Here is a 288,358-nt window from a genome sequence, read left to right on the forward strand (position 1 = left end):
TACTTAGTGCGATGAGCCGGCTGGGATCACGTGAGCACTGGGCAACCAATGGGAGGTTGCAAAAGTTCATTCATGAGTTTGATAGTACGAACTGTCAAACTCATGAAAACTCCTGGCCCCAAAACACTACTTAAACTTGAAAGAAAATTAAAAGAAACATCGCACTACTTAAATGAACTATAAATAATTGTAAAAAAACTATTTTAAACAATAATTTTAAATTTTGAAAAAAATTATATAAAAAATCGGGCTAAAAATACTTACCTTACTGTAAAGTCTTCAAAAATAATGAACCTGTGGAAACATTTTCTAATTTTACTTAATAGACCACTTACCTGTTAAAAGTAAGTACTTACGGCTGCTTTTTTCACGCGTAAAAACCGGAGTCTTTTCCCCACGGGCAACTCTTCAAAAAAAAAGGAAGTTCAGCGCGCACGCGCTACCTGAAACCTCGCACGCGTTCCACCTCTTAACCCCTTGGGTCAGAGGGGAGGAAATGCCGGTTTTCCCCGCATGCGCTGTGCATGCTGAAAACCGGCAATTCCTCCGGGCCCACGCGTGAGTCCCCCGTCCGTACTCACGCGTTGGGACAGGAATTACTGGCCTATTGTTCTTTCTTACTTTAGATGTACTTTTGATCATGTGGTGGAACCAGATTATCAGATATGTTATTTAAAACACATGTCTGGAACATAGCAATCAGAAATCTGATAACAAACCACTTAAAGGCAGCTCAGACCAATATGTTTTGCAGGTAGAAAGAGCCCACTGACTGAGCTACAAACAGTAACTCCTAGACGAATTTCACAAACACCTGGGGTAGCACATGACACAACACACTGTGGCTCTAACTCACTGCTCCATGGAGTAGTAGGCTGGTGTGTTGTGTCCAATTCTGGGAACCACACTATAGGAAGGAGGTGAAGGCCTTTGTGAGGGTGCAGAGGAGATTTACTAGAATGATACTGGGGATGAGGGACTTCAGTTATGTGGAGAGACCAGAGAAGCTGGGATTGTTCTCCTTAGAGCAGAGAAGGTTAAGGGGAGATTTATTAGATGTGTTCAAAATTATCAGGGGTTTTGATAGAGTAGATAGGAAGAAACTGTTTCCACTGGCAGGGGGGTCAGTAACCAGAGGAGACAGATTTAAGATAATTGGCAAAAGAACCTTTGGGGAGATGATGATAATTTTTATTTATACAGCGAGTTATTATGACCTGGAATGCACTGCCTAAGAGGGTGGTAGAAGCTGACTCAATAGTAACTTTCAAAAGGGAAGCTTGAAAAGGAAAAAAAATTGCAAGGCTATGGGGAAAGAGCCAGGGAGTGGGAGTAATTGGATAGCTCTTTCAAAGAGCCGGCACAGACACGATGGGCTCAATGGCCTCCTTCTGTGCTGTAAGTTTTTATAGCTTTTGCCAGCAATTCACTAAATGAGGAATATCTGATCTGGACCTTGCCTGCACAGCATTCCCATTCGCAGCCTGGGAGGATTTCCCCTCTAGTGCTTTTATAACTAGAAGATCGTATTCACTGCAGAGCATAATGATGAGCAATACAACCTTTGCAGTGTTTCCACTAACCTTTGCTCTGATCAATTTTCTAGGCCAGCCCCTATTAATATACCAGACTGATTTATATTGCTCTGAATGTCCTTGAGGCAGAATGTCAGTGGCGATGTGCACTAGGAATTTATATCGACTTGTGCAGCTGGCTTAAATTTTTTTATTACGACGCTGAGCTAAAGTAGCGCCATCAGTGTTGATCAAGTAGCGAGGCAAGTGAAAGAAGCAATTAAAAAAAAAGTTCTTAGCAGAAGCCACGCCTCCCTCCCCCCGGTGGCATTGCTCATGGTGAGCCAGAGATTATGTTGGTGTAGGGAGTCTGGTGGCTACTGGGATATAGAAGTAGGGGAGGGTGAACATCTCCGCTGTAAGAATTTGGAAAGAAGTTTGGAAAAGATCTGGAAAAGAGGCTGTAAGTGTTTGTGACTGGGTTCCGGAAAGTAAATAAATAGCAGTTTACTACTCATTGGAGCTGAACGAATAAATGTGTTCCCTCACCTATTCTACTATATGAACAATAGTATTATTAAAGTATAAACATAAACAAAGAAATACAGCTGCTCCAACCATTTAAAATACATTACAAATCATGAAGAGCCATTCCAAGTCATTCCTACCAGAGGCTTTCCCCACTCGCTAGGTTTTCTCCATTGTCAACTGTTTTTGCAGGATATTGTGAGCCCAGCTCAAGCATATAACTTAATAAGCTTCCTGCACCACCTTATGCAGATAGCATGACTACATGGCCATGGGAGAAAATATCAAAGCAACTTGCAGGCTTTAGAGCTACAAGTCAAATTGAAAAGGGAATGGAGCCACTTAAAAGAAAGTGGCGACACCTGAGGACAAAACAAAATTGTGAGGCTTTTTATAGGCTCAGAAATGATTGCAAGAAGTTACCAGCCTTTTATAATGTTACGATGAAGAGGTGGCAAGCAAAGCCTAAGGAAAGAAAAAGGCAGTGTGGAGGCACATTGCTTCATCAGTTTGATGAAGCGGATATGCTGCTGTATGTGATAGGTGCAAGAATGGTTGCTGTGTTTGGCATGAATGGGGTCCAATGCTATTTACAGTGCCTGCAGGACATGGGGACAGATACAGGAGATGAATGTGCACTTTAAGGAATCTGACAAGTTTCTCTAACAGTACCATGTACCAGATAGATGGCCCAAGACTGCATGCCACAAAGTGGTGCCGGTCCCACATTTACTGCTCACTAATGCCAATTTCTCACAGTATCTTACAGCTCTGCCATTGCACCTCATAGATAGCCATACCTTAGCAGGACATGCATTCAATACAATTGAAATCCTTGCCAACCTAGCATCTTCCATGAGCTTCAGTCCTCAAAACATTGAAACACAATCTAACTGTGTGAAGCATAGATATTAATAAGTGGACTAATGAAAAAAGAAACATGAGTTCAAATCCCACCACGGCAACTGGGGAATTTAAATTCAGTTAATTAAATAAATCTGGAATAAAAAGCTAGTATCAGTAATAGTAACCATGAAACTATCGGATTGTCGTAAAAACCCATCTGGTTCACTAATGTCCTTTAGGGAAGGAAATCTGCCGTCCTTACCTGGTCTGGCCTGTATGTGACTCCAGACCCACAGCAATATGGTTGACTCTTAACTACCCCCTGAAATGGCCTAACAAGCCACTAAGTTGTAACAAACCGCTATGAAACACAATAATAAGAATGAAACCGGATCGACCACCCAGCACCGATCTCGGCACCGGCTACGGACACGGCAACGGCACACCCAGCCCAGTCGACCCTGCAAAGTCCTCCTCACCAACATCTGGGGATTGGTGCCAAAATTGGGAGAGCTGTCCCACAGACTAGTCAAGCAACAGCCTGACATAGTCATACTCGCAGAATCATACCTTTCAGCCAATGTCCCAAACTCCTCCATCACCATCCCTGGGTATGTCCTGTCCCACCGGTAGGACAGACCCACCAGGGGTGGTGGAACAGTGGTATACAGTCAGGAAGGAGTGGCCCTGGGAGTCCTCAACATTGACTCCGGACCCCATGAAGTCTCATGGATTCAGGTCAAGCATGGGCAAGGAAACCTCCTGCTGATTACCACCTACTGCCCTCCCTCAGCTGATGAATCAGTAACTCCTCCATGTTGAACACCACTTGGAAGAAGCACTGAGAGTAGCAAGGGCACAAAATGCACTCTGGGTGGGGAGCTTCAATATCCATCACCAAGAGTGGCTCGGTAGCAGCACTACTGACCGGGCTGGCCGAGTCCTGAAGGACATAACTGCCAGTCTGGGTCTGCAACAGGTGGTGAGAGAACCAACACGAGCAAAAAACCTACTTGACCTCGTCCTCACCAATCTACCTGTCGCAAATGCATCTGTCCATGACCGCATTGGTAGCAGTGACCACCGCACAGTCATTGTAGAGACGAAGTGCCGTCGTCACACTAAGGACACCCTCCATCGTGTTGTGTGGTACTACCACCGTGCTAAATGGGATAGATTCAGAACAGATCTAGCAGCTCAAAACTGGGCATCCATGAGGCGCTGTGGGCCATGAGCAGCAGCAGAATTGTATTCCACCACAATCTGTAACCTCATGGCCCGGCATATATCCCTCACTGTACCATTACCATCAAGCCAGGGGACCAACCCTGGTTCAATAAGAAGTGTAGAAGTGCATGCCAGGAGCAGCACCAGGCATACCTAAAAATGAGGTGCCAGCATGGGGAAGCTGCAACACAGGACTACATGCATGCTAAAAAGTGGAAGCAGCATGCTATAGACAGGGCTAGGCAATCCCACAATCAACGGATCAGATCAAAGCCCTGCAGTCCTGCCACATCCAGTCGTGAATGGTGGCGGACAATTAAACAACTAATGGGAGGAGGAGGCTCCATGAATATCCCCATTCTCAATGATGGTGGAGCCCAGCACACGAGTGCAAAAGACAAGGCTGAAGTGTTTGCAACTATCTTCAGCCAGAAGTGCCGAGTGGATGATCCATATCGGCCTACTCCCGAGGTCCCCACCATCACAGAAGCCAGTCTTCAGCCAATTTGATTCACTTCACGTGATATCAAGAAACAGCTGAGCGCACTGGATACAGCAAAGGCTATGGGCGTCGACAATATCCCGGCTATCATGCTGAAGACTTGTGCTCCAGAACTAGCCGCGCCTCTAGCCAAGCAGTTCCAGTACAGCTACAACACTGGCATCTATTCGACAATGTGGAAAACTACCCAGGTATGTCCTGTCCACAAAAAGCAGGACAAATCCAACCCGGCCAATTACCGCCCCATCAGTCTACTCTCAATCATCAGCAAAGTGATGGAAGGTGTCATCGACAGTGCTATCAAGCGACACTTACTCGCCAAGACCACTCGACTCCCGACCTCAATACAGCCTTGGTTCAAACATGGACAAAGGAGCCGAATTCCAGAGGTGAGGTGAGAGTGACTGCCCTTGACATCAAGGCAGTATTTGACTGAGTGTGGCATCAAGGAGCCCTCGTAAAACTGATGTCAATGGGAATCGGGGGGAAAAGGCTCCAGTGGCTGGCGCCATACCTAGCACAAAGGAAGATGGTTGAAGGTCAATCATCACAGCCCCAGGACATCACTGCAGGTGTTCCTCAGGGTAGTGTCCTAGGCCCAACCATCTTCAGCTGCTTCATCAATGACCTTCCCTCCAACATAAGGTCAGAAATGGGGATGTTCGCTGATGACTGCACAGTGTTCAGCGCCATTCACAATTCCTCAGATAATGAAGCAGTCCATGCCCACATGCAACAAGACCTGGACGATGATCAGGTTTGGGCTGATAAGTGGCAGGTAACATTCGCGCCACAGAAGTGCCAGGCAATGACTATCTCCAACAAGCGAGTCTAACCACCTCCCCTTGACCTTCAACGGCATTACCATTGCCAAATCCCCCATCAACAACATCCTGGGGGTCACCATTAACCAGAAACTTAACTGGGCCAGCCACATAAATACTGTGGCAACAAGAGCAGGTCAGAGGCTAGGTATTCTGCGGTGAGTGTCTCACCTCCTGACTTCCCAAAGCCTTTCCACCATCTACAAGGCACAAGTAAGGAGTATGATGGAATACTCTCCACTTGCCTGGATGAGTGCAGCTCCAACAACACTCAAGAAACTTGAAACCATCCAGGACAAAGCAGCCCGCTTGACTGGCACCCCATCCACCACCTTAAGTATTCACTCCCTCCACCACCATTGGCGTACTATGGCTGAAGTGTGTACCATCTACAAGATGCACTGCAGCAACTCACCAAGGCTTCTTCGGCAGCACCTCCCAAACTCGCGACCTCTTCCCCCTAGAAGGACAAGGGCAGCAGGCGCATGAGAACACCACCACCTCCAAGTTCCCCTCCAAGTCACACACCATTCTGACTTAGAAGTATATAGCCGATCCTTCATCATCGCTGGGTCAAAATCCTAGAACTCCCTCTCTAACAGCACTGTGGGAGCACCTTCACCACACAGACTGCAGTGGTTCAAGTGGCTCACCACCACCTCCTCAAGGGCGATTAGGGATGGGCAATAAATGCTGGCCTCGGCAGCGACGCCCACATCGCATAAAACAAATTTTTTTAAAAAGTGATATTCAGGTTGACCAGCAGATTAGGCACATCTGTATCACTAAAAATGTGCTCCTTCAACTCGCAACATCGCAAGGCCAGTTTTTGCTTCCATGACAAGATAGCGCAAAATTCAAGGGGACAAACATCAACTGGCAAAGCATTCATAAATCACAAGCCCTTGATGCCCTTGCAGGAGGTCACCCTGGACATCCTGGTATATCGGACCATGGAGGGAGTGTGGAAAAGTGAAGCAGCAGGTCACCCCAAATTCAGGCCTTGTACCATTTTGCCCTTATGTCTTATCATCTTTCTTATTCACTCCTACACCAGCGTACACATCACACAAGCATTACATACATTAACTTGCCATGAAAGCTCTCTTTATTGGTTCGGCAAGCCAGCACTCTTAACATTTGACTCTTTTCTGTCATTGTAGGCCTAGAAGAGCATCCTGTCTGCACTAACAGTGGCTGAGGACAAACTGCATCAACGTTTGTAACCACCAATGTTGTTACATCCGTGATTCTGAGGGTATGCTGTTATTGAATAACCACACGGATGCTGTAACTTAACAACAAACAGGTATTTACTGGAGGAGGGTAGTCTCAAGACTGGGGGTACAGAGGCATGCGCAAAGCTTATATACAGGTGTGGTCACTGCCGGTACTACAGTATACAGGAGCTGTAAAAGTAGTTCTGTCTTAAAGGCACATACACTACAATTCCTCCCCTTTTAGATTAGTAGTACCCCTAATATTCAAATAACAATTAACACTTTAACATGTACATTAAACAACAATAGTCCATTTATAGATTCAGTCTTTGGGGTGGTTCCTGACCCTTTCGGGATAGCGCCTTTCTGGAGGTTCTTGTTCTTGGTGCAGAGGCGATTCTGACCCCTTTTCATCGGGTAGCTCATCGGGTTCCACTGCTACTGGTTCTGAGGTAGATGCTACCGGTATGTCGGGTTCACCCCCAGGTACTCGAGACATGGGGTTGACGCGTTCCTGTGATGCTAAGACCTGATCGACGTGGCATCTCACAATGTTCTCCCCGACATCCACTGTATACATTAATGGCCCCTGCCTTGTGCATATCGTTCCGGGTTGCCATTTCTCTGTTCGATAGTCACGGGCCAAGACTGGTTGCCCTACATTGAAGCTCCTTGTCGGCTTCTCATTGATGTGCTGGAATTGTTTGTCCTCAACATTTCTTCGCACATTTGGTCTGAGCAAGTCCAGACGAGATCTCAACCTTCGGTTAAAGAACATCATGGCCGGGGTCTGGTTGGTAACTGCATGTGTTGCGTTTCGGTAGGCTAATAAGAAATTGTCCATCTTATGCTGTAGTGGAATTTCATCATCGCACATGGCCTTTATCGCCTTCTTAAAGGTTTGTACGAACCTCTCAGCCAATCCATTTGTGGCTGGATGATACGGGGCGGATGTGTAATGCCTTACCCATTCCTTCTCATAAATTTTTGAAACTCGGCGGACACAAACTGTGGTCCATTATCAGAGCAAATCTGCTCTGGCAAACCGTTTCTGGCAAATATGGTCCGTAGGACTGCAATCGTTTTCGCCGTAGTGGTTGAAGACATTTTTATCACCTCAGGCCACTTTGAATGAGCATCCACTGCTATTAAGAACAGTGAGTCCATGAATGGACCAGCGAAATCAATATGCACCCGTTGCCACGGAGAGGAGGGCCACTCCCATGGGTGTAGAGGGGCATGTGGTGGTGCATTTTGGAGCTTCTGGCATCCTAAGCAGTTCTTAGTTAGGTCTTCGATTTGTTGATCGATTCCCGGCCACCACACATAAGCCCTAGCAAGGCTTTTCATTTTCACTCCCCCCAGATGACCTTCATGTAGCTCATTTAGCACTCTCTCCCTTAACTTGGGTGGAATCACCACTCTGGATCCACACATCACTGTCCCCTGGCATACTGACAGCTGTTCTCTTCTGGATGAGAATGCTGGCAACAGTGAGTCGCCATGTGTTGGCCATCCCCTCACCGTCAAATCATATACCCGAGATAGCGTCGGATCATTGCGGGTCTCCTTCTCTATATCCGCGTTCGTTACTGGCAATCGTTCACTTATTGATGAATAAAATATCTCGATAGGGTCCACTGCTGGTGCTTCCTCCACAGTAGGCAGTGGCAGGCGCGATAGCCCATCAGCGTTCCCATGCTGTTTCGTGCCTTTATATTCTATTTCATATTGATTCGCCCCTAGAAACAGGGACCATCTTTGTAACCGTTGTGCAGTCATCACTGGAATGCCCTTCTTAGGATTAAAGATGGAGACAAGTGGTTGGTGGTCAGTCAGCAAGGTGAACTTCTGCCCATGCAGATAGTGGTTGAATTTTTTTACTCCCCATACTAGGCTGAGGGCCTCCCTGTCAATCTGGGCATAGTTGCGCTCAGCTGAGGTTAGTGACCGAGACGCAAAGGCTACTGGCCTCTCCAACCCGTCTGGGAATTTGTGCGACAGCACCGCTCCAATACCATAGGGTGATGCATCACATGCCAAACGAATTGGTAGTGCTGGGTTGAAATGGGCCAACACCTCTTTTGACGTGATCAATTCTTTACACTTCTGGAAAGCTCATCTACGTTCGTCATCCCACTTCCATGGTACCCCTGTTTGCAGTAGGGTGTTCAGTGGGTGTAATACCGTGGACAAATTTGGTAAGAACTTGTGGTAGTAGTTTACCAGCCCGAGGAACGACCTCAGTTGTGACACATTTTCCGGTGCTGGAGCCTTAACTACTGCCTCAATCTTGTCAGGGGACTTATGTAACCCCTCTTCATCAACGACGTGGCCACAATACGAGATCTGTTTCTGGAAAAACTCGCACTTGTGGCGATTAGATCGTAGCCCATACTCCTTTAATCTGGTGAGCACCTTCTCCAAGTTGGCGAGGTGATCACTGTCATTTTTGCCCGTGACCAAGATGTCGTCCAAATAACACTGGGTCCCTGGAATCCCTTGCAGGACCTGATCCATCGCCCTTTGCCAGATAGCCGGAGCCGAGGCTACTCCGAACACCAGCCGGTTGTATTGATAGAGACCTTTATGAGTGTTAATCGTAAGGTATTGTTTCGAAGCTTCTTCTACCTCCATTTGCAAGTACGCCTGGGCTAGATCAATTTTGGTGAAGCGTTTACCTCCAGATAGCGAAGCGAAAATATCCTCAATTCGTGGAAGCGGATATTGTACCGTGTGAAGGACTGGGTTCACTGTCACCTTAAAATCCCCACAGATGCGGACCTTCTTTGGTTCCCCAGGCGTATTACTCAATGACCTCTTCATTACAGGAACGATGGGTGTAGCCCACCCGCTCCAGTCCACTTTGGACAGTACTCCTGAACGTTCCAACCCTTCCAGCTCTGCTTCAACAGCTGGTCTGATCGCATAAGGCACTGGTCTGGCCTTAAGAAACTTTGGACTTGCATTTTCCTCTATTTTAATCGTTGCTGTTATGCCTTTCAGTGTTCCTAGTCCCTCCTGGAACACTTCTTTTGCGTCAGTTAGCATTTTTGACAGTCGTCCAGGTGTGATGTCGTCATCCTTTTTGGCCTCAACCTTCAGTGCCTGTATGGAATGCCAATCTAATTGTATCTTCCGGATCCATTCACGTCCTAGCAGTGGTGGTCCTCCATCTGGCAATACATATATATCCATTTTAGGTATTTACTGGCCTTTATATATCACTTTCACCCTTATTTTTCCTTTGGGGTAGACTTTTTGCCCCGTATACATCTTCAAGACAATCTCTGTAGCTTTCAAGGGTATGTGTGAAAATAGCCACTTGTAGTCCCTTTGATTTATGACTGTTAGGGCTGATCCTGTGTCCAATTCCATTTTCACTTGGACTCCGTCTATCTTGAGTGTAACCCAGATAGTCTGGTGATCCTCCATTTCGGTTACCTTATGTAGTTTCAGACAACCCAGCTCCTTGCTTCCGGAGTCTGTGTCACTTTTCTGTTCGTCTGAACCACTGTCCATCACCTGGTGTGCCTTTTTGTACTCTCCTGTGGAGATTTCTTACTGTTGGTTTTCTTCCCAGACCTGCAGACTCTTGCAATGTGTCCTGTTTTCCCACACTGTCTGCACACTTGGTCCTTGAACCAACAATCCTTCTGGTCATGTGTTATTCTGCCGCAGCGATAGCACTTCCCTGTTCCATAGGACATTTCATTGGTGCTATATTCTTGCGGTCTCCGTTGTATCTCTGCAGCACCCCTTGTGGCTGCTTCGTGTGATACTGCCATACTGAAAGCTTTGTCCAGCGTAAGATCCTTTTCTGATAGAAGCCGTTTCTGGGTTCCTTCACTTTGTAGCCCACACACAAACTTGTCCCTTAACGTATCTGCTAGTCCCGCTCCAAACTGGCAGTGTTTCGATAGCTTGCGCAGTTCCGTTAGGTACTCAGCATTGCTTTCGTCTTTGTGTTGGTTCCTTTTATGGCACAAAATGGCGTCTCCCGCACTTTCCTTCCTTCCCGCGCTCGCCCTTCTTCTCTGCTGTGGCTTAATGGCGTCTCCCGCGCTATCCCTTTTCAGCCCGTAAGCCCTGGCTGTGCTCTGCGCGTTCTTCTTTTTATTATTATTTTTTTTTTTTTTATTCGACGCCGCTCGGTCTTGGACCCGGCTGTTTCTTTACCCTCTCTCTCTCCAGTTTGTTTTCTTTTTCTCGACACCGCTCGGTGTTCAATCCCCGGCTGCGCCCTGCGCGCTTCACCCTCTGTCTTACCCTGTCGACGCTGCTCGGCTTTCTCTCCGCCGTCGGTCGGCTCCAGCCGCCGCTGCCCGGGAAGGGTCTGCGCTGGACCTGTCGTCAGTCTCTTGCTGATCGTCGTGGCTGGGGAACCAAGCCCGGCTCTCCACAGCCTCCCCTGTGATGTTCACTCTCTGCCTGACGACTGGGCGGTTGCTCGTGGTCGACGCCCGTGTTCCTGGCTCGACTTTTTTTTTAGTTGCAGGTAGATTCGAATCGACACTCGTCGCCACTGTTAGATCCGTGATTCTGAGGGTATGCTGTTATTGAATAACCACACGGATGCTGTAACTTAACAACAAACAGGTATTTACTGGAGGAGGGTAGTCTCAAGACTGGGGGTACAGAGGCATGCGCAAAGCTTATATACAGGTGTGGTCACTGCCGGTACTACAGTATACAGTGTTAAGTCTGTGAATTATTTAGTTAATTAAGACACAGACTAATGAGTAACAATAAAAACAGGTCTTTACTGGTTGGAGGTAGGGACTATACTGAATACAAGATTACTGCACAGTGCTTATATACCGGTGTGTTCACCCCCAGTATTACGTCTACAGCAGCCTGAGAAAGTAGTACATCTCTTAAGGTGGAACAGGCTTAAGCTCTCTTAAGGTGGAACAGGTTACATACACAACACTCCTCCCTTCTTAGCTTTATAGTCATCCCCCCATTTAACCTAACGTAATAACAGATATACATATATAACTTCATGTTTAACGTAACATAATAACATATATACATATATAACTTCTTGTCAAAACAGATCACAGATTCAGTCTCTGCGGAAAACAGTTCACAGATTCAATCTCTGTGGTGTAGTCGGTTCACGTTACTCATTCAATAGTCCTTTCATGGATTTAACAGCTTGAACTTCCGAACTGATTTGGCTCCGTTCGGAGGGACCACGTTTGTGATCTGGTAGAGGTGATAATGGTTCAGATGGGTCATCTTCTGTTTCGACTTTTCCTTTTCTGCTTCTTGGATCCTCTCTGGGCTCCACTGTCAGCTGCCAGCTGCATGCAAAGTTTCTCCTTCTCTTCCTCCTTTTTCAGTAGTAGCGCCACCATCTCCCGGTGTTTCTTAGACTTTTTGTGATTCATCATGGTTTCTGCACTTTGGGAGTTTTAACACAAGCTGGGCAGACCAGGTCACTATAATATTCAGTGTCACTCAATAGGTCATGGTAATATTCGGTGTCGTCCTGATCTAGGCCAGCGAGAGGGTCTTCTATTTCCTCCATACCCAGCTGGGCGTTAGCCAGCTTTTGTTCCAAGTCCAGACATCTTTCCTGAAGAGACTTCTTCATGCGTACCTCTTCATCCAGCTTTTTCTGGGCTTTCAGCAAGTCGTTTACTAATGACCTCATTTGAGATTTTACTACTTCAACTTCTTTTGGAGATTGATTGATCGGACTATTCAATCCCTCTACCGGAGCAGCTGTTTCAGCGGTCTGTTGTTCTACGTTGACGTGAGTCAGCGTACTTTTGGCATCCAAGGGCTGCTCTGTTGCAGTCATCTCAGTCTGTGTTGCCACCTCAGCTCTTCCAATAACCTTTGAGAGCTCCGAACCCCTTTCGTTTGAATATTGAAGTTCGTGTTCAAGTTTTTCCCATTTCAGAGTCCTGTCCTTCAGCATATGCAGGAGTTGGCTGACCGTTAACTCCTCTGACATCAGACGTTTTGTGTGCTCCTGCTCCATTTTCTCCATCAGCTGCTTCTGTTGTCTTTCCAGATTCTCCAACTCTATATCAAAGAACTCTTTCGTTGCATTCAACTCTTGCTCAAAACGGCGAAGCATTTGTTCTAATTGCTGTTGTAGTTTGAAATGGAGTTGAGTTCGAGCCCGGTGTCCCTCAGAAATGGGCACATCAGTAGACTTGCCAGACTCAGAATCCACAGTTAAACTATGTTGTTGTTGCTCAGTGGAATTCTGTGCTGAAACTTTGTCTTTTGCACCTGAGTTGGGCTTACCATCATCCGTTCCAGAGTCTGGGCCGACTATCTTCACCGAGTTCTCACTCGTTATTGTTTGTAGGAAATGCCAGTCCATATTCATTTTCCTAATCCACTCCCGTCCTAGTAGTGGAGGACCTCCTTCAGATATCACATATAAGTCCATTATTTGACTGTCTTCGCCCTTGTGGACCACTGCAACCTCTATTTTCCCGATGGGGTACACTCTTTGCCCCGTGTATGTTTTCAATATAATCCCCGTATCCTGTAGGGGAATATGTTGGAATAACTTTCCGTAATCTTTCTTATTTATGACCGTCAATGCCGATCCAGTGTCCAATTCCAGTTTTACTTGGACTCCTTCTATCTGAAGAGTGACCCAAATTGTCTGGAGGTCTGCACCCTTACCAGCGTTGAGTACTCTTAAGCTAGCCAGTTCATTACAGCTTGCGTCTGAATCGGACTCCTGTTCGGTCACCTTGTGTACCTTTGCGTATTTTCCTTGCGGTGACTTCTTGTTGCTGGTCTTCTTCCCTGACCTGCATACTCTAGCTATATGTCTAAGCCTACCACAAGTTCTACATTCTTGGTTTTTAAACCAACACTGGTTCTGATCATGCGTTTTCTTTCCACAACGATAACATTTGCCAGAACTCACACCCAATTTGTGCACTGAGCTCCGGTGACCGTAGCTGCATTACTGCCGTGCCTCTCGCTGCGGCTTCGTGTGCTGCTGCCATAGTGACCGCCTTCTCAAGCGTCAGCTCATTCTCCTCGAGCAGTCGCTTTTGTGTATCCTGTTTAAATAAACCACACACAAATTTGTCTCGTAGTGCATCAGTCAGTCCCGTTCCAAACTGGCAATATTTCGCTAATTTACGCAATTCCAGCAAATATTCAGCATTGCTTTCATGCTGTAGCTGCCTTCTGTCGTAAAATTTAAATCGTTCCGCTAGCATCAGCGGCGTGGGGTTTAGATGATCTTTCAGGACAGTAACAATCTCATCGAACGTCTTATCCGCCGGTTCATCTGGTGATAACAGGTGTTTCAATTGCCCGTATGTCTTCGCACCCATTAAATTTAATAATGTTAGAGCTTTATCTTGGTCACGAATTTTATTGGCCTTACAATAATTTTTTACTCCTTCAACATATATGGCCCAATCTTCGAGGTCACTATCAAAGGTGCTAATATTCCCGTGTTTAGGCATTGTAGATTTGCAATTTCTCAGATTTTATTTTCTTTACTTGTTATCAAAGATGGCGGCTTCCCGCTCTTGCCGTCGTCCTCCGCCCACAAAATGGCGGTTTTCCCACGCTTGGCGGTCTTCACCCGTCCCCCGACGCCGTCTCCCTTCAGCCCCCGAGTGTGGCCCTTATCTTCGCCGCGATCGCCCGAGTGCGGCCCTTATCAGCGGATGCGATCGATGGCCCGGCTGCACCTCGCACTTGAAAGCGGCCCGGCCCTTATCAGTGCTTGCGATCGATGGCCCGGCTGCGCCTCGCACTCCAAAGCCCTTATCTCCCGATCGCGATCGATGGCCCGCGCTGTGCACCGCGGCTCTCGCGCCTTCATTTTCTGCAGCCGCTGCCCTTTCAGCCCGAGTGCGGCCCTTATCGGTGGTTGCGATCGATGGCCCGGCTGCGCCCCTCACTTCAAAGCGGCCCGGCCCTTATCTGCCGATCGCTATTGCCCTGTACCTCTCTTCCCCAGCCCTGTCTTCTGCTCCGGTTCACAAGCTGATGGAGGCTTCAGGGTCCTAATGCCTGTCGCTTCCAGTGGGGTGGTGTGGTTTGAAACCTCTCTTCAACCGCCGTGGAATAACTGCCGCAGGGTAAGAACCTGACTCGTCGCCAGTGTTAAGTCTGTGAATTATTTAGTTAATTAAGACACAGACTAATGAGTAACAATAAAAACAGGTCTTTACTGGTTGGAGGTAGGGACTATACTGAATACAAGATTACTGCACAGTGCTTATATACCGGTGTGTTCACCCCCGGTATTACGTCTACAGCAGCCTGAGAAAGTAGTACATCTCTTAAGGTGGAACAGGCTTAAGCTCTCTTAAGGTGGAACAGGTTACATGCACAACATACAGGAGTTGTAAAAGTAGTTCTGTCTTAAAGGCACATACACTACAAATGTAACTACTGATATCCCAGAAAAAAGCAATTAGCGAGCTTGAGGACACAGCACCTATTGAGTCAAAATGCCAAGGGTAGGAGGAGCAAGTGATGGTGACAGGAGGAGGAGCAGGTATCTGCTGGCCAGATGGTCACATGAGTGACATCTGTGTTGCCTTGCACTCTTGGGAACCTTGGCACCCAGACATTTGACACATATTTAAGATATCGTGTGTGGTGCCTAAGGTATGATGCTTGAAGTGTGAAGGACAAAACAAGCACAAGGCACAACGGCTCCAAAATTCCAGGCGTTCTGCTCCAGCCGTGGAAGTGTCCATACACCAAGATGCTGCCTGGAGGAGTCCGTGTTCCATATTTACAGTGAATGGTTGCAGCCCCTCTTTCATAAGAACATAAGAAATAGGAGCAGGAGTAGGCCAATCGGCCCCTCGAGCCTGCTCCGCCATTCAATAAGATCATGGCTGATCTGATCCTAACCGCCAATCTACTATCACAGAACCATCTCCTGAATCTAACAGAATTAGACACACGAAATAGGAGCAGGATCAGGCTACACGGCCCCTGGGCCCGCTCCGCTACCCACAGGGCCATGTCCGATCCGAACCTAGACTCATGTCCAAATTCCTGCCCGCTCCCCGTAACCCTTAATTCCCTTTACTTCTAGGAAACTGTCTATTTCTGTTTTAAATTTATGTAATGATGTAACTTCTACAGCTTTTTGGGGCAGCATATTCCATGGACCTACCACCCTCTGAGTGAAGTAGTTCCTCCTCATCTCAGTTTTGAAAGAGCAGCCCCTTATTCTAAGACTATGCCCCCTAGTTCTAGTTTCACCCATCATCGGGAACATCCTCCCCGCATCCACCCGATCCAACCCCTTCACAATCTTATATGTTTCAATAAGATCGCCTCTCATTCTTCTGAACTGCAATGAGTAGAGTCCCAATCTACTCAACCTCTCCTCATATGTCCATCCCCTCATCCCCACTATTTGAAGGGGCTGCTCCTCAATTTTTGACTGCACTTCAGTCCCACACTCCTGATCTTCGGTCACCTGGTGCGGAGGGGAGCGGGCAGGTTGGGGGACCTCCTCGTGGGACTGCTCCTGGGCCTGGCCAAAGTGGCCATCAATAGGTCCAGGCAGCAGGCGGTCGAGGGGGTCATTCAGCCCGACTGCCTGCCTCTCTTACACGGCCACATTTGCACCCGGGTGGCCCTGGAGATGGAGAACGCGGTGTCCGCCGGCACGCTCGAGGCCTTCTGCGGCCGGTGGGCACCGCAGGGCCTGGACTGCACCATCACCCCCAGCCAACCAAATTGCAATTGAATTTGTTAAGTTTCATTTAAGGTATTTTCGTTAAGTTACAGTTTATTTGTTTATGGGTTGCTCAAAAGAGTACACCAAGATGCTGACTCCATCCCAAATTCTGGGGATTGGGTCACATGCATATGTGGGATGGGTAGCCCGTGCCTGTAAGGGCGCATTGGTGGCACCCACCCATATTTCCTCGCAGTAATTTTGGATTTGGGGTCTCCTGCTCTGACAGAGGGAAGAATGCCCAGGAAAGGCCAAACCCCATCTGGGCACTGCACCTCAGAAAGGATAAAGTCTTGGAGGGGGTGCAGCGCAGAGTCACCAGAATGATACCGGGGCTAAAAGGGTTAATTTATGAGGACAGGTTGCATGGTTTGTATTCCCTTGAGTACAGATCTAATTGAGGTGTTTAAGATGATTAAATGATTTGATAGGTTAGATCGAGAAAAACAATCTGGGAGGGTCCAGGGTAAGGGGATAATTAAAATTAGAGTCAGGCAGCACTTCTTCACACAAAGGGTAGTGGAAATTTGGAACTCTCTACAGCAGAAAGCTGTTGAGGCTGAGGCTGGGGTCAATTGAAAATTTCAAAACTGAGATTGATAGATTTTTGTTAGGTAAGGATATTAAGGGTTATGGCACTAAGGCAGATAGATGGAGTTAAGCCATGATCTACTTCAATGGTGGAACAGGCTCGTGGGGCTGAATGGCTTACACCGGTTCCTATGTCCCTAATATTTGGGCAATTGGATTCTGCAGTTCTGTCCTTTCTATAATTGGGCTCACTGGTGAAGGTCATTGATTCTCTCTGGGATCAATTATCTTTGGCTGTTGAAGGTTTGGGGCCTTTCCTGGGGCCCCCCTTCCTAGAATCCCATGCAATAAGTCCCCCTCCCTCTCCAAAACTAACACACCACTTCAGAGAATCAGGTTGATGCCAATGAGGGCACACAACCTCAGCTCCAGCTGTGCAGGAAAAGGTAGGCGAGTTCTTGTTCACCAATTCCACCCCATGCCAACCATTCTCAGCTGGGAGACTCACCAGGTTGCAAGCTATCACTCCCCACATCTATTTGTGCTAAGAGCAGATTTTTTTTTAAATGAATGATAGCTAAATTTGAAAGACTTGCTTTAATTCACGCTTTTCACGACCTCAGGATGTCCCAAAAGCACTTTACAGTCCATGAAGTGCTTTTCAAATGTAGTCACTGCTGTAATGTAGGAAACACGGCAGCCAATTTGTGCACGGCATGGTCCTAGAAACAGCAATGTGTTAATGACCACAGTTTTAGTGATGGTGGTTGAGGGATAAACATTGGTTAGCACACGAGAGAACCACCCTACTCTTTGAAATAGTACTAAGGGAACTTTTACATCCACCCACTGAGAGGGCCGTGGTTTAATGTCTCATACAAAAGCCAGCACCTCTGACAGTGCAGCACTCCTGCAGTACTGCACTGTGAGTGACAACTTAGTCGATGGTGGTTGAGTTTCTGGAGTATGACTTGAACCCACAATCGCCTGACTCGGAGGCGAGAGTGCTACCCACTGAGCCACAACTGACACCCTCCTGCATTCCCAATCCTGAAACATGTTAAACTACTGTACAGACATGCAAAACTGTGCCATAAATGTGCCCCCCAGTAAATATTGTGTTGAGAACATGTACCATGACTAGATCAATATAAAAAGCAATGTATGATTTTACACTTTTGCAAAAAAAATTTAAGTTGTTTATTGATCAATAGTTAACTGTCAAATATTTGCCTGTTTTCCTGTTTCAATCTGTTTATTTGTAATGATTGGCTTTATGAAATAAAACTTTTATTATAGATGAGAATTTTCTTTAGACAGCGAGTTGTTCTGATCTGGAATGCACTGCCTGAAAGAGCGGTGGAAGCAGATTCAGTAGTACTTTCAAAAGGGAATTGGATGTCTACATAAAAAGGAAAACTTTGCAGGGCTCTGGGGAAAGAGCGGGGGAGTAGGACAAGCACGATGGGCTGAATGGCCTACTTCTGTGCTCGATGATTCTATGACTATATAAAAAAGCTTCCGATTACCTCAACTGTTTTGAATAACGACTTCCTGGTTGAATTTTGTCCATAATAATTCAGTATTAAATACAGAGGAGTGCAAGAGGATCCAAGGCTTATAAACAGCAAGTCCTGGCTTGATTTGGTGTCCGCCATGGCACACTCTCATCTGAGTCAAAAGGTTGTGGCTTCAAGTCCCACTCTAGATACTTGAGCACATAACCCAGGCTGACACGTCAGTGCAGTACTGAGGGAGTGCTGCACTGTTGGAGGTGCCTTCTTTTGGATGAGACATTAAACCAAGGCTCCGTCTGTTCTCTCAGATGGACGTAAAAGATCCTATGACACTATTAGAAGAAAAGCTGGGGAATTCTCCCCAGTGTCCTGCAAACATTAATCCCTCATCAAACATCACTAAAACAGATTATCTGGTCATTGTCTCATTGCTGATTGTGGGAGCTTGCTGTGTGCAAATTGGCTACTGCATTTCCTACATTACAACAGCGAGTACACTTCAAAAGTACTTCATTGGCTGTGAAGCGCTTTGGAACGTCCTGAGGTCATGATAAGCATGATATAATGGCAAATTATAGGACACAAATAACCTCCCAGAAATACCGCAGAACATAGGGTCTGATGAAAGGGTGGAACTGAAAGAAATCAGTATTTGTAGGGAAATGGTGTTAGGAAAATTGATGGGACTGAAGGCCGATAAATCCCCAGGGCCTGATAATCTACATCCCAGGGTACTTAAGGAAGTGGCCCTAGAAATAGTAGATGCATTGCTGGTCATCTTCCAGAACTCGATAGACTCTGGAACAGTACCCATGGATTGGAGGGTAGCTAATGTTATCCCACTATTCAAAAAAAGGTGGCAGAGAAAAAGCGGGGAATTATAGACCGGTAAGCCTGACATCGGTAGTGGGGAAAATGCTAGAGTCCATTATTTCATATATATAAAAGGATACTTCTGTCTGTCATTCTGTCTGTCTGTCTGTCTTGAATAAACTCGAAAGATATAGAGCGTACCTACACGTGCATTACGTCGAAAGAAAGCTGACGATTCCAGAACCGTCATAAACATATTTACTTTTCGGTCGGACTAAAATTGTTCGCGCGTTATGCAAAAAACCTTCAAAATTAAACTCATTATCTGCTAATAGCATTGATTGACTGACGTCAAGGTCGACCAATCCTGTGCCGTCACGATTGACCAATCCTACAGTTCAGTCGCCTGATGGTTGGCCAATCACTGCGTCTGTGGGTGGGACTAATGCTTTTCAACTCAAGCATTGGGCAGCCATTGCTTCACTACTTCCAGCTCAAAATCTGCTAATCCAGCTTCTAAAAAATTAGTATCTCTTTTAAAAATAACATCACATTTACCAAAAACGTTTTATAAGTACTTTCACTTTCATCTTTGAAGCTATTAAAAGGTAGAAATGTTGCCCGGCAGCAGATTCACACAGGGATAGACAGACAGGCCCCAAAGCCTGGGACTCGATTTAAACCGCCCGGCCCAAAACAGCCCTGGCAAAGCCGGGCTCCCCCAGCTAGTAAAAGATGTAATAGCAGAGCACTTGGAAAGCAGTGACAGGATCGGACAAAGTCAACATGGATTTACAAAAGGTAAATCATGCTTGACTAATCTACTGGAATTTTTTGAGGATGTAACTGGTAAAATGGATAAGGGAGAACCAGTGGATGTGGTGTATTTGGACTTTCAGAAGGCTTTCGATAAGGTCCCGCATAAGAGGTTAGCGTGCAAAATTAAGGCACATGGGATTGGGGGCAAGGTATTGACTTGGATAGAGAACTGGTTGGCGGACAGAAAGCAAAGAGCTGGAATAAACGGGTTGTTTTCCGAGTGGCAGGCAGTGACTAGTGGGGTACCGCAAGGATCGGTCCTTGGACCCCAGCTGTTCACAATATATATTAATGATCTGGATGAGGGAATTGGATGTAATATCTCCAAATTTGCAGACGACACAAAGCTGGGTGGGAGGGTATGCTGTGAGGAGGATGTCGTGAAACTCCAGTATGATTTGGACAGGTTGGGTGATTGGGCAGATACATGGCAAATGCACTATAATGTGGATAAATGTGAGGTTATCCACTTTGGTGGCAAAAACAGGAAGGCAGATTATTATTTGAATGGCAATAGATTGGGAGAAGGGGAAGTGCAAAGAGACCTGGCTGTTCTTGTGCACCAGTCGCTGAAGGTAAGCATGCAGATGCAGCAGGCGGTTAAGAAGGCAAATGTATGTTGGCCTTCGTAGCAAGAGGGTTTGAGTACAAGAACAAGGATGTCTTGCTGCAGTTGTACAGGGCCTTGGTGAGACCACACCTTGAGTATTGTGTGCAGTTTTGGTCACCTTACCTGAGGAAGGATGTTCTTGCCATGGAGGGAGTGCAGCGAAGATTCACCAGGCTGATACCTGGGATGGCAGGAATGACGTACGAGGAGAGATTGTGTCAATTGGGCTTATACTCACTGGAGTTTAGAAGATTGATAAAATTCTGTCGGGTCTGGACAGACTAGATGCAGAAAGGATGTTTCTGATGGCCGGGGAGTCCAGAACCAGGGGTCATAGTCCAAGGATAAGGGGTAAGCCATTTAGGACTGAAATTAGGAGGAATTTCTTCACCCAGAGAGTGGTGAACCTGTGGAATTCTCTGCCACAGAGGGCGGTGGAGGCCAGTTCATTAAATATATTCAAGAAAGATTTGGATATATTTCTTGAGGATCAAGGGATATGGGGAGAAGGCAGGGACAGGGTACTGAATTTGGATGATCAGCCATGATCTCATTGAATGGCGGAGTAGGCTCGAAGGGCCGAATGGCCTACTCCTGCTCCTATCTTCTATGTTTCTATGTTTAAGTTGTTTCTTTCTTTCTATTTGTGAATTAATAACGTAGTTGTTAATTATAACATTTTATGTGCAAGCTCTCGGCACTAATGCATGCTGCGAGTTGTAACCAGTAACCTGGTGAGTCTCCCGGAAGAGAGTAATTGTTCTGGAAACTCCCCTGAGTTCAGGTTGAGGCTTCTCGCATAGGCACAGGCCTTAGAAAGAAAACATTACTGCAGGCATTTCAAATGTAGAAAATGTTATTATATTCAAAATGGAAAGAAAGCACTTGCATTTAAATAGCACCATTCGCAACCTCAGGACACCCCAAATCGCTTTACAACCAATTTGCGCACAGCAAGCTCCCACAAACAGAAATGAAATAAATGACGCGATCATCTGTCTTAGTGATGTTGTTTGAGGGATAAATTTTGGCCAGCACTCCCTCAGTACTGCACCACATGTGCCAGCCTAGATTAAACGTGCTCAAGTCTCTGGAGTGAGACTTGAATCCACGACCTTTGTAAATTTAATAACTGTTTTGTAAATGCTCAGATTTTTATTGATAATCTCTTAACTTTATTTCTAGTAGTACGTCAACAGCTCAGTAGAGAATCCAAGGTAGCAGCTGAAAGAGTGTTCAAATATGATTTGGAGTGACTTGATTGGTTTGTTTTGGCAGCTTTTGCTGAGTGGCTTATTTTTGATTTTCTGCATGATTAATATATTTAATTCCTGCTTACTACTCGCTAATGGGTACATTTCCTACCTCTTCACTTGTGATTCATTGCTGTTTTATGACTATGCAATGTGAGGCAATTGGGTACAAGTGTGATGCATATTTTGCGTATTAGGTGTGATGTCTGAGGTGTGGTGACTTGGGAAGTTTCCTAGCTTTAATGACCCTATGCGAGGATTCTCATTCCAATATATTATAGTAACATAGAATGATACAACACAGAAGGAGGCTGTTTGGCCAATCATGCCTGTGCCGGCTGTTTGCAGGAGCCATCCAATTAGTTCCACTCCCCTGCTCTTTCCCCATAGCCCTGCAAACTCATCCCCTTAAAGTATCTATCCAGCCACCTTTTTAAAAGTTATTATTGAATCTGCTTCCACCATTTCAGGTAGTGCATTCCAAATCATAACTTGCTGTGTTTAAAAAAAAAAAAAAAAAAATTCTCCTCATCTTGTCTCTGATTCTTTTGCCTGCATCCTCTGGTTACCGACCCTCCTGTAATTTTACAAATAGGAAGTTAACAAAAATTGCAAATGCTGGAAATTTCGAACCAAAACAACTGGAAGCACACAGCATCTGTGGAGGGAACAGATAGACAACATTTTGGACTGGGGCCCTTCTTCAGAACTGGTAAATGAAAGATGAACGAGCATTTTAATAGAATCTGAAAAAAGGGGGAGTGAATGGAAAAAGTAAACACAGAAAGGAAGCATCAGTAGAATGATTTTTAGATGATGTAACTGTCCATCTTAGTCAGGCAATGGGAAGAACATTAAAGAAATTGAAGACATTAAAGAAACAAAGAATTATGCGTTGCTGAGGCAGAGAAGCCCATCCAGGGAAAAGGGGAGAAATTGGGGAAAAAAGGAAAACATATAAAGCCAGCATATATTCTATAAGTTTCCGTGATTACCTTTGGGATAAGGGAGTATATATTGGAAAATTCTTCTTCAGAAGACAAAATGGTGGTGGTCAGGTCATACATAGCTTGTGGACAACATTTAAGGAGTTATTTTACAACTTCCAAAAAAAAAATATTCCACTGAGAAGAAAAGGGTGTAAAAGAAAAGACAGCCATCCGTGGCTAAGTAAAGAAATTAAGGATAGTATTCGACTAAAAACAAGGGCATATAAGGTAGCCAAATCTAGTGGGAGGATAGAGGATTGGGAAAACTTTAAAAGACAGCAAAAAATAACAAAAAGATTGATTAAGAAAGGGGAGATAGATTATGAAAGTAAATTAGCAAAAAATATAAAAGCAGATAGTAAGAGTTTTTATTAGTTATATAAAAAGAAAAAGGGTGGCTAAAGTAAATGTTGGTCCCTTAGAGGATGAGACCGGGAAATTAATGGTGGGAAATATGGAGATGGCAAAAACACTGAATGAATATTTTGTATCAGTCTTTACAGTAGAAGACACTAAGAATATCCCAACACTGGACAAACAGGGGGCTATGGGGGGGGCGAGGAGCTAAACACGATCAAAATCACTAAGGAAGTGGTACTCGGTAAAATAATGGGACTCAAGGCGGATAAATCACCTGGACCTGATGGCTTACATCCTAGGGTCTTGAGGGAAGTGGCGGTAGGGATTGTGGATGCATTAGTAATAATTTTCCAAAACTCCCTGGACTCAGCAAAGGTCCCGGCAGACTGGAAAACTGCTAATGTAACGCCCTTATTTAAAAAGGGCAGTAGACAGAAGGCTGGAAACTATAGACTGGTTAGCCTAACATCTGTGGTAGGTAAAATATTGGAGTCCATTATTACGGAGACAGTAACAGGACATTTGGATAATCATAATTTAATAGGACAAAGTCAGCATGGTTTTATGAAGGGGAAGTCATGTTTGACAAATTTGCTGGAGTTCTTTGAGGAAGTAACATATAGGGTAGATAAAGGGGAACCAGTGGACGTAGTGTATTTAGACTTCCAAAAGGCATTTGACAATGTGCCACACAAAAGATTATTGCTTAAGATAAAAAAATCACAGGATTGGGGGTAATATTCTGGCATGGATAGAGGATTGGCTATCTAACAGAAGGCAGAGAGTTGGGATAAATGGTTCATTCTCGGACTGGCAATCAGTAACTAGTGGTGTTCCACAGGGGTCAGTGCTGGGTCCCCAACTCTTTACAATCTATATTAACGATTTGGAGGAGGGGACCGAGTGTAACATATCAAAGTTTGCAGATGATACTAAGATGGGAGGGAAAGTAGTGAGTGAGGAGGACATAAAAAACCTGCAAGGAGACATAGACAGGCTAAGTAAGTGGGCAGAGATTTGGCAGATGGAGTACAATAGTGGAAAGTGTGAGGTTATGCACTTTGGCAGGAAAAATCGTAGAGCAAGTTATTATCTTAATGGCAAGAAACTGGAAAGTACTGAAGTACAAAGGGATCTGGGGGTCCTGGTGCACGAAACTCAAAAGGTTAGTATGCAGGTGCAGCAAGTGATTAAGAAGGCCAATGGAATGTTGGCTTTCATTGCTAGGGGGATAGAATATAAAATAGGGAGGTATTGCTTCAGTTGTACAAGATATTGGTGAGACCGCACCTGGAATACTGCATACAGTTTTGGTGTCCATACTTAAGAAAAGACATACTTGCTCTCGAGTCAGTACAAAGAAGGTTTACTCGGTTAATCCCGGGGATGGACATATGAGGAGAGGTTGAGTAGATTGGGACTCTACTCATTGGAGTTCAGAAGAATGAGAGGTGATCTTATTGAAACATATAAGATTGTGAAGGGGTTGGATCGGGTGGATGCGGGGAGGATGTTTCCGATGATGGGTGAAACTAGAACTAGGGGGCATAGTCTTAGAATAAGGGGCTGCTCTTTCAAAACTGAGATGAGGAGGAACTACTTCACTCAGAGGGTGGTAGGTCCATGGAATATGCTGCCCCAAAAAGCTGTAGAAGCTACATCATTACATAAATTTAAAACAGCATTAAACAGTTTCCTAGAAGTAAAGGGTTATGGGGAGCGGGCAGGAATTTGGACATGAGTCTAGGTTCGGATCGGTCATGGCCCTGTGGGTAGCGGGAGGGGCTCAGGGGCCGTGTAGCCTGATCCTGCTCCTATTTCGTGTGTCTAATTCTGTTAGATTCAGGAGATGGTTCTGTGATAGTAGATTGGCGGTTAGGATCAGATCAGCCATGATCTTATTGAATGGCAGAGCAGGCTCGAGGGGCCGATTGGCCTACTCCTGCTCCTATTTCTTATGTTCTTATGTTCTTATGGACTTGATGGGCCAATTGACCTTTTCTGGTTACATGCTAGATGTCCTTTTATTCTTATGAGGACCTTGGTCATTTTCGCCTTCACCGCTTGGGCTCCCAGTGGAGAGCCCCCATCCCCCTCCCCCCGGGAGCCTGCAGTTCGCCGGTGATATGCAAGTAACCCCCGAGCCTCAAGGTGCCTCAGGCCTCCTGCTGGCGCGAACAGGCGGGTGCAGTGGATACTGTGCCAACTTCAAGCCTGAAGGCAAGCCTTTCTTTCTTTTACATATTTGCCAGTCATCCAATTTGTTTTACTTTCTGCAGCCCACCTTGGCATAATACACAGTTTGGCTGACCTCAAACTTGGCTTTTTGATCCCATAGTCTAGTTGAAGTCCAATGTCCGATCCATGAGAAACACTACAGGGGGGGCAATTTTCAATGGCCACCCCATTACCACCCAAGACCTGACTGATGCAATTTTCAAGCGGGCCTGTAAACGGGCGAGCAGCACGCCCACCTGAAACGGGCATAAGTAGGGTTGCCAACTCTGGGTGGAGATATTTCTGGAGATGTCATCACATGACCTCCTGCCTCCAACCGCCCTGCTCCCACACTCCCACCATTGGTCGTCTGACATGTCCATCTTCATGGTGCACCATCGTCCCACACCAATTGGAAAGTAGTCTCTTCATTACCGGCATGGATGATTCTCGACTGTCAGTCAAAAAGCCTTTTTTCCCCCATGTCCAATATTTTTGTAACTAGTAAATAAAAATGTTCAAAAGAAATGTTTTTAAAAAAACAAATTTTTTAATGTCCCTATGATTTTTCTCCTGGGTTGCTCACAACAGTGTCCTGGAGATTAATCCACTTCCTGGAGACTCCAGGGCAACCCTGGGGGGCTGGTGTAAGATTGATTTACTATGCAAAATGGGGATCTGCTGGTTGTATGACCCCATTGCAATTTTCAGGTGCAAGTGGGTGAAGCCTATTTGTACCTGACGTGAATGGCCTACCCAGTTGTCCTTAAAGGGACCGCTGGAGGCCGCTCAACAAAGGGCCCAGGGAATATGTATTTTTGTAGCTATGTGAACTTGTCACACTGTAGTCAGACCCTTTCCCCGCAGTGAATGCCCTGCAATGCCACCACTAGTGGAAGGGTTTAATTAGCATGACAACTTTACTTAGGCAGTTCCCATTATAGATGTGGACATAAGAATTTATGATATAAATATAAAAATAAGAAACAATAATCAGGACTTTAAAAAGGGGACTGAATTACATCGGAGTCCAATTTCCCCCATCCTTTAACCTTTACCTGAAGACTACACGTCCCATATGCAAAGCCACAGGAGACTGACCAGCACTATATCAAAATTCTTACATCTGTGTGCACTTCCAATCAGCTTCTCCATTATAAATTCCTATGTCCATATAATGGAAACTGCCTATGTTACCTGTCATGGTATAATTATACCCTCCCACCAGTGGTGGTACTGCAGCTTCTCAACTGTCCGTCTCCCAACTCCTCAGCCTGTACTGCAGAGAAACTTGTATGCAGATTTCAACCTTTCCAACACACCAACTACAACTTACTTTTATAGATTAACTCTTATCCCACACTTTCTGCTCACCCATCACTCCCAGCTTTGCTGATCTCCATTGGCTTCTTGCACCCCAATGCATCAAATTCAAAATCCTCATTTGCAAATCCTTTCATAGCCTTGAAGGACATGAAACAGTTAACCTCAATGTACAGAGGGAGTTTTTTTTTTAAATTCGTTTTTATGGGATGTGGACATCGCTGGCAAGGCCAGCATTTAGTGCCCATTCCTAATTGCCCTTGAGAAGGTGAGCTGCCGCCTTGAACCACTGCAGTCCGTGTGGTGAAGGTACTTCCACAGTGCTGTTAGGTAGGGAGTTCCAGGATTTTGACTCAGTGACAATGAAGGATCAGCAATATACTTCTAAGTTAGGATGATGTGTGACTTGGAGGGGAACTTGGAGGTGGTGGTGTTCCCATGTGCCTGCTGCCCTTGTCCTTCTACTTGGAAGAGGTCGCGGGTTTGGGAGGTGCTGCCGAAGAAGCCTTGGCGAGTTGCTGCAGTGCATCTTGTAGGTGGTACACACTGCAGCCATGGTACGCCAGTGGTGGGGGGAGTGAATGTTTAAGGTGGTAGATGGGGTGTCAATCAAGCGGGCTGCTTTGTCCTGGATGGTGTTGAGCTTCTTGAGTGTTGTTGGAGCTGCACTCATCCAGGCAAGTGGAGAGTATTCCATCACACTCTTTACTTGTGCCTTGTAGATGGTAGAAAGGCTTTGGGGAGTCAGGAGGTGAGACACTCGCTGCAGAATACCTAGCCTCAGAATACCTAGCCTCCAACCTGCTCTTGTTGCCACAGTATTTATGTGGCTGGTCCAGTTAAGTTTCTGGTCAATGGTGACCCCCAGGATGTTGATGGTGGGGGATTCGGCGATGGTAATGCCATTGAATGTCAAGGGGCAGTTGGAGATAGTCATTGCCTGACACTTCTGTGGTGTGAATGTTACCTGCCTAATGAGTTACCTGAAACCTGTAGTGTATGTACCTTTAAGAGGAACTATGTTTTTGAAGCCCCTGTATACTGTAGTACCAGTAGTGACCACTCGGGTATATAAGCCTGTGTAGCGTCTTGTGTTGTTAGTTCACCTCCAGACCTTGTTCAGTAAACACTTGTTAAATCAACTCCTGCATTCCGTGTCTCCATTAACACACGGATCTAAACAGTGGCGACGAGTTAGAAACGAACTTGCCTGCAATTCGGCAGCACCTCAAGGGGATCGATTCCTCAGACGAAGGTCAAGGCCAGGAAAAAAAAATAATAACTCGAAAACGAGGGCCAGGCTTGGTCTCCAGTCTGTGGTTTCCCCAGCTAAACGGGCTGGTGGCAGGTAGTGCACTGATCCTTCCTGGGCTGCGGCGGGCTAGAGCTCGATCGGGTGGCTCTGCAACGGGGCCGGGCAGCGAGTCGGGAAGCAGAAGCAAAGAGAGAGGGTGGAGCACTCAGGGCGCGGTCGGTGCTGCAAAGCAGGTCGGTGTTCGGACCGAGCAGAGGGAGGGGAAAGTCCCAGAGGGTCCGCTCCACGACGGGAACGGTTCTCCAAGTAACGGAGAAACTATTGAAGCGATATATAAAAAAAAATAGAAATACCGCGAAAAGCTGCAGGTCGCAACGGGAACCGTGGAGAACAGCGTTGGCAGCAGCGGCGGGAAAGCGCGGGAGGCGCCATCTTAACTCGGCGAGGAAGAAAGAAAAGTGCGGGAAGCGCCATTTTAGATTTTCAAGATGCCGAAGACTGGCAATATTACTGCTTTCGATAGTGATATAGAAGATTGGACCACATATGTGGAAAGAGTGGAGGTATATTGCAAGGTGAATGAAGTAGCGGATGATAAAAAGGCATCGGTACTTCTAAATCTGATGGGCGCAAGGACATACGAGCTGTTACGAAACTTGATCACTCCAGCCAAACCGATGGACAAGAATTTTAAGGAGATTGTTGATACCTTACAGGAGCACTTAAACCCAACACCGCTGCTGATAGCGGAACGATTCAAATTCTTCAGGAGGAATCAGCACAAGAATGAAAGTAACGCTGATTACCTCACCGAATTACGAAAGCTGTCAAAGCACTGCCAATTCAGGGCAGGACTGGCAGATTCTCTACAAGACAAATTCGTCTGCGGTCTCCTAAGCGAAGGAACACAGAAAAGATTACTTTCTGAGAAAGATTTGACACTGGACAAGGCTTTCAGTGTGGCTGTATCATACGAAGCAGCAGCAAGAGGAGCTGCAGAGATACAGCAAAAGCCACAGGACTTCGGCACCCATGACATGACACGGGGTTTCGAGAGATGTTATTGCTGCGGCAGATCCACCCATGACCAGAGGGACTGCTGGTTCAAGGACAAAGCATGCAGGCAATGCGGAAAGATGGGACACATTGCACATGTATGCAGATCTGGAAAGAAATCCACTGACAGTAAAAAGGTCAATAAGGAAAAGTACAGAAAGGTACAAATGATGACGGACAGTAGCTCCGAAGACCAGAAGAGCGATAGCGACTCCGGAAACAAGAGACTAAGCTGTCTCAAATTACATAATGCAATTGCCAAAGAGGATTAACAGACCATTTGGGTTACCCTCACAATAGCGGGGTCCCCAGTCGAAATGGAGCTAGATACAGGATCAGCTCTGACCGTCATGAGTCGACGGGATTATGAGCGGCTATTTCCGCATATACCTTTGAAAGACACATCCATTATCTTGAAGACATATACAGGGCAGAAAGTATACCCCAGAGGGAAAATAAGGGTGCCTGTTGTATACAACGGCAAGGAAATACAGAAGTTGTATTTATACGTTCTGCAAGATGGTGGTCCGCCGTTGTTGGGATGTGAATGGATCAGAAAGATAAGTTTAGACTGGCACTCCATTCAGGCACTGACGGTGACCAGTAAGAAAAAAAACGATGATGACGTCATACCTGGACGATTAAAAGAAATTTTGGCTAACGCCAAAAGTGCTTCAACAGGAACTAGGAACTCTGAAAGGCGCCACCGCCTCAATAAAAGTGGAAGATGCGGCAATTCCCAAGTTTTTTAAGGCAAGGCCAGTGCCATACGCAATTCGTCCAGCCGTCGAGGCAGAGCTGGAGAATTTGGAAAAAGCAGGCGTGTTATCCAAGGTAGATTGGAGCGAGTGGGCAACACCCATCGTCCCGGTCATGAAGAAAACGTTGAATAATGATAAATCTGAAGAACAGAGAAAAGTTCGCATCTGTGGGGACTTCAAGGTGACTGTAAACCCGGTTCTTCACACGGTACAGTATCCTCTTCCGAGGATAGAAGATATTTTTGCCTCACTATCCGGAGGGAAACGTTTCACAAAAATTGACTTAGCACAGGCATATCTACAGATGGAGGTTGAGGAGGCCTCTTAAAAAGTATCTCACGATAAACACACACAAAGGCCTGTACCAGTACAATCGACTGGTTTTCGGAGTGGCATCAGCTCCGGCTATCTGGCAAAGAGCTATGGAGCAAGTCCTGCAAGGGATTCCGGGGACTCAATGCTACCTAGACGACATCCTTGTAACAGGAGAAAACGACAACGAGCAACTTGGAGCAGGTGCTCACGAGGCTGAGAGAACGGGGCCTATGAGCAAATCGCCCCAAATGCAAATTTTTCCAGAAACAAATATCATATTGTGGCCATGTCATTAACGAAGAAGGGTTGCATAAGTCACCTGAAAAAATTGAAGCGGTCGTAAAGGCCCCAGCGCCTGAAAATGTCTCACAATTAAGGTCGTTCCTGGGATTAGTAAATTACTATCATAAATTTTTACCAAACTTGTCGACGGTTCTGCACCCGCTTAACGCACTGCTACAAACGGGAGTAGTTTGGAAATGGAGCGAAGACTGTAAACGTGCCTTCCATAAATGCAAAGGCTTGATCACGTCCAGGGAAGTGTTGGCTCATTACAACCCATCACTGCCAATCAGACTGGCGTGGGAGCGGTATTATCGCATAGATTCCCTGATGGCTCGGAGCGGCCGATAGCTTTTGTGTCACGCTCATTGAACTCAGCTGAGCGTAACTATGCCCAGATCGACAGGGAGGCACTCAGCTTGGTGTGGGGGGTGAAGAAATTCAACCATTACCTACACGGACAAAAGTTTACCCTGTTGACTGACCAACCCCTCGTCTCCATATTCGACCCTAAAAAGGGCGTTCCCATTATGATAGCGCAAAGGCTACAGAGGTGGTCCCTTTTCCTAGGGGCACACCAATATGACATAGAGTACAAAGGAACAAAACAGCATGGGAATGCTGACGGTTTATCGCGCCTACCGTTGCCAACGGTGGAAGAGGCGTCTACAGTGGACCCAGTGGAGATATTCCACTCGACCATAGTGGAATGTCTACCGGTGACAAATTCTACCATTGAAAAGGAAACGCGAAATGACCCGACTCTCTCACGAGTCTACGATTTAACGGTGAAGGGATGGCCAGCACATGGCGAACCACTGTTGCCAGCATTCTCGCAAAGAAGAGAGCAGCTGTCAGTGTGCCGAGGAACCTTGATGTGTGGATCCAGAGTGGTGATTCCACCCAAACTCCAGGATAAAGTTCTAAAGGAGCTTCACAAGGGGCATCTGGGTGGAGTGAAAATGAAGAACCTAGCCAGGGCGTTTGTGTGGTGGCCAGGTATCGATGGAGACATCGAAGAAATGACCAAGAGCTGTCTAGGATGCCAGAAGGTCCAAAACGCCCCACCACAAGCCCCTCTACACCCATGGGAGTGGCCCTCCTCTCCATGGCAAAGGGTACATATCGACTTTGCTGGTCTATTTATGGACTCAATGTTCTTAATCGCGGTGGATGCACACTCCAAGTGGCCGGAGGTAATAAAGATGTCCTCCACCACCATGGAAAAAACCATCACAGTATTAAGGACCATATTCACCGGGAATGGGCTGCCTGAACAGATCTGTTCTGATAATGGACCGCAATTTGTATCCGAAGAATTCAGGAAGTTCTCAAAAAAACAATGGGGTTAAGCACTACACGTCCGCCCCATACCATCCCGCCACCAATGGATTGGCTGAAAGGTTTGTCCAGACCTTCAAGAAGGCCATAAAGGCCATGGGTAATGAAGACATAAATCTACAACATAAGGTAGATAACTTTTTGTTTGCGTACAGGAATGCAACACGTGGTTACAAACCAAACCCCCGCCATGATGTTTTCAATAGAAGACTAAGATGCCGGCTGGATTTGGTCAAGCCAAACGTCAGAAGGGATGTAGAGAACCGGCAATTTCAAAGCATGAATGAAAGGCCAACTAGAACCTTCCAGATAGGTCAACCAGTACCGAGAAATGGCAGCCTGGAACTATTTGCACACGACTAGGACCGCTGATGTATACCGTGGACATTGGAGAAAGCATAATAAGGCGCCATGCTGACCAGATCATAGTCATCCGAAAAAGGACAACCTACACCACAACTCTATATGCCTAGTGATGAAGCAGAGATACCCATAGTATCTACCTCCGATCCGGTGATACTGGAACCAGATGAACCCGACACTGGCATTGAAGCTGAATCGACCTTGCCAAAAGAACCTACTACACCACCGAGGCGTTATCCAGACCGAGTCAGGAAGCCTCCAGAGAGACTGAATTTGTAATTGATTAACTTCAGCAAATGTGTATATTATTGTTCTTGTAAAAATGTTATTTAATGATTACTTAAAATGTTATGTACTATTTATCTAAAAGGGGAGGAATTGTAGTGTATGTACCTTTAAGAGGAACTATGTTTTTGAAGCCCCTGTATACTGTAGTACCAGTAGTGACCACTCGGGTATATAAGCCTGTGTAGCGTCTTGTGTTGTTAGTTCACCTCCAGACCTTGTTCAGTAAACACTTGTTAAATCAACTCCTGCATTCCGTGTCTCCATTAACACACGGATCTAACAAAACCCTGATAATATGTTAGGAGAACTGAGTGCAATTATGAACAACAATGGAAGGGCGTTAACACCTAAACAATGCCATGAGCTAAGGCCCATCACCATAAGGGGAATCACATTACCTTTGTGCTGTGTAAACAGCAGGGGAGGAGATATGGAGTTGTCTCTGACTTTGCAGTTCTGCATAGCTCAGGAGATTGGAAGAACAAGATCATCATCTTCTTGTAAGAAATCACACAACACCAGGTTATAGTCCAACAGCTTTATTTGAAATCACAAGCTTTCGGAGCACTGCTCCTTCGTCAGGTGAAGTGGAGAGATGCATAAAAACACAGCTTATGTAGTCAGACTAACCTGTTTGGACACCATTCGCACCTTTGATTGCTGTGATTATCTCTCTGCCGAGGTGTGATGAATGGCAGTTGGAAAGATTACCTGTAAACATCTGACATTATTCTCTGACTATATAAGCTGTGTTTTTATGCATCTCTCCACTTCACCTGACGAAGGAGCAGCACTCCGAAAGCTTGTGATTTCAAATAAAGCTGTTGGACTATAACCTGGTGTTGTGTGATTTCTTACATTTGTCCACCCCAGTCCAACACCGGCATCTCCACACCATCATCTTCTTAGGCAGTCCCTCGGAACCAAGGATGAATTGCTTCCACACTAAAAATGAGTTCTCAAGTGATTGATGAGTCCAATGCAGGACCTACAGTCTCTGTCACAGGTGGGGCAGACGGTGGTTGAAGGGGCGGGTGGGTGGGGTGCTTGCGTTGACATGCACTCCTTCCGCTGTTTGCGCTTGGCTTTCACTTGCTCCCGGCGAAGAGACTCGAGGTGTTCGGCACCTTCCCGGATGCTTCTCCTCCACTTTGAGCGGTCTTGGACCAGGGATTCCCAGGTATCGGTGGGGATGTTGCACTTTTTCAAAGAGGCTTTGAGGGTGTCCTTGAAGCATTTCCTCTGCCCACCTGGGGCTCTCTTGCCATGTCAGAGCTCCGAGTAGAGCGCTTGTTTTGGGAGTCTCATATCGGGCATATGGACGATGTGGCCCGTCCATCGGAGCTGATCGAGTGTGGTCAAAGCTTCGATGCTGGGGATGTTGGCCTGAACGAGAACACTGACATTGGTGCGCCTATCCTGCCAATGGATTTGCAGGATCTTGCAGAGGCAGCATTGGTGGTACCTCTCCAGTGCTTTGAGGTGCCTGCTGTACATGGTCCATGTCTCTGAAGCATACAGGAGGGCGGGAATCACTACTGCTCTGTAGACCATGAGCTTAGTGCCGGGTTTGAGGTCCTGGTCTTTAAACACTCTCTTTCTCAGGTGACCGAAGGCTGCACTGGCACACTGAAGGCAATGTTGGACTTCGTCCTCGACGTCTGCCCTTGTTGACAGTAGGCTCCCGAGGTATGGAAAGTGGTCCACGTTGTCCAAGGCCTTGTCGTGGATTTTGATAATCGGGGGGCAGAACTGTGTGGCGGGGGCAGGTTGGTAGAGGACCTTTGTCTTACGGGTGTTTAGTGTAAGGCCTATGCTCTCGTACGCTTCGGTGAAGGTGTTGACGATGGTTTGGAGTTCGACCTCCGAGTGTGCGCATACGCAAGCATCATCTGCATACTGTAATTCAATGACAGAGGATGGGATGACCTTGGATCTGGACTGGAGGCGACGGAGGTTGAACAGTTTCCCGTTTGTTCTGTAGATTAGCTCCACTCCAGCGGGGAGCTTACTGAGGGAGAAATGGAGCATTGCCGAAAGGAAAATCGAGAAGAGCGTTGGTGCGATAACACAGCCTTGCTTGACCCTGGTCCGTATGTGAATTGGGTCTGTGGTGGATCCGTTGATCAGGATCACTGCTTGCATGTCATCGTGAAGCAGGAAGAGGATGGTGACAAACTTTTGAGGGCAGCCGAATTTGAGGAGAACACTCCATAATCCCTCACGGTTGACAGTGTCGAAGGCCTTTGTGAGGTCAAAGAAGGCCATGTACAGCGGTTGGCACTGTTCCCTGCATTTCTCTTGTATTTGACGCGTGGTGAAGATCATGTCCATTGTGCCCCTTAGTGGACGGAATCTGCGTTGCGACTCTGGGAGGAGCTCTTCAGCCACTGGGCGAGGTGATTGAGGAGGATTCTTGCAATGACTTTCCCTGTGGCAGACAGCAGGGAATCTCCTCTGTAATTACCGCAATCGGACTTGTCACCTTTCTTGATGATGGTCACGATTATGGCGTCTCTGAGATCCCCTGGCATGCTCTCCTTCTAAATAAGAGAAATGAGTTCCTGTATTCGCGCCAATAGTGCTTCACCGCCATGCTTTAGCGCCTCGGCGGTGATTCCATCTGCTCCTGAGGCCTTGTTGTTCTTCAGTTGTCGGATGACCTTTTCAACCTCATGCCGAGCTGGGGTTGTGCTGAGGTGGTGGTGGGTAGCGTGTTGCGGGATGGAGTCGAGGACGCTCGCGCCGAAGACAGAGTCTCGGTTAAGGAGATCTTCGAAGTGCTCCTTCCAGAGGGCACCGACTGCCTCTCTGTCCTTGATGAGTACCTCTCGTTCTTGGCCCGCAGTGAGGTAGGACCTTGGGTGCTTGGGCTGTAGGTGGTCTTGACTGCGCTAAAGAATCCACGCATGTCGTGGTTGTCGGCTAGCTGCTGAATCTCCTGCGCTTTCTCCACCCACCATCTGTTCTTTAGGTCACGAGTTTTTTGTTGGAACTCGGCCTTCAGGCGTCTGTAGAGCTGCTTTCTTGCTCTCGAGTTGTGTTGCTGTTTCCAGATCAGGAATGCCTTGCGCTTGCGGCTTATTAGCTCCTAGATCTCCTGGTCGCTCTCGTCGAACCAGTCTTGGTGTTTCCTGGTCGAGTGACCGAGCGTATCTTCACAGGTGCTGATTATGGAGGCATTGAGTGCAGGCCAGGTGCTGTGGACACGCTGTGTCTCTGCATCACTGGGAGTCGTCAGGCTGGTTGTGAGGCACAGGCTGAATAGGTCTTTCTTAGCAAGGTCTTTGAGTGCTCCAGCGTTGATTTTCCCGTGGCATTGCTTCTGTTGCCGCCGCTGTTTTGGGGCTATGTTGATGGAGATGACAGAGCGGATTAGGCAGTGGTCTGTCCAGCAGTCGTCAGCTCCTGTCATGGCGCGGGTGATGCTTGTGTCCTTGCGGTCTCTTGCTTGGACAATGACGTAGTCCAGCAGATGCCAGTGCTTGGAGCGAGGGTGCTGCCATGAAGCCTTGTACTTGTCTCTCTGACGGAACAAGGTGTTGGTTATGACAAGGCCATGTTCTAAGCATTTCGTCAGGAGGAGGGTACCATTGGAGTTGGCTTTCCCTACCCCCTCTCTGCTGATTACACCTCCCCAGAGTTCTATGTCCTTTCCAACTCTGGCGTTAAAGTCGCCAAGGAGGGATCAGCTTGTTGCCCATTGGGACTCGGGACAGGGATTGTTCGAGGCTGGAGTAGTATTCCTCTTTGGTCTCGTCTGTGGCTTCTAGTGTTGGGGCGTACGCATTGATGACCGTAGCGCATTAGTTCTGGGCTAGGGTGAGCCGAAGTGTCGTGAGGCGTTCGTTTATTCTGCAAGGGCAGGAGATAAGGCGTTGTCTCTGACCTTGCAATTGTGCATAGTTCAGGAGATTGGAAGAACAAGGTAACAAGATAAGAACATAAGAAATAGGAGCAGGAGTAGGCCATTCGGCCCTTCGAGCCTGCTCTGCCATTCAATGAGATCACGGCTGATCTGCCTCAATTCCATTCACCAGCCCTATTGCCATATCCCTTGATGCCCTTATTAGTCAGAAATCTATCAACTTCTGTTTTGAATATACCCAATGACTGAGCCTCCACAGCCCTCCGGGGTAGAGAATTCCAAAGATTCACCACCCTTTGTGTGAAGAAATTTCTTCTCATCTCAGTCCTGAATGACCTACCCTTTATCCTGAGGCTGTGGCCCCTGGTTCTAGACTCCCCAGCCAAGGGAAACATTCTCCCAGCATCCACCCTATCAAGCCCTGTAATAATTTTGTATGCTTCAATGAGATCCCCTCTCATTCTTCTGAATTCAAGAGAATACAGGCCTACATTACTCAATCTCTTCTCATACGACAGTCCCGCCATCCCAGGAATCAATCTCGTGAACCTTCATTGCACTCCCTCTATGGCAAGTATGTCCTTCCTTAGGTAAGGAGACCAAAATTGTACACAGTACTCCGGGTGTGGTCTCACCAAGGCCCTGTATAATTGAAGTAAGACTTCTTTACTCCTGTACTCAAATCCTCTTATAATGAAGGCCAGCATACCATTTGCCTTCCTAATGGCTTGCTGCACCTGCACATTCACTTTCAGTGACTCATGTACAAGGACACCCAGGTCCATTTGAGCATCTGCATTCCCCAATCTTTCACCATTTAGGAAATACTCTGCCTTTCTGTTTTTTCTACCAAAGTGGATAACTTCACATTTATCCACATTATAATCCATCTGCCATGTTCTCGTCCACTCACTGAGACTGTCGAGATCCCCTTGAAGCCTCTTCACATCCTCTTCACAAGTGACACTGCCACTTAGCTTTGTGTCATCAGCAAATTTGGAAATGTTACATTTAGCCCCCTCATCCAAACCATTGATATAGATTGTGAATAGCTGGGGCCCAAGCACCGATCCTTGCGGTACCCCACTAGTCACAGCCTGCCAATCGTTTATCCCTACTCTTTGTTTTCTGTCTGTTAACCAATTCTCAATCCATTACCCCCAATTCCATGTGCCCTAATTTTGTTCACCAACCTCTTGTGTGGGACCTTATCATAGGCCTTCTGAAAATCCAGATACACCACATCTGCCGGTTCCCCTTTGTCTACTCCACTAGTTACATCCTCAAAGAACTCCAATAGGTTTGTCAAACAGGACTTCCCTTTCATAAATCCATGTTGACTCTGCCCACTCTTACTATTAGTTTCTAAGTGCCCAGTTATTGCATCCTTTATAAATTCCAGAATTTTCCCAACTACTGATGTGAGGTTAACAGGTCTGTAGTTCCCCGTTTTCTCCCTCCCTCCTTTCTTAAATAGCGGGGTTACATTTGCTATCCTCCAATCTGCAGGAATCGGTCCAGAATCTATAGAATTTTGGAAGATGACAACCAATGCGTCCACTATCCCAATGGCTACCTTTTTCAAAACCCTAGAATGTAGGTCATCCGGTCCTTGAGATTTATTGACTTTTAATCCCATTAATTTTGCTAGTACTGTTTTTTTACTTATTATAATTTCTTTAAGTTCCTCATTCTCGCCACACCCTTGGTTTTCTCGTATTTCTGGGAGGTTTTTTGTATCTTCCTCCATGAAGACAGAAACAAAGTATTTATTTAATTTCTCTGCCATTTCCTCATTCCCCATTATAAATTCTCCCATCTCTGACTGTAAAGGACCTACATTTACCTTCGCCAGTCTTTTCCTTTTCACATACATATAGAAGCTTTTACAATCCATTTTTATATTTTTCGCTAGTTTGTGCTCATATTCCATTTTCCCTTTCTTTATCAATTTCTTGGTCCCCCTTTGCTGATTTCTAAAAAGATCCCAATCCTCAGGCTGACCGCTTTTTCTGGCAACTTTATAAGCTTCCTCCTTTGACTTAATACTAGCTTTAATTTCTTTTGTTAGCCATGGTTGGATCACTTTTCCTTTTGGGTTTTTATGCCCTCGAGGAATATATGTTTGTTGCAAATTATGCATTATTTCCTTGAATGTTAGCCATTGTATGTCCACCTTTATACCTTTTTAGTGTAGTCTCCCAATCTACCATGGCCAACTTGTCCCTCATACCCTTGTAGTTTCCTCTGTTTAGATTGAAGACCTTAGTTTCAGATTGGACTACATCACTCTCAACTTAATATAAAATTCAATCATATTATGGTCACTTGTCCCTAAAGGCCCCTTTACCACAAGATTATTGATTAGCCCTTTCTCATTACACAGTACCAGATCCAGAACAGCCTGTTCCCTGATTGGTTCCTCCACATACTGATCCAGGAAACCATCTTGCATGCATTCCAAGAATTCGTCCTCCACACCATTTCTGACACACCAAGATGTTCTGACGAAGGGTCATCGACCTGAAACGTTAACTCGGTTTCTCTCTCCACAAATGCTGCCTGACCTGCTGAGTATTTCCAGCATTTTCTGTTATTATCAGATTTCCAGCATCCGCAGTATTTTGCTTTTGAACAAGATGTGAAGACCCAGCATTGCAGCCGGCTGTTAACTGAACCAACACCTGAGGCCCAGGTGTGTGTGATAGCAGGACTGGGACACTGTAAGAAAGGAAAACATCGAAGCGTGGGCACTGCAGTCAGGTGAAGAAGGACAGAGATCGGTCATCTCTGGATCTAGGCCTACAATCAACATCGGTAACAACCAGCAAGTACAAACCCCTTTATGATTTGACTGAAACTTAATTATTACAATCATAAAAGGGGTTTGTACTGTGGTTTTGTTTGTTTAATAAACTAACAAATTTAAGGTTGAGCCAAAACCTGTTTGTCACGTGTATTCTGTTCTTGTAATTCCGGGGTCCAAGAACATTGTCAGTGTAATGTATGTACCTTTATAAGGGGAGAACTACTTTTTACAGCTCCTGTATACTGTAGTACCGGCAGTGACCACACCTGTATATAAACCCTGAGTAGTGATCTGTACAATTAGTTCTAGAGTAACCCTCATTCAGTAAACACCTGTTGAATCGTTCCCTGCAGTCTTGTCTAATTATTGAAGGACACAACATCAAGATACACGGATCTAACATTGGCGACGAGCAGATTCGAACCTACCTGCAACTCTGCATCACCTCCCAGGGATTCGGTCCTGGAGAACAGTGGAAGAAGGCCGAGTCCAGAAGCACGGGCGTCGACCACGGGCAACCCCCCAGTCATCAAGCAGAGATTTGAGCATCGCAGGGGAGGCTGTCGAGAGCCAGGCTTGGCTTTCCAGTCATGGTGGTCCAGCGAAACGGGCTGGCAACAGGTACTGCGCAGACCCTTCCCGGACAGCGGCGGCTACAGCCGACCGAGCGGCACAGAAAAAGGCCGAGCAGCGTCGACGGGGGAGAGAGGGTAGAGCGCACAGGGCACAGCCGGTGTTCAGGACCGAACGGCGTCAACGGGGGAGAGAGGCGAGAGAGAGCAGAGCGCAGCCAGTGTTCAAGGGCCAAGCAGCGTCAACGGGGGAGAGAGGCGCGCAGGAAAACGCGAGGCACTGCCATTGCCACGAGGATCGCAGAGAGCGGCATTGGCAGGAGCAGCGCACGAAACCCACAGGGCATCGCCATTTGCCACGAGGACCGCCAAGAGCGGCGTTGGCAGCAGTGCAGGAGACGCCATTTTAAGCCGCAGCGGGGAAGAAAGGAAAGTGCGGGAGACGCCATTTTAAGCCACAGCGGGGAAGAAAGGAAAGCGCGGGAGACGCCATTTTAAGCCAGTCTAACCGCACCCAAAAATGCCGAAGAGTGGCAGTATCACAGTGTCCGACAATGAAGTCGAAGATTGGACGACATATGTCGAATGCATAGAAGTATACTGCAAGGCGAATGAAGTGCCAGATGACAAGAAAGCGCTGGTATTGTTGAATTCAATGGGTGCAAAAACGTATGGCTCACTACGAAACCTAGTAACCCCAGAGAAGCCAGTCGAAAAGGATTTGGAAAACATAGTGTCAATCCTACAGGACCACTTAAACCCCACACCACTGCTGATAGCAGAAAGATTTAAGTTTCACAAAAGGAACCAGCATAAAGATGAAAGTAATGCTGAGTTTTTAACGGAACTGCGCAAGCTATCGAAACACTGCCAGTTTGGAACGGGACTTGCAGATACTTTAAGGGACAAGTTTGTGTGTGGGCTTCAAAGTGAAGGAACCCAGAAACGGCTTCTATCAGAAAAGGATCTTACGCTGGACAAGGCTTTCAGCATTGCAGTATCACACGAAGCAGCAGCACGGGGCGCGGCAGAGATACAACACAGACCGCAAGAATATGGCACAAATGAAATGTCATATGGAACAGTGAAGTGCTATCGCTGCGGCAGAACAACACGACCATAATGATTGCTGGTTCAAGGACAAAGTGTGCAGACAGTGTGGAAAAGTAGGACACAGAGCAAGAGTCTGCAGGTCGGGAAAGAAAACCAGCAGCAAGAAATCTCCATAGGAGAAGTACAAGAAGGTACATAAGGTGACGGAGAGTAGTTCAGACTAACAGAAAAGTGATACAGACTCCGGAAGCAAGGAGCTGGGTTGTCTGAAACTACATAATGTGATCAAAACGGAGGATCACCAAACTATCTGGGTCACGCTCAAGATAGCAGGAGTCCAAGTGAAAATAGAATTGGACACAGGATCAGCCCTAACAGTCATAAACCGAAGGGACCACAAGCGGCTATTCTCACATATACCCTTGAGAGAAAAAAAGATTGTCTTGAAGACGTACACAGGGCAAAAAGTCTACCCCAAAGGAAAAATAAGGGTGAACGTTATATATAACGGCAAGGAAACACCAAAAATGGACCTATATGTATTGCCAGATGGAGGACCACCACTACTAGGACGTGAATGGATCCGGAAGATACAGCTAGATTGGCATTCCATACAAGCACTGACTGTAGAGGCCAAAGAGGATGACGACGTCACACCTGGACGACTGTCAAAAATGCTAACTGACGCACAAGAAGTGTTCCAGCAGGGATTCGGAACACTAAAAGGCATAACAGCGATGATCAAAATAGAGGAAAATGCAAGCCCAAAGTTTTTTTTAAGGCCAGACCGGTACCTTATGCGATCCGCCCAGCCGTCGAAGCAGAGCTGGAAGGTTTGGAACGTTCAGGAGTACTGTCCAAAGTGGACTGGAGCGAGTGGGCTACACCCATCGTTCCTGTAATGAAGAGGTCATTGAGTAATACACCTGGAGAACCAAAGAAGGTTCGCATCTGTGGGGACTTTAAGGTGACAGTGAACCCAGTCCTTCACACTGTACAATATCCGCTTCCGCAGATTGAAGATATTTTCGCCTCGCTATCTGGAGGGAAACGCTTCACTAAGATTGATCTGGCCCAGGCGTACCTGCAAATGGAGGTAGAAGAAGCCTCGAAACAGTACCTCACGATCAACACTCATAAAGGTCTCTACCAATACAACCGGCTGGTGTTTGGGGTAGCATCAGCTCTGGCTATTTGGCAAAGGGCAATGGAACAAGTCCTGCCAGGGATTCCAGGGACCCAGTGTTATTTGGACGACATCCTGGTCACGGGCGAAAATGACAGTGATCACCTCGCCAACCTGGAGCAGGTGCTCACTAAATTGAAGGAATATGGGCTTCGAGCTAATCGCCACAAATGCGAGTTTTTCCAGAAGCAGATCTCGTATTGTGGCCACGTTATTGATAAAGAGGGATTACATAAGTCCCCTGAAAAGATTGAGGCAGTAGTCAAGGCTCCGGCACCGGAAAATGTGTCACAACTGAGGTTGTTCCTCGGACTGGTGAACTACTAACATATGTTCTTGCCGAATTTGTCTACAGTACTACACCCACTGAACACCCTACTGCAAACGGGGGTACCATGGAAGTGGAATGACGAATGTAAACTAGCTTTCCAGAAGAGCAAAGAATTGATCACATCAAAAGAGGTGTTGGCTCATTTCAACCCAGCACTACCAATTCGGTTGGCGTGTGATGCATCACCCTATGGCATTGGAGCGGTGCTATCGCACAAATTCCCGGACGGCTCGGAGAGGCCAGTAGCCTTTGCGTCTCGGTCACTAACCTCAGCCGAGCGTAACTACACCCAGATTGACAGGGAGGCCCTCAGCCTAGTGTGGGGAGTGAAAAAGTTCAACCACTATCTGCACGGGCAGAAGTTCACCTTGCTGACTGACCACCAACCACTTGTCTCCATCTTTAATCCAAAGAAGGGCGTTCCGGTGATGACTGCGCAACGGCTACAAAGATGGTCCCTTTTTCTAGGGGCGCACCAATATGAAATTGAGTATAAGGGCACGAAACAGCATGGAAACGCTGATGGGCTATCACACCTGCCACTGCCTACTGCGGAGGAAGCACCAGCAGTGGATCCTGTCGAAATATTTCATTCGACTATAATTGAATGCTTGCCAGTAACTAACGCTGGTATAGAGAAGGAGACCCAAAATGACCCGACACTGTCTCGGGTATATGATTTGACGGTGAAGGGATGGCGAGCACATGGCGACTCACTGTTGCCAGCATTCTCATCCAGAAGAGAACAGCTGTCAGTATGCCAGGGGACCTTGGGTGGAAGTACCACTCGGGATCCACACATCAAGTTAAGGGAGAGAGTGCTCAATGAGCTTCACGAAGGTCATCTGGGAGGGGTGAAAATGAAAAGCCTTGCTTGGGCTTAAGTGTGGTGGCTGGGGATCGATCAGCAAATTGAGGACCTGACAAAGAGCTGCTCAGGATGCCAGAAGGTCCAAAATACACCACCACATGCCCCTCTACACCCATGGGAGTGGCCCTCATCTCCATGGCAACGGGTGCATATTGATTTTGCTGGTCCATTCATGGACTCAATGTTTTTAATAGCCGTGGATGCGCACTCGAAATGGCCTGAGGTGATCAAAATGTCCTCCACCACCACGGAGAAAACTATTGCAGTCCTACGGACCATTTTTGCCAGGAACGGCTTGCCAGAGCAGATTTGCTCTGATAACGGACCACAGTTTGTGTCCGAAGAGTTTCGAAGATTTATGAAAAGGAATGAGGTAAGGCATTACACATCCGCCCCGTATCATCCAGCCACAAATGGATTGGCTGAGAGGTTCGTACAAACATTTAAGAAGGCAATAAAGGCTATGTACAATGATAACATTCCACTGCAGCACAAGGTGGACAATTTCCTGTTCGCCTACCAGAATGCGACACATGCAGTCACCAACCAGGCCCCGGCCATGATGTTCTTTAACCGAAGGTTGAGATCTCGTCTGGATTTGCTCAGACCAAATATACGAAGAGATGTTGAGAGTAAGCAATTCCAGCACATCAATGAGAAGCCGACAAGAAGCTTCAATGTAGGGCAACCAGTCTTGGCCCGCGACTACTGAACAGAGAAATGGCAACCAGGAATGATATGCACATGGCAGGGGCCATTAATGTACACAGTGGATGTTGGGGAGAACATTGTGAGACGCCATGCTGACCAGATCCTAGAGTCACAGGAACGAGTCACCCCCATGTCTCGGCCATACGTACCTGGTGAGGAACCCGACGTACAGGTTGCATCTACCTCAGAAACAATAGCATTGGAAGCTGATGAATCAACTGACGACAGGGTGTTCGAATCGCCTCCGCACCAAGAGCAAGACACTCGGGAAAGGCGTTATCCAGAAAGAATCAGGAAGCCTCCCCAAAGACTGAATTTATAAATAGACTATTTTCAGTTAATGTTGCATGTTAAAAGTGTTAATTGTAATTAGTTTGATATTTAATTGTTAAATGAGTGTTATGGTACTGTTAATCTAAAAGGGGAGGAATTGTAATGTATGTACCTTTATAAGGGGAGAACTACTTTTTACAGCTCCTGTATACTGTAGTACCGGCAGTGACCACACCTGTATATAAACCCTGAGTAGTGATCTGTACTACTATTAGTTCTAGAGTAACCCTCATTCAGTAAACACCTGTTGAATCGTTCCCTGCAGTCTTGTTGTCTAATTATTGAAGGACACAACATCAAGATACACGGATCTAACAGTAAGGAGGAAGGAAATGGAACCCCTTACACCTCACCCAAGCCACCTCTGCAGTGACCTCTATTCCAGTCGGTGTTTCTGTACCTACCCTCCACTCTTCCTCTCCTCTCTCCCTCCATCCCCTCCCCTCTCCTCCCATGCCCCCTTCCTTCCATCTCCAATGTTCCCATTGCTCCATCTAATGAAAACCTTATCTGTGAAGAAGCAGTGGAGTGGGACTAATTGGATAGCTCTTTCAAAGAGCCGGCACAGGCACGATGAGCTGAATAGCCACCTTCAGTGCTGTATCAATCTATGAATTCTGGTTAAACTATACCCGGCCCAATGTATAATCAGTGACAGCAACGTATGAAGCCACCTTCACTGTTTTTAAAAGTTACACAGATATCAAAGTAAATGGATTTTTGAATTTAAAATTTACAAGATAACAAGTGGCCATGATCGGAATATATATTTGTATTTTAATATAGATTTAAAATATCAATATAAACAGATAAGTGGGGTAATTGTAGTTTGTGCTAGATGCACACATTCCGTTGTACCTCACTCCCCTCCCCTCCCGCTGGATGCACACACTCAGTTGCATCACTCCCCTTCCATTTTACAGGATGCACACACTCAGTTGCATCACTCCCCTTCCATTTTACAGGATGCACACACTCAGTTGCATCACTCCTCCTCCCATTTTGCTGGATGCATACACTCAGTTGCATTACTTCCCTCCCATTTTGCTGGATGCACACACTCAGTTGCATCACTCCCCCTCGCCTCCTCCCATTTCGCTGGATGCACACACTCCGTTGCACCTCCCTTCACTCGCTGCACAGACTGAATTGAAGCCCGCCTCTCCTCTCCCCTGAGCTGAGCTGGCCGGGCCGCGAGGTCACGTGCCGCGGGCCGGGGACGGTTTCTCCCCCTCCCCCTCCTGTCTCCAATGGCGGCGGCTTCGGGCGAACGAGGGCAGAAAAGAGACCGGGAAAGCGGCCGGTTGCTCGTCCCTGCACCGCCACAGGCTGCCCGGGGAGCTTAGCACAGCGACACGGCAGCGAAATCTGACCGACCGAGAGAGAGATAGATAGCAGGAAAAACTATCAGGTGAGGAACGCCCATTAAATATAAACATCAATATCAATAAAGCGAGCGGGCCTCCCTCCCTCCTCACCCGGGGGTTAGAGTGAGCCCGAGCCTGGCCTCCCAACTGTCGACCGAGCTCCGTGGTAGCCCGCTGGGCCTGCTGCCTCCCGCTCGCTGCAGCCGCCGCCATGTCGGTGCGGGACTCGCGGGCCTTGGGCCCAGCGCAGCGTGAGGGGGAAGGCACACGCCCGGCTCCTGCCTCAGGCAGGGAGCGAGGGCCAGGCTTCATTCCACACTTTGTGGGGAGAGGGGGGGAGGAGAGGAGGAGGGGGGGAGGAGAGGAGGAGGGGGGGGAGAGGCGGAGGGGAGGGGAGGGAGAGGGGGGGGAGGAGAGGGGGGGAGGAGAGAGAGGAGGGAGAGGAGGGAGAGGGGGGAGGGGGAGGAGGAGGAGAGGAGGGAGAGGGGGTGGGAGAGGGAGGTGGGGGGTGGGAGAGGGGGGGGGGGGAGGAGAGAGGGAGGGGGGAGAGGGAGGGTGGGGGGGGAGGGAGGAGAGAGGGGTGGGGGGAGAGAGGGGTGGGGGGAGGGAGGAGAGGGGGGGGGAGGAGAGGGAGGGGGGGGAGGGAGGGAGGGGAGGGGAGGGAGAGGGGAGGAGGAGTGGAGAGGGAGGAGGAGGAGGGGGGGAAGTGGAGAGGGGGGGAAGTGGAGGAGGGAGGAGGGGGGGAAGTGGAGGAGGGAGGAGGGGGGGGAAGTGGAGGAGGGAGGAGGGGGGGAAGTGGAAGGAGGGGGGGGAAGTGGAGGGAGGGGGGGAAGTGGAGGGAGGGGGGAAGTGGAGGGAGGAGGAGGGGGGGGAAGTGGAGGGAGAGGAGGGAAGTGGAGGGAGAGGAGGGAGGGGAGAGGAGGGAGGGGAAAGTGGAGGGAGAGGAGGGGAGGGAAAGTGGAGGGAGGAGGGGAGGGAAAGTGGAGGGAGAGGAGGGGAGGGAAAGTGGAGGGAGAGGAGGGGGGGAAGTGGAGGGGGGGAAGTGGAGGGGGGGAAGTGGAGGGAGGGGGGGAAAGTGGAGGGAGGGGAAAGTGGAGGGAGGGGAAAGTGGAGGGAGGGGAAAGTGGAGGGAGGGGAAAGTGGAGGGAGAGGAGGGGGGAAGTGGAGGGAGAGGAAGGGGGGGAAGTGGAGGGGGGAAGTGGAGGGAGAGGAAATTGAAGGGAGAGGAGGGGGGGGAAATTGGAGGGAGAGGAGGGGGGGAAATTGGAGGGAGAGGAGGGGGGGAAATTGGAGGGAGAGGAGGGGAGGGAAATTGGAGGGAGAGGAGGGGAGGGAAAGTGGAGGGAGGAGGAGGGGGGAAAGTGGAGGGAGAGGAAGGGGGGGAAGTGGAGGGAGAGGAAGGGGGGGAAGTGGAGGGAGAAGAAGGGGGGAAGTGGAGGGAGAAGAAGGGGGGAAGTGGAGGGAGGGGGGGGAAGTGGAGGGAGAAGGAGGGGAAAGTGGAGGGAGAGGAGGGAGGGGAAAGTGGAGGGAGGGGAAAGTGGAGGGAGAGGAGGGAGGGGAAAGTGGAGGGAGAGGAGGGGAGGGAAAGTGGAGGGAGAGGAGGGGAGGGAAAGTGGAGGGACAGGAGGGGGGGAAGTGGAGGGAGAGAGGGGGGGAAGTGGAGGGAGAGGAGGGGGGGAAATTGGAGGGAGAGGAGGGGAGGGAAAGTGGAGGGAGGAGGAGGGGGGAAAGTGGAGGGAGAGGAAGGGGGGGAAGTGGAGGGAGAGGAAGGGGGGGGAAGTGGAGGGAGAAGAAGGGGGGAAGTGGAGGGAGGGGGGGAAGTGGAGGGAGAAGGAGGGGAAAGTGGAGGGAGAGGAGGGAGGGGAAAGTGGAGGGAGAGGAGGGAGGGGAAAGTGGAGGGAGAGGAGGGAGGGGAAAGTGGAGGGAGAGGAGGGAGGGGAAAGTGGAGGGAGAGGAGGGGAGGGAAAGTGGAGGGAGAGGAGGGGAGGGAAAGTGGAGGGAGAGGAGGGGGGGAAGTGGAAGGAGGGGGGGGAAGTGGAGGGAGGGGGGGAAGTGGAGGGAGGGGGGAAGTGGAGGGAGGAGGAGGGGGGGGAAGTGGAGGGAGGAGGGGGGGGAAGTGGAGGGAGAGGAGGGAAGTGGAGGGAGAGGAGGGAGGGGAGAGGAGGGAGGGGAAAGTGGAGGGAGAGGAGGGGAGGGAAAGTGGAGGGAGGAGGGGAGGGAAAGTGGAGGGAGAGGAGGGGAGGGAAAGTGGAGGGAGAGGAGGGGGGGAAGTGGAGGGGGGGAAGTGGAGGGAGGGGAAAGTGGAGGGAGGGGAAAGTGGAGGGAGGGGAAAGTGGAGGGAGAGGAGGGGGGAAGTGGAGGGAGAGGAAGGGGGGGAAGTGGAGGGGGGGAAGTGGAGGGAGAGGAAGGGGGGAAGTGGAGGGAGAGGAAATTGAAGGGAGAGGAGGGGGGGGAAATTGGAGGGAGAGGAGGGGGGGAAATTGGAGGGAGAGGAGGGGGGGAAATTGGAGGGAGAGGAGGGGAGGGAAATTGGAGGGAGAGGAGGGGAGGGAAAGTGGAGGGAGGAGGGGGGGAGAAAGTGGAGGGAGAGGAAGGGGGGGAAGTGGAGGGAGAGGAAGGGGGGGGAAGTGGAGGGAGAAGAAGGGGGGAAGTGGAGGGGAGGGGGGGAAGTGGAGGGAGAAGGAGGGGAAAGTGGAGGGAGAGGAGGGAGGGGAAAGTGGAGGGAGGGGAAAGTGGAGGGAGAGGAGGGAGGGGAAAGTGGAGGGAGAGGAGGGGAGGGAAAGTGGAGGGAGAGGAGGGGAGGGAAAGTGGAGGGACAGGAGGGGGGGAAGTGGAGGGAGAGAGGGGGGGAAGTGGAGGGAGAGGAGGGGGGGAATTGGAGGGAGAGGAGGGGAGGGAAAGTGGAGGGAGGAGGAGGGGGGAAAGTGGAGGGAGAGGAAGGGGGGGAAGTGGAGGGAGAGGAAGGGGGGGGAAGTGGAGGGAGAAGAAGGGGGGAAGTGGAGGGAGGGGGGGAAGTGGAGGGAGAAGGAGGGGAAAGTGGAGGGAGAGGAGGGAGGGGAAAGTGGAGGGAGAGGAGGGAGGGGAAAGTGGAGGGAGAGGAGGGAGGGGAAAGTGGAGGGAGAGGAGGGAGGGGAAAGTGGAGGGAGAGGAGGGGAGGGAAAGTGGAGGGAGAGGAGGGGAGGGAAAGTGGAGGGAGAGGAGGGGAGGGAAAGTGGAGGGAGAGGAGGGGAGGGAAAGTGGAGGGACAGGAGGGGGTAAGTGGAGGGAGAGAGGGGGGCAAGTGGAGGGAGGGGGAAGTGGAGGGAGGGGAAAGTGGAGGGAGAGGAGGGGGGAAGTGGAGGGAGAGGAAGGGGGAAGTGGAGGGGGGGAAGTGGAGGGAGAGGAGGGGGGGAAGTGAAGGGAGAGGAGGGGGGGGAAGTGAAGGGAGAGGAGGGGGGGGAAGTGAAGGGAGAGGAGGGGGGGGAAATTGGAGGGAGAGGAGGGGGGGGAAATTGGAGGGAGAGGAGGGGGGGAGGAAGTGGAGTGAGAGGAGGGGGGGAAGTGGAGTGAGAGGAGGGGGGGAAGTGGAGGGAGAGGAGTGGGGGGAAGTGGAGGGAGGAGGGGGGGAAGTGGAGGGAGAGGAGTGGGGGGAAGTGGAGGGAGAGGAGGGGGGGAAGTGGAGGGAGAGGAGGGGGGGAAGTGGAGGGAGAGGAGGGGGGGAAATTGGAGGGGGGGTAAAGTAGGGGGAAGTGATGGTAGAGGGGGAGGGACGCAGGAGGGGGAAGGGAGAGAGCGGAGATGTGGAGAGGAGGGACTCGGGAGGGGGAAGGGAGAGAGCGGAGATGTGGAGAGGAGGGACTCGGGAGGGGGAAGGGAGAGAGCGGAGATGTGGAGAGGAGGGACTCGGGAGAGGGCGGAGATGTGGAGGAGGGGGGACTCGGGAGGTGGAAGGGAGAGGGCGGAGATGTGTGGAGAGGAGGGACTCGGGAGGGGGAAGGGAGATGTGTGGAGAGGAGGGACGCAGGAGGGGGAAGGGAGAGCGGAGATGTGTGGAGAGGAGGGACTCGGGAGGGGGAAGGGAGAGAGCGGAGATGTGTGGAGAGGAGGGACTCGGGAGGGGGAAGGGAGAGGGCGGAGATGTGTGGAGAGGAGGGACTCGGGAGGGGGAAGGGAGAGCGGAGATGTGTGGAGGGGAGGGGGAAGGGAGAGAGCGGAGATGTGGAGAGGAGGGACTCGGGAGGGGGAAGGGAGAGAGCGGAGATGTGGAGAGGAGGGACTCGGGAGAGGGCGGAGATGTGGAGGAGGGGGGACTCGGGAGGTGGAAGGGAGAGGGCGGAGATGTGTGGAGAGGAGGGACTCGGGAGGGGGAAGGGAGATGTGTGGAGAGGAGGGACGCAGGAGGGGGAAGGGAGATGTGTGGAGAGGAGGGACGCAGGAGGGGGAAGGGAGAGCGGAGATGTGTGGAGAGGAGGGACTCGGGAGGGGGAAGGGAGAGAGCGGAGATGTGTGGAGAGGAGGGACTCGGGAGGGGGAAGGGAGAGGGCGGAGATGTGTGGAGAGGAGGGACTCGGGAGGGGGAAGGGAGAGCGGAGATGTGTGGAGAGGAGGGACGCAGGAGTGGGAAGGGAGAGAGCGGAGATAGGAGAGGAGGGACTCGGGAGAGGGCGGAGATGTGGAGGAGGGGGGACTCGGGAGGTGGAAGGGAGAGGGCGGAGATGTGTGGAGAGGAGGGACTCGGGAGGGGGAAGGGAGATGTGTGGAGAGGAGGGACGCAGGAGGGGGAAGGGAGAGAGCGGAGATGTGGAGAGGAGGGACTCGGGAGGGGGAAGGGAGAGAGCGGAGATGTGTGGAGAGGAGGGACTCGGGAGGGGGAAGGGAGAGGGCGGAGATGTGTGGAGAGGAGGGACTCGGGAGGGGGAAGGGAGAGCGGAGATGTGTGGAGAGGAGGGACGCAGGAGTGGGAAGGGAGAGAGCGGAGATAGGAGAGGAGGGACTCGGGAGGGGGAAGGGAGAGGGCGGAGATGTATGGAGAGGAGGGACTCGGGAGGTGGAAGGGAGAGGGCGGAGATGTATGGAGAGGAGGGACTCGGGAGGTGGAAGGGAGAGGGCGGAGATGAGGGACTCGCGAGGGGGAAGGGAGAGGGCGGAGATGTGTGGAGAGGAGGGACGCAGGAGGGGGAAGGGAGAGGGCGGAGATGTGTGGAGAGGAGGGACGCAGGAGGGGGAAGGGAGAGGGCGGAGATGTGTGGAGAGGAGGGACTCGCGAGGGGGAGGGGAGAGGGCGGAGATGTGTGGAGAGGAGGGACGCAGGAGGGAGGAGGGACGCAGGAGGGGGAAGGGAGAGGGCGGAGATGTGTGGAGAGGAGGGACTCGCGAGGGGGAAGGGAGAGGGCGGAGATGTGTGGAGAGGAGGGACTCGGGAGGGGGAAGGGAGAGAGCGGAGATGTGTGGAGAGGAGGGACGCAGGAGGGGGAAGGGAGAGAGCGGAGATAGGAGAGGAGGGACTCGGGAAGGGAGAGGGCGGAGATGTGTGGAGAGGAGGGACGCAGGAGGGGGAAGGGAGAGGGCGGAGATGTGTGGAGAGGAGGGACTCGCGAGGGGGAAGGGAGAGGGCGGAGATGTGTGGAGAGGAGGGACGCAGGAGGGGGAAGGGAGAGGGCGGAGATGTGTGGAGAGGAGGGACGCAGGAGGGGGAAGGGAGAGGGCGGAGATGTGTGGAGAGGAGGGACTCGCGAGGGGGAGGGGAGAGGGCGGAGATGTGTGGAGAGGAGGGACGCAGGAGGGGGAAGGGAGAGGGCAGAGATGTATGGAGAGGAGGGACTCGGGAGGTGGAAGGGAGAGGGCGGAGATGAGGGACTCGCGAGGGGGAAGGGAGAGGGCGGAGATGTGTGGAGAGGAGGGACGCAGGAGGGGGAAGGGAGAGGGCGGAGATGTGTGGAGAGGAGGGACGCAGGAGGGGGAAGGGAGAGGGCGGAGATGTGTGGAGAGGAGGGACTCGCGAGGGGGAGGGGAGAGGGCGGAGATGTGTGGAGAGGAGGGACGCAGGAGGGGGAAGGGAGAGGGCGGAGATGTGTGGAGAGGAGGGACTCGCGAGGGGGAAGGGAGAGGGCGGAGATGTGTGGAGAGGAGGGACTCGCGAGGGGGAAGGGAGAGGGCGGAGATGTGTGGAGAGGAGGGACTCGGGAGGGGGAAGGGAGAGAGCGGAGATGTGTGGAGAGGAGGGACGCAGGAGGGGGAAGGGAGAGAGCGGAGATAGGAGAGGAGGGACTCGGGAGGGGGAAGGGAGAGGGCGGAGATGTGTGGAGAGGAGGGACTAGGGAGGTGGAAGGGAGAGGGCGGAGATGTATGGAGAGGAGGGACTCGGGAGGTGGAAGGGAGAGGGCGGAGATGTGTGGAGAGGAGGGACTCGGGAGGTGGAAGGGAGAGGGCGGAGATGTGTGGAGAGGAGGGAGAAGGGGAGAGATCATCGGGGTGGGGGGAGAGAACCCGGGGAAGGGTTTGTTGCACCTAATGTTTGCCATGACTGGGACATTCGTGTCATTCCAGCAGCCCCTCACTTACTGCTCAGCTAGCAGTTTTCATAATTTCCATTGATCCACGAATTTCATCCCTTAAAAGGATCGAGTTGATGATTTTTTTTAGGGAGAGAATAGAATTTTATTTTTGGGGGGTTGGGTGGTCAGTTGATGTACAGTTCCATAAATCTGTACACTTTTTGTTAATGCATGAATGTATTTTGTTATTGTCCAGTGGATGTTTTTGCTTTGCCTGTATGGTTGGGAAGTTATTTATCAAATTGGAAGCCTTTTCACTGATTGAAATGATTATTAAATGTGTTTATTCCTGCAAGGGTCCTGCAGTCATAAAACTCTTGCATATATAAGTAGATGCCACTTTAAAGAACACATATCTGGAACCATTTATATGCAAATATTCAGCTTTTTCCATTAGATGTTGGTTCCTTTAGTAATAGTTATGTTGCTGACCACGTTCCACCTTTTTTTACCTTTTGGTTCTGTTTACAGGGCTGCCAAGTGTCTCACTTCTTGTGGCCTTGTGACACGTGGATTCCAGGCATCATATATTGGTTGCTTTTTCATGAGTTTCAGAAGATTGTAAAAGCAGAGCTGTAGTGAAAATAACCATGCTCTCTCTATGTCTTGTTCCAATCCAGGCCCACTGGGTTGCTGCTGCGATTTCAATTTTACTGTGGAAACGTGTGGAGAAACAGAGCGACTTTGGGGTGCATACATAATTCCTTGCAAGTGCAGGTAGATAGTCGTAAATGGGCATGAAGTACAGGGGAAGAGTAGTTAAATTTATTCAAGGTTAGGCACAGAGTACTTTGTCAGTAGAGAGCATCTAATTATAGCAAGTACATCGTGTCAGCCGTGGCTCAGTAGCACTCTCGCCTTTGAGTCAGGAGGCTGTGGGTTCAAGTCCCACTCCAGAGACTTGAACACAAAAATCTAGGCTGACACGCCAGAGCAGTACTGAGGGCATGCTGCACTGTTGGAGGTGTAGTCTTTCGGATGAGACGTTAAACCAAGGCCCCTCTCAGGTGGATCCTATGACACTATTTTGAAGAAGAGCAGGGAGTTATCCCCAATGTCTTTTTATTAATTCATGGGATTAATTCAGGTGCTACTGGCAAAGCCAGCATTTTTTGCCCATCCCTAATTGCCCTCAAAGGTGGAAGTGGTGAGCTGCCTTTTTGAACTGCTGCAGTCCGTGTGGTGAAGGTACTCCCATAGTGCTGTTTGGGAGGGAGTTTCAGGATTCTGACCCAGCGACGATGAAGGAATGGCGATATATTTCTAAGTCAGGATGGTGTGTGACTTGGAGGTGGTGGTGTTCCCATGCGCCTGCTGCCCTTGTCCTTCTAGGTGGTAGAGGTCGCGGATTTGGGAGGTGCTTCCAAAGGAACCTTGGCGAGATGCTGCAGTGCATCTTGTAGATGGTACACACTGTAGCCACGGTATGCCGGTGGTGGAGGGAGTGAATGTTTAAGGTGGTGGATGGGGTGCCAATGAGCCTGCTGCCCATGTCCTTCTAGGTGCTAGAGTTAGAAGAAACCTTGGCAAGTTGCTGTAGTGCATCTTGTAGATGGTACACACTGCAGCCACGGTGTACCTCAGTCAACATGTAAAACAGATTATCTGGTCATTATCCCATTGCTGTTTGTGGGAGTTTGCTGTGAGCAAATTGGCTTCCGTGTTTCCTACATTACAACAGTGACTACACTTCAAAAAGTACTTCATTGACTGTAAAGCACTTTGGGATGTCTGGTAGTTGTGAAAGGTGCGATATAAATGCAAGCCTTTCTTATTAACACCTTATAGCGCATGTAGTGTAGATTCACAAGGATTGAGAGAGACTTGAGATCTGGGACGATTCCTATTGGAACAGAGAAGACTAAAGAGATTTAAGAGGTTTTTAAAAGTATGAAGGGATTTGATGGGGTGAATAGGGAAAGACTACTTTGAGAGTGATGAGTGAATTATCAATTTAAGAGTTTTTACTTAGTGAGGAGAGAAAGGTCAGAGAATTTTTAGAGCTGTTGGAGCATGGCATGCTTTACCAGTAGGAGTGGCTGAGGCAGAGACCATTGCATCGTTTTAAGGGCAGAGTCAATAAACGTTTGAAGCAGAGGACGGTACAGGGCTAGAGAGAGAGAGCAGGGCATTAGATTTAAGTTGCTCTAGTAAAGAGCGAGCACAAATGTGATGGGCTGAATGGCCTTGTATGCTGTAAACCCATATGATAAACCTTTATACTTGTTCATATGCAGAAAACAACTTTTTTTACTTTTTAGTTTCTGCTTGCTGGGGTGCCCAGTCTCAGTTCCTGTGGCTTTGTGACACGTGGATTTCAGGCACATCGTATCATATCGTGGTTGCCTTTCATGTATAACAATTTTTAAGATTGCAAATGTAACCAAAGTTTAAAAAAAATCACAACAGATGGGGATTTAAACCTATTGAACCAGAGGTGCATCAGAGGGAATCCCCAGTTGTGCTGATGAATGTGATGAGGAAATACTTGACACCCTACTCCTGGGGTACTTAGAATTATAGAATGGTTACAGCACGGAAGAAGGCCATTCGGTCTGTCAAACCCATGCCGGCTCCTTGCAAGAGCACCTCAACAAGTTCCACTCCCCCGCCCTTTCCCCGTAGCCCTGCAAAAAATTCTCTTTCGGGTACTTATCCAACTCCCTTTTGAAAGCCGCGATTGAGTCTGCCTCCACCACCCTTTCTGGCACTGCATTCCAGATCCTAACCATTTGCTGTGTAAAAATGTTTTTTCTTAAGTCGCCTTTGGTTCTTTTGTCAATCACCTTAAATCTGTGTCCTCTGGTTCTCGACCCTTCTGCCAATGGGAACAGTTTCTTTATCTCCTCTGTCCAGACTCCATGGTTTTGAACACCTCTATCAAATCTCCTCTCAATCTTCTCTGCTCTAAGGAGAACAGCCCCATCTTCTCCAGTCTATCCACATAACTGAAGTCCCTCATCCCTGGAATCATTCTCGTAAATCTTTTCTGCACCCTCTCGAAGATCCACATCCTTCCTGAAGTGTGGTGCCCAGAATTGGGCACAATACTCCAGTTGAGGCTGAACCAGTGTTTTATACAGGTTCATCATCATTTCCATGCTTTTGTACTCCGTATATCTCTTATTAATTAATGAAGCCCAGGATCCCAGAAACTTTTTTAACTGCTTTCTCAACCTGCCCTGCCACCTTCAACGATCTGTGCACATATACCCCCAGGTCTCTCTGTTCATGCACCCCCTTTAGGATTATACCCATTAGTTTATATTTCTTCTCTATTCTTTCTACCAAAATGTATCGCTTCGCAATTTTCTGCATTAAATTTCATCTGCCACGTGTCCGCCCATTCCAACAGCCTGACTATGTCCTCTTGAAATCTATCACTATCCTCCTCACTGTTCACTATACTTCCAAATTTTGTGTCACCTGCAAATTTTGAAATTGTGCCCTTATCCACCTTCCCTACAAAATCCAGCCCCCTGCTTTGATACAAGAAATGCTGGGGGTGGAAAGGCACAGCTACTAATGCAGATAGAGTAAAGCTGTATGTTGGAAACAAACAGGCTTGTTTTGGGAAGTCTGAGTGAAGCACACTTTAAAAGGAAATTGGGCAAAGGAAGTAACATAAATTCATAGTTATTCTGCTTTTTGGTTGTCATGGAGGGTAAATTTGGGATATTTGCACAAAATTTATTTACAATGAAAAAAGTTTAGCTTGGTAGGTTATTTGCGTTTGTTATTTTAAGAATCTGATTCAGATTTTAAGGCTCTTGTGTCTCATAGCTTTTAATGTATTTCAGTTCTTATCTCCTCTTTGGCAACCCTTGATATGAGCAGCAAGGCACAGAGGTCAGTGAGTGTACAAACTACATGTCCCTGAAATTGACCTCTGCATATAAACATAGTCAGAAGAAAATTGACAACTGTGGAGCACTACAGCTTTGAATTACTCTGTCGCTTTTAACATTCAGTACCTAGTTGTTGGCCCTTTTAGGAAAAAAAAGTTTTTTTTGGTGCAGTACTTCCTGTCATGGATTCCAGATATAATTTACCTTTTAGAATGTTACTGTCATGGTTTAAATCTCCATTTGGCAATATTTGTAGTAATACATTGGTGGATGCTGAATTAAGTCTTTTTAATGGTGAAAGAAACAATTCATGAAAATGCATCCTGTTTTCTTTTATCCCAGTGTCAAAAGATCAGCTGTACTCGATCAAATATTTCTACCTTGTCATGACTATTAAGAGTCTGGTTTGATGGATTTCACTTTCTTATCATTAACTACATCATGACCAGGACCACTGATCTATAGTAACTGAATAAATAAAAATCCATCTTTATTCCTTGGAATTCTGGGATTTTTACTAATAGGAACAGGTACAAAAAATAAATTTCAAGGCTAATGGAATGTTGGCCTTTCTCTCAAGGTGGCTGGAATACAAAGAAGTTGTATTTAGTTATATAAAGCTCTACTTAGACCACATTTAGAGAACTGCGCTCAGTCTGAGCACCGCACCTCAGGAAGGATTATTTTAAATATTCGTTCCTGGGATGTGGGCACCGCTGGCAGGGCCAGCATTTATTGCCCATCCCTAATTGCCCTCGAGAAGATGGTGGTGAGCTGCCTTCTGAACCGCTGCAGTCCGTGTGGTAAAAGTACTCCTACTCCTGTTAGGGACCCAGCGGTGATGAAGGATCGGCGATATACTTCTAAATCAGGATGGTGTGTGACTTGGAGGGGAACCTGGAGTAGTTGTTGGTCCCATGCGCCTGCTGCCCTTCTAGGTGGTAGAGGTCGCGGGTTTGGGAGGTGCTGCCGAAGAAGCCTTGGTGAGTTGCTGCAGTGCATCTTGTAGATGGTACACACTGCAGCCACGGTACGCCGGTGGTGGAAGGAGTGAATGTTTAAGGTGGTGGATGGGGTGCCAATCAAGTGGGCTGCTTTGTCCTGGATAGTGTCAAGCTTCCTGAGTGTTGTTGGAGCTGCACTCACCCAGGCAAGTGGAGAGTATTCCATCACACTCCTTCCTTGTGCCTTGTAGATGTTGAAAAGGCTTTAGGGAGTTAGGAGGTGAGACACTCGCTGCAGAATGACCAGCCTCTGACCTGCTCTTGTAGCCACAGTATTTATGTGGCTGGTCCAGTTAAGTTTCTGGTTAATGATGACCCCTAGGATGTGGATGTTGTTGGATTCGGCGATGCTAATGCTGTTAACTGTCAAGAGGAGGTGGTTAGACTCTCCCTTGTTGGAGATGGTCATTACCTGGCACTTGTGTGGCACGAATGTTACTTACCACTTGTCAGTCCAAGCCTGAATGTTGTCCAGGTCTTGCTGCATGCGGGCATGGACTGCTTCATTATCTGAGGAGTTGTGAATGGAACTAAACTGCAGTCATCAGCAAACATCCCCATTTCTGACCTTATGATGGAGGGAAGGTCATTGATGAGCAGCTGAAGATGGTTGGGCCTAGGACACTACCCGAGTAACCCCTGCAGCGATGTCCTGGGCTGAGATGATTGGCCTCCAACAATCACAATCATCTTCCTTAGTGCTAGGTATGACTCCAGCCAGTGCAGAGTTTGTTCCCTGATTCAGTACATTACCATAATTGTTATGTTACTGGACTAGTAATCCAGAAGCCTGGACTAATGATCCAGATACATATTTTCACATCCCACCCCGGCAGCTGTGGAATTTAAACTCAGTTAATTCTGCAATAAGAAGCTAGTATCCGTAATGGTGACCATGAAACTAGTGGCTTGTCGTAAAAAAAACATCTGGTTCACTTCGGGAAGGAAATCTGCCGTCCTTACCCGGTCTGGCCCACTTCTGACATTACCTTTTTGGATGTTGGCTATGTGGATTTTCGGAAGGCGTTTGACAAAGTACCACATACAGGAAACTTTCTTTTATCCGGCCCCTAAATAACCGGAAATCTCGGTTAACCGGCAAAATTCAGGAGTAGGTTCAGGTAACTTTTATTACTTGCCTTCCTCCATTTGTTGCTGTGCAAGGGTGTAGCTGCAGCTGTTGCTAAGCTACAGAGACGCTTGCAACTTGTGCCGATTGTTCTGAAGCTGCAACAGGGTTTGTTGCTTTATACGGAGCTCTGAGCTCCGTATCTTTTACTATAGCGTTCAGTTATCCGGAATTGTTGATGAACCGGCACCACGCCAGTCCCGTCTGTGCCGGATAACAAAGTTTCCTGTAGAAGGTGCTAAACAAAATTGAGGCTCATGGAATAGGTGGGTCAGTGGCAGCTTGGATAAGGAATTGGCTTAAGGACAGAAAGCAGCGAGTTGTGGTAAATGGCTGTTTTTCAGACTGGAGGATGGTAGACAGTGGTGTTCCCCAGGGGTCAGTGCTGGGGCCACTGCTTTTTTTTGATATATATAAATGACCTGGATATTGAAATAGAGAGTAGAATTTTCTAAATTAGCCGATGACACCAAACTTGGGGGTGTGGCAAACAGTGAGGATGATACCAATCGACTGCAATAGGACATAGAAAGGCTAGCAGAATGGGCAGACAAGTGGCAGATGGAATTTAATAGAGAAGTGTGAGGTGATGCATTTTGGCAGAAGGAACAGGGAGAGGCAATATACACTTAATGGCACAGTTTTAAAGAGTGTGTAGGAACAGGGGGACCTGGGAGTTCATGTGCATAGGTCCGTGAAGGTGGCAGGACATATTGAGAGAGTGGTTAGCAAAGCATATGGGGCTTCATAAATAGAGGTATCGAGTACAAAAGTAGAGATGTTATGCTGAACCTTTATAAAGCGGTTAGGTCACAACTGGAGTATTACGTCCAGTTCTGGTCACCACACTTTAGGAAGGATGTGAAGGTATACTTGAGAGGGTGCAGAGGAGATTTACCAGAATGGTTCCAGGGATGGGGGATCTTCGCTACAAGGACAGGTTGGAGAAGCTGGATTTGTTTTCATTAGAGCAAAGGAGGTTGAGGGGTGATTTGATCGAAATGTACAAGATTATGACGGGTTTGGATAGGCTAGATGGGGAAAGGCTGTTCCCACTAAATCAAATCAACTTTTATTGTCATTGTTAGTGCACAAGTGCAGTACAACGAAATGTAGGCTTGCGGCTCCCGAGAGTGTACATTTAGATTAAGACATTTAAACATTCAACATACATTTGGCTTGTAATACATTAACATAACCATAATAAAGTGCATTGGCAGATGTGCAGGCTTTAGAGTTTATTTGTGGAGTTCAGTAGGATGACAGCCCTGGGAAAGAAGCTGTTCCTAAATCTGGTCGTACAGGTGCGAATGCATCTGTAGCGTCTCCCAGATGGCAGGAGGGCGAACAGACTGTGGCTGGGGTGGGTAGGGTCTTTGATGATGGACCGTGACCTCTGTAAACAGTGTTTCTGGTATATGTGCTCTATGGTCGGTAGCCGGTAATGCGTTGGGCAGTTTTGACTACCCGCTGCAGGACAAGGGGACACAAATTTAAGGTTTTGGGCAAGAGATACAGGGTGGACGTGAGAAACTTTTTTATGCAGCGAGTGGTGAGGACCTGGAACTCGCTGCCGACAGAAGTGGTGGAAGCAGAGACACTCAATGTTTTCAAGGGGAGACTGGATAGGCACTTGAGGGAAATAAACTTGCAGGGCTACGAGGCTAGAGCGCGGGATTGGGAATGACAGGATTTCTCTACAGAGAACCGGCACGGACTCAATGGGCCAAATGGCCGCCTTCTGTGCCTCTATGACTCTGGTTTATATGTGACTCCAGACCCACAGCAGTGTGGTTGACTCTTAACTGCCCTCTGAAATGGTCTAGCAAGCCACTCGGTTGTACCAAGCCGCTACGATATATTGGCCATGGAGCGGGTGTAGGGCAGATTCACAATGTTACCTGGGCTAAAATGGTTCAATTATGAGGACAGTGTGTATAGACTGAGCTTGTATTCCCTTGAGTATAGAAGATTATGGGTGTGATCTAATTGAGGTGATTAAGAAGATTGAAGTATAGGATAGAGAGAAACGATTTCCTCTGGTGGGAGTGTCCAGAACAAGGCGGCTTAACCTTAAAGTTTGAGCTAGGCCATTGAGGGGTGATGTCAGGGAGCATGCCTTCACGCAAAGGGTAGTGGAAATCTGGAACTTTTTTTTGTGCTGTAACTTGCTGGAAGTGTGAGCTGGTAAAGGCGTGATGAGGGCAACGGCATCTGTGACCTTGGTGAATGACAGGACCAACAGTCTATCTCCTCAACCAATCAGATTTAACGATTCAGAAGGAAACAGATGAACGACAGAGAAGGAAATAGTGAATTAAAGTCAAATCGGGGCTGGAGAGTTTGAGTTGCATTGCAGGAACATAAATCGAGTCATTAAAAAGGTACTTGCATTGTTAAGTACCAGCCCTAACTTTCTGCGGTGATTTTATTGCCAATTTGTGCAAATGTACCAAATTTCTTGATACCCACGAGCTGCTGTTTTCGCAATGCTAATAGTGGCGAGGCGCAAATGGTCCAGCAGCTTGAGATGATTTGTAATTCATGGTATATCTTGCTCGCCACAAGTTGCTGGACAATTGGCACAATAATGGCATGTTTTTGGCAGCAAATTCTGGCCCATAATAATTCTAATTGAAGATGTGAATTTGCTATTTGCTGGTGCTCTGCAATGCTCAGTAAGAAAGTAAAACCAGTCTGGTACAATTTTGTAATGAATTTTTACTGCTCAGTACAGTATAAAACATTTTAAATACTACATTGTACCTTGTGTTCCCTTTTTTTGAAAAGAAATCTTGACCTTTGAAAGAAACCAGCTTTATACCTGACCAGTAACACATTGCTCCATTGTTGCTGCTGATAACTTCAAGTGGCTGGTTGGTTATAACATTGTTGTGTGATGGAGTATCGCAATATGTTTGAAAATGTGAATTTGGTTAATGTGAACACTAGAAGTTTTCCCTGTTTGTTGAACATATGTTTCAGGAGATGTTAAGCTTCTTTCATGGTTTATAATTTTACTTGAACCCCTGCACTATAGTACCTTGTAAGATACTCTAGCTTATATATTATCCTCTTTAGTGGAATCTCTATTGTTATACACGAGTTTTTTTTTAAAGGTACAAATGCTTGCAGTTATACCATGTTTGGACTCCTGTATCTGAAAAAACTGGCATGTTATCTTAGTAATTTATAACTTTTTGGGATGTTCACATTTTGATCATTTCACATCAGCCTCTGTTCCTTACTACACACTATAGAACATTGGTGAGTTGGAACATAGATCTATAAACCAAATGTGAATAAGCTACTAATTAAACTTAATAAAATGCCTTTTAAAAACTTTTGTTAACTTCTGTTTGTTGTAGCCAAGGCTAAAAATGTGGAATTGGCCTAGCTGCTTAGAAACATAGGAGTAGGCTATTCGGCCCCTTGAGCCCGCTCTGCCATTTAATGAGATCATGGCTGATCATCCAAATTCAGTACCCTGTCCCTGCTTTCTCCCCATATCCCTTTAGCCTCAAGAAATATATCCAATTCCTTCTTGAATATATTTAATAAGTTGGCCTCCACTGCCTTCTGTGGTAGAGAATACCACAGGTTCACCACTCTCTTGGTGAAGAAATTCCTCCTCATCAGTCCTAAATGGCTTACCCCTTATCATTAGACTGTGACCCCTGGTTCTGGACTCCCTCACCATCAGGAACATCCTTCCTGCATCTAGTCTGTCTAGTCCTGTTAGAATTTTATACGTTTCAATGAGATCCCCTCTCATTCTTCTAAACTTTAGCAAATATAAGCATAATCGTCCCAATCATAGATACATAGAAGATAGGAGCAGGAGTAGGCCATTCGAGCCTGCTCCGCCATTCAATGAGATCATGGCTGATCATCTAAATTCAGTACCTGGTCCCTGCCTTCTCCCCATATCCCTTGATCCCTTTAGCCGTAAGAAATATATCCAACTCTTTCTGGAATATACTTAATGAACTGGCCTCCACCGCCCTCTGTGGCAGAGAATTCCACAGGTTCACCACTCTCTGGATGAAGAAATTCCTCCTCATTTCAGTCCTAAATGGCTTACCCCTTATCCTTAGACTATGACCCCTGGTTCTGGACTCCCCGGCCATCAGAAACATCCTTCCTGCATCTAGTCTGTCCAGGCCTGACAATTTTATAGGTTTCGATGAGATCCCCTCTCAATCTTCTAAACTCCAGTGAGTATAAGCCCAATCGACACAATCTCTCCTCATAAGTCATTCCTGCCATCCCAGGTATCAGCCTGGTGAATCTTCACTGCACTCCTTCCATGGCAAGAACGTCCTTCCTCAGGTAAGGCGACCAAAACTGCACACAATACTCAAGGTGTGGTCTCACCAAGGCCCTGTACAACTGCAGCAAGACATCCTTGTTCTTGTACTCGAACCCTCTTGCTACGAAGGCCAACATACCATTTGCCGCCTTAACCGCCTGCTGCACCTGCATGCTTACCTTCAGCGACTGGTGTACAAGAACACCCAGGTCTCTCTGCACTTCCCCTTCTCCCAATCTATTACCATTCAAATAATAATCTGCCTTCCTGTGGGATAACCTCACATTTATCCACATTATAGTGCATTTGCCATGTTTCTGCCCAATCACCCAACTTGTCCAAATCGTGCTGGAGTTTCACAACATCCTCCTCACAGCACATCCTCCCCCCCAGCTTTGTCTCGTCTGCAAATTTGGAGATATTACATCCAATTCCCTCGTCCAGATCATTAATATATATTGTGAACAGCTGGGGTCCTAGGACCGATCATTGCAGTACCCCACTAGTCACTGCCTGCCACTCAGAAAGTGACCCGTTTATTCCAACTCTTCGCTTTCTGTCCGCCAACCAGTTCTCTATCCAAGTCAATACCTTGCCCCCAATCCCATGTGCCTTAATTTTGCACGCTAATCTCTTATGCGGGAACTTATCGAAAGCCTTCTGAAAGTCCAAATACACCACATCCACTGGTTCTCCCTTATCCATTTTACCAGTTACATCCTCAAAAAATTCCAGTAGATTAGTCAAGCATGATTTACCTTTTGTAAATCCATGTTGACTTTGTCCGATCCAGTCACTGCTTTCCAAGTGCTCTGCTATTACATCTTTTATCATGAACTCTAGCATTTTCCCCACTACCGATGTCAGGCTTACCGGTCTATAATTCCCCGCCTTTTCTCTACCACCTTTTTTGAATAGTGGGGTAACATTAGCTACCCGCCAATCCATGGGTACCGTTCCAGAGTCTATCGAGTTCTGGAAGATGACCAGCAATGCATCTACTATTTCTAGGGCCACTTCCTTAAGTACCCTGGGATGTAGATTATCAGGCCCTGGGGATTTATCGGCCTTCAGTCCCATCAATTTTCCTAACACCATTTCCCTACAAATACTGATTTCTTTCAGTTCCACCCTTTCATCAGACCCTATGTTCCCTGGCATCTCTGGGAGGTTATTTGTGTCCTCCTTTGTGAAGACAGAACCAAAATATGTATTTAGTTGGTCTGCCATTTCTTTGTTCCCCATTATAAATTCCCCCGATTCTGACTGCAAGTGACCTACGCTTGACTTCACCAATCTTTTTCTCTTCACATATCTATAAAAGCTTTTACAGTCAGTTTTTATGTTCTCTGCAAGCTTACTCTCATTCTATTTTCCCTTTCTTAATTAATCCCTTTGTCCTCCTTTGTTGAATCCTAAACTGCTCCCAATCCTCAGGATTATTGCTTTTTCTGGAAAATTTATATGTCCTCTCCTTGGACCTTATGCTATCCCTAATTTCCCTTGTTAGCCACGGTTGGGTCACCTTTTTTGTTTTATTTTTATGCCAAACTGGGATGAACAAATTCTGTAGTTCATCCATTCGGTCTTTGAATGTTTGCCATTGCCTATCCACCGTCAACCCTTTGAGTGCCATTCCCCAATCAATCCTACCCAACTCGCTCCTCAGACCATCATAGTTTCCTTTATTTAAATTGAGGACCCTAGTCTCCGAGTCAACTACTTCATTCTCCATCTTAATGAAGGAATCTCTCCTCATACGACAGTCCTACCATCCCAGGTATCAGTCTGGTGAATCTTCGCTGCACTCCCTCCATGGCAAGAACACCCTTCTTCCGATAAGGTGACCAAAACTGCACACAATACTCAAGGTGTGGTCTCACCAAGGCCCTGTAGAACTGCAGCAAGACATCCTTGCTCCTGTACTCGAATCCTCTCGCTATGAAGGCCAAATAACCATTTGCCTTCTGAAATAAAGAATAGATTTGCCTTTCTAATCTAGGCTTTATTAACTTAAAAATCCAGTAGCACATCTTCAACACCCAGTCCCAACTGAAGGCTGGAAAGAACTGAATTTAAGATGGCCACCACAAATCACATGACATCAACTACCAATGAGATTTCAGCATATAGCCCAAGGCAGGAAACAAACAACCAATCACAATACTTCTTACTAAACAAAGAATCAGCACCACATTCACCCCTCCTTTTAAAATATAGTCCAACCTAAATAACCTTTTACAATTTATAATTAATTTACAACTAAAACTATGCACAGACAAAATAAAACTTCAACATGACACAATACTAAGTGAGCAACAACAAATAGTAACATTGCACATAAGTATTAAGTATCTCACTAAAACAATATAATATTTCAACAATTTTAAAACATTACTATCAATTTAAAAGTCCATTTTCAATCGGTCGACCGGATATCTTGTTCGTGTCAACCTTCTTAACCTTGGTGAAATTCCTTGCCCTCCCACACCAGGAGACACAGAAGTATCTTCTGCCGGAAGGCTATCCATATCCCGATTTTCAACGGTTTCCGGATTAGAAATCCCATCAGGAGGTAAACTGGGACGGTCATGAACATCCATCGAGGGTTGACTAATAGAAGTATAATTATCTGCAGTCGGATTGGAAATATTCGTCGTATCTGTAACAGCATCCACATTATCTGAATCATGACTATTGTTAATATCCTCAGAAGAGGGCTGGCCACCACAAGGAGCCAAGTCTTTAATTGAAACGGTACTTTCTTTCCCATCTTGGAATCGAATATGAGCATATTGGGAATTTGCCTCCAACAGCTCCACCTCCTCCACTAAAGGATCATATTTTGACAATCTAACATGGCGTCGAAGCAGCACAGGTCCCTGCATAGTAAGCCATGAAGGTACCGAATATCCCATAGTAGATCTCTGCGGATAGTTAAAGAGCCTTTCATGGGGGGTCACATTAGTAGCCGTTGAAAGCAATGATCTAATGGAATGCAGGGCATCAGGCAGTACCATTTCCCACTGTGTATTCTTAAGGTTCCGGGATGTCAAAGCCAACATAACTGCCTTCCAGATCACCCCATTGTATCGTTCGCACTGTCCATTACCCTGGGGATTATACGGGGTAGTTCTGCTAGTAGAAATTCCCCGACTCTGAAGGTATTCCTTCAACTGGGAAGACATAAAAGAACTTCCCTGATCCGAATGGATATACGCAGGCATCCCAATGATGACAAAAAGTTGAGTCAGACATTTGATAACTGTAGCAGCTGATACATCTGCGCAAGGAAAAGCAAAAGGGAACCTTGAAAACTCATCCACAACAGTAAATATATATCGGCTTTGATTAGTTGAAGGAAGAGGCCCCTTGAAATCGACGTTCAAAAGGAGAAGTAGCCTTTATAAGATGAGCTCGTTGAGGCTTAAAGAAATTCGGTTTACACCGAGCACAGATAGAACATGATGAAGTCATCCGCTTGACGTTTTCAACTGAATAGGGCAAATTCTTACTGCGTACGAAGTGTATCATCCTCGTAACCCCAGGATGGCATAAGGCATTGTGAAGATTAATAAGCGTATCTCCGTGAATCACAGAACAATAAGCCCTCGACAGCGCATCAGCAGCAACATTATCCTTCCCCGGACGATAAACTATATCAAAATGGTAACATGCCAACTCAATCCTCCACCTCATTATTTTATCATTCTTAATCTTTCCAAAATGTTTGACATCAAACATAAAGGACACAGACTTCTGATCAGTTACCAACGTAAAATGTCGCCCCGATAAATAACGTCTCCATTTACGCAGTGCTTCTACTATTGCATACGCTTCTTTCTCTATTGAAGAATGCCTTTTTTCACTATTGTTCAAGGTACGTGAGAAAAAGGCCACAGGTCTTCCATTTTGGTTCAGAGTAGCCCCAATTGCAAAATCAGAAGCGTCCGTCTCGATCACAAAAGGAACCTGCTCATCAATAGAATGCACAACTGCTCCAAGGATATCCTTTTTAAAATTATCAAAACACATCCTGGCCTCCCATGATAGAGGATATGTCGTAACCCGAATAAGAGGCCGGATCTTCTGTGAAAAATTTGCAATCCAATTAGAATAGTAAGAAAACAGTCCAACAACTCGTTGCAAAGCCTTAGAATTAGTAGGACAAGGTAAATCAATCAATGGTCGCAGACGTTCTGGGTCTGGTTTAATCTTGTTTCCCGAGATAACGTACCCCAGTAGATTTACCTCAGTGGTCGAAAAGGTACACTTCTCTTTATTGAAAGTTAAACCAACTTTTTCCGCAGCTTGAAGGAATCTTTCTAAATTAGAATCATGCTCCACCCTTGATTTGCCACACACTGTGATGTCATCTAAATATGAAAAGGTGTCAGAGAGAGTTATCACTGATAAAAGCATCCATTGCCCGTTGAAAACAAGCAACACCATTAGTAACACCAAATGGTATTCGGCAAAACTGATACAGCTTTCCACCAGCCTCAAAGGCCGTATATGGTTGATCCTTCTTAACAATAGGAATCTGATAAGCACTCTTTTGGTCAATAGTGCTAAAAACCTTATACTGAGATACTTTATTGATAAGCTCATCAATCTTAGGCAAAGGGTACGCACCTAATTGATTATACCTATTAATAGTTTGGGAATAGTCTATCACCATTCGTTTCTTATGTCTCTCGTTAGTCGTGACAACTACCTGTGCCCGCCAAGACAAACAACTAGGTTCAATGATTCCTTCCAATAAGAGACGTTGAACTTCAGAATTAATAAATTCTCTATCCTGACTGCTATACCACCTTGACTTGGTAGCAATTGGCTTACAATCCAGCATCAAATTGGAAAAAAAAGTGATAATGGAGAAATGGATAAAGAGGTTAATCCACAAATAGATAAAAGGTGGCTTAGTCCCTCCAAATGAAAGACTGAGACTCTCCTGTAACTGAAGCACATGACCAATCAGAATATCCGCACAGAGATTAGGCAAAACAGATAGGCGTATATCAGTATACGTATTACCTAGAAGAATCAATTTCACAAGGCAACAACCAGCTACTTGTGAAGTGAGAGTCGTCTGAGCCATACACACCTGATAGGAAACAGGCGAAATTTTCAAATGCTTCTCCTTTGCAAACTGAAGACTTATAAAACTCTCGGTACTGCCCATATCTATAAGGGCCTTCACTTCCAACCCATTAACTTGGGCCGTAACTATAGCTTTGTTTAGGCCATGAGCAAATGCAGCAGAAATTGATGCAATAAACGCCCTATCTAAAGGCTGAATAGTCACAGAGGAGGTAATTGAACCTGATGATTTACACACACGTGCGTAATGACCTCTTGCCGCATTTACTACACACAGCCTCCCGAGCAGGACACTTCAGACGAGGGTGCCGGACGTTCCCACAAAAATAGCACTTCTGAATCCTAGAGGCAACAGCCGCTGAAGTAGAAACTGTTTCAGAATCTAGTAAACCACTCCTATTAAGTCCACATAATTCCTTTTCATCCAGAACTGCCAAAACCACAGTCACAGGCCGATTAAAAAGAGCAGAAGAATCCGAACTTCTCTGAGCCACATCCAATGTAGAAGCTTGCTCAAAAGCACTCTTAAGATCCAAAGTCTTATTTTCTAACAACTGCTGACGAATTGATCTAGACAGTAATCCATTAATAAAAGCATCCCGTACCGATTCTTCCTTATATTCTTCAGCCATCACAGCCTTATAATTACAGTTAACACTAAGGCACCAAAGTGCTTGTAAATAAGTATCCAAAGATTCTCCCACCTGCTGCCTACGGGCAGATAGAAGGTGACGTGCAAATACCTCATTCTTTGGTTTAACAAAAATCTTTTCCAATGTAGAAATAGCCACTTTGTAAGTTTTACAGTCCAAAATATACTTATACACATCCGGAGCAATGTAGTTGATCAGCATATTCAGCTTATTTAGAGACTCTTGATCCAACACGCCCAAAAAGTTTTAAAATGTACAATACCAATGTTTCCATTTATCATCCACTCCTGCAGAATTAGGGTCAGCATTGAATCGTTCTGGTTGAAGATATCGCTCCATTCTGACAAAGTTAATAAATTGAAATAAAGAATAGATTTGCCTTTCTAATCTAGGCTTTATTAACTTAAAAATCCAGTAGCACATCTTCAACACCCAGTCCCAACTGAAGGCTGGAAAGAACTGAATTTAAGATGGCCACCACAAATCACATGACATCAACTACCAATGAGATTACAGCATATAGCCCAAGGCAGGAAACAAACAACCAATCACAATACTTCTTACTAAACATAAAGAATAATCACCACACCTTCTTAACCGCCTGCTTAGAGTTCTGTTGCTTCATGTATTTGCGTAGCACTGTAGTTACGCACATTTTCAATAAGTTTTATTGTAGTTAGCAAGATGGGGGGACTAAATGTTAGTGCTGCAGAATGAATTAAATGAACTATTTTTGACACTCTGCAAGTATCATTCTTGGGTGAGAATTAGAATGTCCAGCTGTGGAGTAAAACTTCTCACCTTTGCCCTTCTTCTGGCCTGTTTGAGTCAGGCCTCCGAATTGTTGATTGGATTGTACTGAATTGTGGGCTTATGTTCAGTAGAAATCACATTTGGGATCCTTGAGAACTGAAATGAGAGATGCATCCATTTTGTTAATCTGGGCTAGGAGCAGGTTAATCAATTACATTGCTCAATTCCATAAAACTTCTGATTTCTAAAATTGTTGGAAAATGCTGCAGGTAATTATGCTAGAGAAATTGTTTTACGTGCCAAATGTCATCCCTAAAAGCTCCTTAGTTGAGATCAGCTGACTCAGTGTCAGCGCAGATATGGATTGAATGATAGACCTCTGGATAGCTCATCTCACTGGATAAACTTGCTCAATTTTGGGGGAGCCAATCCCTTCAATTTAAAATGCCGCGGGGAACATTAATTAATAGCATATGGTTAAGTAAAGCTTCAAGCCCATTTAATTTAGTTTGCTATGATGTTTTATTTTCTGTTCTCACATTTCCAATTCCTTTTTCTGATTTTTCTGAAACCTCTCCACAGTACTGCTGCTCTCTTGGGTGCATGTAAGGGGAGGGGTTTGATTTATTCTTTCTAGAGATCAAAGTGGGATTAAAAACAGTGTCTGTGTCTGAGTTATAAGAGGTCTACATTAAACCTTTTGAGTAATGTGGAACAAATGCTTGGCTAAAGGCTCACATGAGGATAGCTAGAGTGGGAAATCAAAAAACCATACTGGAGCAGTAAGAGCACGTTTCAGAGATTAAAGTTAAGGCTTGTTTCAGGGTAAAATAAAAGCAAGTTTATTTTGTGAGTGATTATTTATATTTTTGGTAATTTATGTATATTATTGATAAACTAAAATATGCCCCTCCATTACAGAACAAGATACTTACCTGAACTTTTTTAAAATTTCAATTTTGTGCCACCATTTGGACAGACTCTAGTACATCCTTCCTGCTAGGCCACTCCAGTGACCTCAATTATAGTGAGTGTCTGGAGCTGTCGGAGAAACAGCAAGGAGGCATGACTTCAAACCTGCCTGCCAGCTGTTCTGGAGTGAGTTGACCTCTGAAAGTGCACTAAAGCTTGTTTTGCCAGATACATAGGGTAGAATTTACAGAAAGTAATTCAAGTAGGGTTGAGATTTGTGGCATTTTTGTTTGATTTGTGATGGGAGAAATTCTCTCACTGACTCAACTAGGAATTCGAATGAGAGCTCACTGGTTGGTGGCTTGCGAGAAGGAACCTTCGAAAGTAGTGCTGATTCAGAAATAATCCTCTGCAAATGAACCGGTATTGCATGCACGTACGTGGTACTAGGTTGGCACCACATTGTATAAATATTAAGCGTCTACTGTTAAGCTTGGTTGATAATTCTCCATTTCCATTGAGAATTGTGCTCTATCTGTCTATACTGAAAAACTTTTTTGATACCTGCCGTGTAACCTTTTTTCAGTTTTTCTTAAAAATATAAAATAACATGCTATTTTGTTAGCTTATTTTGGAATTTTCCCTAACCCCCCCCCTTGAAGATTCACTATCCTTCTGAAAAAAATTGTAGTTATGTTTGTTCTGTTCCTCTTGTTTCAGAAAAATAACTGAATTCAACCAGTGTTGAACCTACAAGGCAAAGCTGAATTCAACCAATGTTGAACCTACAAGAGAAAGCAGTTGAGGTCAGATAACTCAATTCAACCAGTGTTGAACCTACAAGGCAAAGCTGTTGAGGTCAGGACAACCGAGATCAATCGGTGTTAATCCTACATGCAAAACTGTTGCGGTCAAATGGTCAAGATGCCTACATTTATGTCTGTTCCTGGGGGTAGCATTCCTCTACAGTGCTCTTTGATTTAGGCATCCAGGCAGTGTGGACAGCATTGTATAGAAGCGTCTCCTGTGATGTTGGGTACTGCAGCCTCATCTTCCATTTTATTGCCATCTTGAAAAATTCCATTACTGTTATTGGCTTCTTGCACCAGGGTTTCTCCCTTGGCTCTTAAGAATAGGTCTTTACATTTGGAGGTGCCAAGGATTTTTGGTAGAACAGAAAGCATTTGTCATTGAGGTTGAACATGCCCGTCCCCGTCTGGTACCGATGAGCATTGTCTGTTCTATAGACAAATCATCGGACATATTCCAGAGTATTGGCTGTGGCAAGCAGACTTTCTTATTCTTTGATCTTTCTGGAACAGTTTGGAGTCATTACCTCCGAAGTTACCTACATTCCTTCCCTACTGTGGAACTAAACCTCCTATGGATCTATATCTAATGGGTGGAGATGATCAACAGTCTATCTCTTTCCCATAGAGGAAACATTGCTTACAACTTGTCATTGATCTAACTTTGTGTTCTTGACTTCTTCCACCAAATACAGCAGTTAATGCAAATCAAAGCATTCACTAGTTTTGGCCATCTGACGTATCCTGGTGGTGATGATGCTGCTGGCACTGGGGCATACAGTGATAGAGCTTGGATATCTAGCCTCAGGATCAGAGTCTCCATTGTTGGATTTGCTGTATTGCCACCACCACTATTGGCTTGAACAAGCTTCATTTTCAGTGTCCATAGGTATGGGTACATTTTGTTGAACAGAATGCCTCTGGCAGTGTTTCTTGTTATTGCTACTTTGACCTGGACTTTAATAGTTACTGGTTCTGCCAATATTGGAGGCTCTTGCATTCCATGAGCCTTAGTGCATCACCAGTGCCTCCTCGCAAAAAAGCATCCTGAGCTGATTTAGACTTCGATGCAGTCGACCGTACTTAGTCCTTTTTCTTTTACCTTTCAGCTGGTGAGCAGCAATAGCAACCAAAGGGAATATTTGGTTAACGTTCTACTGCCTGTTTTAACTGGCAAGGGTCTCTTCAATAAGTGTTAATGGTCCATAAAGATAGAAAATATAGCATTCAATAATTTTTTTTCTCTTTATTTGGCAAGCTATTTTTATTTTTCTGCCTGTCGATGGTGCTGGATGACTTTTGCCATTCTTCAGTGTAGTTTTGCTTTCTGAGTGAACACAAATTAAGAGGAACAGTGAATCTTTGGGGAGGTATATCTGTTTCGATTTCAGAACGATGCATACAAGTTGGTGTAGTTTTGTTCAAGCATCCTTCAGTCTCATTCTGCACTCTTGCTCAGCCTCTGCTGCCCTGTAAAGCATTGTAGGATACTTCAAATTGCTTTCAGCTGTGGACAAGTCAGCAAACCTTCATGGGAGAAATCACTTCAAGGTTCTTGATGCTTGGTTTTGGAGGGGACATATGACCGCATTGGTACTGCCTTGGTTAAGCTTGTGTCTGAAGGCCAAATGTAGCTGGATAGTTAATGAATGAATGAAATTGGTATTTATAGTATAGATCTTTTTGTTCAGTAAATGTGATGAAGGTGATTTGGTATCAAAACCTAATATGGAAAGATCATTGACGCTTCGAGATTACAACATGGAAATAAGCCATTTGACTCAACCTGTCAGTGTTGGCGTTTACCCTTCGTGTGAACAAACAGTCCTAATCACATTTACCCACCTTGTTTCCATATTTCTTCAATCCCTTTTCCTTCGTCCACCTATTCAATCTAATCTTGAATGTTGACATAGTTTTCGCCTCAATACTAACCCTGGAAATGAATGAGTGTCTCAACTCTGAAGAACTTTCTCCTGCCCTCTGTTCTAAATCTCTTGCATTTAATTGTGTATTGAAGAATGGCCCCTTATTCTTGACTCCTCAACTACTAGATCAGAGCCACAGTTCAAAACAAATCCTGTTTTTATCCTTGGGTGTGATGAGCTACAGTACAACTGATTCTGACCTACTTGTGTGAACACTCGCACTCACAATTTCTGCTCATTTCTCGAAGGCAGTGACTCATATGGTTATTCTCCAGGCACTGAGTCTTCTAGTACTGCATCCAGCAGTTAATTTTAATGCATGAATCTAGATGGTGTGCATTGGTGGCCATTCACTTGTAGGAACACTGCATCTATCCAATTGTGGGAACACTACAGCTAGGCTGATTCTGTTCTTCAGCACAAACCCCCTCCCTTTCCAGTGTACACATATGTACAAGGGTCGCTGGGTAATGATGAGTAGGAACCGTGGCTGCCAATGTGTTTTTCTCCCCCTCGTCCAAGCACACAGAAGATAATTGTAGGGTTGCTGAGATTTAACAGTGCAGAATGGGCATCAGATGTGGTACTTTGTTTCTATAGCTCTTGCTACACCATATGGTTTATTGACCTACTGAGCTATTTGGAGTGCTTATGATAACTGATTTTTTAAAACTTGGTATAAAGCGACCTAGGTTCAAAATTAGAGATTGCGGTTCTAACTGTAATAGAAAACTGAACATTTTGGCATGTAACCAAAATTAAAACATTGAATTGTAATTGTTCCTGTTGTATAAATAAGATTTGGTGATGGTATTGGTGATTATCCAAATGACAGGTGATTAAACTAGGAAACTTTGCTACCTGGAAATCAGGTCTTCTACTGTGGAGTGGAAAAACTGATTGCCTGGCTCCCCTAGTGTGACTTTCGCATTTTGTTTGTCAAAAACCAGAAATATTCATGGGCCTAATGGAGACATTTATCATCAGCTCTGGAGCAAAGTGCTTGATGGGAATTGTCGTGGGACATCTGGGGGCGAAGAGAGGCTGGAATCGCATTTGTTATCTCAAAAGTATTTCAGTATGATTGCTTGGAATCGGTAAAAATTATGTCTGGCTTGGCTGAGCCTAGGTGATTTGGTGTGTGCCAGGGGCTAAATGTTGGCAATTGTACCAGGGGTAGATTGGGTTTAATTTGAAGCATATTTTTCTTTGAGGAATTGTTGCTTATGTGTGGGGACAAAGTTTTTGACTAAATTGCTATACATTTAAGGCTTAAAGTGAATGCACATTTTTCTTGGCCTGTAAATGGCTCTAAACTTTAGAAGACCTAATGAAACACACACATTTCATTTGAACTTTTGTGACAACCCGTGATGTTATTTTACCTTAAGGTGTAATGATTTGCAGGAAACTCTTTATTATCCAGCACCAACGGGACTGCCGTGGTGCCGGTTTATCAAAAAGTCCGGATTACAGAGAGGTATAGTTTAAAAGGTACGAGAGCTCCGTACACAGCAACAAATCCAGGCTTCCCTATGTGCAGGAACTCCAGCCACAGACCAAGCGTCCCTGTTACTTAGCAACAAGTGCACGAACCCCAGTTACACAGCCACAGATCCAGGAACTGCCACTAATATGAAGTAAAACTTACCTGAACCTACTCCTGAATTTTGCCGGTTAACAGAGATTTTCGGTTATTTAGGTGCCGGTTTAAAGAGAGTTTCCTGTAATTGATTCAAATGTTTCTTTTGTGTCATATTAAATTCTTGCATGGTGCTATCAGACTAGTTTCCCATCTGTCTATGAACTACTAATTTAACATTTCAGTAACTTTCATACACACTTTCATGAAACATTGAGTTCCATTTGATGATGCGCATGCTCTGAGCTATTTGTCCTGCCTTCAGGTCTGTAAAAAGTGATGAGCCATCTCTACAACTTTAAATATAGTGAAGCTAGTGTTTCTGGCAGTAATACTAGCTTCTATTTCAATAATTCAAAATTGGACTTCAATTTTCATACATATTTGCCATATCACATTATCTGTGGAGCAAAAGGGGATGGGATGGGGGTTATGTTAACTTTGTAACACAAAATCACATTTTCAGTGTACATGCCTAAAACGTAACCAGTCTTGTGTATCACAAATAAGAAATAAAAACAAAATCTATATCTGTATTTTCCGTCCATTCTGTTCATTTTTGAGTTACTGCTTTTTTTTTTCCCGTTTTATTTCCTATGTACTTTTATTTTTTCATCAGTTTTCTTCCATGAATGCGTTGCTGGGGTACAGTTCCAAGTGTGACAATTCCCCTAATGTATATAACCTAATAATTTGCCATTATTTACACGGTAGGTTTGATGGTGAGTGAAGGCAAGTGTGTTGCTGGGTCATTCCCGTTTGAAATCCTTGCGCACACACCAGTAGCAGGGGTCACTAGATAGTGATGAGTGGGAACCATTTCCTCCTTTGACCTCGCTAACCCAGGGGTGCCAAAGTAAATTGTAGCAATACTCTTCCTGCCAATATTACTTGATGGTACCTGGCATCTTCCTGTCTGTGTGGATCAGCTACTTGTTATGTTAATATATTAAGCCAGTAGGGATCTCTCGTGATGCTTGAACTGTTTTTAAATGATATACAGAAGCTTCTTGATCACCATGGAATTTTCTGCCTTGGAGCAGAAGGCGAGGTCTTTTTCCGCCCCGCCACAGGAAGTTGGTGTATTTTTGGTAAATCACTCTAGTGTGCCACCTAGGACCAGCTCAAGAGTTCATAGGTTTGGGAGTATGTTGCATTGTTGCCATCTCAGGTGGGAAGGATGTGTAGATTGGTTGAACCAAGGGTGGGAAATGACAAATGAAGAATCTCCCCGGAGCAACTGCTTCTGGGAAAGCTTGAATTTAATCCAGTGGCTGCTGACTGCCAAACATTGGATTATTTACTTCCGCTAGTCCTTCAATCCCAAGTAAAGTGGTTAATAAGATTGTTAAATCGGTAATAGGCTTTCATTATTCAATTTTTCACATTCTCCTGGTTTTTAGTCATTGTTTTGCCATATTCTAGTAAAGAAAATTTAGCATTGAGTATAAATCTAGTGAAAATGTTGAACCCTGTTGGAGGATCTAGGAATGCACTGCAATTAATATCTGAAATATGTCATGCTTTTTATCTGTGCAGGAGTCCGAGTGGATGTCTTCATGGATATTGTTGATATATTTAACCCCTTGATATCCACCGACCACTTGGATGACACTCTGATTTTAGAGGCAAACTTAGAAAGTGAAGTTTGTGATGATTGTGGCACAGAACCAGACATCCTGGGAGATTCTTTAAGAAACATGCTGAGTGACAAAGATCCTATGCTAGGATCTGCTAGTGCACAGTTCAGCCTGCCCTTTTCAGATAATGAAGATGGCAACTTTCAGCTAACTTGCTCAACAGGTAGGTCTGACTTACTTTTTGGCTCCTGTGCCTGCGAAAGCAATGTGGGCTAATGTAGCCATTTAGTACTTGTATGAGTGGGTGGGCAGGGTTCTCCCTTGGCAGATCTCCCCACCAAGCTTTCCTTTACAAAATGCCACTTGCACAGTGCCAAAGAGTCTCTAAAATTACCTCTGGGTCTTCACCGGATTGTTGACTCTTGTACATTGGGGGAAAAATCTGCCTTTACTCTGGTGAGTTTTTAAACAACAAATAGATGGATGCAAGAGTAGAGAACTGCTATTGCAACCAACAGACATACTGGGAGAACTTGGTAAATTATCGTTGTATTGGCATATTGGAGGTTTATTCACAATGTTGTGTTGTACATCCCTTGAAGCATGTTGGATTTAGTACTATATGTCTAAGATAACTTGGAATTTGATAAGTTTTGTAAGGGTATTCTCTTATTGCAGTGGAGCCATGTAACACATTTTCTGGCAATGACAGTCATGCCATAGTCTTCTAGTTGACTTCATAATTGCAGTGCAAGGGTAGCTTGTATAATTTAACCTTTCTTCAGAGTATATGTTTCTGTAATTTAGATTAAAATAGTTTCTTAATGCAACTCATTAGTCAGGCCAGCAATCGTTTAATCCATTCAGAATTCATTTGCAGTTTTTCCAAGTGCTAGAAACTTATAATTTAGCAGTTTTAAAGGGAATTATTTTGTTTGAAGAATACTTGGAATAAAATATGCCATTGTGCTTGTAATAGAGCTAATACTCATTATAATTTTTGTGCACAGTATAACCAATATTAAGTTGCATAGTTAATACAGAAAATTATCATTTTATAAACAATTTTATACTGGCCAGTGCTTTATTGTTTTTGTTCGCTTTTCTAGACATATTTCTGAAGTCCAGTGTACTGGGTGGAAATTATTTTTATCACAGGTGTATTTATAGATAAGGGAAGAATTCAAAGAAAAAAGGCAACTGGCTGTATTTTTATGTTGGAATGTGTTTAGAAAATAAAAGAGTTGCAAATAGTCATATTTTAAAATTGTAGAATAATCTACTGAAGTTGACAAATATGTTAAAGATGTTTTCTTTCCTAACCTAATTTTTTTATTCTTTGCTCATAACAAAATAGAGAGTTTAATCACATTTTGTGTTCCTTTTGAAAATGGTCTTGTTGTCTGTTTTTAGATGTGGAAATTTAAGGATTTTGTGCATTACTGCAACTTTTTTTGGAGACTCCCCCACCTGCACTTTTCCCAGTTGTCACATCTGGAGCAACAGTTTAACTTCATTGTAACTACTGTAAAAATGTAATCTTGCAATAATGCATAAACACTGTAGTGAGGAATTACTGGTTATGAATCAGATTGTTACAAAACAAACTTTGGAGGTATTCCGTTTCTTAAACAATGGAGCTTGGGGGGACTTATCCCAATGGCTCAGTAAGTAACTGAGTCTGTCAAACCAGGAAGGGGCTGAGTTAGCTGATTTCAACTCGGGTGATGGTAGTGTGGCACTGCATTTGGCTTGGCACCCATCTGTTAGGGAGAGGAAGAGAAATCAGCCATGGTTCCCATGCTTGATCCCTATTAGAGACTACTGGAAAGTGTGCAAGCTTGAACTCTGGGGGGAAGGGAAGAGTTGGGCTTTAGCTGTGACTTCCCCACTTAATTGAATACATTGTGAAGACTGGCCTCTTAAGTATCTAAGGGTTACTGACAGCTGAGGAACTGTACCACAGCCCATATTGGCGGGTTAGTGGGGAGGGGGGGAAGTAAAACGGCAGTATAGAGTGGCTACAGCAACAGCAGTAAATGAAAGAGTGGACACCTGTTGGAAGGGATATTGGGTGCCCTGTCTTTGTATTGTTCGGAGATGAGTCCTTGACCATGACATTTGCAGTTTGGATGGGGCAAACTGGCAATGTGTGTTAACTTTCATGAGAACACGGTCAGCCTGTGAATGATAGGAGGAAGAAATAATTGATGTTTTCTTTGGGTGGGCAAAGGTCTTGTCTTGTAAATGTGCATTTTGGCTGCCACTCCGGACCCGAGACGTTCACTTCTATTCCCACTTTTTTCTCCCCCTTTTTCTTTTCTCTCTCTATCCCTTCCTGACTGATCTCTCCTGTCATCATGCCGCCTTTCATCTCTTCTTTCCTGGCTACTCTGCCCTCCCAAATCCCTACCCCAACCCTTCATTACTCTTTGACCTTCCTACTCTTCTGCTGCTGTCCCAGGCTTAACTTCCTCTTAGACAAGCCTACAGCTTCCCTCTGTGCCTCTGTTGGCATCCTCCGAAAGGCTCACCGTGGCACTTGTCGCTGCCTCCTCGCGAGTAGCAACCCCAACTGTCCCATTCTACTCTCTCACCCACCTTCCTGCCCAGCGTGCCCGTGTGGGGCTAATCTTGCCAATCTCCTCCTGTCCAACTCGCCCCTCGAAATGCTGACCCTGTGGAGGCTGGCAGTGGATCAGCCATCACCGACCCTCTCCGCATCTCCGTGCAGAATGTCCGTTCACTTGCGAAGAAGGCCCTTGCCATCCATGAGCTTATTGTGGATGATTGCATCGACGTGGCCCTGACGGAAACTTGGCTGAGGGGTAATGACACCTTACCCTTAAATGAAACCTCCCCGCCTGGCTATACCTTCCACCACTTGCCCCGCCCAGACCGCTGTGGTGGCAGTGTGGCTCTCATCACCAAATCACACCTGTCCCCCTACTCCTCTGGCACTTTCACCTTGTTTGAGCATCTCACCCTGTTCCACACCTCTCATTTAAAATTCTTGTTCTCTACCGCCCACCCAAGTATGATAAAAATTTTATCACCAAGATATCTTCACTGCTTTCCTCCCTCAGCCTCTGCACCCAGCGACTTCTCATCCTCGGTGATTTCAACCTCGTATCAATTCATCATGCTCTCTCTCTGAGTTCACTACCCTCCTATCCTCCCTTAATCTCTCCCTCCATGTGAACTTCCCAACCCATATTCATGGCCACCTCCTTGACTTTGCCACCTCTCATGGCCTCGCTACTACCACCGTGTCAATCGCAGATAAGGCCATCTCTGACCACTTCCTTGTATCGCTCTCCACCCACATCCCCCTTCCCCCACCCAACCCTACTTCCTTCTGTGTCTGCCCCTGGAAAAAATTCTCTCCCAACTCTCTTACAACTGCACTTACGAAATTCCAACTGTCCAACCTTTGGCCCTCCATTCACCATGACATTTCTGCAGCTACCGATCTGCTCAACCACAGCCTCACCACCACTTTTGATGCCCTAGTCCCTATTAAAACCATTACTCTCGCTCATCCTGGTCATTCCCCCTGGTACGGCCCTCATCTTCGCTCCCTCAAGTCCAAGGGACGCAGACTTGAATGGATATGGCAGACAACTGGTTTAGCCATTCACTGCCAGATCTGGCTGGACCACATAAAGCATTATTGGGTCCTACTCTTTTCTGCCAAAACTGCTCGCTATTCCAGCATCATTCTGGAATGCGAAGATAACCCCTGGCTTCTATTCTCTACTGGTAACAGTCTTAAACCCCTCTCCCCAGGCTCCTCCACCCTCACCTACAACAACGTGTGAGGAGCTCATGGACTTCTTTGTCTCCAAGATTGAGACCATCCAATCAGTGCCTCTGCCATATCCCTTCCTTCCCCTAGCCCCACCGGGCGAAACCTCTGAGGTTACCCCCTGCCTTAGCCCTGAACTCGCATTGTTTCTCTCTCATCTCCCTCTTGACCTCTTCACGCTCATCTTGTCCATGGGACCCACTTCCTGCTCCCGCGACCCTATTCCCACTAAACTGCTAACCACCCAACTTCCTTTTCTGGCTCCCATGTTAGCTGACATTGTTAACGGTTCGCTCTCCTCAGGTACTGTCCTCCCTCTCCTTCAAATCTGTTGTTATCACCCCCTCTTCAAAAAAAAAACCCTTGACTCCTCCGCCCTTGCAGATTACCACCCCATCTCCAACCTCCCTTTCCTCTCAAGTCCTTGAACGTGTTGTCGCCTCCCAAATCTGTTCCCATCTTTCCTGGAACTCCATGGTTGAATTCCTCCAATCTGGTTTCCGCTCCTGCCACAGGACTGAAATAGCTCAAAGTCACAAATTACATCCTTTGTGACTGCCAAAGGTAAACTATCCCTCCTCATCCTTCTTGACCTGTCTGCAGCCTTTGACACAGTTGACCACTCCATCCTCCTCCAACACCTCTCCACCGTTGTCCAGCTGGGTGGGACTGCACTCGCCTGGTTCCATTCTTATCTATCTAACCGTAGCCAGAAAATCACCTGCAATGGCTTCTCTTCCTGCATCGTTACCTCTGGTGTCCCCCAAGGATCTATCCTTGGCCTCCTCCTATTTCTCATCTACATGCTGCTCCATGGCGACATTATCCAAAAACATGGCGTCAGTTTCCACATGCATGCTGACGACACCCAGCTCTACCTCACCACCACCTCTCTCAACCCCTCCATGGTCTCTAAATTGACACACTGCTTGTCCGACATCCAGTACTGGATGAGCAGAAATTTTCTCCAATTAAGTATTGGGAAGACCGAAGCCATTGCCTTCGGTCCCCGCTACGAACTCCATCCCCCTCCCTAGCATCTGTCTAAGGCTGAACCAGACTGTTCGCTACCTTGATGTCATATTTGACCCTGAAATGAGCTTCTGGTCACACATCCGCGGCATAACTAAGACCGCCTATTTCCACCTCTGTAACATTGCCCGTCTCCGTCCTTGCCTCAACTCATCTGCTGCTGAAACCCTCATCCATGCCTTTGCTACCTCTAGACTTGACTATTCCAACGCACTCCCGGCTGGCTCTAGCCTACATAAACTTGAGGTCATCCAAAACTTGGCTGCCCGTGTCCTAACTCGCGCCAAGTCCCGTTCACTTACCACCCTGTGCTCGCTGACTTCCATTGGCTCCCGGTTAAGCAACGCCTCGATTTCAAAATTCACATCCTTGTTTTCAAATCCCTCCATGGCCTTGCCCCTCTCTATCTTTGTAATCTCCAGCCCCACAACCCCCCGACATATCTGCGCTTCTCTTATTCAGCCCTCTTGAGCATCCCTGATTATAATCATTCAGCCATTGGTGGCCTTCTGTTGCCTCGGCCCTAAGCTCTGAAATTCCCTGCCTAAACCTCTCTGCCTTTCTTTCCTCCTTTATGACGCTCCTTAAAACCTACCTCTGACCAAGCTTCTGGTCATCTGCCCTAGTTTCTTCTTATGTGGCTCGGTGTCAAATTTTTGTCTCCATAATACACCTGTGAAGCGCCTTGGGCTGTTTTACTGAGTTAAAGGCGCTATATAAATAGAAGTTGTTGTATGTGGTTGGGCCAGGTAGTATCGAAATATTCAATGTGCCAAACCATCTAGGAATGGGATTGTTACCATACTTGAGCTTTGTGGTAAAATTCTGGCTAAAAACATACTCTTGTCCAAGATAAAATCTCTCTTGGTATCTTGCCGAGTAATGACAAGTGCATTCCTTATGTTCTGTGGAGTGCAATCTGTTTATTACCTGGATGGTTCATTCATCATTACATTAACCGTTACCATAGACATTTGCAGCTGTGAAGTTGTTAAGTACTAAAGGAGATGTGCTGCACCATAAGTCCTGAATGTTACAATTGGAAATGTGTGTGCATTTTCTGGTATGTCTTTCTGTGTGCTACTGTTTTATGACTTATGGGTAGACAGTCTGGAAGCAGACTTCTTGTACATATCATATTGCAAGAAATTCTGTAATGAATCAGAACATGGTACTATGGGCAGCAACTCGTGTTGGAGTTCTGCAGTCACATCAGGGGAGTTTACATTCTTGCTAGCTATGATCAGCTATTCTTAAACTATAAAGCACAGTAACAGAAATGGCACTAAGACATTAGTAATTACTAGATCTCCTGTGACGTTGCACACGGAATCGGGACCAAATACAGTCTTCAGGTGTAGTGGTGTTAGAGGGCGGGGGAATAATTGAACCAGAGCGCACAGATCTAATTCAGTCCCCATTTTAAAGTCATACATTGTCATTTTTTTTTAATATAATACTTTGATTTTTTAAAAAGTTAAATGATAAAACTTGCAAATTTAGGAAGCAGTGGAGTTGGTTGGAGCACAAGAGTTCCTCTGCAGTACAGGCTGAGGAGCTAGGAGATGTAAAACTGAGGCACTAGCACTACCATCAGCAGGAGGCTGTAATTAGCGTAAAAACTTTACAGAGGCAGCTTCTGTTACCAATGTGGACACAGGAATTGATAATGGTCAAGTTGACAAGAGTGACAACATAAATTACTTCCTGTAATATTTTGTAGACAGGCAATGCATACAGATGTTTTTAATGCAGACGTAAGTAACTGCCTCCCTTTTAAGAACGGTTAGGCGTTTTGCAGCAATTCAGTAGACTGGTTTTTAATGGCACTAAATTGTGGAGTTTAAAGCAGATTCAGGATTTCTGGCTGGCACCCATCTCTTTGGATGAGGTGATGTCACCTTTTTGTAGTCTATAAAATTGTCTTCTATGTTTTAGTTTGTGCAAGAATTTAGGAAAAAATATGCAGTAAGGTGCTGTATAAATGCAAGTTTTGTTAATGTGCATGCTCCTATTTTATTGCCAATTATACTTTGCTATCTTTAATTGTAAAATTAGTATACAAAGAGCATAACTTCAAAAAGTCTCGCTGGATTTGCAGTAGCAAATACAAGATTTTCTTTATTTTTCCAGTTGCTGAACTTGAGCTCACTGATGAGAGTGACATAAAAGAAAGTGGCCTTGATACCATGGAGGAAGAGGATTTGTCAGAATTATCCAGCAAAAAAACAAAGGCTAAATCTCAAAAATCTGCTGTGCAGTCACCTCGAAAGTCCCCACGCTTGTTGGCCCAGGGTAAGATGTCCTAAAATATTTTTCTAGATTTTCATAGTGGTGACTAAACTTTTATTTAAATCCTTTTATCAGGTTTACTTCTATATGTTAAATGCAGCATTTGTAAGACTTCAGATAATATTCAAATTTGCATGTTGAAATGTACTTTAGTGAGTGTAACTACTATATTAACATTTAAAACTTCTATTATAGTTAGGTTTTAAATACTAGCAATCTTGCATGTGTATAATTCTATGTATTTTCTATTTTATACTAGCTATATTGGTTAAAGTCCTACTTGTTTAGGTTGCTCTTTTATGTTTAATGCGTGAAGATGGACTTGTGCACTAGATTTTACAGTAATAATTGGAGTTTTGCTTTTCCTTGCCTATTTTACAGGTATGTTCATATCTTTATCTGTAACCTCAAGTCAGCCCTGTAACCCCCCTCATTCCCATCACTCCTCTAACATTAGCCTGCTCCTTGTTTCCATCCTCTATGCATCTTATCGCCACATTTTGTCATAGAGGATGCACTCATGTGCTGTTCAGCAATGTTCCATTTTGGCCACTGTTTATTCACTATGCCCGTCTTCTGGAGCTTAATCACTAAATCTTTGTGCCCCACCTCTTCTCTTTCTGCTTTCAAAAGTCTTCTTGAAACCTTCCTTTTACTATTTGGCTTCCATCCCCTAATACCACATCTACCATTTCTTTACTTCTCTGCACTATTGAGTGTTCTGAGTTGTCTTTCTATGTGAGGAATGCTCTATAAATACATGTTCTGACTTACTTGAGCTTCAGCAAAAATCCAAGGCAGTGTAATACGCCTAAAGGTACAGTTTTGCGAGGGTTCAGATTACAAGATTGCCTACCTCAAAAATTGAAAAGTATTCCCTTAAATTAATGTGTACGGTGAATTCTCAAACTGTTGGTTGTGTATTTTCTCCAAAACTGCCATTTATTTTTCTTGCCAACTTTCTCCCCTCCCCTCCTCCCCTGAAGTCACTGACTTCTTGCTGGGATATAGGACCCATTGCCTTCTGCTACCTTGCCCAAGTGGCCACCATTAATAGATGGGGTGAGCATTGATCCTGACTGTCATCAGGATATTTGACTACTAGGTGGTTCATAGCGGAGCCTGGACCTGTTCTCGTCTAGCATCCACACGTGAACTTTCAACTGTTTAGTGATTTGGAATGGGAACCCCGGCCAATTCCACCTCCCCATCCCTAACATAAGGGCACCGAGGCCATTGCAACATTTCTACCACTGCTCGAGCTGAGATCAGCTAACTCAGCACGGGATGAGTATCAAAATTAAGTCCCTTCTGGTCTATATGGCTCAGCTGCTCACAGGGTGTACGTGCTGACTTACTAGGAGAACCCTCAAAAATGCAACTTGTATGTTTAGGGAAAAAAAAAATGCCATGTTCATTTTTATAGTACTGTTTTATTTAATTAATTAATATGACTGATATTAAGCCCTTCGGTGTGTGCTTCTACTTTTAAGTGGTTTAAAATAAAACCCTGCTGAAAGTTATTTTGAAGTTGTAGAATTTTCAGCGAGCAAGATTGGTTTTTGTGTATGCTTGTGTGTATAAGTACCAAACTTTTTATTCGGTGTGGAGATCAGTTGATTTGAAAAGAGAGTAAAAGGGTTTGTGCTGAATGCCTGAATTATAAGCTGCAGCTTTGCCAATGTAAAGTTGGTGCTTCTTTCTTTTGGACAGGATATATCTAATTTAGTAACTGATAATTTAATGGAAAATTTATAATTAAGTTTTATTGAGCAAATTCATAAATTCTGATGTAAAATATGGTATCATCTCTTCAAAATACCTTGCTGTGACGGTACAACAGTGACTACACTTCAAAATATACTTCGTTACTGTTGAACACTTTGGGACATCTGGTGGTCATGAAAGGCGCTATATAAATGCAAGTCTTTTTACTTAAATAGCCAAACGCAATTTGCTTATAACATGCCCATTTATCCAGTATAGGCCGAAAGGCCTCCTGTGCTGTAAGATTCTATGACTTTTGATTTGTTTGTGAGCACCATGTTTGTAACATTTTGGAACACTACTACTAGGTTTTTAAAGCAAAAATGTAGAGTTTTAAATGTTCAGAAATATGACTAATGCTTCTTCCTTTCTTTAAAGAACCAATTCGAAGTCTGCGCAACAGTACCTTAGCCAAACGACCCAGTCCATCAAATTTATCCCATACAAAAAGGAAGGAACAGGTAAAATACATCTCCATTGGAGCGGGGTCACCAAAACTGCCTGATCGGCATGAGAAACAAAGCCCAGAAAAAACTGGAGGAAAGGGTACACCACCGCAGCAGAATGTATCAGAAAATGTACAAAGCAGTGCAGAAACTGCTTGTGAGACTGCACAGTCTGAACCTGTAGACTCAAAGAGCCCTGAACTGAGATCAATGGGAAAGTGCATCATACCCGAAAGTACACTTGAAACAACTTGTGGAGATCATAAACTTACAGTGGTAGAATCGGTGGAGCAGAAAGTAATTGAGTCTGTGTCAGAATCGCAATGTTCTAGAGAACCGTTAATTGCTTTAGAGGCAGAAAAAGCCTCTCCAGATACAATAGTGGAGGATGCAAATGATCTCCATTGTGTAGAGGTGCAAGTTGCATCAGTCAGCCAAAGTCCAATTGAGTCTGCTTTGGAATCGCAGTGTTCGGCAGAATTGTTAACTGAAACTGCTCAGAAGTCTGTGGTAGAGAATGTTGATGCACAAAAAATTGTGGATTGTGCCACTCATGGAGATGTACAAGCTGCAGCCACAGACCACAGTCCAGTTAAGTCTGCGCTGGAATCACAGTGCTCTACAGAATCATTAATTGATGCAGATACAGATGGAACGCCTGAAGATGCTGTAACAGTAGATGTTGATCTTCACAAAAATGTAGGTGACGTACAGGCAGCTCTAGAGGAGTTAAAGGAGATTGTAGCAGAAGAACTGAATGAAAGGATGGAAATTGTGGATAGCAACATTATTAATGAACAGAAAGAGGAACCAATTGAGTTGGAACCTGTTGTAACAAGCACTGAAACGCAACCTATAAACAAGGTGGAAGAAAATCTACAAAACCAAGTGGGTGAAGAATTACAGATATCTTCAGAATTAAATGCTTCTATAAATTATGTAGATGCAAAAGAAGATCTTGACACGCAGTCAAATAAAGGAACTATACATAACAGTCCTAGCAATCTTGTAAAAGAGAACATTTCGGATGCTTTGGAACTGGTTGCAGTCTCTGGGAATATTAAGGCAACTCAACTTGAGGCTGGAGTCAGTGTTTCAGAAAAGCCTGAAAGTGTGACACTTGAGGGCAAACCTGAACTAGAAGTAAATAAACCTGTTTCTCCAAAAATAGTTGCCAAAGATGTCACTGAATCCGAAAGAGATGATGGTTCTGGTGATCACGTGGCATGTAAGAATCAGGCTAATATAAATGAGCAGGATAATTCAGCAAAGCAACAGATGGGTCCCGGTAATGAAGAAATGCAGGACCTTTCTGAACATAAAGACTGTGAGGAAATTGTTCCTGAAAAGCAGGTTGATGCTACAGAGTCCAAGAGCCAGGCTTCAAAACACGAGAATTCAGCATTGAAGCCTCAGCATAATCTTGCAGAAGAGGATCCAAAACCAGAGCAGGCTGAACCCTTTCTTCACTCAAATAGAAAAAAAGCTAAGTTGGATATTCAGTCCACTGAAGCACTTAAACAATCTAAGTCACATACTTCACCAATAACCAGTAAACGGAAGGCAGTGGACCAAGATGATCCTCACAAGACTGTGAAGTGTTTGAAAACACAGGTTGCACAGGATGCTAAAGTCAAAATTGACCAACCACAAAAGAGAACCTTTCGCAAGCTGTCTCCTGTTTCCCAGGTAGCAAAAATGCAAACAACGGCGACATCACAGATGTACAAGGTGGTAACGATGACTCCGGGGCATGATAAGTCGAGGAAAACAGTCCAGGCATCTAAGCATAGTTCTAATTCTATTCCGAAACTGAGTGAGTTACCAGCAAAACCGGTGACTCACTGCGGCCACAAACCTGTCCCTTCGACAGGCAAAATAGTTTCCCAGCAGGCAGATAATATAAAGGAAAAAGACAAAGGAAGGATTGTGGAACATTCTAATGAAGATGATAAAGATAAAATGAAAGTCAGAAAAAATGAGAAGGGTATTCTGCTAAGGCAGAGGAAGAGCAGCAAAAGCCTCTCATTGGATGAACCACCTTTATTTATCCCAGATAATTTACCTATGGTAAAAAAGGAGGAAACTGACATGGACCATTCTGTCCCTGTTGCTACTTCAGATTTATGGGACCCCAAAAAACTCTGTGGTTTTTGTAGGAAACCACACAACAGCAGGTGAGCTCTTGTGGAACCAAAACCCTGTTTTCTGTGAGTTGATCATTTTCTAGGTTGTTAGTAAAAATTGAAAAGAGAAAGGAATTGTATTGATGCCTAAAATATTTCCTCAGTTTGCTGACAATTCGCATGTTGACTTTTCTTTTAAACCATCTCTCTCTTGGGAATTTTAAACATGATTTGGTAGAATGTAGTGACAATCTTGCATCACTGGTAACGAGAGCATTTAATGTCTAAAGCTACATTTATATAACAGGTGTATTTAGAGGGATATTGGGCAGTGCTATGCGGCATTGTTCTCGCTGTGCACACACCAAAATGGTCACTGCCCTGACCACTGGTGAAATTTGTAATGTCAGAAAACAGCTGAATGTATATCGTGCCGCCCCCCCCCCCCCCCTCCAACGCCACGGTATAAATTTTAAGGTATTTCCATAGGCATCTAATTCTGTTAATTTTGCTATTTATTTTTTAAAACTTGGCTTTGCAATTGTATCTTCATTCGATATAAAATACTTAACTGATGCCAGTTTGGTTGCAGTTATGCTGCTAATGTTGCATCTGTGTAAAGCAAAACCCAGCTTTGTAGTTGTAGATGTACAGTATAAACACACTGATTCTTAGACCTATTGAAATCTTGCAATGCCATAATTTATTCCTCCCTACGTCACTGATTTTTAAAAAATGTGTAGTTCGAGCTACCTCCTGCCACCCTTTCTTTCAGATCTGGAGTGATTAACTAGAAAATGAGTTTAGGTTTGACTGCAAGTGGGAAAGAAATGGGCAGTTAGTCTGTTATACTTGCTCCATTTGCAATGGCAGCTCTAACAGTATTTTGTAGTCCTTTCCACCGCCCCCCCCCCCCCCCCCCCGCACAAATTAATATTGAAGCTATTGCCAGGGATATTAAGTATAGGCATGGGCAGCATGGGTTATTTCCATTGGTAAGTAAATTGAAGACAAGCTGTAATCTCCAGATAAGTACTAGATACCTAAAGGAGGAGATGAGAAAAAAACCTATTCATGCAAAGAATTATCAGAATGTGGAATGCTTTGCTGCAAATAGTAATTGATACTAAATAAAAATGCTAGAAACACACCACAGGTAAGTTAATGTTTCAGCCCTTCAACAGAACTGGAAAAATGGACGGTGAACAAACATTTTAATAGAACTAGCTGCTGCTATTGTGGTTAGCTGATGCATGTCATGTGCTAGAACCTCATGTTCTCAAAATGTGAACATACAAAGCTCAGCAAATCCCAAATACTGTATTTTCAAATAATGAATTACAAATTCCGGTCTTTTATTCCCCAGTAAAACAAGTAAATTATTGGGCAATTTAATAGAAATGTTTTAAGATTATGAAAGGATGGGACAGGGTTGATAGATGCAGCCTATTTCCAGTAGTTATGGGGGGCCTAGATTGAGGTGCTTTAGCTACAAGATTAAATGTAAAAGATTTAGAACAGAGACCAAACAAATATCTTTACATAGAGCTGAGGCTGTAGGATTCACATTTGGGGCTAGTGGTTGAGGCAGAAGCTATGTCAATATTCAGATTAGGTAGGATAGGTGGAGGAAGATAAAGAATCAGCCAGATTAATGTGGTTGGGACTACAGGTTGGGACTCTGCTTGTATGACACTCCAGTGCAATACTGAGGGAGTGCTGTACTGTTGGAGATGCCGTCTTTTGAATGAGATGTTAAACAGAGGGAACTGCTCTCGGGAACGTATAAGATCCCTTGGCATTTTTGAAGAAGAGCCGGGGAATTCTCCCTGGTGTCCTGGCCAATATTTATCCCTCAACCAACCTCACTAAAATAGATTATCTGTTCATTTACAGGAAACTTTGTGCTATCCGGCACCGACGGGACTGAGCTGTTGCCGTCCCATCAAAACTGCCGGACAAACCAGCGCTAATGTTGAAACATACGGAGCTTTTGAGTTCCGTATCTAGCCTTCTAACCAGTCGGCCGTAGCTTGCAAGCATCTCTGTAGCTTAGCAACAGCTTTAGCTAGACCTTGCAGAGCCTGACTGGTGAAAAAAAAACTTACTGAACCGACTCCTGAATTTTGTCGGTGGATCGAGCATTCCGGACAGTTAACCTCTGGATAAACCAAAGTTTCCTGTATATAATTGCTGTTGGCGGGACCTTGCTGTGTGCAAATTGGCTGCCGCGTTTCCTATATTACAACAGTGACTACACTTCAAAAGTGCTTCATTGGCTGTAAAATGTTTGGGATGTCCTGAGATCATGAAAGGTAGAAATGCAAGTCTTTTTACTTCAAAGTGCAGTAAGCAAGTATGACCAGAGGACATGAGGTTACTGAAAAGTAAATTTAGAGCACACATCAGAAGAAAACTCTAATTGAGATTCCAAGCAGTGAAATTTACTAATACTTTTGGGAAACATTTCTAACCATCTTTCATCCTTAATCCAGTTGACCTAGATTTTATTTGTATTCAGGTTTATGGTAGGGTGTGGAAGATGTGATGATTGGTTTCACGGAGAGTGTGTTGGACTGACACTTGGCCAAGCCCAGCAACTGGAGAAAGAGGACAAAGAATATATTTGTTTGAAATGTTGTGCTGTGGAAGACAAAAAGGGTCCAAAAGTCAATCACAGTCTCACAATAAAACATCAGTGTGTGCAAAATGACATGGAAAAAGCGAAGCCTGAATTATTCCAGGAACAGACAATCCATTTACAAAGTGAAAAGATGAGCTATTCAGAAGAACTAAATGCTACAACTAATGCTGCTGGCGTAACATCAAAAACTGAAATCATAATCGAGCAGTTGCCAAATGAGAAGAAACACAAGGTCAAAATATTAAGAAAGGTAAGATATGTGTTTTCTATTTGTACATCATGTGTCCAAATTCATTTAGAATCAGTGCAGCTGTTAGTTTTTTATCATTGTTTATTAAACCAATATCTAGGGCTCCAACTTCAAAATGTATTATTCAGTATTCTCCAGTAACGTGAGTTTATAAAATCCCTATAACCCTAATAAAAATTACGCTTCTAAGCACACTGTTAAAGGCCTGCATTTTCTTGGTTTCGCAAGCTGACATTGGGGGCTCGATTTTCATTGGGCCATTGAGGCGGGATTGGAGGCGCGTGGGGGGTTAAAATCGCAAAATCGGGGGCACGAACCCAACCCGCCTCCATGCCAGTTTCAAACGAGGCGGATACCCGACCTGTGCTGGGAGCTGCCTCCCTGAGGCGGGAAGGGGATTAGTGCCAATTAACTGCCTGTTAACAGGTAGTTAACAGGCAGTTTTTAGCCTAATCCCTATTTTTATCCCTGAAGTGTGGGATTCCCGGCGGCTCCAAACCACGCCAAGTTAGTGAGGCGGACCGTCGGGCTGAAGGGCTTGGAGGGTTCGAGATGTCCGGTGTTGAGGTGAGTGAGTGTGTGCATGAGTGCAGAGGTAAGTGTGTTTGGTGTGTGTAAAGTGTTTAAATAAGTTTTACTTACCTTGACTTACCTTTACAGCCTTCCTTCCTTCAGGTCTCGGGAGTCCCTCATCTCACCGGCACAGAAAGCAGAATGGCCGCGAGCTGTCAAAAGTTGCAGCATTCAGCTTTCTGTTCTGGAGAGGTCTCTAAATCAGCCTGAGAGGAAGGAATTAACTTAGTGTACAGATTGTCAGTGTTTGACAGCTTCAAAAGCTCTTGACAGATGAAATGTCAATCTGTGACATCACCTGTTGCCGGGTGGCCCTTAATTGGCCTGCTGAGCCCGCTGGGTGGGCTCAACAAGGTCAATCAAGTGAAAATCGCGTGGGTTGGCCACAAAATGGAGGCGGGACTACAACCCCAAAAGTTGTAGTCCTGCCTCCTACATGCCTCCAGTATCAAAATCCAGCCCTGGGTCTCCAATTCAAGCTAAAAGTACAGAACAAAATTCCTTTCCTTTTATAACGAGTTGAAATTAGAGGTTTGTGGGTATATGTTGTGATTCGATTATAGTTGGTGTTTCCTACAGTCTAACTTCGTACAAAGTTATTTTGAATTCATTTAAGTTTATGAAGTCTTTTGCGTTGAGTGTTGAAAGTATCTTAAATATTAACTTACCACATTTTGCTATTTTGACTCTAACTTGGAGTGCAGGGTTGAAGTCGGCATTGCACGTTGCAATGATTTTTCCCAGGGATAGTTCACACAAAAGCTGTTTATGTTGTGACGAGTTTCTTTGCTTCACCAGACAACTAACAGCCATTTAATTGGTGGGCTCAGGGATATAGACATAGTATTGCCTGTGTATCACATACGTGATGGCAATCATTTTCATCCTGCTATTATCCAAAACTGTTTGAGGGTCTTACAAATTAGACTTGCACAATATCCACTGTTGCAAAAAATTGCCATTGATCAAGAGCCTTCGATATTCTACATCAAGTGGTCACAACGCACCAGCTGGGATATGATCAGAGCCCCCAGGAGAACAACACCTAATGCATAAAACTAAGCTTTGATCATTATGGCTGGCTTTGGACTCGTATGAGGGGTTGAAATGACTATATGACCGTGGCCTGTTACAATAACAACCGTAGTGGATTTGATCTGTGTCCCTTTGCCTTGATACCAAATGCATTTCCCATTGGTATCAGATAAGAACATAAGAAATAGGAGCAGGAGTAGGCCATATGGCCCCTCGAGTCTGTCCTGCCATTCAACAAGACCATGGCTGATCTTCGACATCAACTCCACTTTCCCGCTCAATCCCCATATTCCTTGATTCCCCTAGAGTCCAAAAATCTGTCTAGCTCAGCCTTGAATATACTCAACGATTCAGCATCCACAGTCTTCTGAGGTAGAGAATTCCAAAGATTCACAACCCTCTGAGATGAACTATACAGATCTGTTGGGCTTAGTACCTTGGGCTACAGAATCAAATGGCAATGCCTTTAGTAGAGTCTCGGCACATGAATCACCACTCCATTTGGAGGTGATTAACCTTATCTTCAAAATGTAGCCAATCCAGAAATGGTTCTTGTGACTAACCTGCAGAACAAGAGGCTATGGGAATTCTGGTGTAGACTCTGATAAACTGCCTTCCTACTGTTCTATGATGCAACGGAGCTCTGATGCATTATGCTGCTTATTTTGTAATTGAGATTGAGTGGGCACAGAATATGGGAATGAACAGAATGGTATTTGAAGCTGAAGTGCAGGTTTAAGTTCTATTGGAATAAATTAAGCCCTAAGCAATTGTGATTCCATTGCAGTTTTCTACATTTTTTTATTTGGGTTTTTTTAAGGTAGTAAAATTTCAATTCAGTTTACAGAGCAGGAAGCTCTAATTTTATTTTGTCTATTGTAAACCAACCAAGAGTTCCTACATAAGTGTGAGTGTGTGGTTTTTCTTTAGAAGTGCAAGTTGCCCAACAGTCAAGCTATGGTACTGTTTTTTGCTTTAATTATAAATTGTATGTTCAGAATGGTTAGAGTGCTCACTTTGGAAACATAGAAACATAGAAGATAGGAGCAGGAGTAGGCCATTCGGCCCCTTGAGCCTGCTCCGCCATTCAATGAGGTCATGGCTGATCATCCAAATTCAGTACCCTGTCCCTGCCTTCTCTCCATATCCCTTGATCCCTTTAGCCTTAAGAAATATATCCAACTCCTTCTTGAATATATTCAATGAATTGGCCTCCACTGCCCTCTTTGGCAGAGAATTCCACGGGTTCACCACTCTCTGGGTGAAGAAATTCCTCCTCATCTCTGTCCTAAATGGCTTACCCCTTATCTTTAGACTGTGACCCCTGGTTCTGGACTCCCCGACCATCGGGAACATCCTTCCAGCATCTAGTCTGTCTAGTCCTGTTAGAATTTTATAAGTTTCGATGAGATCCCCTCTCATTCTTCTAAACTCCAGCGAGTACAAGCCCAATCGACCCAATCTCTCCTCATACGTCATTCTTGCCATCCCAGGTATCAGCCTGGTGAATTTTCGGTGCACTCCTTCCATGGCAAGAACATCCTTCCACAGATAAGGCGATCAAAACTGCACACAATACTCAAGATGTGGCCTCACCAAGGCCCTGTACAACTGCAGCAAGACACCCTTGTTCCTGTACTAAACCCTCTTGCTACAAAGGCCAACATACCATTTGCCTTCTTAACCGTCTGCTGCACCTGCATGCTTATTTTCAGCGACTGATGCACAAGGGCGCCCAGGTCTCGTTGCACTTCCCCTTCTCCCAATCTATTGCCATTCAGATAATCTGCCTTCCTGTTTTTGACACCAAAGTGGATAACCTCGCATTTATCCACGTTATATTGCATCTGCCATGCTTCTGCCCAATCACCCAACCTGTCCCAATCATACTGGAGTTTCTCGGCATCCTCCTCACAGCACACACGCCCACCCAGCTTTGTGTCGTCTGCAAACTTGGAGCTATTACATCTAGTTCCCTCGTCCAGATCATTAATATATATTGTGAATAGCTGGGGTCCAAGGACCGATCCCTGCGGTACCCCACTAGTCATTGCCTGCCACTCGGAAAAAGAGCCGTTTATTCCAACTCTTTGCTTTCTGTCTGCCAACCAGTTCTCTATCCAAGTCAATACCTTGCCCCCAATCCTATGTGCCTTAATTTTACATGCTAATCTCTTACGCGGGACCTTATCGAAAGCCTTTTGAAAATCCAAATACACCACATCCACTGGTTCTCCCTTATCTATTTTACCAGTTACATCCTCAAAAAATTCCAGTAGATTAGTCAAGCGCGATTTACCTTTTGTAAAGCCATGTTGACTTTGTCCGATCCGGTCACTCTTTTCCAAGTGCTCTGCTATTACATCCTTTATAATGGACTCTAGCATTTTCCCCACTACCGATGTCAGGCATACCGGTCTGTAATTCCCTGTTTTCTCTCTACCACCCTTTTTGAACAGTGGGGTAACATTAGCTACCCGCCAATCCATGGGTACTGTTCCAGAGTCTATCGAATTTTGGAAGATGACCAGCAATGCATCTACTATTTCTAGGGCCACTTCCTTAAGTACCCTAGGATGTAGATTATCAGGCCCTGGGGATTTATCGGCCCTCAATCCCATCAATTTCCCTAACACCATTTCCTTACAAATACTGATTTCTATCAGTTCCTCCCTTTCATTAGACCCTATGTTCCCCGACATCTTTGGGAGGTTATTTGTGTCCTCCTTTGTGAAGACAGAACCAAAGTATGTATTTAATTGGTAAGCCATTTCTTTGTTCCCCATTATAAATTTCCCATATTCTGACTTCACCAATCTTTTTCTCTTCACATATCAGTAAAAGCTTTTACAGTCAGTTTTTATGCTCTCTGCAAGCTTACTCTCATACTCTATTTTCCCCCTCTTATTTAATCCCTTTGTCCTCCTTTGTTGGATCCTAAACTGCTCCCAATCCTCAGGTTTACTGGTTTTTCTGGCCAATTTATATGTCCTCTCCTTGGATCTTATGCTATCCCTAATTTCCCTTGTTAGCCACGGTTGAGTCACCTTTTTTGTTTTATTTTTATGCCAAACTGGGATGAACAAATTCTGTAGTTCATCCATGCGATCTTTGAATGTTTGCCATTGCCCATCCACCAGCAACCCTTTGAGTGACATTCCCCAATCAATCCTACCCAACACGCACCTCATACCATCGTAGTCTCCTTTATTTAAATTGAAGACCCTTGTCTCTGAGTCAACTATTTCACACTCCATCTTAATGAAGAATTCTATCATATTATGATCGCTCCGACCCAAGAGGCCTCGCACAACAAGATTGCTAATTAATCCTTTCTCATTACATAATACCCAGTCTAAGATGGCCTGATCTCTAGTTGGTTCCTCGACATATTAGTCCAGGAAACCATCCCGTATACACTCCAGGAATTCCTCCTCCACAGTATTGTTACTAATTTGGTTAGCCCAATCTATGTGTAGATTAAAGTCACCCATGATAACTGCTGTGCCCTTATTGCACGCTTCTCTAACATCCCGTTTAATGCCATCCCCGACCTCCGCATTACTGTTTGGAGGTCTATATACCACTCCCACTAACGTTTTCTGCCCCATGGTATTTCTCAGTTCTACCCATACAGACTCCACATCATCAGAGCTAATATCCTTCCTTTCAATTGTGTTAATCCCCTCTTTAACCAGCAATGCTACCCCACCTCCTTTTCCTTTCTGCCTATCGTTCCTGAATATTGAATACCCCTGGATGTTGAGTTCCCAGCCTTGGCCACCCTGGAGCCATGTTTCCGTAATCCCAATAATATCATGTTCGTTTACCTCTATTTGTGCAGCTAATTCATCCACTTTATTATGAATGCTCCTCGCATTAAGACACAAAGCCTTCAGGCTTGTTTTTTTAACGCTCTTAGATCTTTTAGAATTATTATTTACTGTGGCCATGTTTGATTTAAACCCTTGATTTCTCTGCCTGTCACTTTTGTTTTTCTCCTTCCTGTTTTTTGCTTTTATCCTTGTTTCCCTTTCCTCTGTTTCCCCGCTCAGGTTCCCAACCTCCTGCCATTTTAGTTTAAACCCTCCCCCAGTGCACTAGCAAACACTCCCCCTGGGACATCGGTCCCGGCCCTGCCCAGGTGCAAACCGTCCGGTTTGAACTGGTCCCACCTCCCCCGAACCGGTTCCAATGTCCCAGGAATTTGAATCCCTCCCCCTTGCACCATTCCTCTAGCCACGTATTCATCTGAAATATCCTTCTATTTCTACTCTGACTAGCACGTGGCACTGGTAGCAATCCTGAGATTACTACCTTTGAGGTCCTGTTTTTTAATTTACCTCCTAACTCCCTATATTCAGCTTTTAGGACCTCATCCCGTTTTTTACCTATATCGTTGGTACCTATATGCACCACGACAACTGGCTGTTCCCCCTCTGCCCTGCAGCCACTCTGAGACATCCTTGACCCTTGCACCAGGGAGGCAACACACCATCCTGGAGTCTCGTTTGCGGCCGCAGAAACGCCTATCTATTCCCCTTACAATAGAATCCCCTATTACTATAGCTCTCCCCCTCTTTTTCCTCCCGTCCTGTGCAGCAGAGCCACCCCTGGTGCCAGGAAGTTGGCTGCTGCTGCCTTCCCCTGGTAGGCCATCCCCCCATCAGTATCCAAAGCGGTATGTCTGTTTGAGAGGGGGATGGTCACAGGGGACCCCTGCACTACCTGCCTGTGCCTAGTACTCTGCCTGTTGGTCACCCGTTCCCTTTCTGCCTGTGCCACCTTTATCTGCGGTGTGACCAACTGATTAAACGTTCTATTCACGACGTCCTCAGCAACGCGAATGGTCCAGTATGTATCCAATCGCTGCTCCAGCACCACAATGCGGTCTGCCAGTAGCTGCAGCTGGACACACTTCCTGCACACACAGTTGTCAGGGACACGGGAAGTGTCCGAGTTCCCATGCGCAGGAGGAGCATACCACCCACCGGGCTGTCCTGCCATGAATTACCCTTTAATTAATTGAAATTAAATCAAATCAATCCCACCAATGACACTACAGATAAATGATATATTTTAGGGCCCTGGTTTACCAACAGTCCCCGCTACACTACCGAGACCCTAGAAACTATAAACCACAGAGTTAGAGTTTAATAAAGAAAGAAATACTCACCAACCAATCACTTACCTGCTTTCTGGTGACGTCACACTTCGATGACTTTTTACTTCTCTCCCTCTCTGAGATTGGAGATTAGTAAACCTATCTGGTCTCTGGGGCCTTTTAGAGCCTCGCCGCTCGCGTTTCCCGCCGCTGCCGCTGTGAGGCCTACCTGGTCTCTGGGGCCTTTTATAGCCTCGCCACTCGCGTATCCCGCTGCTGCCGCTGTGAGGCCTACCTGGTCTCGGGGGGCCTTTTAGAGCCTCGCCGCTCGCGTTTCCCGCCGATGGAGAAGGATCCTGGAGGCAAGGGGGTGGGAGGAAAAGAGAGAAACCTTAGTTAACTTGTGTAAGTGCTGAGTGATATACCTATCAATTCGTCCAATAAAAAGCGACGAGTTAGGAACGTAACTAAAGGTTTTTATTGACTAAATAACAGAGCCCACCCTCGTGGGTGATCGGGTCCAACAAGGAGGAATACCAGCCAGTCGACTACCTTTATACCTGGGCAGGTAGGTGGAGCCATGGGCGGAGTCGGAGGTGGTCAGCCCAGGTATAACAGCGCGACAAGAGGCGACCTCGTATCGTGATACAACAGTGATAACGGTGATAACAATACAACAGTGATAACTATAGTGTAACGATAAAAGTGGTTTACCACATTCACCCCTTGTTTAGATTTGAGTCCGGCGGGGTGAAGTGTACTACCAGTTCTGGTATGTCAGTCTGTCCGGAGGCCTCGTAAGCCTCTCCGATCGTCGCAGCGGCGGTGCTGCATTATCCGGTGTTAGTGCTGGTGTCTGCGTGGTCGGCGAAGGCTCGTGGGGTTCCGGCATGCCGTCTACCTGGGCTGGAATTGGGGGGGTGGTGGGGGGGGGTAAAGGTGGTGTCTCCGGAGTGCCCGAGGGTGCGAGGTCTCGTAAGGAGACAGTGTCCTCCCGCCCGTCTGGGTAAGCCACGTAGGCGTACTGGGGGTTGGCGTGCAGGAGGTTCACCCTTTCGACCAGGGGGTCTGTTTTATGGGCCCTCACGTGCTTTCGCAGCAAGACGGGCCCCGGAGAGGTCAGCCAGGTTGGTAGAGTGGTTCCCGTAGTCGACTTCCTGGGGAAAACAAACATTCGTTCATGGGGGGTGGCGTTAACGGCAGTGCAAAGTAGTGACCGGATGGAGTGCAGCACTGTCGGGAGGACTTCCTGCCAGCGGGAGGTTGGGAGGCCCTTAGACTTTAAGGCTAAGAGGACGGCCTTCCATACCGTCGCGTTCTCTCTTTCCACCTGGCCGTTCCCTTGGGGGTTGTAGCTGGTGGTCCTACTTGCTGCAATACCTCTCGCTAGTAGGAACTGACGGAGTTCCTCGCTCATGAAAGAGGAGCCCCGGTCACTATGTATATAGTTTGGGAACCCGAACAAGGCGAAGAGGTCGTTCAGGCATTTAATGACCGTGGTACTGGTCATGTCTGGGCAGGGGAAGGCAAAGGGGAAACGGGAGTACTCATCAACAATGTTGAGGAAGTACACATTACGGTCAGAGGACGGGAGGGGCCCCTTAAAGTCGATGCTCAGGCGCTCGAAGGGGCGGGTGGCCTTGATCAGGCTTGCTCTGTCCGGCCTAAAGAAGTGCGGTTTGCACTCGGCGCAGGTCTGGCAGTTCCTGGTTATGGTCCTGACCTCCTCGATGGAGTAGGGCAGGTTGCGGGCCTTAATGAAGTGGTAAAGTCTGGTGACCCCGGGGTGGCAGAGGTCGTTGTGGAGGGTCTGAAGTCTATCACTTTGCGCGCTGGCGCATGTAATTCGTGACAGAGCATCGGGGGGTTCGTTCAGCTTACCTGGCCGGTACAAGATATCATAATCGTAGGTGGAGAGCTCGATTCTCCACCTCAAGATCTTGTCATTCTTGATTTTGCCCCTCAGCTTGTTATTAAACATAAAAGCGACCGAACGTTGGTCGGTAAGGAGGGTAAATCGTTTGCCTGCCAGGTAGTGCCTCCAGCGTCGTACCGCCTCCACAATCGCCTGGGCCTCCTTCTCGACCGACGAGTGTCGGATCTCAGGGCCCTGTAGGGTCCTTGAGAAGAAGGCCACCGGTCTCCCCTCCTGGTTAAGGGTGGCGGCTAGGGCGAAGTCGGATGCATCGCTCTCGACTTGGAAGGGGATGGACTCATCCACTGCGTGCATAGTGGCCTTGGCAATGTCTCCCTTAATGAGGGAGAAGGCTGCGCACGCTTCCTCCGTAAGGGGGAAGGATGTGGACTTCATGAGGGGTCTGGCTTTGTCCGCATAATTGGGCACCCATTGGGCATAGTAGGCGAAGAGCCCCAGGGTTCTCTTAAGTGCCTTAGGGCAGTGGGGGAGGGGTAGCTCCATGAGGGGGCGCATTCTTTCGGGGTCGGGGCCGATGAGTCCGTTCTCTACTACACAGCCAAGGATGGCAAGGCGCGAGGTGTTAAACACACATTTCTCCTTATTGTAGGTGAGGTTCAGCCGTTGGGCTGTACGGAGGAATTTCTCCAGATTCACGTCGTGGTCCTGCCGGTCGCGGCCGCAGATGGTGACGTTATCTAGGTAGGGGAATGTGGCCTGCAGTCCGTTCTGGTCAACCATCCGGTCCATCTCCCTTTGGAAGACCGAGACCCCGTTGGTGACACCGAAGGGGACCCTAAGGAAGTGGTATAGGCGCCCATTCGCCTCGAAGGCGGTGTACTGGCGGTCCTCGGGGTGGATAGGGAGTTGGTGGTAGGCCGACTTAAGGTCGATGGTCGAGAATACGCGGTATTGTGCAATCTGATTGACCATGTCAGATATGCGGGGAAGGGGGTATGCGTCCAGCTGGGTGTATCTGTTTATGGTCTGGCTGTAGTCGATGACCAGGCGATTTTTATCGCCGGTCTTAACGACCACGACCTGGGCACGCCAGGGGCTGTTGCTCCCCTCGATGATGCCCTCCTTCAGGAGACGCTGCACCTCAGAGCTAATGAAAGCTCTGTCCCCAGCGCTGTACCGCCTGCTCTTGGTAGCGACGGGTTTGCAGTCGGGGGTGAGGTTAGCGAACAGGGAAGGTGGCGGCACCTTGAGGGTGGATAGGCTGCAGGTGTTACGCGGTGGGCGGTTTAACCTTCGCTGGTTGTCGACTGTGAGTGGGGGGAGGGGTCCACCGTATGCTAGGGTTACACTTTGGAGGTGGGATTGGAAGTCCAGCCCTAGTAGGACGGCAGCGCAGAGCTGGGGGAGGACGAGGAGTTTAAAGTTTTTATACTCTGTGCCCTTAACCGACAAGGTCACAGCACAGTAGCCGCTAATGTCCGTGGCGTGGGACCTCGATGCCATCGAGATTCGGTTGCGCGTTGGCAGGACAGGGAGGGAGTAGTGGCTCACCGTGTCTGGGTGGATGAAGCTCTCCGTGCTTCCGCTGTCGAACAGGCAGGTCGTGGCGTGGCCGTTTACTTTGATGTCCATCATCGACTTGGACAGGTGGTGTGGGCGGGCTTGATCCAGAGTGACGGAGGCTAGCGTGTAGGTAAGCGAGTCGTTGTCGTCTGCGGGCGAGGCGGTCGTCGGGTCCGGGGGCCCGGTGGCAGTCGGGCGTGGTGGGTAAAATGGCGTCTCCCACGAGGTAGGACAAAATGGCGGAGAAGATGGCTGCCCCCATAACTCACATGAGGCACTATTGGGGTCGGTTGCCTTGATCAAAGATGGCCGCCCCCATGACTCACGTGTGGGGATACTGGCCTCAGTTGCCGTGAAAGAAGATGGCCGCCCCCATAGTTCGCATGAGGCACTGCTGGCCTCTGAAGATCCGCTCCTGCAGGCCTTAGAGAAATGGCCTTTCTTCCTGCAGGTTGTGCAGGTAGAGTTCCTGGCTGGGCAGCGCGACCTCGGGTGCTTCTCCTGGCCGCAAAAGAAGCAGCCGGCGGCCCGATCGCGGGTGCCCGATGTCGGAGCCGGTGGCGGGCCCGGTCGGGTCCGGGACGCCGACGCTGAGGTAGGTCCCGGGGGCGGCGCTGCGAAGGGTATTGCGGTAGGGGTCGGGCCCGAGTCCCAGGGTCGCGAGCAGTACCTGGAAAACGCCTCCTGGTCCTGATGGGCCACCTCCAGGGAGAGAGCGAGGGCTTCAGCTTTGTCCAGGTCGAGGTCTTTAGCTTCAAGCAGTCTTTGCCGTGAGTAGTCGGACCGTAGGCCTTTCACAAAGGCATCGCGGATATTATCCTCCGTATTTTCAACAGCCGTCACCGCTTTAAAGTCACAGTTCCTGCCGAGTGCTCTTAGCGCCCGTAAAAATTCAGCTACAGACTCTCCTGGCTGTTGCGGGCGGGATCTTAGGAGGTGCCTGGTGTACATGTAATTTACCGGGCTGCGGTACTGCTGTTTCAGTAGGTTGATAGCGGCCTCGTACGTAGTCGTGTCCTGTATGAGTGCGTATACTCTCGGGCTCGCTTGGGCGTTCAGAAGTCTTAGTTTGGATCTCTGCGGGGCGCCGGATTCTTCCAGGTAGGATTCGAAGCAGTCCAGCCAGTGTTTGAAGTTGAGGGCTGCGTTTGCTGCCTGTGGGTTTAGATCCAGGTACGGTGGTTTGAGGGCTTGCAGCCAAGCCGGCTGGTGTGGCTGTGCTTCTGGGAGGGCTTCTGGCTGGCCAGTAGTAGACATCTTTAAAATTTAGTCAATAAAATTGATATACCTATCAATTCGTCCAATAAAAAGCGACGAGTTAGGAACGTAACTAAAGGTTTTTATTGACTAAATAACAGAGCCCACCCTCGTGGGTGATCGGGTCCAACAAGGAGGAATACCAGCCAGTCGACTACCTTTATACCTGGGCAGGTAGGTGGAGCCATGGGCGGAGTCGGAGGTGGTCAGCCCAGGTATAACAGCGCGACAAGAGGCGACCTCGTATCGTGATACAACAGTGATAACGGTGATAACAATACAACAGTGATAACTATAGTGTAACGATAAAAGTGGTTTACCACACTGAGTAAATGCATGTCAACTTTATTATTGTCTGGTAGCCATTTATTGATTATTCCAAGCACATGGTGATTATATTAAACCTTTCAACGTGAACATCACACATCAACCACTCAGTTCACTAGCTGTCTGTGGAGCCACACTGCTTGCAGCCAACAAAAACTTTGTTGGGAGAGGAAGACTGGGGACAAATACCTCCAGGAGCCCCAGTTATGTGTTCGATACGCTGAAGTGGTTACAGAAATCTCATGTCAGCATTCAGACAATGGCCATAGCCTGCTCAAACTTTACTCTTTGTTTTTTAAACACACTGAACTTGATAAGAGATACACTTTTATATTTACTGTAAAACCCAGTTGTATAATTCTAGAGGTAATTTTAAACTGATTCAAATTTTAATTTGATCCTATTCTGTTGGACTTCTGACTAGTCAGGTTTGTATTTAAGTTTTGTGAATAGCAGTTTTAACGCCTAAAACACAGCAGCAATGGTAAATGAGACATCAATAATTGTGCAAAGATTACTTTAGTACATGCATGCAGCATTATTTGACCTTTAAGTAGAATTCATCTCGCCTTAACTACTTTTAAAAGTCCCTTGACAATATTAGAATTGGATGTTTGCACAATAAAGGTTAAATGCCAATCATAGAACTAGAATATGTATACTGTTGCACGGTGAGAATAAGCCAACTGTGCCATATGCATTTGTTTTATTCAGGAATAGGTATATTCCTGTTAATTTTGAGATTGTAATATATACCACTAAAGCAATAAATATTAGTAAGAAAATGGGGAAGTCCTCATTTAAAAAAAAAAAAAAAAAAAATTGGCTAGTAACTGACTGGGGAGTTTATTGAAAGGGTTCAAAATTAACAAGTTCCAAACAGCTATTAAAAATCTCAGGCTGGTAAAAGCTTGCATGTGTTTGAAAAAATTGCAGAAAGCAAAACTCTCAGGATCAGACAAAGTCAACATGGATTTACAAAAGGCAAATCATGCTTGACTAATCTACTGGAATTTTTTGAGGATGTAACTGGTAGAATAGATAAGGGAGAACCAGTGGATGTGGTGTATTTGGACTTTCAGAAGACTTTCGATAAGGTCCCGCATAAGAGATTAGCGTGTAAAGTTAAAGCACATGTGATTGGGGGTAAGGTACTGACTTGGATAGAGAACTGGTTGGCAGACAGGAAGCAAAGAGTTGGAATAAACGGGTCTTTTTCCGAGTGGCAGTCAGTGACTAGCGGGGTACCACAGAGATTGGTCCTAGGACCCCAGCTATTCACAATATATATTAATGATCTAGACGAGGGAACTAGATGTATTATCTCCAAAATAACAACAGAAAACGCTGGAAAAACTCAGCAGAACTGAGAAAAAAAGGCAGGAAATGAAAGAGTAAAAGTCAGTTTGGGGGCTGGGAAATGGGGGAGGGGATGAAAGAAGAGACATTAAGAGATATTCAAGGTGAGACGAGATAGTAATAGGACAGGTAAAGAAACAAACTGGCTCTAGATGAAGTGTGAAATGCGCTGGCAAAGTGAAAGACAGCTGCCATGTAATATCTCCAAGTTTGCAGATGACACAAAGCTGGGTGGGCGTGTGCTGTGAGGAGGATGCAGAGAAACTCCAGTATGATTTGGACAGGTTGGGTGATTGGGCAGATGCAGTATAATGTGGATAAATGTGAGGTTATCCACATTGGTGGCAAAAACAGGAAGACAGATTATTATCTGAACGGCAATATTGGGTGTCCTTGTGCACCGGTCGCTGAAGGTAAGCATGCATGTGCAGCAGGCAGTTAAGAAAGCAATTGGTATGTTGGCCTTCATAGCGAGAGGATTCGGGTACAGGAGCAAGGATGCCTTGCTGCAGTTGTACAGGGTTGGTGAGACCACACCTTGAGTAGTTTGTGCAGTTTTGGTCACCTTATCTGAGGAAGGATGTTCTTGCCATGGAGGGAGTGCAGCGAAGATTCACCAGACTGATACCTGGGATGGCAGGAATGATGTATGAAGAGAGATTGGGTCGATTAGGCTTATATTCGCTAGAATTTAGAAGAAAGAGGGGATCTCATTGAAACTTATAAAAATTCTAACAGGACTAGATGCAGGAAAGATGTTACTGATGGCAGGGGTGTCCAGAACCAGGGGCCACAGTCTAAAGATAAGGGGTAAGCCATTTAGGACAAGAGATGAGGAGGAATTTCTTCACCCAGAGAGTGGTGAACCTGTGGAATTCTCTACCACAGAAGACAGTTGAGGCCAATTCATTAAATATATTCAAGAAGGAGTTAGATATATTTCTTAAGGCTAAAGGGACCAAGGGATATGGGGAGAAAGAAGGGACAGGGTACTGAATTTGGATGATCAGCCATGATCGCATTGAATGGCGGCACAGGCTCGAGGGGCCAAATGGCCTACTCCTCCTATCTTCTATGTCTATGTTTCTAAAACAGCAAATTAAAAAGTCATGGGGCAGAACAAAAATTTCTGGGTAACAGGAAAAAATGCAACATCTTATTCACGGCTTGCACCATCCTATAAGCCATTTTAATTGACATTTTTAAAGGAAATCACCAGGTAAGGGCTCCACAGCAACCTTCCCTCTAAGCTGCACGGCCACGAGGCTGTTTGCTGGGCTGGCTTTTTCAATGTTAAGTTTCACGTATGCACGAAACTGAAGGGGCCGCTCACCCAGAAATAATTAGGGGAACCATTGCTCCACAGCGCTGCATTTTCAAGAATCTGGATGGTAATTGCCTAGGAAACTAAACCTCATATCCTTTCCATCACAAAGACCATCTACCGTTGCAACATTGTCTACCTCGGCCCCTATATTAACCCCTTTGCTGCTGAATTTCTTATGCCTTTCACTTCCAAACTTGACTGCTCCCATACTGACCTCCCTCCTTCCACCCTCTAAACTTCAATTTGTCCAAAACTCTGCTACACACATCCTGCCCTGCTTACTCACCACCTATGCCCTCACTGACCTATATTGCCTCGCTGTGCCCCAATGCATTAAATTTAAAATTTTCATCTTTAAATAGCTCCACAGCCTTGCCCTACTCCATCTTATCGCCACAATCTCCTCCACCCCATCAACCCTCTCATACAGTCCATTCCGCTTGTCTATCGCCTTTCCACCCTGCCACCTTGTCAAGCGTTTTCAGCTGCCTGGGTCCTACTCACTGCTATTCCCCCCTAAACCCCTCCAAAAAAAAAAAGACCGCCTCAAAATCCATCTCTTTGACCAAGTCTGTCTTTGCTCATTTCTACGTAAGCCACAGTTGCATTTTCGGCAGATGCTATTTTTGCTTTCACCACCTCTCATTTGCGAAACCAGCTTTATAAAATGCAGAGACGTACCGAGATGTACATTTGTTCTGGCAACTTAAATTTCACTTTGAATTAACAGCTATCGAATGCAGACCTCGCAGGTTGTTTTTGAACATTACATGTTGCTGGCTTCTGGAAGGCCGCAATCTTTTAAGAACAGAATATCGGGAGATAATTGAGGGTACAGTTTGGGGCTGTCACCTAATGCTAGGTGCTGTACCATTGCTCTGAATTAGTCACGTAATGATACAGTCGTAGCGTTCCCTACAACCACAGTACCGTTGGTATCCTGAGACCGCTCGCCATGTTAATATATACAAAATGTATAAAATGCTGCAACTTCCTGTTTGTCATGCCTATTTCCTTGTGACATTTAATAATGCCTGCTTCTATTATGTTTAATGAGGAACACTGTAGCAGCTGTTAGTTACCATTTTACATACTTGGCTTTCATTACCATTCAGTCATCCTAAAACTAGCTGGCGCTGTAGTGAGTCAACTCGCCATTATGTTTATACCCCTTTCGTGCACCCTTCCCCTTCTGTACACATTAAGCTCATTTTAAATTTACTTCTGAGCCTCGCCTCGCCTTCCCTCTTTTTCCCCCCCCCCCCCCCCCCCCCCCCCCAATCTCCCAATAATTGGTCTTCAATTGATAGCCCACTGCTCTGCTATTATCACCATCTGTGGCTCTGCTTCTGCACTGTGCTGAGCTCCTGTTTGTTTAATTCTGGTTTGTTCAGCTCTGATCTTGTGTATTTAATTGAGGCCTGCTTAATGCTAATTTTTTTCCTTTTGCTCAGTTCTAAAACGGTATGTCCTCTGGCTCAACGTCCGGAATGTTATGGGAGATCTGCTATATATTCTGTATAGCACACATTTCCCTGCAAGTGTCTTGATTACTTTTTGTACCTTCGCATAACCTCTAACTCGAGTAGGAGATTTCTAGTTTTTACAAAATTTGATTGCGAGAGTGACAATACTAGTTGTATACACCTTGCAGTGATTGAAAATAATTCCAGCTGGAAACTGAAATCATTGTTTAGGTATGATTTAAGAATGATTGATTGAATGGCAGATTGACAGTGGTTCAGTACTGGCAAGGATGACCAATCAGCAAAACAAATAATACATTTAAAAAAAATTATGATTCATTAACCATTATTACAAGTTAACAGTCATCTTTTTGTCTTTTTTGCCAGTGATGGGACTTTTCTAAACTGAGGGCAAGTTCACTGTCCATACATCCCAACCTACAAAACTAGCAAAAGCTGACCCAATGGCTTCAAAAAAGCTGAGGCAGCTCCCAAGACTTGACCATTCAAAAACAGCTCGACTATAAGCTTATGATACGCTAAGACAAGGAGTTAAGACTGAAATTATAGGTGGTACATGGGGCTTATTATAACTTAAGCTGTAGGTAGACCAACACCGTAGATTTTTGTCATGCAGGTCGACGTGAATGTGAAGAAAAGTTTTATTTTCTAGGGCAGTCTTATCAACATGAGCTGAGATTTTTGCTGCTTTAGTTGGTGCATTTTTGGGGGTATTTTGAAGCCGACTGTAACTGCATCTTTCAAGCCAAGAATAATGTATACTGGAAAGCTTATAGACATTTTAAATAAGAACAGTAGTTGTCAGAGATTCCAGTTCCTTTCATGGGCAATCTTCACTTCAGACGCACATTATTGATTTGAGAACTGAAACTTTTGAGGGCACCCATCAGAAATAGTCCCAACTGGCAATGCAGTCCACACTCATTAGATAAAACAGCCTCACTAACACATCTGTCCCTCGCCCAGATGCCACAGTAGCTCAAAGGCAGATAAGAAATTATCTGGCTTGAGGGCATTCCAGTTTAATTTAAAATTATTTTAAAGTAACTGAAGGAGAGATATGGCTGAGTCCATATCATCAAAACCATCTTGGAGCCAAGCTCTGATATTTTTTCTCCTTTTTAGATGCTTACTCTGTGTATTTAAAAGGTTTAAAAAAAAAAAAAAAACGTTTGAAGTATGGGATAGAAATGACTTGGAAATGATGGCGGGTGAAGATTTCTGGTGATGTTCCTTGATTTGCTATTTTTAACAGCAGCATTAACCTATTTTATAATAAACTGGTTGATTCCCCAGTTAATAGACAGAAATTACTTGTAAAAATGTGAAGTTTGCCTATAACCATTGGCAGAAATAATAATTACTGCAACAATAATTTATATTTGTTTAGTGCCTTTAATATAGAAAACATCCTCAGGCGCTTCAGAATTACTGCACAGTAAGTATATGAAAATGTAATTTGCAGGAAAAGTCTTGGAGAGCTGATTTTTGCACTCTCCAGTGAACACGACTGACTGCCTCCAGTCTGGACTTTGCAATCTATTATATTAATGATTTAGTGTCACTTCTCACATTTCTTGTGGATGTTGACAGCTGTAATACGGTGTGCAGTTTCTGTTTCGATTATACCACAAACATGCAAGTAAACTTAACAGTTTTCAAAGTTACAGAATGTAAGGCGGGTTCTGCAGCTCACCCACACACAGTTGTGCCCTGTAGTAAAGTCCTAACTATTGGACCATCTGTGCAATTACCTTAAGTAAACTGATCATTTACTGCATCCCCAACAAGCCCTGATAGTCTGCGAGTGAAGTGACAGGAATGTTCAAAGTTTCTTCTTGCATTCACAGCAAGGGACCACCTCCTTAATTTTTTTTAAAAAATGGCTGCACTCCTCTTGAAGAAAATAAATCTTCATGAACATCAGCCAGGATGCCCCAGAATATTTCTGAGAAAAATGTAACTTTTTTTTTTAGAGCTGCATTTTAGCACCTCTATGACTGATTTGGGGATAAGCACTAAATAAACACACCTGTGATTGGCTGGAACTATCAGATCATCTGCCGTAATTTTTTGCGCAACCTATCATGGGAGAAAGTAACGTCTGCATCGAACAGCCTTCGGTTTGACTCTCCAGTGCACCTGTTTCTGACAGTTTGCCTAATCCACCTTCCAACTCATCTGGTTGATACTAACTACCTTGAATTCTTACCAAAATGGAACAACTTCTTGTAACGTTTGAACAAGCTGATTTTTAAAAAGCTGGTGGTTGCATACATGCCACATCCTCGTTTGCATTTCTGTGAAGTTGCAACAAAGACAGATCTGAGCATGTATCCTTCAATGCCTATGTGAAGCTTTGGTCTCCAACTAATTAAATTGCTATGATCGGAGAAGAGCTGAAGAGTAATTTACTTCCGATCATTAAAATTTAAATGGCAACTAGTGGGTACCCAGGATTTTGTTAACATTTAAAAGTTAACAGCTGCATTTATATTGCAGGAAATGCCCATAGTTGCCTGTGTCCGGCTGTCTCTTCCAGGTGGTTTTGCTTCTGATGCTAGCTAAATGGTTGCTGACTGCAACTGTGCTTGTGCAGTATAGTATTTTGAAAGTGAAACTGGCTGGTGTAGAAACTATACATAAATAGGGCATTTTCTACAACACTGTCAGTTTGGCTCAATAGTAGCACTCATTTCTGCATGGGGAGTTTGTGGACTCAAGTCCCACTCCAGGACTGAGCACTGAAGGACTGCCGCATTGTCGGAAGTACCATCTTTTGGATAAGATGTTATACCAGCGTGTAAGGGTTGGGGGCTTCTTTAAACTGGTTTAAAGTAATTTTCCTGGTCTTGCAGCCTTTGCCTGCACTCAGACCAATTCCAATAAAACCAATTTTAAAACCGCGGTGTTGAATCGCTATCCCACCTTCCAGTTCTGACTGCAGGGCTTATAATTATTGATATTAAAACAGACATGTGGTTTGGATGAGAGAGAAAAATCAAGTTTTATTAACTAAAAGAAACTAAATCAAAATATCAAACTATCCCACACGAACACAGTAATTACAGTAAAATTGCTTAAAATGGGGTAAGGCAGACGGCAAAAACGAGGGGTAAGTGACTACAATGTTGGTTAAACAATCTTAGCATTATCCCCTTAAATTACCATCCCCCAAACTCCTGCTAGGTTGCTTTGCTGAGGAGTCAGAAACTCTGCTCACATGTGGTCCAGCAAAGTGAGAGAGAGAGGCTCACCTTTGGTCCCAGGAAGTAAAGAGAGAGATAGCTTCTGAGCAGCTATCTTTATACCTGGTGAGGCCCCTGCCGTTCTGCTTTGCAAAGGCTGTGTGCAGAATTCCCCGCCCAAACGGTCCAATACACAAGAGAAAGCTGTGATTGGCTAACAGAGTGGTTGGACTGGATTAATGTGTCTTCCGGAGCTCCCTGGGCTGAAACAAAAGGGAAATACAACTGCTCTATTGTCCAGCATGCTAGGTGATTTAGACCCGTTCAATTCTTAAACGGATCCCATTCAAGATACAAAAGTCTCTTCTGCAGTTTAGATGTATCCACTCGATATACAAACAAATGCTAATAGCATTCAATTGCTTTGTAAACAAAGCATTGTCCTTTGTCTTCGGCCATGTGGTGACAGCCATTTTTTATCCCTGGAAATTTAAAAGCACAACGCCCAGGGATTCTTTAATCAAAAAAATTGATCTTCAGAACTGTAAATTATTGCGAATTCTTACAAGCGTCTCGTGCGCCTGTTCAGCTGGACATAAAAGATTCCATGGCACTATTCAAAGAAGAACAAGGGGGTCTTTGTATCTTGGCCATGGATTCATCTCTCAACATGCCCATCATTTGCTGTTTGGGACCTTGGCGTGTGCAAATTAATTGTCTCATTTGCCTACAAAACACCGTTTGGATTTTAGAATTTATTGTCCCACTTTGGGACATCCTGAAAACATGAAAGCCCTACAAGTTTTTAACAGCATCAGGAATGGAAATAGATATTACATTATATATTTTTGGAAGCAGTTTTGGCAAGTAAATGTACTACAAAATTGCAGTTTTAGTACTGAGGCAATGCAAGAAACATTGCAAACACCTTGAGAGTTAAAGGCAGAAAGTGCCCTCTTTATATGATTATCACTCCTTTTAACTCCTTTCATTATATTAAAGATGGTGAGTGATAGCGGAACTGTGCCTGCAGATGTACTGTGAGCATAATATTGTGAAAGCTGCTGTACCATCCCCAGCCTTCCAGACATCAGAAACTGCCAGTTACCCTGTTAATTCGCAAGAATGCCTCCTTACTGGGCTCTCAGACTTTGCCATAAGCTTAAAAGTCATTCATCTAGCAAAAAAATGAAAGCCCTCTATCTTCAAAAACAACTTTACCTCTGAAGAGGCCCCAACTGTGGACCCACTTTAAAGTAATCCCGACGTGACCTGCACTGAACTGTAATTGTTCATCTCTCCATTATCTAAATCAGTACCCCCCGCCCCCCTCCCCCCGACATCACCTTTCCTCCGCCCATTTAAAAAATACTCTGCCAACCAATGCCTTCCCACCCGTAATTTTATCTTTGAAGGAGCAAGTAGAAAAGCGAAGAGCTTATAACAGCAAGTGGATCTTTGTGTACCTCAAGCGTTAGTTTAAAAATGCCTTTCTGCCTCTCATTTCACTTACCTGTTTAAAAAAAAATCCATCCCTTTTGAACTGACACCAAATTTGTGACATATGTCACAAAAAACTGTAGAACTGTGACCATCATAAATTTAAGGAGAAGCTTTCCGACCTCGACACCCTGCCCCCCCAACTGAGTAGCAATTCCCCTATGTTTCCCCTCAGTGCCCTAAAAGTAATACTACCAATAAGCTTTACCATTCCTTCTGACCTACAGAATGGTTTATTAGAGTTAAGAACCTAAAATATTTGTTTTGCTAAACAAGAGTTTTAATTTGACTCTTAATTTGTGGCATAAATTGCCATCAATTTCAGCCGATGACTCTTTTATATAAAAAAAAAACCATTACAAAAAACTTTTTGCAATTTTGTTCAAACAATTGTTTACTCGGACGGCTGTGTTGTACTTTTAGCACTTGGAAAACATTTCTTGCCATAGTGCAGCAGCCTTCAGCCCCAGCACACACTTCCACTGGATAAAAGTTGACTTAACATGCATTACCTTCCATCACCCCAGGGAAAAGTGAATTCTTCAACTTTGTTTCTTAGCTTTATATATTTTTTTAAATTGTGAGAATATTTGAACGTAAGAGCTGCTAGCATCTCTCAAAAATTGCAGTATTCTCATGCATTTATTGGTCGAATTGGATTGACGATGCATAATTCTTTTCAAAGTTATTTTTGCTTAGCCGCACCAGCACTGTCCCTACTGTTTCTATTTTCATTTCAGTGGTTTGGCACACTCCTTCAGAGACCCCGTGCCATATAAAGGAAAGGCAGCTGCACTTTTAGTTGAGGCAAGCATCAAGGGCTTCCAGTCATTTGGGGGAATACACCATCTGTTTCTCCTCTAGGATTTAGTTGAGAAAGAAGCTGCTTCTACTAAAGGGCAACTTTCTCTGTGTCCATCATGTTCCTACAAACAAATTTGAATGTCTTGTGCCTGCAGCTCAGGGTTATTTTGCATTTGTCTGGTTGTGGAATGTCAATTTTGCTGTTGGAACTGCATTTGAAGTTAACTGTAGTCCATTATTTGTGTGTGCTTGCACTGTCAAAACCTGAACTGTTTCTAGTCTCAAGAAGCCTGCTATTTTTTCACAGAAGATGTTTATGGGGGGGAGGGTGTGGAGGGAGGACGAGAAATAGTAGTAGCGAGTGAGGAACAGAAAATAAAACATGTTTATGCGAGAAGCTTAATGTTCTAATAGCTGCATATCTTGAACAATGGAAATGATATAATAATGTTGCCAAATTAAGTACAGAAAATGATTAGCTTCCTGAAGGTAGGCCACCTTTTACTGAAAGTGACGACATTTGAGGGCAGCTCAGTGGAGTCTCAGTATGTTGGGGGAAGGTGGGGGTGGTGAGAGCGACTTTGACAGGTGGAGACATGAATGCTGTCAACTTACTGGCAGACACGCTCGTGGAGCCTACAAATGAATGCCGAGAAATCCATGTGCAAGATGTTGTGAACCACGCATCTATTTTTAATTAAGAAGTACAAGGAGCCAGACTTATTTCATGCCTTTTAAATCCCTCCATGGTCTGTTAATATATTCAAACAGCTATTGTTTTTACATTTTAAATTTATTGCTCAGTCTCAATTTCAAAACGTAAACGTAAGCTTGCCGGGTAGGTTTAATTTTGTGCTCTCATTTTAAAGCAAGCCCATGGCACTGGCCTGTATACTGCTGTTAGCTGCACAGGAACAGTACCCATCCTTTCAAATCAGCTAATTTTGTCAAGTGAGATTTATCTGAACCCCAGCCTCCCATGGTTCCTTGAAGGTGAGATGTAAATATCAAGTTGCTGACACTCTGAAATGTATCCAAACTGACTAACCTATTAATGCTGTGATTGCAGAAATGAACTGCATTCTGTTACGAGTGTATTTGCTCATGGTACAAGAATGTATTTTATGGTTATAGTTTTTCTTCAATCATTTTACTTTGTATGTTCTGTGCATTATACTTTTTCTTTGTATAATACCGTGAATTTTTAAAAATACTTTTAAAGTAGTATGTTGTAACCTGGTATTCAACATGTGTTGCCTGTGTTCATATATAAAGTATCTGGATGTGTTTTGAAACTGCTGCTGGACTAGGAAGCAAAGATAATTAATGTTCAGGGGGGGAAAGTAAAATTTGACTGGTTTCAAACTTGTATAAATACATTGAGCAGAAAACAGCCTCTGCCTCCCTCTTGAGGTTTAGAAGTGTGCTATATACAGTGTGTCTGGTCCTGAGGCATGTGCAGGAGTCAAAAGAATGCAGACCTTAGCTTCCCTTGTACTGAACATTAGTATTCCCGATATTCACCAGTGAAGGCAACCACTCTATCTTGATTGGACCCTAAAAGCAGCTTTACTTATATACACACACGCACACGTTCCTATGTAAAAGTCTTCACCTGTGTCAGTGCTCTTGGCATGTAATGTTATTAATTTGTTTCATTTGTGGGTTTTTTAAAACTAAAATGCCCTCTAGTGCATGTTCTGCATGTGTCTCAGTTGCATCAGATTGGTTCAAATGTTATATTCCTAAAATGAACAACTAACCTTGGGGGACCTACCCATGAATAAGTAGCAAGTTAAACTGGCAATCAAAAGTAGCGAGGAGCGATGAATGTTACCAATCCAGCATCAGTTGTTTTATGAATTAAACTAAAAGGAACTAGTTAACACAAAATATTTTTTGAAAATCCACTTAATTGTCACCTTGTTTTGTCACTAACCCTGAGGGACATGGTACTCTAAATATTTATAACTTAAATTTAAAACAATGACACCAACTTGCAAGCATAAAGCTTACCTACACAATTGTCTTTGCTGTGTTTGAAATCTCTAACCAGATTTCTCACTGAAGGCTTGTCCTTTTCTCGGGGGCCTGGGATTTGAGTTACTTGGCCTTCCTACACCTATAACTCATCACCAAGCTGAAGGAAGAGACTGATCCATGTAGAAAACTACCAAGTGCCAGTGTCGCTCTGCAGAATGTACAAATGTTGCTCTGCACACAGAATGTGAACTACACCTTCCAAACTATCTTTGTGCTGAACTCAATGAGTGGCACCACATTTTAAAGTGGGGAGCTGCCTAACGTTTTTTAAAAATATGACTAACTGCAATATTAGCCATTCAGAGTGTGCTAAAATGTACTGTTGGTAAACCTGCCCCCAAACTTCTTACTCCGGCGATGGAAAAGGACCGATGGCACCAAAGCCCATGGAAGCAATTTTTACGAGTGGTGCATACTTGAAAGTGGCTGTGAATTTTCTGTGTATGAATACAACAAAAAAGAGTAAAGTATAAACTTTTGAACTATAGCTGAGGTAACCGTGACAAGAAAAACAATAGGCTTATAATCTATAAACAATAATAGTGCATACATGCTATGGCATATCCAGTTAATCCTGCTGCGCATCAGCTTTTAGTTGCCACATAACAGGAAACTGGCCCTGCTCAATCCATGCTTTAGTTTGTGCCTTATGTTTCACTTTTCTTGTGCTTCATTCCCCATTTAACTGCACCACTCCCTGGCCTGTGCTTGGGTCTCTGCTTGAGTAATGCCAAGGGAGATTTATTAGGCTGTCAAATGCTTGCGTGCCCAATCTCTGCATGATAGGACCAGAGAAAGCAAATACTTTCACTGCAGAGGTGTGGATAAATGCAGCTTGTTTTGGCATGATGACTTGGAAACAGAAACTCAATGCAGACTGGTCAAGTTTGAGGGTGACGCTGGACTGACGCGGCTGTCTAGATAAAACAGTCAAAGACCTGTAGAAGGTATTGGATTAAAATCTACAATTAGATAAATTAGTGAGAAGTGGAATTCAATACAGATAAGTACAAGGCATTAAACCCAATACCATACACGTACAGAATACAGACAAGCATGCTAATGAGTCATCTGCACAGGATCAAGGTCTTGACACAATGCACATTAGAAATTTGACTGATTCAACCATTAGAAATAATGGGCTTTGTCATCACAACCAGTCTTTAAACTTCCACACATTACCCTCGAAAACATGAGGTAATTTTATAATCTCACCGTTGGGAAGTGGCTACATCTAAAGGTTTCCCCTTGGAAATATGGATAGCTCTAGACAGTTGTATATTTTTCCTCTCAGAACAAGATTTAAAAAATCTTTTTGGGGTCAATTTTCCTTTACTCCCTCCTCTCCTCTTCCCTATTGCCCAGGCGCTGGACAGTCTCAAAGTGCCTGAAGCACTGATGTGAAAGTGCTAATGGCTTGCAGCAATAGTGATTGCCAGAAAGAACAGCCAAAAGGCCTCCAGCCTATTCCTGGTCCAAAGTTGCTGAAATGAAGAAAAGGGACTTGTCTTCAGAGCTGCTGCCTATCCCTCTGTCTGGTTAGGGTGAGGCTGTCGCAAGTTCTTAAGAACTACTACTTCTGAGTGCCCCAGAGTGGTGAAGAAACAGGAAAGTGGCAGAAGGGCCGGGAATGACCTTTTCTAACTCATTTGTCTGTTCTGGACCAGCACCTATTGCAGGTACAGGCAGTTCCTCCTTTGCCTCATTCCACCCGCCCCCCCCCCCACCCCTCACTCCCACCCTTTTCCTGGGACAACCTTGAAAATCCTAGGGGAGCATAAAGGGAATGGAGACCCGGTGTCATGGGTCTCCACCACAATTCCTGTCCCAAGTGCCCAGATATTAGGTGTTCCTTGGGCACTGACCATGGGATAATTGGCTCCTTTGTTTCAGTCATCTAGCTGACGTCAATTTTAAATTCACTTTACTCCATCTAAAGCCCTATCAAAAATTATATGCGATAGAAATTTTATTATTTGAATTGGACATTTCTCCTTCCATCATAAGCATCAATCTTCTTTGTTTCCTTCTAATAAAAAGTTCATAGAACTTGGAACAGCTGCATTATGCAACCCTGTGTACAAACTACTAAGTTATCTTGAATCTTAGTACTTTGCAAAACGGCTGTATTTTTATGAATTTTGATTGCGACAACACAGTTTGATTTGTGTATAGTCCCTTAAAGACCACGTGAAATATAACCTACAGCACTGGTTTTCATTTGCATTCTTTTAGTTTGGCATTGACAATGAGAGGTGACTACAGCAGCCAATTTAAAGACAGCAAGGTCTCTCAACCAGAAAATGAATGGCCCGATGACCTTTTTTGGGTTGAGGGAGGAATGTCAGCCAGAACAGCGGGGAAAGTTCCTGCACTCTTTAAATAGTGTAATGTAATTGTTTGCATTTACCTGAACAGACAGTATGTGCTTTGGTTTGACTTCTCACCCGAAGGACATCCCCTCAGACAATGTAGCATTCCCTTTGCAGTAGTACTGCACTGGAGCGTCAGCCTAGATTACGTGCTCAAGTTCGTAGTGGGCTTGAACCACACAATTTTGATTTGGAGGAGAACGTGTCAAACTTTTATTTATATTCACACTACTTGCTTATATATCAAGTCACAACATACAAATCTTTTATCTTACTAAAAGTGAGCCTTATTTATTCCATTTAAAATGATCTTGTCTCATCATTGAAATAAAGAAGATGTGAACATCGGCAGAGAGATTTTATCTCAAATTTATTCATGTGGCTTAAGAGGTTTGGTGTCTACTTGCATTAATCAAAGTTCCTTTAGGTTAGAACCATTCATTTATGTGACACGAGCGGTCAAACCACAGCCCTACTGTTAGGAAGGCATCCTCAAAATAACATTGCTTGCTTTCATTTGGAAATTGTGAGCTGCTTCACTGTTCTTTTAAGCCAAATACCTATTCCTTGAGAGCTCTAAAGAACAACCAGACCTGCATCAATTGCTGCAGAACCCATGATTGATGAACTGCAAAATAAAACATGAAACAAAGTGCTGTAGTTTGGTGCACAATTTAGCATGTTGAGAGCGAGCCAGCATAGCTAGCTTGTCACACTGGAGCCGGTAATATTGGGCAGTTTAGTGTAAACCATATTTCTAAAGTTACCCATTCAGATATTTAGCCGGAGTTACAGTAAGCTGTTGTGATGATGCCTGGAGGATCATGGGTACCGTGGTCTCATGCTTAGGGATACCCAGAAAGCCCAATTCTTCAATGGGTGTCTTTGGCTAAAGGTATGATAGTAATGCTCACGGATTAGAGCCGCCTTTCCGCTTCTAAACTTAATCTTTTTACCATTTCAAATAATAACTTGTATAGGATAGGCAATTTTTAATGGATTTTTTTTTTTAAAAAAAGCTTTTCCATTTATAAAATAATCTATTATTAAACACAATTATCAGAGAAGGGGTAGTGTTGCTAGTGGTTAATATAACTAGATTAGTAGAAAGTTAACCAATTTATAAGTTCTTTGCTGATCTTCCTGTGCTATTGCAAACCATATTTTTAGTTTTGAAATAATGCAATGTCCCTCTATTTGATTAATTTACTTGAATATGCCAATATGAAGGATAGTTCACTGAATTTGAACTCTCCCTGTGATGAGCAAAATACTGAAGTATAGATGTATAGGAAATGTTAATTTTTAATGAAATGTTCTTATTCTGGAGCATTTACCAACCCAACAGTTTCTAATCACTACTTAATTGGGAGATTAATTCTCATGAAAATGTTAATGAAGTTCAGTTATACTGTGTACTTCTTGTGCCTTTATGAATGGGATAACGTGTACTGTGTTTAACTGAAAAGATAAACCATGGGTGAACTTTGGACAGAGGTCATACTATCCAAGGGCTAAATTAGCATTTTTTGCATTAACTTCCACTCCTACAGCCAACGTTTACTGTGTCTCATTTATAATGTATAGTTTTACAAAATGTCGTGCCTATTTCAAATGAAGTCTGGTAAAGTAAATTAAAGTGATGAAAATATTGGCAATTAAGTCGCTTGGATGTGTTACTGGATCTAATGGTAAAATGTCTTCTGCATGAAGCATGATTTTGACCCATGACCTACTGCTTGGCAGGAAGAGAAGTAAAGCTGGCAGATTGTGTAGATTATGGTATATAACAATAATTTCAAACATAGTGCTTTTTTTTAAGTGGAGATGTGAAATATTTAATGCAAGTGTTGTATGTTGGATTTATTCTGAGATCATCTTTCTAGGTCTCTGGTATGAGAACTGGTTCTACTGACTCTAAGGATTTGGAGACCAAGGATGCAAAAAAAACACATTTAGTAAATGAACGCCTTGCAGGACAAATAACAGGAGCATCACAAGCACCTGAACACAAGAAAGACAAACTGCTCAAAGACCTTGCAGCCACCCGGCTTGGTCAAGGAGAAAAGCTTCCAAAACTAGGTGCGTGAAAATGATTTAGAGCAGATCAGTGCACATACTAAGTGGGAAAGAGAATGTAAATACTGTAACTTAAATGGGAAGAAAGTATTTCGCCATGTCTATTGAAAAATTATACAAATAGAAAAATATATTTTTTTTAATAAAAATGCCAAATTCAACCTATGCACTCTTCCTACCCTCAATACCTTCATTGTGTTGAAATTGTGTCCTATTCTAACTCATTCTTTTCCAGCCCTCAAAAAATGTTTTTCCCTTCCACAATCTTCAGACTTTTAAAATCTAAAGTTGGTGTTGCCTTTATTACTTCTTCTTCAACTTCTCTCTTTTGTTTCAAATTTGGTGCTGTCCTTTACTCTATTAGCCTTGGCTCTTTACCTTGGTTTCACAAATTAAAAAGAGATCATAACACTTACTGTAACTCACCACGTCAGGCCTCCCTGAAAGAGGTTAGGAGACATTTCTTTAGGTTATTACCAGAGCGAGTGGTTGAGGCAGCAACCGTGCATCTTTTAAGGGAAAATTGGCAAAATATTTGAAGCAAATGATCTTCGACCGTGGGGAGAGAGCAAGACCATGGGATTAATTTTGGATTGCTCTACTAAAGAGTTGACATGGACAGGGTGGACTGAATGGCTTCCTTGTATGCTGTAAACTTCTCTGGTTCTATGCATCTAGGCCACTCTGGAAAAGCCACTGCTGGGGAGGAGCCTGTGTGTCAAAGTTAACCCATGTCTATTGAAAATATATGTAGCAAAGCACTGACTTTTTTAGCACATCATATCTATCCATGCTCTAATTTACTGCTTTGGACTGCCCTGGGAGCTGATCTTGAAAATGATGTTTTTTACAGTGTAGTACTCTCCCTTCCTCCCACCCACCGGCTGGCTTGGTGCAGCGTGTCAGTCCTCCACCAACAGGAACAGACTTAATTCTGTTCAGCACAAACCTCCACTGAACCCAACCCAGGATGTGGTGAGTGGGGCAGTAAGTTAGAGGCCTTTGATGTTGAGCCTCACTCATTGGCCCAGCATTGCTAGCACTTAAGTCCTACAACTTACAAATGTATTTTTAAAGCTTGCAATTCACGCAGGATATTTCCTAAATAAACTGCACATTATAAATAACTTCTGAAAATGGTTGGACTCAAGTATTGGCATTGCTGCCAGTCTCTGTTGTCACTCAAATCTCCTGGTCCTCCACTTTTGCTTTCTGGTCATCCAGCTTGTAGGATGATCTCACTTCCATCTTCTGATGCGCTCGGTCGGGGCCAGAGGCAGAGGGGAGGTGCAGGCTTTTCCTCTTGTTCCTTGCATACTGACTCTTTACCCATTTGTAGGCACTGTTTACTCAGACTTCTTGTTGCTGCCCAGCTCCTCAATGGGTCCCTGGACTGCTGGAAATGGATGGAGGCCAAAGCTGAGCAAGTCCAGATACAGCAAAGGCTATGGGTCCCGATAACATCCTGGCTGCCGGGCTGAAGACTTGTGCTCCAGAACTAGCCGTGCCACTAGTAAAGCTGTTCCATTACAGCTACAACACCAGACAATGTGGAAAGTTGCCCAGTTATGCCCTGTCCACAAAAAGCAGGACATATCCAATCCGGCCAATTACCGCCCCACCAGTCTACTCTGAATCATTTGCAAAGTGATGGAAGGTGTCGTCGACAGTGCTATCAAGCGTTCCAGAACAGGCACTTACTTACCAATAACCTGCTCACCGACGCTCAGTTTGGGTTCCGCCAGGACCACTCTGTTCCAGACCTTGTTACAGCCTTGACCCAAATGTGGACAAAAGAGCTGAATTCCAGAGGTGAGGTGAGAGTGACTGCCCTTGACATCAAGCAGCATTTGACCGAGTGTGGCATTGAGCCCTAATAAAATTGATGTCAATGGGAATCGGGGAAAACTCTCCACTGGCTGGAGTCATACCGAGCACAAAGGAAGGTGGTTGTTGGAGGCCAATCATCTCAGCCCCAGGACATTGCTGCAGGAGTTCCTCAGAGCAGTGTCCTAGACCCAACCATCTTCAACTGCTTCATCAATGACCCCCACCCCCCATCATAAGATCAGAAGTGGGGATGTTCGCTGGTGATTGCACAGTGTTCAATTCCATTTGCAACTCCTCAGATAATGAAGTAGCCCATGCCCGTATACAGCAAGACCTGGACAAGATTCAGGCTTAGGCTGATTAGTGGCAAGTAACATTCACCTGGAAGTGTCAGGCAATGACCATCTCCAACAAGAGAAAGTCTGACCACTGCCCCTTGACATTCAACGGCATTACCATCGCCGAATCCACCACCATCAACATCCTGCGGGTCACCATTAACCAGAAACTTAACTGGACCAGCCACGTAAATACTGTGGCTACAAGAGCAGGTCAGAGGCTGGTTATTCTGCGGCGAGTGTTTCACCTCTTGACTCCCCAAAGCCTTTCCACCATCAACAAGGCAGAAGTCAGGAGTGTGATGGAATACTTTCCACTAGCCTGGATGAGTGCAGCTCCAACAACACTCAAGAAGCTCATCATCATCCAGGACAAAGCAGCCCACTTGATTGGCACCCCACCCACCACTTTAAACATTCACTCCATCCACCACTGGCACACCGTGGCTGCAGTGCAGATGCACTGCAGCAACTTGCCAAGGTTTCTTCGACAGCACCTCCTCTACCACTTGGAAGGGCAAGGGCAACAGGCGCATGGGAACACCTGCAAGTTCCCCATAAAGTCGCACACCATCCAGAGTTGGAAATATCTCGCCGTACCTTCATCGTTGCTGGGTCAAAATACTGGAACTCCCTCCCTAACAGCACTGTGGGAGTACCTTCACCACAGGGACTGCAGCGGTTCAAGGAGGCGGCTCACCACCACCGTCTCAAGGGCAACTCGGGATGGGCATTAAATTCTGACCTTGCCAGCGACGCCCACACCCCATGAACAAAAAAAAAAAAGTACAAACCTACTCATCAATTTGGTAAACTCTTGAATCTCCCAAGAAACATTTTGACAATCGGAGTATCGCACCATGAGGTACACGATGTGCTTTATAGAATAAATAATAGATCTCTACATTTTTTGGCTCAGCGTTCATTTTTCTTTATGCGTCTGTGAAATGCTTTGGGACATTTTGTTAAAGGCCCTATATAAATGTAGATTATCTCTTGTAGCATTGCTCACAAGAAAACAATTATGGAAAAGCTGGCTTTTTTCCAAAACTTTCTTTGTTTCCCAGTCTTTTTGTCTCCCACTCTATCTCTTGCTATTTCTCTCTCCTGTTTGTCTCCCATCCTCTTTCTCCTTTTTATATAAATTTGTGTTTCTGTTTCCTCTTTGTATTGCTATTGCACAGCTTTTGTCTTACTCTCTTGCATATTATTTTTCTTTTTATGTTTATCTGGTATTCTGTGTTTTCACACACTTTCTGTCTTATTCTGTGGATGCCTCCCACACACTTCCTCCTCCTCCTCGCCTTGTACATGTCTCTAGCTTTTTTTTAAACTGTGTTTTGCACTCCTTTTACTGCCATAGTGATCTGGAGATAGGTACTTGGCATCAAACCTCCAAGAGCTGCAGAAATTGTATAATCTCATTCTGTATTGCTGCATTTGTATGAAGAAGCTGTGTTATGTTTGATTTACTTATGTTTACAGCTGTGGACCACTAGGAAGCCAGGAGGCAAGAGGCCAGCAATCAAATCAGTGCTAAAATAATAGTCGGGAGTTTGTGCATGCTAAATCTGATCAAACTTTATAAGTTACCAGAGCATTAAAAAAATTGAACCAAAAGCAAAATACTGCAAATCTGAAATAAAACAGAAAATGCTTTCCCCTTGTGGAGTATATTTTTCTTTATTATCTATATACCTATTTTTTTATATTGAAAATGGTAGGTGGGTCACATTTGAAAATCGATTGAAAACTCATGTCAATCTTATTCTATGGACAATCCCATTATATAAGTGCCCACATTCACCTGCAGTACCGCTTATACCTGTGGGTGGTGCTGTGAAATGGCTATTCAGTGTTGAGCTGTAATAACGTTTGTAATTGCCAGAACAAACCTGGAGAAATTGGTGCCTCTTCATAAATAAGGATATCTTGATAATAGTTTCTGTAAAAACTTGAGATGTCAGAATCCTCTCCCTCCAGTGCCTTTTGCTGAAGTACATTTGCCCAGCTTCCTACCCCAAATGTATTTTTTGGAAAACCCCAGCTGAGGTACTTTTCCTCTGCCCCTCCTCTACACCCACCCCCAAGCCAAATAGATATTCATAATGGAAATACAAAAATAAGGAAATGCACAACTTTAAAATGGGGATTGATTTATGTCTTGTGTGACCTGGTCGTTATCCTTCAACTTCTAATCCGCTTCACCTGAACACTACACTTGATCTTAACTCCTTCTGTGCAACACCAATGGAACTCAGCTAGTACAGTGGGGTTATCCACATATATATACACACACAAAATTTATGCAGGTTTGTGGGGTTGGTTTTATTTTTCGTTTGCAACTAGTTTGGTGGCCATCAACTGGTAGAATAATATTTGGAGTTGCTGTGGGATAAATATTCCAATTTTCACAGTGATAATCCACAATTAATTATGGGAAATAACACTATTAGGTTGTGTTACAACTGGAGGTGAATAGAGGCATACTTGAAGTACTTTGGTTGAAATTATCCTATTGGATTAAATATCCTTTATTGAAGTATTTTTTAATATCGGCACTTAAATACTAAAATACAAGTATTTGAAATATTCAAATGATCAAAAGGTTACAACTCTGCCCACATCAGAAATTTGTAGTTCAGAATTTTTTTTTTTAGCAACTGTCAACCTTGACTCTTAAAGGTCATTAGCTAAAACTTAGAAGTTGGGTACCATATAAAAATAATTTCAAGCAGCGAATATGGATCACGTATTGAATAATAAATGCCTGGGAATGGTTATACGGTAGTAATCTAATTGAGATGATTCAAGTGATATACACCATGAAACTGAAACTTGATGGTTGTAATCATCAGAACTACAAGATTGCGCATCACAGTCTTAAATCAACTCCTGATGCTTTGTGCCTATTTATAGTGTGCACTCTTTCAATTTTAAGTGGAGCTTGATCCTCCTGTGTTTTTATGCGTACAAGAGGAAAAGCAATTGTGATGCTCACTGATTCGCACTTTATTACTCAATGCAAGATTTCTAGCCATATAATTAGTATTTTTGTGGTTATGATTTGAAGAGGAATATTTCTGAAAATTTAATGCAATAACTATTCTTTTGAGTGTTGCGTGTTTAGTTTTCAGATATTCCTCAGTTTCAAACCCAGATTAAACAAACAAGATATATTCTACTTCAAAGGGAGTTTATGAATTCTCTTGGATATATTGTTGCTGTATATATATAATGGTATTGATTCATAGCCATTTTTTCAAAACCTAGGTTAGAAATGAGAACTTCAGGTTTCACTAAAATTCACTAATTGGCTTTAAAATGAATTTCAAACTTTTAAAGTATAGTTGTTGTAAAGCATACCTATTAGTGTTCAGAAATGAGGCATAGGGTTCTAATACATAGGCTACAGCAAGAGTATTTATATGCTTGTGAAATGCTGATTGGAAAGGACACGATGTATTTGCTAATTATATATAGGGAACTTTGGTATTTCATCAGGGAAAGCTTTGCTGCATATTCCAAGTTTAAATTTGCTGGCCCCCCTACCTGTTCAGTTAAGTTGAAGTCCAATGTCCAGCTTTGGCGGCAGGTCATACTGAATATTTGGAGGACGGAAGGAAACCTTAGCTTAGTGTAGCCCCAGAGAGCTCATTTTGAACCTGGGCTATTTGATCTACCACATCAAACCTGTACTTTTCAATTCCAGACTCCGAGAGTTTGAAGTGTAGAAATCCGAGAAATGTGTGCATAACAAGGTGATGAGTGACGAGAAAGTCTACTCTACAGTCCAGTCATTCCTGTTTTTAATGACATTTTATGTACTCAAACAAAAAAATTATATTTTATTAGGAGCAGGTTCAATCTAAACAGGATGATCACCATTTATATATAAAGTATATATATATTTAAAACTTTGTCTTTGCACACTTCTTTGCAATTTTTCCCTTATAAATACCTATGTCCACATTTATAATAAAAACTGCTTATGTAAACTTGCCACCTGTAATTTTACCCTCCCACCAGTGGAGGACAGAACGTACAATCTTAAAATGGGGACTCATTTTGTATGCCTTCATGGTCTTCCGCCCTTGTAATCCTGCTTCACCTGAAGGCTGCTTTTTGTCTTGACTCCTGTAAAATGCAATGGGAGGTTGATTGGTTCTTCTCATATATTTCTACAGGACTAGTATACTATTCCTGATTTGAACCGTTGCCTGATGTCTGGGGCTATTTAAAGTTTTCTTTTCATTTAAAAGACTAGTTTCAAACAAACAAGTTCTAAATTAGAATTACAAAAGCAAAATACTGCGGATGCTGGAAATCTGAAATAAAAAAAGAAAATGCTGGAAATACTCAGCAGGTCAGGCAGCATCTGTGGAGAGAGAAACAAAGTTAACGTTTTAGGTCGATGACCTGCCAGCTCTGATGAAGGGTCATCGACCTGAAACGTTAACTCTGTTTCTCTAAATTAGAATTTAGTGGTTTGCTTGGTATAGTACGACCATTTATGGATTGTCACAATCTCTTGTAGGTATTGCTAAATCCAGAACAGATATTCAGACTTTTTATTGTCTCTTTACTTTCTCACAAACTATACTTTTTTTTTTACTTTCTTAGAATCATTCTTTTGAACTTTACTTTTGCCTTTTCTCCTCTCTTTTTATAACCTTCCTCTAAACAATCAGGCTTTTAAAAGCCAAACTTGTCATCACCTAACCAGTACTTGTTGATTTACACTTCAATTCTTTTCAACTTTGGTGTCTTCCACATATACATACATATTGCTCTTTCAGTTGTTGATTTTAGGCATGCTAATGGAAATTAAACTGAGGGAGAATAGTAACTAACCATTTCCTTTTGAAGTATTCACCAGAGAAGATTATTACAGTTGGGTTCCCATAAATATTATCCCTCTGGACTTAAGATCTTCGACAACAAAGAGATGGAGGTTCTAAACTGACATAAAGGCCTCAAAAGAAACGCACCCTTGAGGGCAGATGGTATCTATCTCAGTGTATTGAGAGATATTAGGGGTGAAGCGTTGATAACTATCATGAGTGTCAATTAATTTTGAGGAGAGATCGCTAGATTATGTTTCCTACATTACAACAGTAACTACACTTCAAAAGTACTTCAGTGGTTGTAAAGTGCCTTAGAACTGGTCATGGTAGATGCTGCCACCTTCTCCACCATAGATGGAAGATTAAAGCATCCTCATCATGTGACTGGAACTCCTAATCAGACCCTGGAGCACATCATTGAGCACTGCCCTCAGGAAATTTGCAGGCAGCCTACACGATATCCACGCTGTTACACCGGAAGCTTTGGCCTGGATATCCAACTTAGATATTGACATTTGATTTGATTTGCTTTGCCACTACCACACGAAAAAAGAAACAGCAGTGCTTTGGGATGTCCTGAGGTTGTGAAAGGTGCTATATAAATGCAAGTCTTTTTAGATTTGAAACCATTTATAACAGTATCCATTTACAAGAAAGGGGACAAATCTAATTCAGCAATCAGTCTAACATCAATACCTGTTAAAATAATAGAATGCTTCATCAGGAACAGGCTTGAGTATATTTCTTGGAATAATCTAACAAACTTCTGTCCGCTGTGGCTCAGTGCATAGCACTCTCGCCTCTGAATCAGAAGGTTGTGGGTTCAAGTTCCACTCCAGAGACTTGAGCACAAAAATCTAGGCTAATACTCCAGTGCAGTGCTGAGGGAGTGCTGCACTGTCAGAGGTGCCGTCTGTCAGATGAGATGTTCAACGAGTCCCGTCTGCTCTCGGGAGGACATAATACATCCCATGGCACTGTTTTGAAGAGCAGGGGAGTTATTTCCGGTGTCCTGGCCAATATTTATCCCTCAATCAACATCACTAAAACAAAAACATTATCTGGTCATCATCATATTGCTGTTTGTGGGCGCTTGCTGTGTGCAAATTGGCTGCCGTATTTGCTATATTACAACAGTGACTACACTTCAGAATAGTACTTAATTGGCTGTAAAGTGCTTTGGGACGTCCGGTGCTCGTGAAAGGCGCTATATAAATGCAAGGCTTTTTTTCTTTCATTTGCAAGCAAGCATTAGGAGTATAGGAACAGGAGTAGGCCATTCAGCCTCTCGAACCTGTTCTTCCATTCAATGGATCAAGGCTAATCAGTACCTCAACTTCATTTACTCACCATTGATTCATATCCCTTGATACCCTTACCTAATAAAAATTTGTCAATCCAGTCTTAAATTTCAATTGAATCAGCATCCAAAGTGTTTTGGGGGAGAGAGTTCCAGATTTTGATTACCCTTTGTGTGGAAAAAGTGCTTCCTGGTTCACTCCTGAACAGCCTAGCTCTAATTTTAAGATTGTGCTCCCTTTTTCTGACTCCCCCCACTAGAGGAAATAGGTTCTCTATATCTACCTTATCGCATCCTTTCACCATTTTAAACCCCTCAATTAGATCACCCCTTAACTTTCTAAACTCATACTTTATCCCATTAAGAGCTGGTATCATTCAGGTCAATCTGTGCTGTACCCTTTCGAAGACCAATATATCTTTCCTGAGATGTGGTGCCCAAAACTGAATGCAGTACACCAGATGAGGTCTGCTCAAGTCTTTGTACAACTAGATTAATTAGATATGACCTACCCTTTACAAATCCATGCTGACTCTCTGATCAGCTCTTACTTGCTCAGTCGCTCTGGCCCTGATGATAAATTCCAGTAACTTCTCCACGACAACAAACTGACAAGTCTGCAATTTCCTGGTTTCTGCCTCCCTTCTGTCTTAAATGATGGAGTGACATTTGCAATTTTCCAATCCAAAGGCACAATTTGTGAATCTAGAGAGCTTTGGAAAAGCTAATGCTTCTGCAATTTCCCCACCTGTTTGGTTTAATACCCTAGGGTGGAAACCCTCAGGCCCTGGAAGATTTGTCTCTTGGTCCCATAGTGGATTTAATACAAGTTAAAAAAACACAAAGTTCTTCCCATCGGCTTACTTTTAGGTTCCCTTGTACTGCTGGCATTTTGTCCTTTTCTCTATTGTGAAAAAGGATTGTGGTAAACCACTGTTTGTATTCCTGTTTGTCCTGTTTGTATTCCACTGTGTACATGCCTGGACATGCCTCGGCTGACTCCTCCCACAGGTCCTAGTATAAAGGTGACTGCTCCCCAGCCCTTGGTATCCTGGACCGGTCGACCACTCGAGGCAGACCTCCATTCTGTTGTTAATAAAAGCCTTTAGTTACTCTTCTAACTCTGTCTTTTATGAGTAATTGATAGCGCATCAAGGATACAAAATCTTAATTTAGCATTGCTTTAGAAGGGGAAGATCCTCCCCGTTCAGACTCATTCCAAGTGGACATTAAAAAACCACATGATGTGGTGTACTTAAATTACCAAAAAGCTTTCTGATAAAGTTCATGTTATGGAAGCTGAAGCAGTGGGAATTCAAGTTAAAACTTGGCCATGGATAATAAAATTGGCTCAAGGAAGGAAAACCGTTATGGCTGGAGTTTCCTCCGCATTTGCGCCCGTGAGAGACGTGCAATCTGGGCGCAAACGAATTGTGACTTAAAAGATTGTGGAATTTTAAGTGAGTTATGCGCAAAAATACAATACACCCAAAGTATCCTTGATCTTTTACATCCGTCCATCAAACCCTTCATCTAAATGAATCTCCACCCACGTCCCCAGCTCTCAAATATGAGTATCCTCCAATTGCGCTCGTTCTGGGATGGTGGGGGCGGTCTCTTAACATTGCATCCAGATTTTCAGGCGCCCAGGCACCCATGGTCACGTGACATAAGTGCAGATCAGCTGACCATGAGAGAATTAAAGCTGCCATCATCTTTTGCTGCTGCAGGAAGCCATTATACAGGATATTGTTGAGAAAATTAAGATGCCTCATTTTATGGCTATACTCCTGCTTTTTGGTGTATTGGAGGGAGAGAACCAGAGCCGGGAGGCCCAACGACTTGAGCACCACTGGAGGAGGCTGCACCACATTCGCAGGTATCCTGCCCAGTGAGGCCTTGACTGATATTCCAGGAGATGTCTGAGGAGTTGACTCTGCGCCGTCTACCCTTCACAAAAGGTCATACCTGAAGCTTTGGTCCACATACTGCAATGTCCTAATAGTGGAAATAAAGGTAACCAGGGCTCTGGTTCCTTCCAGGCATCCACGGGGGATCTGTGCCGGATCAATAAAGGGGCAATGAGGGACAGCATTTGACAGGTGACTGGTGGCCTATTCCGTAGGGCTGGAGCATTCATCGGTGAAATGTTTGTGATGGAGCGAAGGCAGGGAACACTGAGCTATAGATTTGCTGGCTACCCCCAGACTGTTCTGAGCGATTGACAACGCACGTGGCATTGGAGCCTCCCCTTGTAGTCATGTGCTGCACCCTGCACAACCTAGCCATGATTGACGGTTTGGATCTCGAGCCAGTACAACCGGAGGATGCTGCGCTGCGGGAGCCAGAGCAGGAGGGACGTGCCACATCCACAGGAGGGACGTGTTCGAGACAGCAGGAGCTGTGGAAGCACGCATTGTGGCACAGGCTTTCCCCCAATCAGCCCCCCACCACCCTCGGAGGTGGCAGCCGGAAGACCACCACTGGATGGACACTGATCTCTTCAAATTCAAATAGTTTTATTACAAAAATGTTAGTGAAAATTGTTAATGACAATAGAACTTTCCTGTATTAAAAAAAAGTTAAACCTCTGTTGCAACTTTCAAAAAAATCTTCCCTTTTTATACCATAAGAAACTTATTTAAATAACAATAGTGTTTGATTTTAATTTAAAACCCTTGTTTAGAAATTTGTAAAAACATTTGCAAAATAAACAACAAGATCAAACGATGGAACGGCTGTAAACATGAGTTCAAACAATGTAAGCATTTTGATTGTTTTGTGCAAAATTTTCATAACTTTCAAAAACTTAAAATGTAGCATTTTCAAACATGCATTTAAAAAAAAATATCAGAAACAACAGTAGGCGGTAGATACCTTCCAGCATGGCAGCTTTCCCCCTTCGTGACAAAGGAGGAGAAAGAAGAGGTAGTAGAGATGGGCTTAAAATTTCCCCAGCTCCTCAAGGCACCTCGTTTGGCCTCTAACCTGCGCTGTCTACCAGTTACTGTGGATGGGCTGGAAAGTTGGGACGTGGTGGTGGGATGGCGGTCTAATGAGCCATGGGCCTGTGGTTCATCGATCCTTATGGTCATCTGCTTCTGGAGCAGGGATACTGCTGCCTGAATCCCAGGATTGAGATATCCTGAGCTGGCTCTTGCGCCTGGCAACATGCCTGCTGCTGTAAGGGTGGAGCCCAGGGTGGTGCTGCCGCTCATCAAAATGGAAGAATTGGTTTAATTTCTCCAAGGAGAGCTGGTTGACTTTCTGCTTGGGGGTGGCTTGAATGTGGGCTGGAATCTGCATTCCCAAGAAGAAGCGGAGGTGTGGTGCTCTGGCATTCCATGGGCGTGAGGTGCATAACCAAGCCGGAGTCCCCTCCGTCCATCTCCGGAAGCCTCCCTTTCCCAGACCATCACCCCCTCCTCCACCTTCCCAGAGTCTACCCCCTCCTTCTCCACAGCAGCTGCCTTCCTACGTCTGGACCTGCAGGAAGAAAATCAGACGGTTAAAATGGTTGCCCTTGCCAGTGCCGAGTTGCCCCATGGTGGGGGAGATGGAGTGCGAACCTGTGCCACTGTCCTTTACTGGAGCATTGAGAAATAGCAAGCGGTCAGTCACTGACCTGGTTGTGGACTTTTTGTCTCCCACCCCTCACCTTGGCCTTGAGTGCTGCGAATAGCCCAGGAGCTTCACTACATTCTGCTCGTGTGGGGTCAGAGAGTGGAGGTTTGGGGTTCTTCCTCCTCTTCCCCCTCCCCCCCCCCCTCACCCTTTTTCAGGCATTGTGCGCATTATTGCTCCACAAAGACAAAATTACAAGAGATTAGGCTTGTGGTGCTTTAAGTTTGTGGAACAATTGAAGGAGCTACTGGTCTGCATTTTTCGGGAGGTCTCGTCGACAGATCACTAATCTGCTTGTTCTGCCTGAGTGTGGGGGACCACATTGTGCGTGGGCGAAAGTTATGGCATCGTGAACTTCTTGCTTTCCTTGCTCTAGTCACATCATTAAACTTCTTTCGGCACTGCTCCGCCACCCTAGGAATGATCGACGTGGCGCCCTGTGCCTCTTCAACCTTGGTCCGCGCCTGCCTCCTAACTGCACACGAGGGCTGGGATGTTGAGGAGCTCATCAGCTGCTCCCGCCTCCCAGCTACCTCATTCAAGAGCTCTTGAAGGTCTTCGCCAACGAAGTTGAAAACCTTTTCCTGTGATTGCGTATTAGTCATCTGTGAGAAGGGAAACGTTTGAGACAATTCAGTCTCTCTATAGAGCAATCTAAATAAATTAATTGAAAAAATCCGCAGCACAGAGAGTTGTCTGCTGCTTACTATGCACTCGCCAGCCTCACTATGAAGGATTTTTTTTCCCCCTTTGACTTTTATAGTCCATCCTTGCAGCTTGAGGCCCCATTGGCTCTGGTCCAATTACATTTCATTATTTTTATGTCTGGGCCTATTCTAATGAAATTACGAGGATACTTGGGTGCAATTTTGAGTTGCACCCACGGAGCAAACTCCAGGCCGTGCTGGTTAGGGGAAGTGACATCAGAGTGAGGTGTTAAACGAAGTCCAGTGCCCCAGGATTTTGTGCTGGGTCACTTCCTGTTCCTAATCTACATTAATTTAAAAGCAGAAGAAACCAAATGTAAATTGGCCAGGTTTACAGACGATACTAAAGGGGCAGGGCAGTCAAGAAGAGCAAAGCCGGAAAAAATGAATTTTTAATTGTGCACAACAGTGATAGATGAAATTCAGAGCGGTGGAAAGGTATACATACTGGCAGGAAAAATAGCTAGCATAAATATACTATAAGAGGGTGTAGAAATACGGTGAAGAAGCAGAAAGGGATCTGGGAGTTCTGGTAGATCTGGCACCTATTATCACTAAAATAATTGAAATTAATTTTTCAAGAAAGTTATATACAGATAAAAGGATATATTAAATGTTTAAAATGTCTGTGTGGCGACTAGTTTCTGAATACTATACAAATAACACTTGGATTTCTAAGATCTGAATTTCAGTCTCCTACAAAATATTCATTATTTAACCAGGAATAACAAAGTAATTGGATTAAATAAGATATTTGTCATTAAATTTTGATGAAAGTTGAAGTAGTACGGAGTTAGTAAAACTAGCAGCATAATTGAGTACAGTCAGGTTTTTGAAGAGTAAAGTGCCGGTGCTATTTGTGTGCTGTACATCTATGTCATGAGAGCTCCGCTGGCTTAACTGTCTTCTCGTTTTACTCGACCTCACGTGGAAAGTGCCTGACCTTTCCTCAAAAATACTGGTCACGATTGGGAAAGTCACAGCATGGGAAAACACAAGTGTGAACTCATCCACCTTTTCTGTGGTGTAAAAAATATAGTTCTGTGTTTAGGAAAAGTCTGCAGAATTCAGACAATTGCAGATTATATATTTTTAAATATTTATTTCAGACTTAAAGGACAAACAAGCTGTGAAGAAGAAAGCAGAGAAAGGAGGATCAAATAGTGCACCACCTCCAACCAACCCTTCTGCACCTCAACCAAGCGTTGAACAAATTAGACAGAATGTCCGCCATTCTCTGAAGGACATTTTAGCAAAAAGGTAAAATACTGAGTTATATTCTGGCCGACATTTTTAAAAGCCATTGACTAGGTTCAGATTGTCTATTATTTTTCTCCGTATAATCAACAAAGAATCCGAAGGAAAACAAAGTGAGAAAGCAGTCTTGGTGCAGGACTATTTCTTGTTAAAACAGGACTTTCTTGTTCTTTAAAATTTGTAAATGGTATTCCCAAGCTAAATTGTCTGTCAAAAATGCACCACTGTTGTCAAGAAGTTCAGTAATTACATTTTGTTCTTTTTTACTGTCCACCATAAGTTACAGGAAACTTTGGTTTATCCGGAGGTTAACTGTCCGGAATGCTCGAGCCACTGGCAAAAATCAGGAGCCGTTTCGTTAGTTTTTTTTTCTTTTGGTTGCTTTTTTTTCACCAGTCAGGCTCTGCAAGGTCTCGCTGAAGCTGTTGCTAAGCTACAGAGATGCTTGTAAGGTACGGCCGACTGTTTAGAAGCTGGCAACAGGGTTTGTTGCCAGATATGGAGCTCAAAATCTCCGTATGTTTCAACATTAGCGCTGGTTTGTCTGGCAGTTTTGATGGGACGGCAACAGCTCGGTCCCGTCGGTGCCGGATAGCACAAAGTTTCCTGTATGTAGTTCTTTAAAGTTTAAATGTTAGCCATATAAAGTGTTATATTTTGCTCGTCGCCATAAATTGTGAGGATCCCTGGCCTAACTTTTGAAGGACAATGCCAGCTACCAAAGGAAAGCAGCACTATCACTGCAGAAAGTATTTTTAATCAATGCATATACAGCAGCAGAAATAACAGCTGGTGTGTTCTGCTTTTGTGCTCGTCTGGGAAGAAAACTGTGATCTAGCGAGCACAGAAGTAGAAAATTCCGTGCAGTAAATCAACCATTACAGAAAAATAAAGCAATTATAGAATACTGAATTCACAAAACACTACTCATCACAGCTTGAGATATATCTGGCTACAGATGGCTAGTAATCTGATCTTCACACTGATCCCTTGGGATATCTTGTGTACCCCCTAATGTCTGCTGGTCCCAGTTTGAATATCGAGTAATCAGTAATGGAGAGGGTTGATGAGGGTAATGTAGTTGATGTGTATATGGACTTTCAAAAGACATTTGATTAAGTACCGCACAATAGACCTGTTAGCACATTTGAAGCTCATGGGATTAAAGAGACAGTAGATGCGAAATTGGCTAAGGGTGAACGGTTGTTTTTCAGACTGGAGGGAATGGTGTTCCCCAGAGGTTGGTATTAGGACCACTGCTCTTTGATATATATTAATGACCTGGACTTGGGCATCATTTCAAAGTTTGAGGTGACACAAAACTTGGAAATGTAGTAAACAGTGAGGGGGATATAGACAGACTAGTGAAATGGGGAGACACATGGCAGATGAAATTTAACACAGAGAAGTGTGAAATGATTCATTTTGGTAGGAAGAATGGGGAGAGGCAATATAATCTAAATAGTACAATTTTAAATTGGGTGCAGGAACAGAGAGACCTGGGGGTGTATGTACACAAATCTTTGAAGGTGGCAGGACAAGTTGAGAACGCTGTTAAAAGGGTATGCAGGATCCTTGGCTTTATAAATAGAGGCATAGAGTAAAAAAGGAAGGAAGTTATCCGAAACCTTTATAAAACACTAGTTATGCCCCAGCTGGAATATTGTGTCCATTTCTGGGCATCACATTTTAGGAAGGATGTCAAGGTCTGAGAGAGGGTGCACAGGATGTTTACTCGAATGGTATCAGGGATGAAAGTCTTCAGTTACGTGGTGAGACTCGAGAAACTGGGGTTGTTCTCCCTAGAGCAGAGAAGGTTAAGGGGAGATTTGATAGAGGTGTTCAAAATCATGATGGGTTTTGATGGAGTAAATGAGAAACTGTTTCTAGTGACAGAAGGGTCAGTAACAAGAGGACACACATTTAAGGTAATTGCCAAAAGAACCAAAGGCGACATAAGGAAAAAAATACTCTGAGTTGTTATGATCTGGAATGCACTGCCTGAAAGGATGGTGGAAGCAGATTCAATAATAACTTTGAAAAGGAAATTGGATAAATTCTTGAAGGGGAAAAATTGAAGGATTATGGGGAAAGAGTAGGGGAGTGGGACTAATTGGATAGCTCTTTCAAAGAGCCGGCACAGGCACAATCACAATGGGTCGAATGGCCATCTTCTGTGCTGTTTCATTCTATGATTCTATGTATTGGCCTCATGAGGAATACGGTGCAGCTGATTGATAAATTTAACTATTACTGCACTAACAATGGAACAAATTTCACTTTGTTTAAGGCTCTCAGAATCAGATTTGGAAGTTCCAAAGGAACGAGCAACAAAGGTCGCAGCCAGGATTGAGAGAAAGCTGTTTTCTTTTTACGGGGACACAGATACTAAATACAAAAGCAAATACAGGAGCTTGATGTTTAACCTCAAAGATCCCAAAAATCAAGTATGTAAATAACAATTGTTGAAAAAAGATTCAAATAAAAATTTGAAGTATGCTGATTTTTGAACACTTTTGTTTTGTAAGATTAATATAATAGAATCTAGTTTGTCAAAATTGACTGGAAGTTTGTGGATTGATCGCAATTATTTTTCTATTTACTATATTATAAATGTCTTGTATATATTATATATATATATTATAAATCCCCGGTGCAAGGGTCAAGGATGTCACGGGGCGGCTGCAGGGCATTCTGGAGGGGGAGGGTGAACAACCAGTTGTCGTGGTGCATATAGGTACCAACGATATAGGTAAAAAACGGGATGAGGTCCTAAAAGCTGAATATAGGGAGTTAGGAGGTAAATTAAAAAATAGGACGTCAAAGGTAGTAATTTCAGGATTGCTACCAGTGCCACGTGCTAGTCAGAGTAGAAATGGAAGGATATTTCAGATGAATACGTGGCTAGAGGAGTGGTGCAAGGGGGAGGGATTCAAATTCCTGGGACATTGGAACCGATTCTGGGGGAGGCGGGACCAGTACAAGCTGGATGGTTTGCACCTGGGTTGGACCAGGACCGATGTCCATGGGGGAGTGTTTGCTAGTGCTGTTGGGGAGGGTTTAAACTAAAATGGCAGGGGGTTGGGAACCTGTGCAGGGAGACAGAGGAAAGGGAAGCAAGGATAGAAACAAAAGAAGGAGAAAAGCAAAAGTGGAAGGCAGAGAAATCAAGGGTGTAAATCAAACAGGGCTACAGTAAATAATAATTCTAAAAGGTCTAAGAGTGTTAAAAAAACAAGCCTGAAGGCTTTGTGTCTTAATGCGAGGAGCATACGTAATAAGGTGTTTGAATTAGCTGCGCAAATAGATGTAAACGGATATGATGTAATTGGAATTACAGAGACATGGCTCCAGGGTGACCAAGGCTGGGAATTCAACATCCAGGGGTATTCAATATTCAAGAAGGACAGGCAAAAAGGAAAAGGAGTTGGGGTAGCATTTCTGGTTAAAGAGGAAATTAACACAATAGTAAGAAAGGATATTAGCTCTGATGATGTGGAATCTGTATGGGTAGAGCTGAGAAATAGCAAGGGGCAGAAAACGTTAGTGGGAGTTGTATACAGACACCCAAACAGTAATGCTGAGGTTGGGGATGGCATTAAACGGGAAATTAGAGACGCGTGCAATAAGGGCACAGCAGTTATCATGGGTGACTTTATTAATCTACATATAGATTGGGCTAACCAAATTAGTAACAGTACTGTGGAGGAGGAATTCATAGAGTGTAAATGGGATGGTTTCCTGGACCAATATGTCGCGGAACCAACTAGAGATCAGGCCATCTTAGACTGGGTATTATGTAATGAGAAAGGATTAATTAGCAATGTTGTTGTGCGAGGTGCCTTGGGGAGGAGCGATCATAATATGATAGAATTCTTAATTAAGATGGAGAGTGGAGTAGTTGACTCAGAGACTAGGGTCCTGAATTTAAATAAAGGAAACTATGCTGGTATGAGGCGCAAGTTGGCTAGGATGGATTGGGGAACGTTACTTAAAGGGTTGACGGTGGATAGACAATGGCAAACATTTAAAGATCGCATGGATGAACTACAGAATTTGTTCATCCCAGTTTGGCATAAAAATAAAACAAAAAAGGTGACTCAACCGTGGCTAACCAGGGAAATTAGGGATAGCATAAGATCCAAGGAGAGGACATATAAATTGGCCAGAAAAAGCAGCAAAACTGAGGATTGGGAGCAGTTTAGGATTCAGCAAAGGAGGACAAAGGGATTAATTAAGAGGGGGAAAATATAATATGGGTGTAACATATCAAAGTTTGCAGATGATACTAAGATGGGAGGGAAAGTAGTGAGTGAGGAGGACATAAAAAACCTGCAAGGGGACATAGACAGGCTAAGTAAGTGGGCAGAGATTTGGCAGATGGAATACAATACTGGAAAGTGTGAGGTTATGCACTTTGGCAGGAAAAATCGTAGAGCAAGTTATTATCTTAATGGCAAGAAACTGGAAAGTACTGAAGTACAAAGGGATCTGGGGGTCCTGGTGCACAAAACTCAAAAGGTTAGTATGCAGGTGCAGCAAGTGATTAAGAAGGCCAATGGAATGTTGGCTTTCATTGCTAGGGGCTAGAGTATAAAAATAGGGAGGTATTGCTTCAGTTGTACAAGGTATTGGTGAGACCGCACCTGGAATACTGCATACAGTTTTGGTGTCCATACTTAAGAAAAGACATACTTGCTCTCGAGTCAGTACAAAGAAGGTTCACTCAGTTAATCCCGGGGATGAGGGGATGGACATATGAGGAGAGGTTGAGTAGATTGGGACTCTACTCATTGGAGTTCAGAAGAATGAGAGGCGATCTTATTGAAACATATAAGATTGTGAAGGGGTTGGATCGGGTGGATGCGGGGAGGATGTTCCCGATGATGGGTGAAACTAGAACTAGGGGGCATAGTCTTAGAATAAGGGGCTGCTCTTTCAAAACTGAGATGAGGAGGAACTACTTCACTCAGAGGGTGGTAGGTCCATGGAATATGCTGCCCCAAAAAGCTGTAGAAGCTACATCATTACATAAATTTAAAACAGAAATAGACAGTTTCCTAGAAGTAAAGGGAATAAAGGGTTATGGGGAACGGGCAGGAATTTGGACATGAGTCTAGGTTCGGATCGGTCATGGCCCTGTGGGTAGCGGAGCGGGCCCAGGGGCCATGTAGCCTGATCCTGCTCCTATTTCGTGTGTCTAATTCTGTTAGAGTCAGGAGATGGTTCAGTGATAGTAGATTGGCGGTTAGGATCAGATCAGCCATGATCTTATTGAATGGCGGAGCAGGCTCGAGGGGCCGATTGGCCTACTCCTGCTCCTATTTTTATGTTCTTATGTAAGCTTGCAGGAAACATAAAAACTGACTGTAAAAGCTTCTATAGATATGTGAAGAGAAAAAGATTGGTGAAGTCAAGTGTAGGGCCCTTGCAGTCAGAATCAGGGGAATTTATAATGGGGAACAAAGAAATGGCAGACCAATTAAATACATACTTTGGTTCTGTCTTCACAAAGGAGGACACAAATAACCTTCCAGAGATTTCGGGAAGATAGGGAGGAATTGAATGAAATCAATATTTGTAGGGAAATGGTGTTAGGGAAATTGACGGGATTGAAGGCCGATTAATCCCCAAGGCCTGAAATTCTAGATCCTAGGGTACTTAAGGAAGTGGCCCTAGAAATAGTAGATGCATTGCTGGTCATCTTCCAAAATTCTATAGACTCTGGAATAGTTCCCATGGATTGGAGGGTAGCTAATGTAACCCCACTATTTAAAAAAGGTGGTAGAGAGAAAATGGGGAATTATAGTAGTGGGGAAAATGCTAAATCCATGATAAAAGATGTAATAGCAGAGCACTTGACAGGATCGGACAAAGTCAACATGGATTTACAAAAGGTAAATCATGCTTGACTAATCTACTGGAATTTTTTGAGGATGTAACTGGGAGAATAGATAAGGGAGAACCAGTGGATGTGGTGTATTTGGACTTTCAGAAGGCTATCGATAAGGTCCCGCATAAGAGATTGGCATGCAAAGTTAAAGCACATGGGATTGGGGTTAAGGTACTGACTTGGATAGAGAACTGGTTGGCAGACAGGAAGCAAAGAGTTGGAATAAATGGGTCTTTTTCCGAGTGGCAGGCAGTGACGATTGGGATATCGCAGTGATCGGTGCTAGGACCCCAGCTATTCACAATATATATTAATGATCTAGATGAGGGAACTAGATGTAATATCTCCAAGTTTGCAGATGACACAAAGCTGGGTGGGCGTGTGTGCTGTGAGGATGTTGCCGAGAAACTCCAGTATGATTTGGACAGGTTGGGTGATTGGGCAGATGCATGGCAGATGCAGTATAATGTGGATAAATGCGAGGTTATCCACTTTGGTGGCAAAAACAGGAAGACAGATTATTATCTGAACGGCAATAGATTGGGAAAAGGGGAAGTGCAATGAGACCTGGGTGTCCTTGTGCACCAGTCGCTGAAGGTAAGCATGCAGGTGCAGCAGGCGGTTAAGAACGCAAATGGTATGTTGGCCTTCATAGCGAGAGGATTTGAGTACAGGAGAAAGGATGTCTTGCTGCAGTTGTACAGGTCCTTGGTGAGACCACACCTTGAGTATTGTGTGCAGTTTTGGTCGCCTTATCTGAGGAAGGATGTTCTTGCCATGGAGGGAGTGCAGCGAAGATTCACCAGACTGATACCTGGGATGGTAGGAATGACGTATAAAGAGAGATTGAGTCGATTAGGCTTATATTCGCTAGAGTTTAGAAGAATGAGAGGGGATCTCATTGAAACTTATAAAATTCTAACAGGACTTGCAGGAAGGATGTTCCCGATGGCGGGGGAGTCCAGAACCTGGGCTCACTGTCTAAGGATAAGGGGTAAGACATTTAGGACTGAGATGAGGAGGAATTTCTTCACCCAGAGAGTGGTGAACCTGTGGAATTCTCTACCACAGAAGGCAGTTGAGGCCAACTTATTAAATATATTCAAGAAGGAGTTAGATATATTTCTTAAGGCCAAAGGGATCAAGGGATCTGGGGAGAAAGCAGGGACAGTGTACTGAATTTGGATGATCAGCCATGATCTCATTAAATGGCGGAGCAGGCTCGAGGGGCCGCATGGCCTACTCCTGCTCCTATCTTCTATGTTTCTATCTTCGATGTCTTGAAGAGAGGGAATATGCTTTGTGTTCTGTTTGTGCTGCCAGATCTCACTTGCTAAATTGTCATGGGTAAGTTACTTTTCAAATCTGACATGCTTATCATCTAAAACTAGTATTAATCTCATCATTTTCACAAGATAATTATGGATGACAGAGGCCAATCTGTCCTCCTTGGGTCATCCAACCAGAAATACCCTAAATGTTCCCCATTGCAGCATCTGTTCGATTCTTAAATGATTACCTAACTACTGTATCTGAAAATCCATTGCCTTTGTCAATCACTCTGTTGAAGAATAACTTTCTGATATTCCTAAATATCCCTTTTACTAGTTTGAACCCCTCTCCCATTGACCTGCTAATGCAATTTATTTTTTTATTTTTCCAGATTTTCCTTTTCCATACTGTTAACTATCTTGTACTTAGACCATCTCTTGCATTTCTTCTTTCGAGGCTGAATCTGTCCTCCTAACACCTGATAACAGGGATCAGCCTTGTGGCTCTTGTCTCCCTTGTGTCTTGATGACCAGACTCTATTTCTATTGCTTCTTACAGTGTCAGCTGTGGCTCAGCTGGTAGCCCTCTTGCCTCGAGTCAGAAGGTTATGTGTTCAAGTCCCACTCTAGAGACTTGAGCACAAAAATCTAGGCTGACGGTCCAGTGCAGTACTGAGGGAGCGGTGCACTTTCGGAGGTGCCGTTTTTTTGGATGAGACGTTAAACCGAGGCACCGTCTGCCCTTTTGGGTAGATGTAAAAGATCCCATGGCACTATTTTGAAGAAGAACAGGGGAATTATTCCCGTGTCCTGGCCAATACTTATCCCTCAATCAACATGACTAAAACTGATTATCTGGTCATTATCACATTGGCTGCTGCATTTCCTACATTACAGTGGCTACACTTCAAAAGTACTTCATTGGCTGTAAAGTGCTTTAGGATGTCCAGAGGTTGTGAAAGACGCTATATAAATGCAAGTCTTTTTTCTTTCTCTGCTTCCCTACCCCCTATCCTTTTTAAAATCCCTTCAGTAGTAAAAGTATAGTTTATACCTTTTGAAGATTTCTTTGATTAAAATTCAGTTGGCAAGTGTCAAGTAAAAAGATAACTTTTTTCCCTAAAGCGTGCAATTCAGTTTTCAGTCACTGAGTTTAATGTACATGGAATGGCTCAGGTACAGGAGTATAGTTGTAGGTGGTATGAACTTCCTTATTGATTTAATTGTTTGTCAGAATTTTTTGTTTAATTGTGTCCAGGCTAGAGATTTTCCTCATTGTAAGGCTCTTTTCTTTGCTAAAGATTTTGGAAAGTTATACCAAAGCCTCTGGTCTCATACTGGTATCTGTGGGGTGCATTGTGCAGTCAGCAGACCAGAATTACTTGGCTGACTGCGCTTTGCTTCAGGCCACAGAACTTACCTATGCCCAACCTCTGAGAATGCATGTTTGGGCGTATGCAAAAGGCTGTGTTCTCTGGGTGGTTGATTTTTAATGTTAGGAGAGAGTGGCACCTAGGCACTTTCAAAATGTGGCTTTGCGCTAGATAAAAGTACAGCTGGTATAAACTCACTAATGTGAGATAGCTATCTTGGGGAGGGAGAGTGTCACACTTCTTGAGTTTAATGCATTTGGAATTTAGATAGCGACCTGATTTCTGAGTTATACTGCCATTCCATTTTTGCATGAATGTTTACTTGATGCTGGTTTTCAGTGAGCTGGAAGTGCTAGTTTAACTGCATACTAAGGAATGTTCTGCCTACCACTTCCAGAGGAATTCAAAAGAAGACAGTTGTAGTTTTTTTTCCAATGATGATATAAATGCATTCCAGTTTTCAGGTTCTTGCCCATTGACCTTCATAAACCTTTAATGCATTCCTAGATTATGGAATTTAATTTTGCTAGTGAATACTGAAGAATATTTAAATTGTACAGATATTGTAGTGATGCCCACATGATTGATTTTGCTCTTAATTCTATTTTTTTCTTCCCTGCTATTTAACTAATACTTTAAGACAGATTTCAGTATTGTTGATATCCTCTGTGGTTCTAAATAGTAGAAGTACTTTAGAAGTATTTTAATGGAATCATCCTGATGATTAAAATATTTCCATTATTTAATGGTTATTAATCAAATTATTAAAAGCGCATGTCCTAATCCTGATTGGCAGTAAGTAAAAGGCATGTAAGCACCCAGAAGTAAAGTCATTAGTCTGCTTCAAGCTGTGTTTGATTATGGGGCTGTCATAATATGTCACTAAATTATCAGAGTGCCTTTCAAATTAAGCTCTTGTATGCAGTAGGAAGAGGTGATGTAAAGTCCGTTTGATTATGCAATCTGTTGTGTTTATAAAACTATAATTAACACATATTAGCGAGGGACAAGGTGCTCGGTTAAGTGCAAATAATCTGATTATGTAATGCTTATATTTAAAGTACATCAGGAACTCAATATTAGAACTTTCCTGGATGCAGATTCCCCATACCTATGAAAATCTTAAAGCCCTTGAGGGAAAAATTGGGTTGTTTTGCGCCTCCCATTAGCACCAAGCCCCTAGCGCCTGGGCGTGGCGCTGCTAACGCCTCTCATGAAATTCAGCGGGAGGTTAGCGGCGGCAGTAGCCAGTAGCGCACTGCGCCTCCGGCAATGACGTCATCACCATGCGCAGCGCCCCAGCCACAGACTTCGGTCGCCCCCCCATACCTACCGCCGGACGATATGTCCAACAGGGTCAGGGTGGTGTTTTTGTGGCCGTGGCGGCACAAATTAAAGGGCAAGTGCTGGTCGGACATTTTTTTTGGGCTGCCTGCCAGCACCTGCCCCCCTTCCGCTTCTTCATGCATGCCGGCCGCGATCGGTCAGCCCGGCACTCCTCTTGACGCGTGTGGCGCTGTGATATTGAATGGTAGCACCCCAGGAAGGAGGGGGAGCGCTTCCAGTAGCGCCTCGCCTCCTGCTTGCGGCGCTACCACTCAAATTACGGTGCAGGGGCGCTAACTTTTTCGGGATGCTAAAAGTAGAGACCTGGCGAAGTTAGCGCCCCAAAGGGGGCGCGACCGATTTTTTTTCCCCCTTAACCGAGTTTCCCCCACCCATTCTCCTCCAGAGAGTAAGGGGACGATCTTTCCTCATAAACAAGCCCTGAAAATTCAGGAATCAGTCTCGTAGCCTTCCTCTGGACTCCCTCCAATAATTCGACATCTTTCCTGTAATACCGGCTCTGAATTTCTTGGATCACATAAACGCTGAAATGACACTGAAATTTACGTCGGTTTCTGCGCTGATCTTGCTGATGGGAACTTGCGCTGAAATTTCCTGCTGAGCTCATTTGCCTCCACTGTAACATAAAAGCCAGTGTAAAACAAGTGTAAATGCAGCGCCACCAGTAGGGTAATAGCTACTGTCGTCTTTCAGGGCACCTCACTCTCAGAGCCTCTTGCCTCTGCAACCCCTCATCCTCTGTTGTTATTATGCAGAATGACGGTATGCCCAGTGGGAAAGCCATTCCGGCTGCTTAGTGCTTCTGAATGCGTGGTGGGGGGTGTGGTAGTTTGCAGTCCAAAAAAATTCAGGTGCATTGAGACTGAAAGCACTTTGGTTACATAGAATGCAGGTCTCAGTAAGAAAAATGAAGAAAAGGAAATCGCTATCAAACTCCAGAAATCTCAGTTACACCGAATATAGTTGACTTTGAGCCAAGCTGCGGCTTGATATTTGGGCATAAATGTACATCAGCGCATTATTTGTGTAGATCCAGGAAACTTGTGTGAGCTGGTCTTTTGCATTGAGCTATGTAAATAAGCGGCAAAGGGTTTTGGTGGGCGTTAAACGATTGAGGAAATTTGTGTGTAGTGATGTTTCTGCGTAAAACAATTATGCGCAAATTTCCTCGGGCAACGCCACCCTTTTATGATATAGTTATGCCAAAACATTCCAGGAAATTCTGGGCCACAGAGAACAAAACTGAACATAGCCCTCCAGATGTGGCATCATCGGGGCCAGATACGACTTCAACATCACTTCCTTAGAATTAGAACCGTTGGCTATACATCCGAATAACTCATTTGCTTTTTTCAGTTCAGCGTTCTCAGGCAGTGAGCAACCCCTCCACCAAAAGCCCAGATCTCTTGCTGTGTTACCTCAAGCATGTTGTAGCTTAATATGTAATGCACTTTCACGCTTCCTCTGCCTAACCTCACAAATTTCTACTTAGCTGTGTGGAACTCCCTGTGCCTTTTCTATGCCTATCAACCAAGCCTATCCATTGCCCTTTCGGTTATCGCACATTACATCTTTGCTGGAGCCATACTTGCCTTCATCTTGCTAAACCTTTCTACTTTTCTTTCTCACTCTCAATTCGGACATCCAGCCTCCCCTTTCAGTGGTCAAAACAATTACAAAATAATGATTTATTTATTCCATCTCTTTCCAGTCCTCAGATACCACTTCCCTATTGCCATCAGTAAGCACTCGAGTGTCAGTGAATTCTTTTCTTGGTCCTGCTGCATTTAAAGAATACGTTGTTATTGTCCTTTATATTTTCTGCTATATTTCTCTCCTGTTTCCTCTTTGCATTGCTCATCAATTTCTTGGTCTTCCTCTGCTTGGTTTTTATAGTTCTTTCAATTCTGTTTTGCCACACTGTACTTCAGAATGTTATATACTTTGTTCTCCCTAATGCCTTTTTTAAAATCCTCTCTCTGGTCTTTCAGCCTCCCCAGTTGCTTCCAACCCCCAGACTGCTAGTGAAATCTATATACTTAAAATGACATTGTTTTGTTCTGGAATGCCCCAGGTATTAAAATTGATGTCAGGAAATTGTGCTTGCCATATTGGATGGCCTTCTGGGTAGAATAATGGTAGCAAAACCTCCAAAATTATTTAGCAGTATTGCCACAATGGAGGGATTGTAGGATCTTTCTGAATAGATGAACTACAGTGCGCCAAACAACATTACTCATCCATGTTTATCTTGTGACGAGTAGTCCCTGCACTCCAAAGGTAATTCATAATGAGAGACATTTTGATAAGATGCTGCATCAGTGCTAGTTTTTAAATATTTTTTCTCTTCATCCTTATTTTTGTAAATGACACCAGCCAATCTATGACAGATTACAGTAATGTAATTCACATCAACAGATATAAAATTATATAGTGTAAACATATATGCAGTAATGTTGGAAACTCGCGGTCTCCAGTGACAGTTTTACTCCTTCGAGTGAGTTGGCAGTCTCTGGTGGGACATTTGAGGGGAGAGTTAAAAATGGCCATGAGGAAGCTCTGCTTGCACCATTCAAGTGTGTCTTCTGGCATGGTTAAACCTTTGTTTGTTCATAAACAAAGTGGATAGATTTGTGGATAACTTTTCAAGGAGATAAATAAGAACATATTAAAATAATTAATAAATTAATAAAATATAATTTGGATTTCTAAAAACAATTTGCTATAGCTCTCCAAATGACTAATGTATCCAGTTGGTAACTGGGCTGTGCAGAACAAGAGGTTGATGTTTGGTCCCACTCGGGCTGCAATAATTGATCTCAGGTGTTTGAGTCACTTACATTTGGTCTCGGCAGCTCTGGATTAGGGAAGGGAAAATCAGCCAGTCTTCCTGCTCCTACCCATTGACTGTTGCCAGGAGTGTAACCTTATGGCAGGTTTGAGCTTGGGTGTGATGTTCCCTGTGGTTGAGTCACCTGTCAGCACTCACTGTGAAGGATGGGTTGCCCATCTAAAACTAGCATTTGTTTATGAATTTCATTTCGCTTTGTAGCGTGTGCGACAGTTGTGACTTACAAAGCATTCTGATGTCAACATTTATTTTCAAACCCTGCTGAGAATATTACTGAAATTCACTGCACCAGTTTAAAATTGCAGAGGGCATTTGAATATTCTTGCGTAACTGATACAGTTTTGAGTTTGCACACCATAAAATATTAAATTAAAATTAGGAAAAAGATAGGAACATAAGAACAGGTGTAGGCCATTTAGCCCCTCGAGCCTGTTCCGCCATTCAATTAGATCATGGCTGATTTGTATCTTAACTCCTATCTGCCCGCCTTGGTAAATTAAAATATTACTAAGAACAATCAATAATAGTTTCATCACTTCATTATTTATATGGTTTAGTACACTTTTGTTTACTGTACAGAAATGAAAACTAAGTTTTAGTAAATATAAATTAGAATTTTCATTTGAAAAACTTTTGAATCATTTCAGGTGTTGTTTAAACGAGTGTTAAAAGGTGACATCATACCTGATCATTTGATTCGTATGAGTCCAGAGGAGTTGGCATCCAAGGAATTAGCTGCATGGAGACAAAGAGAAAATAGACATGTAAGATCCGTTTTGGTTATTATTTATTTTTATTCAGCACTACAATTAATCACCCTCTTGGCACACTATCATAGAATGGTTACAGCACGGAAGGCGGCCATTCGGCCCGTTGAGCCTGTGCCGGCTCTCTGCAAGAGCACTTCAGCTAGTCCCACTCCCCCGCCCTTTCCCTGTAGCCCTGCAAATTTCTTTCCTTCACGTACTTATCCAATTCCCTTTTGAAAGCCGTGATTGAGTCTGCCTCCACCACCCTTTCAGGCAGTACATTCCAGATCTTAACTGCTCGCTGCGTAAAAAAGTTTTTTCTTAAATCGCCTTTGGTTCTTTTGCCAACCACCTTAAATCTGTGTCCTCTGGTTCTCGACCCATCCGCCAATGGGAACAGTTTCCCTCTATCTACTCTGTCCAGACCCCTCATGATTTTGAACACCTCTATCAAATCTCCTCTCAATCTTCTCTGCTCGAAGGAGAGCAACCCCAGCTTCTCCAGTCTATCCACGTAACTGAAGTCCCTCATCCCTGGAATCATTCTTGTAAATCTTTTCTGCACCCTCTCTAAGGCCTTCACATCCTTCCTAAAGTGTGGTGCCCAAAATTGGACACAATACTCCAGTTGAGGCTGAACCAGTGATACAGGTTCATCATAATTTCCATGCTTTTGTACTCTATACCTCTATTCATGAAGCCCAGGACCCCGTAAGCTGTAGAATTGGAATTTTCATAAAATGCACATTTATTGCAATGAAAATCATTTTGACAGAGTACAGATTGGAAAATTATGTATTCATAAGCTTTCCTGTGCATTTTCACAACAGTGTAGCTGAATTATGCTTATTTTATCCACAGACGATTGAAATGATTGAAAAGGAACAAAGGGAGGTTGAAAGGCGACCGATTACAAAAATAACCCACAAAGGAGAAATAGAAATCGAGAGTGAGACACCAATGGAAGAGCCTGAGGAGGTAGATACAGAGGTAAATGATAAACCCAAATAAAATCTTGAATAGAATATTTTGAGAAATTTCTCAATATTTTCTCTGAAATCAGATTTAGTAAATGCCTTTCTGTGTTAATGGATTATGTTCTAACTCATTTACATGTAGCCATTGTGTTACCGACTAGTTTTGTGTTGTTAAAAGGCCTTCTGATGTAGACTAATTGCAGAGTTTATAGCGGTAATACATGAAGCTAAAGAAACATGCCAGCCAGAAACCGATAAACAAATGTTATGAATTGGCACTCCCAACCTAGAGCTTTGCACAGAGAGCACTTGCTGGTAATTTAGGTGTGGAGATCACCATGTCCTGTTGTCTATCTATTAAAATGAATGGACAGAAAACTGTGTGAGGTACGTTGACCTCTGCGTCTGAGTTACCAGTGTGTGCTCCCATCACAGGAAGCTTACACCGTGGGCACCATTTCATAAAATCTCTTGGTTCATTTAACAAGTCTTCATAGTTTTTCAATTACTTGTAAGCAGATTTTTTCTTTGTGCTCAATTTTTAACAGGAATTTTATGAACTATTTACCAGCTGACTCTAATGAGTTACCTGTTAGCTGAATTAGTCAAACAGCTAATTTGTTACTACACAGTTCTTCATATAGTAAATTGTTGAGCAGAAAAGAATATACACCTGTTCTGTAATAATACTAGTGAAATTTAAAAAGATGTAAAACAAAGGTGGTTTTTACCTCGGCTTTTATTCCATAATTTGCTTGATGGTGATGCATCAAACCAATCCAATTAACAAGTTTGAAGAAACAGGATTAATTTGCAAAACAAATAAGCAGAGCAGAATTGGTTTTACGCATTCAATTACATGGTAGCAGTAGTCTCTTCCGAATGTAGCTTGTTTTAAATGAGGGGGAAATGTTTTTTATACCAATTTCTAGCTCCTAAGTTACATGGAAGCTTTAACATTCATCTCAGCCATTGAAACGGGCAGAAGGAGCATTGGTTTAAAATTTCACCGAAGGAGAACATCATTGACAATGTAACACTCCCTCAGTGGTGCATTGGTGAGTCAGCCTAGATTAAAAGACGCTATAATTATAGGATGATCAGTTGTATTACCGTCCAATATTAAAAGGGGAAACTCCAATTTTGGTAGAAAAATGAAACGAATTCGAAGCTGACTAGTAACTCGTTGTATGTGATTTCTTAAAATTGCATCACTATCGTTCACGATCAACATTCACTGTTGAAAGCATGAAGCAAGTGGTTTGATTTTTGTGTATTACAAAATGGTGGGAAATTTTATCAGGGGTTTTGTGAGGATAAAATGTGACGTTAATTTCATAACTAGATTCTGTTACATTGGTAAAGGCAAAATTATTTAAGGAGGGATATACTTGCATTGGAGGCAGTTCAGAGAAGGTTCACTAGGTTGATTCCTGGGATGAAGAGGTTGTCTTCTGAGGAAAGGTTGAGCAGGTTGGGCCTATACTCATTGGAGTTTAGAAGAATGAGAGGTGATCGTATTGAAACATACAAGATTCTGAGGGGGCTTGACAGGGTGGATGCTGAGAGGATGTTTCCCCTAGTGGGGGAATCTAGAACTAGGGGTCATAGTTTCAGAATAAGGGGTCGCCCATTTAAAATGGAGATGAAGAATTTCTTCTCTGAAGGTTGTGAATCTTTGGAATTCTCTACCCCAGAGAGCTGTGGAGGCGGAGTCATTGAATATGTTCAAGGCTGAGATAGACAGATTTTTGAACTACAGGGGTGTCAAAGGTTATGGGGAACAGGCAGAAAAGTGGAGTTGAGGCCAAGATCAGATCAGCCATGATCTTACTGAATGGCGGAGCAGGTTCGAGGGGCCGAATGGCCTACTTCTGCTCCTATTTCTTATGTTCTTAAAAAAAATCTTTTCCTTTTGACTGCTGTTTTGTTCACTGGAATCGGTCTTGTACCTATTAGACAATAAGGAGCACTTGCACATCATACCACTTAGCCCTTTGAATGTGTTTGAAAGGCATTTAGCTATCAAAACACATGCCTCTTTTGCATTTATCAAGCCATTTAAAGAAAAGTGTGTATTTTCATTCTGAATTTAACCAAAGTACAGTATATTAATTCACAGCATTTTCAAATAAACTAGACATTGTGTTGTTGAAGCTCTACTGTAGTGCTCAAAGAACTAAAATAAGAACCATCTTCTCAGCTAAAGTGAAATCTCTGCCTTGTGAACTATATTAGGAGGCTGAACCAAAAGCTGTGGAGCCAAAGTCTATTGCAGAGAAATTGGAAGAGATTGATGAAGAGACCCCAACAGATGCTACAGACGATACTACGTGTCAGCACAAAAACCACCTCTTTGATTTGAATTGCAAAATTTGCACAGGTAATAGAGATGCTAACTGTTTTAGGGGTATGTCTGGAAAAGACATTAAAGTATTGTATCAAATTTATTTTCAAATGGATTTGTGATTTTGTAAAACTGGCATATATTCCTGAATAGGCTAGATCAACGAGTCTAATACCCAGCATTAAATTCTAATTTAGTGAAGCTCACTGTGAACTGGAATATAGGATGTTTTAGGAACCAGCAAAGGCCATTAGGCCCAATAAACCCATCCTTTTTTTCATAGATGAACCCTATGTATCCATAGAAACATAGAAGATAGGAGCAGGAGTAGGCCATTCGGCCCCTCGAGCCTGCTCCGCCATTCAATGAGATCATGGCTGATCATCCAAATTCAGTACCCTGTCCCTGCTTTCTCCCCATATCCCTTGATCCCATTAACCTTAAGAAATATATCCAACTCCTTCTTGAATATATTTAATGAATTGGCCTCGACTGCCTTCTGTGGTAGAGAATTCCACAGGTTCACCACTCTCTGGGTGAAGAAATTCCTCCTCATTTCTGTCCTAAATGGCTTACCCCTTATCCTTAGATTGTGACCCCTGGTTCTGGACTCTCTGACCATCAGGAACATCCTTTCTGCATCTAGTCTGTCCAGTCCTGTCAAAATTTTATAAGTTTCAATGAGATCCCCTCTCATTCTTCTAAACTCCAGCGAGTATAAGCCCAGTCGACCCAATCTCTCCTCATACGTCATTCCTGCCATCCCAGGTATCAGCCTGGTGAATCTTCGCTGCACTCCCTCCATGGCAAGAACATCCTTCCTCAGATAAGGTGACCAAAACTGCACACAATACTCAAGATGTGGTCTCAACAAGGCCCTGTACAACTGCAGCAAGACATCCTTGTTCCTGTACTCAAACCCTCTCGCTACGAAGGCCAACATACCATTTTCCTTCTTAACCGACTGCTGCACCTGCATGCTTACCTTCAGCGACTGGTGCACAAGGACACCCAGGTCTCGTTGCACTTCCCCTTCTCCCAATCTATTGCCATTCAGATAATAATCTGCCTTCCTGTTTTTGACACCAAAGTGGATAACCTATCATTTATCCACGTTATATTGCATCTGCCATGTTTCTGCCCAATATCCCCACCTGTCCAAATCATACTGGAGTTTCTCAGCATCCTCCTCACAGCACACACGCCCACCCAGCTATGTGTCGTCTGCAAACTTGGAGATATTGCATCTAGTTCCCTCGTCTAGATCATTAATATATATTGTGAATAGCTGGGGTCCAAGGACTGATCCCTGCGGTACCCCACTAGTCACTGCCTGCCACTCGGAAAAAGACCCGTTTATTCCAACTCTTTGCTTTCTGTCTGCCAACCAGTTCTCTATCCAAGTCAATACCTTGCCCCCAATCCCATGTGCCTTAACTTTACACGCTAATCTCTTATGCGGGACCTTATCGAAAGCCTTTTGAAAGTCCAAATACAGGAAACTTTGTGCTATCCGGAGGCGAACCATCTGGCAAGCTGGAGCCACCAGCAAAAATCAGGAGCCGTTTTTTATTCTTTTCGTTTGTTTTCTTCGCTTTTTTTTCCCAGTAAAGCACTGCAAGGTCTGTAGCTATAGCAACAGCTTCAGCTACAGACGCTTGCAGCCACACCCGAGTGTTTAGAAGCTGTTGCTAAGCAACAGTGTTTGTTGTCAGATACGGAGATAAGAATCTCCGTATCTTTCAACATTAACTCTGGAGTGTCCGGCAGTTTTGAGGCAGCGGCAGCAGCTCGGTCCCGTCGGTGCCGGATAGCACAAAGTTTCCTGTACACCACATCCACTGGTTCTCCCTTATCTGTTTTACCAGTTACATCCTCAAAAAATTCCAGTAGATTTGTCAAGCATGATTTACCTTTTGTAAATCCATGTTGACTTTGTCCGATCCTGTCACAGTTTTCCAAGTGCTCTGCTATTACATCTTTTATAATGGACTCCAGCATTTTCCCCACTACCAATGTCAGGCTTACTGGTCTGTAATTCCCGGTTTTCTCTCTACCACCTTTTTGGAATAGTGGGGTAACATTAGCTACCCTCCAATCCATGGGTACTGTTCCAGATTCCATCGAATGTTGGAAGATGATCAGCAATGCATCTACTATTTCTAGGGCCACTTCCTTAAGTACCCTAGGATGTAGATTATCAGGTCCTGGGGATTTATCGGCCTTCAATCCTGTCAATTTCCCTAACACCATTTCCCTACAAATACTGATTTCTTTCAGTTCCTCCCTTTCATCAGACTCTATGTTCCCCGACATCTCTGGGAGGTTATTTGTGTCCTCCTTTGTGAAGACAGAACCAAAATATGTATTTAATTGGCCAGCCATTTCTTTGTTCCCCATTATAAATTCCCCTGATTCTGACTGCAAGGGACCTACGCTTGACTTCACCAATCTTTTTCTCTTCAGATATCTATAGAAGCTTTTACAGTCAGTTTTTATGTTCCCTGCAAGCTTACTCTCATACTCTGTTTTCCCCTTCTTGATTAATCCCTTTGTCCTCCTTTGTTGAATCCTAAACTGCTCCCAATCCTCAGGTTTACTGCTTTTTCTGGCCAATTTATATGTCCTCTCCTTTGGATCTTATGCTATCCCTAATTTCCCTTGTTAGCCACGGTTGAGTCACCTTTTTTGTTTTATTGTTATGCCGAACTGGGATGAACAAATTCTGTAGTTCATCCATGCAGTCTTTGAATGTTTGCCATTGTCTATCCACCGTCAACCCTTTAAGTAACATTCCCCAATCAATCCTACCCAACTTGCGCCCCATACCATCGTAGTTTCCTTTATTTAAATTCAGGACCCTAGTCTCTGAGTCAACTACTTCACTCTCCATCTTAATGAAGAATTCTATCATATTATGATCGCTCCAACCCAAGGGGCCTCGTACAACAAGATTGCTAATTAATCCTTTCTCATTACATAATACCCAGTCTAAGATGGCCTGATCTCTAGTTGGTTCCTCGACATATTGGTCCAGGAAACCATCCCGTAAACACGCCAGGAATTCCTCCTCCACAGTATTGTTACTAATTTGGTTAGCCCAATCTATATGTAGATTAAATTCATCCATGATAACTGCTGTGCCCTTATTGCACGCTTCTCTAATTTCCCTTTTAATGCCATCCCCAACCTCCGCATTACTGTGTGGAGGTCAATATACCACTCCCACTAACGTTTTCTGCCCCTTGGTATTTCTCAGTTCTACCCATACAGATTCCACATCATCAGAGCTAATATCCTTCCTTACAATTGTGTTAATCCCCTCTTTAACCAGCAATGCTACCCCACCTCCCTTTCCTTTTTGCCTATCTTTCCTGAATATTGAATACCCCTTGATGTTGAGTTCCCAGCCTTGGCCACCCTGGAGCCATGTTTCCGTAATCCTAATCAAATCATATTCGTTTACCTCTATTTGCGCAGCTAATTCATCCACCTTATTACGAATGCTCCTCGCATTAAGACACAAAGCCTTCAGGCTTGTTTTTTTAACGCTCTTAGACCTTTTAGAATTATTATTTACTGTGGCCATGTTTGATTTAAACCGTTGATTTCTCTGACTGCAACTTTTGTTTTTCTCCTTCCTATCTTTTGATTTTATCCTTGTTTCCCTTTCCTCTGTCTCCCTGCTCAGGTTCCCAACCCCCTGCCATTTTAATTTAAACCCTCCCCCAGAGCACCAGCAAACACTCCCCCTAGGACATTGGTCCCGGCCCTGCCCAGGTACTGGTCCCACCTCCCCCAGAACCGGTTCCACTGTCCCAGGAATTTGAATCCCTCCCCCTTGCACCATTCCTCTAGCCATGTATTCATCTGAAATATCCTTCTATTTCTACTCTGACTAGTACGTGGCACTGGTAGCAATCCTGAGATTACTACCTTTGAGGTCCTATTTTAGTTTACCTCCTAACTCCCTATATTCGGGTTTTAGGGCCTCATCCCGTTTTTTACCTATATCGTTGGTACCTATATGCACCACGACAACTGGCTGTTCACCCACCCCTTCCAAAATGTTCTGCAGCCGCTCAGACATCCTTGACCCTTGCACCAGGGAGGCAACACACCATCCTGGAGTCTCGTTTGCGGCCGCAGAAACGCCTATCTATTCCCCTTACAATAGAATCCCCAATTACTATAGCTCTACCCTTTTTCCTCCCGTCCTGTGCAGCAGAGCCACCCCTGGTGCCAGGAGGTTGGCTGCTGCTGCTTTCCCCTGATAAGCCATCCCCCCTCAACAGTATTCAGCGTGGTACATCTGTTTGAGAGGGGGATGTCCACATGGAACTCCTGCACTACCTGCCTGCAGCTACTACTCTGCCTGTTGGTCACCCATTCCCTTTCCGCCAGTGCAACCTTTACCTTCGGTGTGACCAACTGCTTAAATGTGATATCCACGACATCCTCAGCATCGCAAATGGTCCAGTGTGTATCCAATCACAGCTCCAGCACTGCAATGCGGTCTGCCAGTAGCTGCAGCTGGATACACTTCCTGCACACATGGTCGTCAGGGACACAAGAAGTGTCCCTGAGTTCCCACATAGCGCAGGAGAAGCATACCACGGGGCCGAGCACTCCTGCCATGACTTAACCATTTAATTAATTCAAATTAAATTGAATCAAATCAATCCCACCAATTACACTACAGTTAAATGATATAGTTAAGGGCCCTGGTTTACCAACAGTCCCTGCTACACCACAGAGAGCTTAGAAACTATAAACCACAGAGTTTAAGTTTAAAAAAGAGAGAAATATTCACCAACCAATCACTTACCTGCTTTCTGGTGACGTCACACTTCGATTACTTTTTACTTCTCTCCCTCCCTCTGAGCTCGGAGCTCTGAGATTGGTAAACCTACCTGAGCCTCGCCGCTGCTTTTAACACTGCCGCCGCCGCCTCGCTCCTCACTGGTCCGCCGCCGCTCTGAGGCCTACCTGAGCCTCGCCGCTGCTTTTATCACCGCCACCGGCGCCTCGCTCCTCACGGGTCCGCCGTTGCCGCTCTGAGGCCTACCTGAGCCTTGCCGCTGCTTTTATCACTGCCGCCACCGCCTCACCCCTCTCAGGTCCGCTGCCGCTCTTGAGGCCTACCTGAGCCTCGCCGCTGCTTTTATCGCTGCTGCCTCGCTCCTCACTGGTCCGCCGCCGCTCCGAGGCCTACCTGAGCCTCGCCGCTGCTTTTAACACTGCTGCCGCCGCCTCGCTCCTCACTGGTCCGCCGCCGCTCTGAGGCCTACCTGAGCCTCGCCGCTGCTTTTAACTGCCGCCGCCGCCTCGCTCCTCACAGGGCCGCCGCCGCTGCCACTCTCACATAGAAATATAATAAAGATGTTACAGCACGGAAACAAATCATTTGGCCAACCAGTCCATGTCAGCATTTACCCGCCAAGCGAGCACTGTAATTTGAATTACATATCCCTTAATCCATCTCTCTTTAGATGAAATGATGGATATGAATTGAGATATCATAAGCGAACATTCCAAGTTTGCAAATTATACTAATCTGGCAGAGCGCATCACCCACCCCTAGTAAAATCTGCCCAGTTGTCACCCACTAACCTTTCTCTTCCCAACCCCCCCCAGTCCAATGTTATTTGAACCCTTTGCCATAGTGAATAATTTGCCTGGATCATTTTTATAAATTCTCTTCATAATTTTGAAATTTTTAATTCCAAACTCTCAACAAACTCAACTTCCATAAGCTTTCCTCATGACTTAAGTTCCTTATACCCAAAATTATCATTGCAGCAATAATGTCCTCCTTATGCTTTAGGTGATCAGAATGGCATACCTTATTCTAGACAGATTCTGACTAATTCCATCTGCAGCAACAGTCTAAACTCTCCTATTTTGTGCTCTGTTATTCTGCCGATGCAAGCTAGTACCATATTTCCTTTTTTTAAAACTGCAGCCAAGATTGGTGTTGACAGAATCATGGATTCATCCATTATAATATTTCTTTCCTTGTCAGCATATGGCGCCACTATTCCATATAACATCTTTTGGTTACTTGCTCCAGTACTAATTATTTTACACTGATCTGCATTGAACTCCATTTGCCATCTACTTAATCAGTTACCTAAAAAGTTACAAACCTTTTGAATCTGGTTGCATTTTTTGGTCATGTTTCCTTATGACATCTCAATTCATGTCCTTCATTATAACATTAAAAGTAATAAAGATCCCAAGTCCAATTTCTGGGGCAGTTGACTTGTAACTTAATTCCACTCTGAGAAATTTCAGTTGATGGCTATTGTCTGTTTTCTATCCTTAAACCAATTTTATATTCATAGAAAACAGGGAATATGTGATGTTTTCGGTGAGACAGATTAGAAGGATAGGGAAATTTTCCATCTGAACCTTTATTGTTTTCAAGAAAGCAACTCAACTCGACATAATCATGAACAGTTATCTGAAACCATTTAATTTAATTAATTATACTTCAACAACTGTATGTGTCTATATACCAAAGATATAATCATTTTTACATAACCTTCTGTATCAACTTTTTTGTGAGGTTCAAATTTCAGGCTTAAATAGTCCAAGTTCCCTATAACCCAAGCCAGAAACCAGTTGGCCTAATTCAACATAGTTGTGACGATCCCAGCCTTAGATGATGACACTCAACACGTGTACCTGCCAACAATAACATTGAGGTCCTGCTGGTTCCACAGAGGAACAAGACCTTGGGTGACTGCTAGAGCCAATATTGATACACGCTATCAATCAAGCTAGCTTTGTGCTGATTGGTCTTGGTTACTGGGAGTGTTCAAATAAGTTAAGTTCATAGAACAACCAGAAATATGTTCTGAAACCTGCTGTTATTTTGGCTGCTTTGAGCAATTCATGCTGTAGTATGCACTGTTTGCCACAGGAGAGGTGAGAAAATGGAGGGACGGGGTGGGGTGGGGAAAGGTTCAGAATCATAGCATTTACAGCACATAAGGAAGCCGTTGGTCCCATTGTGCAAATGTGGCGATGTGTTTAGTGACAGAAGGGACTTAATTGTTGGGGCATTACACAAGTCTCTGTTTACAGTCTGGTATTGCATCCTATACCAGGCAATAGCACTCGTTAAAATAAACAATCACTGACTGAGCCACTTGGTTCCTGTTGAGGGTGCTTCAGAATGATTGGAAACTATTATTGTACGCAGCATCAGTGCAGAAGTATAATTCCAGTACAGTTTAAGCTGCTTATAGTGGACTTATCAAACAAATCAGGTCTGCCCAGGTATGTCAGATGGTTGTTGTAACTGGACAAATCGGGTCTGACAGATTGTAGATGTGATCCAAGGTATGCTGTTGACTGCATTAGTTATAACGCAGGAGGCTTTAAGAGTTGAACTGGTTCGGGGGGGTGAGGGGGGATAGAGGGAGGGCGGGGATGCTCAGTTCATGGAGGCCTAGAGAAACTTAGTTGCATATGAGCTAGCAAATTTATTAACATGTGGAACATTTGAATATCCATGAATATCCCCATCCTCAATGATGGTAAGGCCCAGCACATGAGTGCAAAAGACAAAGCTGAAGCGTTTGCAATAATTTTCAGCCAGAAGTGCTGAGTGGATGATCTATATCGGCCTCCTGAAGTCCCCACCACCACAGAAGCCAGTCTTCTGCCAATTTGATTCACTCCACGTGATATCAAGCAACGGCTGAGCGCACTGGATACAGCAAAGGCTGTGGGCCCCGGCAACAATCCCGGCTGTCGTGCTGAAGACTTGTGCTCCAGAACAAGCCGCGCCTCTAGCCAAGCTGTTCCAGTACCGGCATCTATCCGACAATGTGGAAAACGGCTCAGGTATGTCCTGTCCACAAAAAGCAGGACAAATCCAATCCGGCCAATTACTGCCCCATCAGTCTACTCTCAGTCATCAGCAAAGTGATGGAAGGTGTCATCGACAGTGCTATCAAGCAGCACTTACTCACCAATAACCTGCTCACTGATGCCCAGTTTGGGTTCCGCCAGGAGCACTCGGTTCCAGACCTCATTACAGCCTTGGTCCAAACATGGACAACAGAGGTGAGATGAAAGTGACTGCCCTTGACATCAAGGCAGCTTTTGGCCGAGTGTGGCATCAAGGAGTCCTAGTAAAACTGAAGTCAGTGGGAATTGGGGGTGAGGGGAGGGGGGAACTCACCCCCGCTGGAGTCATACCTAGCATAAAGGAAGACGGTTGTGGTGGATGGAGATCAATCATCACAGCCCCAGGACATCGCTGCAGGAGTTCCTCAGGGCAGTGTCCTAGGCCCAACCATCTTCAGCTGCTTCATCAATGACCGTCCCTCTATCATAAAGTCAGAAGTGGGGATGTTCGCTGATGATTGCACAATGCTCAGTGCCATTCACAACTCCTCAGATAATGAAGCAGTCCATGCCCGCATGCAGCAAGACCTGGACGACATTCAGGCTTGGGCTGATAAGTGGCAGGTAACATTCGCGCCACAGAAGTGCCAGGCAATAACTATCTCCAACAAGCGAGCGTCTAACCACCACCCCTTGACATTCAATGGCATTAACATTGTCGAATCCCCCACCAGCAATATCCTGCGGGGGGCGGGGGGGTCACCATTGACCAGAAACTTAACTGGACCAGCCACATAAATACTGTGGCAACAAGAGCAGGTCAGAGACTGGGTATTTTGTGGTGAGTGTCTCACCTCCTGACTCCCCAAAGCCTTTCCACCATCTAAAAGGCACAAGTCAGGAGTGTGATGGAATACTCACTACTTGCCTGGATGAGTGCAGCTCCAACAACACTCAAGAAACTCGACACCATCCAAGACAAAGCAACTGGCTTGATTGGCACCCCCATCCACCACCTTAAACATTCACTCCCTCCACCACTGGTGTACCGTGGCTGCACTGTGTACCATCTACAAGATACACTGCAGCAATTCGCCAAGGCTTCTTCGGCAGTACCTCCCAAACCTGCAACCTCTACCACCTAGAAGGACAAGGGCAGCAGGTGCATGGGAACACCACCACCTCCACGTTCCCCTTCAAGTCACAGTATATCACTGTTCCTTCATTGTCGCTGGGTCAAAATCCTGGAACTCGCTCCCTAACAGCACTGTGGGAGTACCTTCACCACACGGACTGCAGTGGTTCAAGAAGGCGGCTCACCACCACTACCTCGAGGGCAACTAGGGATGGGCAATAAATGCTGGCCTTGCCAGCGATGCCTACATCCCATCAATGAATTAAAAAAAATTGTTGGTCTGTACAGATGAACCTTGCTAATGTATTTTGGTTTGGGTAGATGCAGTTTGTGTGGTTTATCTGATTTGGATGAACCAAGTCCAATGTAAGTGCATGACACTGTTACACATTGTACAATATTTCATTCTGTTTTTTCCCTACTTGTCATTCTTAGATTTAACTGCCAAGAAGGTTATATGAAAAATTTATAGGGACAAGGATTTTTTGAATAGATGAATTATTTTACATTGGAAAGTCTGTCAAGTAATAATGTTTTTCTTTTAAGAAGCCTAAAATTTGTATATTTTGTCAGGAGTTTAAGCTTGGTTGTCAGGTGAGAAGAGGTGTGCAGCATTATAAACCCTTCCTAGAAATAAGTCTGCCATGCAATATTAACAGTTAATTTGAGCTGAAGCTATATTTAGCTCACCACTGAAGAACATAAGTAGTAGGAGCAGGAGTAGGCCATACGGCCCCTCGAGCCTGCTCCGCCATTCAATAAGATCATGGCTGATCATCGACCTCAACTCTGCTTTCCCGCCCGATCTCCATATCCCTCGATGCACCGAGAGTCCAAAAATCTTATCTATATCAGCCTTGGATATACTCAAAGACTCAGCATCCACAGCCCTCTGGGGCACAGAATTTCAAAGATTCACAACCCTCTGAGTGAAGAAATTCCTCCTCATCTCAGTCTTAAATGGCCTACCCATTATCCTGAGACTATGCCCCCTAGTTCTAGATACTCCAGCCAGGGGAAACAACCTCTCAGCATCTACCCTATCAATCCCCTTCAGAATCTTGTATGTTTCAATGAGATCACCTCTCATTCTTCTAAATTCCAGAGAGTATAGGCCCATTCTACACAATCTCTCAGCATAGGACAGCCCTCTCATCCCAGGAGTCAATCTAGTGAACCTTCGTTGCACCGCCTCCAAGGCAAGTATATCCTTCCTTAAATAAGGAGATCAGAACTGTGCACAGTACTCCAGGCGTGGTCTCACCAAGGCCATGTACAATTGTAGCAAGACTTCCTTGCAATAAAGGCCAACATGCCATTTGCCTTCCTTATTGCTTGCTGTACCTGCATGCTAGCTTTCTGTGTTTCATGCACGAGGACACCCAAATCTCTCTGAACACCAACATTTGAAAGTTTCTCACCATTTAAAAAATATTTTGTTTTTCTATTCTTCCTACCAAAGTGAATAACCTCACATTTCCCTACATTATACTCCATCTGCCACCTTACTGCCCAATCACTTAGTCTATCTATATCCCTTTGCAGACTCTTTGGGCGGAATCTTACCCGGAATGCCGAGCTCAAGGCGGGACTGCTGGTTTTCGGGTTCCAGTCCCGTCCCCAGCGACGTCTGACGAGCTGACGCTATTTTCCCCTCGTTGGCCTTGTTAACCCCGCCCTGCAGGCTTGCCGGCCAATTAAGGGAAAGCCGATGTCAGATGACGTCAGTTGATGACGCTTCATCTGCCGGTTTTCTTAAAGGCATATGCACACCACACTTGTTTGACAGCATTAAGGTGCTGTCAAACACTGACAATCACTGTCCAAAGGTGAGCCCTTGCACCCAGACTCTCCAATTACTCTCTCCTTAGCCATCTGTCACTTCTCCCGATGAGATGAGCCTACACAGCCACTTCACAGCTTGTTACCTGTAGAAACATCTAAAAACATTAAACATTACTTTCATAACTTTTCCTTACCTCTGTTACTCACCAGTGTCCCATTGAACCCTTTAAACCACTTCTGCAGCTGTTATATATACACAAAAATTACAGTAGACCCACATCACGCCTCACCCTGGCGGGGTTCCCCGACATCGGGAAGCCCGCAGCAGCAGTGAAAAAATGGGAAAAAGCCTCTTGACTACCTGTAATCCTCTTCCCGCCTCTATGAGTTGGGACCCTGTGCAAATCGGGGACCCGACTCCCGGGAAGATTGGTTGGAGGCAGGTTGGGAACCGGTTTGGGACCTGCTTCCATTTTTGGGGATTTTCCCAGCAGTCCCGCCTCCAGATCCACCTCCTCAGCCCTTTGTGTTCTCCTCACAGCTTACTGTCCCACCTAACTTTGTATCATCAGCAAACTTGGTCCCTTCATCTAGGACATTAATATATAGATTGTAAATAGCTGAGGCCCCAACACTGATCCTTGCGGCACCCTACTAGTTACAGCTGGCCAACCTGAATAAGATCCGTTTATCTCTACTCTCTGTTTTCTGTCCGTTAACCAATCCTCTATCCATGCTACTATATTACCCCCAACCCCATGAACCCAAATCTTGTGTAATAATCTTTTATGTGGCACCTTATCGAATGCCTTTTGGAAATCCAAATATACTACATCCACTGGTTCCCCTTTATCTACCCTGCTAGTTACATCCTCAAAAAACTAATAAATTTGTCAAACACGATTTCCCTTTCATAAAACCATGTTGACTCTGCCTAATGATGTGATGATTTTCTAAGTGACTTGATACCACTTCCTTAACAATGGATTCCAGCATTTTCCCGACGACTGATGTCAGGCTAAATGGCCTGTAGTTCCCTGTTTTTTCTCTCTCTCCTTTCTTGAATAGTGGTGTTACATTTGCAACCTTCCAATCCGCTGGGACCATTCCAGAATCTAGGGAATTTTGGAAGATCAAAACCAATGCATCCACTATCTCTTCAGCCACCCCTTTTAGAACCCTAGGATGTAGGCCATCAGGTTCAGGGGATTTGTCGGCTTTTAGTCCCATTCGTTTCTCTAGTACTTCTTCTCTACTTATATTAATTACGTTAAGTTCCTCACCCTCATTAGAAGAAGCCAATGAAAGTTGCTTCTGAGTTGAAAGTTTTTGGTTTTCTGACTTCCAACTAATTTCAGCCCTGTCGAATAACAGGACAAGATTTTCAGAAACTACAAAACTTATCAATAGTTTTGTGAGGTGCTGAAATATTTGTAAACGACTTGGTGCTTTTATATGTATGTGACCAAGCATATTCCTTGATTTAGTGATTAGTTTAAAAAAATATGAATTGCGATGGGATTCCTTGTAATACATTTTCAGGTAGAATGGCTCCACCCGTTGAGGAACTTCCTCTGCCAAAAGTGAAAGTGGCTACAAGTGTGATGAGACGCCAATCAGATGTTGATGCTGAATCGGCCTTTTTGGCAGATGCTCTTTCCTCTGCTTCCAGCATTTTGTCTTTTGATGCAACAGTGGAAGAGAGAGCAGAATCACCACAGTTATCAACCTCCCCTGTGACAAGGTAGGGATAATTTATTTGAGATTTTGCTAGTATTCTTAATTTGTGCATAGCCATGAATATTTCTGTAACTCAGTACTCATTAATATTTTCATGCACACGTTGCTATTAAAACTCAATTGCTAACTCAAAGGTGAAATAAAAAAAATAATGAAACTTGTTTTTTATTCAGTTCTTCAGCACTATGAGAAATTAGTCTTAATGTTGCTACATTGTCCACCATTTAAGTAATTGAAATAGTCATGAAGTATTCTGTCAAATGCTGGAATTTTAATCAAGAGGTCGTTTGTGAGCAGGGGGTGCTAGGAAGTGGTCGGGAAACCCGGGAGAACAAGTATCCTGCAGGCCCTGCCAAATTTAACGGCAGGGCCTGATTTGCATTTCCAGCTGGAGAGGTGGGTAGGCCCGCGGCACTAGGCCACAGAGAGGAGGGGGGTAGGGATCGGGTGGGGACCTGGGGGTAGTTGGGGGCCGGAGGAGGATCGTTGGGCTGCGGGGAGCGGTGGAAGCATCGATTGGGGCTGGTGGAGAATCGGGGTGGGGGAGTGAAGCAACAATCGGGACCGGGGGAACAAGTGAGAGAGAAGCAACGATCGGGGCCGGAGCATGGTGGGACGGGCGGAGAGAGAGGAGCGGAAGCATCAGGACCAGCCTAAGGATCATCGGTCGGGGGAAGGAAGAGAAGAACGGGGCCGGCCTGAGGATCATCGTGGGGAGGGGGGGCGGGCGGGTAGTCAGGGAAGGAGATCGGAGGCTTCGTGACGGGCGGGGGATGGGTTTGGCAGGGACGCTGGATCGAGGAGGTAAGTGTAAAGGCACTTGCATCCTGGATCCAGCAGTCCTCGCCTTATTTCAGCTGGTGGATTCCCCTAGGCCTGCGAAACCCAGCCAGCCACAGTTACAGAAAGGCTGGTTAAATCTGAGGCACGCCAGCCTCATTATTATAATATTTAAATGGACAACCCACCTCCCTGATACCCTTAACTAACAAAAATGTATCCATCTTGGTCTTGAAAATTTCAATTGACCCAGCATCCACAGCCTTTTGGGTATATATTTCCAGATTCCCACTACCCTTTGTGTGGGCAAGCATTTTCATTCTATAATAGCAAAAATTAGAGCCATGTGGAAAAGTGCTTCCCAATTTCACTCCTAAATGGCTTAACTCTAAATTATTCCCCCACCAAAGGAAATAGTTTATCTGTATTTACCTTATTGGATACCTGAATCATTTTAAACACCTCGATTTGATCACCTCTCAACCTTCTAAACTTAAGGGAATACAAAGTTTATGCAACTTCATAATTTAACACTTGAACGTAAAAAAAAGTACAGGGCTATTGGGAGAGAGCAGGGGAGTGGGATTAATTGGATAGTTCCATCAAAGAGCCGGCACAGGCACGATGGACTGAATGGCCTCCTTCTGTGCTGTATCATTCTATGATTCTACTTTAAGCCCTGTTATCATTCTGAGCTGTTCCCCTCCAAGACCAATATATCTTTCATGAGGTTCGGTGTCTAAAACTGTGGATGCTAGGAGTCAGTTGAGATTGTCAAGACCGGTTTCATCCATCCCTCCACCCTCACCTCCAGCATCTAGTGTGAAGATGGATTTCTTTGTCTCTAAGATTTTAAAAATGGGCCAGATTTTGCTGTCAAAATAATGGTGAGGCTAATGGCGCTCGCTGTTATTTATGCGTAAATGATAAAGCAACTTCAGGTGAGGAGTAAATGTGTGGTTAAATGCAAATATCCAAAAGTTGCTGTCCGAGTTGCATGACTCGCCATCAGCTTTGCGAAAATGACACCTTGCTGCCTGCCTCACCATTGAAATGCATTGAATGTCGTGAAGTTGCTGTATTTGTGCTGTAGATACGAACTGAATATTTAGAGCTGGTAATTACAAGCGTAAGTACCCTTTTAGTTACACGATAAGTTTTAATAACAACCTCTCTGGCACTGAAAATTATGTATTACAAGTCTCATTCCTTCAAGTTGTGAATTGTTTTAAGAGATTTTTAAAATGTCACATTAATTTTTTTTCTTACTTTTCCTTTCTGTCTCTTTCTCTCTCAATCCAATCTTTCTTTCCCTCTCTTTATTTTTCTTTCTGTACCTGATTTGACATTGAATTCACCCCTTCAATGTCGCTCCACTGTTTATTTCCCAATCCTTAAATCTCATTGGTTAACGATATTGGCTGCCCTGTTCACTCGGGTCCCAGATGCTCTGTTTCTCTCACTGCGCCGTTATCGGTTCACACTTTCAGCAACTTAGTGGGCAAAAATGTTTTGAGCTGAAGGGTGCAGGGGCAAGCCTAACAGCAGACACTGTTAGATGCCCTATTACAATAAAATCTGGCCCATTGTCACTAAGATTGAGTCATACAGCTGCCTCTGCTGTCATTTCTGTTCCACTTTCCACCCCGTTCCTGACCACTCCCCAACCCCTGACTTGCCCTTCCCCTGATTCCATGATAGCCTGTAGTTTCCCTTTCAACTCATCTCCACCCTTTCTAAACTAATTATTCCGTCAGACTCACCTCCTGCTCAACTCCTGACCACCCAAAACTTTCCTGTGGCTGGGGAGTCAGCGACACATTTGCCATTATCACTTTGAGTGCGGAGAGATGTTAGGAGAAATTGCCCTGTTGGAGTATGGAATGCCTTGCCACAGGGAGCAGTTGAGGCAGACACCATTTCATCTTTAAAGAGATAAGTAGATAAACATTTGAAGCAGAGGAAAATGCAGGCCAACAGGTCAGCACAATTAGCTATGGATTGCTCTAAGAAAGAGCTGGCACAGATGCGATGGGCTGAATGACCTGTGCTGTAAATTTTTGGTTCTAAACCTCAAAATCCATCTTCTGACCAAGTTCTCGTCTCTCTTCTATCATGGCTCGGTGTCTTTTCATGTTTATTTTTACTCTTTAAAGTGCCTTGGTATGTTTTTCCACATTCAAGGTGGTATATAAATGCAAGTTGTTCCCAAAAGCATATCATGACACACAAAAGATTATTGTTCAAGATAAAAAATCACGGGATTGGGGGTAATATTCTGGCGTGGGTGGAGGATTGGCTATCTAACAGAAAGCAGAGAGTTGGGATAAATGGTTCATTCTCAGACTGGCAATCAGTAACTAGTGGTGTTCCGCAGGGGTCAGTGCTGGGTCCCCAACTCTTTACAATCAATATTAACGATTTGGAGGAGGGGACCGAGTGTAACATATCGAAGTTTGCAGATGATACAAAGATGAGAGGGAAAGTAGTGAGTGAGGAGGACATAAAAAACCTGCAAAGGGACATAGACAGGCTAAGTAAGTGGGCAGAGATTTGGCAGATGGAATACAATACTGGAAAGTGTGAGGTTATGCACTTTGGCAGGAAAAATCATAGAGCATGTTGTTACCTTAATGGCAAGAAACTGGAAAGTACTGAAGTACAAAGGGATCTGGGGGTCCTGGTGCACGAAACTCAAAAAGTTAGTATGCAGGTGCAGCAAGTGATCAAGAAGGCCAATGGAATGTTGGCTTTTATTGCTAGGGGGATAGAATATAAAAACAGGGAGGTATTGCTGCAGTTGTACAAGGTATTGGTGAGACCGCACCTGGAATACTGCATACAGTTTTGGTGTCCATACTTAAGAAAAGACATACTTGCTCTCGAGTCAGTACAAAGAAGGTTCACTCGGTTAATCCCGGGGATGAGGGGGTGGACATATGAGGAGAGGTTGAGTAGATTGGGACTCTACTCATTGGAGTTCAGAAGAATGAGAGGCGATCTTATTGAAACATATAAGATTGTGAAGGGGCTTGATCGGGTGGATGCGGTGAGGGTGTTCCCAATGATGGGTGAAACTAGAACTAGGGGGCATAATCTTAGAATAAGGGGCTGCTCTTTCAAAACTGAGATGAGGAGAAACTTCTTCACTCAGAGGGTAGTAGGTTTGTGGAATTTGCTGCCCCAGAAAGCTGTGGAAGCTACATCATTAAATAAATTTAAAACAGAAATAGATAGTTTCCTAGAAGTAAAAGGAATTAAGGGTTATGGGGAGCGGGCAGGAAATTGGACATGAGTCTAGGTTCAGAATGGTCATGGCCCTGTGGGTAGCTGAGCGGGCCCAGGGACTGTGTAGCCTGGTTCTGCTCCTACTTCTGGTGTTCTAATTCTGTGTAAGATTTCAGGAGATGGTTCTATTCCTGTTCCTGGCTGGGGTGGAGATCGCCTTTTACAGAAGGTAAGTACTGTAGAAAATATAGGGACAGAGTGATCTCCTGGACGAGTTTCGATCGCCTAGATGGGTCGGAGAGGAATTTCCCAGATTTTTTCTCCCAAATTGGCCATTGTTTTTTTTAATCTGGTTTTTCGCCTCTCCCGGGAGATCACATGGGTTCGGGTGGGATGGAGAGTGATAGTAGATTTGAGGTTAGGATCAGATCAGCCATGATCTTATTGAATGGTGGAGCAGGCTCGAGGGGCCGATTGGCCTACTCCTGCTCCTATTTCTTATGTTCTTATGACAGTGTGAGAAACTGTAACATGACCTTTGTTTTAACAGGTAGGAGTAGTCCTGATTTAAGTGAATTAAATTTGAGTTTCATTCATTATTATTTAAATTCAGGTCAGATGCACATGCTATTGCAGAAGATGAATCAAGGTTTCTAGCTCGACTGGATTCTCTCTGGAAGGGATTTATCAATATGCCTAGCGTGGCAAAGTTTGTTACCAAAGCCTATCCAGTCTCTGGCTCAGCAGATCACCTAACAGAGGTGCTGTTCTCATTTTGTGTCCATTTTAACTTTACAAATACAGTTAAGCTTTTTTTGCAGTATTTCAAAGTATGTACATTTTCATTATTCTATCTGTGTATCTTTATTGGAACAAAATACAGCTCAGAAACCAGTACGTTGTTTTGCTCAGCTTGATCATCTTGTATAATAATCAAGCTGGCTCTAATTTTTGCTATCATAAAATTAAAACAGTTGCTAAATTACTCTTTTCATTGATATGATGAATGGTAGAAGCAAATTGTATTTATATTGTCACTACAGAGTTATAGTCAATGTTTTTTTCATCAATTGTCTCTCTTCAGAAGGTGTTGACTTCTTGCTGGAATGCAGTTCAGGGAGGTGCCAATTGCTTTAAAGTACCTCACCCAGATGACCATTATTCATATGTGAGCTCAGCAGTGAGGCAATTCGACTGTAGCATGGGGTAGGGGACATCACAGCTGAGCCTGATCCTCTTGGTCTGTATCTTGTGGAGCTGGATCCCAGTAAGGAGTCAACATCATTGGGGGCGGGCAGGGGTGAAAATTATTGAGGGAGAAAAGTATTGCATTGTGATAAGCACAGAAATCAGAGGTCAGGCACTTATTTTCTTCTAGCTGATTGTAGAACAGCATTAGTAAAGGCCTGGGAAAAAGCCGCTGTATTTCTCAGCCTTGTGAAATGCATGGTGTTGGAAAGTCCAGTGGGAGAAAGAAAAATTGAGAAATACAGTAAACCAGTGAAATTTTCTGCCCATGTTTTCCCCATTGTTAGTTCAAAATCTAGTCCACTTTGTCAGTGGTAGATGCTGGTGAGAGGCTTTCCCAATGGGAGGAGGAAATCATAACCAGGTTACGATCGCAACCCTCTTGGCAAGGATTGCTATTATCAGTAACCTGAGAGCTCATCATCTGCTGTCCTAAGGACTGATTAACATTGTGACCTATGGAAGAGGGGACTACTGTAGGAGAGGAAAATAATTGCAGAGGCAAGGAGAATTAATACACTTGAAAATTGCTGTATGTTTTATACATGGTTTAATTAATGCACTATATTGTTTTTCCCCCAAAAGGATTTGCCAGATACTATACAAGTAGGAGGTAGGATTCCTCCTCAAATGGTTTGGGACTATGTGGACAAGATAAAAGCTTCAGGAACTAAGGTATGCTCTGAAAATAGTCTTGAATGCAATGTTCCAGAACATGATTGTCTAAAAATGTTAAAGTTGTGGAATAAAATGTACGGGATCATGGAATTCTTGTATTAATGTCTCCTATTACAGATTTCTAGCAATATCGGGAATTAGAAGGGTAGATTTATGAATTAGTGTGCCTGGCACAGTACTTAGTGTGATAGGAGCTCATGTCTGGAACTTGGGCGAGGAGGTCAGCATGCCCTGCACGATTTTCCGTCCATTAATTTTAATAGATGACAAATTGCATTTTTCAGACTGGCTTCCACCCCTGAACTTTCTAATATTTGCTTTCATCACACAAAGATGTATGTCATGAGCACTAATTCGTAAAAATCTACTCATTTTATTGCAGTGGAACTCACCTGTTCATTTTCAATTTGCAAGCCAAATGTCTATAGGATAATATGGAGGTGACATTAAATTACAAGACAGCAATTAGGCAACTGTCATTAATCATGGGAGTGAAGCAAGAGCTGTTTAAGATTACTACAGAACTCAGCGATTGAATTGCAGTTTTAAAATGAGTGCTGGTTATTGTTTCGTACAATTTCCTGGGGTTTTTAAACCTATAGCTGTACGACTATTTTTGGTTCTAATGGCATTAATGTAATACTGCAAGCTGTCGCCATGAGCAAATTACTAGTAAACTAATTATTCTGCATATACTTTAATATATTAAACAAGTTAGGAGATCAAGTGGCTTCTAGAATAAAATTAAAAAGGGTGGAACTTGACACAATGCATTGGTGCTCCACGAAGAGAGGTCGGATGTGAGCTTTTGGGTGGAATTTCCCAAGTACCCGCTCTTGCAGTCCTGTCACGTAGCGGTGCTGAACGGGAGCTAGATGCCTCTTCAGAGTGAGAAAAATGGAAGCATGAGCCATTCAAGCTTGTTCCCGTGCATCTCCGAACGAGTACCGTAGAGCATCGGATGCGAAGAACCGGATGTAGACCAGTAGTTCATCCTTTTCCTCGGAAATGTTGCACGACACGGGTAGAACTCGAGCGATGAAAATAAAATGCATCAGAAGTGTGAATTAAAGAACCAAAACTAAATTCCAAATTCAAACAAAATCAAATAACGTAAGATCAGATTGTGCAGAATTAAATACATGGGGCGGGGAAGGTTGCAGAAGGGATCAGTGGGTTTTCTTAGAGGTTGTGAGAGCAAAATTCTGGCTGTGTATACAGAAGCAGGAAAGGAATTACCTCTAGCTTGCATTAGATGTGAGGACATTGGTAGTGCTAATCCCTTGTCAGATTAGTGATAACTGTAAGTGCCTAGGTAAGGAAACACAGCAAGAAACCCTGTTGCATTACCTATAAGCTGCTAAATTAGAAAATAATGGTTGTAAAAGTAATGCTTTCTACTGAAATGTTTTTACCCATGAGCAAACTATCACCATTTTCACATCCCTTCCTCCTCCCTCTTTGAATATTCTGCTTCTCACTGTGCTATAGAGAACACCATTTTTTGTCCGAGCCACTGGTTTTCAGCTGAGCGCACTGGATACAGTGAAGTCTATGGGCCCCGACAACATCCCAGCTGTAGTGCTGAAGATTTGTGCTCCAGAATGAGCCGCGCCTCTCGCCAAGCTGTTCCAGTACAGCTACAACACTGGAATCTACCCGACAAAGTGGAAAAATGTCCATTGTACACAAAGCAGGACAATTCCAATCCGCCCAATTACTGCCCCATCAGCCTACTCTCAGTCAGCAGGAAAGTGATGGAAGGTTTTGTCGACAGTGCAAATAAGTGGCACTTACTCACCAATAACCTGCTCACTTTGGGTTCCGCCAGAAACACTTGGCTCCGGACCTCATTACAGCCTTGGTTCAAACATGGACAAAAGTGCTGAATTCTAGAGGTGAGGTGAGAGTGACTACCCTTGACATCAAAGCAGCATTTGATCGAGTGTGGCATCAAGGAGCCCTAGTAAAATTGAAGTCAATGGGAATCAGGGGAAAACTCTCCACTGGCTGGAGTCATACCTAGCACAAAGGAAGATGGTGCTATGTATGACTCATCCTGACTCCCCAAAGCCTACCCACCGTCTACAAGGCACAAGTCAGGAGTGTGATGGAATACTCTCCACTTGCCTGGATGAGTGCAGCTCCAACAGCACTCAAGAAGCTCAACACTCTACAGGACAAAGCAGCCCGCTTGATCGGCACCCCATCCACTACATTAAACATTCACTCCCTCCACCACCGGTGCACCGTGGCTGCAGTGTGTACCATCTACAAGATGCACTGCAGCAACTCGCCAAGGCTTCTTTGACAGCACCTCCCAAACCCGCGACCTCTACTACCTCGATGGACAAGGGCAGTAGGTGCATTGGAACACAACCACTTGCAAGTTCCCCTCCAAGTCACACACCATCCTGACTTGGAAATATATCGCCGTTCCTTCATCGTCGCTGGGTCAAAATCCTGGAACTCCCTCCCAAATAGCACTCTGGGAGTATTTTCACCTCACTGACTGCAGCGGTTCAAGAAGGGTAATTGGGGATGGACAATGCCAGCGAAGCTCACCTCCCATGAATGAATAAGAAATATAAAGGTTATGAATAATTGGGATTCTTGGATTTTTATCGGCATTTTGGGATCACATTCTGCAATTTTGTTTCTTTTCATGAAAATGGGAATCTAGCCACAATGCATATAATATGCAAAGGAGCTGCTACTCTCTAATTAGGCTCACTTATTTAAAGTGACCGAGTTGGAATTCTGGGATTTTTAACAATATTTGGGATCACATTTCATCTCCCTCTCAGTGAAAGCTGCAAACCAGTTTCCTGGGTTATTGTAATCAAAGTTCCTAATCCATTCCCCACATTTTGAACATTGGCTCATTACTTCACTGAATCGCAGAAACCATCAATGAAATCAAAACTTGGAGAGGGAGGCAGAACTGCATGTGTTCTATCTGAAGCATATGCAGGGCATTTACTCACAATTGCAGTTTTGGTAAGCACTGCAATAACACACACACTGCAAAGACTGGGCCATTTGAGCTTTTGTTCAGAGATTTTCTTAAAAGTAAAGATAACTGCTTGGGAATTAATGAGGAGCAGTTGGGATCTCCCAGTCTCAATTCTGTATGCTAATGGAAGATTGAAATTATGCCACTCCTACAGTGGCCATTGAGGATGCACTTTAATGCTGGTTTGTCCATTCCATTGAAAGAGACTAACAATTTAGATGCTCCATGTGTTGTCGGAACTGGATTTTTAACCATAATGGGGATGGATTTCCATGGTGGTTCACCTACACATCTGCTGCCACTTTGTTAAAGTGGGTTGCATCATTTCTCTGGGTTTCTAGAGTTATTCCGGAGTTACAGCCGATGAGCAGGAGAGTTTGCATGGAAATTCACCTAATATTGTACAGTTAAATTGAGCATTTTTTCTCAACAATAAGTCAGGAGCTTGAAACCAGGCTGCTCACCAAAGTGATTTGAAGTGTTCATTAATAAACAAAGGTAGGATTGTTGGGTACAAACTCGAACATTTCAGGCCTTTGTGAGTGGGGCACTCTGGGATGCCTGAGGGACCAGGCGTAGTTACATTCTATTCGCACAGTTGGGGGGCTTGCCTCAGGCAGACAGTTGGGAGCCTTGTGCTCATACATCATAGTTTAGGCATTTCACGCAGAGCGATGACTTTGATTAACGGCCACCCATTTCAAAGACTTAATGCAGGTGACCGAGGTATCGTGAGCACGTGCATCCATCCATCTCTCTCGCCAACTGTGGGCTCACAGCAGCAGTAAGAAACTATCTATTACGTTTTAAAAGTCTAGGTCAGTTGGCTTCAGTGGCTGAGTTAAAGGAGTTGAGCCAACGTTCGAAGTTAGGAAGTTGCATATTGATTGTTTTTTATGACCAAGAAGCGTAGGAAAATTGACTGTTCTCACTCTGAAAATGGTGTACTGTCCATTCCAGTATTTAATAGAAAATAAGCCCGTTGTTGGTTTGAAGCTGTAGCTCATTTTGATAACATGCTTTTGAGTCAAAAGAAAGAATACACATTGCAGCATGTACAATATTTCAATAGTTGATATACGTAACAAAGGATCTCTGATACGATCCCTGGATAGCGCTAGATACTGGGCAGTAAAAGAAGTTCTCTGGATTGTAGGGGACATGAGATCTGCTTATAGGAGTAGATGATGTTGTTGAACCAAAGAGATTATTTAGCACAAAGCCCCAAAATTTGATATTTTTCTTAATGCCCTAATATTGGTGGAAAGGGTAAAGCAGTTTGTTAGAGGCTTTTACATAATAGTTGGAAAGACCAGTATGATATTCCTACAGGACAACGCAAATAACAGGTAAGGATGTGGATATGTCTGCTGATGACTGGGTTAAAATCTATCCCACTTGGACTGCTGTGGCAGTATACGGCACAGGATATTTTCAGTATGAATGAACTGGGGATTTGCCTCAAAATATTTGCCATGTTCTAGAGATTTGCTTAACAGTGTAATTGTTTCCAACAGGATTGTACTTTTGCCATTAAGAATGCTGGTTGGCCATGGCCATCACTTCACTAGAGGGAATGTCTATAAGAGACCTTTTTAAAGGGGCGTTTCTGTAGATGGCCACGAGTCAATGAGATAAGGAACAACTGTTGCAAATATTCTACGGTGAAAATACTGGACATCCATGTGGATGGGAAGAAAATGGTGCCAGCATAGAGGAAGTTCTTCTGATTCCAAGTGAAAAACAAATGTGATGAGTTTGTTTACAGCTGTGGGTTCAAAGGGCCGGCAAGGATCACATTTGCGAGTAGACCAGGAAACCAGCATTTTTTTAACCACCAAATAAACTTGTACTGAATGTACAGTTCTATGGTATTCAGAGGTAGTGCTTAACTGTTTCAGAGGGGAATTGGATAGAGAAAAGAGGAAAAATATAGAATCAGGGCAAAGGAGAAACTATATTTATTTGAATTCCTACTTAATCCTAAATGTCAACAGGAAGAAATTCTTTACACTTCATATACCTCACTGATTTGCTCCAGTGACATTTATGAATCAATTGTTCCATCCAATCATTTATTTCATGGAGGTGGACCTCCATGCAAGGGGAAAGTCAAATGCCTGTTCATGGATTGCCTCTGAACTACAATTTTACAGTATTGAATATGGGAGCACAAAATGACTGAGGAATACCTTCTGACTGCAGATATCATTTAAATGCATACAACTTCAAAGACCAAATCCAGTTTCTCTGCAGTTGCCTGTAATCTTGTTTCTGAAATTTGTAGAACAGGTTGTTTTATATACAGGTCAAATAATCCTTAGTGCTCATACACCCACACTTACTGATTTTAACCTTTTTTCCCCATATCTGCTGTCTAAAGTTTTTTTAAACAAACTTTAAAAAGTAAGTTGAAAAGAATAGATGTTTGGGAGTGTGTTGTAATAGTAATTCAGTTCTGTGGTTGTGCTGATAAATTACTGAAGCTTTAGTCTTGTGGCTTATAATTTCATTGAGAATAGCCTATCAGTACTGGGTGGTACATTAGTTAGCACACTTTAGTTCACCCCTGGGGTTTTGGATCAAATCTACACAGATGACTGTTCCCAGTCTCAACCGGTCCAAATATTCCTACGTGAAATTGGTTTTGTCAGTCTGAAACCAATTTTGAGTGGTTTTGACACAAAGCTGCAAATGATTGGGCATAAACTGTCACTAGATATAGTGTCATTCAGTGTAGATATTTAGAATATTTGATCAGTGAAATGAAAAAAATCTACACTGTTGCAGGCAAAGTGACATTGGAGATTAATACATGTTGTTGGTTTACCTGATCTGGGAGAGCTGATACTAAATAGATGCAAAAAGTTGAAAGTGTTTCTTTTCCCATTACCCCACCCCCTAAAAGAAAATGTAGCCATTGTCATTGAAATTTTATTTTTATTTCCCAATTTTTATCTGGTTTCGTGCCTCTTCCAACTTTTTCCTACAACAACATGTTTAGCTAAGGAGATGGGCAGATGACCTGCTTGAAAGTTTCAGCCAAGAACACTCTGTACTTTGACTGTCAGGGAATGCATGTTAGATGGGTAATGTGATATGCCCTCTGATTTTGTCATCAGCTTTAGCTGTGCAAAGGTTTGCAGCATGCCACGTGGGAAATCACGGGCAAAGATACATGCCTTGCCACTTTGTGGTACACTAACTCGCTGCATTAGGTTTAAAATAACCTCCTGTGTGCATTTTAATGAAAATTTTATCTAGATTGTTGAACAATTAAAGATACTCTTTGCTGAAATTGCTGGTTTAAAAATACCAACAACAATTTAAAGATGCAACTATCAATTGAAGTTGGTAGTAACAAACAAAAGCTTAATATGGAGAAAACGTTTCATTTAGTTTTAAATTAAAACTTTTAGAAAAAGTAACAGGCGAGACAAGAAGAAAGATGACATTGGAAAGTACATTAAAATCTGGCTAATTTTATGGGCAAGTACTTTTTCCAAAGGCTTTTTTTTAACCTCCTCGGATGCATGGAAGGCCGTGCTCCCCTCCCTGCTTGGTAGGTGCGCGATGACACCGACAGAACATCCCCATGAGCTTGGAGGCAGTTCAATGGGAAACAGCAGGGGATGCAACTTCAAACTTGCCTAAAAGCTATTTCATACTATTTGACCCCTGAAAACCGTACTACCAGCTGGATACATTGCAACCCCAACTAGTATAATCATTCCTTGTGGCCCGTGCCTACAGAATGTCGTTATCAAACCAGCCTGAAGTTCTTGTGATGGAAAACACCATTCATACTGTTTAAAATCATAAAAGTTTCTGCATTAAGCCTTTGTGTATGAATTTGTAGTTAACTCTAGAGATAGGTATGATATTGGGTGGGTGAGAAAGCTCTCGCCCTTGTATTGGGTCTTGCAAGTTGTAAAAAATATTATTTTTGTTTCTAATGGATTGTACACGTTTCATTTTTCAAAATATAAGTTTTATAATGACTGCACCATAATACTTATACAGATTTCTCTCATAGCACCATTAACTGAAGAAAGTTTTGGAAATCCAAAGCCTCTTCGGTCATAGATTATTTCTTTTTCACTCAGACCATTCATGAATAGGAAGGAAGAATAATAAATTAGCTGTATTAAATTTGCAGCTGAATTTGGACTCTGGGGGAATCAAGGGATATGGGGATCGGGCAGGAAAGTGGAGTTGAGGTCGATGATTAGCCATGATCTTATTGAATGGCGGAGCAGACTCGAGGGGCCGTATGGCCTACTCCTGCTCTTATTTCTTATGTTCTTATGAATTAATAAACTAAATATAACCAGAAATTTGCATATGGTGCCACCATCACTTTGAAGTGCTAGTAGGTAAATCAGCTGCCTTTTTTTTTCATAGCATTTCCGAGTAAATGAATGTTGGTTTTTTTCCTAACACTTGGGTTTGCTAATTACAGTGAGACTCAGTGAATTGTACACTGGGAATTTACATATGGTCCACCAAGACTCCAAAGTGCTAGTGGGTATGTAAATTGCCTCCTGTCATGCCAGCAAGGCGTGTTGGCGGCCAGAAAGAGCTAAGTATTTATTAAAAGTATTTATTCATCTGAACTCTAATTTACAGTCTTCACTATATAATAGCTTCAGGGGTAGGACAGAAAGAGACTTTCAAAATATATTATTATAAGTAAAAATAAATTTGAGTGAGCAGAAATAATTCATAACCCATAACTTAAAAATAATATCTATTGGGTTAAATATATAAATAGGTATGGCAGGATCAAGTCTAGAGTGATGTGTGCAGCATGCATGATGTGCACCTGCCTGGACTCGTGTAACATGCAGGGTGACTGTTTATGTATGAAGTGTACGAAAGTTGCACTCTTGAGCAGAAAGTTGCACAGCTTGAGAGTTAACTGGACACACTCCGCAACATTCGCGAGAGAGAACGCTTTCTGGAGCAGACATTCCAGAGGGTGGTCATGGCAATGATTGCTGGCATTAGAGAAGATGGTAAGGGAGACTGGGTGATCATCGGCAGACAGGTAAGGGTAGCAAGGGGATGATCTGTGGAGCTGGACTTGTCTAATAGGTACTAGTTACGTAAACAAAAAGGATGACTTGGAGGAGGGTAACCATGAGTGACTACAAGGCACTGAGGAACAAGTGGTTACCCATGGGGTAAACAGTGCAGGTAGTAAGAATAGTCAGGTGGTGGTTGTGGAGGATGTTATAGTCAGGGGTGTAGATAGTTTCTTTTGTAGGTATGATCCAGTGTCCTGAATGGTATGTTGCTTTCCTGGTGTTAGAGTTCAGGACATCACAGAGCCAGTACAAAAGATTCTGGAATGGTTTGAGCAACCAGAGGTCATGGTTCATGTGGGAACTAATGACATAGATATTGTAGGTTTAAGGTTTTGCAAAGGGATGCCAAGGAGTTAAGTTCTAGATTAGGGAGCAGAACCTCTAGGGTAGTAATCTCTGGATTACTCCGAGTGCCACTTGCTGGACCAGACGGGGAGAATGATTGGGATTGTAAATGCTAGAAGGGAGGGATTTCAGATTTGTGGGACACTGGAACCACTTTTGGGGTCAGGGAAGGTTTTACAGACAGGATGGCCTTCACCTAAACTGGAGAGGCACCCATGTCTTTGCAGCAAGGGTAAATAGGCCATTGGAGAAAGATGTAAATTGTAGTGGGTGGGAGGGGAAAATCCACACAGTAGGCCAAAAAGTGCAAGAAAAAGATTGTACAGGCTGGGTGGGGACAGTTAAAATTGATTACATGCCCTGAAAGGCAAAGGCTCCACTTGTGTAGGTGAACAACCATGGTCAATAAATGAGATCAGCAACGGTATCAAACTAAAAGGAAAGACTTGCAAAGAAAAGTGGAAATCCAGCAGACTAGGAGAGCTATAAACAGCAGCAAAGCAACAGAAAGTAATGAGGTACATAAATGTAATATGAAATAAAACTTGCAAGGGATATCAAAGCTAACAGCAAAAGTTTTTATAAATATATTGAGAAACCGAGTGATAAGGGTGAATGTGGGCCCATTAAAGATAGCTGCGGGGAAGACTATATAATGAGATGACAAACTTTTTAAATGAGTTTGTATCTGTTTTCACAGCGTAGGAAGAGGACGAAATACCAGTGATACAAGGGAAGGTAAAAATAAGTCAAGGGGAGGAATCTTGTGGATTTAATACAAGTAAAAAAAAAAGGTAATGGAGAAAGTAATGGGACTTGATGTAAACAAATCTCCAGGACCTGATGGTTACTAGCCCAGTGTATTAAATAAAATGGGCGAGGAAATTGCATGTGCATTAGTCATAATTTTCAAAAGCTCTCTAGATTCAAGAATTGTGCATTTGGATTGAAAAATCACTCCATTATTTAGAAAGGGAGAAACCAGGTAACTACAGACCCATCAGTTTAACATCAAAATTGGGGAAGGTTCTAGATAGATTTGTGAAGGGTGGGTCAAGTCTGATTACTTTAGTTGCATTTTTTGAGGAAGTCACTAACATGGTGGACAGGGGTGTCTATGGCTGCTGTCTATATGGACTTCCAGAAAACATTTCATAAGGTTCCGCACAAAAGACTATTTGCTAAAATGAAAGCACACGGAATTGGAGGTAACCTTGCGACATTGGTTAGTAATTGGTTGGGAGGTAGGAGACGGGAGTTGGGAAAAAGGGAACGTACTCTGATTGGCGGGATGTGACAAGTGGTGTTCCCTAGGGATCTAAGCTGGCGCCTCAGCTTTTCGCCATATATATTAATGTTTTGAAGGAAGGAAGAGGGAGTTGTATATCCAATTTGGAGGCACAGTAAGTTGTGTAGATGGAAGCAGGAAGTTACAAAGAGACTAAGTAGGCAAAACTATGGCAGATGAGTTCAATGTGTAGAAGTGTGAGTTATCCGCTTTGGATCCAGGAAAGACAAGTTGGAATAATTTCTTAATAGCAAGTGACTAGGAACTGTTGAGGACCAATGGGATTTAGGTGTCCATGTACACAAATTAGTAAAGCTTGCGCACTGGTACAAAAAGTAATCAAAAAGGACACTGGAATGTTTTTTTATCTCGAGTTGGAATACAAAAGTTGTGCAGAGCCTTGGTCAGACCCCATCTGGAGTACTGCGTTCAGTTTTGAGCACCAGACCTCAGGAAAGATATATTGGCTTTGTAGGGGGTACAATGCATATTCATTAAAACTATACCACGGTGTATAGCATTAACATTAGGACAGGTTGCATAAACTTGGTTTGTATTCCCTTGAGTTTAGAAGATTGAGGGATGATCTAATTGAGGTGTTTAAAATGATAAAGGGATTAGATACAGAGAAACTATTTCCTCTAATGGGGGGCTCTAGAACAAGGGAGCATAATTGTATAACTAGATTTAGGCCATTTAAAAGTGAAATCAAGAAGCACTTCTTCACACAAAAGCTAGTGGAAATGTGGAACTCGCTTCCCCAAAATGCTGTGTATGCTGGGACAATTGAAATTTTCAACACTGAGATCAACAGATTGTTTTTGGGTAAGCGTATCAAGGGATATGGATCAAAACCGTCCTTGGCCTCTTGTATTGTTCCACGGAAGCGCAACGTAAACTCGAGGAACAGCACCTCATCTTCCGATTAGGCACTCTGCAGCCTTCCGGACTCGATATCAAGTTCAACAATTTCAGATCATAAGCTCGGCCCCCATTTCATTTTCTCTTGTAATTGTTCCACTCCTTTCCACCCCCCTCCCCTTTCCTTTTGTTTCTCTCTCACACCTGGCAGCTATCTTTTGCCCTGCCAGTACACTTTACACCTAATCCCAGCTTATTACCATCTCGTCTAGCTTCTAATCTCTTTTACTTCTTTTGTTTCTTTTATTCTTTTGTCCGATCGCAGCCCTGCCTTCGATCTAGTTTCTTTTCTTTCCAGTTTTGAAGAAGGGTCCAACCCGAAACGTCAACTCAAATTTCTCTCCACGGATGTTGCCTGACCTGCTGAGTTTTTCCAGCATTTTCTGTTGTTATTTTAAATGGATTGTAATACAGGTCAGCCATGATCAAAGTGAATGTCAGAACAGTCTTGAGGGGCTGAATGCCCTACACCTGTTCCTAATTGTTTTTAGTCCTATGAAAAACTGTGCTTCGTACAATAAAGTATGTGGCTTATGTAGATTTGCATATTGCTCCTGAACTAAAGAAACAAGTTTTAAATAACTCAACAGCTGCAGGCAATGAAGCTCATTTCATCAATTTATGCAAAGTATTTATTTGACAGACATAGCCTTTGTGAGTTTATTTAATTCTGTATTTCACAAAATCATTAGATTCTTGAACTTCCTTTCCTGTCACACAACATAAGAGTAAGGAACGTGCAACTAAGCTGCAGAATACCCATTTTATTCTACATATCTGGAAAAGACCTCATAATTCATGAGTGACAAAGAGCTTCCTGATTGGAATAAAACAAATCATTCACTCTTTACACAGGTTTTGCTAACATTACAGGAAAAAATTGGACTTGTATACCAGTTATAAATTCATTAAAATGCTGAAACAGTAGAAACACTGAAATCAGTTAAGTCACTTATGACACAATGAGAGAGGAAAGGATGTTGCTATGTAGTGCAATTTTGGGTGAAAATGAAATCATCAGTTGTGATATAAATAGAATATACATCACACTATGAAAGACGGTATGTAATGATTTTTGTTTCTATGAGTGAGATGACGGTCATCATTTATGAGTTAAGGATCTCACCACTCGTGGGATATATCAAGTTATATCCCGCAGCTTGTATTTTATTTACAGCACATCCTAGATAAGTAGCTGAAATTAAAGATACCTGCACATTTTCATTTTAAATAGGAATGAAATTGAATTGCCTAATGGTTGTGGTGATGCTGTAAAAGTTTTTCTGCACCACAATGTCAGCATTTCTCAATTGTTATGTCATTTTCACAAAGCATAAAAACTGTTTCACACCAGCAAGAGATCATTATGTGTGGTATAAAAACAGTTACCATGCATAGCTTAATGGTGTATGATGTTTATGACCCCTGCGTTAGAGATTTCATGAAAATTAAGTTTGAATGGAGTTAATTTAGCTCAGGTACAAGGAGCAATCCAAAGGCAAGTGTATAATTTGCAATACTAATTTACAATACATAGAGAATACTTCTTCTTAGGCAGCCCCTCGGAACCGAAGATGACTTACTTCCACATTAAAAATGAGTTCTCAGGTGACTGATGAGTCCAATGCGGGACCTACAGTCTCTGTCACAGGTGGGGCAGACAGTGGTTGAAGGGGCGGGTGGGTGGGGTGCTTGGGTTGACATGCGCTCCTTCCGCTGTTTGCGCTTGGCTTCCGCTTGCTCCCGGTGAAGAGACTCGAGGTATTCGGCGCCTTCCCGGATGCTTCTCCTCCACTTTGTACGGTCTTGGGCCAGGGATTCCCAGGTATCGGTGGGGATGTTGCACTTTTTCAAGGAGGCTTTGAGGGTGTCCTTGAAGCGTTTCCTCTGCCCACCTGGGGCTCTCTTGCCATGTCGGAGCTCCGAGTAGAGCGCTTGTTTTAGGAGTCTCGTATCGGGCATGCGGATGATGTGACCCGTCCATCGGAGCTGATCGAGCATGGTCAAAGCTTCGAAGTTGGGAATGTTGGTCTGAGCGAGAACCATAGAGAATAATAATGGGACTGTCAGCAAGCCTGTAATCTATGTTCAGATTACATCAGTTGTGAAGTGAAACTTGAACAGTTTAAAGATATCACATCAGCCATAACATGAAGTTATAGTCTTGAAATCACTTTTATACATCTGTCTGATGTGAAATGTGAAGACAGGTTCATCAGGTTTCAGCTAGTGGATGGTGTCATGGCAGATAGGCTTTGATATTGTGTAGGTGTCTGGTATCAGTGATAAAGGGTTAATGATTGCAACAGAATCAATAAATGATGACCAACAGTTCATCATTGGGAAATAATAGTATTCATTTAGAAATATTTTCCGATTGATGTAGGTCCCTTGCAGTCAGAATCAGGGGAATTTATAATGGGGAACAAAGAAATGGCAGACCAATTAAATACATACTTTGGTTCTGTCTTCACAAAGGAGGACACAAATAACCTCCCAGAGATGTCGGGGAACATAGGGTCTAATGAGAGGGAGGAACTGAATGAAATCAGTATTTGTAGGGAAATGGTGTTAGGGAAATTGACGGGATTGAAGGCCGATAAATTCTACATCCTAGGGTACTTAAGGAAGTGGCCCTAGAAATAGTAGATGCATTGCTGGTCATCTTCCAAAATTCCATAGACTCTGGAACAGTTCCCATGGATTGGAGGGTAACTAATGTAACCCCACTATTCAAAAAAGGTGGTAGAGAGAAAACGGGGAATTATAAGGTAATTATCAGGTAAGCCTGACATTGGTAGTGGGGAAAATGCTAGAGTCCATTATAAAAGATGTAATAGCAGAGCACTTGGAAAACAGTGACAGGATCGGACAAAGTCAACATGGATTTACAAAAGGTAAATCGAGCTTGACTAATCTACTGGAATTTTTTGAGGATGTAACTGGTAGAATAGATAAGGGAGAACCAGTGGATGTGGTGTATTTGGACTTTCAGAAGGCTTTCAATAAGGTCCCGCATAAGAGATTAGTGTGTAAAGTTAAAGCACATGGGATTGGGGGTAAGGTACTGACTTGGATAGAGAACTGTTTGGCAGACAGGAAGCAAAGAGTTGGAATAAACGGGTCTTTCTCCGAGTGGAGGGAGTGACTAGTGGGGTACCGCAGGGATCGGTGCTAGGACCCCAGCTATTCACAATATATATTAATGATCTAGGCGAGGGAACTAGATGTAATATCTCCAAGTTTGCAGACGACACAAAGCTGGGTGGGCGTGTGTGCTGTGAGGAGGATGCCGAGAAACTCCAGTATGATTTGGACAGGTTGGGTGATTAAGCAGAAGCATGGCAGATGCAGTAAATGTGGATAAATGCGAGGTTATCCACTTTGGTGACAAAAACAGGAAGGCAGATTATTATCTAAACGGCAATAGATTGGGAGAAGGGGAAATGCAACGAGACCTGGGTGTCCTTTTGCATCAGTCGCTGAAGGTAAGCATGCAGGTGCAGCAGGCGGTTAAGAAGGCAAATGGTATGTTGGCCTTCATAGCGAGAGGATTCGAGTACAGGAGCAAGGATGTCTTGCTGCAGTTGTACAGGGCTTTGGTGAGACCACACCTTGAGTATTGTGTGCAGTTTTGGTCGCCTTATCTGAGGAAGGATGTTCTTGCCATGAAGGGAGTGCAGCGAAGATTCACCAGACTGATACCTGGGATGGCGGGAATGACGTATGAGGAGAGATTGGGTCGATTGGGCTTATATTCGCTGGAGTTTAGAAGAATGAGAGGGGATCTCATTGAAACTTATAAAATTCTAACAGGACTAGACAGACTAGATGCAGGAAGGATGTTCCCGATGGCAGGGGAGTCCAGAACCAGGGGTCACAGTCTAAAGATAAGGGGTAAGCCATTTAGGACAGAGATGAGGAATTTCTTCACCCAGAGAGTGGTGAACCTATGGAATTCTCTGCCACAGAAGGCAGTTGAGGCCAATTCATTAAATATATTCAAGAAAGAGTTAGATATATTTCTTAAGGCTAAAGAAATCAAGGGATATGGGGAGAAAGCAGGGACAGGGTACTCAATTTGGATGATCAGCCATGATCTCATTAAATGGCGGAGCAGGCTCGAGGGGCCGAATGGCCTACTCCTGCTCCTATCTTCTATGTTTCTATGTAAAAATAGTTTTCCATTTGCACCAAATTTGGTGCTTTCATTGTTTTATCTTCAAAAAAAGTTTATAAAAAGAGCAAAATCAGATGAAATCTGATAACCCTAATTTTCACACTCGGGTTCAAGCATTAAAACAGGGATAGATAGGGATGAAACTTCGAATTCTGCATTAAGTAAGTGACTCTTTCACTGAATCAGCGTTTAGTCTGCTGATCCTTGATGTCAAAATTAAAATGTAATGATCAAATATTGCAGCCAGCATTTTCATTATTTTTACCAGTGTTAATGAATATACACCAATTTAAAAAAAATGTTCTGGGGGGTTTTGGTTTTAACTCGAAAACCAGAAGCTCTTAACTACTCAGTTTTTTAACATCACTTCTTTTTCTCCCCCATTAAATTATAAGCAGTTGCAGGAAATTCATACACGGGCTAAAAATGTCTGACATTTGATTAGGAATAGATTTGAGAATTCAAAGAATAAAGTACATGTTCAGATAGCATTGACTTTCTGCTGTTTGGAACACAGTGGTTCCGGAACAATGGAGGCCTTGAAAGTGTCACGGTTTATAATACAGGGTGCAAGGTTGGATGCTCTTCTTGGTGGGGTCCGGAGAATCATTACAGAACCTTTCCTCCGGAGATAGAACGGGCAGGGAAAGTCCATGGTAGAGCAGCAGGTTGCACATGTTCTTGGAAGAAGTAAACTTGATTGACTCAGTGGCGTTTCTCATTCAGTACTTCCTTGTGGTCTTATTTAGCTAATTCTAGGAAGCATTGGGGGCATATTAATTACCAGCCTAATTTTCTAATTCGATAACACATAACACATATCCCAAAAAAGATCAGTTTTGCTTCAAAATGAGGGATTTTCTTCAAATCTCATCACATTCTTTAAAAACAGTGGTGGCCTTAGTAAGTTAGAGAGTACAGAAACTGTAGGAGGAATACTTTGGTTAGCAATTGAGGACTGTCTCCTAGGTTGCATTGGGTAACTGCAGTGGCATCACCCTGTTAAAGGAGTGGAAAAGGTTCTAAAGTTGTGCGTGCCAATAAGTGCTGTTAGGGATATGGCTACACATACTGTAAAGTCCCTAGTTAATCTCCCCCACCCACCCCTCTTTAACCAGAATGCAGCGGACAAGGTAGTTGTGTAGCTCTTAATTTTAGAGGGCGAAGAGTGTGCTGCTGCCTAGAGTGTCCAAGGAAGAAAAGGAACAGGGGCCATTGTGCTACCTTGGTCAGGTCATTGAACATCTTATGGTACTGGTCTGCAGTTCTAGAGGTGAGAGAATTGACACTCAGTGCCACTTCGCTCCATGGCACGAGAGACCTTCCATGGAGACCTAGCAATCTGTCTAACATCTGTTCAGTTTCCTTGAGGAGGGTTTGGCGGTCATGCTCACTGAACTTGTGAGCTGTTACTTTCTCTTTCCTTGCAATATCCTTGTCCCTTTCTTTGGCTGTCTGCCAGAACCTGGCCTCTTAATCTATTTCATTCCCTGTGCCTCTTTAGTCTTGACAAAGGGTTTGACCCGAAACGTTGACTCTAATTTCTTTCCACGGATGTTGCCTGGCCTGCTGAGTTTTTCCAGCATTTTCTGTTGTTATTTCGGATTTCCAGCATCTGCAGTATTTTGCTATCTTCCAATGGAAGACATTGTTGAAAAATGCGGCAAGACCACACAAGCCATCCAGTGCAGCTACCTGACACTGAATTCAGTGATCCAGAAACACCTGCTACTGTAATCTTTTTGACCATTTAGAGGCTGAACTCTAATTTCCAAGCACTCAAAGCTGAATATTCCAGTATTCCCCAGGTTCGTGCTGGAGATCCGCCAATTGATATGACCCAGAAAATTATGGCGTGTTCAGCTCTGTAAAGCATCAGTGGGAGCAGCACCCAGATACATTGCTGTAAATCTGCTATGAGAATGTCATTGATAAAAGCCTAGAGGTCCGTATAAGAAAATCAAGATTTGATTAACCTTTGTATGCAGATTTTGAAGGTTTACAATTATGGTTCTATATATTTCCAAATTTTCTCTTTGTTACTCTCGACACGTTTTCACATGCTTTCTGAAACCACCACGGTCTTTTCGCTAGTGTGTTTTTGAGGGTGTTTGGTTTTCTTAGCTGCTACTTGGGTTAAATTTTAGTTCACTAGCACAGCTGACAATTACTTTGTTGCACATGCAAATTTTCACAAATCATAAGTAGGTGCCAATGCAGAGAAGTGTTTTGACAGGTTGTTAGGCGTGTTACTTCATTTAGTTGTTTACCTTGTAACCTCCCTACATTTAGTTGTTTACCTTGTAACCTCCCTACATTTAGTTGTTTACCTTGTAACCTCCCTACATTTAGTTGTTTACCTTGTAACCTCCCTACATATAGTTGTTTACCTTGTAACCTCCCTACATTTAGTTGTTTACCTTGTAACCTCCCTACATTTAGTTGTTTACCTTGTAACCTCCCTACATTTAGTTGTTTACCTTGTAACCTCCCTACATTTAGTTGTTTACCTTGTAACCTCCCTACGTTTAGTTGTTTACCTTGTAACCTCCCTACGTTTAGTTGTTTACCTTGTAACCTCCCTACATTTAGTTGTTTACCTTGTAACCTCCCTACATTTAGTTGTTTACCTTGTAACCTCCCTACAAAGATATAACTTGCTTTCATTGTTGGATTGACACCAGCTGTATATAAATACCAGCAGGGGAGCCCCGCGGTGCGAAGGCAATTTTGGGGTGCGCGGTCTCCTTGCCCCTGTCTGTCCCCCCTCTCGGGCCTGGTCGATGTGTGGGCCGGAAGCCTGAGACTGGATTTGGGCTGTCGGCAGCTTCCAGGGCTTTTTTGGGCCTGGGGATGTGTGGTCCGGAAGCCTGGGACTGGATTTGGGCTGTCGGCAGTTGGAGAAGCCTAGGCCCGTTTTGCATTGTTTTTTAACCTAAACATTTCTAGCTTTTAATACCTTCAAAGATGAAAGTTAAAGTACTTACAAAACATTTTTGGTAAATCTTTTTGGAAAAAAAAGATACTAACCTCGATGAGCATATTTTTAGGTTAAGGCAATGGCGTTTTTAGCTTGAGGCAATGGCTGCCAGATCCCTGAGATGAAAACGATTAGTCCCGCCCACCGATTGGTCAACCATCAGGTGACTGAACTGCAGGATTGGTCAATCATGACGGCACAGGATTGGTCGACCTTGACGTCAGTCAATCAATGCTAATGAGTGGAATTTTGAAGGTTTTTTGTATAACGCGTGAACAATTTTTGTCCGACCGAAAAGTAAATACGCTTATGACCGTTCTGGAATCATAAGCTTTCTTTGGATGTAACGCACGTGTAGGTACGCTCTATAACTTTCGAGTGTATAGCCGGACAGACAAACGGAACGAACCGCTTTTATATATAGACTAGCTGAAGTGCCCGGCAGTGCCGAGGCTTTTTCGAGGGAATGTTGTTGTTGGAAGAGAGAGAGAGAGCGACTGGGGGGAAGAGAGAGCGACTGGGGGGAAGAGAGAGAGCGACTGGGGGGAAGAGAGAGAGCGACTGGGGGGAAGAGAGAGAGCGACTGGGGGGAAGAGAGAGCGCGACTGGGGGGGGAAGAGGGGGGGGGGGAGGGAGGGAGGGGAAGGGAGGGGGAGGGGGAGGGCGGGGACGGGAGGGAGGGGGGGAGGGGGAGGGCGGGGAAGGGAGGGCGGGGGGGGGAAGGGAGGGCGGGGGGCGCCCCCCCCCCCCCCGAGGGTCGCGGCACCCCCCCCCCCCCCCCCCGAGGGTCGCGGCCCCCCCCCCCCCCCCCCCCCCCCGAGGTGAAGACCGCCGATTGCGGCTGTGCGAGACGTCCGGCGGGCCCGGTTGCCAGGGTAACGCTGGACGCTCAGCAAGCCCCGCCCCCCGGCCGAGCCAGAGACGTCTCAGCTCCTGCTGCGCGCGCACCCTAGCAGCGCTGGGCTGAGGCTCGGCCCTCCAGCCTTCGAGTGGGGCCGGGAGGTGCCTAGCTCGGGCGTGGGTGCGGAGGAGACGCCGAGGCTTCTAGGCCTACCTGGAAAAACGGGGAAAGGTAGGAAAATTAATGAGATTAGATAAGTTAATTACTTTCTAAATCATTTTTTTTTTAAAACAATATGTGTTTTAAAAGCAACGTTTTTTTTTAAGACGCTGAAAGCGGGAAAAAGAAAGGAAAAGTTTGGAATCAAGATGGCGGCGACTCACCTCGGTTCAGAACGATAAAGCCCGGCCACACACGCACCGATTGGCCCGGCGGCACACGCCAGCAACCCGGCGTACGATTGGTCGAGCTCGAGGTCACTCTGTCGCTAATGAGCGGATAATGAGATGCTAATGAGCGGAATTTTGAAGGTTTTTGGGATACCGCGGGCGCAATTTTAGCCCGGCCGAAACGTAAATACGCTTAAAACCGTCTCGGAAGCGTAAGCTTTCTTTGGAGGTAACGCGCGCGTAGGTACGCCCTGTAACTTTCGAGCGCATACCCGCAAGACGCACACGCGATGACAGACAGAATGACAGACAGAAGTACCGATTTATATATATAGATAGACTAGCTGGAGTGCCTGGCGGTGCCAAGGCTTTTTTGAGGGGATGTTGTTGTTGGAAGAGAGAGAGAGAGCGACTGGGGGGGGAAGAAAGAGAGAGCGACTGGGGGGGAAGAGAGAGAGAGAGCGACTGGGGGGGACGAGAGAGAGAGAGCGACTGGGGGGGAAGAGAGAGAGAGAGCGACTGGGGGGAATAGAGAGAGCAACTGGGGGGGAAGAGAGAGAGAGCGACTGGGGGGGAAGAGAGAGAGAGCGACTGGGGGGAAGAGAGAGAGCGACTGGGGGGGAAGAGAGAGAGCGACTGGGGGGGAAGAGAGAGAGCGACTGGGGGGGGAAGAGAGAGAGCGACTGGGGGGGGAAGAGAGAGAGCGACTGGGGGGGGAAGAGAGAGAGCGACTGGGGGGGGAAGAGAGAGAGCGACTGGGGGGGGGGAGAGAGAGAGCGACTGGGGGGGGGAAGAGAGAGCGACTGGGGGGAAGAGAGAGCGACTGGGGGGGAAGAGAGAGAGCGACTGGGGGGGAAGAGAGAGCGACTGGGGAGGAAGAGAGAGAGCGACTGGGGGGAAGAGAGAGCGACTGGGGGGGAAGAGAGAGCGACTGGGGGGGAAGAGAGAGCGACTGGGGGGGAAGAGAGAGCGACTGGGGGGGAAGAGAGAGCGACTGGGGGGGAAGAGAGAGCGACTGGGGGGAAGAGAGAGAGCGACTGGGGGGGAAGAGAGAGCGACTGGGGGAGGAAGAGAGAGAGCGACTGGGGGGAAGAGAGAGAGACGGGGGGAAGAGAGAGAGAGACGGGGGGGAAGAGAGAGAGAGACGGGGGGGGAAGGTGGCCCGATGGACCCCTGCGAAGGAAGGAAGAAGGTAAGCTCCCCCTCCCTGTCCCACCCCCTCACTCTTTCCCTCCCTCACCCTCTCTCTCCCTCCCCGTCTCTCCCTGCTTTACTCTCTCTCCCCCTCTCCCCCCTGTCCTCTCCCTCCCTCACCCTCTCCCTCCCTCACCCTCTCTCTTCCTCCCCCGTCTCTCCCTGCTTTACTCTCTCCCCCCCCTTGTCCTCTCCCTCCCTCACCCTCTCCCCTCCTCCCACCCTCTCTCTCTCCCCTCTCCCTCCTTGCCTCTCTCCTCTCTCCCTCCCTGCCCCTCTTCTCACTCTCACTCTCCCTCTCCCTGTCCTCTCCCTCTCCTCCCTCCCTATTTCTGTCTCTCTGACGTCTGTCTGTTGACTGTTCCCCTCTGCTACTCCAGGCCCCGCCGTCCGCCCGCTCTCTGGGGCAAGGTAAGAGCCGGGCTCCGGCCCCACACCCACAGCGCCAGGGATCAGCACCCAGGGAACCCGCCCGCCGCCCAACGTGAACAACAAACACCCTCCTCACCTGTCACGGAGTTGAAGTCTCCGAAAGCGGCCACGGTGCCCCAGGCCTCTTCCCCCGCGCATTCAGGAGGCACGGGGAAGAGAGAGAGAGAGACTTGGGGGGGGGGGGGGTGAGACGCCGCCGCGCCACCTGCTCCGCGGAGCTCCGTGCCGCCACCGCCGCACCAGCCTTTACTAAGATGGCGGCGATCGGGGGCCGCTTGTTGACTGGGGCCGGGAGGTGCCTAGCTCGGGCGTGGGTGCAGAGGAGAGGCCGAGGCTTCGAGGCCTACAAAAACGGTGAAAGGTAGGAAAATGATAGAGGTTAGAGAAAAGATGTACAAATTAATTAACTTTTTTGAAAAACAATGTGTTTTTAAAGCAACTTTTTTTTTGTTGGAAATGTAGATTTGAAAAGAAACACGCAGAAAGCGGGAAAAAGAAATGAACAGTTTGGAATCAAGATGGCGGCCGCTCACCTCGGTTCAGAACGATAAGGCCCGCCCACCGATTGGTCGACCGTCATGTCACCGAAGCGTAGGATTGGTCAATCGTCCTGTCGCTCGACTCTAGCAGGGCCCGCCCGCACGCGCGATGAACCCGCCCCCGCCACGCAGCGATTGGTCGACCGTCGGGTCGCTCGACCTTAATGTCACTCTATGCTAATGAGCAGATAATGAGCGGAATTTTGAACGTTTTTTGGATACCGCGGCCGCAATTTTTGTCTCGCCGAAACGTAAATACGCTTATGACCATTCCGGAATCGTAAGCTTTCTTTTGATGTAACGCACGTGTAGGTACGCTCTATAACTTTAGAGTGTATAGCCGGACAGCCACACCGATCGATCCTTTTAATATATATATAGATAATAATAATTCAACTTTATTGTCATTGTACAATGCACAACGAAATGTGATCTTGCAAGCTCCCATGAGTCCAGTACAAATAACATTAACATTAAACGTAAATAGCACCGTCCTGGGAGAAGCAAAGCCGCTGCGTCTGTGCGCGCCGCCATTCCATTTCCACCATTCCTCCTGTCCGACAATCTTCAGACCAATGCCCGGGCCTGCTCACCAGCCGCCCCTCCCGGGGCCCCTTCCATGACCTTCTCACCAACCGCCCCTCCTCGGGGCTCTTTCCGTGACCTTCTGCACCTGGTCTTCCCTGATGGTCACCCCTCCATGAGTACTAACCAGGTCCTGGCTCTGCTTAGCTTCCAAGCCTTGTCCCTAGTCCCAAGAACAGGGATAGATATAGATAGATGAGACATTGAGATCCCCCCTCCCCCCAGCCTATCAATACAGTATCTCCATGATTGAATTATGTCAATAAACTTGCTGTGTTCTCGGTCAGATAATAACTTGTGTTTTGGACTTGTGATTGTGTCCTGCACTATTGTCCTTGTACCATTTGTGATGCGCATATTCTGCTGACACACATTGGGTAACATAAAGTCAGGGCAATTTACATTTTTGAAAAATGGTAAAACCACATACATTGTTGGTAAGATACTGTTATTAAAGTATCTGGAATAAATTTAAATATGCTTGCACAAGAGTAAATGCTTCCTGGACATTAAATAAACATCAGTTTTAGATTGGTTATTAGCCAATTCTGTGTTGGCTATATGTTGTGCGAAGAGAACCAGATACCATAGGCTTCGTGAATTTTTTTTGTTCTTTGAAGGTATTGCTGTGATTTGTTCATTTGCAATGAACCATTGTAAATTCACGGAGGCATTAAATTGTTTTTATGTGCCAGTAATTTGATAAGATATATATTTAAAGAGCTGGTGAATACCAACTTGAAATAAAGTAGATAATGGCACACTTTGGATATGCATGCAAATAAATATTTATATACGTGCCTACACAATCGATATGAGAGTTATTTCAGTCTTCAGCATTGTCAATGTGACAGCAATAATTGAAATCATGGCAAATGTGCACAAAGAAATGTCCTTGTAAAATGTATAGGATAATTAAATGGATAGTATCTTGCTCATAGTATTTGCATTAACTATATACTGAATACAGCACTTGGCTGCCATTTAGTAAGTGACCATTTACTTACAGCTATTAAGTTTTATATTTTACTCATTTTAATTGTGATTCCAGCAGCCAGTGAAAACATCAGTTACTTCCTTAGATTGAAAACCTAAGCTGCAGTATGTTATCTCATGTAGGCCAAGTTGCAGACTTTTAAAGTTTTAATTAATGTTCATTTTCTTCATGCTTTTAACAGGAGATTTCTGTGATTCGTTTCTGTCCAGTAACTGAGGAAGATCAGATAACGTACACCTCACTGTATGCATACTTCAACAGCAGGCAGCGTTATGGGGTAGTAGCCAACAATGTGAAGCAGGTTAAGGACATGTATCTTATTCCATTGGGTTCCTTGGAAAAAGTTCCTTACCGGCTGTTACCATTTGATGGACCTGGTGAGTTTATACAGCAGCTAATGTTTTTTTTGACTGAGTTGCAGAACATTAACAAAGTAAAGGTTTGATAAATATGTTCCTAATTCATGACTTGAAAATGTAGCATTGGTTACAATAAGGAAGTTAGTACAGATTTCAGCTAATGAATCTTTTTTTCTTTATTTTTTTATATTTAAAAGAATAGTGTACCTAACTGGTATTATTACCAGTAGAATCCATAATAATATGATTCTACCACCAACAATCTTGTAATTAAAAACTTTTTTAAAATGTTATAGTCAAGTAGGAAATCTTGCTAGCCTGACAGGATTTTGAAATTGGAAAGGAAAAGTAGATGGGAGTTGAGCTTTTTGTGTGCGCATATAGCCTGACTTATTTTTCTAGGCAGTACAAGGGCAGACTTGATAGGTTCACTGTTGCATCTCTCCCTCCACCTGATCTGGAGGGAGGCTGGATCCATTTGCCGAGTGTGCATTAATTTAAAATATTTTTGGAAGTAATACACCCACAGAAGGGAAGGTAGCCTGTTCTTTGGATTATTAGTCCAGTAACATAACCACTGCACTATTGTCCTTGTACCAGTTGTGATGTCCTTCATTTGAAAAACAATTGACTCCAGACTTGACGCTAGCTGAAACCTTGATTATTTGGAAGTACGAAATAGTCTGTAATCAAGTTGCCTTCCTAACTGCTGATGGATGTGTCAGAAGTGAAGTGCAAGCTCGTTAACATGCATTTTTTGTTGCTTGCGTCTCTGAAGTGCATTGGAATGTTTTTCTATGTTAAAGGCACTTCTTGTTTGCAAATTAAAATTAAAGCTGAATTACAATTTAGTGAATAGTTGAAGTAGTAAATATATTGTGTTGGATTGGTGCCATAGATTTGGACATGTAGGCAGGAATTCAAAGTTTTATAGACCATAAAATAAGAAAGTGTAACTGTACAGCAGCAATGGTTCTTTTCCAAAAAAAAATGCCCAGGAGTAGCACAGCTATGTGTAACTTTCATTGTAGTGATGTTTTTATATTATGACACATTTCAATGTAAAATGCATGGCTCTGTGAAGTAGTCAGCAAAGGTTCTACCTAATTAATGTATTTTGTCACTTTAAGTGTTGTTAATTCCATCAGTCATACAGGATTATACAATTATATTTCATTGGCATGAGTTTTGTTTATATAAGTGCAGCATCATTTTAAAGTAATGACAAGTCATTCATTATTATTGACAGGACTCGAAGTAGTTCGCCAGAATCTTCTCCTTGGGTTGATAATTCGACAGAGGGTGAAGAGATTGCTTAGTGCTTCGCCTTCTGAAGAAGTGTCTGAATCAGAGAAGCTGCCTAGTAGCTTGCCTCAAGAGAAGAAAAGCAAACCAGAGTATGTGGAAGCTGAAGTTGAAGATGATGATGAAGACGAAAACCAGTTCTTTAATTCCTTCACTTCTGTGTTGCCTAAATTTAGAAGCAAGCCCAAACAGTCACCACCAGTAGAACCTCAGATTTTGAAAACACCTCCTTCATCGCCAGCAGAGCCTATTCCAATCCTATCTACAAAGCCATTAAGATTTCTTCCTGGAGTTTTGGTTGGTTGGGAAAGCCAATCCGCGTCTCTTGAATTATCTGACAGACCACTGGATGATATTCTTCAGAGTCTATTGGGAGATGCAGATAAAGAAGCTGAACAGAAGCCTGTCTCTAGCACCGGACCTGACTTAGGAGAGCCTCTAGTTAGTAAAAAAGATTCAAAAATACCAAAAATGTCACATCCTGAAGAAACTGGTGATGATCAGGAGAATGCTAAAAATGTCTTGCATGATCTTCCAGAGGAAAATGAGAAGGCTGATGATGTGTTGGAGGATGTCAAAGTTGCAGAAACTTCAAAGGCAACTGGGTTCCTTACAACTCTCACGCTAAAAGACAAGCCACCAGATGTTTCAACCGAAGCATTTCTTTCAAGTCTTGCAGCTCTAAAATCACCACCAAATCAGAAAGAAGAACACGAGAAACTTCGGCATCACTATAAGGTAAAGAAGGTGAAAACGGAAAACTCGAAAGAGCAAAAAGAAGCTTCAGGTAGTTCTTCATCTCAGCCTGTGACCCCCAAGATTGAGCTATCTTCACCCGAGCCCACTACAAATGCTGAAGAGGTAGATCCCATACAAGATGCTCTTGCAAGAGCCTCGCAGGTTGTTAATATAAGCAGAGACCCGAGACAAGCGGCCGTTCGAAAGCAGCAAGGTATTTCTGCAATAAACAAGCCTGTTGAGGACAGCGCAGATGATCAATACTTGGATAACAGAAAAGATAAAAGTGAAGATGAGAGTTTAAACATAAAGGATGCAGAGGAGGTTTTTAAGAAACCCTTAGAAACTGAACAAGGAGAAGCAACCACCAAACAAGTTCCTAAAGACACAATTAATACTCAAAGTCAGCAATCCAGTAAACAAGTGCAAGGACTAACACCTTGTATTACAGAGGTTTCTCGGTCAGTCTTTCAGAATATCTCAAATCCAGTGCCAGAAACAGAACCTGCAGTTTCTTTGCATAAAGGAGAAACTCATTCTGATACCGAAATGGTAGAAACACACACTATTGAGACTGTGCAGTCAATCCGAAGAGAAATTGCCCCATTGCTTTCTTTCCATGAGCCACGCGTTGGTTCGCATTTTGAATTCTCTTCAAATGCTGTACCTACACAGAATCAAACTCCTGTGCCAGCAGTGTCCACATCATTGCCAAGTGATGGCCCTTCAGGTAACCGAGTACCAAGTAGAAACATCTTCCCTCCAACAATACCCCCGCTGCACAATTTCTCCCAAGTTCAAGGTCACCCTTCTGGTTTTCCATTTCAACGAGGTCTGCCTACTGCAAATTTCCAACCACCGGGTAATTTGATGCCTACGTTCATGCCAGTCCGGCCCCCACCACTTCCTCCACCACCATTTCGCCTTCAAAGTGATCTTCATTTGAGGTTTCATTCCCCAGATCTTGGTGCAACACATGCCTTAGGCCCAAACCACATGATGCCTTGGCTACCGCCAATTCCCTGTCCACCGCAACACCACTTGGGTCTCATGCACCTTGCTCATGGGCAAGCAATGCCACTTTTCCCCTCTGACCATCCAATTGATGTCAATAGATATGCACCAAATTCAGGAACACCAAATTTTCAACCTATTAAGGATGACCATAGACAAGAAAGACATCATTGTGATCTTTGGGATAGATATAGCCAACGTTCAGAACATAATTTTAGCAAGGAGCATGGCAGTCATCATAGACATAGGTTTTATAGTGATTCTTATCATCGAAGAAAAGATAGGCACAAAGAAAGAGAGAGGGACAAAGAAAGAGAGAGGGACAAATATTGGGACCGAGATTCAGAGCGAGACAGGGACAAATATAAAGAAAGAGACCGCGATAAAGGGAGAGACAGAGAGAAGAGAAGAAGTCATGAGGACAGGTATAGAGATAAAGATCGGGATCGATATCGGGAAAGTGAAAAGAGCCATGATGGCGCGGACTCGAGAAAAGAACGAAGCAAAGAAAGAGAAAAGGGTAAATCTGAAAATGAAGATCACGATAGTGACAAAGATAGAGGAAAGGGAAGGAGCAGGGACAAGCACCGAGAGAAGGTACAGGAAAGAGAAAAAGATGTGGAACGGGATAAACACCACAGGGATAAAGACCATGATAAAAGGGACCACAGTGACAGAAGCAAAAGCAAGAAGAGAAAGAGTTCTCCAGAGTCTACTGCTGACTAACTTATCGGTATAGAACCAAAAATGCTAATCTGTGAACTTTGTCCTGATAGTTTGAAGCAGAAATAATCGGTATATCTGTACTCGTCAACTAGGATGCCAGTTCATGTTGCAATGTTATGATGACATGATTTCACTTGTGTGGTTTCTTGTACAACATACAGTATTTACAACCATGTCTTGCTGCTCTTAAATACTAATTAACAATACAAGAAGCTGGTAGTATAACTTTTTAAGTAATTTTATTACTTCTGAATATTAGCCAAACAGATAGTTCTAGCATGAGCTACTATACATGTCAAAATTGAAAAGTTTAAAAATCACAGCTCTTGCTGTTACTGTTGTCTGGGTTCTTTCCTAAAATAATGTACGCTTTGTAGGCAATTTGCAGTGGCGCACACTTATGAATAATTATACAAAGGCATCATGTTCTTCTTCGAACCAGTTGTGGTTGTACATTTCTGAGGTTTTATGTTGTACTTCTATTTCAATCTATTAATTCCATTCGCAGGAGTTGGCTGTTAACTATTGCACTGTTTTGATGCTTAAACGGGCAATCACTACAGTGTAAGTGTTGTATTAAAATTTTAGATAAAGATTGCATTGAGAATAAAACTATACATCCAACTATATTTTGTAAAATTGTCACATTGTTATCTTTGTTGCTTCAACATTGTAGACTATTGCTTGTATACTACCTTTTTCTGTTTTATTCATCGATCTTTTTACTGATGAATCTCTGTAAATATTTTAAATGATGTTTTCATTGTAAATGATTATAAAAATGAATTTTCTTCACATTATAGTTGTGTTCTGGTTTTAATGTTGCATATCCCCTAAGTGTGATTTTTTTTCTAGAATAAACCATATGATACAGCTAGCACGGGAAATGTATATCACTTTGTGGGGGTGGAGCTCCTGTTATGTTTTGGTGTAAACTACATTGTTGGGCAGTTTAAAGGAACTATCCTATATCTTAATTAATGCTATGACTGGGTGCTTAGTGCTAACATTGGGAAAGTACTTAATTTCTCACAATAGTAAGGATAGCATTGTAAAGTTAGAAAAAATGAATAGGTATGAATTAGGTTATGAGCTGAAGTAGAGCTGGCATCAATTTTAACCCTTTGAGCTCCTCTTACAATCTGGCATTAATTTTAACCCTTTAAGCTTCTCTTATAGTCGTCTTAACAGTAAGTTTACAAGGGTAGCAGTAGAAACATCCCTTCCAGAATTTGATACATAAAATACATCACACATGGACCTAGTTAACTTTTCAGTGCTTACCATTTAATTGGATGGAAACATGGGCCTAGAAATTCAGTGGGCTGCGCCACCCGTTACCGCCCAAAGAGGGCAGTTAGTGGGTTTTGCGCCACTGGCCACGCCTCCCGCTAAATTTAGCGGGACGCTAATGGCGGCGCTAGCCATTAGCGCTGCGCCGCCACCGATGACGTCATTGGTGTGCGCAGCGCCCCGATCGCCAAATTTGGTAGCACCCCTTGCTTTAACGCCGGTCACAATTTGCGACCGGTTCAGGGGGGCCTACCTGCGGCGGTAGAGGTGTGGGGCGGCCATTTTTTTTGCTGGCCACCTGCCAGCACCTCTCCGCGCCGCCGTCCCTGGCCTCCTGAGCGCCCCCCCCCCCCCCCCCCCCCGCGGAGTGCCGGCTGTGTCCCAAGAGCCCGGCACTTCTCGGTGCCGGGCTCTTTGCCGGCACTTGCGCTCTTCGAGCGCGCTGCAGCAGGCCCCTCCTCTTTAAGAAGGGGAGGAAGGCCTGCAGTACCGCAGCGTGCCGTGCCGCAGCATGTGGCGCTGCGGCACATTGCGCTGCGATCTTGAGCTGCAGCGCCCTGTTCCTGGGACTAGGGACAGGGTCACTGGCAAGGCTTGGAAGCTAAGCAGAGCCAGGCCTGGTTAGTACCTGGAGGGGTGACCATCAGGGAAGACCAGGTGCAGAAGGTCACGGAAGGAGCCCCGAGGAGGGGCGGTTGGTGAGAAGGTCACGGAAGGAGGAGCGGCTGGTGAGCAGGCCCGGGCGTTGGGCTGAAGATTGTCGGACAGGAGGAATGGTGGAAATGGAATGGCGGCGCGCACCGACGCAGCAGCTTTGCTTCTCCCAGTCATGGGAGCTTGCAAGATCACATTTCGTTGTTCATGTACTTGTGCAATGACAATAAAGTTGAATTATTATTATTAAGAGGGATGCGGGGTGCCTCGAGTAGCGCCGCGCTTCCCTCTGGGGCGCGCAAACTGAATTTGCGGCGGGCGGCCACGACTTCTTCCGGGGCGCTACTTCCGGCGCCCTGGCGAGGTGAATTTCTAGGCCTTGGTCTTTAAAGGCAATTTTCAGGCTACGAAAATTACTTTTTCTTAAAAAAAAACTCATTCCCATCTTAAAAACATTTAATTGCTAACTGGTTTCAAATTGGAAGACCATTGCAAACATAAATTACCCCATTAACAGGGTCCTTATACTGTTAAATAACAGCCCTAACTTACTGGGTTTAATTTGGTTTTGCAATTTCTTGACACTCATGGAGGTTGAAGGCAAACTCCATTTTTTTTCTTGCGCAACTCACGGTGTATCTCTTCTCGCTACAAGTTGCTGCATTTTCTGTACCCTAATAACGGCATGTGCATTTAACTTGCTGTCATTTTGCCAACAGATTCTGGCCCAATACCTGCGCCCTGCTTTCTTCACAAATCTTGTATCTTTCTCTGTTTCAAATATTCAATTCTCCCTTAAAAGATGCAATGGTCTCTGCCTCAACCCCACCCTCCGGCAACAACAACAACTTGCATTTATATAGCGCCTTTAACATAGTAAAAAATCACAAGGCACTTCACAGGAGGATTATCAAACAAAATTGGACACCAAGCCACAAGAGATATTGGGACAGGTGACCAAAAGCTTGGAAAAAGAGTTAAGTTTTAAGGCGCATCTTAAAGGAGGAGAGAGAGGCTGAGAGATTTAGGGAGGGAATTCCAGAGCTTAGGGCTGAGGCAGCTGAAGGCAAGATCGCCAATGGTGAAGCGATTAAAATCAGGGATGCGCAAGAGGCCAGAATTGGAGAAGTGCAGAGCTCTCTGAGGGTTGTAGGGCTGGAGGCGGCTACAGATCGGGAGGAGCGAGGACATGGAGGGATTTGAAAACAAGGATGAGAATTTTAAAATTGATGCGTTGCTAGACCGGGAGCCAATGTAGGTCACTGAGCACAGAAGTGATTGATGACCTGGATTTGGTGCGTGTTAATATACGGGCAGCAGTGTTTGAATTTAGGGTGGAACATGCAAGGAGGGCCAGGAGTGTGTTAGAATAGTTGAGTCCAGTGGTAACAATGGCATGGATGAGGGTTTCAGCAGCAGATGAGCTGTGGCACGGGTGGAATTGAGCGAAGTTAGAGGTGGAAGCAGGCATTTTTGGTGATGTGTGGATATGTGGTTGGAAGATATCTTAGTGTCAAATATTTGTGAACGGTCTGGTTCAGCCTTTGGCAGTTGTCAGGGAGAGGGATGGAGTCATTGGCTAGGGAACGGAGTTTGTGGCGGACACCGAAGACAATAGCTTTGGTCTTCCCAATATTTAGTTGATGGTGGGGGATTCGGTGATGGTCATGCAGTTGCATGTCAAAGGGCGGTGGTTAGACTCTTGTTGGAGATAGTCATTGCCTGGCACTTGTGTGGTGCGAATGTTACTTGCCACTTAATGTCATCGAGGTCTTGCTGCATGTGGGCATGGACTGCTTCATTATCTGAGGAGTGCGAATGGAACTGAACACTGCACTTCTGACCTTATGATGGAGGGAAGGTCATTGATGAAGATATAGTAGCATGGATAGAGGATTGGTTAATGGACAGAAAACACAGAGTAGGGATAAACAGATCTTTTTCAGGTTGGAAGGCTCAGTATTGGGGCCTCCGCTATTTACAATCTATATTAATGACCTAGATGAAGGGACCGAGTATAATGTATCCAAGTTTGCTGACGATACAAAGCTAGATGGGACAGTAAGCTGTGAGAACACAAAGAGTCTGCAAAGAGATATAGATGGACTGAGTGGGCAGTAAGGTGGCAGATGGCGTATAATGTAGGGAAATAGGTTATTCACTTTGGTAGGAAGAATAGAAAAACAGAATTTTTTTAAATGGTGAGAAACTTTCAAATGTTGGTGTTCAGAGAGATTTGGGTGTCCTCGTGCAAGAAATATAGAAAGCTAGCATGCAGGTACAGCAAGCAATAAGGAAGGCAAATGGCATGTTGGCCTTTATTGCAAGGGGGTTGGAGTATATGAGTAAGGAAGTCTTGCTACAATTGTATAGGGCCTTGGTGAGACCACACCTGGAGTACTGTGCACAGTTTTGGTCTCCTTATCTAAGGAAGGATATATTTGCCTTGGAGGCGGTGCAACAAAGGTTCACTAGATAGATTCCTGGGATGAGAGGGCTGTCCTGTGATGAGAGATTGTGTAGAATGGGCCTATACTCTCTGGAGTTTAGAAGAATGGGAGGTTATCTCATTGAAACATACAAGATTCTGAAGGGGATTGACGGCAGACGGTGAGAGGTTGTTTCCCCTGGCTGGAGTGTCTAGAACTAGGGGGCATAGTCTCAGGATAAGGTTGTGAATCTTTGGAATACTCTGCCCCAGAGGGCTGTGAATGCTGAGTCTTTGAGTATATTCAAGGCTGAGATAGATTTTTGGACTCTAGGGGAATCAAGGGATATGGAGATCGGGCGGGAAAGTGGAGTTGAGGTCGATGATCAGCCATGCTCTTATTGAATTGTGGAGCAGGCTTGAGGGGCCGTATGGCCTACTCCTGCTTCTATTTCTTATGTTCTTAAGCAGCTGAAGATGGCTGGGCCTAGGACACTGCCCTGAGGAACTCCTGCAGTGATGTCCTGGGGCTGTGATGATTGGCCTCCCAACAACCATAACCCATCTTCCTTTGTGCTAGGTATGACTCCAGCCAGTGGAGAGTTTTCCCCTGATTCCCATTGACTTCTCCACAGATGTTGCCTGACTTGAGTATTTTCAGCATCCTCTGTTTATATTTCTATTAAATCTGTTCTGGCTGTCCTTAATTAAGCTGTGTATTCTTAAATGGTTACTAGTTCTATCTCGAATTATGATACCGAAGAATTTTCCCACAACTGACATTAGACTACCTGGTTTATCCTTCTCATCCTTGAACAAGGTGTTACCTCTAAGCTTATGCTGAACCAAATGCCTTCTCACCCTTCTCAAATATAATTGTTTTAATGTCTGCAGTCTTTGGTTATTGAACCATAGAATTTATTGCACAAGAGGAGGCCATTCAGTCCATCGCACCAAGACCAGCACTAGCTCCACAACCGGAGCTCACCACTCTAATCCAATTTCCCTTATCTTTCCTTGTATGTGTTTATATTCTTTTTCAAATACTCATTCAAGTGATGTTATAGTCTCTGATGTACCAATCAACTGTGAATCTGTGAACAGGAACATATGCAGTATAACAAATTACCTTTCAAACTTTGACATGGTCTTAAAGAAAAAAAATATTTGATTCAAAAATAATCTGTAGCCTATGTAGATGAAATATTCAAGCAGTTTTTATACTGTCATGTCAGAGAAATGTTATAACTTGTATTACTAATTCTAATTAATTCTTATTAATCAGAGTATTTGGTTGAGTGAAATGGTTCCCATTTAATACATTTTATGCTCTAGATAATGTTATTTATAATATTTTTTTTAATGAATTAATGGGATGTGGGCGTCACTGGCAAGGCTAGCATGTATAGCCCATTTCTAATTGCCCTTGAGAAGGTGGTGGTGGGCCACCTTCTTGAACCGCTGCAGCTCGTGTGGTGAAGGTACTCCCACAGTGCTTTTAGCGGCGGGGGGGGGTTCCACGATTTTGACCCAGCATCGATGAAGGAACAGCAATATATTTCCAAGTCAGGATGGTGTGTGACTTGGAGGGGAACCTGGAAGTGGTGGTGTTCCCATGCGCCTGCTGCTCTTATCCTTCGAGGTGGTAGAGCTCACGGGTTTCGGAGGTGCTACAGTCCATCTTTTAGATGGTACACACTGCAGCCACAGTGCGCCGGTGGTGAAGGGAGTAAATGTTTTAACTGGTGGATGGGGTGCCAATCAAACAGGCTGGGCTGCTTTGTCCTGTATGGTGTCGAGCTTGTTGAGTGTTGGAGCTCCACTCATCTAGGCAACTGGAGAGTATTCCATCACACGCCTTGTGCCTTGTAGGTGGTAGGTAGGCTTTGAGGAGTCAGGAGATGAGTCACTCACCACAGAATACCCAGCCTCTGACCTGCTCTTGTATCCACAGTATTTATGTGGCTGGTCCAGTTAAGTTTCTGGTCAATGGTGTGACCCCAGGATATTGATGGTGGGCAATTCAACGATGGCAATGTCGTTGAATGTCAAGGGGCGATGGTTGGACTCTCTCTTGTTGGAGATGGTCATTTCCTGGCACTGGTGTGGTGCAAATGTTATTTGCCACTTAGCCCAAGCCTGAATGTGTCCAGGTCTAGCTATATGCAGGCACAGACTGCTTATTATCTGAGGAGATGCGAATGGAACTGAACACTGCAATCATCAGCAAACATCCCCACTTCTGACCCTATGATGGAGGGAAGGTCATTGATGAAGCAGCTGAAAATGGTTGGGCCTTGGACACTGCCCTGAGAAACTCCTGCAGCGATGTCCTGGGGCTGAGACGATTGGCCTCCAACAAACACAACCACCTTTTTTGTGCTAGGTATGACTAGCCAGTGGAGAGTTTTTCCCCTGATTCCCATTCATTTAAATTTTACCAGGGTTTCTTGGTGCCACACTCAGTCAAATGCTCTCTTGACATCAAGGGCAGTCACTCTCACCCCACCTCTGGAATTCAGCTCTTGTCCATGTTTGGACCAAGGCTGTAATGAGGTCTGGAGCCGAGTGGTCCTGGCGGAACCCAAATTGAACATTGGGGAGCAGGTTATTGGTAAGTACCGCTTGATAGCACTTCCATCACTTTGCTTATGATTGCGAGCAGGCTGATGGGATGGTAATTGGTTGGATTGGATTTGTCCTGCATTTTCTGGATAGGACAATCTTCCGCATTGTTGGGTAGATGCCAGTATTGTAGTTGCACTGGAACAGCTTGGCTAGAGGCGTAGCCAGTTCTGGAGCACAAGTCTTCAGCACTATTGCTGGGATGTTGTCAGGATTTGCTGTATCCAGTGCGCTCAGCCATTTCTTGATATGTGGAGTGAATCGAATTGGCTGAAGATTGGCTTCTGTGATGGTGGGGACCTCAGGAGTAGGCTGATATGGATCATCCACTTGGCCCTTCTGGCTGAAGATGGTTGCAAACGCTTCAGCCTTGCCTTTTGCACTCATGTGCTGGGCTCCACCATCATTGAGGATGGGGATATTCATGGAGCCTCCTCCTCCCATTAGTTGTTTAATTGTCCACCACCATTCATGACTGGATGTGTCAGGACTGCAAAGCTTTGATCTGATCCATTGGCTGTGGGATCGCTTAGTGTATCATACAGCAGGGCGCAGCCTGGCATGACACTTAAGAAAAATAACCTATTAAGAACTAAACAGGGGCTTATAATGGCGTGGTAGGGTTGGTATTCTGAAAGGATGAGATCAATTGGACTGAAATGAGCTCCATCACTGATTAAAGTAGAATTTTTGAAGTTCAAGTTTGGGCAATTTTATATTTCACAATTCCATAGAACAATATGTAAAAAGAAATGGAAACGTAACTAGCTGAAATGGGCACCATGGCACTTTCAGGCAATTTCAGTTCCCAGAGCAGTCACTGAAAATATAGAAACATAGAAGATAGGAGCAGGAGTAGGCCATTCGGCCCCTCGAGCCTGCTCCGCCATTCAATGAGATCATGGCTGATCATCCAAATTCAGTACCCTGTCCCTGCTTTCTCCCCATATCCCTTTAGCCTTAAGAAATATATCTAACTCCTTGAATATATTTAATGAATTGGCCTCAACTGCCTTGTGTGGCAGAGAATTCCACAGATTCACCACTCTCTGGGTGAAGAAATTCCTCCTCATCTCTGTCCCAAATGGCTTACCCCTTATCTTTAGACTGTGACCCCCTTGTTCTGGACTCCCCCGCCATCGGGAACATCCTTCCTGCATCTAGTCTATCTAGTCCTGTTAGAATTTTATAAGTTTCAATGAGATCCCCTTCCATTCTTCTAAACTCCAGCAAGTATAAGCCCAATTGACCAAATCTCTCCTCATACGTCATTCCTGCCATCCCAGGTATCAGTCTGGTGAATCTTTGCTGCACTCCCTCCATGGCAAGAACATCCTTCCTCAGATAAGGCGACCAAAACTGCACACAGTACTCAAGGTGTGATGATTCATCTGTAGTTTGAAACTATTGTTATTTGGGGTTTGTAAAACTCAACAAAACTGTTTTAAGTATATGCCTAATTGTTGATTCAAATACATCATTTTGGCAGTGCACATCCTTTTACTTATAAATGACTGGTAAAACAACACCATTATTAACAATGCTCCTTTAAGTGCTGCTTCTTCCTGCAGGAAGCCATGCTCTGAAAGTCATATGGTTCCCTTGTTTCATGGGACAGATTTTGCTGTATCAGGGCATCTATAACAGCATTAGTTAGACTTGCTCTTCCACATTTAGGTTTCTAAATTTTTTGCATGGCAAGTTGCTGAAAGTGTGAGTTGATAGCATCACAGTGAGAGAAACTGGGCATCTGGAACCTGAGTGAACAGGGAAAGCAACGGTGTATCTCCTTAACCAATGAGTGTGTAGGATTGTGAAATAAACAGTGCAAGGACTGAGAGGGAAGTTAATAATCAGGTGCAGAAAGAGAAATAAAGAGGGAGTGAAAGATTGGATTAAGAGAAAAAAGTGAGAAAGGAAAAATTAATTTAATAGTTTACATTTTAAAATCTCCAACAACAATTAATACCTGCAGGAATGAGACTCCACATTTAGTTAATAGTTAATTTTCAGTGCCAGAGAGGTAGTTTGGCAGTAATTAACACTTAACACGTCATTAAAAGGGTACACTTGAAATTACAACACTTCACTTTCTGCAGCAGGTTTAGTTCGTACCTACCGTGCAAATACAGCAACTTCACGACATTCAATGCATGTCATTGGTGGGGCAAACAGCGAGATGCCGTTTTTGCGAAGCTAATGGTAGAGCAGCACAACTTAGACAGCAACTTTTGGAAACCCGTGTTTAACTGCGCATGTGCCCCTCACCTGAAGTTGCTGTATCACTTGCGCATAAATAACGGCAACCCCCATTAGCCTCACCGTTATGTTGACAACAAAATCTGGCCCAATATGTTTTCAACATACAAGTGTTCCTCTTCTGGCTCAGCATCAACTCCTTTCAACAGTTAAGAACATAAGAAATAGGAGCAGGAGTAGGCCAATCGGCCCCTCGAGCCTGCTCCGCCATTCAATAAGATCATGGCTGATCTGATCCTAACCGCCAATCCACTATCACAGGACTATCTCCTGAATCTAACAGAATTAGACACACGAAACAGGAGCAGGATCAGGCTACATGGCCCCTGGGCCCGCTCCGCTACCCACAGGGCCATGACCGATCCGAACCTAGACTCATGTCCAAATTCCTGCCCGCTCCCCATAACCCTTAATTCCCTTCTAGGAAACTGTCTATTTCTGTTTTAAATTTATGTAATGATGTAGCTTCGACAGCTTTTTGGGGCAGCATATTCCATGGACCTACCACCCTCTGAGTGAAGTAGTTCCTCCTCATCTCAGTTTTGAAAGAGCAGCCCCTTATTCTAAGACTATGCCCCCTAGTTCTAGTTTCACCCATCATCGGGAACATCCACCCGATCCAACCCCTTCACAATCTTATATGCTTCAATAAGATCGCCTCTCATTCTTCTGAACTCCAATGAGTAGAGTCCCAATCTACTCAATCTCTCCTCATATGTCCATCCCCTCATCCCCGGGATTAACCGAGTGAACCTTCTTTGTACTGACTCGAGAGCAAGTATGTCTTTTCTTAAGTATGGACACCAAAACTGTATGCAGTATTCCAGGTGCGGTCTCACCAATACCTTGTACAACTGAAGCAATACCTCCCTATTTTTATATTCTATCCCCCTAGCAATGAAAGCCAACATTCCATTGCTATTCCAGTTCTTCTAATGCATCACTTAGCATTGGACAATTGCAAAAGATCAGACATTTCAAAGGGTAGTAGAATTACACAATTACTGCCATGACTTAAACAAAAACACAAACATTTAAAACTATGTAATTCTACTGATTGTGGTTAAAAACTCTTAATCCAATACGGTCCAATAATTGGTGTGGTGTTTGGGTGAGGTGTTGACCCTCAGTGTGGTGTTTAGGTAAGATGTTGAGCTTGTCATCTGGAGTACTTGACATAATACAGCATTAATTCATTACCATTCAGAAAACGAACAAAACTTTCCAATCCTGATTTCAAAGGAAGAACCTACATTTCTATAGCGCCTTTCACGACTGTTGGCTGTCCCAAAAGTGATTCACAGTCAATGAAGTACTTTTGAAGTGTAGTCACTATGTCGGAAACGCGGCAGCCAATTTGCGCACAGCAAACTCCCACAAACAGCAATGCAATAAATGATCAGATCCTTCATTTTAATGATGTTGGTTGAGGGATAAATGTTGGCCAGGTCTCTGGGGAGAACCCCCTGGCTTAGATAAACTAACACAGCACAGACCCAGGATCAAACCTGGGATCTTTCTTGGTCTGTACTAGCTGATACCACATTGTGTGATGGGTTTACCTAAATAGCCATCAGCAAAGTACAGTGTTACTGCTGTTCAAGTGATACCAAAGTCATATAATTTCCATAGATCGCTAACTAGAAGTCATTAATTTAAAATCATTACCAAAGTAACAAAGGGAGAGAGATCAGGAGACATTTGTTTTATGCAGAGAGTAGTTAGGATAATGGAATGCTCTACCAGAAACAATGGTGGAAGAAGAATCCATAAAGAGCTTTTAAATGGGAATTGAATAATATTTGGAGAAAGGGCAGGCGAATGAGACAATGTGGGTAGCTCTCAGAGAGCAGTACGGTGGGCTTATTACGCCATGAGATTCTAATTCGATGACTTTCTTTCCTGATGCACTGAATATTTTAAGAACATAAAAATTAGAAGCAGGAGTAGGCCATCTGGCCCTCAGAGTCTGCTCCGCCATTCAATAAGATCATGGCTGATCATCGACCTCAACTCCACTTTCCTGCCTGATCCCCATATCCCTTGATTCCCCTAGAGTCTAAAAATCTATCTAGCTCAGCCTTGAATATACTCAATGATTCAGCATCCACAGTCCTTTGGGGTAGAGAATTCCAAAGATTCACATACCTCTGAGTGAAGAAATTCCTCCTCATCTCAGTCTTAAATGGCCGACCCCTTAGCCTGAGACTATGACCCCTGGTTCTAGAGTCCCCAGCCAGGGGAAGCAACCTCTCAGCATCTAGCCTGTCAATCCCCCTCAGAATCTGAAATGTTTCAATGAGATCACCTCTCATTCTTCTTGCTGGAGTCTTGCTAGAAGCAAGAATGGCAGGAGAGATGAGGCTAAAAACTTTGTAGCCCCAATTTTCTGAGGAGCACTAGCCCGGAGGTGAGCCTGTACCCTGGGAGTGCAACCATGCAAAATCACCCCCATCATGTCGAGTTTATTCAGTTCCACGTGCTGATGAAAATGAGACCACGAGCCTACATTCAGTTTATTTCTACTAAATGTCTTTATTTAAAACAAATAACTGACAAAATAGCATCTTTAAATACAGTACAGCAGTTGCTACAAAATAAATCCATTCAGCACAAAAAAACTCCAGATATATTAAGATGGATCGTGGCATTTATACCTTCATAAATGTGAGTAATGTCCAAATCTAATTCTCAGTTTAAAAAGAAATCTCCAGTGGTTGCTGTCAATGACACCCTTGAAGCAGAGTTTTGAATTTTTGGGTCAAAGAAATCAGGCAAGTAAACACAAAGCTAAATGCCTCTGAATGTATAATGACACCATTCAATCATTCTTCAAAGTAAAACACAATGCTTCAAAAATATGGTTTATACAGACTATTAAATATTGATGCTTTACATCTTAATGTTGACTTCCTCAATGTCATGAATGGGGAAGTTCCATACCACACACTCCCCTCACTTGTGAGCCCTGGTCAACAGCTTCAAGTATTATTAATATCCAGTCACGTAGCAAACATTTCTATATAGCTGTCAGCAGTAGTTCAAGTGTAGCTAATGTAAATATCACTACAATTATAGCCAACAGGCTTAAAAATTGTATACACATCAGATAGTAACTGTCTTATGATAGGTCTTTTAGGATTAATTATTAGCTCAAATAACTATCAGGAGTTCGGTCCTTGTACTGCAAAAACTATTCTTACACCCATCTAACCTACATATGTCTCACACCTTAATCTAGGCCTTGCATCATTTAGAATTTAGGCTGCTTCTAATTAAAATGAGCAGAGGATTTGAGTTTGCTGTAAATTCCTTTGTAAAGACAGCCAGCAATTAAAATACATTTATAATGAGAATTTAGTTAGCGTAATGATTGAAGTTCAACGTGCAAAAGCAGCTATCAGACACCTCAATGCTATTGAACCTGTATATAAAGCAGATTTCCTTTACGTATATATGCCACTTTTTTCTGTAACAATTGTTTTCAAAATGAAACGCTAATTATTTGCAATTCCATAAGTATTGAATGTCTCTTTGGGGGAAAAAAAGCTGCATCCTTGGGGAGTAGAAATCTGGCTTTGGCACATGATGACGTGCCAATAACCTCCTACACTGAGAGGGAGCAACACTGAGGGAGCAACACTGAGAGGGAGCAACACTGAGGGAGCAACACTGAGAGGGAGTAACACTGAGAGGGAGCAACACTGAGGGAGCAACACTGAGGGAGCAAAACTGAGAGGGAGCAACACTGAGGGAGCAACACAGGGAGCAACACAGAGGGAGCAACACTGAGGGCACAGCACTGAGAGGGAGCAACACTGAGAGGGAGCAACACTGAGGGAGCAACACTGAGAGGGAGCAACACAGAGATGGCCACGCGGAGAGGGAGCAACACTGAGGGAGCAACACTGAGAGGGAGCAACACTGAGAGGGAGCAACACAGAGATGGCCATGCGGAGAGGGAGCAACACTGAGGGAGCAACACTGAGAGGGAGCAACACAGAGGGAGCAACACTGAGAGGGAGCAACACTGAGAGATGGCAACACTGAGAGGGAGCAACACTGAGGGAGCAACACTGAGAGGGAGCAACACTGAGAGATGGCAACACTGAGGGAGCAACACTGAGAGGGAGCAACACTGAGGGAGCAACACTGAGAGATGGCAACACTGAGAGATGGCAACACTGAGGGAGCAACACTGAGGGAGCAGCACTGAGGGAGCAACACTGAGAGGGACCAACACAGAGGGAGCAACACTGAGGGACCAACACAGAGGGAGCAGCACTGAGGGAGCAACACAGAGAGGGAGCAACACTGAGAAGGTGCAGTACTCTGAGGGCGCAGTACTGAAAGGGTGCAGTATTGAGAGGATGCTGCATTGTTGAAGATGCCAACCTTCAGTTGAGAAGTTGAATCAAGTCCCATTTGTCTGTGCACATGGACGTTAAGGTTTCTAGGCCTAGAAATTCAGTATAGCCACTTTTGGGGCGGTAAAGTCGGGCGGGCGCTAAATTTAGCACCCGCCGGAAAGTGGAGGCCACTTCGCCGATATTCAGTAGCTTTGGCCAAGGAGTTTGGGCGAGCGCTGAAACTGGCGTTGCACTCCTATCTTTAGGCGCTAAGCCGGCGGTGCAGACTGATAACGCCGAGGCCGGGCGCAGTGCAGGTGCGGTCATGTTTTGATTGACAGCAGACACCCTGACGCCGGCCAGCTCTTAAAGGGGGAAGGGTCGACTTTGTCTGCTGCCACGCCCTGGATAGTGGAGCCCTGCAGCTAGGCCTGAACACTGCTGGTGGACCCAAATAGCGCCTGAAGCCATGCAGAAGGCCCGTGAACGAGCGCAGTGCTTCTCAGAGCATGCTTTGAGGGTGCTGCTTAGGGGTTTGGAAAAGAAAAGAGAGATCTTGTGCCCGGACAGTGGCAAGAAGGCTCCCAGGAGGCAGTACAGGAGAGCCTGGAGAGAAATCGCCCAGAGGGTCTCAGCCAACAGCGATGTCCCCAGGACTGGTGACCAATGCCGCAAGAAGTACAACGACCTCACTCGGTTGGTCAGGGTGAGTACCCTTTCCAGTGTCCTCCTCATCCTTGCATGTGCACCTCACATTATGGGCAAAGGGACCTCAAAGGCCTAATGGCCAGCCCTCCTCCCGCAGCTATGGCACTGGCATGATCATCAATAGCACTTTCTGCACTTTACACACTGGCCAAGCTATTCGACCATGGGAGGCAGTGCACACAACAACAGGGCACCACACTGGCCAAGCTATTCGACCATGGGAGGCAGTGCACACAACAACAGGGCACCACACTGTACTTAGAGGCCGTCCTTTCTCTTGCAGGCCAAGCTGGTGCAGAATCTGAAGAGCCGGACTGTCACCGGGGGAGGCCATGTCCAGTTCCAGGAGCTCAGTGACCTGGAGGAGCGCGTGGCTCAACTCATGCGTGCCCGGGTGGTTGGCCCCGTAGCTATTGGAGATGCCGACCCTGTGCTGGGCCCCAATGGTAAGGACATGACCGTTTGCACCTCTCTCGTTCCCCTTGCGCTTCAGATCTACATCCTTTGCCACTGTCCCACCAATGTGCATAATGCCACCACTCATGCCTCCCTCGCTGACGCCCTGCCCTCACTCTGAAGCTACTCTTGTGCCTTCCTGCTTTCAGCTGGTGAGGAGGAGGTCCCTGAAGCTGAGAGTGCCAGTCCCTCGGAAGAGGAGGACCAAGAGGAAGGCGGCACATCGGGGGAACCCTCATCCGCGCCAGGGATGGCAATGGAGGGGAGACGTCTTGCCTGGAGGAGAGCCAGGGGGAAGTGTTGCAGGGGGGTGTAGCTCCTGGGCCCAGTGGCGTCCAGGCACGCGGGAAGGGTCGGGCAGCACGGCGGCCTTCTCCCCAGAGGGGGGAAGTGTTGCAGGGGAGGGCAGTTGCTGGGCCCAGTGGCGTCCAGGCACGCGGGAAGGGGCGGGCAGCTCGGCGGCCTTCTCCCCAGCGGGAGAGTCCGGCCTCCAGTCCGGAGATGGTCCTCGCCCAGGAGGTGCGCCTCCTTGATGAAATGTCCGCGGACTCGGAGCGGCGCCACACCGAGTTCATGGGGGTTGTGGGACAGTTGCCTCAGGCCATTGAGTCCCTGGCTCTTAGTGTGGCCGATTTCGGGGACTCACAGGCCAGGGGTGTCGACCAACTCGCGGCAGCACAGGACGCGAGTCGAGAGTTCCTGAGTGGTGCCGTGCAGACACTGGCTGGTCTGATGCGGGCACAGACCAGGGCAGTTCGGGCACTCACTTCTGCCACACTCGCTGTGTCACGGAGGCATCGCCAGGGCACCCGCCGCCCTGCTGCAGCACAGCGGTCTGGCCTTCACCAGATTGCTGCGCTTGCTGCAGTGCCAGCCCGGCCGAGTGCCAGTGTCTCTGGCGACCAGCGAGCGCCTGGCATCAGCCAGCTTGCCCCCATTGCTGCAGCCGCCACTGCCACTCCCCCAGCCAAGCTGCGACGAGCTGCTGCAGAGACTGATGCTGCCCAGCCACAGCTGCAGCAGTCAGCAGCCGGCCCCTCCAGGGCCGGACCTCATCTAGGCCGACCCCCAAGGGCATCTGCCGTCACGCATTGTGCCCCTCAGGAGCCTTCCCCCAGCCTTGCAACACCCACAGGGCCCAGGTTGAGGCGGAGCAACAGGTCGGGCAGGGGCCGGAGAAGCCTGCACAAGGACTCGCCCTCTCGGCACACCAAGTAGAGTGTGTTGCCAACTGTTTTTTTATATGGGGGTGTTTGTGTTCTGTATGGGGGGGGCTTATTTTGGTAAGGCCGAAGATGAAGGCAACTGTTTTTTTATATGGGGGTGTTTGTGTTCTGTATGGGGGGGTTTGTCTTGGTTAGGCCGAGGATGAAGGCCAATTGGATGGACAAGTTTTGTTATTCCTCCCCAGGTTCTGGGAGTGAGATATGTTTTTGACTGTTTTTTGGGGGTCTTGTCTGTTTTTCTGTTTCATGTGGGAAGGGCCCTGAGTTTTTTAAATAAAGCTTTTTATTTATTCAGCTTGTCCAGGTGTCATGTTTCAAGTGGTTGTTGCGTTAACCGGCTGAGGGCTTGCGGAGCGGCTGCATTCAGGTGCGTTCATTGCCACAAGCCATTCCCTGACAGGGGGCCTAGAAGTGTCGTTCAATAAGCCGCCGGCGGACGGCCCTTGGACCTTGTGGCTCCCTCCTGGGCTGGTACTCCTCCTCCTCCTCCTCCTCGTGGTCCTCCTGCTCGTCCTCCTGAGGTGGTGGTCCAACGTGAGGTGGCAGTGCCTGAGTCCTGCGGATAGCCAGGTTGTGCAGCATGCAGCAAACGACGATGAACTGGGAGACTATCCGGCGAATACTGTAGAGATCCGCCGGAACGATCCAGGCAGCGGAACCGTTGCTTGAGGACGCCAATCGTTTGCTCTATGATGTTCCTTGTGGCTTGATGGCTTTCGTTGTATGCCTCCTCAGCAGGGGTCCTGGGCGTGCGGAGTGGGGTCATGAGCCATGTACACAAAGGGTAGCCCTTGTCCCCAATAAGCCATCCCCTTGGTGGAGGCTGTGCCTCGAACATGTCAGCCACAGTAGTCTGGCGCAGGATAAATGCATCGTGGCTGCTTCCTGGAAAGTGGGCATTGACAGCTAGGATGCGCTGCCTGTGGTCACACACCAGCTGTACATTGAGGGAATGGTAGCCCTTCCGGTTGCGGTAATCCTCGGCATTGTCGATAGGTGCCCGCATAGCCACATGCGTGCAGTCAATGGCGCCCTGCACCATGGGGAAGTCGGCGATCCTGGCAAAACCGACTGCACGCTGCTCCTGCCTCTCTAGGGTCATGGGGAAGGAGATGAATTGGTGTCTCCATGTGAAAAGGGCATCGGTGACCTGCCGGATGCAGCGATGCACGGCGAACTGGGAGATGTTCGCTATGTCCCCAGCAGCGGCTTGGAAGGAGCCGCTTGCATAAAAGTTCAGAGCCACCGTGACCTTCACTTCCACCGACAGAGACGTCCTGCACATCAGCTGTGGACGCAGATCTCTGTGAAGCAGCTGGCAGATCTCTGCAACCACCTCCCTTCTGAAGCGCAGCCTCTTAACACAATGCGCGGCAGTCATGGTGAGATAGGACACCTGCTGCCGGTATTCCCTGAGTGGGTAAGGCCTATGTTGCCGACGCCTGATGGCCCCTCTGCGTCTAGGCATGGCTGGCCCTCTCACACAGCGTCTGCGAGCCCTTCGCACATAATGCTGGAACTGAGGATTGGAACCCCATGCAGCCCCCATAATAAACTTGCAAACAGTGAAATCACAATGAGTCAAATTTCCAAGCTCTGGCCAGAAGCCAAAAATACCTCTCCTATGTTGTCCCAAATCAGTAAGGTCTGTTCCTTGGTCTCTGTCCAGAAATCCAAAGCACTAAAGTCATTGCAGCAAAATGGCTGGCCTTTATAGTTCAGTCTAAGTGCCCTTTAATTATCGCTCCCCGAGGCCCGCAGGGCCTCTGCTGCGTTCCACTTCACAGTTCTTAACAGCGCCACGCCCACATTGGGCGGGCGCCACTGAATTTCCGGTTTGGGGCGCACAAACAGCGTTGCACGAGGAAATGACGTCATAAGCTGCGCGCGCAGCTGAACGGGCGCAAACACTTTGCGCCGGCGCTAAATGTCAACTGAAGTTGGGCGTAGGCGCAGATCGGCCTGCGCCCGGGCGCTAAGTGCCTAGCGCTCGAAATCTACCCCTCTTATGGCGCTAACGGCTGGCGAACGCAACTGAATTTCTAGGCCCTACTCTCTACTTGAAGAGGAGGAATAGGTTAAGGAAATTAACTGGTCATGGGACATTACTGACTGCATAAGAACAGTGACGGCGTTCCATGAAGCCGTGAGATGTATCAGCAATGTGATAAGGAATGATATCAGAACTGAGAGGTGATACCTATCAGGAAAGATTGAACAGGCGGGGGCTCCTTTCTCTAGAAAAGAGAAAGCTGAGGGTTGACCTGATAGAGGGCTTTACAAATATGAAGGGTTTGATAGGGTAGATGTGGAGAAGATGTTTCCACTTGTGGGGGAGACCAAAACTAGGGCCCATAAATATAAGATAATCACTAATAAATCCAATCGGGAGTTCAGGAGAAACTTCTTTATCCAGAGAGTGGACGGAATGTGGCACTCACTACCACAAGGAGCAGTTGAGGCGAACAGAATAGATGCATTTAACGAGATGCTAAATAAACACATGAGGATGAAAGGAACAGAAGGATATGCTGATAGGAGTGAGATGAAGTAGGGTGGGAGGAGGCTCGTGTGGAGCATAAACACTGGCATGGACCAGTGGGCCAAATGGACCGTTTCTGTACTGTACATTCTAGGTAATTCTATTTAATAAGGATTTATATGCAAGGTTTTCAATAATTATTTAATACAGAAAATACAGTGGGACCATTGTATCAGCAAGGTTGGGGAGATGTTAAAAATATTTGGGACATTGGGACTTTGGATGTGAAGGAATACTCAGGTACTTGCGATTTGCTTTAACATTTGTGTAGAGTAACTTTCTACCATCAAGAACAAGCAAATATGGCCAAACGTTCTGTGAAATGATGGCATGATTAAATAAGGCTACCTGCTTCCTGGCAACACTAACATGTCACCCCTGGATGAGTCACAGCTCCTTGCTGACATCTATAGCCACAGACAGAACAGTACTCATTTACTGTATTTGATGCTATCCCTGTAAAAGCCTACTCAATCTATCAGCGTAATTTTTCACAACAAAGGCAAATTGACTCACCTGTAAGCTTTACAATAAATAATGGACGCAACTAGACATGGATCTGAACTATTACCACGGACAGCATGTGTCCCCATTGGAGAAAGGACAGTACTTCAAACATCATCAAATTTAAAAATGAAATCTGAGTATCTTCTCTTAAAATAGCACAGGGATTCTGTGTTTCAAAATAAATATTTTAATTACTAAATATGCAAGTTTATCAATCCATTTTCATTTGTAGCCTATTAGTCTGTACCACAAATACAATGATAGCTTACATTGGTGACAGAACTCAAACACTTAAAGCAAAGCTAATTTTAATCAATGCAGGGCTTTCTCTTTAGCCAAAATTAACTCATTTGTTTTGAAATGATTATTATAGAAGACCAATGAAAAAGATGAATTCAGCTACGATGTTAATTCAAAGTTGTTTTCTGCACTAAAAAAATGTTGAATTAGCCAGTAATTGAATGAAGCAACTTAAATAAAATAGCACGTGGCATTCTGTGCTCAAAAGAAATTGAATCAAGGATTATTTCAAATTGAGCGACACTGAATTAAAATATGACTGTATATGTAATAGTGGAGCTTTATATTTTAAAGAAGTAGGTTTTGATGAACGTTCAGTTGTAAATGACAAGCTTGCGTCTTAGTGTTAGATTTGATACCTGACAATGCCATTGTAATTCAGTTCTCATCCCCGCTTAGGATGTTGTACCCTTCTGTGTTATTAGTAAATAGGACCTGTCTCAGGTCCTTGAATATAAAAACATCTTTAATTTGGCCCACCAATCCCTGAGTAAAAAGTCCAGCCGTGACGCTCTTCACTTTCCTGGAGAGCTCGAAACCGCCGAAGTAGCAAATCCCCCCATAATTCAAGGCAACGTATCTCCTCTGTAGGTCCAGGTCTTCGAAGAGTATCCTCTCGCCATTGTGCTTGACGGTGATGATGGTCTGGTTTTGGTGAATGGACACAAAGTGCCATCTATTGCAACACACTGAGGAATTTTTAAAGATGAAAGGCTGAGCGATTCTTTCCCCCAGGTTAACTGCGATCTTAAGGTGCCCGTTGGAGACACCAACGGCAAGGTAATCATTGTCTTCATCTTCAGCTCTTCCCATCCACAAAAGCAGACCTTCCCTCTCGCTGGTGGTGAAGTTGAAAGAGATGGAGGTAAAGCGGAGATCTCTCTTCAGGTACAGCGGGTCGCTGTACTTGGCGTAAGAGTTGCCAGAAAACCTTGCGATGAAAAGAGTGATTTGGTTTTCGCAGTGGACCCCTACCCATCCCAGGGCACAAGCACAGCTGTAAGAGGCGGAGGCGAGATTAGGAACACAAAGAGACCCCTGTTCACACAGATGGTTGAGGCAGAACACAGATATCTCACAATTGGTTCCAACCCACAGTGACGGGCAGGTACAGGAGAAATTATTTGCAGAGTCCAAGCTGCAGTTTCCCTTGTTTTCACATGTTTTATAACCACAGGCCGTCCCATCGCAATCGCCAACGTTGCTTCCATCTTTGGCCCCGTTCTCGGTCAACTTGAGTTCAAAGCCATTGACCACGACTTCCCTGATGCAGCCATCAAAGCCCATGGGTTCATTCTCCACCGCCATCGCATCGACGTCATTCAGGTTGGGCATTCCACCCACAAAGAAACGGGTTGTGGTGTCCAAGGCTGTCATGCCAACACTGGACAGTCTGGTCACGTTGACTCCGTCCAATGTCAGGTACCCTCGATTTCCAGACCGACCCGCCTCAACAAAGTGCCAGGTTCTTCCACTTGTGTCCACTGGCTTGGCTGACTGCAAGACAACTGTGGCGTCTCCTAAGTTATAACGGAGCTGCATAAAGCCATGCGCCAGTGTAATGCTGAGGAAGTCACCTGTAAGTACACAAAGAGATCGCATTTACAGATGAATGAGTGACTGCAGAGCACACTTTGGGGGAGAAATTCACTATCCACCCATTTGGGGCGCTAATTTTTAAAAGTTTGGAAAGTTAACGCCAGGCGCTAACGATTTCAAACTTTTGAAATATTTCCGTTTGCGCTCCAAGAAGGAAGTGGAGCACTTCACTCCCTTCTTGGAGCGCAATCGGCAGCGGACGGAGACTTTAGCAGCGCTGCACACTGGGCTGTGCAGCACTGCCGCGTTCAAAGGCTCCTTCCCTCCCTTAAAGGGAAGGGCCATCGCTGCAGGCTCTGCAATAGAAAAAGTACCGACCTGGACCACCAAGGCAGCCGCGATCCCGCGCGATCAGCCTGGCACTCGAACAACCGGCAAAAAAATCTGTAACAAGAAAGGTAATTTTCTTTTTACTTACTTTGGCCACCCCGCCTTTAATCATCGCCCCTGAAGTGGCCGGCCGCCCGATGCACGCCTCCTGCAGCTGTCGGCGTTTTAGCCCGGCGCTGCTGCAGGGTGCAGAAGTCAATTTCGGGTCCGGGGCGCTGCCAGGGCAATGCGCACGGCGATGACTGAGTTTTAAACTGCCAGCCACCACACCAATCCCTGGACAGATCATTTTTCATCAGACCAATGTTATGTGATCTTCCTTAATCACTGAATAAACTGTCCTCATAGTGAACCCTCTATATCCACAGTTTATTTATTCTGTTGAAGGGAAGGCCTTGTTTTATTCTTTTAAAAGCAGTTTTCGCCTGCTCCCTTTTCCTCTGGAACCCTGCACCTCGCCCCATCACTCTCTGACTTCTGCCAATGTAGTGTGAAACCTCTTCTTCTTCTTAGGCAGTCCCTCGGAACCGAGGATGACTTGCTTCCATGTTAAAAATGAGTTCGCAGGTGACTGATGAGTCCAATGCGGAACCTACAGTCTCTGTCACAGGTGGGGCAGACGGTGGTTGAAGGGGCGGGTGGGTGGGGTGCTTGGGTTGACGTGCGCTCCTTGCGCTGCCTGCGCTTGGCTTCCGCTTGCTCCCGGCGAAGAGACTCGAGGACTAGAAGACGCATGACTGAGGCTTGGGGCCATTCTCATTAGTGGTCTTCCACCCTCTCTTATCAGTCCCATTGAATTACCTTTAACACAAGCTGATCAATGACCTGGTTTTCTATCTCATACGGAGCGAAGCTCCAGGCACAAACATTCTAGCCGGATTTCCTCCCTAAAAAAACGGGTGGGTTTGGAGCGTGGGGGCAGTTAAAGTGTTAAAAATGGGATTCCCGACCTGATCCCGCCTCCAACCCGCCCACTTGCAGTTTTTGCCGGAGGCGGGGTGGGGGGTGGGCGACCAACCCGCTCCCAGGGGGCGTTACCTCAATTTAAACATTGGAATGAGGCTGGAAGCCTCTTTTCCCCCGTCCATTTTGTGGACGGGTTTCATACAATTTGGGAAACCTGGCAGTTAAACCGAGGTGGGGACTGCTGCATCCAGGAGGGAAGTGGCTTTATACCTACCTCCTGGATCCAAGGTCCCTGCCTAACTCACCCCCTGCGATTGGAGACCTCCGACCGACTCCCCAGGCCTCATCCCCCCCATCCCCCCCATCGCCCCCACCCCACTGATGATGCTGAGGCCGGCCACAATCCTCCGGTGGCTGGCCCTGATCCACTCTCTCCTCCCCCTGCCGATCTCTGGCCGACCCCCCCACCCCGATCTCTAGCTGACACCGCACCCCGCAATCCCTGCCCCCTGCTGATGCTCTCTTCCCGCCCTGCGATCCCCAACCTCTGCCGATGCTCTCCCCACTCCCGATCCCAACCTCTGCCGATGCTCTCTCCCCACTCCCGATCCCAACCCCTGCCGATGCTCTCCCCACTCCCGATCCCAACCCCTGCCGATGCTCTCCCCACTCCCGATTCCCGACCCCTGCCGATGCTCTCTCCCCACTCCCGATCCCCGACCCCTGCCGATGCTCTCCCCACTCCCGATCCCCGACCCCTGCCGATGCTCTCCCCACTCCCGATCCCCGACCCCTGCCGATGCTCTCCCCACTCCTGACCCCTGCCGATGCTCTCTCCCCACTCCCGATCCCCGACCTCTGTCGATGCTCTCTCCCCACTCCCGATTCCCGACTCCTGCCGATGCTCTCTCCCCACTCCCGATTCCCGACTCCTGCCGATGCTCTCTCCCCACTCCCGATTCCCGACTCCTGCCGATGCTCTCTCCCCACTCCCGATTCCCGACTCCTGCCGATGCTCTCTCCCCACTCCCGATCCCCGACCCCTGCCGATGCTCTCCCCACTCCTGACCCCTGCCGATGCTCTCTCCCCACTCCCGATCCCCGACCTCTGTCGATGCTCTCTCCCCACTCCCGATTCCCGACTCCTGCCGATGCTCTCTCCCCACTCCCGATTCCCGACTCCTGCCGATGCTCTCTCCCCACTCCCGATTCCCGACTCCTGTCGATGCTCTCTCCCCACTCCCGATCCCCGACCCCTGCCGATGCTCTCTCCCCACTCCCGATTCCCGACTCCTGCCGATGCTCTCCCCACTCCCGATCCCCGACCTCTGCCGATGCTCTCTCTCCACTCCCGATTCCCGACTCCTGCCGATGCTCTCTCCCCACTCCCGATTCCCGACCCTTGCCGATGCTCTCTCCCCACTCCCGATCCCCGACTCCTGTCGATGCTCTCTCTCCACTCCCGATTCCCGACTCCTGCCGATGCTCTCTCCCCACTCCCGATCCCCGACCCCTGCCGATGCTCTCCCCACTCCCGATCCCCGACCCCTGCCGATGCTCTCTCTCCACTCCCGATTCCCGACTCCTGCCGATGCTCTCCCCACTCCCGATCCCCGACCCCTGCCGATGCTCTCTCCCCACTCCCGATCCCCGACTCCTGCCGATGCTCTCTCTCCACTCCCGATTCCCGACTCCTGCCGATGCTCTCCCCACTCCCGATCCCCGACCCCTGCCGATGCTCTCTCTCCACTCCCGATTCCCGACTCCTGCCGATGCTCTCTCTCCACTCCCGATTCCCGACTCCTGCCGATGCTCTCCCCACTCCCGATCCCCGACTCCTGCCGATGCTCTCTCTCCACTCCCGATTCCCGACTCCTGCCGATGCTCTCTCCCCACTCCCGATCCCCGACTCCTGCCGATGCTCTCTCTCCACTCCCGATTCCCGACTCCTGCCGATGCTCTCCCCACTCCCGATCCCCGACCCCTGCCGATGCTCTCTCCCCACTCCCGATCCCCGACCCCTGCCGATGCTCTCTCTCCACTCCCGATTCCCGACTCCTGCCGATGCTCTCTCTCCACTCCCGATTCCCGACTCCTGCCGATGCTCTCTCCCCACTCCCGATCCCCGACTCCTGTCGATGCTCTCTCCCCACTCCCGATTCCCGACTCCTGCCGATGCTCTCTCCCCACTCCCGATCCCCGACTCCTGTCGATGCTCTCTCCCCACTCCCGATCCCCGACTCCTGCCGATGCTCTCTCCCCACTCCCGATCCCCGACCCTTGCCGATGCTCTCTCCCCACTCCCAATCCCCGACTCCTGTCGATGCTCTCCCCACTCCCGATCCCCGACTCCTGTCGATGCTCTCTCCCCACTCCCGATCCCCGACTCCTGTCGATGCTCTCTCCCCACTCCCGATCCCCGACTCCTGTCGATGCTCTCTCCCCACTCCCGATCCCCGACCCTTGCCGATGCTCTCTCCCCACTCCCGATCCCCGACTCCTGCCGATGCTCTCTCCCCACTCCCGATCCCCGACTCCTGCCGATGCTCTCCCCACTCCCGATCCCCGACCCCTGCCGATGCTCTCTCCCCACTCACGATCCCTGACGATTGCCGATCCTCCTCCCGCGATACCTGCCCCTGACCGGCCCCTCACTTCTGAGGCCTACCCGTCCGTAGCTAGCCAGCCTCTCAATCTGGCTGGCTGTGGGCCGGAATCCAAGGCCTCACCTGCAAATCAGGCCCTGCCGTTAAAGTCGGCAGGGCTTGCGGGATACTCAGCCTCCCGGGTTTCCCGCCCACCTTGGAGGCCCCCCGTCCCCAACCCGCCTGCCTAGGGAAAATTCCAGCCTCCCAGTTTTTAGCATTGCCCCACACCACAAAGTGAAGGAAGTTATGCTTCAGCTATACAGAGCATTAATCAGACCCCATCTGGAGTACTGTGTTCATTTCTGGGCACCGAACCTCAGGAAGGATATACTGGCCTTGGAGGGGGTGCAGCAGATTCACCAGAATGATACCGTGGCTAAAAGATTTAAATTATGAGAACAAACTTGGTTTGTATTCCCTTGAGGTTAGAAGGTTGAGGGGTGATCTAATCGAGGTATTTAAAATGATAAATGGATTCGATAGGGTAGATACAGGGAAACCATTTCCTCTGGTGGGGAAATCCAGAACAAGGGGGCACAAATCTTAAAATGAGAGCTCGGCCATTTAGGAGGCAAATCAGAAGCACTTCTTCACACAAAGGGTAGTAGAAATCTGCAACTCTCCCTCCCAAAATATGTGGATGCCGGGGGCCAATTGAAACTTTCAAGTCTGAGCTATCAATGGATATGGGGTTGAGTTGCAGATCAGCCATGATCTAATTCGAATGGCACAACAGGCTCGAGTGGCTACTCCTGTTCTTATGTTCCTGTGTTTCACACATTACAAGGCCCCTGGAAGACCTGTGATTTGATGGTATATTACAGCATGCCAACCCTCAGAAGTGGAAACCAATACACTTCAGACTGTTGAGGGATGCCACCTCAAAGTACATAAAGCTCTTGTAAATATTGGCAACTCCGTGTAATATTTCTGCCTCTCTATATTGGTGGGGATCACTGTGTGGATGATTGCTACATCCCTAGATCTCCCTACATTCCCATTTAATTACAGCGTCTCTGTAAAGTACAATCCTGTCAATGACGTGGTCTTGTCTGAGGGAGGCTCCATGCAATTTGAAACCAGAAATGGCGCAGCGATGAAAACTCATCCAATGTTGCCGATCTCACTTTCCTTTTGAATCTGTGCCAGCAAAACTTCATTCAAAATACATTTTTAGCTCAGTTGGGAGCGATTTTTCTGGATACCACCTTAAATAGGTTTCCATCAGACTTGAGCTGCTGAACCCCCACCCTCCTCCCCCAACATACAAACACTGCTGACCTCCCTCCTTGATTCACCAAGAGGCACGTCAATCAGGGCACGTTGCGTTTTGCCCGTTTATTGTACATTGAATCTTCTGCTGAGCTGCCCTTGAACCTTGAACTCAGGCTCAGGGATGGCCATCCAGGAACAAATGGCAATTTTTTGGGAAATTCCAAATTTTAACAAAAATGCTTATTTATCCCAGCCCGTTAATCTCTTCCAATTAAACTTGTTTTACCTGTTTGAATTCCTGGGGTTGCAGGCTAGATGGGGTGGGGTGGTGGGGGCGGGCTTGTTCCCTGTGCTACTGTTGGTAGATTTATGATAATATCTATGGCAGGAATAGATGTGCCAACAGGAAGAGGGTGAGAAGCAGTAGCCTCCAATCCTCCCCCTCTCCCGGCCTCGATGATAAAATTCTCATCCCTCCAAATCCAAAGAGAACCAACTCCTAACCTCCCTCCTGGTGCTCTCTGTGACAATATTAAACTGATGGCACCCTCATCACTGACTCTCTAACCAGACAATCTCATCTTTCCGTAATCATCCAATCAAAAGCCCTTCATGATTTTATAAGCTTTTACTAAATCTCCTTCTAGCCTTCTCTGCTTCATTGGAAACAATCCAAGTTGTTCCTTCTGAGGCTACATGAGCAAGAAATGTTCAGAACACACAGGGAGAGAGAGAGATAGAAGTTCAGACAGAGAGAGCAAGAGATTGAGAGTTCAAAATTAAAACGAAAGTTTAGATACAAGAGGGAGAGTTGTTAGACACTTGGAGATAGAAACAAGGAGAGCACAAAAGAAAGGCTGACAGAAGGAGAGAGAGAGAAGTTCATGCACATAGTTGAGACAGGGTGAGGGAGAAGCCTAGGGAGATAAATGATGGTGATATTGGTTGAGGAATAAATATTGGCCAGGATCCTGGGAGAACGCCTGCTTTTCTTCAAAGATTGCCATGGGGTTTTGGTTTAACATCACATCCAAAAGACGACACCTCTGACTGTGAAGCACGCTTTCAGTAACTGCACTGAAGTGTCAGCCTAGATTATGTGCTCAAGTCCCAAAGTGGGGCTTAAAACCACAACCATCTGTCTCAGACAGTGCTACCCACTGAGCCACAGCTGACACTTGGAACCACAGATACACATAGGAAGGAACATCAGAACCTCCAGCCTGTTCCGCCATTCACTTCGATCATGGCTGATCTGTATCTTAGCTCCATTTACCCGCCTTGGTTCCGTATTCCTTACTACCCTCGACTAACAAAAATCTATCAATCTCAGTTGTGAAATTTTCAATTGCCTCCCAGCCTCAGCAGATTTTTGGGGGAGAGTTCCAGATTTCCACTACCCCTTTGTGTGAAGAAGTGCTTCCTGGCATCACCCCTGAACGGCCTGGCTCTAATTTTAAGGTTATGCCCCCTTGTTCTGGACTCCTTGTTCTAGTTTCGATCTATCTACCCTATTAAATCCACAGAGGGATATATATTTATATAAATAAAGACAACAATAGCCACACACATGGACAGTGATGGGGGATTGTTATTTTTAAGATAAACTTGTCACATGTGGACGCACTTATAAAACATGAAAATAAAATCATTTTGCTCCAACGAAATGAATTGTGCCAACCCCGGAGTATTTTATTAGTGAGAGTGGAGCATCCAACATTTGAGCTGGTGCGGACAATTTGATTGTGAAATGAAAGCAGATTACACAGCCTGTCCTGTACCTGCATAAATGCTCAGGGCCACTAAACTCTGCTCTCCCGCAGTCCAAAAGCCGAGGATATTTTTAAATCAGAGATTAGATGGGCAGGAGGGGAGAAAGAGATTGAAAAATAAATAATGCAACGTCACAGGCCAGAGTGCAACATCAATCATCCAAACCGTACAATGGCCTTGGTCGAAGGCCAGTATGTTTGGTGTGTTGTGACTGCAGAACCTGTTTTGCTATGGGCTGGAATGCAACTTAATAGACAAACAGCAGGGCAGTTACTGGAGTGTCCTACTGATTAAACAGGGTTGCCAACCCTCCAGGATTGCCCTGGAGTCTCCAGGAATTAAAGATTCACCTCCAGGACACTGCTGCGAGCCATCTTGGGGAGAAAAATCATAAGGGCATTTAAAAAATTGTGTTTCTTTCGTTTTTTTGAGCAATTTTATTTATTAGTTGTAAAAATTTTCAGACGGGAAACCTGGAAGTATTAGCTCCTGGATTTCAATAATTTGACCCTGTGCTGCCTTGGGATCCAGAAGCGCCTACAACCATTAGCAGCACTTGGTACGACTCTGGCCTCTTGCGCAGCCCCGATTTCCTTCGCTCCACCACTGGCGGCCGTGCCTTGAGCTGCCTGGGCTCTAAGCTCAAGAATTCCCTCCCTAAACACCGCCCCGTCTCTCCACCTCTCTCTCCTCCTTTATGAGGCTTGTGTGGCGTTTCTGTGCTGTAAATACTTTGTAATACTATGTAAGCTCCTAGGGGGAAAAATTCGGTCTTGACCAGTTTGGAGCGCTAACATCGGCCAGCTACAAACTGTAGCGCTTGGCGCAAATTATCGCCGCCAACAGCGAAATTCATCTCCAACACCCCTGGAGGTGCTTGGAGTGTTAAATCAAGCGCTACACACTTCTTGTGGTATCTTGAGGTGGCCATAGATGGAGACAGACACAGGTTAACTCCGTAACATGGTTTAATCAACACTTGCACATAAAAGCTTCTGCCATGAGGCAGCAAAAACAAAGAGTACAACCAGTACAGATCAGACTTAACTCAGGAGAGCCATTGCCACAGCACCACCTGGTGGATCAGGTTACTCATAACCTCCCAGGTTACTACACTCCTCCCCCCTTAAGATTGCCGTATGGAATTCTTAAACAATAACCCTTACTAGGTACTACGTTTTAATTAACCAGTATGCTCTAACCATGGTTAACCCCTGACTAATTTAACAGGTTTGTATAAGTCTTTCTGGTTGCTTGCGAATCCTTTGTGAACGTCTTAATTCCACTTGTGGTGGATTCTCAGATTCATTCGCACTTGAGATTGGAGTAGTCTCTGATGTTGGTTTTACTCTGTCCCACTGTGGCCTGGCAGTACCAGTGTCCACTGGCACCTTATAAGCCGTGCTGGGTCCTGGAACAGCCTCCTCTACTGCCCTTTGTTCCATCTGAGGCAGTTCCCCCTGCTGCCGGCTGAAAAGCTGATCCACATGCCGACAAACCCCTCGACCATCCCCTAGTAACACGGAGTACGACACAGGTCCTGTAATGTCCTGGATTAGTCCTGGTATCCATTTAGGTCCATAACCGAAGTTCCAGGTGTACACAGAGTCCCCTATGGTGAAATGGCGAGCTTTAGTATGTTTGTCATGGTATGCTTTTTGGTTTGTTTGTTTTGTCTCAACCTTGCTTTTGAGATCTGGGTGTATCAGGTCTAACGTGCACCGCAACTTTCTCCCCATCATCAACTCAGCCGGAGAAAGCCCCGTGGTAGCTTGGGGTGTTATACGATAACTAAACAAGGCTCTATTGAGCTTGGTCTCCAGGGTGTCACCTGAGCTCTTCCTCATGAGCTCCTTAAAAGTCTGCATGGCTCGCTCGGCTAACCCATTTGAGGCTGGGTGATATGGAGCCGAGGTGACGTGTGATTCCATTCCTTACCATGAATTCTTTGCTCCCTTCACTAACAAAACACTGTGCATTGTCGGATACAATCATTTCTGGAATACCATGCGTGCTGAAGCTGTTCCTGAGACAATTCAGTGTGGCATCAGTCATTGCAGAGCTCACTGGATAAACGTCGATCCACTTTGAGTGAGCGTCAACCAGCACCAAAAACATTTTGCCCATAAAAGGTCCCGCATAGTCTATGTGAATTCTCCTCCAGGGCTTGCTGGGCCACTCCCAGGGATGGAGTGGTGCCCCGGCAGGTGCTTTCCTCTGTTCCTGACATATAGTGCATGACTTTACCTTTGACTCAATTTCAGCATCCAAGTTAGGCCACCACAGGTAGCTCCTAGCCAGTCCTTTCATTCTAGTCATTCCTGGGTGCGATTGATGCAGCTGTTCCATCAAAGTAGAGTGTCCCCGCTCTGGGACTATGATGCGTGCTCCCCATAGCACACATCCATCTTGGACACTGAGCTCGTGCTGTCTCTGTCTGTACGGCGTGAACTCCGGTCCCTCATGGTGATCTGGCCAGCCTTTCAACACATACTCACGGACCCTTGACAGAACGCGGTCCTTGGTTGTCCAGCCCTGGATTTGCGCTGAAGTCATCAGGGGACTGATCTCCTGATCCAGCATCAGGACGTGCTCCTCAGGGGAAGTACTGCGAGGAGATTTTGAGAGGGGCAGGCGGCTGAGAGCATCCGCGTTCCCGTTTTCCTTGCCGGCTCTGTACGTGATCACATATTCATAGGCTCTTAGTATTACTGCCCATCTCATTATTCTCTGTGATGCCATTTGTGGCACCGCTTTCATCTCATTCAGTAAGCTAATAAGAGGCTTGTGGTCAGTACTGATTACAAACTTCCTCCCATATATGTACTTATGGAATTTCTTTACTCCAAATATAATGGCCAACCCCTCTTTATCAAGCTGTGAATAGTTCTTTTCCGCAGCTGTGAGTGTGCGTGAAACAAACCCGATGGGCCTTTCCGCTCCATCTGGCATGCGGTGGGCCAACACTGCCCCACTCCATAGGGTGATGCGTCGCAGGACATTATCAGCTCCTTCTTCTCGTCGTAATGCACTAACACCCTGCTGGACTGAAGTAGCTCCTTTGACTGCTGAAACGCTTTCGCTTGCTCTGGCCCCCAACGCCATGGCTCCTCCTTTCTCAGCAGTTTGTGCAGGGGTGCCAGCAGCATCGATAAGTTTGGAAGAAACCGGTTATAATAATTCAGGAGCCCTAGATAGGCTTTCAGTTCAGTCACTGAGGTGGGTGCCGGTGCATCCTGCACTGCCCGCACTTTCCCTGGTAATGGATGGAGGCCGTGGCATCCACCCGATGTCCCAGGAATGTAACTTCCTTCTCCATGAAACTACACTTACTCCGTTTCAGGCGTAGCCCCGCCTCTTCCAGCCGCTGTAGCACTTTGTCCAGTGTTTTTAAGTGATCCTGATCGTCACTTCCTGTTAGCAGAATATCATCTAAGTACACGGCCACCTTTGGAATGCCCTGCAGAATGCCCTCCATAGTCCGTTGGAATATTGCTGGGCTAGAACTGACACCAAATGGTAACCTGGCATACGTGAACAGCCCCTTGTGCGTGTTCACCGTGACAAACTTTTTTGATTCTTCATCTAGCAATATCTGCTGATACGCATGACTCATGTCCAGTTTGCTGAATCTTTCTCCCCCAGCGAGCGATGTTAACATGTCCTCCATTCTCGGAATGGGGCACTGTTCCAGTGATGATACTCTGTTCACTGTTAACTTATAGTCACCACACACCCTTACGTTACCGTCGGGCTTCAATACCGGGACTATTGGTGCCGCCCAGTCTGAAAATTTCACTGGTTCTATTACTTTGTCCTTTAGCAGGCGATCTAGTTCTGCCTCAACCTTGGTTTTCATTGCAAAAGGTACCGACCTTGGTTTAAAGAAACGAGGCATGGCATCACTGGCTACATGAATCTTGGCTGTGGCTCCCCTTAAGGTGCCCAGTTCGTCCTTGAACACTAACTCATGCTTCATCAGCACTTCTTGCAGTGCCTCTGTACTGTCCTCCATTTTATTCATTGCCTGCCAGTCCACACTCAACTCACTGATCCACCCTCGCCCTAACAGGTTTGGCCCTGACCCTGCTACCACTACCACCGTAAGCTCTTTGGTGACTCCTTTGTGTTCCACTTGTACTTCGGCCACCCCCAAAATGTCCACCTTCTGTCCTGTGTAGGTTTTGAGACTAATGGGGCATGTACCTAGCTCTGGTACTTTTGCTTCCCCCCATAGCTTGGCGTGCTCAGTCTGCGACATTATGGTTACACTACATCCGGTGTCAATCTCAAACTTTACTTGACCTCCGTTCACTATCAAATACTGAGTGAGAGGGGGTACGTTGGGCCTTGAAGTGTCTATACTGTATATAGTGAAAACCTCCTCACTAGACTCACCAGACTCTTCCTCGTGTATGTAATTTGCCCGCTTTGTGTACTTCTCCCTCCCCCCTTTAGCATGCTTTGACCCTTTAGCACTGCTTCTCTCACTCACTGCCCTTTTACAGACTTTCTTTAAGTGCCCTATTTTCCCACAATTGTGGCACTTTGTCTTTGCAAACCTGCAGTCCTTTGCATAATGGCTTGTCCCGCCACATTGGTAGCAATCCCCAACCCCGACTGGTGGACTTTTCACGCCAGCTTCCATCTTGAAAACAGCTCCTCCCACTGGTTTACTCCATTTCTCCTTGCTCATACTGTTTAAGTCATTAATGTCCTTGTTAGCCATCTCCATGGCTTGTGCTTTTTTAAGTGCCATCTCAAACGTTAATCCTTCTTCTGACAGCAACCTTTGCTGTATACTGTCGTCGTTAACTCCGCATACTAGTCTGTCCCTTAACATGACTGTGAGCGCATTTCCAAAATTACAGTCCTGTGCGAGCTTCCGAAGCTCCTCCACATACTCAGTAACGCTTTCTTCCGGCCTCCTAATCCTCGAATTGAATTTCCATCTCTGTACTATTTCACTAGGTTTTGGATTGAAATGATTCTTTAGTAGACTCACCAACTCGTCAAAAGATTTTTCTCCTGGCCGCTCCGGGCTCAGCATATTCCTTATCCGTGTATAGGTTTGCGCTCCCACACAACTCAGTAAAATGGCCCTTTTCTTTTCAGCACTATCCACCTCGTTTGCCATAAAGAAATGGCCCAGTATTTCACAATACTCCTCCCAAGACTGCGACTTGCTGTCAAAAGGTGCCACGGAGCCTACCGTTCCTGCCATCCTTGGAGTCCGGTCACTTCAGCCAAAAAATCAAACTCCGTTTCGACTCCCACGGCCTAGCCTCGTGCTTTTCCGACTAGTTTGCTAACCAACCCGAGCACCTCTTCCGAATACTCCAAAACTCTTCCGTCCTTTATTCTCGTCGCCATATGTGGTATCTTGAGGTGGCCATAGATGGAGACAGACACAGGTTAACTCCGTAACATGGTTTAATCAACACTTGCACATAAAAGCTTCTGCCATGAGGCAGCAAAAACAAAGAGTACAACCAGTACAGATCAGACTTAACTCAGGAGAGCCATTGCCACAGCACCACCTGGTGGATCAGGTTACTCATAACCTCCCAGGTTACTACACTTCTCTTAGGGAGCTAATGTCGGGGAACAGGGCACTACCTCAGAGTGCTACTCCAGCTCAGGTGCTGTCAATTAACTAGTACTCAGACTGGCACCTTCCAGTTCTTAAAGGGGAGGTTCAATCATGTTGCACAGCCTCACCCTGATCATTGCAGCCTCACCCTGATCATTGCAGCCTCACCCTGATCATTGCTGCTTGTGACCTGGGCCTGCAAGGAGGCGCAAATCTTGAACCACAACTATCATGGCTGCTCAGAGGCCCAGGGAGAGAGCTCACCGGTTCAGCGACCAAGCATTGGAGGCTTTGGTTGTGGCTATGGAACGCCAACGGGCAGTGTTGTTCCCAGACACTGGCAGGGGACCATTGCCCCGGGGGTTCACAAGGATGTGGAGGGAGGTGGCCCATTACGTCTCGTCCAGAAGCCTGGTCCAAAGGACTCACACCCACTGCCGCAAGAAGTTCAATGATCTCACTCGGGTGGTCAGGGTGAGTAGATGCTTGAAATACCTCAACATCCCACCATCTCAACCTCACTCTGAGCACAGACGGTATAAAGTGCCAAATCCCCAACACTCACCCAACAACTATGCCCATCTACTAAAAGTCACGTCCACATCTCATACCTTGCAGACATTAATGGCTATTCAACTATGGTAAGCACATCTGCCAAACACATGGCTGCACACTCACTCACACGCTGTCCTTTTTCTTGCAGGCCAAGCTTGCTCATAACAGGAGGGAGTAGCTACGCACGGGAGGGGGACAGGCAGAGCTGCACTCCCTCACACAGCTGGAGGAGTGAGTGCACAGCATCATCGTGAGCCATGTCATGGGCGCTGTGGCAGTCGGAGAGGTCGACCCCCTTGGGGACAGCAATGGTATGTTCATCATCTCTCCTCTCTCATACCACTTCCCCCTCACAATACAAGCCCTTCCCACTTTCCATCTAATTATACTGTCTCCATTCCTTGCACCCTTCCTGCCCCGCACACTTCACGTTAAAGCCACTCTTGTGCCTTCCTGCTTTCAGATAGTGAGCCACCATCTGAACAGCCTATCCCTCAGCCTCCCAGTGGCAGCAATGCGGGAGAGGATCAGGAACACTAAGCCGGAGCCTCACTGCCTGCGTCTCCCGAAGGCGACATATTGGATACTGGGGCCACGCGGTCACTGGAGGGGAGCAGAGGATTTGGTTCTGATATGGGTGAAGCTCCAGGACCCAGTGGGCTGCAGCAATGCCATGGGAGAAGGGAAGCTCGGGGGCCATCTCCCCGCGGGAAGAGTGCGCGCACGAGTTCTGCTGCACAGGACTTGGATGAGGACCTCAATATTGTGGCGATGAATACACAGCCGATGAGCATGCATACTGAGCTCATGGGTGCAATGGCAAGGGTGCCCGAGAGCATGGAAGCACTGGCTAGGAGCGTGGAGGAGACCACCGCCAACACAGCTGTCATCTGTGCGCAAACCCTCGATCCCATCCTTGCCTCATTGCAGAGGATGGCTGACTTGCAGAGAGACCGTGGGGACCCAGACCCCATGCCGCGTGTAATGGGTGAGGTGGCAGCATCTATTGCAGCACAGGCCGAGGCAACGCAATGACTTAGCGCTGGAATCGAGTCATTGGTTGGTGTCATCCAATCTCAGACTGCTCTGATGCAGTCTCAGATTGATGCCACGCAAGCGCTGACTGCTGCCATTGTAGCTGAGTCGCCCACTGTCCACCATGGATCTGATGGTGCCGCAGCAGGCCAGCAATCTGTGCTCCAGCAAATTGCTCCGGATGCTGAGGTTCTGCCCCGGGGGAGTGGCAGTGTGTTGGTCGAGCAGGAAGGCGCTGTCCTCTCTCAGGATGTCAGCATTCCTGGTCCCACCACTGCCACTCCGCCATTGCACTTGCCACAGCCTGTAACCCAGCCAGCCCAAACTGCTGCCACCCATGCAGTTTTGGTGCAGTCTGCAGCCGGGCCCTCCAGGCCCAGAGCTGGTCAAGGGCATCCTACAAGGCCATCTGCAGTTTCTGGCTCCGAGATTCAGCAGCCCTCCGCCAGCCTTGCTGCAGCCAATGGGGCTACATAACGGAGGAGCAGAAGGGTTGGGAGGGGGGAAGTGCGAAGGGGAGGGAGATCATTGTAGAAGGCCCACTAACTAAAATTTTTCGACCAAATGGAGTGCTTGTACCAAAGTTGGATGTGTTTGTAAATATATTGTTCACTTTGCTAAGAATTATTTCGATGTGCTAAGAACCAGTTGTATTTGTTAATAAATTGCTGTGTTTGTTTGTTATTGGTTGTGCTTAATAAGACACAGTTGTTCAGAATAATAACATTTTTTATTTAAATGTTACAAATTTCCTCATGTTTCTCATTGGAACTTTGGCCAGTCATAGGGGCTGCGGCCTGGCTGTAATGATGTGGTTGTTGATCCCAAATGCCATCTGCTCTCTCATTCATCGGAAGCGCTGTGCAACAAGGCATACACGAACGGCCCTTGCAGAAGCAACATTGAGCGCCTCCCTCCCACGTTGTTGCTGCTCCTCCTCCTCTTCATCCTCCTCCTCCGCCTCCTCTCCCTCTTCCCCCTCTTGAGGTGGTCCATCAATCCCCGGTGGCAATTACTGGGTCCTCAGAATGGTGAGGTTGTGCAGTATGTAACACACAACTATGAAAACTGATACTCGATCAGGGGAGTATTGCAGGGCTCCTCCAGAGTGGTCAAGACACCGGAACCGTTGCTTCAGCACGCCGATAGTCTGTTCGATGAGGTTCCTAGTGGCGCTATGGCTCTCATTGTAGGCGAGCTCAGCAGGAGTGTTGGGGTTACAGAGCGGTGTCATCAGCGAGGTGGGGAGTGGATAACCCTTGTCCCCGAGGAGCCAGCCGTGAGCTTGATACGGTGGTTGGAACAGGTCTGGGACACCAGTCTGGTGCAGGATGAATGCTGCCAGGATAGCGGGCATTGAGGGTGAGGATGCGCTGTCTGTGGTCAGCCACCAACTGCACGTTCAGAGAGTGGTAGCCTTTGCAGTTGTGGAAAACCTCTGCATTTTCATGAGGTGCCCGCAATGCCACGTGCATGCAGTCAATGGCTCCCTGAACCATGGGGAAGCCCGCTATCCTTGCGAAGCCACATGTGCATTCACGCTGTTTGTCTCGGGTCATGGGGAATGAGATGTATTCCCTTCTCCTTTTGTATAGAGCATTTGTGACCTCCCAGATGCAGCAATGAACAGCGAACTGGGAGATGTTCGCAATATCCCCTATTGAAGCCTGAAAGGAGCCGCTGGCATAGAAATTGAGCGCCACCGTCACCTTCACTGCCACTGACAGAGACGTCCTGGTCCTGAGCTGAGGCTGGAGCTCTGGTTGCAGGAGGTGGCAGAGCTCTCTGACCACCTCCTTGCTGAAGCAGAGCTTTCTAAAACACTGTTCCTCAGACAGATCGACATATGAGAACTGCTCGCGGAATACCCTGGGAGGGTAAGGTTTCCTGTGGAAAGCCCGGTTGGCCCTCCTCCCTCTGGCCACATTTTCCACTCTCTCTCTCCAACTCCACTGCCTCCGATGGTGATGCTGGAGGGCGAGGCCCCGTGCCAGTACAGCCCCCATTAACTCTTCTAAATGTGGTAGTACTAAAGGTTACAGAAATGGGAACCTGATAAGTCTTGCTGACGCCCAAAACTTCTTCAAGTAGGAAACCGTTAAATGTCTCCAGATGCCCCTCTCCCTCTCTCAACCTGCGTAGGCAAAATTGATTGCCGACAGGAAAAAAGAGGAACGCACGCCTTTAAATAGCGCACCCCCAGCTCCCAGCTGACTGCAAACTGATGCGCTATCAATTACTCATAAAAGACGGAGAGTTAGGAGAGTAACTAAAGGCTTTTATTAGCAAAGAACAGAGCATGCCTCTCGTGGTTGACTGGGTTCCAAGAAGGCAGGGGGCTGCAGGGCAATCACCTTTATACCTGGGCCTGTGGGTGGAGCCAGGGCGGAGCCAGCAGAGACATGCTGAGGCATGCATAGGTACAACAGTGTGCAACAACAACAACGGTGAACAACAATAACAGTGGTTTACCACACAAACCACCCCCCTCTACCTGTTGTTCCTAGCGATCGGCACTGAAGCAGGGAGCGAGAATCAATTTCCGGTCCGGGGCGATGTGCGCTTAGATGATGTCACGATCTCTGGGCGCAGGAGATCGTGGTAGTAGTGTTTAGCGCCACCGCAAACCACCAGTTCAATTTCGCAGACGGCGCTAAAATCGCCACGCATGGGCCGTAATTCGTTAGTGCCCCATTAGCACCCCTGGAGGCGCTAACCGGCGGTGCTAACTAACCAAATTTCTCCCCCACTAGTGTATTAAAGACTTATGGTGCACATGCACGGTCTCTTTAGAAAGATTCCTGCTCTAACAGGGCTATCCCTGCTTTGCATGTCAAGCCGTTTTATTCAGCAGAACTTGTTCAGGGTGAACTCTTTACTATTCTGACAGCTTTAAGAATATTCACTGAAGAGAATGGTGCAATACTGAAACAGATTGTAGGACCAATGAAATATTCGTTATTCTCTGGGTGCCTCATTCAAGCCTCAATTTTCTTAATGCAGCAAACACAACCAGGGAAACGCACGCTCAAAATGAAAGACATTTATAACTCCTGACATTTAAGACTTCAATACTACCACCTCTCAGATATAATTAGCAATGCATTCCATGCTCAGTATGCAGCTCAATGTTGAAAGGGCCACATTATTTTTAAACCATAATATTGACATGCAGAATATTCCCCAGAGACCAGCGCAATCTGAAGATTTAATTGTCAGCACAGTAAACCGTAGAAGCTTTTATTACATGCTTTGGGAGACTAGTAATCCTCTGTGCAATCATTTTTGCTCTTTTGCAAAACTGCAAACTCTTTGCGGACTATAACTAATAAAGAATCGTACTATAAGCCTTCTCTTTTTTTGATGACTTAACAGTTTTAAAGAGAAATGCTACACTTTGGTAAAAAAGATGTAATGAAGAAAGCGTTACTGCTGCGGCCAGGTGTATTTACATTAGGCCTGTATCGGTTTCAGCTAAGTCAGGCCCTTTGATGAATGCTTCTTTTAACCTAATCTTGATGATCAGTTCGACAAAAGCAATCTGCGTGCTTTTAAGAATATTTCATGTGGAGGAGGATTTTTCTGTTATCCCCTCCAGCCCTACAACCCTCCAAAATATCTGCACTTCTCCAATTCTGGCCTCTTGTGCATCCTCAGTTTTCATTACTCCACCATTGGCGGCTGTGCCTTCAGCTTCCGAGGCCCTAAGGTCTGGGACTCCCTCCTTAAACCGCCGCCCCTTGTTCCTCCTTTAAGACCCATCTGTCCTAATATCTCATTGTGTGGGTCGGTGTCAAATTTTGTCTGATAACGCTCCTGTGAAACACCTTGGGATTGTTTACGACATTAAAGGTGCTATTTAAATGCAAGTTGTTGTTGTTGATACTGGGAGGAGGAAAATCCAGGCCTAGGTGTCTTTGAAAATGTATTTTTTCCTAAAATGTAACGCTGGGCCTGGCAGTCATGGTTCAGAAGCTGGGCCTATCTGGATTTAAATTGTGATTGCAGTGTGGACAATGGGTAACTGGGGGTAATTGGGTGAGAGGAGTCAACAACAGGAACATGAAAACAGCTTTCCAAACTTTAGCAGCTGGGGTCATCGACAAGTACTTTCAGGCTGTGTAGAACACTATTCCTGGCCAGAATGGAGGTGATTGGGTAATGCCCCCATCAATCATGCCTTTAAGTGACTGGGATTGATTTTATGCACATAATTTATATCATGTAACTATCCTCCACTCACTGCATTTTTCTGGAGAAATAATCCTGCTATTATCGGGAGACTTTGCTGCAGTTTCGGTCATGAGTTCTGTTTGCTGTTTAAATGGACTTGATTTGCTTTGATGTTTGTTGAATAAGTAGACTTTGCTGTAAAATGGACTGATGACGTAAGTCCCGCTCTGCCTCCAACTGATACAATGGTTTCAGAAGATACTCCATTCTTTCCACAAGGCCTAAACATAGAACAGCCCCTACTGCAACAGGTTCCTTGTGTTTTCACTTTCCACATGGGCTCTCTCTTATGAGAGACTGTCTTACTTAATGGCACCCTTTGCCTATTTTGTGTTGTGGGTTCATTGCCTATTTGAGTTATGACTCTATGGGGGCTAAATTCAGTTGATTTGCACCTCCATTAGCGCCCTAATAGGACGGTAACGGGGCACAAATCAACTAGTGCCTAGGCACGGTGCCGTTAATGCCTCCCACGAAATTCAGCGGGAGGTTAGCGGCGGCGCTAACCATTAGTACCACGCCCCGTCCTGCTCGCGCCCCGGCTGTAATATTGGGTGGCGCCCCCCGACTTACCACCAGGCACTATGTCCGCTGGGGTCAGAGGGTGCCTACCTGCGGCCGGGGCAGAGCTAGTTAAAGGGGAGGTGGCGGGCGGCCGTTTTTGTTGCTGGCTGCCTGCCAGCACCTGCCTCCATTGCTGTCCCCTGCCCCCGTGAAGCCTCCCCGCGGGGTGCCAGCTGCTCTCCGTGAGCCCGGCACTCCTCTTGAGTGCTGGGCTCGTTTGCCGGCACTCCTGATCCCTGGTGGCCCAGCTGGGCGCCGGGACGCGCTGCACCAGGCCCCTCCCCTTTAATAAGGGGAGGAAGGCCTGCAGTACCGCGATGCGACGTGCCGCAGCACCACCTTGCGCCACGATATAGGCTCGCAGCGCCCCAAGAGGGACGCGGGGTGCTTCCAGTAGCGCCCCTCCTCCCTCTCAGGGTGCTACCTGGGAAAATTGGCCATGGGGGTGCTAACTTTTTCGGGGCCCTAAAATTAGCGCCCCAATTTTTACCCCCTGACTCTTCTGCAGTTGCTCAGTATTTACAGCTAGCCCTCAGAGTGGACAATGGGCAGCTCGGGGGGCGGGGGGGGGGGGAGGTGGGGGAACGGTCGAGAGAAGTAAACAACAGGCACGTGGGCTGTATTCCATATCCCAGTGTCCGAACCCATTACGCCGACCAGTCCACTCACGGTAGATGCCTAATTATTGGTAGGGATGTGACCCATCATGTTGGCACTTCACTGCCGAGGAGGATCAAAGAGCACTGACTCAATGAGTGGTGATTCCAGGTCTTTTACCCACAATTCTCTTTGGAAGGAGTTGTGTGATTAGGTGAACGGTGCCATTAAATAAGACCACAAAGATACATGGTGTGGGAAATGAAATAAAAAATCAAATGGGAAATAAATCAGCCAAGGCTCCGACTCCTGATCATTTTCTCGTGACCTCTGCTGGAAGTGTGTGGGTGTTTGCGTGCCCGAGTAGGGTTGCCAACTCTGGTTGGACGTATTCCTGGAGGATTCATCACATGACCTCCTGCCTCCACCTGTCCCGCCCCCACACTCCCGCTATTGGTCACCCGACACATCCATCCTCGCGGCGCCCCGCCTTCCCCCACCAATTAGAGAGCAAACAGACTATTCATTACCCAATTGGATGATTCTTGACTCTCAGTCAAACAGCCTTTATTCCCACCTCCAAAACTTTTATAACTAGTAAACAAAAGTGTTTAAAGAAATTTTAAAAAAAGTATTATTTTGTTTACTGCCCCTATGAGTTTTCTCCCTGGTTGCTGCTCACAGCAGTGTCCAGGAGATTAATCTTTAATTCCTGGAGACTCCAGGGCAATCCTGGAGGGTTGGCACCCCTAGTGTGGTTGAAGATGTCAATTGTGAAGAGGATCAGGACAACCCTTAGAACTAACAGTAGCACCAATTCCAACAGAAAGAGGAAAATTGGAAGCAAACGTTTGAATTGTTCGGTTAATTTTGATTTAATTGCAGAACGAATGAAGTAAAATAACTGCAGAATAGAGAGAGTACGCAACTCTGAGGGATTCTGATCCAATCTAAACAATCAATTGGAAGCGTAGATATTTCTGATTCAGTTCTGGCCACCGCACCTCAGGAAGGATATATTGGCCTTGGAGGGGGTGCAGCACAGATTCACCAGAATGATACCGGGGCTAAAAGGGTTAAATTATGAGGACTGGTTACATAGACTAGGCTTGTATTCTCTTAAATAAAGAAGATTAAGGGGTGACCTAATTGAAGTGTTTAAGATGATTAAAGGATTTGACAGGGTAGAGAGAGAATCTATTTCCTTTGGGTGGGCATAACCGTAAAATTAGAGCATCAGGGGTGATGTCAGGAAGCACTTCTTCACACAAAGGGCAGTGGAAATCTGGAACTCTCTCCCCCAAAAAGCTGTTGAGGCTGGGGGTCAATTGAAAATTTCACCACTGAGATTGATAGATTTTTTACAATAGCAAAATACTGTGGATGCTGGAAATCTGAAATAAAAACAGAAAATGCTGGAAATACTCAGCAGATCAGGCAGCATCTGTGGAGAGAGAAACAGAGTTAACGTTTCAGGTTTGTTAGACAGGGGTATTAAGGGTTACGGAACTAAGGCGGGTAGATGGAGTTAAGATACAGATCAGCTGTGATCTAACTGTGATCTAACTAAATGGTGGAACAGGCTCGACGGGCTGAATGGCCAACTCCTGTTCCTATGTCTGATTCACAAATATTAGCAGGAGGAACAGCAATGAAGATAAACAGAAGCAAGCAGCAATGAATGGAAAGGTATTTTCATGCACTTAGAAATTCAGAGATAATGGCCTAGAAATTCAGTATAGCCACTTTTGGGGCGGAAAAGTCGGGCGGCCGCTAAAGTTTGCGCCCGGCGCAAAGTCGAGGCCACTTCGCCGATATTCAGTAGCTTCGCCCTAAGAGTTTGCTCGAGCGCTAAAACTGGCGTTCCACAACTATCTTTAGGCGCAAAGCCGGCGGTGCTGAGCTAAACCGCCGAGGCCGGGCGCAGCGCAGGTGCGGTCATTTCTTGATTGACAGCAGACACCCTGGCGCCGGCCAGCTCTTAAAGGGGGAAGGGTCGAGTTGTATGCCTCTTCAGCAGGGGTCCTGGGCGCGCGGAGCGGGGTCATGAGCCAGGTACACAAAGGATAGCCTTTGTCCCCGATAAGCCATCCTCTTGGGTGAGGCTGTGCCTGGAAGATGTCAGCCACAGTAGTCTGTCGCAGGATAAAGGCATCGTGGCTGCTGCCTGGAAAGCAGGCATTGACAGCTAGGATGCGCTGCCTGTGGTCACACACCAGCTGTACGTTGAGGGAATGGTAGCCCTTACGGTTGCGGTAATCCTCGGGATGGTCCAGAGGTGCCCGCAAAGCCACATGCGTGCAGTCAATGGCGCCCTGCACCATGGGGAAGTCCGCGATTCTTGCAAATCCCACTGCACGCTGCTGCTGCCTCTCCAGGGTCATGGGGAAGGAGATGAATTGGCGTCTCCTTCTGAAAAGGGCATTGGTGACCTGGTGGATGCAGCAATGCACGGCGAACTGGGATATGTTAGCAATGTCCCCAGCAGCTGATTGGAAGGAGCCGGTGGCATAGAAGTTCAGAGCCACCGTCACCTTCACTTCCACCGACAGAGACGTCCTGCAACTCAGCTGTGGACGCAGATCTCTGTGAAGCAGATGGCAGATCTCTGCAACCACCTCCCTTCTGAATCGCAGCCTCCTAACACATTGCGCGCCAGTCATGTTGAGATACGAGACCTGCTGGCGGTATTGCCTGAGTGGGTAAGGCCCACGTTGCCGACGCCTGTTACCCCCTCTGCGTCTAGCCAGGGCTGCCCCTCTAACACAGCGTCTGCGAGCCCTTCCGACATAATCCTGAAACTCAGCATTGGCACCCCATGCAGCCCCCATAATATGCTGGCAAACAATGAGATATCAGTGAAGGCGAATTGCAAAGCTCTGGCCTGAAGCCAAAAATACCTGTCCTAGTGTTGGCCCAAAGCAGTAAGCTCCCTTCCTTGGTTTTTTTCAAAAAATCTGTTGCACAAGAGTGATTGCTGCAAAATGCCTGCCCTTTATAGTGCAGGGTAAGTGCCCTTTAATTTGCGCTCCCCACGGCCCGCTTCGGCTGTGCACCGTTCCACTCCACAGTCGTTAGGGCCGCCCGGCGCACAATGGGCCGGCGCGACTGAAGTTCCGGTTTGGGGCGCACAAAGGGCGTTGCACGAGGAAATTACGTCATAATCTGCGCGTGCAGCAGGGCGCGCGCAAAGACTTTGCGCTGGCGCTAAATGTCTACTGAAGTTGGGGCGAGGCGCAGATCGCGCTGCGCCCGGGCGCTAAGCGCCTAGCGCTCGAGATCTACTCCTCCTAAGGCGCTAACGGCTGGCGCACGCAACTGAATTTCTAGGCCATTCTGCCTGAAAGCAACAGTACAAACAATCGCAGGATTTTCCTGTCTTTCAAAGCACCTTTTCACATTAGCTTATAGTCTTTATCATCACATACTGGTGTATGGCACAGGGTAGGTTTAACAATGAAGGACTGAGCCTTACCTGAGCGAGAGCTGAGGTGCTGTGCAGTGTAGAACAAGATGCCACCTGGTGACTGAGGAAGGAACTGCATCCTAATGTGGGTCTTATGGCGGATGTTAAAAGGAGCAAATGCCATCCAGGAAAACTCATTACTCCTGAAGGAGGGGTCGCTGATAGTAAGAGCTGGAAAAGACGAGCGTTAACATAGTGATGGGAAATGAAAATCTGCTGGATAAACAAAATCCAATTCACTCAGAAAGAACTAAAACACAGCACTTGCAAGGAGAATGGCACTGTTTGAAGTAACCACAAATACAGACATGAGTTACAAAAGAAAGCAATTTTTTTTTAAGATTTACAAATTTTAAATTTGAGTACTAAAGAAGGGGACATTAATGAGCTGGGTTCACATGATATTTGAATGCATTTACTTGCAGTTCCCAAGTTAAAAGGGGCAATGGGTTCGGTAATGCTAACGGGACATCATGTGAGGGAGCATCTTATGACTTGAATCTGCAGTAAGCTGTCTTGGTGACTGGAATATTTAAATGGACAAAGGATCTGATTACAACACAAATGTTCACTCCTCACTAGCTAAGACGGGGAGAGGGGGCCATAAACTTTGACAACGTCAGAAAAAACTAGTAAATGAATTTGCTGCATTAAGTTTAAGCTGTGTGCAAGTGATGAATTTTGACACATCGGTGGACCAGACAGCTGAACCTAAAGTTTCCTGTACCAAAATCACTTGTGCCCACTATTTGAACAGGGAGAAACTTTACAAACAATTCAGAAACATACACAGCACAGTTATCTCGAAACTCCTACCTTACAACAGTGACTACACTTCAAAAACTGCTTCATTGGCGTCCTGGGGTTGTGAAAGGCACTATAGAAATGCAAGTTCTTTCTTTTCTTTTTTGTTTTATTCATTGATGGGATGTGGGCGTCGCTGGCTGGCTAGGCCTGCATTTAGTGCCCATCCCTAATTGCCCTTGAGAAGATGGTGGTGAGCCACCTTCTTGCACCGCTGCAGTCCATATGGTGTAGGTACACCCACAATGCTGTTAGGAAGGGAGTTCCAGGATTTTGGCCCAGCGACAGTGAAGGAACGGCGATACAGGTCCAAGTCAGGATGGTGTGTGGCTTGGAGGGGAACTTGCAGGTGGTGACGTTTCCATGCGTCTGCTGCCCTTGTCCTTCTAAGTGGTAGAGGTCGTGGGTTTGGAAGGTGCTGTTGGCTGTTGAAGGAGCTTTGGCGAGTTGCTGCAGTGCATCTTGTAGATGGTACACACTGCAGCCACAGTGCGCCGGTGGTGGAGGGAGTGAATGTTGAAGGTGGATGGAGTGCCAATCAAGCGGGCTGCTTTATCCTGAATGGTGTCGAGCTTCTTGAGTGTTGTTGGAGCTGCACTCATCCAGGCAAGAGGAGAGTATTCCATCACACTCCTGACTTGTGCCTTGTAGATGGTGGAAAGGCTTTGGGGAGTCAGGAGGTGAGACACTCGCCGCAGAATTCCCAGCCTCTGGCCTGCTCTTGTAGCCACAGTATTTATATGGCTGGTCCAGTTCAGTTTCTGATCAATGGTAACCCCCAGGATGTTGATAGTGGGGGATTCAGCGATGGTAATGCCATTGAATGTCAAGGGGAGATGGTTAGAGTCTCGCTTGTTGGAGATGGTCATTGCCTGGCACTTGTGTGGTGCGAATGTTACTTGCCACTTGTCAGCCCAAGTCTGAATGTTGTCCAGGTCTTGCTGCATATGGACACGGACTGCGTCAGTATCTGACGAGTCTCGAATGGTGCTGAACAGTGTGCAATCATCAGCGAACATCCCCACTTCTGACCTTATGATGGAGGGAAGGTCATTGATGAAACAGCTGAAGATAGTTGGGCCCAGGACACTGCCCTGAGGAACTCCTGCAGTAACGTCATGTGATTGGGATGAATGACCTCCAACAACCACAGCCAACTTCCTTTGTGCTAGGTATGATTCCAACCAATGGAGAGTTTTCCCCTTGATTCCCATTGACTTCAGTTTTGCTAGGGCTCCTTGATGCCACACTCGATCAAATGCTGCCTTGATGTCAAGGGCAGTCACTCTCACCTCACCTCTTGAGTTCAGCTCTTTTGTCCATGTTTGGACCAAGGCTGTAATGAGTTCAGGAGCTGAGTGGCCCTGGCGGAACCCAAACTGGGCGTCAGTTAGCAGGTTATTGCTGAGTAAGTGCCGCTTGATAGCACTGTCGACGACACCTTCCATCACTTTGCTGATGATTGAGAGTAGACTGATGGGACGGTAATTGGCCGGGTCAGATTTGTCCTTTTTGTAGACAGGACATACTTGGGCAATTTTCCACATTGCCGGGTAGATGCCAGTGTTGTAGCTGTACTGGAACAGCTTGGCTAGGGGCGCAGCTAGTTCTGGAGCACAAGTCTTCAGTACTATTGCCGGAATGTTGTCAGGGCCCATAGCCTTTGCAGTATCCAGTGTCTTCAGCCATTTCTTGACATCACGTGGAGTGAATTGAATGGGCTGAAGACTGGCATCTGTGATGCTGAGGACCTCAGGAGGAGGCCGAGATGGATCATCCACTCGGCACTTCTGGCTGAAGATAGTTGCAAATGCTTCAGCCTTGTCTTTTGCACTCACGTGCTGGGCTCCACCATCATTGAGGATGGGGATATTTTTGGAGCCTCCTCCTCCTGTTAACTGTTTAATTGTCCACCACCACTCACGACTGGATGTGGCAGGACTGCAGAGCTTTGATTTGATCCGATGGTTGTGAGATCGCTTAGCTCTGTCTATCGCATGTTGCTTCCGTTGTTTGGCATGCAAGCAGTCCTGTGTTGTAGCCTCACTAGGTTGACACCTCATTTTTCGGTATGCCTGGTGCTGTTCCCGGCATGCTCTCCTGCACTCTTCGTTAAACCAGGGTTGATCTCCCGGCTTGATGGTAATGGTAGAGTGAGGGATATGCTGGGCCATGAAGTTACAGATTGTGGTTGAATACAATTCTGCTTAAACTAAAGTTAAAAATGAGTTTTAATTTATTTATTTTGTGAGTTTGTACAAGTGCCCTGGATTAAAAATTTAATGCGAGGATATGCAGGTGACCTCGGGGAGAGCTAGACTGTAGCTCTGTATTGCTAACTCTTTAAACACAAACATGGGGTAACTGTTCCACTCCAGCACACTAATATCTACAAACATGAGGTAACTTTTCCACTCCAGCACACTAATACCTACAAACATGGGGTAACTGTTCCACTCCAGCACACTAATACCTACAAACATGAGGTAGCTTGTTTAGAATTGCACAGAGTGAGTTAATTACTTTTGAGATGTCCACAGAATGCCATGAATCACCAAAGTGTTCAAGAGCAGAGTTTCAGATTGCAAAGCATAAAGACCTGTGGTACAGACATAGTGAAAACTACATCATGGAGTCGATCAGAACGTTCAAGGTTTTGGATAATTTGAGAGTTGGCAGAAACGTCCATAACTTTAGAAATTATTAAATGCATGGGTAAGACAGCAGCTGATAGGGTAATAAGGAATCACCTTTCTTAGGAATAGGATAAACATGAATTAATTGCCAAACAGAAGGAAAGGTGGATAGGGAGTGAGAGAGATTAAGGGATAGCAAAGGAACAGGTTATGTTCGAGGAGAGGGATACCATCAGGACTAAAACTTTTACTGGAGCCGAGAGAAGGAAGGATTGACAGATCTGGTAGGCACAAAGCTTGACGTCATTCATAGTGGACTAAAGGAAGGAGGTTGCTTTCTGAGGTCATCGACAGTGGAACTGGAAGAGAAAAGGTCAACCTTCTCATTGGGAGAGCCAGTGACTGAGCTGTGCATTTCTGAAGCAGAATAGGGTGGACCAGAGGATCCACAGAAGTTATGAGACGCACCTGGGCCGAGGGGTCAAAAGGAACATTTGGTGAAGGGACAGGACCACAACAATTGACATTTCTTTTCAAGAAAGTTGCATTTAACAAATTATCATCGGATATACAAAGTTATCAGCAAAGATAAAATTGGCTTGGGATGCTTCAAAGCGATCAAGACATCAGGTGTTAGGAGACAGAGCAAGATGAAGTGCCAGATCTGATAGAAGGAGTAGAGTGAGGCATGAAGTCCCATCTAGAAATACATCAGTTAATTCACTATCACAGACAGAACAGTCAGACTGGGCGAAAGGCTGTAAAGACTTCTCAAAGACCATCCCATGTTACCTGATTCATAAGGGTAAATTACATGGAATTACACAGGTGACGTAGAATTTACAGCTTAGAAACAGGCCATTCAGCCCAACTGGCCCAAGCCGGTGTATATGCTCCACACAAGCCTCCTCCCACCCTACTTCATCTAACACCATCAGCATAACCTTCTATTCCTTTCTCCCTCATATGTTTATCTAGCTTCCCCTTAAATGCATCTCTGCTATTCGCTGCAGCTACTCCCTGTGGTAGCGAGTTCCACATTCTAACCACTCACTGGGTAAAGAAGCTTCTCCTGAATTCTTTATTGGATTTATTCATGACTAGCTTATAGTTATGACCCTAATTTCAATCTCTTCCCACAAATGGAAACATCTTATCTATGTCTAACATATTGAACCCCTTTATAATTTTAATGGACCCTATCAGGTCACCCCTCAGCATTCTTTTTTCTAGAGAAAGGAGCCCCAGCCTGTTCAATCCTTCCTGATAGTTATAACGTGCCTAGTTTGTAGAGTGTGACTTGCTGCTGCGTCTTCGGTAAGAGGTAGATACAACACGGTGTCACTAAAGCTTAGTGGCGAGGGAAATGCAAGAGCTAGGATGAGAGCTGAGGAAATGGCCTAGAACACCAAGAATACAGGTAAGTAAAGTCAACAAAGCTACCAAGCCAACTCCACCATGTAAAGAGCAGATATGGGAATAATTGTAAGGTTGTAATATGATCTCAGGGATTCAGCAAGCATTATAAACAGCTTCAGTCACTCTTGTGATCCATGACATCATCTAAACCCCTTGAGGAGATTATTGCTTTATAATAATTTCTGGATATCTGCCATTCTCTGTTAAAATTTAATGTAATTTCATTCAATTCAAAGTCACAGTGCCTTACAATGATACCTCTTCCCCCCCCTGAACCCCGACCCTTGAATAAGGCAACAGATAGCAACTGCCTTAAAAAATAAATCATATTTGTAACGTCGTTCATTTTGAAAATGTTCGCCTTTTCAGTCGCAGCCACCTAGAGCTAAAAGTATTGGATTGGCCGACCCACAGGGTCTTTGGTCCCTGATTTGGAAGCCCTGAATAGGCCTGAGATCTTGGCCTATACCCTTGAATCGTGACCTTCTGGGTAGGGTTGCCAACTCTGGTTGGATGTATTTCTGGAGGTTTCATCATGTGATCTCGTGCCTCCAACCGCCCCCAGCCCCTCACTCCCGCCATTGGTCACCCAACATGTCCATCCTCACGATGCCCCGTGACCTCCCCTATCAACCCCCGATCTTCTCTGGTTGCCAAGGACTGTCCCTGGCGGTCCTTGCCTGCTGCCTTTTAGTTTAGGCTATCCCGCCCGGCTGTGGTCAGCCTCTCAATTTGGCCAGCTGCCGTGTGGGAAACAGAGTAAAAAAGTTTGAATGAATTCTTGCTGTTAAATTCAGCAAGACCTCCACTTTCTCAGCATTTCCTGTTTCTCGGCAGCTGACACACGCCCCCCACTCCCTCCCCACCACGCTGCAAATACCGGGGCCATTGTACCTCGGTTGGATGATTCTTGACTGTCAGTCAAACAGCCAATTTCCCAATGCCAATATTTTTACAGCTAATAAATGGAAGTGCTCAAAGAAAATGAAAAAAACACACCATTTTTTAATGCCCTGTGATTTTTCTCCCAGGGTTTGCTCGCAGCATTGTCCAGGAGATTAATCTTCAATTCCTGGAGACTCTAGGATGATCCTGGAGAGTTGGCAACCCTGCTTTTGGGAAGCAGGGTTGGCTCCTTGGTTAGCATGGGAATGATGGACCCATGTGCCACTTGGAGAACCGTCTAGGGTGGCCACTATTGTCTGGCAGAGGAGGGTCCGTTCGCAGGTCTTCCCACCCTACCATCGTACTTCTACTTGGCAAAACGGGGCTCCTGAAAGCGCTGTGGGCCACCAGCAATAGCAGAATTGTATTACACCACAATCTGTAACCTCATGGTCCAGCATATCCCTCACTCTACCATTACCATCAAGCCAGGGGACCAACCCTGGTTCAATGAGCAATGTAGAAGAGCATGCCAGGAGCAGCACCAGGCGTACCAAAAAGTGAGGTGCCAACCTAGGGAAGCTGCAACACAGGACTACATGCATGCTAAACAGCGGAAGCAGCATGCTATAGACAGAGCTAAACGATCTCACAATCAACGGATCAGATCAAAGCTCTGCAGTCCTGCCATATGAATGGCGGTGGACAATTATACAACTAATGCGAGGAGAAGGCTCCATGAACATCCCCATCCTCAACAATGGTGGAGCCCAGCACGTGAGTGCAAAAGGCAAGGCTGAGTGGATGATCCATCTTGGTCCCCACCATCAGAGATGCCAGTCTTCAGCCAATTTGATTCACTCCACATGATATCAAGAAAGAGCTGAGCGAACTGGCTACAAGAAAGGCTATTGGGCCCTGACAACATCGTGGCTGTAGTCCTGAAGACCTGGACTCCAGAACTAGCCGCACCTCTAGCCAAGCTGTTCCCCTGTCTGATAAAAGCTGGACAAATCTAATCCGGCCAATTGCCGCCCCATCAGCATACTCTCAATCAGCAGCAAAGTGATGGAAGGTGTTATCGTCAGTATTATCATGCGGCACTTACTCACCAATAACCTGCTCACTGAAGCTCAGTTTGGGTTCTGCCAAGGCCACTCGGCTCCAGACCTCATTCCAGCCTTGGCCCAAACATGGACAAAAGAGCTAAATTCCAGAGGTGAGATGAGAGTGACTGCACTTGACATCAAGGCAGCATTTGACTGAGTGTGACACCAAGAAGTCCTAGTAAGATTGAAGTCAATGGGAATCAGAGGGGAAACTCTCCACTGGCTGGTGTCATGCCTAGCACAAAGTGAGATGGTTGTGGTTGTTGGAGGCCAATCATCTCAGCCCCAGGACGTCGCTGCAGGAGTTTTTCGGGGCAGTCCTAGGCCCAACCATCTTCAGCTGCTTCATCAATGACCTACCCTCCATCACAAGGTCAGAAGTGGGGATATTTGCTGATGATTGCACAGTGTTCAGTTCCATTCGCAGTTCCTCAGATAATGAAGCGTCCATGCCCGCATGCAGCAAAACCTAAACACATTCAGGCTTGGGCTGATAAGTGGCAAGTAATATTTGTCTGGTAGTGCCAGGCAATGATCATCTCCAATAAGAGAAAGTCTAACCACCTACCCTTGACATTCAATGGCATTACCATTGTTGAATTCCCCACCATCAACATCCTGGGGGCCACCATTGACCAGAAAATTCAATGGACCAGTCACATAAATAGGGTGGCTAGAAGAGAAGATCAGAGGCTGGGTATTCTGCAGCGAGTGACTCACCTCATGAATCTTTCAGATGAGATGTTAAAGCGAGGCCCCGTCAGCCCTTTCAGGTGGATGTAATAGATCCCATGGCAGTATTTAGAATAAGAGCAGAGGAGATCTCCCCGGTGACCTGGCCAATATTTATGCTTAATCAACATCACTAAAACAGATTATCTGGTCATTTATCACATTGCTGTTGGTGGGAGCTTGCTGTGCACAAATTGGCTGCCACGTTTCCTACATTACAACAGTGACTAAACTTCAAAAAGTACTTCATTGGCTGTAAAGTGCTTTGGGATGTCCTGAGGTTGTGAAAGGCGTGATATAAATGCAAGTCTTTTTTTTTTATTGGGGATACTACCATCAGCAATAGAAAACATGTACACCCTCTTTAAATAGCAGTTTATTCTAAAGGCTCAAAGCTATGGTGTCTTTTGTGTTTGCTGATTCATTTGAGCCTGGCTTTCTTGGAAGCGCAGTTAGGATCCGTTACCTTGAATGAACCCCACAGGCTGACTGCAATGAGCAAGCTGGCTACTCCTGCCAATTAACATCTGTACAATGGCCCTTCTGTGTGGGTTCAATTCAACCGCCAAAATCCTTATTTTGTTTTGTTCTCTGGTGCCAGCTCGCGTGCTAGTAATCCAGGGTCACGCTGACACAACTAATCAGTTAGAAGCTTTCTTTCTTCACCCCCTTCCCAGAAACAATGTAGGAACAGCATTAAATAAATGTGCTTCGGTCAGTGAGCCTGATCAATAAGCAGACTTTGTATCATGTCAACAGCACATGATACTACTGATGCTGAGTGCATGTGTATATTGATGGGCCTGTTAAAAAAGACTTGCATTTATATAGCGCCTTTCATAACTTCAGGACGTCCCAAAGTGCTTTACAGCCAATGAAGTGCTTTTAAAGTGTAATCACTGTTGTAATGTATGAAACGCGGCAGTCAATTTGCGCACAGCAAGCTCCCATAAATAGCAATGTGATAATGACCAGACAATCTGTTTTTTTAGTGATGTTGGTTGAGGGATAAATATTGGCCAGTACACTGGGGAGAACTCCCCCTGCTTTTCTTCGAAATAGTGCCATGGGATCTTTTACGGCCACCTGAGAGGGCAGATAGGTCCTCGGTTTAAAGTCTCATCCAAAAGGTGGCACCTCCGACAGTGCAGCACTCCATCAGAACTGCACTGGAGTGTCAGCCTAGATTATTGTGTTCAAGTCTCTGAAGTGGGACCCACAACATTCTGAATCAAAGGCAGGGGTGCTACCCACTGAGCCACGGCTGACACCCTTTAATGGAGGCTGGAATAACCAGCCACTCACTGAAGTGGCCTTTACATACCGGTAATGTGCAGCAACTCTATTTAGAGCACGACGTCAGCAGAATGAGATAATCTTATTAACAGCTATTATGAGCCAAATGCTCTAGCACTAATAAGATACAGATGTGGACCCTGTAGAATACTATAAAGAGGGCACCGTGGTATTAGATTTTTGTTGTTGTTATAAAGCAACCAGCTTCCTGGCCAAATAGATTCACAGTTTGTTTTCACACTTATCCAATAGAACAATCTACTCAGCAACTCACTGCAATTCACTCACTCAGAGGCCTCGATCTAAAGGATTTCTCACCCTCCCCGCCCCACCCCAACTGAAAATTGTGAATTGGTCTATTCTGCTTAATCCGGGTTTCAGAATGACTGTGTGTGCAAGCTGGAGCTGTGAACCAGCAGAGTCTGCTGGGAGTTCTCAACTGTGATTCTATGCAGGTTCCACTGAGGGGAGATGTCAAGCAGTGGGGCGGTGCTAACCCCTAGGGAAGTGGGAGTTGGGGAGAGGGGGGAAATCAGAGGATTCGTCATGCCAGGCTACTTTCATGCATCCCCTTAGAAGCCAGATTAGAGGCAAAGCCTGGGAGCCATGGAATTTTGAATTGTTTTACTTCGTTAAATGCAATTTTTGGATTACTATGGCCATCGAGGAATATCACGCAGTTCTGAACAATATCACCTGGACTGGAACTCTTCCTTAAATACAACTCGCCTATCAAAACCGAGCAACACGAGTCTGGGACAGAAACGACATTGGCCCGTAATTTGCGGTCACCGCTGACCTCGAAGAAAGCTGCTCACGGAGATCTCGTGATCTCTGTGGTGGAAACTTTAGGTTTCTTGACGTGTAATTGATTGCAGCGCTGTGAATAGGGGAGCTCCAGCGCAGAGCAGCAGTGACGTCATCAGCTGTCTAAGCAGCCAATTACATTGAAGAATTCGTACAGATAGCAAAGCAGGAAATAAAAAGCACCGATTATCTGCACTTTTAAAAAATGTTACAGAGAGTGAAATAAAGATTGTGACATACACATGGGTTAAGGTAGAAGCTGAAATATCATGAACAAACTTTAAAAAAAAATATATTTTTAAAATTGTAATTTTGATCATAATTTAGAAATATGACATTCCACAAATATAAAATTTGTTTTTCAGGGCCAGAACGGTTGTTTAGCAGTTAAAACCCCAGTTACACCTACTCCAACAAGGCTTAACATTTAATGGGGTATTTAACAGCGATATTAACCTGGAAAAGCTCAAGTTTTTGTCAGTTCCACTGATTTCACTGTTTGCCGGCTGTGGGGGAAAGGGGTCCATAGCGCAGCCTGTGTCAGAGCAGTGAATGACTGACCGCAACTTCAGGATTTCCACGTTTAGATGCACGTGTGCTAAACCCTGAAGTTATGGTCAGTTTCAATGGGGAAACGACAGCGAACGCTGACAGTTCTCAGTCACTACCTACTGCAAAATCGGGCCCAGTGTACTTTAATATCTACAACTTGACAACATTGCAAGGGATACGATCTTCTTTAGACATTTGAGGTTATGGGAAATGGATTAAAGTCCTTCAATTCTCAATGGCTTCATCTCCAACTAATGATACCAAAAACAGATGAATTGGACATATTTATTTGCGGCTTGTGGGATCTTGCCGTGTTCAAAATGGCCACTATTTTTTGCCTACTTAACAACAGTGACCACTCTTCAAAAGTAATTCATGAAGTGCTTTGGGACATCCTGTACATGTGAAAAATACAAGTTCTTATTTTCTGCTCGTCTACTGCATTTTTTTGGTTGTTATTTCTGTCAGTTTTTCCAATTACAAAAGAAGAAAATATAGTTGACAGATTCAGCCCCAAGACAATGTTGCCTTTCATTTTCAACAGGACTATCTACTGGGCCAGAAAGAAATATTAGTAGGAGTCGACCGTTTTTAGCCACTGACACCATTTCTCCAGGGTTCTGCCGATCTCCTGTTGGAGAATCCCTGCGGAAATATCGGGCAATTGTGCACCTGGAATGTTGATGGCTGATTACTGGATTAATTAAAAAAGCTAATGCATCATCTGTCACATGAAATATCTTTACAGCCAATGAAGTACTTTTGAAGCGCCGTCACTGTGGTAATGTAGGAACGCAGCAGCCAATTTGCTCTCACCCAGCTCCCACCAACAGCAATGTGATAATGACCAGATAATCTGTTTTAGTGATGTTGGTTGAGGGTTAAATACTGGCCAGGACACTGGGGAGAACGCTCCTACTTTTCTTCCAATAGTGCCATGGGATCTTTTACATCCACCGGAGAGGGCAGACGGGGCCTCGGTTTAACATCTCATCTGAAAGACGGTACCTCCGACAGTGCAGCACTCCCTCAGTACTGCACTGGAGTGTCGGCCTAGATTTTGTACTCGCGTCTCTGGAGTGGGACTATGAACCCACAACTCTCTGACTAAGAGGCGAGAGGGCTACCAACTGAGCTAAGTTGTGGAAGTTGTGAGCATGAAGCTACATTCTACCACTTCAAGACACTGCTGTTTCTGCTTTCACTTTTCCCCCTCTTCATGTCCACTTAACAGCTCATGTAATATCTGACTGCCAAATTAGTTATGGTACTAAGCCACGTATGTACTGGTGAAGGTAATGCAGTAGAATGTGCAATATCCAGTTTAATGATACTTGATGAAATATAAGAAATAAGAATGACAGGTATTGTTGTGTTTTGAGTTTTGCTTCAATTAAGTTTGTCCCAGTTCCCGGGTGTTACCTGAAGTGGGTGCTGGGGGGCTCAGTTTTACTTTGTCTTTCACTTTCAGTTTCGGGTTCTGCCATGCAGACAATGTGCTGTAATGTCCACCCATTTACTCAGTAAATAGTAAAAGGTACATTCCGTCTCCTCTATTCATTATTGTTCGGTCAAGATGCAATAGGTATAATGTGTGTTGTGCAGGGATACCTTTCTTGCAGTAGATCCCTGTGGTGCCCAAAGGGCAATGGCAGGTGTAACCTTCAGGCAATGGGATGCAGTGAGCCCCCGGCGCACACTGATGCGGAGGCTTGTGCTCAGGATCGCACACTGTGACAGTCTCCGTGCAGAAGGTTCCCTTCCATCCTGGGGTGCACCGACAACTACATTTAAGAAACAAGAAAGCAAGGCTTCAGAATTAACAAGAACAGTAAATTTGGTTGTGATGCAACAGAGACATATTTCTACAACTCAGCGACATTGAGATTAGTTGTACTCGGGTTATAGTAAATTAAAGTGTCAGCCGTGGCTCAGTGGGTATATGTAGCACTCTCGCTTCTGAGTCAGAAGGTCATGGGTTCAGGTCCTACTCCAGAGACCTGAGCAGAAAATCTAGGCTGCCACTCGCAGTGCAGTACTGAGGGAGTGCTGCACTGTCGGAGGTGCCGTCTTTCGGATGAGACGTTAAACCACCTGCTCCTTCAGGTGGATGTAAAAAATCCCACAGCACTAGTTCAAAGAAGAGCAGAGGTCAGTGTGCGCCATGGTGTGCTTTGTTTCAGAGTAGGATGGGTGGAGGCTTACGAGCAGTTCATCTTTCCGCTCTCAGAGAGCGGGGTAAAATAGAGCATGGGACGCACCCATCGATTCTTTGATCGATGTATTCTTGTCCAGTGCAACTCCATCTCGGGAAATTAAATCTCCCTCCACCCTCCCGAAATAAAAAGGAGAAAACAGTTTAAAGAAGAAGGAAGCAGAGTCTCAACAACAATAACTTGCATTTATATAGCGCCTTTAATGTAGTAAAACGTCCCAAGGCGCATCACAGGAGCGTTATCAGACAAATTTGACACTGAGCCGCATAAGGAGATATTAGGGCAGGTGGCCAAAAGCTTGGTCAAAGAGGTTTTAAGGAACATCTTAAAGGAGGATGGAGAGGTTTAGGGAGGGAATTCCAGAGTGCAGGGCAGCTGAAGGCACGGCTGCCAATGGTGGAGCAAAAGAAATGGGGGATGCGCAAGAGGTTAGAATTGGAGGAACACAGAGATCTTAAAGGTTTGTAGGGCTAGAAGAGATTACAGAGATAGGGAGGGGCGAGACCATGGAGGGATTTGAACACAAAGGTGAGAATTTTAAAAAATCGAGATGTTGCCAGTCAATGTAGGTCAGCGAGCTACTGGAGGATAATGGATGAACGGGACTTGGTGTGAGTTAGGATATGGGCTGCAGAGCGCAAGTTGATGGAGGGTGGTAGGGGGAATTTCTCTGGGCGGTGGTGGGGTCCGAATCAGCACTAAGTGAACTGGTTGCTGATCTGGGGATAGTTTCTCATGTTTCATGACATACGATTCCTTTTTTGTTTGCGGTATCACCACAGAGACAACAAAAGGCTCTTTGTAAAATCCTAAGCCTTCTGGCTACCAAAGGAGATTGTTATTTATTTAATTCATATGACAATGTCCAAACCTGAACATTGCAGTCTGTGGAGAATCTCATGATGAAAAGGTTGATATAATGAAACAGGCAATCGGCGTCATTATGCTATTTGCCATTGGCCTTGGCTGCTATAACCTGGGAAGTAAGCTCTCTCTATAGACAGTTAGTACGATGGATTTTCTCTTGTCTGCACCCTGAGGGAGTCTAAAAGCATGATGGATTTCTACATGGCATTGTTTCACTCCCAGACTCAGCAATAATTCAACAAAGTCAGCAGCTTTACGACTGTACAGCTAAAAAGAGCATGTTAAGTACCAGGCAGAATCTGCTGTCGCTCTTAATTAATGCCGAAAGTTGGCCCTCTTGTTTTGCCTCTATCTGGCTTTTTTAAATGCTTCATACTCAGATTATTTACAACACAATTGCACAGGTAAGTTTGTGTTGTTGAATGTGTCACATTCAATCAGACTCTCTCTTATTCAAGGAGATGAGTAAACAATGGGTTTTGCTCAAAATGCGTTTCTCTTGAACTGACGGTAGGGTTTAATGGAACAACTGATTCAGTTACCTTGTGACTATAATATCTCCTTTACATCATTATTTATTAGTACGTTCACAACTAGGCAGTTAACCAACAGGCTTGACTTCAAGTGCTTCGCAAATCCTGTTGCCTGGCAAGCAGTGCCAATTGAGCAAGTTAACCGTTTCTCTGCTACGTGTTGTGTTCGACCAATAGAGAGCTCTGAACCATCTGAAAAAACACTTAGTGCATGGAGTAAATAGGGACAGCTTTAGAGAGACCAATGGGGCTTCAAAGGCAAAGTGTGTGTATATATGTGTGTGCGTAAAAACGTGTGCATGGTGGCGAGTGTGTATACTTGTGTGTGTATACATGTGTGGGTGTGTATATGTGTGTGTGTGTTTATATCTGTGTGGGTACATGTGTGGAGTATGTAGGAGTGAGAGAAGGAACAGCGACAGCCACTGATTAGTGGGAACTAAACACAAACTCATACATTTTTGGAATCTACCAGACAGGGAAACTTTCATTCCATCAGTCTTTATTGAAATGGAGATCAGAGTTGAAAGTCTGCGTTCTAATCCACGTCCGTATATAGTGACCCTGACCCATCTATTATTGCTGTGCTTACTTCCATTCTGCTACTTGTCCCCTGTCTCTACATGCTCTGACCTTAGTCATGAGTCTACTATGCGGTACCTTATCGAAAGCTTTTCGAAAATCCAAATATATTACATCTACTGCATTGTCTTTGTCTACACTTTCTGCTACTTCTTCAATGAATTCAATAAGGTTAGTTAAGCATGACCTTCCCTTTTGAAATCCGTGTTGACTACTCTTTATTATATTTTCAGTTTCTAGATGTTTTTCTATTACATCTTTGCGTAAAGATTCCATTATCTTTCCTACCACCAATGTTAAGCTAGCAGGTCTATAGTTCCTTGGACTTGTTCTATCTCCCTTTTCAAATGTAGGAATAACATTAGCTGCCCGCCAGTCCTCTGGCACTATTTCCTTTTCTAATTAATTTTTAGATATATGTAATAGTGCCTCTGCTATCTCTTCCCTAACATCTTTTAATATGCATCAATGCATTTCATCGGGACCAGGGGTTTTATCCTCTCTAACTTTGATTAGTTTATCAAATATTTCCCCCCTTTCTATCTTAAATGTTGTTATATTTTTTTTGATCTTTCTTCTAATGTCATGCGCACCTTGTTGATCTCCCTGGTAAATACTGAGGCAAAGTAACTATTCAATATTTCTGCCACTTCATTGTCATTACCTGTGAATTTATCTTATGCGTCCCGTAGTGGCCCATCCCTATCCTGAATTTCCTTTTGTTATTATTTATCTGTGGAATACTTTACTATTTCTTTTTATATGCCTTGATAATTTAATTTTGTAGTTCCTCTTTGCTTTCCTAAGTTTTATTTGACTTCTTTCCAAACCTCTTTGTATTCCCTTTTGACATCCCCTCCTTTTTATTCTATGTACTTAGTGTATGCTGTTATCTTTAGTTTTTATTTTACCCTTATCGCTTTATTCATCCATGGCATTTCATTATTGACTAGCTTGTTTTTGTTTATTAGCAGAATATATTTCTCCTGAATGCTATTGATCACTGTTTTAAATATTTCCCACTGCTGTTCTATCTCTTTGTCTGTCAATTTTTTTCCAGTTTACCTTCCCTAGTTCTATTCTCAGCCCCTAAAAATTAACTTTTTTCTAATCTATTACTTTAGACTTTTTCTTATTTCTGTCTATCTCAATCAAAATTTTAAACCTTATTATGTTATGATCACGGTTGCTTAGATGTTCCCCTATGCTAATTTCTCTTATCTGCTCTGGTTCATTTGCCATTACTAGATCCAGACGTGATTTCTCTCTTGTTGGGTTTCTTATATACTGCGTAAGAAAGGGGTCCTGTACACACTGTAAAAACTCCATTCCCTTTTCCCCTTTCCCTATCTCTTCTTGCCAGTTTATTTGGGAGTCGTTGAAATCTCCCATGATTATTATTCTATGGGCTGGATTTTCATTCAGCAGTCAGGAAGGAGGCGGGACTACAACTTTCGGGTTTTAGTCCCGCCTCCATCGAGATGCAGCCAATCCACGCGATTTTCCCTTGATTGACCTTGTTGAGCCCGCCCAGCGGGCGCAGCAGGCCAATTAAGGGCCACCCGGCAATAGGTGACGTCACAGACTGAAATTTCATCTGTCAAGATGTGCTGACAGATGAAATATCAATGTTTCACAGCTGTCAAACACTGACAGTCTGACTTCTAACGTGAGTCCTTCTATGCAGACTCAGTTAGAAATCACGCTGGCACTGAAAGCTGAAGGCTGTCACTTTTGACAGCTCGCGGCCATTCTGCTTTCAGTGCTGGCTGAATGATGGACTCCCAAAGCCTAGAGGAAGGAAGGCTGTAGGGGTAAGTACAGGTAATTTAAACTTCTTTACACACTTTAGACACACCAAACACACTTACCTTTGCACTCATGCACCCATCACTCACTTGAACACCGACATCTCGACCCCTCCAAGTCCTTCAACCCGACGGCCCGCCTGCTCTAACCTGGCGTGGTTTGGAGCCATCAGGAATCCCTCACAACACCCTTCAAAATAGGGATTAGGCTAAAAACTTCCTGTTAACTACCTGTTAACAGGCAGTTAATTGGCACTAATCCCTTCCCGCCTCGGGTCGGCGGGTCCCAGTGCGGGGCGGGTACCCGCCTCCTTTGAAACTTACGTGGGGGCGGGTTTTGGGCAGGATGGTGTCAGGACCCCCAAATTCGGGATTTTTGCCCCCCGCACGCCTAAAAGCCCGCCTCATGGCACACTGAAAATCCAGCCTTATGTCGTTTAATCATTTAATAGTAACACGTTTAATCGCTCACTTAAATAGGTAAATGTAGAGTTTCCATGTTGGCGCAATTAAAATATGCTTGAAATTGCACTGGTTAGGTTACAGTTCAAGATTCTGCTAAAATTTGCATAATCACAAATGTAAAATCTTCCATGGAAATGGGATTATCAGCAAAAATAAGCATTTTTAATAATAGTGCTTAGTTCACCATCTGTGAATGACCTGATTTAAATTCACTGTAAATGACTTAAAAAACTATATGAAATCATTTAATAGTTTCATTGGTGTACACTAGTCAGTTTCTTCATAAATTAAATATTTTGTGATATGAAAAAAATGTTTAAAACATGCCCACTAGTGCCTGAGAACATGAGCGCAGTTTGAAGAGCCTTCCTGAACCAGCGGAATTGGTGGAATCTCGCAATTCTGACTGGGGCGGGGGGGGGGGGGGGTGGGGGGGCATGGTCACTTTAGTGGGCGGGGCCTGATTCAGGCGAATTGTGTTGTAAAAGATCACGGAAAAAAAACACCAATGCACGTGGTTTTGGGCGTAACTCACTGACCTTTAAAATTCCCTGATCTTTTGCGCCAGTTCGGCTGATTGCGCTGCAATCTGGGAGCAAATCTAGCTCTACCCCTCAATAGCTGATTAACAGATCAAGATAAATAAAGAAAGCCCAGTTCATATTTCAAACAGTGTTTGGTATAATGTCATACTCACTAGACAGTGGAAGCTTTTTCCACACATTTCCCTCCATTCCTGCACTTCATCCGACTGCACAATGAATCTCCACACTGGCCCACACTCCGGCCTGCATTAGGATGGCCCGCTGGACATCCAGGTGCTCTAAACCTTCTGTCCTTGCCAGCTCGAACTTGTAACTCATAAATACAACCTGCATTAAATAGTACAAAAGAAATGAACCTATTTTTGGTAATAAAAGGTTTTGGATGGTTTCGACCCATTTAATTCTGTCTCCTTTGATGGCTAAGGTTTGTTTGCAGTATAACCATATTTGCAGTTGTTAACCTCACAATCAGGTGCAGTAGATCTGCTGTCAACCCTGACAGTTTATGTTTACCTAAAGGGTTAAATTATGAGGACAGGTTGCTTAGACTAGGCTTGTATTCCCTTGAGTATAGAAGATTAATGGGTGATCTAATTGAGGTGTTTAAGATGATTAAAGGATTTGACAGGGTTGATAGAGAGAAACTATTTCCTCTGGTGGGGGAGTCCAGAACAAGGGGGCATAATCTTAAAATTAGAGCTGGGCCGTTCAGGGGTGATGTCAGGAAGCACTTCTTCACACAAAGGTTGGTGGAAATCCGGAACTCTCTTCCCCAAAAGCTGTTGAGGCTGGGGGTCAATTGAAAATTTCAAAACTGAGATTGATAAATTTTTGTTAGGTAAGGGTATTAAGGGTTATGGAACCAAGGCGGGTAGATGGAGTTAAGATACAGATCAACCATGATCTAATTGAATGGCGGAACAGGCTCAAGAAATAAATAAATAAAGACTTACATTTATATAGCACCTTTCACGACCACCGGACGTCTCAAAGCGCTTTACAGTCAATGAAGTACTTTTGGAGTATAGTCACTGTTGTAATGTGGGAAATGCAGCAGCCAATTTGTGCACAGCAAGCTCCCACAAACAGCAATATGATAATGACCAGATAAACTGTTTTTGTTATGTTGATTGAGAGATAAATATTGGCCAGGACACCGGGGATAACTCGTGGGGCTGAATGGCCTCCTCCTGTTCCTATGTTCCCGTTGGTGTATCCAGTTGCTGCAGGTTCTGACTGATTGAAGCCTATTTAAGGTAATTTTATGCAGTATATGAAGCAACGTGTGAACATCTATTGCTTGAAACTGGAATTGTTCATCACGACTCTGATGAACATCTGAAGTTAGATAAAGGACCAGTACTTCTTTTTCTTATAACTCCTTCTCCACCCTTACAATCTTCCTCCTTTTTCTCTTTCCATCATGGGTCACTCAGGAGCATATGATGTTGATAGGGTGAGATGAAGTGGGAGGAGACTTGTGTGGAGCATAAACACCGGCATAGACCAGTTGGGCTGAGTGGCCTGGTTCTGTGCTGTACATTTGATATAATTCTATGCACTGTAACCATGGCTAAATTTTCCTCTCACTACCCTGGGGGCTAAGGGTAACAGCAGCATTCCAAATGCTTTCCTGCACAGACCGGGAATTGGACCAGGAATTGAACCGGGAACCTTGTGAGTCTGTATGGCTTAGTAGCACACTGGCTGGTGCCAATACACACTAAACAATCTGGGAAACTCCAAAGCAGTATTCCTTGACTGGCGCCAGTGAGGCTGATTCAAAAGTACTGCAATAAAGCCTTCGACAATGTGCCAGTTAAAATAAAATTATACATAAAACAATTCAACCACATTCGTACTCTCATTTTCTGTCACCTAACATCTGGACATCCAGCTCACTTCATCTCCAACCTCAATTCATTCCTCCGGCAATGCAAAGGACTGTTACTCAAATTGAAGAGCAACATTTGAGCAACATATTCAGTAATACACTCTCATTTAAATCATTCACCTTAAGTGCAGAAACTGCATATTTCAGCGAATGTACCTTCAATATCATAAATACCGGGCTGAGCTGCTTTCTCATTGCTTATGGTTTACTCTGGAATGATGAGGGACTTCCGTTATGTGGAGAGACTAGAAAATCTGAGATTGTTCTCCTTGGAGCACTGAAGGTAAAGGGGAGATTTAATAGAGGTGTTCAAAATCCTGAAGGGTTTTGATAGAGTGGATAGGGAGAAACTGTTTCCACGGGCGGAAGGGTTAGTAACCAATGGACACAGATTTAAGATAATTGGCAAGCGAACTGGGGGGAAGATGAGATGAATTTTTTTTGATACAGCGAGTTATGATCTGGAATGCAATAGTAACTGAAGAGGGAATTGGATATATACTTGAAAAGGAAAAATTTGCAGGGCTATGGAGAAAGAGCGAGAGAGTGGGACAAATTGGATAGCTCTTTCAAACAGCCGGCACAGGCACGATGGGCCGACTGTAAGATTCTACGATTCTATGAAATTATTGTCTCCGTGATAGCAGCAGTGATCCATTTTGCCTCAAGCCATAATTATTTTTTACTTGATTTATGTTAGGCCAATTACTGTGACTTTGAACTAGGTTTCTCTGAGCAGCACCCTAAAAAAGGTTCCCTTTATCTTTGTGTATGGGGAAAGAGAGAAAGAAAATACTTGCATTCATGTCCTCAGCATGTTCCAAAGTGCTTCACAGCCAATGTAGTATTTTTGAATTGTAGCCATTGTAGACAAACACAGCAGCCAATTTGCACACACGCTCTCACAAAAAGCAAGGTGGTAATTGACCAGTTAATCTGTTTTTGTGGTGTTGATTGAGGGATAAATATTGGCCAGGACGCTGGGGAGTACCTTGGGACCTTTTACTACATTAAAGGGCTATATAAATGCAAGTTGTTGTTTGTTGTTGTGGTTGTAGGTGGAAGATTCAGGGCCAGTATCTCAGCATTGCAACTCCATAAACAATGGATGCTTTGAATTTCCACAATTCCAGCAAGTACAATAAAACTCAGTGCTGACCCTGTAAAATGCCAGCCCTCTCACAAGGAAGCATTCCCCATCAAGTAAATGATTATAAAAATATATTAAAGAAAAAATGCACATTAATATAGCAACTTTCAAGTCCCAAAGCACTTCACAGCCAATTAAGTACTTTTGAAGTGTAGTCGCTGTTGTAATGTAGGGAAATGCAACAGCCATTTACCGCACAGCAAGTCCTCACAAAATGCAATAAAATAAATGACCAGATCATGGTTGAAGGATAAATATTGGCCAGGATATTGGGGGGAACTCCACTGCTTTTCTTCAAATATTACCATAAGGTCTTTTACATTCACCTGAGAGAGCAGATGGTTTAACGTCTCATCTGAAAGACGGCATCTCCGACAGTGCAGCACTCCCTCAGCACTGCACTGGGAGTGTCAGTGTGGATTATGGGCTCAAGTCTCTGGGGTGGGACTTGAACCTTTGGCCTCTATTATGTCCGTGTGTAATTGAGACACGGACTGCAGGAGTTGGTTATAACAGGTCTTTACTGAGTGGAGACAAACTGGAACTAACTATGCAAAGTTACTACACAGGCTTATATACAGGGGTGGTCACTACTGGTACTGCAGTATACAGGGGCTGCAGAATATAGTTCCTTCTGCAAAGTACATACACTACAGCCTCCTAACTGACTCAGAGACCAGAGTGCTACCCACTGAGCCACAGCTGACGTTTTAACTGAAAGGAACGAAGGGGTCATTTTTAACCCACCCCACCCAGTGGGTACAGGTGGTAGGGGGAGGGGCTTTAAAATGTAGAATTGAAACTTACCGCTCCATTTCTGCTGGAATCCTGCTGGCCACAATTTTAACTGGTTACCACAGTTGGATAGCTACTAGAAGCCAGCCGGAGCCTCATTAATTAATGCAATGGGTGTTCTATTATGGCAATGGGACCCCGACTGCATATTAGCCGTGGCCTGAGCAGGGTAACCACTACGTGAAGGAACATCGGCAGCTGTTGGGTACAGGCCCTTGAAGGTGAGTGGGAAACTTTCCTTCTTAAGGCCTGGAGGAGCAGGAGTGGTCCTGCAGGCCTCACGAGGAAAGTCATGCCCTCCCCTTGTGTGGGTCTTCCGCCGCCCCTCCCGCGAGACCCTCTCGACACCCCCTGCACTGCTTACTGGCGATGCCCGAGCCTTCTCTCATGCCCACCGGCCAGCTGGTGCTTGCCCGTTTCGGATGGGCAGTGTGTCGATGAGGCCTGGGAGTTAGAAAAAAAACCCAGGCCTCAAACATAGGCCAGCGAGTGTGTTTTGCACTTGCCACATTCCCCCACCCGCCTAAAGCCAACAGGAGGTTATAATCGACCCCAGAGCCTTTTCAATTGCCTTGTATCAAACCTCAGGTTAAAATGCTATTTAACATACCATTAAAAGTAAGAGTTACACAAGGACAACTGGACCTCTTGGATACTGGCCTTAGAGATTCTGCCAGGTTTATACGGTTATTTAAAAATTCATTCTTGGGATGTGGGTGTCCCTGGCCATCCCTAATTGTCCTTCAGAAGATGGTGGTGGGCCTCCTTCTTAAGCCACTGCAATTATTCTTTGTACTAGTTTGATACAACCGAGTGGCTTGACAGGCCACTTTAGAGGAGCAATTTAGTGTCAACCAGAGTCGGTGTGAGATGGTGCATTGGGAATTGCCTGATCTCACACTGCTGCTGTCAAAAGGATGCCTGCCCCAGAGCAGTGCTTCCTTTGGTCAGCTGCTTGGAGGAACCAGTTGCCAACTGGGACTGAACTACCCTCTGTCTAACTTCCATCCTCTCATCAAGGGACTCGTAGCATCTAGCTCCCCATCCCACCCCATTAGGTGGAGCTAGGGCTGCCAACTCTGGTTGGATGTATTCCAAGAGGTTCCATCACATGACCTCCCACCTCCAACCACCCCGCCCACCACGCTCCTGCCATTGGTCACAAGACGCGTGAATCCTTATGGCGCACGGTCTTCCCACGACACCTGGGAAGCGAACAAACTTTTTGTTACCCAATTGGATGAATCTTGACTGTTCGTCAAACAGCCAATTTTTCCCATCTCCAATATTTTTCTAACTAATAAAAATAGTATTCAAAAAAATGAATCACAATTTATTTTAACACCCCTATGATTTTTTACTTCCCAGGTTGCTTGCAGCAGTATCCTGGAGATTAATCCCCAATTTTTGGAGACCCCTGGAGGGTTGGTATCCCTAGGTGGAGCTCAGATTGAGACCGTGCCAGAGTGGGGCGAGAAAGTTTCATCCACTCACATGATGCTACTGGCAACCCGTGCTCTAACTCTCTCTGTCACTCTCCATAAATCATTAAAATACATCTTGCTTTGAGTGTTTAAAAGAAATGATTGAATCTTGGAAATGAGTTGCTAAATAGATAGTCACGAATAAATCCAATGAAGAATTCAGGAGAAACTTCTTTTACCAGAGAGTGGTTAGAATGTGGAACTCGCTACCATAAGGAGTAGCTGCAGCGAATAGCATCGATGCATTTAAGGGGAAGCTAGGTAAGTACATGAGGGGGAAAGGAATAGAGGGATATGCTGATAGGGTGAGATGAAATAAGGTGGGAGGAGGTGCGGAGCATAAACCCCGCCATGGACCTATTGCACCGAATGGCCTGTTTCTGTGCTGTAGACTCGGTGTAAACTATTTGAGGGGGTTCTGTTTTGATTAATTGATCCACGCTTAGATGGGCATGCGCTAAATCCTGAAGTTACAGTCAGTTTCAGAGGGATAATGACAGCGAACGCTAGCAGTTCACTGTCATTACCCACCACAAAATCCGAGCCAATATATAGTTTTAATACTTAAACAGCACAGATTATTAAAAAAGTTCCTTTCAAATTTATTGGTACATTGTCACTTTGGAAAAATTGCAAATCTTTCTAACTTTAAATGTAGTATTTCACTTCAGGATTGAATCAACTGCTAGCATGTGCTAAACCGTGAATTTACAGTTCGTTTCAGAGGGGTAATGATGGTGAGCGCTGACAGTTCGCCATCATTATCCACCGCAAAATCCGGCCCGTTATATTTCAGACTATTTTCTCAGGTTTTTTTTTGACCAAAGCACTTCTTGGATAAAAAAAAAAGTCAGATTTCCCCAGCAAAAAATTCAATCTAGTGTTTAAAGACGGAACAAAATACCCGGCCATTTTTTACCGAATTTCTGTTCAGTTTTCACAAAACTTAATTTGAAAGTCCGACCAGCAGAATTAGGAGAGGGTTACCTTGGAAACCGCCGCTGAAATGTGTCCCGTTTGGCAGGAGTTCTGGGGTGTACTCGCTGTAGCCTCCCACGTAAAACTGGCTGAAAACATTGAGGCCCATCAAAATCCCGGAGGAAGTGCTAGTTTTATTCCTTTGGTCGTCCACCTTAAAACAAACAGTTTTTTTTTACATTTCTGGATGAAACAATCCCCGTGAGACCTTTAACAGTTCCTTGTCCTGCCCGATTTTTCAGGAAACCTAGCGCGCGCATTAGAATGCCCAGAATGGCCACCTTTGACTTTGCAAAGGGATAGATCATTCTCTCAGGTGCCTTGACGCATTATTTTGTAGACTATTTCCTCAGCAATAAATGAAGCTGGAACAATGTTTGGAAGGATTCCAATCTCAAAAGCTACTTGTTAACTTAAATCACCAGGGGCTGGAAAGGAAACAATAAACACACCACTAACAAACTCACCATTGCAATGGCTTGTTTTTTTTCCCCTGAGCTTCCTATTTTCAAGGTACTCCTGTGGTAATTCCTGACTTTTAGCATCCTTTTGGGTACTGTCAATTTAATTCATGCCCGTACCTGTCAAGTACTACGAAGTTTGTGGAATGTTCCAGATTCCTGGTGGGAATTTTACATTGCAGCACACTGCCACTGAATGTTCCACATTACCTCCGACCTCATCCAATTAAAAAAAAATACCAACCTTTCTTTCTAAAATAATGAGCCAGCTTTCTGAAAGAGCTGTCCAACTAGTTCCACTCCCCCGCTCTTTCTCCATAACCCTGCAATTTTCTCCCTTTCAAGTTTTTATTCAATTCCCTTTTGAAAGTTATTATTGAACCTGCTTCCTCCACACCCTTTCAGGCAGTGCATTCCAGATCATAACAACTCGCTGCGTAAAAACATTTTTCATCATTCCCACCCCACCCCACCCCGGTTCTTTTGCCAATTATCTTAAATCTGTATTCTTTGGTTATCGACCCTCCTGCCAGTGGAAACAGTTTCTCCCTCTCTACTCTATTAAAACCCTTCATAATTTTGAACACCTCCAGAGACTTTGCACAAAAATCTAGGCTGACACTACAGTGCAGTACTGAGGGAGTGCTGTGTTGTCGGAGGTGCCGTCTTTCAGATGAGACGTTAAAACGAGGCCCCGTCTGCTCTTTTAGGTGGACATAAAAGAGCCCATGGCACTATTTCGAAGAAGAGCAAGGGTATCCTGGCCAATATTTATTCCTCAATCAACATCACTACGAAAATAGATTATCTGGTTATTATCACATTGCTGTTTGCTGTGCGCAAATTGGCTGCCACGTTTCCTACATTACAACAATGACTACACTTCAAAAGTACTTCATTGGCTGTAAAGTGCTTTGGGACTCCCTGAGGTCGTGAAAGGTGCTATATATATGCAAGTCTTTCTTTCTTTATTAAATTTCCCAATTAGCCTTCTCTGCTCTAAGGAGAACAACCCCAGCTTCTCTAGTCCCTCCACATAATTGAAGTCACTCATCCCTGGTACCATTCTGTGAGTTTCATCTGTACTGTCTCCAAGGCCATGACATCTTCCTAAAGTGTGGTGCCCAGAATTGGATGCAATATTCTAGCTGAGGCCTAACTAGTGATTTATAAAGGTTTAGCATAACTTGATTGGTTCAGTTACAAACTAAAAAATGTAGGCTACGCTTGTTCTTTCTTCCAGACTGTCTGCAACTGTTTGACAAGGAACTCCAGCAGAAGCAAGGAAGCTTCATTTCATACACGCTCACTTCACAATGAATTTGGGTGTCACGGAAAAATGTGCGCTGATGTTCAATGTATTGTGCTGCATGTAGGACCATTAACCCTTAGACCGCTAGCAGGTCCAAGGTCATTTCACCCTCCTGTGCTGGACAGTTTTGCATTACTGTGCTTTGAGCCCAACCTAATAATATTAAACACCTCAAAATAATTGCAACACCTAAAATAAATTTGGAACACAATTCTGCTTACCCTAATTTCCATTCTTCTATTATCAGTCCTTCCCTATTTTCTTCTATTCTACTTTTATTATTTCAACAATCTTTTCAACCAAAAAAACTAATAATATCTATTCTAATTTTGTTTTCAATAAGTAGCTTTAAATACATTTTTCTTACCTTATTTTCTCTGCCACTCAGATCCTACTGTCCATTTTAGAGGTGGGCCACACACGGGTAAAGTTGCCTCTGATTGGCTCTAAGCTACTTCCAAAGACTGTTCTTTCACTCAATAGCGGGGCAAAATCTGTAAATAATCACTTCGTTGCCTCACAGGCCTGAGCAAGTAGAACCTTTCTGAAGCATCAAATAGAGACCCACTGTTTCAAACACATTGCATGAGATTCTGCATTTGGGTGTATGAAGGGTGAAAGGGTTGCTAGGCACTCTCTGGGCCTCTGACACTGGCTTACTCCTCGCTCCCCACTTCATCTGTTCCAGGGTTGCCAACTCTGGTTGAATGCATTCCTGGAGGTTTCATCACATGACCTCCCACTTCCACTCAGTCAAACAGCATTTTATTCCCCATCTCCAAATTGTTTTGTGACTAATAAACAAAAGTGTTCAAAGGAAATGTTAATGTTCCTATTCTCCCGGGTTGCTCACAGCTGTGTTCAAGAGATTAATCCTTGATTCCTGGAGACTCCGGGGCAATCCTGGAGTGTTGGTGACCCTAGTTTGTTCCAACACTGTTGCCTGCCCTCTGGAACTCCCTCCCTCAAGCCCTCTGCCTTATTGCCTTTCTCCCTGTGTTCAAAAGCCTTCTTATTGTGTTTTTGCCCTCCTCTCCAAACCCTTTGGGGGTGATTTTCATTCAGAAGTCGGGAAGGAGGCGGGACTACAACTTTCGGGGTTGTAGTCCTGCCTCCATCGAGATGCGGGCAATCCACGCGATTTTAACTTGATTGACCTTGTTGAGCCCGCCCAGCGGGCTCAGCAGGCCAATTAAGGGCCACCCGGCAACAGGTGACGTCACAGACTGTAACTTCATCTGTCAAGACGTTTTGACAGATGAAATATCAGTGTTTCACAGCTGTTTGAAGCTGTCAAACGCTGACAGTCTTACTTCTAACCTGAATCCTTCTACACAGACTCAGTTAGAAATCTCACCGGTACAGAAAGCTGCAGGCTGTCACTTTTGACAGTTCGCAGCCATTCTGCTTTCTGTGCCGGTTAGATGATAGACTCCTGAAACCTAGAGGAAGGAAGGCTGTAAAGGTAAGTACAGGTAATTTAAACTTCTTTACACACTTTAGACACACCAAACACACTTACCTTTGCACTCATGCACCCATCACTCACCTGAACACCGACATCTCGACCCCTCCAAGTCCTTCAACCCGATGGCCCGACTCCTCTAAATTGGTGTGGTTTGGAGCCGTCGTGAATCCCACACTTCAAGCTTTAAAATAGGGATTAGGTTAAAAACTGCCTGTTAACTACCTGTTAACAGGCAGTTAATTGGCACTAATCCCTTCCCGCCTCGGGTAGGCGGGTCCCAGTGCGGGGTGGGTACCCGCCTCCTTTGAAACATACATGGAGGCGGATTGGGGGCGGGATGGTGTCCGGACCCCCGAATTCGGGACTTTAACCCTCCGCACGCCTCCAATCCTGACTCCAAGGGTCAATGAAAATCGACCCCTTTGTCTCTACTGCTCAGTATCTACACTTTCTCCAACTCTCTGTAAAGTCTCTTTGTACATGACAGCAGCCCGTCTCCACCCTGCCTCAACTCATCTGCTGCTGAAACCCTCATTCATGCCTATGTTACCTCTAGGCCTGACTATTCCAATGCACTCCTGGCTGGCCTCCCATCTTCCACCCTCCATAAACTTAAGCTCATCCAAAACTGTGTCCTAACTCGCACCAAGCCCCTTTCACCCATCACCCCTGTGCTCGCTGTCCTACATTGGCTCCCGGTCCAGCAACACCTCAATTTTAAAATTCCCATCCTTTACTTCAAATCCCTCCATGGCCACATAAGAACATATGAACATAAGAAATAGGAGCAGGAGTAGGCCAATCGGCCCCGCGAGCCTGCTCCGCCATTCAATAAGATCATGGCTGATCTGATCCTAACCGCCAATCTACTATCACAGAACCATCTCCTGAATCTAACAGAATTAGACACACGAAACAGGAGCAGGATCAGGCTACATGGCCCCTGGGCCCGCTCCGCTACCCACAGGGCCATGTCCGATCTGAACCTAGACTCATGTCCAAATTCCTGCCCGCTCCCCGTAACCCTTAATTCCCTTTACTTCTAGGAAACTGTCTATTTCTGTTTTAAATTTATGTAATGATGTAGCTTCTACAGCTTTTTGGGGCAGCATATTCCATGGACCTACAACCCTCTGAGTGAAGTAGTTCCTTCTCAACTCAGTTTTGAAAGAGCAGCCCCTTATTCTAAGACTATGCCCCCTAGTTCTAGTTTCACCCATCATCGGGAACATCCTCCCCGCATCCACCCGATCCAACCCCGTCACAATCTTATATGTTTCAATAAGATCGCCTCTCATTCTTCTGAACTCCAATGAGTAGAGTCCCAATCTACTCAACCTCTCCTCATATGTCCATCCCCTCATCCCCGGGATTAACCGAGTGAACCTTCTTTGTACTGACTCGAGAGCAAGTATGTCTTTTCTTAAGTATGGACACCAAAACTGTATGCAGTATTCCAGGTGCGGTCTCACCAATACCTTGTACAACTGAAGCAATACCTCCCTATTTTTATATTCTATCCCCCTAGCAATGAAAGCCAACATTCCATTGGCCTTCTTAATCACTTGCTGCACCTGCATACTAACCTTTTGAGTTTCGTGCACCAGGACCCCCAGATCCCTTTGTACTTCAGTACTTTCCAGTTTCTTGCCATTATGATAATAACTTGCTCTACGATTTTTCCTGCCAAAGTGCATAACCTCACACTTTCCAGTATTGTATTCCATCTGCCAAATCTCTGCCCACTTACTTAGCCTGTCTATGTCCCCTTGCAGGTTTTTTATGTCCTCCTCACTCACTACTTTCCCTCCCATCTTAGTATCATCTGCAAACTTTGATATGTTACACTCGGTCCCCTCCTCCAAATCGTTAATCAACCAAAGGATTAATTAGCAATCTTGTTGTACGAGGCTCATTGGGTCGGAGCGATCATAATATGATTGAATTCTTCATTAAGATGGAGAATGAAGTAGTTGACTCGGAGACTAGGGTCCTCAATTTAAATAAAGGAAACTACGATGGTCTGAGGAGCGAGTTGGATTGATTGGGGAATGGCACTCAAAGGGTTGACGGTGGATAGGCAATGGCAAACATTCAAAGACCGAATGGATGAACTACAGAATTTGTTCATCCCAGTTTGGCATAAAAATAAAACAAAAAAGGTGACCCAACCATGGCTAACAAGGGAAATTAGGGATAGCATAAGGTCCAAGGAGAGGGCCAGAAAAAGCAATAATCCTGAGGATTGGGAGCAGTTTAGGATTCAACAAAGGAGGACAAAGGGATTAATTAAGAAAGGGAAAATAGAATATGAGAGTAAGCTTGCAGAGAACATAAAAACTGACTGTAAAAGCTTTTATAGATATGTGAAGAGAAAAAGATTGGTGAAGTCAAGCATAGGTCCCTTGCAGTCAGAATCAGGGGAATTTATAATGGGGAACAAAGAAATGGCAGACCAACTAAATACATATTTTGGTTCTGTCTTCACAAAGGAGGACACAAATAACCTCCCAGAGATGCCGGGGAACATAGGGTCTGATGAAAGGGTGGAACTGAAAGCAATCAGTATTTGTAGGGAAATGGTGTTAGGAAAATTGATGGGACTGAAGGCTGATAAATCCCCAGGGCCTGATAATCTACATCCCAGGGTACTTAAGGAAGTGGCCCTAGAAATAGTAGATGCATTGCTGGTCATCTTCCAGAACTCGATAGACTCTGGAACGGTACCCATGGATTGGCGGGTAGATAATGTTACCCCACTATTCAAAAAAGGTGGTAGGGAAAAGGCGGGGAATTATAGACCGGTAAGCTTGACATCGGTAGTGGGGAAAATGCTAGAGTCCATTATAAAAGATGTAATAGCAGAGCACTTGGAAAGCAGTGACTGGATCTGACAAAGTCAACATGGATTTACAAAAGGTAAATCATGCTTGACTAATCACAGAAACCCCACAGTGCAGATAGAGGCCATTTCGGCCCATCGAGCCTGCACCGACACATATCCCACCCTATCCCCGTAACCCCACGTATTTTAATCCCCCTAACACTAAGGGTCAATTTATCATAGCCAATCAACCTAACCCGCACATCTTTGGACTGTGGGAGGAAACCGGAGCACCCGGAGGAAACCCACGCAAACACGGGGAGAATGTGCAAACTCCACACAGACAGTCACCCGAGGCCGGATTCGAACCCGGGTCCCTGGCGCTGTGAGGTAACAGTGCTAACCACTATGCCACCGTGCTGCCCAATCTACTGGAATTTTTTGAGGATGTAACTGGTAAAATAGATAAGGGAGAACCAGTGGATGTGGTGTATTTGGACTTTCAGAAGGCTTTCGATAAGGTCCCGCATAAGAGATTAGCGTGCAAAATTAAGGCACATGGGATTGGGGGCAAGGTATTGACTTGGATAGAGAACTGGTTGGCGGACAGAAAGCAAAGAGTTGGAATAAATGGGTTGTTTTCCGAGTGGCAGGCAGTGACTAGTGGGGTACCGCAAGGATTGGTCCTAGGACCCCAGCTGTTCACAATATATATTAATGATCTGGACGAGGGAATTGGATGTAATATCTCCAAATTTGCAGACGACACAAAGCTGGGTGGGAGGATATGATGTGAGGAGGATGTCGTGAAACTCCAGCACGATTTGGACAGGTTGGGTGATTGGGCAGAAACATGGCAAATGCACTATAATGTGGATAAATGTGAGGTTATCCACTTTGGTGGCAAAAACAGGAAGGCAGATTATTATTTGAATGGCAATAGATTGGGAGAAGGGGAAGTGCAAAGAGACCTGGGTGTTCTTGTACACCAGTTGCTGAAGGTAAGCATGCAGGTGCAGCAGGCGGTTAAGAAGGCAAATGGTATGTTGGCCTTCGTAGCAAGAGGGTTCGAGTACAAGAACAAGGATGTCTTGCTGCAGTTGTACAGGGCCTTGGTGAGACCACACCTTGAGTATTGTGTGCAGTTTTGGTCGCCTTACCTGAGGAAGGACGTTCTTGCCATGGAAGGAGTGCAGCGAAGATTCACCAGGCTGATACCTGGGATGGCAGGAATGACGTATGAGGAGAGATTGTGTTGATTGGGCTTATACTCACTGGAGTTTAGAAGATTGAGAGGGGATCTCATCGAAACCTATAAAATTCTGTCAGGCCTGGACAGACTAGATGCAGGAAGGATGTTTCTGATGGCCGGGGAGTCCAGAACCAGGGGTCATAGTCTAAGGATAAGGGGTAAGCCATTTAGGACTGAAATGAGGAGGAATTTCTTCACCCAGAGAGTGGTGAACCTGTGGAATTCTCTGCCACAGAGGGCGGTGGAGGCCAGTTCATTAAGTATATTCAAGAAAGAGTTGGATATATTTCTTAAGGCTAAAGGGATCAAGGGATATGGGGAGAAGGCAGGAACTGGGTACTGAATTTGGATGATCAGCCATGATCTCATTGAATGGCGGAGCAGGCTCGAAGGGCCGAATGGCCTACTCCTGCTCCTATCTTCTATGTTTCTATGTTTCTATGTTAATATAGATTGTAAAGAGTTGGGGACCCAGCACTGACCCCTGCGGAACACCACTAGTTACTGATTGCCAGTCTGAGAATGAACCATTTATCCCAACTCTCTGCCTTCTGTTAGATAGCCAATCCTCTATCCATGCCAGAATATTACCCCCAATCCCGTGATTTTTTATCTTAAGCAATAATCTTTTGTGTGGCACCTTGTCAAATGCCTTTTGGAAGTCTAAGTACACTACGTCCACTGGTTCCCCTTTATCCACCCTATATGTTACTTCCTCAAAGAACTCCAGCAAATTTGTCAAACATGACTTCCCCTTCATAAAACCATGCTGACTTTGTCCTATTAAATTATGATTATCCAAATGTCCTGTTACTGTCTCCTTAATAATGGACTCCAAAATTTTACCTACCACAGATGTTAGGCTAACCGGTCTATAGTTTCCAGCCTTCTGTCTACTGCCCTTTTTAAATAAGGGTGTTACATTAGCAGTTTTCCAGTCTGCCGGGACCCTTGCTGAGTCCAGGGAGTTTTGAAAAATTATTACTAATGCATCCACAATCCCTACCGCCACTTCCCTCAAGACCCTAGGATGTAAGCCATCAGGTCCAGGTGATTTATGTGTCTTGAGTCCCATTATTTTACCGAGTACCACTTCCTTAGTGATTTTGATCTGTTTAGCTCCTCCCCCCCTATAGCCCCCTGTTTGTCCAGTGTTGGGATATTCTTAGTGTCTTCTACTGTAAAGACTGATACAAAATATTCATTCAGTGTTTTTGCCATCTCCATATTTCCCACCATTAATTTCCCGGTCTCATCCTCTAAGGGACCAACATTTACTTTAGCCACCCTTTTTCTTTTTATATAACTATAAAAACTCTTACTATCTGTTTTTATATTTTTTGCTAATTTACTTTCATAATCTATCTTCCCTTTCTTAATCAATCTTTTGGTTATTTTTTGCTGTCTTTTAAAGTTTTCCCAATCCTCTATCCTCCCACTAGATTTGGCTACCTTATATGCCCTTGTTTTTAGTCGAATACTATCCTTAATTTCTTTACTTAGCCACGGATGGCTGTCTTTTCTTTTACACCCTTTTCTTCTCAGTGGAATATATATTTTTTGGAAGTTGTAAAATAACTCCTTAAATGTACACCACTGATCATGTATCGTCTTACCCTTTAATCTATTTTCCCAATCCACTCTACTCAATTCCGCTCTCATACCTTCATAGTCTCCTTTATTCAAGCTTAGCACGCTTGTTTGAAATCCAACCTCTCACCCTCTAATTGAATATGGAATTCAACCATGTTATGGTCACTCATTCCAAGGGGATCCTTTACTAGGACATTTTTAATTAATCCTGTCTCGTTACACAGGACCAGATCTAAGGTTGCTTGCCCCCTGGTCGGTTCAGTTACATACTGCTCAAGAAACCCATCCCTAATACACTCAATGAACTCATCCTCAAGGCAGCCCTGCCCAATTTGATTTGTCCAATTAATATGATAGTTAAAATCCCCCATAATTATAGATGTTCCCTTATTACAAGCCTCAACTATTTCCTGATTGATACTCCGTCCAACAGAGTTGCAACTGTTCGGAGGCCTATAGACTACGCCCACTAGTGTTTTTTTCCCCTTATTATTCCTTATCTCCACCCAAACTGTTTCATTATCCTGATCTTTTGACCCAATATCATTTCTCTGTATTACAGTGATTCCTTCCTTTATTAACATAGCCACCCCACCTCCCCTTCCTTCCTGCCTGTCCTTCCTGATCGTTAAATAACCTGGTATGTTTAATTCCCAGGCATTGTCACCCTGCAGCCATGTTTCTGTAATGGCCACAAGATCATACCCATATGTAGTTATTTGTGCCATTAACTCGTCTATTTTGTTACGAATGCTACGTGCATTCAGATAGAGAACTTTCAAATATGTTTTGTGACACTTAGTTCCTGCTTTTGCCCTTTTTATTACTTTACCTTTTACTCCACACCTTCTGCCCCTTCCTGACATGCTCTGGTTTTTAATTTCCCCACTGCTACCTAAGTCTATGACCTTCTCTGTTGTCATTTTTATTATTTGCTCTCTAGGAACCTCCCCCCCACTAATTAGTTTAAAGCCCTCTCTACAGCCCTAGTTATATGATCTGCCAGGACTCTAGTCCCAGCACTGGCCAAGTGAAGCCCGTCCCAATGGAACAGCTCCCTCCTGCCCCAGTACTGGTGCCAGTGTCCCAGGAAGCAAAACCCATTTCTCCCACACCAGTCTTTGAGCCACGCATTTAACTCTCTAATTTTATTTGTCCTAGCCAAATTCGCTCGTGGCTCAGGTAATAATCCAGAGATTATTACCCTTGAGGTTCTGTTTTTTAATTTGACCCCTAGCTGCTCATGCTCCTTTAACAGAACCGGCTTCCGAGTCCTATCTACGCCGTTTGTACCAACATGGACCACGACAACTGGATCCACCCCCTCTCACTGCAAGTTTCTTTCCAGCCCAGAGGAGATGTCCTTAACCCTGGCACCGGGTAGGCAACACAGCCTTCGGGACTCTCGCTCTTGGCTGCAGAGAACTCTATCTGTCCCCCTAATAATACTATCCCCTACCACTACAACATTTCTATTTACTCCCCCCTCTTGAATGGCCCCCCGTTCCATGGTGCTGTGGCCAGGTTGCTCATCCTCCCTGCAGTCCCTGCTCCTGTCCCCACAGGGAGTAAGAACCTCGAACCTGTTGGACAAGAGCAAGGGCTGCGGCTCCTCCAACACTACCTCCTGGATCCCCGTACCTGCCTCACTCGTAGTCACACCGTCCTGTCCCTGACCATGGGCTACATCTGAATTAATTAACTTCATAGGTGTGACCACCTCCTGATACACAGAGTCCAGGTACTTCTCCCCCTCCCTGATGTGTCGCAGTGTCTGAAGCTCAGACTCCAGCTCATCAACACGGAGCTGGAGTTCCTGTAGCAGCAGACACTTGTCACAGACGTAATCACCGTGAGCCTCAATGGGGTCCACCGGCTCCCACATCTCGCAACGCCCCTTCCTATCTCTGTAACCTGCTCCAGCCCCACAACCCTCTGAGATATCTGTGCTCCTCCAATTCTGGCCTCTTGAGTATCCCCAATTTTAATCGCTCCACCATTGGCGGTCGTGCTTTCTGCTGCCTTGGCCCTAAGCTTTGGAATTCCCTCCCGAAAACTCTCCACCTCTCTACCTCATTCTCATCCTTTAAGATGCTCCTTAAAACCTACTTCTTTGACCAAGCTTTTGCTCATCTGTCCTGATATCTCCTACTGTGGCTCGGTGTCAAATTTTGATTGATAACGCTCTTGTGAAGCGCCTTGGGATGTTTTACTACATTAAAGGCGCTATATAAATGCAAGTTGTTATTATTGTTGTCACTGATTACAGTAGCTCTGAGATCGTGATATTGGTTGATTTTTTTCCCCACTCTTTACTCCTCCCTCCCCTAGGTGGTGCAGGTGTCATCGGTAGCCCAACTTATAGTGATTTGTCGAACCATCCTGGCTGACACCTACCATAACACCCACTGCAAAACACACCATGAGAAATAGAAAACAGTTGCCCATTTGAACTCTACAATAATTAAGAAAGAAGAAGAAGAAAGACTTGTATTTATTTAGCATCTTTCACAACCTCAGGACGTCCCAAAGCGCTTTATAGCCTATGAAGTAGTTTTGAAGTGTCGTCACTGCTGTAATGCAGGAAAGGGACACCAGGAAGCTACTTAAGAACAGTGGCCTCTCCTTTGGTCCTTCGCCTGAACCACTTCACCCACCACAACCTTCTCAGGGCTGAGACCTAGTCAGTGTTGTCCACATTCTGAGAACACATGTTACGGGTAAAGACATCACTTGGACCACTTGACTTAATCACAACATTGCAATCACTCCTGGATATCCACTCTTCTCTATTTAAGCTAAGGTATGGATTCTAAAAAGATAAATTCTATTTATTTGAAGATGTATATGAACTGCTCTCCTCCATCCCCCTGCCTCCACCGCCCCCCACCCACCCCCGCCAACCCTTACCAACCTTCAGCCATCCAGTCTTGAGGAACCTTCCTAAATGGACGACGTGTATGTTGAGGAGCCGATCCAGGGGCTCGCTGACTATCACAGTGGTGCCAGAACCTAAATTAAAGCTGTAAACTACGCTTCCATTTCGCAGGCCCAGCACAAGGAAATCATCTCCATTCAACCCTGGAGAGAGAGAGAGAGAGAGAGACAACAAGAGTTAGCACGTGCTTCAAAACATCACAAATATGAAGACTAATGAGGGGCAAAAGATATGTTGTTTGTGCAAATGAAATCGAGAGTTTTCTCCGGAACAAGAACAAAAAGCGAGCCACAAGCAGAAAAGGGAAGCTGGGTCACCTTGGTCCAAATGATCTCATCCTGCTTTCCTTCCCGCCGTAAAAGTATTTGGCTGGGCGAGGAATATGTGGGGCCCACATGTTCATTGTGTATTGGTATTGTTCAGTGCATATTGGGCGGAAAGCTTGGAACTTGTTTATATAAATTAGTTTTAGAGCACTGCAAAATCAATTAAAATTAAACACCAAAGATAAAATATCAACATGACTAATGTTACAGGTGATAAGAAAATTATTCCTTTCACTGAGACTTGCATCAAGCCCAAACTGACAAATTCTCTTTTCGGCGAGTTGTAAGGATCCTTCTTGAAAGGGCCCTGGGCATTCTGAGCATATACCTCATGGATCATAAACCAAAGCAATTTACCCTTATTGTGTCAGCTGTGGCTCAGTTGGTAGCACGCTTGCCTCTGAACTTAAAAGGCTGTGGGTTCGAGTCTCACTCCAGAGACTTGACCACATAACCTAGGCTGACACTCCAGTGTCAGTACTGAGGGAGTGCTGCTCAGTCGGAGGTGCTGTCTTTCAGATGAGATGTTAAAACGATGCTCTGTCTTCCCTCTCATGTGGATAGAAACATAGAAGATAGGAGCAGGAGTAGGCCATTCAGCCCCTCGAGTCTGCTCTGCCATTTAATGAGATCATGGCTGATCATCCAAATTCAGTACCCGGTCCCTGCTTTATCCCTTAATCCCTTTAGCCTTAAGAAATATATCTAACTCCTTCTTGAATATATTTAATGAATTGGCCTCAACTGCCTTTTGTGGTAGAGAATTCCACAGGTTCACCACTCTCTGGGTGAAGAAATTCCTCCTCATCTCGGTCCTAAATGGCTTACCCCTTATCTTTAGACTGTGACCCCTGGTTTTGGACTCCCCCGCCATCGGGATCATCCTTCCTGCATCTAGTCTGTCTAGTCCTGTTAGAATTTTATAAGTTTCAAGGAGATCCCCTCTCATTCTTCTAAACTCCAGCGAATATAAGCCCAATCGACCCAATCTATCCTCAAATGTCATTCCTGCCATCCCAGGTATCAGTCTGGTGAATCTTTGCTGCACTCCTTCCATGGCAAGAACATCCTTCCTCAGAAACTGCACACAATACTCAAGGTGTGGTCTCACCAAGGCCCTGTACAACTGCAGCAAGACGTCCTTGCTCCTGTACTCGAATCCATTCGCTATGAAGGCCAACATACCATTTGCCTTCTTAACCGCCTGCTGCACCTGCATGCTTACCTTCAGCGACTGGTGCACAAGGACACCCAGGTCTCGTTGCACTTCCCCTTCCTCCCAATCTATTGCCATTCAGATAATAATCTGCCTTCCTGTTTTTGCCACCAAAGTGGATGACCTCGCATTTATCCACATTATACTGCATCTGCCATGCATCTGCCCAATCACCCAACCTGTCCAAATCATACTGGAGTTTCTCAGCATCCTCCTCACAGCACACACGCCCACCCAGCTTTGTGTCGTCTGCAAACTTGGAGATATTACATCTAGTTCCCTCGTCTAGATCATTAATATATATTGTGAATAGCTGGGGTCCTAGCACCGATCCCTGCGGTACCCCATTAGTCACTGCCTGCCACTCAGAAAAAGACCCATTTATTCCAACTCTTTGCTTCCTGTCTGCCAACCAGTTCTCTATCCAAGTCAGTACCTTACCCCAATCCCATGTGCTTTAACTTTACACGCTAATCTCTTATGCGGGACCTTATCGAAAGCCTTCTGAAAGTCCAAATGCACCACATCCACTGGTTCTCCCTTATCTATTCTACCAGTTACATCCTCAAAAAATTCCAGTAGATTAGTCAAGCACGATTTACCTTTTGTAAATCCATGTTGACTTTGTCCGATCCTGTCACTTTTTTCCAAGTGTTCTGCTATTGCATCCTTTATAATGGACTCTAACATTTTCCCCACTACCGATGTCAGGCTTACCGGTCTGTAATTCCCCGTTTTCTCTCTACCACCCTTTTTGAACAGTGGGGTAACATTAGCTACCCGCGAATCCATGGGTACTGTTCCAGAGTCTATAGAATTTTGGAAGATGACCAGCAATGCATTTACTATTTCTAGGACCACTTCCTTAAGTACCCTAGGATGTAAATTATCAGGCCCTGGGGATTTGTCAGCCCTCAATCCCATCAATTTCCCTAACACCATTTCCCTACAAATACTGATTTCTATCAGTTCCTCCCTATCATTAGACCCTATGTTCCCCGACATCTTTGGGAGGTTATTTGTGTCCTCCTTTGTGAAGACAGAACCAAAGTATGTATTTAATTGGTCTGCCATTTCTTTGTTCCCCATTATAAATTCCCCTGATTCTGACTGCAAGGGACCTACGCTTGACTTCACCAATCTTTCGGCGATGTTAATGCCGTTGAATGTCAAGGGGAAGTGGTTAGGCTCTCTCTTGTTGGAGATAGTCATTGCCTGGCACTTGTGTGGAGCGATTGTAACTTACCACTTTTCAGCCCAAGCCTGAATATCGTCTAGGTCTTGCTGCATGCGGGCATGGACTGCTTCATTATTTGAGGAGTTGTGACTGGAACTGAACAATGTGCAATCATCAGCGAACATCCCCACTTCTGACCTTATGATAGAGGGAAGGTCACTGATGAGCAGCTGAAGATGGTTGGGCCTAGAACACTGCCCTGAGGAACTCCTGCAGCAGTGTCCTGGGGCAGAGATGATTGGCCTCCAACCACCACAACCATCTTCCTTTGTGCTAGGTATGTCTCCAGCCAGTGGAGCGTTTTCCCCCCGATTCCCATTGACTTCAGTTTTACTTGGGCTCCTTGATGCCACACTCGGTCAAATGCTGCCTTGATGTCAAGGGCAGTCATTCTCACCTCACCTCTGGAATTCAGCTCTTTTGTCCATATTTGGACCAAGGCTGTAATGAGGTCTGGAGCCGTGTGGTCCTGGCAGAACCCAAACTGAACATCGGTGAGCAGGTTATTGGTGAGTAAGTGCCGCTTGATAGCACGGTCGATGAAACCTTCCATCACTTTGCTGATAATTGAGAGTAGACTCATGGGGCGGTACTTGGCTGGATTGGATTTGTCCTGCATTTTGTGGACAGGACATACCTGGGCAATTTTCCACATTGTCGGGTAGATGCCAGTGTTGCAGCTGTACTGGAACAGCTTGGCTCGATGTGCAGCTCATTCTGGAGCACAAGTCTTCAGCCCGACAGCCGGGATGTTGTCGGGGCCCACAGCCTTTGCTCTATCCAGTGCGCTGAGTCGTTTCTTGATATCACATGGAGTGAATCGAATTGGCTGAAGACTGGCTTCTGTGATGGTGGGGATCTAGGAGGAGGCTGAGATGGATCATCCACTTGGCACTTCTGGCTGAAGATGGCTGCAAATGCTTTAGCTTTGTCTTTTGCACTCACGTGCTGGGCTCCGTCATCATTGAGAATGGGGATGTTTATGGAGCCTCCTCCTCCTGTTAGTTGTTTAATTGTCCACCACCATTCACGACTGGATGTGACTTCTCAGAGAAACAAGATGCTGGCCTGCTAGTCCCTCCCATATCTCGAGAACAAATGAAAAAAAAACAGATGAAGAAGATCTAATTTTTAATTATTGAGATACATTTTTTAAAAGTAATTGTACTTAAAAACCCTATCATTCTGGCCATGCGTGAGGCAGAGATTGGCAGTGCAGATACTGTTGACATGCAATGTGTATGGAGCCTTGCTTTCAACAAAGGCTTTGTGCCAATGTTAACAAAACACTTTAAAGGCATTTCCAAGGGAATTGGGACTCTTCCAACATTCACATCTGTGGTTGGTTGCCTTCCTCAGGAGATTGGGTAAGTTGTGCAGAGTCCAAGAGGGGATAATTGCACATGGTCCACGGAAGGAGTGGGCTTGATGGGCTGAATGGCTTCTTTGTACAGTTGTATACTTTCTTATGTTCTTGTGTAAAGCTCTAAAAACAAGACATGCAATGAAGGGAACACCCACACCTTTGTAACCAAGGTAACTGATCAATCAGGTGTATCACAGCGAGCGCCAAATGCCATCAAGCTACCTCCGCACAGTGCTTGCACGTCATCCAGTTTCCAACCTTTAATGTTTGTTCAATTTAACACTGACAAACATGAACCCACTAGCTGACTGCCTCACTTCACACCAGCTGCTGGAACACACACAGAGTCACGGCCAGCCTCGATGTTTTTTTATATACATGGTTTCAAAAGAAAGAAAAATGAAAGACTTGAATTTATATAGCACCTTTTATGACTTCAGGACGTCCTAAAGTGCTTTACTGCCAATGAGGTAAATAGTAGTCACTATTGTAATGTAGGAAATGTGGCAGCCAATTGCACACAGCAAGCTCCCATGAACAGCAAGATAATAATGTCCAGATAAGCTGTTTTAGTGATGTTGGTTGAGGGATAAGCATTGGCCAGGACACCAGGGGGAACTGCCCTGAGCTTCTTCCAATAATGCCATAGGAGCTTTTATATCCACCTGAGAGGGCAGATAGATGGGGCCTCGGTTTAACATCTCATCCGAATGAAGTATCAGCCTGGATTTTCTATTCAAGTCCCTGGAGTGAGATTTGAAAGCAAAACCTTCGAACTCTGAACCGAGAGTGCTACCGACTGAGCCATGGCTGACACTGTTCATAAAGTCACGAATACAAAAATCAATACTGTATCTCTGAATCAAAGCGTGCAGTGCGCAGAACAGGGATACATTTAAAAGTCGAAACAATCAATGTTCCTTTAACCATGACCAAATAATCAGTCAGTGTCTGACCTGCCTGCGATGCAGTGGGACACAGCCAGCTTGTTTATAAAGAGTGAAGTCATCTGCGTGCAGTCACCACAACAAACCTTTGCAAATTATCTCCTGTATGCTGGGAATTGATAGTAAACAGACCTGGGCATGCAGCCACTGCAACAAACAAGTCACCTAGCAACCGAGGAACCCAACAGTGCCAAACCCAAGCAATGATGTACCAACAGCAGACTAGTGTTCGGGATTCTTACACTGCCATTCTACCAATCTTGCTCTGTTGGGTTCTGTTACAGTGTCCCATGTGTTAGAGTATCCCATGTGTTACAGTATCCCATGTGTTACAGTGTGCCATGTGTTACAGTGTGCCATGTGTTACAGTGTGCCATGTGTTACAGTGTGCCATGTGTTAGAGTATCCCATGTGTTACAGTGTGCCGTGTGTTAGAGTATCCCATGTGTTACAGTATCCCATGTGTTAGAGTATCCCATGTGTTGCAGGATCCCATGTGTTAGAGGATCCCATGTGTTGCAGGATCCCATGTGTTACAGTATCCCATGTGTTACAGTATCCCATGTGTTACAGTATCCCATGTGTTACAGTATCCCGTGTGTTACAGTATCCCGTGTGTTACAGTATCCCGTGTGTTACAGTATCCCGTGTGTTACAGTATCCCGTGTGTTACAGTATCCCGTGTGTTACAGTATCCCATGTGTTAAAGTATCCCATGTGTTACAGTATCCCGTGTGTTACAGTATCCCGTGTGTTAGAGTATCCCGTGTGTTACAGTATCCCGTGTGTTACAGTATCCCATGTGTTAGAGTATCCCATGTGTTACAGTATCCCATGTGTTACAGTATCCCATGTTACAGTATCCCGTGTGTTACAGTATCCCATGTGTTAGAGTATCCCATGTGTTACAGTATCCCATGTGTTACAGTATCCCGTGTGTTACAGTATCCCGTGTGTTAGAGTATCCCATGTGTTACAGTATCCCGTGTGTTACAGTATCCCATGTGTTACAGTATCCCGTGTGTTACAGTATCCCGTGTGTTACAGTATCCCGTGTGTTAGAGTATCCCATGTGTTACAGTATCCCGTGTGTTACAGTATCCCGTGTGTTACAGTATCCCATGTGTTACAGTATCCCATGTGTTACAGGGTCCCATGTGTTAGAGTATCCCGTGTGTTACAGTATCCCGTGTGTTACAGTATCCCGTGTGTTACAGCATCCCGTGTGTTACAGTATCCCGTGTGTTACAGTATCCCATGCATTGCAGGATCCCATGCGTTACAGTATCCCGTGTGTTACAGTATCCCGTGTGTTACAGTATCCCGTGTGTTACAGTATCCCGTGTGTTACAGTATCCCGTGTGTTAGAGTATCCCGTGTGTTAGAGTATCCCGTGTGTTAGAGTATCCCATGCATTGCAGGATCCCATGTGTTACAGTATCCCATGTGTTACAGTATCCCGTGTGTTACAGTATCCCGTGTGTTACAGTATCCCGTGTGTTACAGTATCCCATGTGTTACAGTATCCCATGTGTTACAGTATCCCATGTGTTACAATATCCCATGTGTTACAGTATCCCATGTGTTACAGTATCCCATGTGTTACAGTATCCCGTGTGTTACAGTATCCCGTGTGTTACAGTATCCCGTGTGTTACAGTATCCCATGTGTTACAGTATCCCATGTGTTACAATATCCCATGTGTTACAATATCCCATGTGTTACAGTATCCCATGTGTTCGAGTATCCCGTGTGTTACAGTATCCCATGTGTTAGATTATCCCATGTGTTGGAGTATCCCATGTGTTACAGTATCCCATGTGTTGCAGTATCCCATGTGTTACAGTATCCCATGTGTTAGAGTATCCCATGTGTTACAGTATCCCATGTGTTAGAGCATCCCATGTGTTACAGTATCCCATGTGTTACAGTATCCCATGTGTTATAGTATCCCATGTGTTACAGTATCCCATGTGTTAGAGCATCCCATGTGTTACAGTATCCCATGTGTTACAGTATCCCATGTGTTACAGTATCCCATGTGTTACAGTATCCCGTGTGTTAGAGTATACCATGTGTTACAGTATCCCGTGTGTTACAGTATCCGGTGTGTTACAGTATCCCATGTGTTAGAGTATCCCATGTGTTAGAGTATCCCGTGTGTTACAGTATCCCGTGTGTTAGAGTATCCCGTGTGTTACAGTATCCCGTGTGTTACAGTATCCCGTGTGTTACAGTATCCCGTGTGTTACAGTATCCCATGTGTTACGGTATCCCATGTGTTAGAGTATCCCGTGTGTTACAGTATCCCGTGTGTTAGAGTATCCCGTGTGTTACAGTAACCCATGTGTTACAGTATCCCATGTGTTACAGTATCCCGTGTGTTACAGTATCCCGTGTGTTACAGTATCCCGTGTGTTAGAGTATCCCGTGTGTTACAGTATCATGTGTGTTAGAGTATCCCGTGTGTTACAGTATCCCATGTGTTACAATATCCCATGTGTTACAGTATCCCATGTGTTACAGTATCCCATGTGTTACAGTATCCCGTGTGTTACAGTATCCCGTGTGTTACAGTATCCCGTGTGTTAGAGTATCCCGTGTGTTACAGTAACCCATGTGTTACAGTATCCCATGTTACAGTATCCCGTGTGTTACAGTATCCCGTGTGTTACAGTATCCCGTGTGTTACAGTATCCCGTGTGTTACAGTATCCCGTGTGTTACAGTATCCCGTGTGTTAGAGTATCCCGTGTGTTACAGTATCCCGTGTGTTACAGTATCCCAAGTGTTACAGTATCCCATGTGTTACAGTATCCCATGTGTTACAGTATCCCATGTGTTACAATATCCCATGTGTTACAATATCCCATGTGTTACAATATCCCATCTGTTACACTATCCCATGTGTTAGAGTATCCCATGTGTTACAGTATCCCATGTGTTACAGTATCCCATGTGTTGCAGTGTCCCATGTGTTACAATATCCCATGTGTTACACTATCCCATGTGTTAGAGTATCCCATGTGTTACAGTATCCCATGTGTTGCAGTATCCCATGTGTGAGAGTATCCCATGTGTTACAGTATCCCATGTGTTACAGTATCCCATGTGTTACAGTATCCCATGTGTTACAGTATCCCATGTGTTAGAGTATCCCATGTGTTAGAGTATCCCATGTGTTAGAGTATCCCATGTGTTACAGTATCCCATGTGTTACAGTATCCCATGTGTTAGAGTATCCCATGTGTTAGAGCATCCCATGTGTTAGAGCATCCCATGTGTTACAGTATCCCATGTGTTACAGTATCCCATGTGTTACAGTATCCCGTGTGTTACAGTATCCCGTGTGTTAGAGTATCCCGTGTGTTAGAGTATCCCGTGTGTTGCAGTATCCCGTGTGTTACAGTATCCGGTGTGTTACAGTATCCCATGTGTTAGAGTATCCCATGTGTTAGAGTATCCCGTGTGTTAGAGTATCCCGTGTGTTACAGTATCCCGTGTGTTACAGTATCCCGTGTGTTACAGTATCCCGTGTGTTAGAGTATCCCGTGTGTTAGAGTATCCCGTGTGTTACAGTATCCCATGTGTTACAGTATCCCATGTGTTACAGTATCCCGTGTGTTAGAGTATCCCGTGAGTTGCAATATCCCGTGTGTTACAGTATCCGGTGTGTTACAGTATCCCATGTGTTAGAGTATCCCATGTGTTAGAGTATCCCATGTGTTACAGTATCCCATGTGTTACAGTATCCCATGTGTTACAGTATCCCGTGTGTTGCAATATCCCGTGTGTTGCAATATCCCGTGTGTTACAGTATCCGGTGTGTTACAGTATCCCATGTGTTACAGTATCCCATGTGTTACAGTATCCCGTGTGTTACAGTATCCCATGTGTTAGAGTATCCCATGTGTTACAGTATCCCATGTGTTACAGTATCCCATGTGTTAGAGTATCCCATGTGTTAGAGTATCCCATGTGTTAGAGTATCCCATGTGTTACAGTATCCCATGTGTTAGTGTATCCCATGTGTTAGAGTATCCCATGTGTTACAGTATCCCGTGTGTTACAGTGTCCCGTGTTACAGTATCCCGTGTGTTACAGTATCCCATGTGTTAGAATATCCCATGTGTTACAGTATCCCATGTGTTACAGTATCCCATGTGTTACAGTATCCCGTGTGTTACAGTATCCCGTGTGTTACAGTATCCCATGTGTTAGAGTATCCCATGTGTTACAGTATCCGTTGTGTTACAGTATCCCGTGTGTTAGAGTATCCCATGTGTTAGAGTATCCCATGTGTTACAGGATCCCATGTGTTACAGTATCCCGTGTGTTACAGTATCCCATGTGTTAGAGTATCCCATGTGTTACAGTATCCCGTGTGTTACAGCATCCCGTGTGTTACAGTATCCCATGCGTTAGAGTATCCCATGCGTTAGAGTATCCCATGCGCTAGAGTATCCCGTGTGTTACAGTATCCCGTGTGTTACAGTATCCCGTGTGTTACAGTATCCCGTGTGTTACAGTATCCCGTGTGTTACAGTATCCCGTGTGTTACAGTAGCCCATGTGTTACAGTATCCCATGTGTTACAGGGTCCCATGTGTTACAGTATCCCATGTGTTACAGTATCCCATGTGCTACAGTATCCCATGTGCTACAGTATCCCGTGTGTTACAGTATCCCATGAGTTACAGTATCCCATGTGTTACAGTATCCCATGTGTTAGAATATCCCATGTGTTACAGTATCCCGTGTGTTAGAATATCCCATGTGTTACAGTATCCCATGTGTTAGAGTATCCCATGTGTTACAGTATCCCGTGTGTTACAGTGTCCCGTGTGTTAGAGTATCCCATGTGTTACAGTATCCCATGTATTACAGTATCCCGTGTGTTACAGTATCCCGTGTGTTAGAGTATCCCATGTGTTACAGTATCCCATGTGTTACAGTATCCCATGTGTTACAGTAGCCCATGTGTTAGAGTATCCCATGTGTTACAGTATCCCATGTGTTACAGTATCCCATGTGTTACAGTATCCCGTGTGTTACAGTATCCCGTGTGTTACAGTATCCCGTGTGTTACAGTATCCCGTGTGTTAGAGTATCCCATGTGTTACAGTATCCCATGTGTTAGAGTATCCCATGTGTTACAGTATCCCATGTGTTACAGTATCCCATGTGTTACAGTATCCCATGTGTTAGAGTATCCCATGTGTTACAGTATCCCATGTGTTACAGTATCCCATGTGTTACAGTATCGCATGTGTTAGAGAATCCCATGTGTTACAGTATCCCATGTGTTAGAGTATCCCGTGTGTTACAGTATCCCGTGTGTTAGAGTATCCCATATGTTACAGTATCCCATGTGTTACAGTATCCCATGTGTTACAGTATCCCATGTGTTAGAGAATCCCATGTGTTACAGTATCCCATGTGTTAGAGTATCCCGTGTGTTACAGTATCCCGTGTGTTACAGTATCCCGTGTGTTAGAGTATCCCATGTGTTACAGTATCCCATGTGTTACAGTATCCCATGTGTTACAGTATCCCGTGTGTTACAGTATCCCATGCGTTACAGTATCCCATGCGTTACAGTACCCCATGTGTTAAAGTATCCCATGTGTTAGAGTATCCCATGTGTTGGAGTATCCCATGCGTTACAGTATCCCATGTGTTAGGGTATCCCATGCATTACAGTATTCCATGTGTTAGAGTATGCCATGTGTTACAGTATCCCATGTGTTACAGTATCCCGTGTGTTACAGTATCCCGTGTGTTAGAGTATCCCATGTGTTACAGTATCCCGTGTGTTACAGTATCCCGTGTGTTACAGTATCCCATGTGTTACAGTATCCCATGTGTTAGAGTATCCCGTGTGTTACAGTATCCCGTGTGTTACAGTATCCAGTGTGTTACAGTATCCCGTGTGTTACAGTATCCCGTGTGTTACAGTATCCCATGCATTGCAGGATCCCATGCGTTACAGTATCCCATGTGTTACAGTATCCCGTGTGTTACAGTATCCCGTGTGTTACAGTATCCCGTGTGTTACAGTATCCCGTGTGTTAGAGTATCCCGTGTGTTAGAGTATCCCGTGTGTTAGAGTATCCCATGCATTGCAGGATCCCATGTGTTACAGTATCCCATGTGTTACAGTATCCCGTGTGTTACAGTATCCCGTGTGTTACAGTATCCCGTGTGTTACAGTATCCCATGTGTTACAGTATCCCATGTGTTACAGTATCCCATGTGTTACAATATCCCATGTGTTACAATATCCCATGTGTTACAGTATCCCATGTGTTACAGTATCCCGTGTGTTACAGTATCCCGTGTGTTACAGTATCCCGTGTGTTACAGTATCCCATGTGTTACAGTATCCCATGTGTTACAGTATCCCATGTGTTACAATATCCCATGTGTTACAATATCCCATGTGTTACAGTATCCCATGTGTTAGAGTATCCCGTGTGTTACAGTATCCCATGTGTTAGATTATCCCATGTGTTGGAGTATCCCATGTGTTACAGTATCCCATGTGTTACAGTATCCCATGTGTTGCAGTATCCCATGTGTTACAGTATCCCATGTGTTAGAGTATCCCATGTGTTACAGTATCCCATGTGTTAGAGCATCCCATGTGTTACAGTATCCCATGTGTTACAGTATCCCATGTGTTATAGTATCCCATGTGTTACAGTATCCCATGTGTTAGAGCATCCCATGTGTTACAGTATCCCATGTGTTACAGTATCCCATGTGTTACAGTATCCCATGTGTTACAGTATCCCGTGTGTTAGAGTATCCCATGTGTTAGAGTATCCCGTGTGTTACAGTATCCGGTGTGTTACAGTATCCCATGTGTTAGAGTATCCCATGTGTTAGAGTATCCCGTGTGTTACAGTATCCCGTGTGTTAGAGTATCCCGTGTGTTACAGTATCCCGTGTGTTACAGTATCCCGTGTGTTACGGTATCCCATGTGTTACGGTATCCCATGTGTTAGAGTATCCCGTGTGTTACAGTATCCCGTGTGTTAGAGTATCCCGTGTGTTACAGTAACCCATGTGTTACAGTATCCCATGTGTTACAGTATCCCGTGTGTTACAGTATCCCGTGTGTTACAGTATCCCGTGTGTTAGAGTATCCCGTGTGTTACAGTATCCCGTGTGTTAGAGTATCCCGTGTGTTACAGTATCCCATGTGTTACAATATCCCATGTGTTACAGTATCCCATGTGTTACAGTATCCCATGTGTTACAGTATCCCGTGTGTTACAGTATCCCGTGTGTTACAGTATCCCGTGTGTTAGAGTATCCCGTGTGTTACAGTAACCCGTGTGTTACAGTATCCCATGTGTTACAGTATCCCATGTGTTACAGTATCCCGTGTTACAGTATCCCATGTGTTACAATATCCCATGTGTTACAGTATCCCATGTGTTACAGTATCCCATGTGTTACAGTATCCCATGTGTTACAATATCCCATGTGTTACAGTATCCCATGTGTTACAGTATCCCATGTGTTACAGTATCCCGTGTGTTACAGTATCCCGTGTGTTACAGTATCCCGTGTGTTACAGTATCCCATGTGTTACAGTATCCCATGTGTTACAATATCCCATGTGTTACAATATCCCATGTGTTACAGTATCCCATGTGTTCGAGTATCCCGTGTGTTACAGTATCCCATGTGTTAGATTATCCCATGTGTTGGAGTATCCCATGTGTTACAGTATCCCATGTGTTGCAGTATCCCATGTGTTACAGTATCCCATGTGTTAGAGTATCCCATGTGTTACAGTATCCCATGTGTTAGAGCATCCCATGTGTTACAGTATCCCATGTGTTACAGTATCCCATGTGTTATAGTATCCCATGTGTTACAGTATCCCATGTGTTAGAGCATCCCATGTGTTACAGTATCCCATGTGTTACAGTATCCCATGTGTTACAGTATCCCATGTGTTACAGTATCCCGTGTGTTAGAGTATACCATGTGTTACAGTATCCCGTGTGTTACAGTATCCGGTGTGTTACAGTATCCCATGTGTTAGAGTATCCCATGTGTTAGAGTATCCCGTGTGTTACAGTATCCCGTGTGTTAGAGTATCCCGTGTGTTACAGTATCCCGTGTGTTACAGTATCCCGTGTGTTACAGTATCCCGTGTGTTACAGTATCCCATGTGTTACGGTATCCCATGTGTTAGAGTATCCCGTGTGTTACAGTATCCCGTGTGTTAGAGTATCCCGTGTGTTACAGTAACCCATGTGTTACAGTATCCCATGTGTTACAGTATCCCGTGTGTTACAGTATCCCGTGTGTTACAGTATCCCGTGTGTTAGAGTATCCCGTGTGTTACAGTATCATGTGTGTTAGAGTATCCCGTGTGTTACAGTATCCCATGTGTTACAATATCCCATGTGTTACAGTATCCCATGTGTTACAGTATCCCATGTGTTACAGTATCCCGTGTGTTACAGTATCCCGTGTGTTACAGTATCCCGTGTGTTAGAGTATCCCGTGTGTTACAGTAACCCATGTGTTACAGTATCCCATGTTACAGTATCCCGTGTGTTACAGTATCCCGTGTGTTACAGTATCCCGTGTGTTACAGTATCCCGTGTGTTACAGTATCCCGTGTGTTACAGTATCCCGTGTGTTAGAGTATCCCGTGTGTTACAGTATCCCGTGTGTTACAGTATCCCAAGTGTTACAGTATCCCATGTGTTACAGTATCCCATGTGTTACAGTATCCCATGTGTTACAATATCCCATGTGTTACAATATCCCATGTGTTACAATATCCCATCTGTTACACTATCCCATGTGTTAGAGTATCCCATGTGTTACAGTATCCCATGTGTTACAGTATCCCATGTGTTGCAGTGTCCCATGTGTTACAATATCCCATGTGTTACACTATCCCATGTGTTAGAGTATCCCATGTGTTACAGTATCCCATGTGTTGCAGTATCCCATGTGTGAGAGTATCCCATGTGTTACAGTATCCCATGTGTTACAGTATCCCATGTGTTACAGTATCCCATGTGTTACAGTATCCCATGTGTTAGAGTATCCCATGTGTTAGAGTATCCCATGTGTTAGAGTATCCCATGTGTTACAGTATCCCATGTGTTACAGTATCCCATGTGTTAGAGTATCCCATGTGTTAGAGCATCCCATGTGTTAGAGCATCCCATGTGTTACAGTATCCCATGTGTTACAGTATCCCATGTGTTACAGTATCCCGTGTGTTACAGTATCCCGTGTGTTAGAGTATCCCGTGTGTTAGAGTATCCCGTGTGTTGCAGTATCCCGTGTGTTACAGTATCCGGTGTGTTACAGTATCCCATGTGTTAGAGTATCCCATGTGTTAGAGTATCCCGTGTGTTAGAGTATCCCGTGTGTTACAGTATCCCGTGTGTTACAGTATCCCGTGTGTTACAGTATCCCGTGTGTTAGAGTATCCCGTGTGTTAGAGTATCCCGTGTGTTACAGTATCCCATGTGTTACAGTATCCCATGTGTTACAGTATCCCGTGTGTTAGAGTATCCCGTGAGTTGCAATATCCCGTGTGTTACAGTATCCGGTGTGTTACAGTATCCCATGTGTTAGAGTATCCCATGTGTTAGAGTATCCCATGTGTTACAGTATCCCATGTGTTACAGTATCCCATGTGTTACAGTATCCCGTGTGTTGCAATATCCCGTGTGTTGCAATATCCCGTGTGTTACAGTATCCGGTGTGTTACAGTATCCCATGTGTTACAGTATCCCATGTGTTACAGTATCCCGTGTGTTACAGTATCCCATGTGTTAGAGTATCCCATGTGTTACAGTATCCCATGTGTTACA

General features: G+C 45.2%; 2 protein-coding genes across 7 annotated transcripts in view; one reads left to right on the plus strand and one right to left on the minus strand.

Annotated features, from left to right (window-relative positions):
- The first annotated feature begins 45,310 nt into the window (after positions 1–45,310).
- Positions 45,311–194,934, plus strand: LOC147112358 (PHD finger protein 3-like). Of its 6 annotated transcripts, none has more exons than XM_085996538.1 (17): positions 45,311–45,611; positions 70,535–70,672; positions 75,733–75,996; positions 82,747–82,908; positions 85,051–87,295; positions 89,766–90,138; positions 117,840–118,035; positions 131,788–131,938; positions 134,226–134,382; positions 145,318–145,434; positions 146,281–146,409; positions 148,635–148,779; positions 161,069–161,270; positions 165,888–166,035; positions 167,108–167,197; positions 190,179–190,374; positions 191,606–194,934. In XM_085996538.1, the coding sequence occupies exons 3-17, from the start codon at positions 75,753–75,755 to the stop codon at positions 194,137–194,139; spliced, it is 7,089 nt and encodes a 2,362-aa protein (XP_085852664.1). In that variant the 5' UTR covers positions 45,311–45,611; positions 70,535–70,672; positions 75,733–75,752; the 3' UTR covers positions 194,140–194,934. The 6 variants fall into 6 exon arrangements, with proteins under 6 accessions (XP_085852664.1, XP_085852665.1, XP_085852666.1 ...); XM_085996539.1 differs by having other exon boundaries at positions 70,535–70,620; XM_085996540.1 differs by lacking the exon at positions 70,535–70,672.
- Positions 194,935–211,642: 16,708 nt separating this feature from the next.
- The window catches only part of LOC147112359 (protein eyes shut homolog), a 378,050-nt gene continuing 301,334 nt past the window's right edge, over positions 211,643–288,358 (minus strand). The window contains exons 8-13 of the mRNA XM_085996557.1: positions 273,382–273,548; positions 261,567–261,711; positions 255,409–255,583; positions 249,852–250,024; positions 238,010–238,171; positions 211,643–215,063 (exon numbers count right to left, since the gene is read on the minus strand). Coding sequence (XP_085852683.1) covers positions 213,865–215,063; positions 238,010–238,171; positions 249,852–250,024; positions 255,409–255,583; positions 261,567–261,711; positions 273,382–273,548 — 2,021 coding nt within the window. The 3' untranslated portion in view covers positions 211,643–213,864. The remainder of the gene's footprint in view (positions 215,064–238,009; positions 238,172–249,851; positions 250,025–255,408; positions 255,584–261,566; positions 261,712–273,381; positions 273,549–288,358) is intronic.

Source organism: Somniosus microcephalus, chromosome 9 (assembly GCF_052327205.1).
Source record: "Somniosus microcephalus isolate GS21.2 chromosome 9, FLI_Smic_1.0, whole genome shotgun sequence".
Classification (NCBI taxonomy): domain Eukaryota; kingdom Metazoa; phylum Chordata; class Chondrichthyes; order Squaliformes; family Somniosidae; genus Somniosus; species Somniosus microcephalus.

Coding starts and splice junctions, on each gene's coding strand:
- LOC147112358 (XM_085996538.1), top strand. CDS start 75,753: ATGGATATTGTTGATATATTTAACCCCTTGATATCCACCGACCACTTG. Junction 146,410..148,634: donor CTGAGGAGGTAGATACAGAG/GTAAATGATAAA, acceptor GAACTATATTAG/GAGGCTGAACCAAAAGCTGT. Junction 166,036..167,107: donor CAGCAGATCACCTAACAGAG/GTGCTGTTCTCA, acceptor TTCCCCCAAAAG/GATTTGCCAGATACTATACA.